The sequence below is a fragment of the Canis aureus genome, chromosome 14, assembly GCF_053574225.1.
Source record: "Canis aureus isolate CA01 chromosome 14, VMU_Caureus_v.1.0, whole genome shotgun sequence".
Taxonomy (NCBI): domain Eukaryota; kingdom Metazoa; phylum Chordata; class Mammalia; order Carnivora; family Canidae; genus Canis; species Canis aureus.
Window position 1 is genome coordinate 42,150,324 of NC_135624.1, and position 247,307 is coordinate 42,397,630.

At 44.9% G+C, this 247,307-nt stretch overlaps 3 protein-coding genes, 2 long non-coding RNA genes and 2 pseudogenes across 10 annotated transcripts; 4 read left to right on the forward strand and 3 right to left on the reverse strand.

Moving 5' to 3' along the window:
• Positions 1–25,899: 25,899 nt before the first annotated feature.
• Positions 25,900–37,269, reverse strand: LOC144283565 (uncharacterized). Its single transcript, XR_013352109.1, has 4 exons — positions 37,215–37,269; positions 36,494–36,694; positions 33,746–33,836; positions 25,900–30,087 (listed from the first exon to the last, which is right to left on the reverse strand). It is a non-coding gene; the product is annotated as an uncharacterized LOC144283565 (long non-coding RNA).
• Positions 37,270–37,893: 624 nt separating this feature from the next.
• On the forward strand, positions 37,894–76,323 carry TMEM33 (transmembrane protein 33). 2 transcript variants are annotated; one of them, XM_077847867.1, is made up of 8 exons: positions 37,894–38,042; positions 38,181–38,252; positions 42,045–42,139; positions 42,631–42,818; positions 46,949–47,016; positions 47,802–47,935; positions 53,026–53,109; positions 76,127–76,323. In XM_077847867.1, the coding sequence occupies exons 2-8, from the start codon at positions 38,208–38,210 to the stop codon at positions 76,227–76,229; spliced, it is 717 nt and encodes a 238-aa protein (XP_077703993.1). In that variant the 5' UTR covers positions 37,894–38,042; positions 38,181–38,207; the 3' UTR covers positions 76,230–76,323. The 2 variants fall into 2 exon arrangements, with proteins under 2 accessions (XP_077703993.1, XP_077703992.1); XM_077847866.1 differs by lacking the exon at positions 76,127–76,323 and adding an exon at positions 57,950–63,738.
• A 7,153-nt stretch (positions 76,324–83,476) lies between these two features.
• SLC30A9 (solute carrier family 30 member 9) lies at positions 83,477–164,242 on the forward strand. Of its 4 annotated transcripts, XM_077847868.1 has the most exons (18): positions 83,479–83,655; positions 93,494–93,661; positions 108,912–108,974; positions 111,093–111,192; positions 112,786–112,878; positions 113,232–113,314; positions 122,323–122,381; positions 127,806–127,873; positions 130,325–130,427; positions 136,688–136,743; positions 139,211–139,346; positions 142,177–142,216; positions 143,579–143,650; positions 144,150–144,257; positions 146,941–147,106; positions 150,719–150,848; positions 152,873–152,986; positions 160,953–164,242. In XM_077847868.1, the coding sequence occupies exons 1-18, from the start codon at positions 83,562–83,564 to the stop codon at positions 160,995–160,997; spliced, it is 1,698 nt and encodes a 565-aa protein (XP_077703994.1). In that variant the 5' UTR covers positions 83,479–83,561; the 3' UTR covers positions 160,998–164,242. The 4 variants fall into 4 exon arrangements, with proteins under 4 accessions (XP_077703996.1, XP_077703995.1, XP_077703997.1 ...); XM_077847869.1 differs by lacking the exon at positions 108,912–108,974 and having other exon boundaries at positions 83,478–83,655; XM_077847870.1 differs by lacking the exons at positions 136,688–136,743; positions 139,211–139,346 and having other exon boundaries at positions 83,477–83,655.
• On the reverse strand, positions 91,828–121,589 carry LOC144283568 (uncharacterized). The gene is made up of 3 exons (XR_013352110.1): positions 121,545–121,589; positions 110,609–110,672; positions 91,828–92,197 (listed from the first exon to the last, which is right to left on the reverse strand). It is a non-coding gene; the product is annotated as an uncharacterized LOC144283568 (long non-coding RNA).
• Positions 97,338–105,574, forward strand: LOC144283567 (ornithine decarboxylase pseudogene; annotated as a pseudogene).
• On the forward strand, positions 105,427–106,010 carry LOC144283800 (ornithine decarboxylase pseudogene; annotated as a pseudogene).
• A 19,308-nt stretch (positions 164,243–183,550) lies between the features above and the next one.
• BEND4 (BEN domain containing 4) lies at positions 183,551–219,092 on the reverse strand. 2 transcript variants are annotated; one of them, XM_077847873.1, is made up of 5 exons: positions 218,578–219,092; positions 210,468–211,034; positions 198,502–198,593; positions 192,837–193,077; positions 183,551–189,229 (listed from the first exon to the last, which is right to left on the reverse strand). In XM_077847873.1, the coding sequence occupies exons 1-5, from the start codon at positions 219,071–219,073 to the stop codon at positions 189,012–189,014; spliced, it is 1,614 nt and encodes a 537-aa protein (XP_077703999.1). In that variant the 5' UTR covers positions 219,074–219,092; the 3' UTR covers positions 183,551–189,011. The 2 variants fall into 2 exon arrangements, with proteins under 2 accessions (XP_077703999.1, XP_077704000.1); XM_077847874.1 differs by having other exon boundaries at positions 189,002–189,229; positions 192,908–193,077; positions 218,578–219,091.
• Between the last annotated feature and the right edge of the window lie 28,215 nt (positions 219,093–247,307).

Genomic DNA, 247,307 nt, shown 5'->3' on the forward strand with positions numbered 1-247,307 from the left:
CCCTCCCAGAGGCCCCGAGGCGAATGTTCTCTAAGGAGCCAAAATGCCCTTTCTCCCGGTACCCACTGTGATTTTCCCTCTCCTGTTTCAGCAAGGACGTGAGTGAGCTAACCAAGTTCCCAGCAAGGAACGTAATTACGAAAAGAACGGGTTGCTTTGGTTTGGTTTGATTTTTTTCCTGCTGAGAAGAAAAACATGTATTTCTTCAGCGGGATGGATCAGTCAAAAAGCCCCTAAACGATTTCTCGCTTCCCCCCCTTTTCGATCAATAACAAATCTCATTTTTAAGGAAACTTTCAGTAACAGAGTCCTTAAAATTCAGCGAAGCCTGCTGAAGAAAGAATTTCTGCCGCGTGCGAGGTCTCTGGGACTTTGCCTACGTATGAAAAAAGACCCCTTGACCGGCCCCCCGAGGACAGGGCGAGTCCGGGAGAGACCATCTGTCCTATCTTGATGGCAGCACGGTAGGCGGCAAGTGACTCGGACTGTGCCTACTTGCCAACCCCCCCTCCCCCCAGACTGGGCGTCCTCCAGAGGCTGCAGGACCCACAGAGCCCAACCTGGGGCGGCCACTGCTGCAGCGCGGAGTCCCGGGGACTGGGTCTCTATCTCCGTTGCCCTGAGGCTGGTTAGTTTTCCAAACACATTGACATACGTCATCAGAGTTGGTCCTTAGAACTACCTTGGTGCAGCCCCCACCCTACAGGCGAGAAAACTGATCTGAAAGATTAGATACGCCGACTCGGTTCCAGCCGGGGACAGCCAGGTCCCACTTTCCCTACCCTTTTCCTCTATTTGGGGAACGGGAAGTTCAGGAGCACACTTAGAGACGGATGTCCCCGTCAAGCTGTACGGGCACTCTGATGCCCGTTCACGTCTCCACTACGACTCGCAGGGGTCGTAGGTACGTCTCAGAGCACGTGGGGACTCGGGCGGAGGTGGGGGGGGCTCTCGGGACTTCCAGAGCTTGTGTCCAAACACGTTCATTTCACGCATGAGAAAACCGAGGCTCAGAGGCGGTCCGCACCCCATCCAAGGCTGGAAATGGCAAATTTAGGCCCGCCCTGAGTCCTGTGGCCCCACGACCAGGCTACATGGGCCACCCTTGTACCCACTCATTTTCTCCCAAGGAAACCGCAAGTTCCTTGAGTGCATTGCTTTCCGTTTTTCTTGGGTCTCACATGCAACTGTCTCCTCACAAAGCGTTTGTGGAGTTAATTAAAGACTAGCTAATGGCAAGTGTGTGGATGGATGGGATTAGGAGCGCAAATCAAAGAGATACCAGTCTGGGCCTACCTCCAACGACACTGACAGTGGCCGTGCGAAGACCAAACTGCAGATGTCTGGACCTTTAAGTGATCCCTTTTGAATGGCAAGAAAACATGCTACAAGGAAAACCAGCGCCAGAGTTGGGGGACCCAGAGATCCCAGTTTCATAACAGCCACCAAGTCGAGGTCCGGGTCCTGCAATTGCCACTCCCCATCACGCTTGAGCAAGGAGAGCCAAGGCCACAGGACCTAAGCTCAAAAGAGTTCACCCCAGCAAGGTCCAGCCCCAGCCCCTCACATAATCCCCTGCAGGGAGGGGTCCGGAGGCCCTAACCAAATGGAGGGGGACGAGACGTGCTATGCTCTCACGCCTGGAGGTGACCTGATCACTGGACTCCTAAGAGCCCTCCCATCTCTAAAGTCCTAAGATGCTGCCCTGGTCCTCTGGCCAGCTCAAGGTCAGCTGGGCCTACCTAGGCCGACGACACGCCAAGGGTCCCCACACCCCAGCCCATCAACCCAGAGGAAGCCTCGGAGAGCAAGGCTGGCCCTGGCGTTTCCAGGCGGCTCCAGCGGGGGATCCTTGCTGGACACAGGCCTGGCCAGGCCGTTCCCTGGAATCTTTGAAATCACTCTCCTTCCCCTCCCCTCCATCAACTCCCTCCTGTCCCGGCGCCTGGCGACCAGCCGCGTGGCGCCAGCAGGGGCCCTCCCGGGCGGCCAGCACCCTCGCTAGATCAGGTCACTGGAGCCCACGGGCGCCAGGCCGCTCGGGCAGCAGGGGACCCAGCAAGCAGTGGGCACCCAGGACAGCTGCCCTTCCCTCCCCCGCTGGCCGAGGACTGGCCCGGCTGGGCGAGAGCTCAAGGTGACTTCAGGTCTCCGGGAAAGGTGGGGATACCCCCCCCCCAACAGCGCGAGCTGGGAGAAACCGGGGCCTTGGCAGAGAAGCGAAGCTTCAGCGCCGGACAAAGCAGGAGACGGGAATGTGCCGTTTCCAAGCCTTTTTTTTAATTCCCCTCAAGAAAAATGTAATTTGGCTAAATGCAGCAAAGGTTTTCCGTGGGTTCAGAGGGTCAAGCAGATGTAGACAAGCGCAGGGGAGTTATTTATGTCAAGTCGGGTTATTGTACAGGCGAGAGAAAGAATGGCCGGGCGCAGCGGCCAGCGGCCGGCGGGGTCAGGGTGGAAGGCCGAGCGTGCAGCCTGGCGGGACGGTAATTGCCCCGGGTCTGACACGACGCCGGGCTCGGGCGCCTCCATCCATCTCCATCCATTTAGCGACGGCCCCCGACCAGGCGGGAGGCCGGGCTTGGGCCTCAGCTCCGAATAATGAGAACAATTGTCTCCCCGCCTGGCACTGCCCTTATCTGCTCCCAGCTCGCTGCCCTCTCCTTCCTCTGACCCCACTTGTCCCCGGCCTCGGCGACCGCGTCGGATGGGAAGTGAGCTGGGGACCAGGTGGGCCCCGAGCGCGGCGGAGCGGGCCGGGAGGCCTGGGAGGAGGCCGGGCTGCGCCAGCTCTGGCCCCACTCGGTCCGGGCCCCCTGCCTCCTCCTCCAAGCCCGCGGCCCGGCGGCCCGGCCTCGCTTTCCAAACCCCAGACCCTCCGGATCCGCCTCTAGAAGTTTCCATCAGCGCTGGGGGCCGGTCAAGATTCTTCCCCTCTGACAATTTAATAGTCCCAAGTCATCATCTGTGTGACATTGGCCATCCATCTTGTCCCAGGGGAGGACAAAGCCTGGCCTCCCGGACTCCAGGCCTCTCCCTCCCCAGCTCTTTCTATTTTGGGCGGCCTCCCCACAATGGCATCCTTATGATCCATAATGGAGATGTTTATGAAGGCAGCAATACCAGTGTATGAAGACAATTTTATGCCTAATTAGGGAATGATGTAACCCGGGAGAAGACAAAGAGGAGCTGTCCCCCCTCCCGTCTCTCTCTCTTCAATCACACCCCAAATTTCCTCGGCAGTCCCCTCGCGCTCCGGGCTCCGGGGCTCCGTTTGGACAGCATCGGGACTCCCCACGCCCTGCCGGCGGGGTGGCCTGTGGGCCGGGGCGCGGGGTGAAGGCTGCGGGGCGGGAGGGGCAGACCGGGCACTGGGGCTTGAGATTCGGGACGCGCTCTTGCACTTTCTCTCTTCCCCATGCGCTCCCATCCGAGGGGACCTCACCCCTGGGAAGACTCCAATAAATGCAACCCGGCGCCACTCGATTCCGGGATAATTTTTAATATATATGCAATAAATGTTCACTTTGTTAGATTGAATGACAGACAATAATATCGGCAAATCTTCATATCCATCCATTACCAGCAAATGAGCTGCACAAAGGACAGATTTGCTTTTGATTAATTTATTTGCAGACTCGGGTTGATAAAGCAATAACTATTTGGTTAAACTTGACATTTGGTCTTTAGGGGGTTATCAGACAAATCCCTGTCGTTCGAGAGAGATAATAAAGTTGTTTAAAGGGGATTAATTATTAATTGGCTGCAATTAATTTCCCCCCTTTGCTCGGCTGCTGCCACAAGGTGCATCCCTCACCCACAAACAAAAGGCAGGCTTTGCCCCACTCTACCGACCTAGGGGAGTGGGGGTCCCCGAAGCCCAGGTGGATGCATGGCCTCTTGCACCCTTATTCTTGTGCTATTTTAATGAACCACCAAGCCTGGTGAAACGTGCCCGTTTGGAGCCCCTGAACTCTGCGTCCAGAAGCTTTTCTTGAATCAGGGGTCCAAGGAACATCCATTTGAGGATCGCGGCCTCTGAACAAGCGGCTTCCCTGGTCTAGATAGCTTCGGTGATTCAGCCCGTCAGCTCATCCTGGTTGTTCTAGGCCCACGTCCTCCAGTGGGTCTCCTGGGGTCAGCATCTCGGGGGCCTGAGCCCCAAGGTCCCTTCTGCCCCGCCCGCCGCTCCTCCCCGGAGGCCACTGGGCGCAGGGAGGCCGCGGTCCTGCGTGGACGCCTTCGGACTGCAGAGGAATGGGCTCCCGCAGCGGCCTTGGCTCTCGGTGACCTTCACGCCCCTTCCCTTGCTAATAACCTGCCTCGATTGTAGGAACGCATCCCGAGGCATCCCGAGGCGCGAGCCGGCAAAGCCCGGGCTGCCCAACGAGGCCTGCATCGGGGGCGCACGGGGCGGGGTCCAGCCGGGCGGGCCGCTGCCCCTGGGGCTCAGCGAAGGGGCGAAGCGGGCTGCGGATGGAGGCGGTTCCCGGGCTCGAGGACGCGGGGACGCGGGGTGTGCGGTGCAGCAGGTGCGGGGGCGCACGGGCCTGGGCATCGGGCTCAGGTCCTGGGGCGGACGGACCCCAGTCCCCAGGCCGCGTGGCCGCAGAACCAATGGACGTGGGAGGCGCAGCAGGTGCGGGGGCCTGAGCAGCCCGGGGCCCGACGTGCGCTCCGGGCAGGTCCCGCGGCCCCGACCCCCGCCCGCCCCCAGCGGCGCGGAGGAGGTGGTCACTCCTCCGGTCTGAGGCCCAAGGAAACGCACGGGGGGGGGGACCCTTTCCCTCTTCTCTACCCCCCCCCCCCCATCCCTCGCCTGTTTGCTCTCCTGCTGCTCAGCCCGGTTCAGCCGGCCGCGGAGAACCAGGTTCCTTTCTCCAGCGCTGGGGTCCTTGGGCCCAGTCTAGCGCCTCCCACGGCCCCGCTGGATGGGGCCGCTCGCTCTTGCGCTTTCCCACAGGTCCCTCCAGAGAAACCCCTTTTCACGCCCGGGATCCGCTGATGGATCCGTTTTCAAACGGCGCGGGCCCGGGGCCGGGCGCGCGGGAGGCCGCGTCTCCTTAGTAATCGCGCGGGCCCGGCGGGCGAGGTCGGGGCAGGGGTCGCGCTCACCGCCGGCCCTGGGCGCGCGGGGGGGTGGGGAGGGGGGCTCTGCTGCTCCGCTCCTGCCCTGGCCCGAGTGCCCCCTAGTCCCCCGGTCCCCGCTCCCAGGGCGCGCAGGTGGAGGGGGGGGCTCGGGCACTGCTGCTCCGCTCCTGCTCGGTCCCCCGGGGTCCCCCCCAGTTCCCCGGTCCCCGCTCCCAGGGCGCACAGGTCGGGGAGCTCGGGCACTGCTGCTCCTGCCCGGTCCCCCCGGGTCCCCTTGGTGCCCCGCTCCCTGGGCGCGCAGGTGGGGGAGCTCGGGCACTGCTGCTCTCTCCTGCCCGGTCCCCCCCATCCCCCGTCCCCCGGTTCCGGCTCCCTGAGCGCGCAGGTTGGGGGGGGTGGGTCTTGGGCACTGCTGCTCCGCTCCTGCCCGGTCCCCTTGGTCCCCCGTCCCCGGATCCCTGGGCGCGCAAGCTGGGGAGCTCGGGCACTGCTGCTCCTGCCAGGTCCCCCCGGGTCCCCTTGGTCCCCTGTCCACCCCCTCCACCCGCTCCCAGGGCGCGCACTCCGTCCCCCAGCAGCTCCCCGAAGGCGGCGGGGCGGATGAGGGGGCGCAGGGTAGTCGGAGACCCCCCCCAGCCCAGCTCCGCCGTCCGTTTCCCCCTCCTCCGGGGCGCCCCATTCCGTTTCCCCCTCCACCACCTGCCCAACCTCCGCAGACCCACAATGGGGCTGGAATTTTCCAGAACTGCAGTCCCCCGCCCCCGCCCGGGGCTCGCAGGCAGTGCCCGGGGCAGGATGCGCGGGGGGCCTCGAGGCTGGGGCGAGGGGGAGGGGGAGGGGATGGGCCTCCCTTGTGTCCCCTCCATCCCGGGCCGGGGTCCCTGCAGGTGCAGAGCGGAGTTCCCTCCCTGCAGGGGTGCGGGAAGGGGGTGGTGGACTCAGCGGCGACCCTCGGCGCACCCCGCACCCCGGACCCGGGGCGCACCCGCCTGCACCCGCCTGCACCCGCCTGCACCCGCCTGCACCCACCTGCACCTGCCTGCGCCCGAGGGATGCTGCAACCCCGTCGCGCCCCCCACCCCCCGCAAGGTGGGCACCTCCTGACCCGGCCGGCCCGGAGCTGACCCCGCCAGGACACCCATGCGGGCCCCAAACCTAAAAGGCCGGAGGCCTGGCCGCGCCCCTGCCCGGTGGCGTCCGACCCCGGGGCGGCCGCGGCCGCTACTTACGTTGCAGGTGCGCGCATCCGGGCGGCTCTGACCGGCCTCCGCCGCTCTCGATTATTTTATACATTTCTCGGAGATGCACTTATAAACAAGTGGAAATTGTGCATCCTACTGCACCATTTTATACATGATGAGCCGTCAGTAATAGGATTATTAAACAAAAACCGTCTCAGGCGCTGGCGTTAACCTTTTTTAAAACGGCTAATTAGGTTTTGCACAGAAAAATTAGATTTAACGTTGCTTACATTGCCTACATTTTCAGTTGATGCTCCGGTAATTTCGGATAGGCCGGGCTGCCGCCATGCAAGAGGTAATAAAAAAAAATTAACTGTTTTAACATATATTACGGATCCCCTATACCGAAATAAGGCAAAGGATATTTTCATGATCAAATATTATATACATAAAACTAATTATCTTTTTTCAGCTGCCTCCATCAATTACTGGGGAGGAGGGGCCGCCGAGCGTCCCCTGGTGGCGGACGAGGAGCGGCCCGCGCTCTCCCTGCAAGATGCATCATCCACAGCTCGGTGGCATCCCTCACTCTCCATCCACCTTTCTTCCTTTGGAATATCTGGGGCATTTCAGTCTCTCGTGCTCATTTTCCTCTCCAGAACCATCCACGACAGCCTCAAATATCTAGATAGGATAAGGTGCCCCGTAAAATCAAAAGCTTCCCTCTCCGGGATGTAAGAGGCGACGTGAGAAGTCAGGGGTCAGAGCTGCAGGCCAGCCTGCCTTGGGCCCTGAGAGGAAGGACCCGCTGCTGGCTTTACCAGGACATTCCATTTATGGCACCCAACCAAAACCACAAGGCACCTACACGCGTCCAGTAGGCTCCACAGGATGTACAGTGAAGCAGTGAAGTTCCCACATTGTCTCTGGTTAAAGGAAACCCTACAACGGGCCTTGGGGCATCTGCTGGACACTGAAGCGTGGAGCCACGTTTTCCGACCCGCATTGCTCAGAGCAAAATTCAACACTTGGCTCCTGCTCTTTGCCTGGAAGCGGACTGAACAGCACCCCCAGGCCGGCCGCTCCCCGGCTGTGCACGTGGATTTGCAGTCTGGCGGTGGGGCCAGGATCTGTGTGTTACTCAGAACTGGCCGTGGAGGATGAAGGTCACCCGCCCCCTTCAGCTCCACTCCTGCTCCTCTGAAGCAATCGGCTGGGGGAACGGAAAGGGGATGAGGAACCATTAGGGAGGAGATTCATTAATTTCTTAAAGATTCAAAATCGGTTAAGAGTTTATTCGAGATAACAGAAGACTTTTAAAAAATCAAATAACAGAAAGAAGCAGGCGGAGCCCCATATAAAATACATTATTTTAAAGGGGCGTAATAAGCGCCTGCCCCGTGTTTGTCTGTGACACGGCGACCGTCATACAGCGTAGCGATCCCTGCTGAACGACCTCACTTTTAAGAGCCTTTTTATTCGATTTACCCTGTTTCATGATTGAGGTTCACCATCCTGTAAATCTCCCGAGCCGTTCTGGGACCTAAACACCAAAACAAGCAAACAACCGGCCCTGAAATGCTTTATTCCCTTCCCCTCCCCAAGGCTGTCTAATATATGCAAATGAGAGACCATGAAATCAATAATATTCCGGTTTCCCCCTGGCCGGATAGCACGGTTGCAGGATCCGAGCACAGCAGTCCACGAGGACCCCGCGGTGGCTCTGCTGTCACTTGGTTGGCTGGAGCGTGTCTTCAAGACTCAACAGGAAGCAGTGTTGAGGGGCCCACAGCAGATCCTGGGTTTTTTTGGGATTTGTCTTGTTTCTCAGGAAGCCCAGCCTCAGCGCCAGCCCCACTCCATGGAGCGGAGCTGACCGGCCCACTCTTTTTTAATAAATAAACGACATTAAAGAGCCTGGCAGTTCTGGGAGGCAGGCTCCTATGAGCTAATGACACCCCTGGGGGGAATCTGGTTGTGTGTAGTGTCCTCTCACCCTAGGGGTGTGATTGCGCCGTGGTGGCCACACCCACCCGTCATGCTTTATTTCTTAACTAATAAATCACTACAAATGATGTGATGTGCGCGGCCATCTATCTCCGACCTCTGTCCCTGCACTCGCGAGCAGCCCCCTCCGGTGACACCAGGGGGGAGTGACGTCTTGCCAATCGATGTTTCCCATCTCGCCCTCTGAGATAAAAATTCTACAAGCCACGGGTGTCTTGGGTGCGCCCGCTTTTCCTTTCTTCTATCACGGCCTCCACGGGGGCGGGGGGGGGGGGTTGCAGACTCCTCGCCGCGGCAGGTTCTGTCGGCTAAGGAGATCCCTTGGGCCACCCCGGAGGAGTGCCCACCTGGCGCGCAGTGGGCTCCTGTGGGTGAGAGCACCAGCATGGCCTCGGCATCCTGGGGTTTTGGTGACCCCCGGTGAGTGGGAGCAAGCCTGCGCACCTGCTCCCCAGCGGGGCTCCTCCGGCTGCTGCCTGCCAGCCAGAGCTTCTCCCACGTGCTGGGTCCCTCCAGCCACCTTCCCCTCCCTCGCCAGCCCCATCTTCCCCAGGAAGGCCTTCGTGTCCTTTAGCTCCACCTGGTCCAATTGACAGGATCTATTGTCTGCCTAAAACTTTTGTTCCTTTTGTCTTTACCCCCCAAAGTGGGAATGCAATGCCCATCTCCCTCCCTCCCTCCCTCCCTCTCTCTCTCTCTCCTTAAGACTTCTTGGGCTGATTCCATACAAGGCAGGAGGCTACATAAAAGGCAATGGTTACCCCAGGACAAACAAACCTTTAGACCCGGGAAGCATTGCTGGAGCTGGACGCCAACCAGGAATGGCGTCCATGCCTCTGGGGCCTGCAGGAGTCAAGAAAAAACATCCGTGAGACTCCAGGGTGGAGTTGTCTTAGGAGTTTGCAAAGGGAAGGAAAATATATTTAAGCATGGATGTAGCTTGTACTCTATCCCTTGCAATGAATTGGAGAACTTGCGGCCAAATCTGGGGGCGGGGGGTTAGGTTGGGGAAGGGCTGCTACCTCCAATGCAGCCCTGAGAAGAAATAACCATGCTGCCGGCGTCAGTGGCCAGGCTGTCTGGAACGGTGGCCTTGGCAGCTCTGACCTGGGCTTCCAACCCCAATCTCGAGGCCGCGCTCCTGCTCCCACCGCCCATCGCTGTAATCCTGCTGCATCTGGGCATGAGGGGGGCTAGGTACACTGTGGCTGGAAGATCATGAAACGGGGTCCCCACCTTGTACGATTACCGAGGGAATCTGACCTTCGCTTGTCAGGATGGCTTGACGTTAGTGACGTGTCGTGTTCTCGTAGGTGAATTTAGAGCTACGGCGACATCCATTGGCGTGACTAGTAAAACGCTGTAGTTACCGGGTTCTGGGAGACATTCTAACTTAGATTTATTCTTTGTTCTATATTCCACCCTTATTAAGCACAAAAAAATTTACCAAGCCCTTCTCGGCCTCGGAGGCCTGTATCTCCGCCCAACAGTAGTTATCATCAGGGAAATTTTACTCGAGAGCCGCCAGCCACACAGATTCACTTTGTTCTTCAGAGACACCGGGAGGCTGGGCAGTGCCCTGGAGGCCAGTTCTTTGGGGCCTTCCATCAAGGGGGTGCTCCATGCTGGGATATTTCCCCCACGTCTGGGAAAGGGAGCCAGTGTGCGTGCACATCCTGAGTCTCTCTAGTCTGACTCCTCAAGGAACCGGCCTCCTACCCTCCTTACGTTTCCCAGCCACCTCCCTCCTTGAGCATCCTCATCTTTTATTTAAAGGCTTTCTGTTTGTAACCGGTACCCAGAGCATGCCACTTGATTTCGGGGTCCTGAGTTCAAGCCCTGGGCTGGGTGTGGAACCTACTTCAAAAAAAAAGATAAAGTAAAATAAAATAAAAACCTCTGTTCACACCTTAAACTTACACAGTGTTATGTGCCAATTTTCTCTCAAAAAGCTAGAAGAAAAAGAAAGACTCTCTGGTCTGTACTGATGCACGTGGGGTACGTGAGACCACAAGGCCAGAACCCAAAGGGTGGGATAGGCTCTCACTTTGTTATATGCTTCAAGGGGGAAAAAAAACCCAGACCGTCTTTACAGTATTATTTGTATTTACTGTGAACAGTGTCCAGGAGCACGCACTCCAAGAGGAGAAAACATGTGTGAACTCAATTCTGGGTTCTGACCCTTCAGCTTATGACCTTGACACGTCACTTTAATTCAGACTTTCAAAGTCTGGAGGTGCAAAGAGGGTGATGTCTGCTCCGCGGGACTGTTGGAAGAGTGACTCATAGAAGAGTAGCAGCCATGCCATTCACTGTGCGCTGGCCCTGATGCTCAGGTACCTCCGAGCACTCTGGGTGAATTGTCCCATTACTCCTTGCAAAACCCCGTCTGAAGAAGGGCTAATGGGGGCACAGGACGCTCACTGGAAGGCTCTGTAACCAGGAAAGCTCTGTGACGATACGGTATGATTGTGTTCCACGTGGTAGAAGGACCTCTGTGTCTCTCCCTTATACCTGGAATTCTTAGCCGTTCATAGTTTTCCAAAACTCCCTTACACATCTGATGTCCGAGGCTGGATAACGGAAGAGTAGAGATGCTGGGATGTGCTTTTGGCTCCTTTCACGCGGAGATCGTTGATCTTTCCACTACACCTGACCCGCGCCTGGTAGATTGGGAAGCACGTACTGCTCGAACCCAGCCGTCGTCTCTGTTCCTTGTTACCCAAAGCGGAACAGCACCAGCTTCGCCGGCCCCAGCTTCGTCAAAATCCAGATAAATTTCTGTGTTTATAATGTTTACTTTCATTCTGTCTTGAAATACGGTCTCCACACTCCGGTGGTGGTAGGTACGTGTCCATTCTAGGCCTCAAGGTCCCTTCTGGGCGTATGAACAGGAGCATTTATGTGAATGCGAAGCCCTTCGCCAAAATGTGTAGCCATAATCCTGAATTTAGGGATGGACTTCTTGACTGAGAAGCTCACGGTTGTTCTCCTTTTACGGCTGTTATTTCTCTTACCGCATTTTAGAGGAGGCAGGACCCACAAAACACGTTTTGGAGGATATGTATGCGCTGTATGGTTAAAGCCTTAACTCTCCCGCTAATTATCACTAGTTCTCTTGGATTGAAATCCCGTTCTGTACAGTGAACTCACCCTTTTCACTGGCTAGGGTACCTCGGCCCCTCATGGATTTGCCTGGTTTTGAGATCGAATTATGGATTACTACTTCCTCTTGCTTTCTCCTGTCGCTTGATCGTCCATCTACCAGAGGGTAGGAGCAAGGACCAGTTCTGATATTTGGCTGCAGCCCTCGTAAAAGGTTTATTGAAACCAAAATTAATTTAAAATGTGATTTTTTAAAAAAAATTATGCATTTTTATTTATTCTTGTGATTTCTGTTCTCGGTTTTAATGAACGGACTGCCCCCTGGTGGACGAGAACGGTCAGCTCACTTGAAAACAAGTGCTTTTGCTACTTGGGGTAAACCTGAATTATTCTCCTTCAGTTTATGTGAATTATAGCCACATAAACAGTAAGAATTGAATCCATAATATGTCAGATTCAGTAAAATACAGAACTCTAAGATCCTCCTCCGTAGTACTGCAGTGGGACTAAGATCCCGTCCTCAAGTACGAGGGCAAGGGCAGGATCGTAATCTCTGTCTGGTGAGTTTTCATTTCCCTGGAGTCGCCTGGGAGTTGTGGAGTCTAATCAGTGGGTTCTCGCACTGTCCTTGACGGTCGTGTTCATAGATCAGTCATTTGCAAAACTGTGGCGCGCAGCGTGTAGTGGACTCGTGGGCAGCTAGGGCACCACTGCAGTAGTGCTGTGTGCGCTGATCTTAGACCGCCTGTGCCAAGGCCTTTAGGAAGCTCCTTTCTGGGAGGCAGGTCCGGCTGCTGTTCCTTGTGCGAGCGAAGAAACACCCGCCGTGTAGCTCGGGGGGGGGGGGGGGGGGTGTGGAACGGCTGGGATCGAAGCCCTGGGAATCAGGCTCCAGAGAGCAAGGCTTCCACCCTACGCTAGGTGGCCTTGCTTAGGGGCCCCCCGGGGTCCCGGGATCGAGTCCCACATCGGGCTCCCCGCAGGGAGCTTGCTTCTCCCTCTGCCTGTGTCTCTGCCTCTCTCTCTCTCTCTGGATCTCTCATGGATAAATTAATAAAATCTTAGTAAATAAATAAATAAACAGCCTCGCTTACGAGTTGCAGCACGCTGCAAGATGCCGCAGGGCCTCTCTCCTGAGCACTGTCGCCCGTCATGTTGTGCTGTCGATGCAGATGTGGGAAGAGATTAAAATTAACCTGTGGCAGTCCCACCGCCTCTTCCCTTCCTGCCGTCACCGCTGTGACCCCTCCCAAAGCACCCGACCCGTTAGGGAGCGCAGTAAATATCTCTTATCAGTGGACTTAGATTATTCACAGTGTTCTTTCAAAAATCTCAGCTCTTAGTGTATATCTCATTCTGTTTTTTTTTTTTTTTTTTTTTTACACGATCATGGTGGATCCTCCATAAATAAGATCTGGTCTCCTTTGACCCTTGGAGACAACCCATTGACTCTTGGCTCTTACTGGAGTGGCACGGAGCACATCCAGGCCCCCAGCGACCAGGCCCAGTTTAGCGAGGAAGGTGTCCTCCTCTCCAGGTGGCCTCTCTAGTTCAAGTCAGATGGACCGGGTCTGCATTTCTATGTGTGGCACTTTTGGGACGATCTTGGACACCGGACTTTGTGAGGGTCACAAAAGGGCCTATTGGAAATTGCTGAATTCCAGGACAAGGTCTGTAGGACAGACTCCAGCGCCCTGTGGGCCACCCTCCCTGGGGGGCCGTGGAACAGGTATGGCCCTGAAGCGTCCACGGCGGGGGGGCCACGTTATTCTGGTCGCAGTGTTGCTTCTGGTTTCAGGCTCCTACAGACTTGCTCACCCGCGTACGTCACGGTACTGGGGCTGCAGTCCCCCATCCACCGCTCAGTGACCTGCATCTTCTGGGGGTCTGGTCTCCCTTTGGCAGCAAGGGCCACTTCGTCCTCAGAGGCCCAGAGCCATCTGCCGCCAGCACAGAGGCGGGTTCTGGGCCTCCCGACGCCCGCCCTGAGGCCCTGGTCGAGGCCCCGGTTGAGGCCCCACACAGCACGCCCTGCAGTAAGCGCTCGGGCTGCCGCGGGCCCTGCTGCTCCGGGTGCTCCGGGTGCTCTGGGTGCTCAGGCTGCCAGCTCCGGGTGCTCGCCAACCGATCTCACTTCTGTCCAACCACCTGCCTGTGAATCAACGAGGCTCTCGACAACCGCTTCGGGACTCTATCACGAGCAGGAGCTTCAGAGGTATTTTTGAAGAAGGGACGGGAGGAGCCACCTCGGGGCCTAAGAAGAGTAACGTGTCTCCTCCGACCGCCAGCACCAGCATCTTGCTTTGTGCTTAAACTAAGCATTAACGGAGCCAGAACTCTTCCTGCTTTATCCCTCCTGTTCCTAATAAAGCTCCTTTCGAATGGCATTTCATTGGTGTTTAGTACGTCTTAAGAGAAAACAGTCCAGTAGGCAATTCAACTTGAAAACCTTACATTTCACACACACGCAAAAATGAAATTCTAGTAACTGTCAAGTCTGAAGTACTGATATCATTAATATAGGCTTTAATTAAGTGTCCTTTTTTCTTCTCAAAAAAAAAAAAAAACAAAACAAAACTTACCATCTGCATTCACCCAGAAGCACACTAATGGTTGAAATCAGACCGTCTGGGTGTTTTGGACACAAAAGAAACCTTTGAAAACTCTGATTTGGGCATATGAGTGTCAAGAACCCCACCACAGAGCCAATCCAAAACGTGCTACAGTGTTTCCATTCAGAGGGGATCAATGTGCCTCTTTAATGGTTTTTCAGAATCCCAGGAAATTGTGATTACATGGCATTAGCTTTTCATTTTCTAAAGAATGGATGAAAAGCATGAAAGTCCTCTTAACAATGTGAATAAAAGTATTTTTGGTTCTGGTAAGCTTCTGCTGTTCTCTGATAAAGACGACACAGAAGATGCTTTTAAGATGCCACACAATTGTACATAGAATCGTAGCTCAGTAGCACGGGTGCTGCAGAGATCACAACCTCATTCAGCCTGAAAAAGACCCCCAAACGGCCATTGTCCCTCCTCGACAGTGGCTCAGTCAAGAATGGTATTATTCATCCCAGCGACATCGTGAATTTATTTTCCCTCCCCTGTTAGATAGATGCTCTCAGTTCTCCTTGCATGTGGGGCAGGAAATAGTTCAAGGACATCGCTATAGATTTCAGGGTAAACGCACTTTGCCTGGTTGACTCGGTATTTGCTGTCATGGAAGGTGGATGGAAGGATGGAAGGATGGACACCGGGTGTTCACAGAAACCACTTGGAACAGGACCAGGTTGTGGTGGGATCTCATGACATTTCCAGAATCCCCGGGGTTGATCCCTTCCAGACCTCGGTGAGGACCAAAGTCAGCATCACAGACAACCTCGGGGCAAGAGGGGCCTGGAGCTGCCGGGGCTCAGGCCGTTCTCAGTTCGGTCTGTCCCGGGATCACCAAGGGCCCGCCTTAGCAGTGACCCCAAGGGCTCCACACTGTGCTCCCTGCACTTTCACGTGAGTCGCAGTCGCCTGGAGCAGCTGCAGAGGCTCAGGCCTGCAAAGGTAGGGAGCCCCAACATCTGGGGTGCAGCCCGGAGCAAGGGTGGCCCATGGCTGTGTGCCCATATTCCCCTAGTGTGAACCTGCGGACTGTGCCACCTTGCTGAAGGGCCTGCCCTCCTCCTGTTAGGGATTTGAAGGTCCACACCAATAGTCTTCGGTTCTTTCCGCAGAGGGAGAGACGCATGGAGGGCTGCCCCCCTAACCCTGCCCAGGGGGCTGCAGGAGTGCTTGCCGCAGGTGCCCAGGCAGGGGGGCCGTGGGGCAGGGGCGGGACACACAGGGGTGAGGACCACCTAGCCCTGCCTCACCCATGCGGGTGAAGGACCAGCCCCCTGCCCAGCCCTGCTTCCACCCCTGCGGGTGAAGCACATGCACCCAGCACCCCCCCCGCCCACCCCTGGGGGTGAAGGACACTGACTCGGCCTCCCGCCCACCCTGCAGAGCACAGGGGATGGCCACAGGGCACAGGGGATGGGTTTCAGGAGATGGGCCGCAGGGCACAGGGCACAAGGGACAGGCCACAGGGCACAGGCCGCAGGGCGCAGGGCACAAGGGACAGGCTGCAGGGGATGGGCTGCAGGGGATGGGCCACAGGGCACAAGGCACAAGGGACAGGCCGCAGGGGACAGGCTGCAGGGCTCAGGGTGTAGGGCACATGGCGCAGGGCACAAGGGATGGGCCGCAGGGGACGGGGCCGCCCACGTCTGTGCTTGGAGCACGAATGTCCCGCGTCTGTGTATGGGACGGAGGTGGCCCCAGGTTGCGGCATGGGCCGCTGTGGCAGCAGTGGTGGCTTCGGGGGCCGACTGCGGAACAGGAGCCGGGCCACTGCTCCAGCTGTGCAGGCCGTGAGCCTGGTTGTGCAGGGAGCCCTCAGCCTCCTCTAATCGAGCGCTCTAGCCCATAGAGCCACGCTTGATGTCTCTTCCTGCGACGAAGAATCCGGCACCGTCCGGGTCCGACGACCTAGGCCAAGCCTCAGGGGTTTCAGACAGGCCAGGTGCCCGCGGCCTGGGTCGGAGGAGCCCGCCTCGAGGTCCCAGAATCCTGAGTCCGCGCCCCATGCTGACGGTAGAGATTACTGAGAAAAAATAAATAAATTTTCCAAAAAAAAAAAAATCTCCGAATTTGAGTCCCTCCCTCTGCATGAAGACCAAATGATCCCGCCTGGGTTAAATACACGCGTTAAGTACTTTTTTCGACTCTGAAATTTCTTTCTTTTCTTTTTCTTAGGAGAGGAAGAGAGAGCCGGGGAGAGGCAGAGAGACTCTCAAACAGACGCCCTGCTGAGCCCAACCCGGGGCTCCATCCCGGGAGCCCCCAGACCATGACTTGAGCTGAAATCAAGAGCCAGGGGCTTACCCAACTGAGCCACCCAGGTGCCCCCAGACTCCACAGTTCCCATACTCGCATCAGCACAAGGGTTTGGAGTCATGTGAACAAGAGAGGCCCCAAAACAAAAAGCAGGTGTTTACGTTTGCTATAGGAGGGAAGAGCGGCAGAAGAGAATCCTCAAGAATACCCATAGCTCTGAAGTTCAGCTGCCAACTGAACTGCCCTGGCCCGAAGCGCCGCTCTGCCCCTGCACTCCTGCTTCCAGGAGAGGCCCGCTGCAGCTGCAACTACGGCTGGACCCTCGCAAATTGGATGAAACCATCAAAGCCGCTTCCCGTGTGATGCGACCCATAATTTCAGTTGCAAAGGTGAAGTCTTCGGGCACACTGATTGGACAGATCTTAGAGAAATGTGTATTTTTATCCCCTTGACTCTAATGCCAGCTCCATTCAAGTAGGGTCTTTGTTTCGTTTCGTTTTTTTTTTTTGTTTTTTTTTTTTCTTTTTTAAAAAGTTGCACTTATTTGACAGAGAGACACGAGCAGGGCTGCAGGCAAAGGGAGAGGCAGCAGCAGGGTCCCTGCTGAGCAACAAACCTGATACAAGGCTCGATCCTGGGACCCCGGGATCATGAGTTGAGCCAAAGGCAGACGCCTCACCGACTGCACCAGCCGGGCACCCTGAAAGTAGGCTCTTTGTCCTTCCCATACGTTCATCTGTTTTGTTTCCTAAATTCCACATATAAATGAAGGCGCATGGTATTTGTTTTCCTGTGACTGGCTTATTTCGCTTAGCGTAATACCCTCTGATTCTAGTTCTACCTACGGCCCCGTAAATGCAAGATTTCCTTCTCTTCGGTGGCTCAGTGACATTCCATTGTATATACACGGACCACGTCTTCTCTATCCATTCATTAGTCAATGGGCATTTGGGACGCTGTCCATCGTTCGGCTATTGTTGATGATGCTGCTGCAAACATCGGGGTGCGTGTACCCCTTCAAATCAGTATTTTTATATCCAGTGGATAAATACCTAGTAGTGCACTTGCTGAGCCATAGGGCAGCTCTATCGGTGACTTCCTGAGGAACCTCCACACTGTGTTCCACAGTGGCTGCCCCAGCCTGCGTTCCCACCTGCAGTACACGACGGCTTCCCTTTCTCTGTGTCCTCACCGACACCTGTTGTTTCCTGAGTTGTTCATTTTAGCCGCTCTGACAGTGTGAGGCCGTACCTCACGGTGGTTTTGATTTGTATTCCCCTGGCGATGAGTGATGCTGAGCATTTTCTCAAGCGTCTGTTGGCCATCTGGATGTCTTCTCTGGAAAAAATGTCTAATTCGTGTCTTCTGCCCATTTCTTAGCTGGATTTTTTGTTTTTTTGGGTGTTGAGTTTGATAAGTTCCTTATCGATCTGGAGTACTAACCCTTTACTAGGTATGTCATTTGCAAATATCTCCTCCCATTCCGTAGGCTGACTCTTAGTTTTGTTGATGAAGACCCAATAGTTCATTTTTGCTTTCGTTTCCCTTGCCTCCGGAGATGTGTCTAGTAAGAAGTTGCTGTGGCTGAGGTCAAACTGCTGCCTGTGTTCTCCTCTAGGATTTTGATGGTTTCCTGTCTCACATGTAGGTCTTTCATACATTTTGAATTTTTTTGTGTGTATGATGTAAGAAAGTGCTCCAGTTTCATTCTTCTTTATAGGACTCTCCAGTCTTCCCAACATCATTTGTTTTAAAAAAAGAACTCTTTCCCATTGAATGTTCTTTCCTGCTTTGTTGAAGATTAGTTGACCATTTCATTGTGGGCCCATTTTTGGATTTTTCTATTCTGTTTCATTGACCTAGGGGTCTATTTTTGTACCACACGCTCTTGATGTTCACAGCTTTGTAATACAGCTTGAAGTCTGGAATCATGATGCCTCCAGCTTTGCTTTTCATTTTCAAGATTGCTTTGGCTATTCTGGGTCTTTTGTGGGTCCATACAAATTTTAGGATAGTTTGTTCTAGTTCTGTGAAAAATGCCGGTGGTATTTTGGTAGGGATTGCATTCAATCTGTAGATTCCTTTGGGTAGCATAGACATTTTAACAATGTTTGTTCTTCCAATCCATGAGCATTAAATGTTTTTCTCTTCCTTTGTGTCTTTCTCAATTTCTTTCATACATATTCCGTAGTTTTCAGAGTACAGATCTTTTATCTCCTTGGTTAGGTTTATTCCTAGTACCTCATTTGGTGCAACTGTAAATGGAATCAATTCCCTGATTTCTCTTTCAGCTGCTTCATTTTCCATGTATAGGAGGAATGCAACAGATTTCTGTACGTTGATTTTGTATTTCACGACTTTACAGAATTCATGTATTAGTGCTAGCAATTTTTTGGTTGAGTCTTTCAGGTTTCTACATAGACTATCATGTCTTCTGCAAAAAGTGAAAGTTTGACTTCTTTCTTGCCAATGTGGATGGCTTTTATTTCTTTTTGTTGTCTGATTGCTGAGGCTAACTAAGCCTTCTAATACTATGTTACCATTTTCAGTATTGAACACAGAGGTTATATATACACAATAAAAATTGACTTGGACATTCTTGGATTTTTCCATAAATATCAGTATGTTCTATTTTATGATGTGAGAGGATATAAAGAAATGTTCTAACTTCAAATATTATTCTGGTAAAGTAGAAGGTTTTCAAAACCCTATGAATCTCCAATATTCTCCCTGTGTTTGAAGCAAGCAGTACTTCAAAGATACCTCTTAGACTTTTCAGAGTGAGTAGTTTCCATCTAAATTGGCAATTTATTTGGGAGTCTGCTATCCTCCACCTACTTTGCATAATTAATATTGTAAGCAATGTTAATAACATTCTTTGATATTGGAGTTGGGAATGAAAATTTCATTTTAAATGTTTTCTGCAAATAATTTGATAGTTGATTCTGTAGATGTCATTTTTAATGTACATATAACTGTTTTCCCAACAACTGCTCTGGCAGTAAGCCACACAATGCAGGGAGTAGTCTGTTTTCTTGGAGTAAATAAAACAACATATTTACCTTCATTTCTGCTTGGTTTTTGCTTGCTCTGATGCACTTTGCCAGCTCTGAATTTTATTTTATTTATTTTTTTTAAAAATATTTTTTAAATATTTTATTTATTTATTTAGGATAGTCACAGAGAGAGAGAGAGAGAGAGGCAGAGACACAGGCAGAGGGAGAAGCAGGCTCCATGCACCGGGAGCCCGACATGGGATTCGATCCCGGGTCTCCAGGATCGCGCCCTGGGCCAAAGGCAGGCGCCAAACCGCTGCGCCACCCAGGGATCCCCAGCTCTGAATTTTAAAAATGAAGAGTAAATTCTGATCACCTCTGGTTTTCTCATCATATCTCAAAAAGAAATAAAAGGATAAATAGAAACTTAAAATAGGAATATAAAGTGCCTCTAATTAACCTGCTACAACCCAATTTCAGAAGAGGGACAATTGTATTCATTTTGTAGGGCTGCCATCACTACGTTTTACAAACTTACATTTCTATTAGACAGCTCTGATCTATCACCTACTTTAAAGCACTTCACTAGAGACAATATGATTACATCGGGTGTTAGCTTGGTTTTTAAATATTTTATTTTCCAGCAATCTCTACACCCAAGGTGAAACTGGAATTTACAATCCCAAGATCAAGAGTCACATTCTCTACCTACTGAGCCAGCCAGGCATGTTTGATTTAATTTCACCCTACAAATAGGTATTTGAAAGCCAACATTCTGCAAATATTCCAAATGTCTTTGCCTCTAATCAATCCCAAAGGGCTAATGAGATAGACCGTATGTTGTCCCAAATACATACAGCCATATTTGGAGTCCCTCCCTATTGGAGAACAGCACATCCCCGTCCCCCGTTGGCTTTAGGCTTGGTCTATGCAACACCCTGGCCAATGAAATGTGAGTGGCAATGACATATTCCAATCCAAGCAGATGCTTTCAAGGAATTCCCATGATCCGCCAATCCTTTTTGCACTGTGACACGAGACCACATGCTCCACGCGGGGACAGCTCCTCCACCCTGGCTACGGGAATCTAAACGACACACAGCAGAGCCACAGCTGACCCCTGAGGAATATGCAACCTGAGTGGGAAGGCAATCTCCCCTCAGGAGTAGCCAAAAAAGTGAGGAGTATGGCCTCTGTTTTCCCACCTTCCCCAGAACCAAGGGTGAAGCTCCTCCAACTTGGCAGGTGAAGGCCTGAAGCTGATGCAACTCTTCAGGAGAGGCTCTGCCCCGGAAGCTGCTCTGCGGAAAATCTCCCAATCATCTGACATGTGAAACTATTAGTGAGAGATTGGGTTTTCATTAAGACTCGTCAAAATGGAAATTTCTCTTCTGTCAGCAGCGCACGCAATGATGCAGTGTCTGCAAGTAGAAATGTGCCGCCACGGGTTGCTTCATAAACTACCTAACGAAGAGGAGTAAAGCAGAGGAATGCTTTGAAGAAACATTTCAATTCCTATTTCCTGTTTCTTGGACACGCGATGTTGCCGTTAACAAAGATAACGTAAAATCCACAGTATCCGCCCTGAGTCCCGTCAGCGCAGGGTTATGTATTCACCCCGTAAGAACGTTTGATGAACCCTAATATATTCTTATAGTTCGTGCATGAGTGAAGCACGATTAAGTTGTTCTCAGATTTCACAGGATTTCTAAAAATTCAATGGCATATAATGTTATGTGAAGCTGAAAGGAAATTTTCTAAGTTACTGGTAATATTTTCTTTTCGATCAATTATGCCAAAAGGAAAGACCAAAAAAGGCTGTGGAGCCCTGTGGAAAGCTGAACCGGGAGGTGTGCCCAGAGAAAGCAGGACTGACCCTTACTACAGTGGGTGGAAAGGTCCTAAGACCTGTGCCTCGCTTGCTATGAGGACCCAGCAGGCCTTATTAAAGCACTACTGTCCAGTTCCCGTGTCCTGGGGCAGCTCGGCCCCAACGCAGAGGCGTCAGACTCGAGACATGTTACTAAAGCAGCGTGGGGCCAGGGGATGCCCGGGGGAGTGACCTTTCCCGAGCCCATTGCGGACAGGGTGAGACTATGGACCCCAGGAATTGATCCATGATGTGATGCCTAATGATTGTAGGTTTACTTTTCCTTTAATAAAATTCCATTTTGCAGGAGGCGATGTTCTTATGAGTGTCCAGGCTTTCCAGAAGGATGAATTTCTCAGGTTTCTGGCTGTTAATAGAAATGTTAACACTCCAGAAAGGTAACTTGGAACCCTTGTTCTAGGGACCTCAAGGTCTTGGAGTTAGGAATACCTGGTTTGTTACCTCTCTTGTGCAAGCATCAAGACTGTCTTTTTGTCTCTTACTCTCATTCTTCCTTCCCACGTACCCAAACCCTTTGCCAAGGAATTGCCACTAGTTTCTGTGCCTGCCCACAGAATGCCCTTAGCCTGGAATGTTCTCTCACCACACATCCCCCCCAAAAAGCATATACAACAAAATAGATACGGTGGGCCTTATTGAAAAATTAAAAACTTCTGTGCATCAAAGGACGCTATCAGCAGAGTGAAAAGATGAGCCATACAATGGGGAAAGTATTTGTAGATCATACATCTATTAAGAGATTAATATTCATAGTGTCTGGGTCGCTAAGTCGGTTAAGCATCTACCTTTGGCTCAGGTCATGACCTCAGGGCTAGGATTGAGCCTCATAGTGGGCATGGAGCCGACTTAAAAAAAAAACTTTTTTTGACAGAATTAGAATGGTGGAGACATAAGACCTTGGATTTAGCCTCTCTGATTCATACCTCTCACTTTAGGCAGAGTACTTTCCATTTTTTAATTGAAATCTAATTAACATTCAATAGTCTATTAGTTTCAGGTGTACATCATAGTGATTTGCTATTTTTTGTTACATAATGAAATGATAAGTCTAGTCGCCATCTCAGGCCGAGTACATTTGAGCATTCCTAAAAACAAGGATTTATCAGGTTCATGAAAACTTGCCAGAAGGCATCAGTTGGCTTTGCTAACCCAAGATATCCCTCTAGAAGGCTCACTTAAATTCTTCCTAAATAGTTGTCTCTTCATTTTTCCCTTTTCCTTCCTTTCAAATATATTTACTGAGGACCCTTACTGTGTAGGGCACTATTTGGGAGACATCATGGGGGAAAAAATGGGAAGATGGATAGTAATTAAACATAAACAGTTTTTAAAAAATTATTTATTTACTTATTCATAAGAGAGAGAGGCAGAGAGACAGGCAGAGGAGAAGCAGGCTCCCTGCAGGGAGCCAGATGTGGGACTCGATCCCAGGACCCAAGATCACAATCTGACCAGAAGGCAGACGCCCAACCCTTGAGCAACCCCAGGTGTCCCTAAAAATAAACACTTGATGTAAATGTCAATTTTGCTTCCCTATTATCCATGAGCACATTAATTAACGTCTCTGTACCTCAGTTTTCACATCTGCAACACAGGCACAACAATACCACTATTTTATAGTATTTGTGCTGAATGTCTTCTGTTCCTCCAGACCCAGTACTTTTGTCTGCCCCGTTCCTGGCCCTGGGGACCTGGCCTCTGTGGGCTGTGTCCATATCCATATCCTTGCTCTCTAGTTTCAATTTGGATTTGACCAATGAGGATCCCAGGAGATCAGACCAGGGAAGATCAGAGGTAGGTAGGCAATGAGAGTTGGTTCTTCCTTTTCTTCTTTCTTCCCCTTCCCTCCTTCCCTCCTCCCTCCCTTCCTTCTTCTCCCAGGCTTCCTCCTTACCGGGTTGCTGCCCAATGGCTGCCTCCCAGAGCAAGCTGCTGTGAAGGCCGCCCTCTCCACAGGCCTTCCTTTTCCTGAGCGACCACGAACATTTTATAACAAGCCTAGAAGTTGTCACGTTCACACCAACCGGCCACCACTGAAGATGTGAGTACCAAGGGAGAGGCAGTGCCTTCTGAGTAATTCAGCGCAGGTTCTGATTCTTGGACATTAGCAATAGGATCCCAGAGGAATAAAATCCTTTTTTTTTTTTTTTTTTAGGATTTTATTTATTTATTCCTGAGAGACAAAGACAGAGAGAGAGAGAGAGAGAGAGAAGCAGAGTCTCAGGCAGAGGGAGAAGCAGGCTCCATGCAGGGAGCCCGACGTGGGACTCGATCCCAGGTCTCCAGGATCACACCCTGGGCTGAAGGGAGGCGCTCAACCTCTAAGCCACCCAGGGATTCCCAATACATAAAATCTTTTTTAAAAAATCTGAATTTTATATTTTGAAATTGTTAATATAACCACTGAATTTTGTTCTTCATAAATGTATATAAATTGTTTAACCAGGAGCAGTAATGAAAAATTGAATAGATATCTTTGAAAGGGGCAGCCCAGGGGGGCTCAGCGGTTTAGCGCCACCTTCACCCCAGGGCATGACTCTGGGGTCCTGGAATCGAGTCCCACATGGGGCTCCTCTGCCTGTGTCTCTGCCTCTGTCTGTGTGTCTCCCATAAATAAATAAAAATCTTAAAATATATATATATATATTTGAAGGTACAGTAAAAGGCAAATCTCTATTTTAGCCATAAAGATAACAAATATGCAAATATTATTTAAACTATGAAATACCTACCTGGTGTAAAATTAGGTAGCCAGTAAAATATTATGTGACAATGACATAGGAATTGTGTATTATCCTGAGTAAGAAGAACAATATAAAAAGTTTTATATATGAAAGGTTATTACAATGTAAGAAAAAAGTCCCTTAAATACTTAGGCTTTAATAAAAGCCAATTGTTGTCTGGATGGCTGTATTATAAATAACTTTTCCTCTTATTCTTAAAATGCTTTTTCCAAATTTTCTAATATAAACATATATTATTTTCTTTTGTTTTTAAAGATTTTATTTATTTGAGAGAGAGCTTGAGCAGGGGGAGGGCAGAGGGAGAAGCAGATTCCACGCTGAGAAGGGAGATGTCTTGGGGCTCCACGGCAGGACCCTGAGGTTACGACTTGAGCTGAAGGCAGGCACTTAACCGACTGAGCCACCCAGGCGCCCCAAACATGTATTATTTTCCCAATGAAAAATATTAAAGCATAAGAAACCTATAGTTTAAAATATAAATAATTTTCCTCACTAATGGAGAGGAAATATGTAGATCATAGACAAACTAATATGGGGCACTGGGCTGGCTTAGTCTGTGGAACATATGACTCTTGATCTCAAGGTTGTGAGTCCAAGTCCTATGTTGGGTGTAGTGATAAAAATATCAAAAAAATCTTTACATTTGCAATGATGTGGATGGGGCTAGAATGTATTATGCTAAATAAAATAAGTCAGTCAGAGAAAGACAAATACCATATGATTTCACTCATGTGGAATTTAGGAAACAAAAAGGATGAACACGTGGGAGAGGAGTAAAAAGAGAGAGAGAAGGAAATGAATCATGGGAGATTCTTGACTATGGGGAATAAATTGAGGGTTGACAGCAGTGTGTGGGGGATGGGATAGGCAGGTGATGAGTATTAAGGAGGGCACCTGTGATATGATGAGCACTGGCTGTTATACGTAAACGATGAGCCACTGAATTCTACTCCTAAAACCAATATTGAACTGTATGTCAACTAACTAGAAATTTTTTAAAAAGAATTTTTAAAAAATCTTTAAAAAATAAAATACAAATAATTTTCTTTACTAATGGAAAGAAAATATGTAGATTATAGACAAATAAATATAAAATTATTCTTTTGGACTTTGATCCAAAGGATATATACAGGGGCACCTGGGTAACTCAGTGGGTTAAGCGTCTGACTCTTGATTTTTGGCTCAGGTCCTAATCTTGGGGTTGTAGGATCGAGCCCCACAATGGGCTCTGCAGTCATGGAGGAGTCTGCTTCTCTCTCTCTTTTTCTCTATGTCTCTGTTCTCTCTCTCTCTCCCTTCCTTTCTCCTAGGCCCTCTCCCCTGCTCTCACTTACATGCTCTCTCTCTCTCTCTCTTAAATAGTAAATAAAATAAATAAGTATTTAAAAAAAAAAAAAGGATAAATACAGCATCCAAAACTGACTCTTGGGGATCCCTGGGTGGCTGAGCGGTTTAGCGCCTGCCTTCAGCCCGGGGCGTGATCCTGGAGTCCCAGGATCAAGTCCCACGTCGGGCTCCCTGCATGGAGCCTGCTTCTCCCTCTGCCTGTGTCTCTGCCTCTCTCTCTCTCTCTCTCTGTGTCTCTCATGATAAATAAAATCTTTAAAAAAATTAATTATAAAAAAAAAAACAAAAACTGACTCTTTCGGCTTCCAACAAGCTTACAAATCCTATTATATATTTAAAAAAAGCCCACAGCTAATATCATTCTCAATGGGAAAAAACTAAGAGTATAGTCAGGAACAAAATGGGAATGTCCACTCCCATCATTGTTATTTAACATAGTACTGGGAGCCCTAACCTCAGCAACCAGACAACAAAGAGAAATAAAAGAATCCAGATTGGCAAGGAAGAAGTCAAACTTTCACAATTCACAGATGACATGATACTCCAGGTAGAAAACCCAAAAGACTCCAAGAAGAAACCGCTAGAACTGATACATGAATTCTGTGAAATCACAGGATATAAAATCAACATACAGGGGCAGCCTTGGTGGCGCAGTGGTTTAGCGCCGCCTGCAGCCCAGGGTGTGATCCTGGAGACCCTGGATCAAGTCCCACGTCGGGCTCTCTGCATGGAGCCTGCTTCTCCCTCTGCCTGTGTCTCTGCCTCTCTCTCTCTCTCTCTGTGTCTCTATGAATAAATAAATAAAATCTTAAAAAAAATATTTAAAATCAACATACAGAAACCTGTTGCATTTCCACACATCAAAAATGAAGCAGCAGAAAGAGAAATCAAGGAATTGATCCCTTCACAATTGCACCAAAAAACATAACATACCTAGGAATAAACCTAACCAAGGAGCTAAAAGATCTGTACTCTGAAAACTATAAAACACTGATGAAAGAAATGGAAGACGACACAAAGAAATGAAAAAACACACTCCATGCTCATGAATTGGAAGAACAAATATTGTTAAAATGTCTATATTACTTAAAGCAATCTGTACATTTAATGTAATCTCTATTATATGCTATTTATTTTATTATTATTCATGTTTTTATTTTACTGAGATTTTGTTATGATTAAAGCATAGCCGAATAGCACAATCTTGATCTCTAGAGCTACTGGCCAGCTCCTCTGTGATAAAATAGCAAATGAAAAGGATTTGGATTGGGAATAAGGAAGCTTCAAGTCCATTGTCTTCTATTTCTTTGTTTCTTCTAGACTATTGGAAATTTTGATCTACTGGATTCAATAGGTAGGGCAAGGTTTATAGAAGCTAGTCCATCAGGGCTAGTTGAGTGCTTCAAGCGAAAGGAAACAGAGCTAGAGGGACTGCGACATCAGAACAGAAAACTCCAACTTCCTTGTGAAGTTTAACTGGATACTTTAGCTTTTAAGCAGAAATGCTTAAAATTTTCATTTCATCTTGCAAAAACACTATTTGCAGGTCAATGATTGGAGGCAGGCAGTTCACTGTTAGCTTTCTTTTTAAGAAGTAGATTGTAGGGACGCCTGGGTGGCTCAGGGTTGAGGGTCTGCCTTCGGCCCAGGCGTGACCCCAGGGTCCCAGGATCGAGTCCCGCATTGGGCTCCCCACAGGGAGCCTGCTTCTCCCTCTGCCTGTGTCTCTGCCTCTCCCTCTGGGTCTCTCAGGAATGATAAATAAAATCTTTAAAAAAGAAAAAAAGTAGATTGTAAAACCTCTGGGATCCAGGTAGGGTAATGAACAGATGATCTTAGACAATTTCTTTGAATTGTCTGGGATTCAAACTTGAGTTTCAAAGGTCAGAAGGAAGTAACCTGATCTCTGACTTTCAATCAGTAGCTATTAAAGTCCCAGCCAAGTTTATCTTCTGCGCATGTTTAAATCTATAAGATGGAAGAGAGTGGGGGATGCTCTCATTTTCTGAAGCCCTAGGATGTATCTCTAGCATATATGAGTGCATATACCATATTCAATCTCTAGTATCCAAGCCTCTGATAAATTTTCAAAATAAGGTAAAATTCTGACATATAAATACGTAATATTTATAAGCTAAGAAATTATTTTATATGATGTGTAAAATAAACACACGTCAAAGATTTCAGGGAGCTCATTAAATACTGAGAGACCCAGAGATTTTGTTAAGATTGGCTCAAAGAAGGAGTCAGAGAACTACAATTTCATACGGAATAAAAGAAATGGAAGCAAAACTGGATTTTGCTACAGGAGTGGGTGGTAGAGAAGTCAACCTCCACCTGGCAGGATTTATTTGCATGTCTATAGATGGTGGAAGGAGAATAATGCCTCCTTCCCCCACTTCCAAAATAGTCCAACCTACTCCTCAGAACCTGGGAATATGTTAGATGGTGAAGGGGAATTAAGGAGATGCAGATGCAATTAAGATGGGTAGTCAAGTAACACTATAGGGATTATTTTGGATCATCCAGATGGACTCAATACAATCACAAGGGTCTTTAATAGTAGATGAGGGTAGGCAGGAGAGTCAGAGGGACCAGCAACTATGGAAGAAGAATGATCAGAAAGATGAGACATTGCTCATTCTGAAGATAGGAAAAGGGCCCAAGAGCTTCAGAATGAGGTAACCTCTAAAAGCTAGAAGAGGTGGGGTGCCTGGATGGCTCAGTTGGTTAAGCATCTGCCTTCAGCTCCGGTCATGATCTCAGGGTCCTGGGATCGAGCCTGCTTTCTCCCTCTCTCTCTTCAGCTCCCCCTGCTTGTGCTCTCTTGCTCTCTTTCTCTCTCTGTCAAATAATTAAATAAAATCTTTTAAAAAATAAAAATAAAAGCTAGAAAAGGCAAGGAAATACAATCTCCCCGGTAGCCTCTAGAAAGGAATGGAGCTCTGCAGATAACCTTGAACTTAGCCCAGCAAAGCCTGTATGGGACCCCTGGCTTCCAGAACTGTAAGAAGAGAATAAAGTTATGTGGTTCCAATATGCCAGATTTGTGGTGATTTTTAAGAACAGAAACAGAAAACTCACATAATAGAAAAAAATTAGTCGCACTATCAGTTATCTACAACTTACAGAATTTAGAAATAGCTCAAAAACAAAGGCACACACACACTTACACGTACATACACACATATGCACATTCATAGTTAAGACCTCGTACTTGTACCATATCCACGGAGCGTATGTAGCTTACTTTTTGAGCAGCAAATAAAAGTAGGGATGTATTTCTAATGAGATGAATGACTCAGCACTTAGCAATTGCAAAGATGCCCTACCCAACCTCAGGATCATTAATCACTGATGGAAGCAGAAATGAGCAAATTGATGACTTGATGGTTCAGTAGAATCCCCCTTGGAAACTGGGGAGAGCCAAATCATCAATAACTCTGAAATCAATTCTTGCTCCATCAGCCAATTTCTAGCCAAAAGGAGTAATGGCCTTTTAGTAGCCAACTGCTTCAGCTTTGGGGTTGTGTTACAGCAGAATTTTCTTCCTTCAATTAAAATAAGCTGGATAACAGAAATTGATGTTCGCCCTAAGGAAACTCTTATCAAGTCAAAATTGATAGGCCCGGGGAAAAAAAAGCAAAAATATGAAAAGCATCAGATAAAAAATGATGATTCAAGTGGAACTAAATTGTTTTTGTTTCCTGGCACCCATACTTCATCCTTTTCATAGCAACAGCCTTAGAGTTCCAGACGAGGCTGATCCCACACATATTCCTCTTACTACTCCATTCAGACGCGAGTGGGTGAACGACCTAAGCCTGGCCCATCTGTCTTAATGATAAGTTAAGAATTTATGAGCTCAGGGGCACCTGCTGGCTCTGTTAGAGCATGCAACTCTTGATCTCTTGCATAGAGCTTCCTTAAAAATAAGTTTAGGGGCGCCTGAGTGGCTCAGTTGGTTAAGCAGCTGCCTTCTGCCCAGGTCATGATCCCAGGGCTCTGGGATGGAGTCCCGCATTGGAGGGGGGCTGCTCAGCGGGGAGGCTGCTTCTCCTCCTGCTTGTGCTCTATCAAATAAATAAAACCTATAAAAATAATATTAAATTTAAAAAATTAAAAACATTGGGCACCTGTTAGCTCAGTCAGTTAAGTTTCTGCTTTTGGCTCAGGTCATGATCCCAGAGTCCTGAGCTCTAGCCCTGTATCAGGGTCCTGCTCAGTAGGAAGTCTGCTTCTCCATCTCTCTTGCCCCCTCCCCCATGTATTCTCTCTCTTTCTCTCCCTCGCTTTTTCTCTCTCAAATAAATAAATCTTAAAAAAAAAATACACCAGGAGAAAAAAATCCTAATTGTTAAACAAAAGCAAGGGGGTTAAATAACATCTATACATAACATGATTTACGATACATCTTGCGGAAGAAACATGATAGATATCCCTACATTCAATAGTTACACTAACCACTGAAAGCTCTTACAGAATCAAGTATCTTGGCAAAGTGGCTTCAGCTTCTTCCACTAGGACTTCAGTGTATTTTCTACTGTCCCCAAGGTGCCTGAAACACTGTCCTGGAAGCCATACCAGGATCTATAGTTATATTTGAAGCCCAAGGGAATAACACAGAAATGAAGAAAATAGTCTTTGTGATGCTTCTGCTCTAGGGAGAAACAGCAGCAGAAGAAAATCCAGCAGTTAGTAAAAGTGAGCACCATTTCTGAGAAAAATTATAGTACAATCTGATAAGTTGTAATCTCCTTATTTTCATCCATTCAAAATAAATGATTTCTTCTTTGTTACATTTCTAGAACCTCCATTGTAGGGCTACCTCTGTGGTCCTTTTAGTCTTCATCACATCTGAGAATGCAGAAGAAGCAAAAAGAATAAAATCGAAGGAACTCAATTATTAGAATAATATGATTAAGTTGGGTCAGTCAGCAAAATGAAGTCAACCGACTAAAAAGAGTTTTAATGGGGAGTATCATCCTTCATAAATCAGGCAAGCAAACCATGAACCATTTGGAAAGCAGCTAGGTTTGTGCCCTTTTCATTTATCTTAATTTAATAGCTCCGTGGAGCCATGGCCTAGCAGCTCCTAGTTAAGGTTGGGGTCTATTGTTGTGGGACAGATTGTTCCTCCATCCTTCCCCCATATATTCACTTACTGCTTTTATTTAGCTTTCAAAGACAAAGGGAAAAATCTCAGCTCATAACAAAGGACTAGTGTCAAAACATAACTTTAACTTTAAACCTACCTTTTTAAAAAGTAAATAAATAAATAAATAAATAAATAAATAAACCTATTTTTTATTTTACTTTATTTTTAAAGAATTTTATTTATTTATTCATGAGAGACAGAGAGAGAGAGAGAGGCAGAGACACAGGCAGGGGGAGAAGCAGGCTCCATGCAGGGAGCCCGATGTGGGACTCGATCCTGGGACTCCAGGATCATGCCCTGAGCCTAAGGCAGACACTCAACCACTGAGCCACCCGGGCATCCCAAAACCTATCTTTTTAAAAAAGAGATTTTACTTATTTTAGAAAGAGCATGAGCAGTGGGGAAAGGTAGAGGGAGAAGGAGACTCCCTGCTGAGCAAGGAGCCTGACTGGGGGGGCTTGATCCCAGGATCCTGGGATCATGACCTGAGCTGAAGGCAGATGTTTAACTGACTGAGCCACCCAGGCTCCCTAAACGTACCTTTTTAAAAACTCCAACAAACCAATAATAATAGTATAAGAGACAAACAATCCAATTGAAAAAGAGATGACAGGGACAGCTGGGTGGCTCAGCGGTTGAGCATCTGCCTTTGGCTCAGGGCCCAGGTCATGATCCTGGAGTCCCAGGATCCAGTCCCACATCGGGCTCCCCACAGGGAGCCTGCTTCTCTCTCTGCCTCTGTCTCTGCCTCTCTCTCTGTTTCTCATGAATAAATAAATAAAATATTAAAAAAAAAAAAAGAAAGTAAAAGGGACAACAAAAGAGAAAACCTGAATGGCCAATAAAGTCGTGAAAGGATGCTCAACTTCACTGCTACTAAGGAAAATGCATATTAGAACAAAAATGCTATACCATTTTCCTATAGGTAAGATGGGTGGGAACTAAAAATAACAAATGTTGGCAGAGATTAGAGATATTCTCATAATCTAAGTACAACTACTAGGAGTAAATTTACCATTATTTTAATAAGCAAATTTGAAGACATCCAGACCTACCAGTTCCACTTATTTATTTATTTATTTATTTATTTATTTATTTATTTATTTATTTTTGAGTAAGCTCTATACCCGACGTGGAACTCAAACGTACAACCCCCTAAGATCAAGGGTTGCATGCTCCACTGACTGAGCCAGTCAGACAATCTATATTCCACTTCTAAATACTTATTCTAGATAAACTCTCATGCAAAGCTGTTCACTTCAGAATTGACTTTGAAGGTAAAAAAATTAAATGTCCATTAAGATGCCAAATAAATTCATTTGGGTAATGCTTAATAGGATTCCATAGGATGGCTAGGATACTGAGCTAAACCTAGGTGTAGTATTACGGTTGCATCTTAAACACAATGTTAATTGAAAAAAGTAGATTCCTGGAGAGTGCATGAAGTATGGTACCATCTTTTTTCTTTTTTTTTTTTTTTTAAGATTTTATTCATTCAAGAGAGAGCATGAGCAGGAGGAAAGGGAGAAGCAGACTCCCTCCTGAGCACAGAGCCCAACACTGGGCTCCATTCCAGGACCCCAAGATCATGTCCCAAGCTGGAGTCAGACACTTAACCAGCTGAGTCACTCAGCATCCCAATATGGTACTTCTATTAAAAGTGTAAAAGGAGGGCAGCCCGGGTGGCTCAGTGGTTTAGTGCCGCCTTCAGCCCAGGCCGTGACCCCGGGGTCCTGGGATCGAGTTCTGCGTCGGGCTCCCTGCATGGAGCCTGCTTCTCCCTCTGCCTGTGTCTCTACCTCTCTCTCTCTCTCTCTGTGTGTGTGTGTGTCTCTCATGAATAAATAAATAAAATCTTTAAAAAAAATGTAAAAGGATACTAAACTATATTGTATATTGTTTATCATGCATGTACAGAGGTAATACAAGTATATGTAATAAAAGTATAAAAACATGAAGAGTAACTTCAGTGAAAAGGTAGCTCTGGATAGTTAGGATAATGGAGTGGGGGATGGATATCAACTGTATATACTGTTTGGTAAAAAGAAAAAAATCTGAAGCAATTATGGAAAATATTAACTTCTGTGATTACATGTATCCCTGAGAGCACAAAAAAATTTTCTAAAAGATGTATTGGCATTAATATTTCAATGGAATAGGGGCACCTGGGTGGCTCAGATGGTTAAGCAGCTGCCTTCTGCCCAGGCCATGATCCCGGGGTCAAGGGATTGAGCCCAACATCAGGCCCCCTGCTCAGTGGGGAGTCTGCGTCTCTTTCTGCCCCTTCCCCCACTCATGCTCTCTCTCTCTCTCTCTCATTCTCTCTCAAATAAATAAACAAAATCTTCTTAAAAAAACATTTCAATGGAATGAACCAAAGCAAAACTTCCATGTATTTGTTTTCCTAAAAGTTATCTTTCTGAGAACTTGTCGCACTGGTCCTTGTCACATTCTGAAAGGCGTCCCTTGCAATCTTCTAAATCTTTGTAGCTGTCAGATTTTCCAGGGCAGCAAACAAAGGGATAGTCTTTAAAAACACAACAACAATAACTTTTTGGAGAAGTGGCCAAACAAAGGAAGAGAACTTTGAGTCTACAGGTTGACAAATTGGAGCAAGGTAAATATACGGGAGAACCAGTGGAAGAGGAGGAGTAGCTAGTGACGTCTATTTTGTAGATTCCTTCGGTGCTGCCTCTGGGCTGATAAGGGTAATTTTTGTCCTTCCCAGTAGAGAGAGGAGGGGGAACAACTTTATCAGTTTATGTCCTATTTTAGGCAAGTAGGAGTAATGCAGAGAGCTTTCCTTTTTATCTGTTCCTTCCGAGTTGCCTTCAGCCTAAAATAATCCTTATAGCAAAGTGCCATACTTTGGGGTGCCATATTTGGACGCCATTGACTTGCCGTTCCCCTTCTTTTACTAAAACTTTTTTTTAAGATTATTTATTTATTTATTTACTCATGAGAAATGCAGAGAGAGAGGCAGAGCCATAGGCAGAGGGAGAAGCAGGCTCCACACAGGAAGCCCGACGTGGGACTCGATCCCGGGACCCCAGGGTCATGCCCTAGGCCAAGGGCGGGCGCTAAGCCGCTGAGCCCCCCGGGCTGCCCTTTACTAAAACTTTTGACTGTAAATTGCAGACACCCTGGAACTTGACTTCTAAATCCCACATGCCTCAAAAAACTAACAATAACCATGTAATGTTATCTAACACCCATCTCATAATCAAATGTCTATAATGGCCCTCAAATTTCTTACAGTTTCCCAATTGAGAATCTAAACAAACTATGCACTTAGTTGTTTTGACTTTATACATTCTAATTTGAAAAAGCTCTCCCACGTTTTATAGTGATACTCACTTTTTGAAGAGTCCAGACCAGGTATTTTGTAGAAGATCTCACATTTTTATTCTTGTCTTATGTGTTATTTTACTTTGTCTCCTTAAGTTTTCTGTAAATATAAATTGATAGTTAGGTCTAGAAGGGCTTGATTAAATTCAGGGTAAATATTCCGCAAAAAATAAATAAATAAATAAAAATAAAAAGTAAAAAATAAATATTCCGCCAAAAATTTCTTATAGGGAATGTTGTGAATATGGTTTTGTGTCACATCAAGAGACTCTGTAAAGATAACTCCCTATATCTGTGATACTGAAGTTGATCTCCTGGTTTAGGTTTTAACTGTCATGTGGCCTCTCGGAAAAGATTCATTTTTCCTTTTGTAATTAGTTAAAAAAAAATATCTAGAGTAATACTTTGGAACTGTGTCCCCCATCAACATTTCACCCAATGGGTTTAGCATCCACTGATGAGTCTTTTTATTATTGGTATTATGTTCTGACCAGTTATTAATGTATTTATTTTTAAAATGAACAGTTGTATATTATATTTTAATTAAGAATATTTGTAAGACTATGAGGATGCCTGGCTGGCTCAGTCAGTAGAGCATGAGACTCTTGATTTCTGGGTTCTGAGTTCGAGCCCCATGTTGGGTGTAGAGATTACTTAAAAATGAAATCTTAAAAAAAAAAAGAGGCTATCAAATCGAACTTCTATATATATATATAATATAATATATATATATTAAAAAAAGAAGCTATCAACCAAAAGTCCTCCCCATTCTTCTATCCCCTATTGTTAAGTTTCTCATGTTTGCTTCCTTGAAACTTAAGAACTTTGAAAATATAAAGTAATTGGATTAAAATAAAATATTAAATAAATTCTCTAATAGAATAGGAATATATTTAGGCATTTCAATTAGGGATTTTTCTGATGGAAAAAGGAGAGATTGGTGATAGTGTTACTGGGCAGTGAGACTGAACAGACATTTGAGTAGGCATGCAGTTAATTTACTGGAGCCAGCTCATATTGGCTTGCAAGAGCTGATTGTTAAATTTTTTAGAATTTTGTGAGCTGGTTGTTAAGCACAGCCATTATTAAAAGTTAAAGGGTATAAATTTACAATGAGTTATACTAAAAATAGATAATAGGGGCACGTGGCTGGCTCAGTTGGTAGAGCATACAACCCTTGATCTCAGGGCCCTGAGTTCAAGCTCCACACTAGGCATAGAGATTACTTAAAAAAAAAAAAAAGATAATAAACATTTAGAACTCACTAATTCTTAATTATTTTTACTATATTTTATAATTATTTATACCCTTGGGGTTATGTCTATTGTATCTGCATGATGGAAATATTATATAATGTTGTGTTATGCACATCTCTTCCTAATTTCACATTCAGTGACTCCATGTTGATGGTTTGAAATAGGTCACGGTAGGGGTATTTACAACATGGCAACACCAGCAAGCATTGCCAATCAAGGCTCAATTTATTATTTTGTTGATTGTCTAGACTTAAAATTATGGGGAGAACGTTGATGCAGATTAAACCTAAAAGTGTGTTGTGTCTGTAGCTGTTAACATTGTGAGTAGCATTAAAAAACTGAATAGATATTTGTCCAGTATTCAAAAACCATTACTCAATTCAGAAAAGAAGTTGTTCACATCATTGTTCAAAGAATGAAGTTTCACTATATGTCTTTGTTGTTTCATGTTGTTTCACTTTCGTTTTATTGCTTAACAGAAATATCAAACAACATTCATGGAATTATGCTGGTTTAGCAATAGTAACAATATGTTGCTTTGGTTACAAAAGTTCAGTAAAAATCAACAAGTGTGTTGTGTGAACCAATTGGTTATATGGACTTTAAAAGAAGATATTTTAGGGGATCCCTGGGTGGCACAGTGGTTTAGTGCCTGCCTTTGGCCCAGGGCGCGATCCTAGAGACCTAGGATCGAATCCCACGTCGGGCTCCTGGTGCATGGAGCCTGCTTCTCCCTCTGCCTATGTCTCTGCCTCTCTCTCTCTCTGTGTGACTATCATAAAAAAAAAATAAAAAAAATAAAGGAAGACATTTTATAGGTTAGTATTTTTGTAATAAGAGCATTTTTTTTTTTTAAGTAGGCTTCAGGCTAGAACTCATGACCCAGAGATTGAGAGTCACATGTTCGACTGCTGAGCCAGTCAGGCGTCCCATAAAAGGATTGTTATAAATCAGTACTACACATATGTATATATTGCAATGGACTGGATTGTGTCCTTCTAAAATTCATATGTTGAATCCCTAACCCTCAACATGACTATTTTTTGGAGATAACATCTTTAGAAGGTAATTAGGTATAAATGAGGTATAAGGGTGCGACCCTACCAATGAAATGGCATAGCCTTATTAAAAAAGGGAAGAGAGAGCTCTCTCCCTTCCTTCTCCCTACCAGGGAAAGGCCATGTGAGCACATAATGAAATGGCAGCCACTTAAGGTCAAGAGAAGAGGCTTCAGACTGAAACCTATGTGCCAGCACCTTGGTCTTGGGCTTTCCAGCCTTCAGAACTGTGGGAAATAAATTTCTGTTGTTTAAGCCACCCAACCTATGATATTTTGGCATAGCAGTTCAAGGTCAGACACACACACTGCTGATAGGCACACAAGTTGTAAGAAGTGTTAAGAGATGATAAGTGCTATAAAAATATGGAGTAAATGGTATGTGAGGAGTGCAGTGGAGGTGGCGTTTTAGATAATCCCGGTGATAGATCATGAGGACCTGACCTTGGGTAGTGACCTTAGAAAAACAGAAGTTGGGGATCCCAGGGTGGCTCGGTGGTTTAGCACCTGCCTTCGGCACAGGGCGTGACCCCGGGGTCCTGGGTTCGAGTCCCATGTCGGGCTCCCGGCATGGAGCCTGCTTCTCCCTCTGCCTGTGTCTCTGCCTCTCTCTCTCTGTATCTCTCATGAATAAATAAATAAAATCTTTAAAAAAAAAAAAAGGAAAAAAAACCCTGAAGTTTACATGGTTTCAAGAGGGCACCATTTGACTTGCCGCTGCGACTGACTACACCAGGATTGCCATGGAGGTTGGACGTTTCTTCTATATAAAGATATAGATATTGATATAGATATATGTAAAACATCCCACGTAACCCCCTGAATTTTAGGTTGTTCCTCTGATCATCCTCTAACCTACTGCCAGACTGATTGTTCTAAATCCATTTTTGCTTAAAATTGTATTCTGATTCCCTGGATTTCAAGGTCAAGTTCAGATTTTCTCCTTAATCCTTCTAACTTGCTTCTTTATCCCACATCTTTTACAATCCACTTCTCCTAGCCGCACCCCTACCCCCCAACACATACATCCTAGTCACACTCAGCTAGTTCCTTGACTCTGCCCTGTTGCTTCATGAACTTTCTGTTGCTTTATCCCGACCTCCCCGCTCCCCCCCACCATTTATCCAACTTCTCCTTGTCCTTCAAAATTTAGGGCCAGAATTACCTTTTCCAGGAAACTCTTCCCAAACTCCCCTCCTCTGTGCTCTCTGCGATTAACTTGGACTCTGCCCATATTGCACAAGCGCTGTGCTGTGATATTGGTTTACTTACCTGTCTTTCCCACAATCTGCATATATTCTTTTTTTCTTTTCTGTCTTTTTTTTTTTTTTTTTTTTTTTTTAATTCACTCTCTGCGAGGGGACTGATTGCAGGACCCTGGGGGATCAGGCCCTGAGCCAAATGCAGATGTTCAACCACTGAGCCCCACCCAGGTGCTCCATATTCATTATATTCATTTCTTTTTTTTTTTTTTTTCAAATCCTCCAAGCCGAACATGGGGCCTGTCCCATAGCAGGTGTCATTAGTGCTTGTGGGAAGAATTAATTTTATAGGTAGAACCTTGCACCAGTGAGCCCCTGGAGAAAAAGGCAAAGAAAGAAAACCTTTGTGAGGCTTCCACATTAAGGAACAGACACCCTGCAGCTTGGACATTGGCAGGGGGCAGGGAGGAAGGAGCACCTGGCAGCCTGAGCCGCGGGCAAAGGTTGCTTTGCGGGCCTGCTCAGCTTCCACACTTGCACAGCCAATCGCAGGGCAGGACAGGTGAAACTGAAGGGAGGAAAACTACATTTCCCGTCATGCCTCAAGGCGCCGCTGTCCGCTTCCGGCCTCGGTCACCGCCTCTTCCGCCGCGGAAGTGAAAGGAGCACTTCCGGGTCGGGCAGTACCGCGGGCCGGCGGCGTCGGACCGGCCGTGTCGGGTATTGCTCCGAAGCTCCGCCTCTCGCGGGTGTTTCTAGAAGCCCGGCTGGCGCTCGGTGCTGCGGTGCAGGTATTCCCCGGCAGCTCGGGGCGCTCCGCGGGGGCGGGCGCGGGCGCGACTGTTCCGTTGCGGCTCGGGGGCGCGGCGGGCAGGTGCCCCGGGGGCGCGGCCCCGCGCTGACCCCCTCCCCTCCCTCCCCGCCTGCAGGGTCCCGGACGCGGCTGTGGGCCTCCCATGGCGGATGCGGCCCCGAACGGCCCCCAGGGGGCGGGCGCGGTGGTGAGTGAGCGCTCGGGGTCGGGTCGGGTCGGGGTGCGTGGGGGGCGCTCCCGGGCCTCGCTGCCTGGCCCTCCTCCGCCGGGCGCCTCACGCCGGCTCGGCCGCTTCCGGCCGCGGGAGGCTAACTGCCCGGGGGCGGGGCTATGAGGCGGGGGCGGGGCTACGTGGAGGGGCGGGCGGTCTTTTTTTTTTTAAGATCCCCGCCTCCCCCCCCCTTTTTGTCACTTTGTCCTTCTGTCCCTACGAAGAGGGATGCTGGGCTTCCGTGAATATACTTTGTGCGTAACACGCAGACCTGCCTGCTAGTTAATTTGTACCCAAAGCGTCGGTGCTCTTCGAGTTTTAAACACCGTGAATATGTGAATTGAGCAGCTTACCTTTTCCTTTATTTATTTGTTTATTTTTTTTTAAAGATTTTATCAATCTATATATTTATTTATGAGAGACACTCACAGAGAGAGAGAGAGGCAGAGACCTAGGCAGAGGGAGAAGCAGGCTCCATACAGGGAACCTGCTGTGGGACTCGATCCCGGGACTCCAGGATTCCGCCCTGGGTCGAATGCAGATGCTCAACCACTGAACCACCCAAGGATCCCTATTATTATTATTCTAATGAAGATTTTATGTATTGATTCTCGAGAGACACACACACACAGAGGCAGAGACACAGGCAGAGGGAAGAGCAGGCTCCATGCAGGGAGCCCCACGGAGGACTTGAACCCGGGACCCCGGGGTCACGCCCTGGGCCCCAGGCAGACGCTCAACCCCTGAGCCACCCGGGCTGCCCACTTTTTTCCTTTTTAAACATCTTAACAGCATTTCCATTTATAGACACAGTTTTCTTCTTCTTCTTCTTCTTTTAATTATTTATTTTTTAAATTTTGTTGAACCTTTTGAGGATAAGTTGCATCCACAGTGGGGGCTAATTTCACGAGTACTTAAGGATTCTTCTGCATGACCCCACTGCAGGCATTGTTGCGATTTTTGCAGTTGGATTGGAAAAATTAAGCATTGATCCCTGTTTTTACCTGATTTTACCTGATTTTACGATCCATATTTGAATTTCCTCCATTGTCTGTTAAAGCTGCTTCCTCCTTAATCCAGGATCTAATCCACAGCATGCATTGCTGCTTACTGGCCTTTACTGTCTAGGTCTAGAGTACTTCCCTGGCTTTCCTCATGCCATTTTGTGTTTTCTTTTTCTTTTTTAAGATTTTATTTATGTATTCATGAGAGACAGAGAGAGAGGCAGAGACCCAGGCAGAGGGAGAAGCAGGCTCCACATGGGGAGCCCGACACAGGACTCAATCCCAGAACCCCAGGGTCACAGCCTGGGCTGAAGGCAGATGCTCAACCGCTGAGCCACCAGGGCTGCCCTCCTCATGCAATTTTGACTGTCAGGAGTTTAGACTTGCTTTGTTTTTCAAATTAAACTTGCCTGTTTTTTCCCCTGTGACTAGATTCAAGTCAAGCATTTTGGCAGGAATAGTACATAAATGCTATTCTATCATTTTCAGTGTGTGATATATGAGGAAGCATTTTATGTTGATTTATCTTATCATTGCAGATAAGTTTGACAATTTGGTTTAAGTGGCATCTACCAGACTATTGTAAACACGCCTTTTTTCTTTTGTGATGAAAAAGTATTCTGTGGCATGATACTTTGAGACTGAGTGAATAGTTTTTCACCTGGGTAGGTTTGCACCCAAAATTTCAGTGATTTTTTTTGCCCATACTATTTATAACAGGACTGGGCTGTTGACTCTTAAAAGTGTAAACCAATAAACTTTTTAAACCTTTTCTATTATGTATTGAAATGCAGATACACAAAGTGCAAAATGAAATGAATAAATCAATGATCCACGTTATTACAAAAGAAACACCCTAAACAAATGGATTTCATTTTATTTATTTTTTAAAAAGATTTTATTTTGTTTATTTTTTTTCAAAGATTGACTTACTTTAGAGAGAGCATTGGAGCATGCATGCATACTGTGGCGAAGGGCAGAAGAAGAGGGAGACTTAACCAGCTCCGACTTCTGCGCTGAAGTCGGAGCCCAACTCATGCTTGAGCTCATCTCCCTGAGGTCAAGACTTGAGCCAAGACTAAGGGTTGGAGGCTTAACCGAGTGTACCACCCAAGAGTCCCAAAAAAGATTTTTATTTTTAAGCAATCTCTATACCCAACGTAGGGCTTGAACCCATGACCCCAAGATCAAGAGTCACGTGTCCCACTGCCTGAGCCAGCCCAGTGTCCTTAAGCTAATCAATTTTAAAGACCATGTTTTGGGGCAGCCGGTGGCTCAGCGGTTTAGTGCCACCTTCAGCCCAGGGCCTGATCCTGGAGACCCGGGATGGAGGCTCCCTGCATGGAGCCTGTTTCTCCCTCTGCCTGTGTCTCTACCCCTCTCTCTCTCTCTGTCTCTCATGAATAAATAAATAAAATCTTTAAAAAATAAAATAAAGAACATGTTTTAAAATTAGATTTCAGACCATGATGTGAAATCTGAGTATTTGTGGAGAACCTGAGTACAGTAAGCTAGATTCATTCTTCGCCTTGACTAGGGTGATCGTTTAAATTTAAAGGAGTCACAATATAGTAGGTTTGGATAGAATAATTACTTGCATATTGTTGAAAAGACATGCGGTGAAACATCTTTTGATTTTAAAATGTACTTGCTTTTTTCCCCAAAAGGTTTTTATATTTTTCGAAAGATAATTAAGTTAGACTGCTTAATGTTTTAGGCTTCACGTTACGATTCACTAGTGAGTTTTGACATCCATTTAGTGAAAACACTAAATCTTTCTAAAACATTAGAATACAAAATACCAAAATCCATTACATAGGAAAGATAAGTATTATTTTGTGAAATTTCTTTATAGAAGTTTATATATATATGTATATCAGTATTAGATGTTGATGTAAAAATTATTAATGTAGATTCTATCAAAAAATGTAAAAGCCACTTACAAGACACATTTTGAATGGGAAAACAGATTTTAAGTGATTCTGTTGATGATAATGGATCCATCTTTGACAAACATAGCAGGGGCAAGGATAAAGATAGAAAACATGGAGAATAGAGTTGTATAAGGGAGTTTAATTTAGGGCCACTGAAATATTCAGGTTGAGACATGTGGGGCAGCTTCCAAGGGGATGAAGAAGTCATAAAATTGAAGAGGCAGGTACTATTTAATATTTGACGGTCATATTTTGAACACTTAGAGTATGTCAGGCCGTCATATGTACATAAGCAGATTCTCCATAGATTAATGAGTTGGGTAGTGAGTGATTATTACCATGTTTTACATTTTTCCTTTGTAAGGTTTATTTAATCCAAACTGGCTTTTTACTCAGATCTGAAACCTACCTGTTTGAATTTGAGATTTCTAAGAATAGGCATTATGGTTCTCTTGAGAGCAATTAGTTCTTATTTAAAGTTCTTTTAAAGTAAGTGAAACCAGTATTATAAGTGCTGCAGGAATAGAGACAATTGTAGTTACATTTCTGTTCACAGGTTTCTTTTTTAATCTTTATTTTTTAAAATATCAACTGATATTTTTCTATTTAAGTACTTCCACTGCTTTCTGCATCAATGCCATAAGGTTTTTGGAGGTGTTACTGAGTGTATAGACGAAACAATTGCCTTAGGAGTTCTCATTTAATGGTCTTAAATAATCGCTGCGGGGTTGTTAAAACATTTTGAATATGAAGAAGACTATGTTATCTTCATCCTTGGGAAGATAATTTGCTGGCTTAGTTTATCACAATATTTTTCTTTTTAAATTTAGCAATTCATGATGACCAATAAGCTGGACACAGCAATGTGGCTTTCTCGCTTGTTCACAGTTTACTGTTCTGCTTTGTTTGTCCTGCCTCTTCTCGGGTATGTATTACACAGATGTTCTGCCTTTGATACTCAGTTGTTTGGTGTTTATGGACTGCCTTTTATGTGCAAGACTCGTTAAACTGCAAAAGGTTCTGGAACAGATAAAACGCAGGTCTCCTTTAAGTGCTAATAACCCACTAATAGTACCAACTGGAGGAATATCTTATGTTGTGTGCTTTGTGAAAGCTGACATCATGTTGAAAATCAGAAAGAAAGCGGATGTGTAGGGATGAGAGTTCCTATTTTTTTTTTCATTTTTGATTTTTTGACTTAATAGATGACCGCTTTAAAAGGAAGATGACTGCTTTATAAAATTTAGTCGGGTATATATATGAAGTGATGCCTCTAAGAAGGTATAATAGGTTCAAATAATTTTTTTCTACTGACAAGAGATTTGGGAGTTGTGCAATTATGATGCAATCCACAAAGGAGGAAGAGACATGATAGTTGTCAGGTCTCAGGATAACCTCTCCTCTGGTAATTTGCAGGTTGCATGAAGCTGCAAGCTTTTACCAACGTGCTTTACTGGCAAATGCTCTTACCAGTGCTCTGAGGCTGCACCAAAGATTACCACATTTCCAGTTAAGCAGAGCATTCCTGGCCCAGGCTCTATTAGAAGACAGCTGCCACTACCTGCTGTACTCACTCATTTTTGTCAATTCCTACCCTGTTACAAGTATCCTTTTTTTGTGCCTTTTTGACAGAGAGGTTGCCTATCAAGTGTACAGGGAATCTCTTGTTATTTCTTTGCAATAGGAAGGGTTCAGCAAGGAGGGTTTCCGTGAAGCCTGGGTTGGCTGGGTGGTTGACACTTGATTTAAATGAAGATAGATTTAGTTTAAGAATTTCTGACTCTAAAATGTGAAATCTAAATTTGAAGAGCTGATGTGGGAATTTTAAATTTTGTATCTTTGTTCTTCCCTCTTGTAAGCTTCTCTATTAGCAATGGATATTTTAAACTTCGGATTCAAAGCACAAGATTATGGAAGACTTATTTTAATATTTAATTCATATCTTTGGGAAATTGTCCATATGTCTTGCTTAAAAAAATCCTCAGCTCTTTCAAATCCTAGTGAGCTAGAAACAAATGGAAATTCATCAAAGAACAACTTATTTAAGCAGAAAATGCGATAATTAATAAATATAATAAAAATACTAGTATTTACTGTGGATAGAGTAGAAAATTGATAATCTTTGGAGCTAATGAAAATTAACACATTTGGAATCTCATTTCAAAAGTGTGTTGGGCCATAACAGGTTTTCTCAAAAGGTGGGGAGGGTTGGGGAGGAAAGTCGGGTTGGGGAGGAAAGTCGGGTTGGGGAGGAAAGTCGGGTTGGGGAGGAAAGTCGGGGAGGAAAGTCGCAGTTTATTTTGTTTGAGAAGCACTAGATTAAACAGTTTGAATTTCTTTACTGTAGGACCTTTGATGTGCTAATGTGCATTGTGAGGCAAAAGAGTGACCAGAATTTCTTGATCATTTTAATACTACTGTCCCCCTGTGGTCCCTGTGTCCCACAGGAAAGTGTTTTGTGCTTTAAGTGCTGCTCTTAAGGATTCTTGACTATGTCTGATACATCCTGATCTACTCCTAAACAATATGTGTGTATACATAGCTACAGCTAACGGAAAACACAGTGAAATGTGTCCCTAGGGCTAAATATTACCTATTTAAATAATACTTTTCTCTGTGAAGTATCCAATTTTAAATAGGTTTTTTAAAAGTCTTAAGGAAAAGAGAATAGGTAACTGAAATTTTTTGAGTACTTATTTTGTCAGCATATACAAATCTGACGTACTTAATCCTCGCAACACTGAAAAAAGTAAAAAAATTTTGTTAGATTTTATTTATTTGCCAAAGAGCACAAGCATGCGAGTGGGGGTGGGGTGAGGGAGAAGCCAACTTCCCAAGGAGCAGGGTCCCAGGACTCAGATCTTGACCTGCGCGAAGGCCGAGGCTGAGTGTACCCGATTGAAGCACCCAGGAGAGGAGCCCCAGGCAGCATATTCGATGAGGACACTGAGGCTCTAAGAGTTTCAAATAACTTGGCCTGACGCCACATTGGCAAGTGCATAGTAAAGCTGGTAAGGTCTGTCTGGCCTAACAGGTTTACCTAATCTACGGTTAATGTGTGAGTAACACTTAGGTATAGTTTTGAGGTATTTCTGTCTGTACCAGGACGAAGCAGTCCACATGGCAGGTGGTCAGTGAGTTTTGTTGAGTAAATCCTGAGTGTATGCTAAAAGAGGCTCATGACCACTTAAGATGGCCTCTCTCCTGTTCTGTGCAATTGGTTATTTGCTAGCCCTTCTCTATGGGAATGTTGAAGATTAAGGATTTCCTGTTCCTTAAATTCTTAACGTTAGGGGTGGAGGTTGGGGAGTAGTAGTAGAAATAGTCTAAACTAGTAACTGATAGGAAATACTAGTCTGATTCTTAAAGCACTTGAGTATTATGTTAGTCAATGAAGGTGATCCCAGGGTCATGTTACAAAGTTGTGTTCTGTTCTTTGGTCTTACAAAGGTGATACTGTCCTTGCTCTAACAGGGATAGGTACTTAGAGTTTAACTTGTAGACTTTTCACCCTTTCTATTTTCTAAATAGTTTAAAAGTGACATTGAAAGCTAAGTTTTGAATCTCTTATCAAGGATTTGTGAACTATAGAATGTTAGAGGTAAAACACTCATTAGAAAACTAGCTTTTGGGATCCCTGGGTGGCGCAGCGGTTTGGCGCCTGCCTTTGGCCCAGGGCGCGATCCTGGAGACCCGGGATCGAATCCCACGTCGGGCTCCCGGTGCATGGAGCCTGCTTCTCCCTCTGCCTGTGTCTCTGCCTCTCTCTCTCTCTCTCTGTGACTATCATAAATAAAACAAAAAAAAACAAAAAAAAACTAGCTTTTTACATTTTAAATATTTTAGAGCATGAGTTGAGGGGGACGGGAAGAGGGAGAGAATCTCCACTGGACTCCCTGCTGAGCATGGAGGCAGGTTCCATCCTATGACCCAACCTGACCAGAGGTCATGACCTGAGCTTAAATCAAGAGTTGGATACTTAATCCACTCAGACACCCTGACACCTCCCCTCCCTTTCTTTTTTTTTTTTTTTTTTTTTAAGATTTTTTTGATTGTGGGCAGGGGGAGTGAGCAGGGGAGAGGGAGCAAAATCGAGCTTTGATGAAAGTGGTCTAGCAAGTGAAGTTAGTGTCAGCCATGATTGGAACCCAGGTATCTTGACTGTCCATTCAGGGTTGTTTTCATTACCTGCATTGCTTTACTGAATAGACTTCAAATTACGATATGTTTTGGAGTTTAAATTTAACTATTGAAGAAACAACAGAATTTTACAGTGGCCTTGGAGAGGAGAGGGTGGCAGCTTTCATCTGTTCCAAAGGGATCTCTTAAGCTATACATGGTCTCTACTGAGGAAATTGGCATTTTACTTAGTTCTTGTAAGTGTCAGGGAAGAATTGGTCAGGATACTAATTAGGAAAATTCTAATCCTTGGGTATAGGTCAGTGTCTGGGTTGCCAGTTGGAAATTAGGCACTTTTGGATCTTAATGAGTTATGTGGTAATGAATTTGAAATTCCTAGTGCATTCTAATCACCATTTCCCACCACAGCAAAGCTTTCAGTTAGTGAAAGCTTTTTTGTTAGAAAAAGATAATGGTTCATTTCTTAAAAACTGCAGATATATATTTTTTAAATGAGGGTAATTTAAAAAATTTTTTGATTATTTTTTCTAAGTAAACTTTACACCCAACATGGGACTTGAACTCATGACCTTGAGATCAGGTCCCATACTTTAGTGATTGAGCCAACCAGGCACCCCAGAATCTGCAGATACTTTTAGGGCATGTATTTTTGCCATTCAAAGTGGACTAACAGTCTATATCATTTTATGAAAGTTATTTGACAAGTTTTGTTGTTGTTCTTGTTATCAACCTGGCAGAAATTGGGATAAATAGGGTCTTTGGAACACTCCATTTTTCAAAAAGCTGAATGAAAATTGCATATTTATCCATGACATAAAGCCAAACAGTTGAACTCAACTACATGTCTGTAATTAAACTGATTAGACTCTCAGTTAAGTGTCTACAAACCCAAATACACACTTTTTACTTGTACAGGTTGAGAATTTATGAACTGTATAAGCTTGATAGGAACAGTGTCTTGAGATAATGGGGATCTTGTAGGAAAGAAATAATGAAAGATCTTTAGTTGAGGAAAATTGGAGAAGTACTTTTTAAAGATTTTTTATTTATTTATTTTTTTATGTAAACTCTACTTGCAATGTGGGGCTTGAACGTACCATCCCGAGATCAAGTACGACCCTCAGATGGAGTCCCATGCTCTACTGACTGAGCCAGCCGGGGCGCCCCTGAATAAGTACTTTTTAAACCATTACCCCAGACTCTTTCCTAAGCAATTGTGATGAGGAAAGTAGTATAAGAGACTGTCTTTATATTTGAAGGCCAAATTATTCTGGCCAGGATGGCCATTGTGGGGTTAAAAGCTGTAATAAATATTTAAGGTTTCTTCTAGGTGCTCTAGATTTTGATTAGATATAGCCGATGTTTATTATTATTTCATTATCTAATAGAAAAAAACTTTTCACTATTTTCTTAATAAATTGTGAGCTTTAGAAAATGAAATTGTTTACAGGTAGGAAAAAAACTTCATATGGTTACCAAGTGAAACAAGTCTTTTTAGCAGATGCTGGTTCAGCTCTATATGGGGCATAATACAAAGCCTGTTTTACAAAATACTTGATACATGTTGGATATTTTCCTTAATTGTTTTCTTCAGTGAGTATTTTTCCAGTCTTGTTGTTCTCTTTGCTTCATGCTGCCACATACACGAAAAAGGTCCTTGATGTAAGTAAAGCTGTTTTTTTGACTCCTGTTGGCATGAATTTGAGTTCTAAGGCATTTTGGCATTTGTCACAAAAGTTTCCTTCATTCCCTGCAAAATACATTTTAAAAGTATTGTATTGTAGAGTACCTCTCAGTTCCCAGAGAATTTCTCAAGTTTGAAATAGATTTTTTTTTTAATCGTATCTTTTCTATTTGGTAAGTTGTCGTAGATCTCTTGTGCTGTCATTGTTTAATTTTAAGAATCAGGTAAGTAGAGTGTACTGAATTTCTTTTACATTTAATGTTCAGAACTGCTACTTTCCTAAAATATTTTCTTTTTCCTGGATTAAACATTAAGCCTCACTAAGTGTCCCAGGCGGATTGACTGCATATGCACTGACATTTAAATTAAAATACCCAAATGTTTGCTTTGTGTTGCCCTTTTTCTTTATCTCCATAGTTCTTTGGTCACAGCGGTAATTGGACTTTAATTTCTACTTTGTATTTAGCTAAGGATTCACAAATACCTTATTACTAGGTAGTCTGATTTTGTTTATAGTTAGATAGAAATAACCTCCATTTTTTTGTGTGTGTGAAATAATATATGGTGTTTTTATTTTTCAAATACACAAAATCAACAAAGCAGGAAAATACACTTTTACGTTAATTTGTAAACTTTTATATTACCATTTCTAAAATAATCGTCTTTTAATTGTATTACTTGTTGGTATGCTATTTATCTAAAAAAATTATTGAGTAATCAAAAATGCTTCATTCTTTCTAATATTTATTTTCTTATGTTTCAGGCAAAGGGTTCAAATAGTTTACCTCTGCTGAGATCTATCTTGGATAAATTAAGTGCTAATCAACAGAATATCCTGAAATTCATTGCTTGTAATGAAATATTCTTGATGCCTGCTACAGTTTTTATGCTTTTTAGGTAAGAATAAAAATACATTTGTTTTGAGAGGCAGATGACTAAGTGAACATAATAAATGTATTAACTCAAATTTTATCCTGCTTAAATCTGTTAAAGTAGATACTGATGTGCAGACCTAGATTGATCTTAGCCACCATTTTTTCATTTTATCGTGGAGAACGTGAGATGTTACGGTAAACCTAGAAGCTTGTCTTATTTATCATTCCTTGTGATTTACATTTAACATTTTGAAAATTAATTTTAGAACTGCTGCCTTTGAATCTTGGGAAGCCTAGGTTAGTGCATTCTGCCATTATTTAGATGATTTTTTTTTCCAAGAAAAATTATGGTCTGGTATTAATAGTCGCCTACCAACACCTCCATGTTTGTTTGTATCTTAGTTATAGAAGTAATGTAAAAATTAGAACATCAGGCTAGTATTGACCCTCCCCATCAAAATTCTTGCATTTAAGTTTTAAAACTACATTTCTAGAGAGATGGGTGGGTGAAATAGATGATAGGAATTGAGGAGTGCACTTGTGATGAGTACCGGGGATTAAAATTAAACTTTAAAAAAAAAAAAGGAAAGGGGAGGAGCAGTTTAAATGGCATAAGCTTTGGTTACCAATTCAGAAGTTCTTCTCTGTCTCTATTAATGTGTTTATCTTCTTTGTTGTGGGAAAAAAAATGACTGCTTAAAAGCCAATTGGGGAAAAAAAATCAAATTAGCAGGAAAAAAAATAAAAGTACATTTCTTCCTGGATTATAGCTTTTTAAATTTTCCAATAAGAGGACATTATAGATAAAAGCCAAATATTATTTTACCATGAACCATTGTTGCAGTTCTGTCCTCTCCTCTTCCTTATGTGTACATGCATGTAGTACTTTAGAAATACTTACATAGATATGTAGAAAATACATACTAGTATGGTGTGGGGTTTGGTTTCTTTCGTTTTTTTATTTTGCATCAGAAGTGCCATAATGCATCAGTTATCTGCATCTTGCTTTTTTTCAGTTAATACAGTATGTTTTCATGTCCTATTTATAAATGTTGATAGATAACAACTCTGTTTTCCATTTAATGATTGTGTAGTGTTCAGTCATATAAGTAGGCTGCATTTCACTACCTGTTCCCTTGTTGATGGGGAAACATTTGTTTCCAAATTTTTGCTTTTCCAAATATTGATGGAATAAACATCTTTTTATCCTTTTTTTTTTTTTTTTTTTTTTTTTTTTTTTTTTTTAAGTAATTTCTACCCTTGGGCAGCCCTGGTGGCGCAGCGGTTTAGCGTGATCCTGGAGACCCTGGATCAAGTCCCACATCAGGCTCTGCATAGAGCCTGCTTCTCCCTCTGCCTGTGTCTGCCGCTCTATGAATAAATAAATAAAATCTTAAAAAAAAAATTTCTACCCTCAATGTGGAGCTCAAACTCAGGACCCTGAGATCAAGAGTTGCATGCTCCAACTGAACCAGCCACGTGCCCCTCTTTTTACCTTTCTGCCTATACTTTTGGGCCTCTGTTTACTTTATTTTTTTTTTTAAAGATTTTTTTTATTTTATTTATTCATAGAGACACAGAAAGAGAGAGGCAGAGACACAGGCAGAGGGAGAAGCAGGGTCCATGCAGGGAGCCTGACGTGGGACTCGATCCCAGGTCTGCAGGATCACGCCCCGGGCTGCAGGCAGCACTAAACCACTGCGCCACCGGGGCTGCCCCCTCTGTTTATTTTAAACCAGAATTGATTTTGCTGAGTTTAAGCTAAGTGCACTGTATCTTTAATAGACCATGGCACATTGTCCTCTAAGACGTCTGTATTATCTATTTTCCATAAGCTCATTAATTTATAAAAACTTATTTTTGTTTATGAAATATTTCATTTTAATGTGCATTGCCTTAATTAGTGATATTTTAGCATCTCTCATTTTTTTCTTTAGCAGGCTGTAAGCTAGTTACTGAGTTTTACAGATTTCCTCATAAATAACAGTTACTTGTTCCATTCTTTTAAGTAATGTTTTTCTCTGGAAACTCCAGGATCACCACATGTGCTCCAGAATGACACAGTGAAAAGGCTTCTTGTTGGGTGTTAGGGACCTGAATTCTAGTTGATGTAATCATTGACTTAGACTCTTGAGCATTGATACCACATTTAAAGAAGTTAAACTTTAAAACAACTTGATTTTAATTTTCAAGATTATTGTAAAAGAGATGAGAATTTACCAGAAATATTTAAATAGAGAAATCACTTTGTTATTCTAAAAAGATTATAATGTCTTATTCAGTCCCTAAAGCTATTGATGCTTTGATGTCACTTGCATATAACACAAACTATAAAATTAAAATAATTTAAAATCATTATTCCTTAGTTGCTCCCTTCATGATAGAAGAACAATCTAATATTAGAAGGCTTCATTAAGTTATGTTTTTCACAGTAATGCTTCAAGCTTTGTATTTAAAAATGAGGTAAAGTCTGTGAGATTATCTTACATATACATGAACATGAGTGTAAAAAAACATAAAAGGATGAGGTCTTTGTAGCTTTATTAGTAGAGCACTTGTTACATAATAGTAATGCATAAGATGAACTGCTTGAAGCTGTAAAAAAGAATGAGGTAAATTTATGTGTTGTGATGGAGATAATCTTTAAGGTATAATACATTTAAAAATTTGTTAAGAACTGTGTAGAGGGATCCCTGGGTGGCGCAGCGGTTTGGCGCCTGCCTTTGACCCAGGGCGCGATCCTGGAGACCCGGGATCGAATCCCACATCGGGCTCCCGGTGCATGGAGCCTGCTTCTCCCTCTGCCTGTGTCTCTGCCTCTCTCTCTCTCACTGTGTGCCTATCATAAATAAATTAAAAAAAAAAAAAAAAAAAAAAAAAAAAGAACTGTGTAGAGCATTCCCCTTTTATATCTTGAGGTATGTTTGTGTATTTAAGAGCATGTGGATTTTTTTTCTGCTTCAGTTTCTTCATTTTTGAAATGAGAGTGATAATGCCAGTTCCCTCTTAGAATTGTTTAAGTGGATTTAGCAAATCATAAAGTGAGCACCATATTAGGGTTAGTCATATACACTTGTGCATGTGAATTTCTGGAAGGATATATTAGCGACTAAGCTGGAACTCTGAGGAAGGGGCTAACTTGGAGGATGGAAATTTTGTTTTTTATTGTATATTATTTTCTATATTTTCTATAGTATGTATATTTTTCCATTTGAAGATTAAAGATTTGTCACAGGAATTTCTGGGGGAAGTGGATGTAATGTTTAGTGATTAGTTTATAATGTAAATTTTTATTATGAAAGTAATATCACAATTTAGAAGAAAAGATGAAAATTAACTTTAAAAAAAAGAAAATTAACTTTAAAAACCACATTAGCATCTTTACTTCCTCAAAAGGTTTAAAATATAATAATATGTATAGTTTTATGTTCTGCATTTTTCAAAGTTGCTGTATAGTTTTCATAATCAAGATTTTAGGTAGTTGCATACTCCATCAAGTAAAGATAATATACTTAACCCTGCTACCTAATTATCCAAATATTGATGCATTTACTTTATAGTTATTGGTAGTGAATGTCTTAATCCAGATAGTCTTTCCTAGGAAAAGAATTCTTGACTTAGAATTTCATAAATTTGTATATAGCTCTTGGGTATTATAATAGTGCTTTTTAACCAAGCAAAATAGTAGAATAAGCTGTGTAAATTTACTAAGGAGCCTGTGTGATTTTACTAGTTTTTTTTTTGTTGTTGTTTATATAAAACGAACCACTTTTCACTTACTGTGTTATAAAGTTTCACAACTTGATGAACAATTATTTATTGGTAGTAATTATAGAAGCATTTATACATTTTCTTTTTGGGGACATCAGTCCCAATCTCAAGGCACTTTCCTAAGTGTCGAATGATAAGGAAACAATAATTCAGGGTCCAGCGTTCACAAACCAGTATATGATGCATTGTTATGTTTGCTTTATCATATATCTTTTGAAAGGTTTTATTTATTCGAGAGAGAGCATGAGTGGGGATGGGGGCAGAATGAGAGGGAAAGGGACAAGGACAGTCAGACTCCATGCTGAGTGGGGAGTGTGACGCAGGACTGGATCTCAGGACCTTGAGATCATGACCTGGGCTGAAGTCAGAGGCTTAACTGACTGAGCAACTCAGGCATCTGTATACATTTTCTGATGTATTTATTTAATAGGTTTTAAACTTAATATATACATCAATATGATGTTTATAAAAATTTAAACGATAACATCTTAGTCTTTAGCAATCATATGTATATTCTTTTATTTCTTTTTAAGTAAGCTGTATACTTAACTTGGGCTTACACTTACAACCCCAAGATCAAGAGTCACATACTCTACCAACTGAGGCAGCCAGGTGCCACTCTTACTTTCTTCTTAAGAAATACTTTGATTGGGGATCCCTGGGTGGCGCAGCGGTTTAGTGCCTGCCTTTGGCCCAGAGCGCGATCCTGGAGACCCGGGATCGAGTCCTACGTCGGGCTCCTGGTGCATGGAGCCTGCTTCTCCCTCTGCCTATGTCTCTGTCTCTTTCTGTGTGACTATCATAAATAAATAAAAATTAAAAAAAAATAAAGAATAACTGATTTAGGGGTGCCTGGGTGGCTCAATTGGATACATATCCAACTCTTGATTTTGGCTCAGGTCATGATCTCAGGGTCCACACTCAATGGGGAATCTGCCCCCCTCCCCCCCATTTGTGCTCTTGCACCTCTGCTCTAAGTAAATAAACTTTGATTTAGACATGATAGATACTACCATGACCATTTATTTTGTTTATTTTTAGAGAGAGAGCACTTACACGTGCACGAAGCCACTGGGGAGGGGCAGAGGGAGAGAGAAAGTCTTAAGCAGGCTCTTTGCCCAGCACAGAGCTGGACACGGGGTTCAGTCTCATGATCCTGAGATCATGACCTGAGCCAAGATCAAGAGTTGATGCTTAACTGACTGAGCTCCCAGGCACCCCTGCCATGACCATGTAATGAATGAAAGCACACACATTCTTCAGTTAAATTGCTTTCAGTTTTGAGAGTGTACATATGAATTGTTAATGTATATTTCTTACCCTTTTATTTATTTATTTCAGTGGTCAAGGAAGTTTGCTCCAGCCTTTTATATACTACAGATTTCTTACTCTTCGATATTCCTCTCGAAGAAATCCATATTGTCGGTAAGCTGGTGATTAGTTTAAATCTGTTTTATTTGTTGAGAGTATTGTAAAATAGAGTATAACGTTTAAGAGTTATTTAGCTTTTATGTTAGAGTTAAGCAAGAGATTTTTTTTTTGTAAATTTAACTTCCAGGCCTTAGTAGGGTTAGTGAGAAGGTGGTTGTATTTCTTTTTAGAACTTGAGACCGGATCTACCTTGATCTCCACCAAAGTAGTAATCAAATAAAATAGTATTCAAGTTTAAGAGATTTAAAGATGTCTAAGACATCAGTCCCAATCTCAAGGCACTTTCCTAATTGAAGAAACAAAACCATATGTCAGATAATAAGGAAACAGTAGTTCAGGATACAGCGTTCACAAACCCAATATATGATGCACTCTTGTGTTTGCTGTATCCTATCAATACTGTGCTCCACAGGGAGGAGAGATCCTTGAGCCAGGATATAAAAAGGGCCCGTGAAAGTTTCACAAAGCAGAGATTTTAATTGTTCGAGAAAATTAAAGCCTTTGAATAGACAGGATAGGTAACAGCATTTTAGGTAGGAAGAGAGTAGGAACATAAGTTCAAAGACAAGAAGGAACAAGCCATGTTGAAGGGCATTGGATGGACCTGTGTGGCGATACCAGGGATCCTGAGTGCTAAGTGGGTGTAGCTGAGATTAACAAGGTGTATTAGAGCCAAATTGTAAAACTTCTTGAATTTCTGGATCAGAAGTTTGGAATTTATCTTTTAGATGTATAGGAATCATGGCTTGGACATGATCTTACTCTTCTAATAGACTTGTGCAGAGTAGTTTGGAGGAAGCAGAAATATTTGAATGCGTTACCGTAATGTTCAGGAATGGAGGCTTACATGAGACAGTTAAGTTCTGCGTGCTGATCTCACAGGTTAGAGTGAAACTGAAACGAATAGTAGTTTTTAACAGCTTCTGGGATATGTTACTGGGATGCTAATGTTAAAGTAGCTTTTGTTTACAAATTTAAAATTCATTGTATAGTAGAGCTCAGTCAGAAATTGAGTGTTTTAGCGTGATCCTTATTTTCATGAGAAAAGTAAAAGAACTGAAGTTGAATGCTGGTCCATCATTTGCCAGGTGTGTAACTTTAGGCAAGTTAATTAAATTTTAATTTCTTCACTGGTGGAGGAGAAAACCTCTTCCTGGAGGTGAAATGAAGTAATGTTTGAAAAATACTTAGATTTGGCTGTGTTTTTAATACATAACTTATTTTCCTCTTTCTATAATTCTGATTCATGTTTTTGAGGGGTTTTTATGCTCTGTTAGACAATGTCTTTCTTAAAGTACTTCCTAAGATAGAGCTTAGTTCAGACATAGGTTTTCTTTCTTTTTCTTTTCTTTTCTTTTCTTTTCTTTTCTTTTCTTTTCTTTTCTTTTCTTTTCTTTTCTTTTTTTTTTGTTAAGATTTTATTTATTTATTCATGAGAGATGCAGAGAGAGAGAAGCAGAGGCAGAGGGAGAAGCAGGCTCCATACAGGGAGCCCAGTGTGGGACTCGATCCCAGGACCCAGGGTCACGCCCTGGGCTAAAGGCAGATGCTCAACTGCCAAGGCACCCAGGGATCCCCATTAGACATAGGTTCTGAATAAGTCCCTAGTCAGGAATAAACCTTCAGTTTTACTTGATTCCATGAGTTTTTGCCCTTTTTCATTCTGGTTCATGTATTCATTTCAGAAAACAGTATCTTTGGGGCCCCTGCCCTCATACACATTTTCATCAGCAGATTTGTTTTCCTCTACTGCTTTATACCCTTATAATCTCTACCCCCATTTTCTCCACATGCCCTTAATTCAGAGAAATTTTAGAAGTGTCCAGTGGGATAAAAAAGGAAAGGATAGCAGTGGATCTAGGTAACACAAATATGTGCCAATAAGCATTTTCAGAGATCTTGCATAAGCACACAAAACAAAACAGAGGGAAGGTAATGGGAAATATGTGTACTTAAAAATATTGATAAACAGCCTATAAAAACTACATTTTGTTTTTTGGGTTTTTTTTTTTTTTTTTAATTTTGTTTATTTGACAGAGCAAGAGAGAGCACATATAAGCAGGGGGGAGGAGCAGAGGGAGAAGGAGAAGCAGACTCCCCGCTGAGCAAAGCCGGGGACAAGGGGCTTCCACTTTGATCGCGGGACCTTGGTATCATGACCTGAGCTGAAGGCAGATGCTTAACCATGCCCAGCATGGAGCCCAACTGGGGCTTGAATGCATGACTCTGAGACAAAGACCTCAGATGAGATCAAGAGTCAGATGCTTAACTCCTGAGCCACCTAGGTGCCCCGCATTTGACCATTTAAATAAAAAAATTAATTAAAATTCATATACTTTAAAACTCAATTCCTGAGTCATGTTAGCCAATTTCACACACTCAGAAGCCATGTGTGGCTGTGGTGATCACTGTTGGAAAGCACAGAGAGGGATCCCTGGGTGGCGCAGCGGTTTGGCGCCTGCCTTTGGCCCAGGGCGCGATCCTGGAGACCCGGGATCGAATCCCACATCGGGCTCCCGGTGCATGGAGCCTGCTTCTCCCTCTGCCTATGTCTCTGCCTCTCTCTCTCTCTCTCTCTGTGACTATCATAAATAAATAAAAGTTAAAAAAAAAAAAAAAAAAAAAAGGAAAGCACAGAGAAACATTTTCTTTTTTTTTTTTTTTTTTTAATTTATTTATTTATGATAGTAACAGAGGGAGAGAGAGAGGCAGAGACACAGGCAGAGAGAAGCAGGCCCCATGCACCGAGAGCCCGACGTGGGATTCGATCCTGGGTCTCCAGGATCGCGCCCTGGGCCAAAGGCAGGCGCCAAACCGCTGCGCCACCCAGGGATCCTAACATTTTCATCGTCACTGACTGTTCTGTCGTCACTGCTGCTCCAGAGCAGCTCTGAGACATGGTCTAGATCATGCCAGGGGTAGAGCCAGGAATGAAAGAACTAGCCACGTGGGGATGCCCGGGGCAATCATCTGCCTTCTCACGGCGTGATCCTGCGGTCCTGGGATCGAGTCCCACATCAGGCTCCCCGCAGGGAGCCTGCTTCTCCCTCTGCCTGTGTCTCTGCCTCTCTCTGTGGGTCTCATGAATAAATAAATAAAATCTCAAAAAAAACCAAAAAACTAGCGGCACGACCTTAAGGCAAGCCGTTGACTTTAGGCCTCATTTGTAACCTGAGGGGTTTGACCAATGTATTTTCAAGGTGTCATCTAGTTTTATTCATTAGAGTCATTCAGAAGACAGTGATTGTGTGTTGGTGGTAAGTTGATGTAGGCTTGAAGTACTTGCTTCCTAGAGCCTTAGAGCTGAGTGAATTAGACCCTCTGTAAGTCAGTGTGCTGGTGACTGTCCTGTGAGAGCACAGAGAACAAGGAGGCAGCTGATGGGGAGCTCATCCAGGAAGTGGTACCAGAAGCCAGGCCTTCTGAAGTCTGAGTTCGGGCACGGGGGCCCCTGAAAGTGCAAGGTGCTTGAGTCAGGGAAGTGTAGAGGGAAGTAATGAAGCTCTGTGCCTAGAAGTTAAGACAGGGAGAGAGCAAGAAAGGGTTTAGATTTTATTTCATGGGAGGGAGGAGCATTTGAAGCTCAGAACATGGAGGGGTTGAGAAGGTGATCAGATCTGATTTAGAAATATCCCAGAAGACATGTCACCGGCTCAGCAAGAGGAAAGAAGGGCCACTTTGGAGACTGTGAGAGTAGTCCAGAGCCTAAACTAATTCTGTGTAAAATAAAAAGGGATAAATTTGAAAGATTCAGGAGGTAAGAGCTTAGGGCTTGGGGAGGAAGACCAAGATAAAGAAGCCCTTTCTGGCCTGGGACCTAGGAGAGTTGTGGCCTGCCACAGGTAGATACAAGGGCAGGTGGTTGGATAAAATTGCATCTTTACAGATTTCCTTCCTGTCTTTGTGTGAAAGCATATTACATCCTTTTTTAAAATGGTAGCTTTTCTTTTTCCTAACCAGCAAAATAACAGAGGATACAGAAAGGTAGAGCAGGAATTGTCTTACACAGGATGAGTCAGCACATAAAGTGAAAACTCAAAAGTGAATAATCAGAATTACTCTGGGTGACCTTTCAAAAGCTCTTGTAAATCACAGTTCGCCAACATGCATGATTTTATGTCTGCCAGCCTGTACTGTGTGTGTGATGCGGGTCCTAAGGAGTCCTTTGGAGGCAGCAGGCACGGTTAAAGTCAGCGGCCTGTTTGGGGCACAGAAGTGCGGCATGACTGGGGATTCGGGAGTCCTGGCAGAGAGTGGGGGAGGAGATGAAGCCGCAGGTTCCATTATGACCAGAGAAGGCATAGAGAAGGCATAGATGGTAGGAGTCGGGCTTGAGTCTGAAGATAAACAGGAACTGGCTTGATTGGGAAATAGCACTTACGGAGTATCTTCTCTGCTGTCTCACTTAACTTACTGGGTGACTCCATGAAGTCCATCTTCCTGTTTTATAGATGACGAGAGCTCTGAGAGGCATTATGTATGTTTAAGGTGATAGTTTAAGGAAAATAGATGGAATTTCACTTTCTTGCTCTTTTTTAAAACTAGTGAATTTACCAAAATTAAATGTGAAAATGATGTGACTCTCCTGTAAAGAAGGTATAAATCACCCCTTATCTCAGCCCTTGGAGATAACCATTGATCAGATGCTGTTCCCTCACCCTCCAAAAGACACAAATACGGATTTTGAGAATTTTATTTTGTGTGTTTCCTACGGTGCATTCTAGTTATTTCTTTTACTTCAGATTCTTTAGTGGCTATGGGGAATTCCTTTATCAGCATTTGCTTTGTATTCTTTTTCCTTTTGTGTCTGAAAGAAAACTATTTTATTTTGCAGGACCTTGTTTAATGAACTGAGGATTGTTGTTGAACATGTAATAATGAAACCGGCTTGCCCACTGTTTGTGAGAAGACTTTGTCTCCAGAGTATTGCTTTTATAAGCAGACTGGCACCAACAGTTGCATAGTGTAACATCCACCTAAGTTATATATAGTATAAATAAGCATTTTTAGGAGTTGGTACTTCTGCTCGGGGTTGTTAATTCCAGGTGTAAAACTGACCTCAATCCAATTTACATAATTTACATAAATACATCTCAGTGGAAACATGATTATTTTCCTGGCATGTTAAACCAAGCCTTTTAAAAATTCCCAAGAAAATTTTACTGTGCTGTGTTGTTCATGGTTAAGGAAGTTTCTATCTTGTGATAAATGTATCAAAATTTTTTTAAATGCTGCTGTGCCTTTATCATGAAATACATTTATTTCTCTTATTGTAAAAGTAGCTCTTAAATTTCTTTGAACCTAATTGGTACTCTAAATTTACATCTGGCATGATTTCATTATGGTAATATTAACATACATGAATGCATTATATTTTGAGACAGTATTCTTTTGCCATTTAGTTATTTTGGTTGATGATTTTAAAAGAAACCTTTACCACTGTATTTAATTTCAAATTGTTCTTAAATTGATTTTGTGCTGCTTTGTTAGGATTTATTTTGGATATACCATTATAAGAGGAATTCTGCATGCATCTTACACTATGACCTTCCAAAATTTTATTTCCATAACTACTTAATGTGGCTTTGAATATTTTTTAGAAGGCTGAGCTATAAGCTTGTTAGCCAAATGGGTAAATATCTGGGGTCACAACTGTTTTACATCAGAAAGCCGTGGTAGTTCTACAGCTTTCCTTTCAGAGAGCCATTCAGTAACCTTTCTCCTTTCAGAGAGCCATTCAGTAACCTTTCTCAAATAGGAAACCCTTCTACAAATGTGGACACATAGATTATTAGTATTACTATAGTTCGTAGAATTAGATCAGATTCTTGACTGCCAATTTTCTCAGTTTCTTAGGGTTGAATTTTCATAGACAGTTGCAGCAGTTCAGATATCTTTTGAAAGGAATGTGACTGAAGATTGAGCATATGCCTGTGCTTGGTGTCTGTTCTGAAATAATGAAGATTATCCTGTAGATTACATACTGTGACCTATCCAATCTGATTTTTAAAAGGTTAAATGGAAAGGTTTATAGGTAAGATAATTGATTGGGAATGGGGCTGGAGGAGGAATTGTGGGGGAACAGTGTGCATTTTAATTTTGTAATGCACAGGTCAATTTGGGAGTATTGGGTGTATTATGCAGCCGTGATTGGAGTTGTATAATATGTTAAATCCTGTTTGTTGAGCTGCCGTCAACTTCTTTATAAAATTGATTCTGATCTTTATTACTGTTGCATGATTAGGAATGTTTAAAACACTGCAAAGTTTTTAGTCATAGTTTTTGTAACCAGTTTTCTTCTGTCTGCATGTAAATGGATTTCTCAGATACATTCATACTTGTCAGTAACCTCAGTTTCCTTTTTGTTCAACTTTCCCATCTCTGGAAATGTGACATCTACTTGATAGCTCAACTGTAACCAACTGTTTTTTGTATTTTTGTATAATATTTATCTACTAAGTTAGAAAAGCAGCCTCATGCAATACAGTTGATTGGGTGGGTGGATGGGTGTGTAGCTCGCCTCATCACTATATATGTAATTTGATGGTTTTAAGAACTAATTTTCTAGAGCAATAAAGTGATTATAATGTTAAGTAAACATATTGATTTCTAATGATGTCTTTAAAACTTAAGTCTTGAATTATATCAAGAAATATGGCAGCTGAAGTGATTTATTTTTAAGTTACTAGTTTGTTTTCTACAATTTTTTTTAATCATGAGATACTTTTAAATTTATAGAAAAGTTGCAAAAATAGCACCAAGAGTTCTTGTATAACCTTTTACAAGCTTCCCCTTATATTAACATCTTATGTAACTATACAGTTATCAAAACTAAGAAATTAGTCCTGGAACAATACTATTAGTTAAAATATAGAACTTACTCAAATTTTGCCATTTTTTCCATTTATTAATTTTCTTGTGAGTTGTTTTTCTATGATTGTCTTTTAATGACCTATGAGTATGCCTCTGTTCTGAGTTTTTCCTCCTTCGTTTAGAAATTACTTTTGGTCAGAAAGATTTCCCTAAAGGAAATGATTTCATGTTGGTTTTAACAAAAGGAATTTTAATATTAAAACTTAATAATTCAGAAACCCTGTGCTTTAAAAGTTGAGGCTTTTTATCACATACAAGATTATATTTCTGATACGCTCCTGATGGACTGTTCTTTCATGGAAGGCTTGATTTATAAATAAAATACTCCTCGAGTCATGAAAAAGTAAATTTTACAATTTGAGCATTACCAGATACTTAGTTTGCATGGCTTGTAGTTAGGAATCCTGCAATACGTATACATGCAACCAGCTGATTTGGCTCTAGAATGATAGTTTAATAGGTACCTCTATCAAATTAAAATTAGAAATACAGTAGCAGTATGTGGAATGAATGAAATAGGAGAAACTATAGCTTAGCTGAACCTGTTTTTACGTCTGGGTTTAAAAAAGTTAACATCCAGAATATCTAATTCTTTAGAAGTGATACAGTATGCGATTGTTCTTCTAGTACTTTTAGATATTAAACCCTCTTGGACAGGTGGAAACTGAACATAGAACCTACTTTTATTACAACAAGAATTCTATATTCTTTTTGTATACTTGATTCCTCATGAAGTAAATTCTGTTTAATGTCAGTCCAAAGAGAAATTTCTTAAATAATAATTTGTATTTACATTTTCTTGGAATAAAATTTACCAAGGTAGATGCTCCTGGAAGTAAGCAAGTAATTAAATTTAGATATTTAGGAACCTCCCTTGCAGGGAAAATCAAAGCATGCTGTGGTATTAAACCAGAAGTTATGAAAAATTTAGGAGATCTGTTTTATAACTGAATTTTGTAAAGCTGTCAGAATTCTCTTTCTAAAAATCAAGATCAAAAATTCTGATTTAGGTTTATAAGGTTAGGACATGAATATTATTTGACGTGGAAAGGAAAATGAGTGTATATGTAATGAGATAAGTGGAACCGAGAGACTTAGTTTTTTAAAAGTTTGAGATCAGAGTGAATGGAATTAATTTTGAGGGATTTGTGGTTAAAGACTTTTGTCTAATCCTGAGGAGTTTATTTTGATTAAAATAGTTACTCTAAAACACCCTCCCTCCCCGCCCCCGCCCATGCCAGCCCAGATCCCCCTAGGATCTGCTAGCCTCAAAGCTACCACCCAAATTTAGACCAGTCTTGATTCTTCCTCTGTTAATGAGATCCTCAAGGGAGGAAGTAACCACAGACAGTCACGGTCCTGAGCGGTAGGTGGCAGGCTTTCCTCAGGGAGCCTCCGGGAAGGGAAGGTCCGATGCCACCAGAGGTGCGGGAGTCAGCCAGACTGAGGACCTGGTGCCCTTCGCCCTTTTTAATATGTAATTACTCAAATTCAACAAATGTTTAATAAGTATTTACTGTGAGTACATAGTAATGTAATGAAACTGCATTGCTACGTATTCGGTTATATTGGAATCGTAGTAAAATATTGAAATGTTGAAAAGCTGGAGGAAGTGCCCTGGTAATGTGTACTTTCTAGTTAAATGGGAATATAGGTCACACTTGGGAACGGCATCATTCAGATCACGGGCCCTGTGTTGTTTTGGGTTTTTTTCTTTATAAATAGTGCCTGAATCACCTAAATACATCAATTATAAGAGTGTTCTTTATCCTTAATTTTCAGGTGTGTAGAAATATGGTACTTAGAATTTTTTCATGGTCGTTTTGTAGGTATACAAGGTATGGCCAGTTCAGTCTCTTAAAATTTAGACTTTTCGTGGTAATATAAAAGCATATTGAAATATTTTGGTTATTATATCAAGAATGATACTTAGACTTGTAAATTCAGTTTGAGTTGCAGAGACAACTAGTTTCTATTTTACACCACAGTGGAATTTCTCTAGGATTAGAATTCTGCAGAGGCTATATATGTGTGTGTGTGTGTGTGTGTGTGTGTGTGTGTGTGTGTGTGTGTGTATAATGATGTAGTTTAGTAGATAGTGTGGCAAAAGTATGTCTGTAAATCCAGGAGTCGTTTCCAGGGTTTGTTTTAATTGAGCAGCCCTCTTCTAATATTCAGAGTGGAAAGTTGTTGCTGGATCTGGTATTAAGGATAAGAAAATTTGGAAGGATTCCCGCTAGTAATTATTTTGGACACGTGTATCTTCTAAGGTGGTATACAGGTGGGTCCTGAGAAGGAACTGTTTTTTTCTGTGTGAGGGATGAACCCTAGAGTGCTCCTTCTCTTGTGCAGCGCAAATAGGAAAGCTGCACTCAGTTTGAGTTGATGCGACAGGAGAAAAATTACAGTATTTTTAAAATCTAAAGCAGATTCTGTTTCATAGAGAATTAGAAAAAAAATTGGTAGATACCTTTGCTGTAATCTAAAAATTAACTCACATTAAAGGAGAAGGAAAGGCTCCAGTCATCTCACATTTTCCTTCATAGCCTTCTTGAAAGTAACTTTTTGATATGCTCAATCCTTTTAAACTAGTTTTTTTTTTCTTAGTTCATGACAGTTGAATTCTAGATTTTCTTTTGTACCTTCCGAGTAGAACAATTGCTTTTGACATGAATTTTTGCCTTCATGTATATTTGTAAGTTGAGACCAAATGGGCAAAGTCTTGGGCAGGTAACATTTGTGATGTGTCTTTATTGGAACAAATGTAAAAGGGTCACAAAGTCTAGAAAGAGTCATAAAACACTGTTTGATTTATAAATGCATTAGTTCTGGTGCTCCATATAATGGGATATATTGAACTAAAAAATTTGTGTAGATAGTATGTCAGCATTTCTTAGTAACCTCTCTTGAATCCATTTTTAATATCTAATCCGTACAGGTTGGGGAGTTATACTCTTCAGGCCAATACTATCCAGACTGTATAAATTTATAAAATAAATTGAAAAATTCATCATTCTCCTATATTCAAGACCAACGCACATAAATGCTAATGTAGGGCTCAGAGGGGAAATATATTTCTCCTGAATATTTGAGAAAATGTGAAGTCCTTTCAAGAAAATCTAATAAACATAATAATCATAGCCTGCTGACACTAAGGAAAAAGGGCCTCATTCGCTCTTTCTTTTATGCAGCGATTTACTGGTCCCTACTGATTTCCAAATTGGATCACTGTAGTAAATTATCTATGCTGGTACCTGTGAAAGTAAGCCCTGGGATCCATATTTGTTTTGTGTTCTGCTTAAATCAGCAAGAATGATAAATTTGATGGTATGAAATTGGAAGTGTCAAGGGCTTTCTTTGGTGATTGAACAAAATGATGTCTCCACTTTAATTTATTGTGACCCTTTTTCACTCTATGTGCTTTGTATATCTAATATTTATTTCAATACAAATTAAATTCTTGTTCCTTCATCTGTATTGTTATATATCTAAGATTTTATTGATGTAAAAATCAAATTGTGTAATAAAAATCTCTCTGGATTTAAGCAGATTTGAAAATGTTATGTTTCAAAAAAAAAACATTTACAGTTAGAATTCAGCTTTTCATTGTGCTTCATTGCCCTATTGTTAGAATAAGGTGAATTTGAGCACTTCTGTTGTCCTCAGCCCATCACATCTAATAAAAATGGTGTAATTTTGTGATCTTAAGGTGAAACTGGAAAAAAAGAAAAATTACAGTGTATCTCTCAACTGTGTGCTTGCTTCTGTATTTTTTGTTTAGTGAGATTTATAGCCTAGCGGATAAGTTATTTATAACCCTATAATTTTTTTTACAATACACAGTATAGCCAAAGTATTAAATCAACACAGGGTAACATAGAAGGATGTATTTCCCATCTAGGTGTTTAGAATTGGCAGATATTTTCTGTGGCAATTTTAACAACTTGTACTAAGGAAAATGCTGTACAAGTAAGTAATTTATAGTGCTTTTTTTGTTAAATTCTTCAGATTTGGACCTCTGCAACTGTTAAGATCAAGAGTTCCAAGAGTAACAGACCATTTTCATTTAAATAACAAACCAAAAACTTCAAGACAAAGACTTGAAACTTGCAGTGATCCAGAATAAAATGTATTTTTTTTGTCATTAACTCATAAAAGATACAATTGTATATGCAGGTGTCTGTGATCTGAAGTACTGGTCCATGTTTCAGTGAACTATCAGGTTTATGTTGTACAGTTGAGCTTAGTAATATCCGAAGCATATACTTCATCTTCTATAGTGTTTAGAAATTACTTTTTACTCCTTTATCTAAAAAGCTAAATTTCCTTTTGGGGCTTATAGTATTATCGGGCTTATTTTGAATTAATATTTATTTAAGATTTTTATTTATTTATTCATGAGAGACACAGAGACCCAGGCAGAGGGAGAAGCAGGTTCCCTGCGGGGAGCCCGATGTGGGACTCGATCCCAGGACCCCAGGCTGAAGGTGGCGCTAAACCGCTGAGCCACCTGGGCTGCCTGATAAAATATTTTTTGAAGTGAGTGATTAAACGCTTAAACCAGAGAGTTTGCCTTTTAGTATTATAAAGTTAAAGGCTCGGGGACGCCTGGGTGGCTCAGCAGTTGAGCCTTTGGCTCAGGCTGTGACCCTGGGGTCCTGAGATCAAGTCCCGCATCGGGCTTCCTGCACGGAGCTTGCTTCTCCCTCTGCCTGTGTCTCTGCCTCTTTCTGTGTGTCTATTATGGATAAATAAATAAAATCTTGAAAGAAAAAAGGCTTTAAAAAATAAAGTCGGGATCCCTGGGTGGCTCGGCGGTTTAACGCCTGCCTCTGGCCCAGGGCACAATCCTGGAGTCCCGGGATCGAGTTCCGCGTCGGGCTCCCGACATGGAGCCTACTTCTCCCTCCTCCTGTGTCTCTGCCTCTCTCTCTCTCTCTCTCTCTCTCTTTCTCTCTTCATGTCTATCATGAACAAATAAATAGATAAATCTTTAAAAAAAAGTCAAAGGATCCATAAGGCTTATTATTATTTGAGTTCTTGTGTTCATTGCAGTTGCTCTAAAGTGGTTTTGCCACAACTACAGATACTTCTATAGCAGGGATAGCTTCCAGTAACATCCTTTGACACTAAAATGCCCAAGTGACTTTGAAGCAGGTTTATAAAATCATTCTTAGTCTATTTTCTATCTACTAGGAGTTGATCAGATTCTCAAATTTATTTTTATTTATTTATTTATTTATTTATTTATTTATTTATTTATTTATTTATTTTTTAGATTCTCAAATTTTTAAAACATAGAATCTTATTTTAATTATGAGCACCCTGCCCCCTGCTGGCAAATTTTCTGAAAAAGTCTAATGGTTCAGTTTGCATGTAAAAAAAAAATCACGATGGGGGAAACATAGCTTGACTCTTGATTTTTATTACTAGTTGGCTTTTACATTAAATACTAATAAAGGCTATGAAGGGCTTCTTACTCATGATTTCAACCTTTTAATGTCATAAAGAGTTTTTAGGCTTAATCACTATTTCAAGATGCCTCAGTGAGCTAATGAAGTTTTTCATTATATTTACAAGACAAGTAGACTTTTTGTCTCCGTTTTAAGACTGAGAAACCAGAATTCCAGACAAGCCCATGGGAGTTCCTAAGTGATCATTTGTGGAGGAAACCAGAGTACAACCCTCATTCAGACCGTGCTCGCTGGAGGCACATTTTTAAAATGTAAGTGACAGTCTTAGGAAACAGCAGCCCTTGGCTGTTCTTTGTGAGACCATCACAATTTGAGTATTCATACAAGTCTTTCTTTTCCAAAATTTGTAGAATGCATTCTTCAGTCCTTGAGTTCCTTCCGTGCATTTGCGGCTTGCCCCACCTCAGGAGGCCATCGTAGGCACCCTTCACATGCCTTCAAGCTGTTGAGCAAGGATGAGAGGAGATACACTTCTCTAGTACATGAACTTTTTTTTGGTTGTCAATAATGGGTCTCATATATGGGTTTCCTGATGACCATGCCAAGGACAGAAAAAGCATTACAGAACTGTTTATACCAGATATTCAGGTTTTTTTCCTTGAAATAATATGTTAGCAGTCTCAGACATCAGTGGTTAAGTATTTTGGTGCCATTTTTGTCTATATTTAGCCCATCCCATACACTTTCACATTTTGTTTTCACCATTAGGTGGGTATACAAGACGCCCTTTAAAAACCCGAAGCAAGTTTGGGTTGTGATTAGCCACTAGTAATCTGGTTGTAAGTTGTGGTGCTCAGCCACGTAGAGTCTTTCAAGGATTTTTTTTTCCCTGAATGTTGATCCCAGACTGTTAAAAAACAACCTATCCAGGATCCCACGTTTTCAACTATTTACTATTATCCAAAGAAAATTAACTGAAAGGATGATGGCGCACGTGCCAGCAGTTCCAACAGGAACGGAAGTCCCCAGTGGAGGACTACGCCGAGGGGAGGGTGCGTGGTTCCAGCTGGAGCATCTGGACACCGGCGCCGGGGTGGCTCAGTTGCGCACCTGTCCTCGGCTCAGGTCACCATCCCAGGGTCCCCTGCCCAGCGGGGAGCTGCCTCTCCCTCCCTCCGACCCACGGCTGCTGCCCCGCTCGCACTCTCTCTGTCGAGTAAAATCTTTAAAAGAAACGACGCTCGCACTGTCACTTGGACCCGGTGCAGCACCAGGCCAGCGTGTGGTGGTCCCGGCCAGTGTACCCCGGTAGGGAAGGGCTCCGTCCCAGGCCTTTTCCGGCTTCCTGGGGGCCGAGGGGCTGCATCACATTCACCTCCAGGGCCCGCTCTTCTTGCCCAGATGCTTCCCTGTCCCTGCCCCGCGTCCCTTTGGGTAGAGGAGACCCGGAGCTGAGTCCTGCGGGCTCCCCTCTTGCTGCTGCTCCCCTGCCCAGGACCTTCGTGTTGGAGCAGAGCAGGGAGCGAGGGGAGAGGAGAACGGGCACCCCTCCAGTCCCCTGTCCATCGGGGACAGCCTCTGGGCCCTGCCTGGTGCCGCGTCTCCAGCACAGAGACCCGGCCCAGGAGGCAGTTTCCCCGAGGCCCCGCGCTGGGCTGGAGGGGGCGAGCTGGGGGGGCCGGGCTGGGGGATGCTGAGCTGGTGGGGAGGCCTGCGGACCAAGCCTCCTGCCGCAGCTGCCCCTGCGCCACCTTGCGCCTCCGCCGACGGATGCTGGCACGTCCCTCCCCGTCCCTCCAGATACCTGGTGCCCCTCCCCGGTGTCCCCGCGGTGTCCCCGCCTGCGCAGCCCCTCAGGCGGTGCTCCCTGCACACCTGTCGCTGCACCTGTCACCGTCCCAGCCGCGCGGTCCCTTCTGCAGTTAGTGGGGTGTCAGGTGCGCCCCGGTCGTCGCCGTGATGACCCTCGTCTCCTCACTGCCGCCTGCGCATCCTCCTGGGGCTGTGGCACGAGGGGTGCGATGGCAGGAGCAGGGGTGTTGGCCGGATGCCCGGTGCTGGGCCCTGGCTCCTGAGGCGGCCACCGCCCCGACGTCGCGGGACCTGGTGTAGGTCGCGGCCTGTCCCACGGCCGCAAACACGTTCTTGGCGTAGGTTGGGCCTGGTGCCTTCCTGCTGTCTGCGCTCCAGGTGCCTGCTGTCCCAGGGGGCACCTGCTGTGGGGCCGGGGGCTGCAGCCTTGCACGGGCACACTCGGGGGAGCTGGGGGCGGCCGGGAGCAGGGCCCCCGCCCCGCACGCACCAGCTGGCCACGCTGGGGCAGGTGCCCCCCACCCGGCCCCACGGCAGGTGCAACCCCCCGGCCCCACGGCAGGTGCACCCCCCTGGCCCCACAGCAGGTGCACCCCCCCGGCCCCACGGCAGGTTCCCCCACCCCCACCCCCTCGGCAGGTGCCCCCCCCGCCCCCCCCCCGGCCCCATGGCAGGTGCAGTCCAGCCTCCGGTGCCTTCCCCAGGTCCGTCCGTCCGTCTGTCCCGGTCCCAGGCAGTCTCTGCCCCGCGGCCCGAGGTCCAGTGCTGAGTCCCCAGTGCTGTGACTCGGTGCACTGCTGCCCCCGAACTCCACGGTAACCCGGAGCTCGATATTTTTAATCAATAATTTGATAACTTTATTTTTTCACTGGACAGTCTAGTCCACTGATAGGTTTGGCCTGATTTTCGGTTATCTTTGTGCTTTTCGTCCTGCCTTCTATGTTTCTTTTTCCTCCATTCTTAATTTTTTTTTAATTGGATTTTTCCCCCTCTACCATTTTGGAATTTATATCCATTTACTATTTCTTTTTTTTTCCATTAAACTTCAGAAATTTGAACTTTCATACCTAAAGTTTTGCATTAAAATTTCTTTTTTTTTCTTTCTTTCTTTTTTTTTTTTTTTTGCATTAAAATTTCTAATTTGCTTCTGCTGGGACCACTTTAAATTCTTAGCTCTAAAAAAAAAAAAAAAATTCTTAGCTCTAGGTTTTTGTTTTCCCATATAGAAAACATAAATTGGGGACACAAATGTTATGGACATTGGCCCGTGGTTATGCAGACTTTTCTTCCCTCTACCTGTCACCAAGGGTAGAAAAAGGCACATCTCGCCTGGGCTGCCTCTCCAAACGTCAGCTGCAGTTGTTTGTTATGCAACCGTCTCTGGCTGGAGTCTCCTCCCTGGGCGGCCTCCCTGACCCTTCCTCCAGTCTGGGCCTGGCTCCCCACCTGTGCGCCCCCGTTTCAGAGGTGCTAAATCACCACCTGCGTGTATTCACTTAACATTGAATTCTTTGCCTTCTGAACATTCTTTGCCTTCTGTTATCTTGGGGTTGCTTTTAGTGCGTGTGTGTTGGGGGGGTGTATTTATTTTCCCATTTGACCAGATGTTTTTAGGTTGACTTTAGTAGAAACATTATCTGGGCTGTGGTCCATACTACTACGAATTAAGGAGTCCAAAGTTAGGCTTCGAGATTGGAGAGCTGGTTGGCACTCACCATAGAAAGGTCTTTTTTTGGGCGGGGTTCACTCTGAAGGATCTGCGGGATCCAGAGCCCCCCCCCCCCAACCGACAACACAGCTGGAACTCCAGTGATGCTCTATGGCTGCACCAAGATAGAGAAGGGAACCTACCAAGATGAGGGGCAGGAGAAGGCGGGGGAGGGGGCAGGTGACGGTGCAGAGGCCAGAGCCTTAGGGAGGGAGGGGACCACCGTCAGTCCGAGGTGGACCCTGATGCCACCTGGTAGGAGACGCCACGGGTACAGTAAATGCACGTTTTGCCATATTTCCCGAGCGCTCCTTGTGCCCGACCTCTCTAGTTTTCTTCCTGGCTGTGGATTCAAAGCGACCCGCCAGCTGCATGTCGAGGTCCCGTCAAGGACTTGCAGGTACGCGTGACGTCGATCGGGTGTCGTGTCACAGAGCCCGCGAGTGCTGCTTCCCGCCTTCCGACGGCCTCATGGCTTCCCAGGCCTCTTCACTTGTGGAATGTGGCCAAGAGACAATGGTTCTGCGGATTGTCGGATGTGAACATATTTGTACACTGTGATGGTTTGTACAAACAAATAGCTACATTTTAGGTTTCTCATTTTACCTTAGGAGATCCTGGGACTCGGGATTTAAAGAACTTCTCTCAAGATCCTGCTTGAGGAGTCAGTGTTCGGTTAAAACTTGCATTATCATGTTTTAAGTCAACGCCTTTCTGGGCAAAAAAGAAACTGGACCTGTTAAAGAGATTCCCCGCCCCCGTCATAAAATACAAAGCCTTAGGTTGACAGCTGGATTTTTTTTTTTTTTTCAATTCACAATTCCAGGGATATAAAGGCTCATGCAAGGGACAGAAAGCAAAAATGCAATTACTTGGCAAAAAAACATCAGATCAGCTTCTGGAATTGTGAGAGCTCTCTCCAGAAGCACATCTTCAAAATCAGTAAATGATTAAAAGTCCTCTCAAAAACAGGCTCTTTCTAAACTATCCCAAATGAATGCATAAGAAGGATGCAAAAATAGTCTTAAGAAATGCTCAGAACTAAATTTATCTATAATATGCAGAGAAATGAGGCCCAGAATTACAATTCTTTCTTCTTTAGGGAATTTGCCAGAAATTCAGAGTGACTTAGTTCTTTTAAACCCCAAGGGAGACACCTAGAAGTAGGGTTGATGAGACTGTTACACGGGAGCCAGCGGGGCATGGCCAAGCTCTGAGGCCCTGAAGTCTGATGGGCCTGGGGTCAGTGCTTAGCCCTGTGACCCCTCGCCTGTAAGATGGGGTTACCAGACCCGCATGCTGTCAGGTGGGAAAACGAGCCCAGGCACAGGGTGTCTAGCACGGTGCTTTGCCCAGAAGGGCTGACGACATTCTGTGTGTCCTCGTCATCCCATGTGGTTGAGAACAACTGTGCGGGCTGCTTGATCAAATAACTTGCGTAGGTGACAGAATTTCCCATTTATGTGTATCCCAAACAGAAAATAACTGTCATTATTTTCCAGGTAGTGTTTAGTAATCATGGATGTTTGCATCCATGACCGCCTCTTGTCATCTCCCTTACCCAGGTTCTGTAAAAGTCTGAATTGTCGGGCAGCCCGGGTGGTTCAGTGGTTTAAGCGCCTGCCTTCATCCCAGGGCATGATCCTGGAATCCTGGGATCGAGTCCTGCATCGGGGTCCCTCCATGGGACCTGCTTCTCCCTCTGCCTGTGTCTCTGCCTCTCTCTCTCTCTCTCTCTCTGTGTGACTATCATAAATAAATAAAAATTGAAAAAGAAAAACCAGCAAGTTTAAAAAAAGAATAAATAAATAAAATATTTTAAAAGATAAATTTATAAAAAAAAGTTTAAATCGTCAAAGGTTTTGAATTTTGGAGATTCCATCATCTTGTGATACAAGGGTAAGAGCCCAGGATCTGGGTAGACCCCAGATTTCAGTAGTCACTACTTCGTACAGATCTGTGACCTTGGGTCATGCACTTACTCACTCTTGACATCTTTTCGGTTTTGTAAAACTAGGGAGTAATAGAGGGTCAAAATCACTAAGGTATGCTTGATGGGATTGGGTTTTCTTCCCTGCTACTCCCATTTTCTGGAATGTCGTATTCTTTCTTTAAGATTTTACTTATTTATTTGACCTAATGAGAGAGAGCGCCAGCAGGGGGAGGGGGAAGGGGAGAGGGAGAAGCAGGCTCCTAGCAGAGCAGGGAGCCCGCGTGAGGCTTGATCACAGGGCCTGAGGTCATGACCTGAGCCCAAGGCAGGTGCTTAACTGGGGCACCCACGCAGGCACCCTGGAGTGCTGTGTTCTAACGGCCACGTCATTAGAAGGGTGTTTTAAAAATAATGTTTACCTAAGATAGTGAAGGAGAAAAAGTGTCCGTGAAATGAGGAAAGGTCTAATTGCATTCGGTATTTTATGGGGTGGGGGTGGTGCGGTGAGACTCCCATAGGGTCGGTCTTTCCCATTTGGCTTCACACAGATTCAAGTTCTGAAATCTGCCCACAACAATAGTAGAAGTGGCTGGAGCAGAGAGACTGACAGCGTCCTTTGGAGGCAAGGCCCAAGGACCGGAGGTGGGATTCTGAGGAATGCGGGAGTACCTCAAAAGGTTTGAGGCTGCGTGTGTTTGGAGAAGCAGTAGAAATACAATGCAAGGCACAGATGCAAGCTACTTGCATAATTTTAAATTTTCTAGGAGCACATTAAAAACAGTAAGAAGAGGGGCATCCGGGTGGCTCAGTGGTTGAGTGTCTGTTCACTGTGGTTTTTTTTTTTTTTTTTAAGATTTTATTAATTTATTCATGAGAGACACAGAGAGAGGCAGAGACCCAGGCAGAGGGAGAAGCAGGCTCCATGCAGGGAGCCCGATGTGGGCCTCGATCTTGGGACCCCGGGGTCTTGCCTGACTCAATTTTAGGTCAGACCTTTCCTGACCATCCGTCCTATTTAAATGTGCCATACCCCAGCCCTGGCATTTCTTCTCCTTAACTGCTTTATTTTTCTGACCACATTTATTGTCTTCTCATATGGCATGCAGCATTTTCATATTTAACATCTGTCTCCCCTACAGAGAGTAAGCTTTATGGGGACAGGGATCTCTTCGTTTTCTCATTGCTAAGAGCTAGTTCCTAGAACACAGACTGCATTTGGTAAATAGACACTGAACGTCTGAAACAAAATCCACCATAAACAGAAAAGGATCCTTTTTCAAAGGACATTGGGTAGCTAACGATCTGGACGTAGAGGATCAAGTTTGGAAGCTATGGAATGAGGAATGATGCAGCTTCCACTGGAGACGGTCATCACCCTTAGGAGCCACTCACCAGAACTTAGGTCCCTACTCTCCCTGAAAGCTGCATGTGTCTTGGCCTCATACCTCTTCCCTTGCCCAAAATGTATTCCATGAAATGCCTTGGTTTCCCCATTACTTTCATTCAGATGGAAATATCTGTCCCATCTGTGGGGCCCTAAGCTGCAAGGGGACCTGGGAAAGCAAGTCCCAGCCTCCTTTTACCTTGGGAAGGTGGACCCCACGAGCGGGGAGGTTCCCCTGATATTGGAAATACATTAAAAATATGCTGGGCTGACAGAAAATATGATAAATGTCCTTCAGTGGCCCTGAACTCTACTATTAAAAAAAAAAAAAAAATGGGCAGCCCAGCGGTTTAGCGCTGACTTTGGCCCAGGGTCTGATCCTGGAGACCCAGGATCGAGGCCCACGTGGGGCTCCCTGCATGGAGCCTGCTTCTCCCTCTGCCTGTGTCTCTGTCTCTCTGTCTCTGTCTCTGTCTCTCTCTCTCTCATGAATAAATAAGTAAAATCTTTGAAAAAAAAAAAAATTCCAGGGCATCAGGCCGGCTCAGTCGGGAGAGCTTGCAACTCTTGATCTTGGGGTCATGGGTTTGAGCCCCACGGTGGGTGTAGAGATCACTAAAAAAAAAGAAAAACGAAACAAAAAGCAAAACAACAAAAAAACCCCAAACAACAAAAGAACAAGCTTAAAAAAGAATTTCATTAAAAAAAAATTCCATGTCAGGAGGCCTGAATTTAGATAGAAACCTGATGTTTAATCGAGAATTTGCTTGTTTGTAGTTCTTCTATTTTATAAACTATTGCCCAAACTGCCCCAGCGTGGTTGGCGGTCGTTCAGCTGTTGGGCACAGTCACAGGCACATGGTGGCGGAGCGGCGGGGCCGAGCCCCAGGCCCTAGCAAGAGCCCTGTGCCGGGAGGGCGCCTGGGGCTGGGCGGCAGCTTGGGTGCAGAGTTTGCTTCCAACAGCAGCTGGTAAACCGTGTCTTTCCGGGTGTGCTTTCCTCCCCCGGTTTTGTTGGGAGCTTGGTCACCTGCACAGCTGGCGGCTGCACGTCTGATGGGTGACGAGCTGCCCGCCAGCGCGGCCTCTTGGCCAGACGGTGGTGGCGGTGGTGGCCGGCCCGGGACGTGGGAGCAGGTCACCGGGAGGGCGCAGTACCGGCCACCGAGCACCTCCTCTGTCGCGGCCGCCCTATCCCGCCACTGGGTCAGGGCAGCCTGCGGCCCGGCCCAGCTCAACGACATTAGCTTCCAGGGCTCGTCTTGACCCCATTTAACCACTGTCCCCACAAACTTCCTCTTTGTGTTTTTTTTTTTATCGTTTGCAAGTGTGACACAGGAGGGACTCTGCTGCATTATTAGAGGTTTAAGTTTAGAAGTCACTGTCCTGACCGCCCCGTTTAGTGGCTGAAACAACGCGCGGCAGAGGCCACACTGCAGGTTAATGAATAGTGATTTCTGTCCTCTGGCCTCTGCACTTCATTCGCCCCAGCCGCGTGGGGTTAGTAATTGTGTTTTTGACACTTTCTGAATGTTTTGAGCTTTTTAAAACATATTTTTGCTGCTTATTTTTTTTATTTCCTCCTTCGTTTAGTTCTTTTCCGTTTACTAAGTTCTTCCATTAGCTCCAGTTCCTTGAACGGTCGGTCTCCTGCCCTTTGTGGTCTCTTTCTAAGTATGAAGAAGAGTGTGAAATGCTTCGGTGGCTTCATTCCTCATTGTAAATAAGCCTGAGCCCCGGTCCATTTTGTTTATCGTTTTATGGGCACAGTTTAGGCCTCAGCCCTCCAAGCGGTGAGGAGACCTTGTTCCATCTTGTTTCCACCTTGTTACAAAGCGAGCTTTGGCTTCTCTTCCCCAAAGTCTGCTCCTTCCTAACCAGGAGACAGGGCAGGGGCTGGATTCTTTTCTTCCTTTCTCAGTTTCTCCATAGCTGCTGTGTGCAGATGTGGCTTAGCCAAAATACAAGAATTGGCTCAGTTCAACCTTTTTTTTTTTTTTAATGGCTAAAAAGTAACAGGGTATTCTTAGAACGAGGAAATAGTGCAAAATTTCACAAAAATCAGAGGGAGAGGGAATCCCTGGGTGGCGCAGTGGTTTAGCGCCTGCCTTTGGCCCAGGGCGTGATCCTGGAGTCCTAGGATCGAGTCCCGCGTCGGGCTCCCTGCATGGAACCTGCTTCTCCCTCTGCCTCTGTCTCTGCTTCTTTCTCTCTGTGTCGTTCATGAATAAATAAATAAAATCTTTTAAAAAAAAATCAGAGAGAGAGAGACTGATGCCAGACAGAGGCACTTTCACCAAGCTACCCGAAGACAAGGGCTGTTGGCCGTGTTAGGAGAAGGGGTAGCAGAGCTGGGAGGAACAAAGGAGCATAAGGAAGCACGTCCATGCTACTGAAATATTTGGTGGAAGGTGGGTTCACGAGAGGCTGGGAATAAAAAAAACAAGACTCTGGCCCTGTTTATCTTTTTACCTTCCTATCCCCCTTGAGTAGATATTTGAGGCAAGAAGATAAATACTGGCTCACGTTTATCCCTCTGATTCCCAGCAGCGATGCCGAAGTGGGGAAGTGGCTTCAGACATGGATGGAACTGGCACATGGTCAGGCCAGAGGGGCAGGGCTACGAGGTCACTTATGGAGAAACAGGAGGAGGAATCTTTAAAAAAAAAGAGGGGGGGGGGATCCCTGGGTGGCTCAGCGGTTTAGTGCCTGCCTTCGGCCCAGGGCGTGATCCTGGAGTCCCGGGATCGAGTCCTGCGTCGGGCTCCATGCATGGGGCCTGCTTCTCCCTCTGCCTGGGTCTCTGCCTCTCTCTCTCCTCTGTGTCTTTCATGAAAAAATAAATAAAATGTTTAAAAAAAAATCAGGAGGAGGTGGTGGATGAAGAGATTAAGGGGAATGCTGGAGGCCGAGCATATAGATCCCTAGGAGAGAGGGAAAGGATTCTGGAGGCTGAGTGAGCCTCTGGGGGATGGAGCTCAAAGCTGTGCAACATTTAAGGGGAAATACTTATTTCTCCTAGAAGAGCTGCGTATATGTTTATCAAGAGGGAAGGAGAGCTGATTAGAAAAGAAATAAAAGTGGATTGAGAGCTGTCTCTGTGGGTTGACAGTCGTTAGGGATTTTATAGCCGTAACCGTAGCTCGCTCTCTCTCTGAAGGGGCCTAGGGACTAAAGGAGAGTGAAAACATTTATGTAGTTTCTACGGTTTGCACGTGTTAGTTTGAGAATCTCAACTCCAGAGGCGTAAGCATGAAGTTTTCCTGTTTTCTACACTTGGTACTTGTCAAACTTCATTGTTTTCAGGTAACAGCCTCCCTGGTTACTAATACTTTAATTCCATGTACTGAGATTTCCTATTCTTTTAAAACATTAATCTCAGGTGTCTGGGTGGCTCAGTCGGTTGAGTGTCCGACTCTTGGTTTTGGCTCAGGTCGTGATTTGGGGGTCATGGGATTGAGCCCCATGTAGGGCTTCATGCTCCGCAGGGAGTCTGCTTCTCTCCCTCTTCTCCCCGCACCCCCCCACCAACTTTGCTCTCTCTCTCAAATAAATAAATCTTTAAAAAAGCATTAATCTCATATGTCATTTAAAAACACGCACACCCCTCCGGGGTAGAGTCGACTGGACCCATGGCTCAAGCTCACTCTCCACACGCCATTCTCTTCCACGTACTTGCTCTTCTGATGGTGGAGTCAGGAGCTCGATCTCAAACGCGTGAATGTGGTAAAGTTGCTGTCCCCTTTCTTTCTTTCTTTCTTTTTTTTTTTTTTTTATAAATTGTTTATTGGTGTTCAATTTGCCAACTGGGTGACAGGCACTGAGGTGGGCACTTGACGGGATGAGCACTGGGTGTTATTCTATATGTTGCTGTCCCCTTTCTGCAGGTCATTGTGTCTTATCCAGCTACTTGTCAGTGAGGACACATGGGGATTCCCAACAGACCCAACTGAGGAGAACTGCAATCCCAAGCAGCTTCCTATGCTTTGATCGTTCTTTGCAAGATGCGCTGTATCCATCAGCCGACTGCTGGTTGCAGGGCTGAAGTATGTTCACCTGATACATGCATACCGATTGCCTTGTGTTTCGGTGTTCTGCGACAAGTCTACAGGTGTCAGTCTCATTTATTCTCCGCGATCCCAACTTGAGGTCTGCAGGATCAGTCAGGATGCACAGTCTCTGCTCCCTATGCCGTCTTCCCTCAGGGCTTACCATGTCCTCCGTAATTCACGGCACTGGGATAGGCCAGCAAACTTGGCAGTTAAGCAAACATCCAAATGGGGATGGGGTCTTGAAGACACTCCAAAACTTTGCAAGTACCATGGCAGGAGTACAAGTTTTTCAAAATAGAACACAAAAGATACTCTCAGTGAAATAAGTTGGTAGTTTAGACAAATTGATAATTTAACATTAAGAACTTCCTTTCTGGGGATCCCTGGGTGGCGCAGCGGTTTGGCCCAGGCCTGATCCTGGAGTCCCGGGATCGAGTCCCGCGTCGGGCTCCCGGCGTGGAGCCTGCTTCTCCCTCCTCCTGTGTCTCTGTCTCTCTTTCTCTCTCTATGTCTATCATGAATAAATAAGTAAATAAATAAATTATTTTTTTTTAATATTTTATTTATTTATTTATTATTTATGATAGAGAGAGAGAGAGGCAGAGACACAGGCAGAGGGAGAAGCAGGCTCCATGCACCGGGAGCCCGACGTGGGATTCGATCCCGGGTCTCCAGGATTGCGCCCTGGGCCAAAGGCAGGCGCCAAACCACTGCGCCACCCAGGGATCCCTAAGTAAATAAATAAATTAAAAAAAGAGTTAAAAGAACTTCCTTTCTTTCCCTAAAAGATACCACTAAAAAATGGTAAGACGTCTCACCAAGTGGAAGGTGGTATTCATAAAACATATATCCAACAAGAGACCTGTTTCCAGAATACACATATTGGTAAGAATCCTGCAAATCAATACGAAAGGCACAAAGTGAAAGAAAGGTGGGCAGTAAGGGTCTTGAATAGGATATGAAAAGGATATATCCGAATGGCCAGTATGTACTGGAAAAGGTATCCGGCTTCATTTATCACCAAGGAAGTGGAAATTGAGTAGGCTCCATGCCTGCCCGATGTGGGGCTTGAACTCATGACCCTGAGATCAAGAGCCACATGCTTTACTGACTGAGCCAGCCAGGAACCCCTAGGAAGTGGAAATTAAAGCCTTAATTTCGTGCCACTCCATACCTACCGTGAGGTTAAAAAAAAGCTAGCAGCACGTGTCGGTACAGTCGCGAGGGAGCAGGACTCCGACACACCGCGTCGGGAGTGTGTATGTTGGTGCAGCTGCTGTGGGAAACTGCGGTACCCGCTAACGCTGGGGGTCTGCGTGCTGGGGGCGGCCTCTGTCCATGCGACAGCCCCCCACCCCCACCCCGGGCTGCGGTAAGCTGTGGTAAGTGGCTCCAAACTGAAACTACCCAGATGCTGGTCTGCAGTGAAAGGGGTACATTGTGGGATCTGTACGAGTCCCACGAACATAGCCGGTAAGGAAGTGACTCTTTCGCATGAGCCATCTAGGAAGGACTCAGCGCACAGTTCACGCACATCAAGTCCCAGAACAGGGAAGGCCAGTCGACGTGCTCAGGAGCAGGAACCTGCGACCTCGAGGGGCGGGAGGGTGGTGGCTGGAGGAGGAGCTTCTGGTTTCCCCAGCTGTAATGCTTGTAATGCCCGGATCGCTGGCGTCTAAGGACCAGGGCCACATGGTGGCAGATGCGTGTATATAGAAGTTCACCTAGGAAGTTCCCCCCCAACTTACAAAGTGAATTGCAGAAGGGGTTACTCTTGGGGAAGTGAAGATGGATAAGGCAGCTGGGACCCAGGAAGATGGTCGTCATCGGAGAACTCGTTTTTTTTATTTCTGGATGGAAGCGGCAAAGAGTGTACCTGTCGAATGCAGGTGCGGATACTATATAGTTATTTCACATAATAATTGTGATCGAGGAACAAGAGAAAACCCATCAGAACAAGCAACCTCTGCCTCTCCCCAGTGCACCCCATGCTCACACACACGGATTTGGAGTCAGAGGACCCGTGTCTGATTCCGTGTTCTATCCAGCCCGTCCTGGCCAAGAGGTCTTGGGAAAACCACTCAACAGCTGACAAGTGGACAGGAGGATTAGCTCGGACACTGCATCAGCTTCACTTTTCAGTTTCTTTTTCTTTCTTTCTTTTCTTTCTTCCTTTCTTTCTTTCATAGATTTTATTTATTTTTTCATTAGAGACACAGAGAGAGAGAGGCAGAGACCCAGGCAGAGGGAGAAGCAGGCTCCCTGTGGGGAGCCCAACGCAGGACTCGATCCCGGGTCCCTGGGGTCACGCCCCGGGCGGAAGGCAGTGCTAAACTGCTGAGCCCCCCTGGCTGCCCCTCGTTTGCCTGCATACGCAAAATCTATCTGGGCTGCCCCACCTTGCTTCCGACCGTGCCCGCAGTGCAGCACGCACTGACCCTCTTGTCACTGACCCTCTTGTCGTGGCCGGAAGGTCTCCCTTGTATCCACGTGTAAGCCACTTCCTTTTTAAGTGCTTAGGTGGGCAAGCTCCCTCCGCCCCCCCATCCTGCATGCAGAAGGCAGCCTGGCACCCACAAATATACGCGCTCAAAATTAGTGCTCTTAGTATCCCTCATGATAGCACCACTCACTTTATCTTGCAATGCACCATCGGAGTCAATTTTCCAAATAAATGGCCAAATTTGTCCCATGATCGGAATCCCTATGTTCCCAAAGTAATAGCCAAGGTGAAACCAAGCTCAATTACAGAAGCAAATTCCTGAAAGGTGTAGGAACTTCTTCAGAGTTCATGGAAAGCCTTGCAGGTGTGGTGCCTGCTAATAATCAAATGACCCTTGGCTCCTTCCGCCTTCTATTTCCAGCTCTCTGACCTAACCATTATCTATATTTAGGCATCTATTTGTATCACAAATCCTTATGAAACTCTGTTTTTTTGAAATGCAATGTCAATGTCATGTTGATCTACATTAAAAAATCTAGGGCCACCCTCTCTTGACCTACATTTCAGGAAACGAAAGACAATGTTGTCATTCAAATCTTTGGAAAGACCTTGTATTTTCTTCCGAAGGATAAAATCCACAGACTTAGAAAGTGAAGTGTGGTGGTTAAAAGCAAGATCCCTGCCTTAGTTTCCTCATCTGTAACTTGGTTAGGCGTCATGAATGAGATACTGCACATAGAGGGTGTGGCAATAAGTAAATAATATTATTACCGATAATACCATTTTAAAGTAAACTGAACCCCAAACATGGGGCTTAAAGTCACAACGCCAGGATCAAGAGTCCCACGCTCTGCGACTGCCCATAACAACATCACTATTTGAAATTACGTGTTTATTTTTAAATTTTCGGTCTCCTCTTATAGAAAATAAGCTCCACGATATTGGAATTTTACCCACTGAGTACACATAGGCAGCTGCTGAGTGTGTCTGAAATGGAGCAGCAAGGCAAAATCTCTTGGGAAGGATGGGATTTCTCAAAGATTTTAGGGTCAAAGGAAATTCTCCTGAGGAACTCTAAAACCGACATTGCCTCAATTTTCAGCACTTGGGGAAATTCTGGACTGTCCAGCAGGACAGGTACGTATATAATGACGATATGGCTTTACACACTAAGACAGCTGCGGTGTTTTCATCCAAGTCCATGGCGACCTTATTATCTGATAGAGCATCATTAGGGTTAAACGAGGTAACACAGCGTGATCCGCTTTATTCCTCAAATTTATTTGGCACGTCAAGGCTTCTGGAGGTTTTATCAAAATGAATACAGTATCCACGTTAAGAAACCAGGGGCTACTTTAGGAATCCAGAGCACGTAAGTACTGTAGTGAAGGTTAGTGGATATCAACGTAGAATTAGAGCTAAGCTTCTTTGTATTTTATTTTTCTTTGTATTTTATATTACAGAGTTGAATTTCTGTTAAGATCTATTTACAAGGAAGAGATTAAGAACTTTCCTGTAATTCAGACATTTAAGTAATCTTGAGGTTATGAATATTTATGGCACATTTTAAAATGTCCACTTAATTTTTTTAAGAGAAGGAAGGGAAATAAGTGGTGAGTTTATTTTTAATATTTTTAAAGATTAAACAAATTTATTTATTCATGAGACAGAGAGAGGCAGACGTATAGGGAGAGGGAGGACCAGGTTCCCTCCAGGGAGCCAGATGCAGGACTTGAACCGTGGACCCTGGGATTGTTAACCACTGAAATGCTCAACCACTGAGCCACCCAGGTGCCCCTTATTTTATTTTTTATTTTTATTTATTTATTTAATAATTTTATTTATTTATTCATGAGAGAGAGAGAGAGAGAGAGGGCAGACTCCATGCAGGGAGCCCGATGTGGGACTCGATCCAGGACTTCAGGATCATGCTGTGGCCGAAGGCAGGCACCAAACGGCTGAGCCACCCAGGGATCCCCTATTTTATTTTCTAAAAGAGATTTTATTTATTTGAGAGAGAGGGAGAGAGAGCGCTGCAGAACAGGGGGAGCAGCAGAGGGGCAGGGCTGCAGGTGGGGCTCCACCCCAACCACGCAGAGATCAGGACTTCAGCTGAAATCCAGAGGGAGACGCTTAGCTGACTCAGCCACCCAGGTGCCCTGACCATTTAGTATTTTAACCTGTGTTATTCGTAGAGGTTAAATTTGTTTACCATTCTTATAATTTCATCACTATGATGTCACTAACCTGGTGATCTCCATCAGCATAAAAGACTGTTGACTCAAAATTAGGAGCATGCTAATTTATTTCCTTCTGAAATAGCTATTGTGTAGTGGCACAGTTAAGCTGCTCAGATTTATTTCAAAACAAGCCACCGGGTTGGCCTGGGGGGCTCGGTTGGTTGCGCGTCTGCCTTCGGCTCAGGGGTGATCCCGGGGTCCTGGGGTCGAGCCCCGTGTCAGGCTCCTTGCTCTGCAGGGCATCTGCTTCTCCCTCGACCTTCCCCTTCACATGTGCTCGATCTCTCAAATAAATAAATAAAATCTTAAAAAAAAAAAGAAAAAAGAAAAACAAAAACCCACCATGCATTCCGCTGAGTGTATTTACCCCTTTGGAGCAGCGATGGATATAGCCTGAGATTCCAGCATCCGGATGCTTATTTTTTATTCTGAGGGGCAGAAAATCCAAGGATAAATACATGGATGATTTCAAACAGTGATAAGCGTTATCGGAGAGCAGCACCACCACCAGCGTGCGGTGCACAGCCAGGCAGGTCCGGGTTGCGCTGTCGCCTGCCTGCGCTCAGCCCCGTGTGAGCCCCAGGACCCGGGGCCCCCGCCCAATGCAGACCCTGGGCACCAGACCCCTTCCTCCCCACTTTCTTCCCAACTTCCTCCCCACCTTCCTCCCCATCCTTCCTCCCCCTTCCTCCCCATCCTTCCTCCCACCTTCCTCCCCATCCTTCCTCCCACCTTCCTCCCCATCCTTCCTCTCCCTCCTTCCTCCCCACCGTCCTCCCCACCTTCTTCCCACCTTCCTCCCCATCCTTCCTCCCACCTTCCTCCCCATCCTTCCTCCCCATCCTTCCTCTCCCTCCTTCCTCCCCATCCTTCCTCTCCTTCCTTCCTTCCCACCGTCCTCCCCACCTTCCTCCCACCTTCCTCCCCATCCTTCCTCCCCATCCTTCCTCTCCCTCCTTCCTCCCACCTTCCTCCCCATCCTTCCTCTCCTTCCTTCCTCCCACCGTCCTCCCCACCTTCCTCCCACCTTCCTCCCACCTTCCTCCCCATCCTTCCTCCCACCTTCCTCCCCATCCCTCCTCCCACCTTCCTCCCCATCCTTCCTCCCACCTTCCTCCCCACCTTCTCCCACCTTCCTCCCCATCCTTCCTCCCCACCTTCCTCCCACCTTCCTCCCCATCCTTCCTCCCACCTTCCTCCCCATCCTTCCTCCCACCTTCCTCCCCATCCTTCCTCCCACCTTCCTCCCCACCTTCCTCCCCACCTTCCTCCCCATCCTTCCTCCCACCTTCCTCCCCACCTTCCTCCACCTTCCTCCCCATCCTTCCTCCCACCTTCCTCCCCATCCTTCCTCCCACCTTCCTCCCCATCCTTCCTCCCACCTTCCTCCCCACCTTCCTCCCACCTTCCTCCCCATCCTTCCTCCCACCTTCCTCCCCATCCTTCCTCCCACCTTCCTCCCCATCCTTCCTCCCACTTCCTCCCCACCTTCCTCCCCATCCTTCCTCCCACCTTCCTCCCCATCCTTCCTCCCACCTTCCTCCCCACCTTCCTCCCACCTTCCTCCCCATCCTTCCTCCCACCTTCCTCCCCATCCTTCCTCCCACCTTCCTCCCCATCCTTCCTCCCACCTTCCTCCCCACCTTCCTCCCACCTTCCTCCCCATCCTTCCTCCCACCTTCCTCCCCATCCTTCCTCCCACCTTCCTCCCCATCCTTCCTCCCACTTTCCTCCCCACCTTCCTCCCCATCCTTCCTCCCACCTTCCTCCCCATCCTTCCTCCCACCTTCCTCCCCATCCTTCCTCCCACTTTCCTCCCCACCTTCCTCCCCATCCTTCCTCCCACCTTCCTCCCCATCCTTCCTCCCACTTTCCTCCCCACCTTCCTCCCCACCTTCCTCCCCACCTTCCTCCCACCTTCCTCCCCACCTTCCTCCCACCTTCCTCCCCACCTTCCTCCCACCTTCCTCCCCATCCTTCCTCCCACCTTCCTCCCCATCCTTCCTCCCACTTTCCTCCCCACCTTCCTCCCACCTTCCTCCCCATCTTCCTCCCCATCCTTCCTCCCCATCCTTCCTCCCCATCCTTCCTCCCCATCTTCCTCCCCATCCTTCCTCCCACCTTCCTCCCACCTCTCGCAGGGGGGCTCAGCAAGCAGCCAGGAGGCGGCAGACGCGGGGAGAAGCTGTCCCTTCCCCCAGAGCTTCCGGCTGCCCAGGTGCGAACAGCCTGGAGGACGAATTCCCAGCGACGCGCAGAGCTACAGGTGCGGGGCTCAGACGAGAGGGCGGAACCAAGCCGGGCTGGCCCCGCCCCCGCTCTGGCCCCGCCCCCGCTCTGGCCCCGCCCCGTCATCGGCCCCGCCCCGCGGAGACCCGGCCGCTCGAGTCGCGCTCCGCGTCCCTGCGTCACTTCCGCCGCCTGCGCGCCGGCGCCCATAAACGGAGTTATTGCTTCCGGGTCGCGGAGGCCGCCCGCGGCGGCGCAGGCGAGAGCGTCGGTGGGCGCCGGTCTATGGAGTCCGCGGGGCCGCGCGGGTCGCGGAGGCAGGAGGCGGCGTCCGGCTGGGGGCCCGCGGGCCGCGACGATGTTGCCGGGCTTGGCCGCCGCCGCCGCGGCCCGCGGCTGTAGCTGGTCGTCCGTGTGCCGGCTCCGTCTGCGCGGCTGCCGCGAACGCCCGGGTGAGTGTCCGCGCGTCGGCCGCTCCCGCCGCCCTCCCCGACCCCGGAACCCCGGCGAGTCCCGGGCGGGCGGCGTCCTGAGCGGCCGCCGAGGGGCCGAGGGGCCGAGGGACGCAGCGTGCGCGGCGCGGGGCCCTCCCTCCGGCCTCACTGAGCGGCTCCCGGTGCCGGGCCCCCGCCCCCCTCTCTTCCCCTTCGCGGACCGCCCGGCCCCGGTTCCCGTATTCCCAGCTTCCTTAAGTTTCCTAAAAAGATGGAGAGAGGGAGGGAGGGAGGGATGGATGGGAGGAAGGAAGGGTTGGGATAGAGGGACGGAGGGTTGGGAGGGAGGGGAGGATGGGATGGAGGGAGGGAGGGAGGGAAGGAGGGAGGAATGGGGGTAGGGAGGGAGGGAAGGAGGGAGGGAGGGAGAGAGAGATGGGATGGGATGGGAGGGATGGAGGGATGGGACACCACTCACCGTTTATGAATCATCCTTAAGTATGAGGACGTGACGCTCCGAGAGCCCCTGAGTGACCCTGGCTTTGGGTCCTGCAGCCGCAGAGCTAACTTCAGTTCCACGAACAGTCTTTTAGGTGAAAACCTGTGTCCCGGAGCTGTAACCCCAAAAATGGTGCTTGATGAGGGTTTTTATCCCTCTCCTTCACTACTTTTTTTTTTTTTTAATGATCTTACTTATTTGTTAACAAGACACAAAGAGAGAGGCAAAGACCCAGGCAGAGGGAGGAGCAGGCTCCATGCAGGGAGCCCGATGTGGGACTCCATCCCAGGACCCTGGGTCATGCCCTGGGCTGAAGGCAGGCACTCAACCGCTGAGCCACCCAGGGATCCCCCACTACTGTGTTTTTTTTGTTTTTTTTGTTTTTGGACTCAAATTTAAGTTGCCCCACGGTTTCCAAAATAGCCTTGAGCCTGTTTCCAGTGGGCTTACCTACGTTAATGCTGTAGCTCAGCATCCTGCAGTTTGACTCGTGGAGAACTGAGGGAAGAACACAGAACCAAATCCACCCCTGGTCTAATTCCTCAGATTCTTGAGCATGCAGACTCTGTACAGGAATGTTTCCCAGAAACTCACGTTTGAAAAAAAAAAATCGGTAGCGTGTTTGTGGCCTGGCGTTAGAAGTTAGAGCTTGTAGTCCCAGAGCTTCAGGTGTACAGGTAACGTAGGCCACAGCGATGCCTGTGCTGTGCAGACGATTCGGAATATATTAGTATCTTTAATTTGCAGTAAATGTAAAGATTGGCTCTTAAAATTTCAGCAGGGTTACTTTTAACATCGTGTTCTGGGGGCTTTTTAGTGGGGACAGAAAAGTTGACTTTTTCTGTATTGGTAGTATAGCTGGTTCTCTTAGGAGCAAAATGAATCTTCTGATTATACCGTACTCCAGAATCCCCAAGTAAACCTTCTAGTGTAGTTGATTCGATTGACCAAGCAATTTTGGCATTTTACACTTAAATTAGGTGTATTGGCTAAGCTGCCTTCTAAGTTGGTAGAAGGGACTTGAAGTAGTGAAATTTGTAATTCCTGTTCTCTGTAGCTGTCCTCATGCTGAAAATTAAGTGCTCTTTGTGTTGCTCTTCTGTGAACCACAGATAGTAAGTACCTATTGCTTCAGTCAGAATGACTTTGCAGAGTTCTTTGGAATGTTTATCAGAAAATTAAAAACGTGTTTTCACACTGAGCAGATAGTAGGTTTTAAAAATAACCTTCTTTGTGAAAATTTAGTTCCAATAATAACTGAAACGTTTTTTTTTTTTTTAAATTTTTATTTATTTATGATATATAGAGAGAGAGGCAGAGAGAGAGAGGCAGAGACACACAGGCAGAGGGAGAAGCAGGCTCCATGCACCAGGAGCCCGATGTGGGATTTGATCCCGGGTCTCCAGGATCACACCCTGGGCCAAAGGCAGGCGCCAAACCGCTGCGCCACCCAGGGATCCCCCCGAAACAGTTTTTATTTTTATTTTTTATTTTATTTATTTATTTATTTTTTTCTGAAACAGTTTTTAAAAGGGCGGTCATCGTGCTCACTTCCGCAGCACATATGCTAAAAGGGCGGTCATTATGGTAAAATTTAAAAAAACATTTAGAAAAATGGTACTATTTAAATCAAACGCATGTAAGAAAGAAGAAAAGGACATTTGAAGAACTTTGGGGAAAAAAATCTAAAAACATGTTTTTCTTTGTCAAGAAATAAAATTTATGCTTCTAAAATTCCTGTATTCTAAAATACCACCGGGGGTGGGTAAAATTACAAAGAATAAGCAGAGAAGGAAACCTTAAGGGAAAGAATTGCTTTATCTGCGTACTTAAAAATAAGAAATGCCTATACACCGAAAGCTCAGTTTAAAGGTAAAAAGGAAAATCGTGTTCTAGAGCCACACTATCCAGAAGTAAGATAAGGTGACCCATGTATATATAATCTTGAGTTGTCTGACAGCCATATGTGAAACAGTCAAAACAGATAGTTGATTTTAATGTTTTATTCAATAAATTCAAAATACTACATAATCAAAATTGAGATACTTGCATTATCTTTTTGTACTAAATCTTCGAAGTCTGTGTATTTTACACTTAGCACTTTTTAATAGCCACATTTCAAGTGTTCAGTGAACAGTGACTCCCGTATTGAACAGTGCAGTTATGAAGTTAGTATCCCTAATTTATGAAGAATTTTTACAAACCACTGTATCTTCCAGTAAAAAAAAAAGTGGGTGAAGGAAATGAATGAATTCATAAAGGAGTTCAGGTGGCCAATGAAAATGTAAAAATGTACCATACTTATCAATATGCATAGAAATACAAGTTTAAGGATTTGCTACTCATTGCCTGTCTCACAGGGGCTAAGTTTTTCATGATACCTCCTGCTGAGGGTGCAGGAAAGCAGGAACTCTTGCTATTGATTGGGACATACAGTGTTTTGGAGGTCAGTTATTCTTTTATGAAAAGAAATTCAAAGGTTTATACTTTCTGACCAGTGATTGTACTTTTTTTTTTTTTTTTTAAGATTTTATTTATTTGAGTGAGAGCCTGTCAGCAGTGGTGTGGGGGAGGGAGAGGAGCAAAGGGAGAGGGAGAAGCAGAACTCCCTGCAGAGCCCTAGGTGGGGCTCAGCCCCAGGACCCTGGGAGCAGAAGGCAGACTCTTTAACAGACTAAACTACCCAGGTCCCCCCCATCCACCCCCACCACGTGATTCTATTTAAAGTTCTATAAAGAAATAATCAGGTATTACAATGTGTGCACAAGTTCATTCTTAGTAGTAATGAATTGATAACATAGTCATGCAGAGTTGGAAATGGAAATATGTTGCCTTTATTATGAGTTGGTGATATATGTCATATTAAAAAAATCAATTTAGAAGAATAGTGACATGGGAAAATTCCATTATAAGGTAAAACTAGAAACAAAGCACAGTAAGAATATATACTGTGATAGTAACTAAGTTTCTCTAGAAAATTAACTTTGTGTTTTTCAGTTGATCTATGATAAACAATCCTTTTAAATGATGAAAATGTGACTTAGTTTCTATAGTAAATACTTCCTTTTTAAGTTCCTCTGATTTTTGCATAGAGCACTTATTTTTCATATATTTATGCCTTACCTCATTTGGCAAAAACTTGAAATGGAAGGATGCTCCTTTAAGTATAGCATACCAAATTAACAGATGCATGCTTTTGCTTAAATCTGAGGTTAATAGAAGTGTACTTTTAAGTAAAAAGAAACTAAATTTTTGTATTTTTATTCTTGTCTCTAATTTGAAAATTTTGTTTTGTTGTGCCTCCCCCACCCCCCATAACTAGCAATAAAAGGTCATTCTGACAGGCAGATAGCGTGGTTCTATGTAGTTCAAGTTAATGACAGGATTTTTAACCACAAAAGGATCCTGACCATACCATGTGCTTCATAACTTTTCAGCAAGGAGGTGCTAGACATTGTTGTTGGTGCTGTGGTGCTGAACAAGACAGACCATATCCGTGTTTTTTGGGCAGACGCTAGGAATGAGAAAACCTGTCTAAGTGCTGTAAGAGTAGTAAATAGGGGGATGGGTTAGAAAGTAACTAGCAGAGGCCATTTTATTAGATATACTGAGGAGCAGTGACTGACTCAAGGCTTGAAAAATTAAAATGAGCAAGCCAGGTAGAGCAAGTAGGAACCCTAAAAATCAGACTAGTAGTATTCAGGAGCAGAAGAGAAAACTGCTGTGGCTGGGGTAAGGGGAGTGTAGGGTATGAGGTGAAGTTTGAGAGGCATCGCAGCCCTTTAGGTCATAGGGTTAAAAAAGGGGCAATATTTTTAAAATACCAGTCTGACTATATGGAGAATGGATTGGAACGGAGAGAGTGAATTGGAGACCTTGGGAGTTATCTAGGCAAACAAGACTGTTGCTAGGCCCTGGTTGCAATGAAGATGGAGAGAAGTAGATGGCTTTGAGGTATGTTTTGTGATATAAATTATATAATACAGGTATTTAGGACAGTGGCACTTGGTAAACCCTGCGTGTATTAGATACTGTTTTTACTTTTTTAAGCAAATATTAACAAGAATTAAGTGCAGTAGAGATGTATACAAAGAGGCAGTGCAGGAAGTTGCCAGGATCTCATATTTCTTACTAAAAAACAACAAAAAAAACCCTTCTCTGCTGCTTAGTCTGTTCTCAGCAGGAGTCCTGTTGGCTGGACTTCCTGATGAAGGTCACACTTTCCCTTGGTAGATGATTAGGCACAAAAGGTTTCTCTGCATCTTTGGCTAGCCAAAGCATTAAGGTAGACTAGATAGTGTTAGTAGTAATAGTGGAAGTAATTTGGCAATGACTACATTCTTCGTTTTGAAAAATTTAGGCCTTTTTTTTTTTAAATACAGAAAAGTATAAATTATGGAGTAAAAATTAAGCATAATCTAGATATTTCACCAGCCACATTTTTTTTAAAGTAGGCTCTATATACAACGTGGGGTTCAAACTCAGAACCCCCAGATGAAGGGTCACATGCCCTACTAAGCCAGCCACCTACTCTCATTAGTCACATTTTAATAGTTGAAATCCTGTTACGTTATTTTGTCTCTTGGTTTTTTTTTGATGCAACATTACAGATTTTTTTTCAAATCCCACGTTCTTAAAAGATTTAAACGTATACACAGTGAAGCTATAGGGACCTTTGGGGCACCTGGGTGTCTTAGTCGGTTGAGCATCTGCCTTCGGCTCAGGTCATGAACCCGGGGTCCTGGGATCAAATCCCAAGTTTGCTTCTCCCTGTCCCTTTGCTTGCCTCTCCTCCTGCTTGTGCTCTATTTTTTAAATAAATAAATAAAATCTTAAAAAATATATATAAGGACCTCTCATAAGTTAATTATTTTTCTATTAGGAAACATGTAAGTTGTTGCCAGTTTTTGCCATGATAAATATTGCCTGGAAGAACAGCTTTTGTGTTTTATATTACTGTGTATTTAATGGGCCCAGCAAGCTGCTGGTGTGCTACTCTGCTTACTATTGTGTATCTTAAGTTAGCAATAATGTCTTACAAAATTAAGTATAACAATGATTTAGTTTTTTGATATGTCAGTGCTTGAGGAATTTGGAGGAGAAACTACTGAAAAAGTGTCAACTAAAGAGACTGATCTCTAGAAGACTCAGGCTACGAAATTGACTCTCTAGTCCTTAAATTAGACAGTAAGGAAACAGTACAAACTGCAAGAAATCTGTTTGTTTTTAGTTATGATTATTGTAGAAGCAACATACACAGTAGACAGAATTGTAAGTTTGCAGGAGACAAAAAGTTTGTTGTAATCTGAAAAAGAAAGCCAAATTTCCTCTGAAAGCCGAGTAAGTGGTAGGTGAAATAAAAGCAGAGAAGAATGATTGTTGTAACTAGACAGACAAAAGTCTCTCCCAGTCTTGGTGAAGAAATAGCTCTTCTAGGGGCCCCCGGGTGGCTCAGGGGTTGAGCATCTGCCTTCGGCTAAGGGCGTGATCCTGGAGACCCGGGATTGAGTTCCCCATCAGCTTCCCTTCAGGGAGCCTGCTTCTCCCTCTGCCTGTGTCTCTGCCTCTCTCTGTGTCTTTCATGAATAAATAAATAAAATCTTAAAAAAAAAAAAATAGCTCTCATATATACAGCAATGAGAAGTCTTTGTCCAAGCCCATAGAATGGTGAGCACTGACCTCTCAAAGATTAATCTTACATAGGCAGTTTTTTATTTCAGATGTCCCTTTGAAGAAAGGGTATTAATGGTGGTAATATTTTTTTACTGTGTTTCTGCCTTCTAGAATTAACTCATGAATTCAATAATTTTTTTAAAGCTAGTTGTTTCTTGGGGGTGCCTGAGTAGCTCAGTTGGTTAAGCGTCTGCCTTCAGCTCTGGTCATGATCCCAGAGCCCTGGGATTGAGTCCTGAGTCTGGCTTCCTGCTCAGCAAGAAGCCTGCTTCTCCCTCCTCCTGCTGCTCTCCTTGCTTGTGCTCACTCTCTCTGTCAAATAAATGAATAAAAATCTTTAAAAATAGTTGTTTCCTTTTTTAAAATAGTTGTGTTTCTATTGTTGTGTGTTAGGTATTTGTTTTACTGAATCAAATGTGGTCCCATTTGTTTTTTGGAGTATAAAATATTAGAGATGGTATTTTTCAAGTTTTGTACAGTTTTTGATCTTGCATTAATGCCAAGTGTGTACTTTTAAAGTTGCTGATAGCTGAAATTCTACTGAAGTTAAAAATTAAGTAAGGACTTTCCAGAACAGCTAGCAAGGAAGCTATCAAAGATTATTATTTGTTTTTTTATGTAGGTTCTATGCCCAGCATGGGGCTTAAACTCAGGAGCCTGAGATCATGAGTTGCTAGCCATACCAACTGAGCCAGCCAGGCCCTCCAGAACTTGTCACTGCTTTAATAAGTAGTGATGTTCTAATAAAAAGAATCAGAATTTAGATAAAACCTTTACATCCATTTGATTTATAGAACATATATAAGAAAGAACAGGTTAAACAATACAATGGGAAATAAGTCAGCAGAATTCAGACTTTAAAAAAAAAAAAAAGACATCGTGGGGCACCGGGGTCGCTCAGTCAGTGTCTGACTCTTGATCTTAGTTTGGGTCTTGATCTCAGGGTTTTGGGTTCAGGCCCTGCAGTGGGCTCTGCACTGGGCATGGAGCCTACTTAAAAACAAACAAACAAAAACCATCCTGTGGCTTAAAAGAGACTTAAAAGACCTCTCAGTCAACAATAGTATGTGGATCTTACTAGGATCTGTTCACACAAATACAGATTATAACACTTCTAACAGTTGGAAATTGAGGATATTTGATGATACTAAGGTATTGTGTATTTTTTTGTAATGGTGGTTTGGCTATGTTTTTAAAAGTTCTTGTCTCAGACTACATACTGAAATACTTGTGAATTATTTTATATCTTTTTTTTTTTTTGAGATTTTATTTATTTATTCATGAGAGACGCAGAGACACAGGCAGAGGGAGAAGCAGAGGCTCCATGCACGGAGCCTGACGTGGAACTTGATCCCGGGTCTCCAGGATCAGGCACTGGGCTGAAGGTGGCGCTAAACCGCTGAGCCACTCGGGCTGCCCAATTATTTTATATCTGAGATTTGCATCAAATTAACATGGAGGCAAAGAGGTATTGGTGCAGGTAGAGATAAGACTAGGTTCACCATGAGTTGATAATTGTTAAAGGTGGACAATGACCTGGACATTTATTGTATTGTTTTTTCTACCTTTGCATATGTTTGAAACTTTCTGTAATGCTTGAAAAACTAAGGAGAACTTTGAAAAAAAATCTAGCATCAAGTCATGGAAATATTGTCATCTTCTGAGGAAGGATTTTTATACGTGGAATAATCCCTCTTGAAACACTTGAGCACAATCTCTGTAAAAGGATTTGATCAATCGGTGGAAAAAAAGCATTGGTGGCATATTGGCTTTGTAGGTAATAATCAGGAAAGATAGTTTGGATAGAATAGACGGGTCAGAACACTAGTGGCCGTGGTAAGACGCTTTCCTGGAGGATGAGTTTCTTACGAAAATTTGCTTTAGCCCTTGCTTCGCTGATTGGGCTAGTAGGCTACAGATTTTAATGTGCAAGGAGATACGTTGTTATATTTGCTTTACTTTAAGAGTAAGCCTTTAAAAAATAGAGGCAAATGACCAAGAATATACTGGGCCTTCAACAATTATTTGCCAAATAAGTGAAACCGTAAGTTGACATCAGGAAGTTTTTCAAAGAAACAACTTCAAGCCTGAAACTTGAATATTTATGTTGTTTTATGTTCTTCATGCTTTTCATTTCAAATAACCTTTGACATTCATGATAACTTAGGTTCCTGATGAATTCTCCGAGGCATTAAAAAGTTTATTTTTCTTGATATCGGAAGGCCTACATCTGTACATGCACATACACGAATTAACATCTTTGGAAGATCATTATTAAGCAGATAGAGTTTTACCCTTGGGCTGCTGGTACTGGTTCAGTTGGTAGAGCACACATGACTCGTGATCTCAGGGTTGTGAGTTCCATCTCTAAGTTGGGCGTAGAGATTGCTTAGGGGGAAAAATGGAAAAGAAAGAAAAGTTTGAACCCTTAAATGCTTAACTCTCCACTCAGAAAAACTTGACTATCTGTAATGATAGAACTTCATTATTTCACCAAACACTTTAAAATATGTAAATTATTCACAAGGTGTTCAAAGTCTAGTACTCATAGTTGATTTATTTATTTATGATAGTCACAGAGAGAGAGAGAGAGAGAGAGAGAGAGAGGGAGGCAGAGACACAGGCAGAGGGAGAAGCAGGCTCCATGCACCGGGAGCCCGACGTGGGATTCAATCCTGGGTCTCTAGGATCGCGCCCCGGGCCAAAGGCAGGCGCCAAACCGCTGTGCCACCCACGGATCCCTAGTACTCATAGTTGAGAGAGAGAGAGAGAGAGAGAAAGGGTCCGGTGAGAGTAGAGGCAGATAGATTTACTTTTCTGCCACTTGAGTGCAAGTGTGGAATATATTTTTCTTCTGTATTTCAGCCCTCCAAAGCCCACAGTCAACCAGATGTAGCAGCTGAAGTGCTTTGTAATTAGTGTCTATTCTTCCTTCAATTAGAATTCCTATATGCTTCAGAATCTCACCAAATGTTGATCTAATTATCTGATTAAAAAAAAATCAGTGACAGTATGAATGACTGATTAATATAATTCACTTATTGTGAAATGAAAGAGGAATAAATCTCTAGCTAGCAGAAGGAGGACACAGGGTAATTTTGAGTAGGAAGCACTCCTTACCTCCCCCCTCAGTTCTCTACCCTGAAGAGTCCATCATGCCCACAGACTTGGAGCATGCAGCCGGCATACAAAATAAAAAGTATCTATTAGATGTTAGAGACCTTTCAGAAGAGGTGAATAATAAGAATGTCTTATCTGGTTAATTACTTATTTAAAAAGTTTCCAGGGGTGCCTGGGTGCCCTCAGTGGGTTGAACATCGGACTCTAGCTCAGGTCATGGTCTTGGGTTCCCGGGATTGAGCCCCGGCTCGGGCTCTGTGAGGATAGCTTTGTCCCTCTGCCCTGCCTCCTGCTCACTCCCTCTCTCTAATAAATATTTTTAAAAAGACATTTAAAAAGTTTCCTATATAAATTACAAATTAGAGAGTAGGAGTATAATAGTTTTTTTTTTTTAACAAAGCGTAGTCCCCATACACCTGGGGGTCGGTGGGCATTTGGGTATTAGCAGAATGAAGGTTTTGTTGTAATTCTGTAGAATCACTCTTTCTAATCATAGTGGGTATGTTTTTATTCGGTATAAATCTTTGTTGTGAGTTTGTTTGAAATTAATTTTTTTCCTCCTAGAATGGCAGAATTTAGTGACGTTGAGAAGCTCTTCACACGTGATTTGCTGTGGGCATCCGTACCTTCGCGCGCTGAGTCCAGTGAAGTCGTACTCCACAAACGTGCAGAAAGAAGGACAGGGGTCACAGACTCTCAGAGTGGAAAAAGTACCATCGTTCGATGAAACAGGTGTGTATAAATCTTTTAAAATAACCTTTCTCTGTATAATGAAACAGCTTGTGTAACGTTACTTGTCCCTCACGTTTGATAGAGCTTATGTACGAAATTGTCTGAATTAGTGCTTACTTTGTGGAAAGCTATTGAACTGCTTATTTCTTTTAATTTTTCTACTTTAGACTGACTCCGTTTTGATAATTTCTAATTTCTCTGAGAGTATGTCCACTTAAACTAAATTTTAAATTTACTGGCATCAAGTTCATGACAGTCTTTGTATACTCTCAGCAGGACATATAGTTACATCCTTTTTTTTTTTTTTTCATTCCTAATGGTGTTTGTCATTTTCTTGATTAATCTTGCCAGAGCTGTGTCCATTTTCTTATTTTTCCAAGTAGTAATTTTTTTGTTTGAACTTTGTTTTGTATGTTTTGTATTTCATTAATATATATTCTTACCTAATTATAGCCTCTTGCTTTCTTTGTGTTCTGTCATTCATTTTTAAGTTATCAGGTAGCTATTTTGTTCATTAATTCTAAACCTTCCTTCCCTCCTAAGGTAGGATTTTAAGCCGTGAGAGCTGTCATGGTAACTTTTGACAGTCTTTCCTTTATATATATCTTGAAGTTATGTTGTTAGATACGTTTACGTCTAGAGTTGTTCTTAACACTGATTAATTATACCCTTTATTTTTATATAACAACTTTTTTTTTTTTAAGTGATATCTTTACCAGATTTGATATCTCTGCCTGGTATAAATTTTTCTGTCCTTTGACTTTAACCTTTTTTTTTGGTCCTGATTTGATAATCTGTATCTTAAAATTAGAAATTTAGTCTGTTTACATTTACTGTTACCACTGATGTTGGGGCATATTTCTGCCATTGTGTCATGAGCTCCCTTGTGTTTTTTTCTTTTTTTTTTTTTTTCCTAAGAGAATTTATTTATTTATTTATTTATTTATTTATTTATTTATTTATTTTTAATTTATTTATTTATTTTATTGGTGTTCAATTTACTAACATACAGAATAACACCCAGTGCCCGTCACCCATTCACTCCCACCCCCCGCCCTCCTCCCCTTCTACCACCCCTAGTTCGTTTCCCAGTGTTAGCAGTCTTTACGTTCTGTCTCCCTTTCTGATATTTCCCACACATTTCTTCTCCCTTCCCTTATTTTCCCTTTCACTATTATTTATAATCCCCAAATGAATGAGAACATATAATGTTTGTCCTTCTCCGACTGACTTACTTCACTCAGCATAATACCCTCCAGTTCCATCCACGTTGAAGCAAATGGTGGGTATTTGTCATTTCTAATAGCTGAGTAATATTCCATTGTATACATAAACCACATCTTCTTTATCCATTCATCTTTCGTTGGACACCGAGGCTCCTTCCACAGTTTGGCTATAGTGGCCATTGCTGCTAGAAACATCGGGGCGCAGGTGTCCCGGCGTTTCATTGCATTTGTATCTTTGGGGTAAATCCCCAACAGTGCAATTGCTGGGTCGTAGGGCAGGTATATTTTTAACTGTTTGAGGAACCTCCACACAGTTTTCCAGAGTGGCTGCACCAGTTCACATTCCCACCAACAGTGTAAGAGGGTTCCCTTTTCTCCGCATCCTCTCCAACATTTGTTGTTTCCTGCCTTGTTAATTTTCCCCATTCTCACTGGTGTGAGGTGGTATCTCATTGTAGTTTTGATTTGTATTTCCCTGATGGCAAGCGATGCAGAGCATTTTCTCATATGCATGTTGGCCATGTCTATGTCTTCCTCTGTGAGATTTCTGTTCATGTCTTTTGCCCATTTCATGATTGGATTGTTTGTTTCTTTGGTGTTGAGTTTAATAAGTTCTTTATAGATCTTGGAAACTAGCCCTTTATCGGTTAGAGGGAACATTCCTCGACATCTTAAAAGCCATCTATGAAAAGCCCACAGCAAATATCATTCTCAATGGGGAAGCACTGGGAGCCTTTCCCCTAAGATCAGGAACAAGACAGGGATGTCCACTCTCACCACTGCTATTCAACATAGTGTTTTTTTCTTAAATCTCTTTTTGCCTTTAGAAATTTTTTTCTCTGGCAGTCCGGGTGGCTCAGCGGTTTAGCGCCGCCTTCAGCCCAGGGCGTGATCCTAGGGCCCCGGGCTCCCTGCATGGATGGAGCCTGCTTCTCCCTCTGCCTGTGTCTCTGTTTCTCTCATGAATAAATTAATAGAATCTTTATAATAAAATAAAATTTTTTTTCTCATTGCATTATCCTTTCTACCCCATATGTATTCACATACATGCACTTGTTTGGGAGTTACATACTCAATGTACTTTAAAGTCTAAAGGAAATTAAAAGTTCACATTTTTTTCTGAAAAATATAAAGAACTTGGAATGCTTTAATTCTGGTCACTTTCTCCCAACTTACATACTATTTATTGGCTAGTATTTTGTATTCTACTCTTTCTTTCTATACAGTATACATTGTTATTTATTCAAATTTCTCTAAAATCTTCGTTAACCATTTTTTCTTATTTCTGTGGTCTTTCTGTCTGACGTGCATCCTATAGAAGTTCCTTTAGGTGAGGATCTTTTTATGGTAAAGGCACATTTAGTGTTTTTCAGCTTCTGTTGCTGTTGAGAAGTCCTATGTCATGCTTTTGTTCTCATGTCTTTTATATGTTATTGCTTTTTAAATTTGATTATTTTGAAAGTCTTTTTCTTTGGTGTAAACTGCAACTTTCCTATATGTATTTCTGCATACTAGGTATGTATTTCTGTGTACTTATCCTTTTTTTTTTTTAAAGATTTTATTGATTTATATATTTGAGAGAGAGAGAGGGCGAGAGAGCACAAGCAGGGGGAGTGGAAGAGGGAGAAGCCAACTCCTCACTGAGCAGGGAGCCTGATGTGGGGCTCTCAAGCCCAGGACCCTGGGATCATTACCTGAGCCAACAACAGATACTTAACGTTCTCACTATATATTATTTTTTTCCTCTGTCTCCTCATTCATGATGCTATATATATATATATATTCCCCTCCCCCCCCCCCCCCCCCCACTGAGAGTTGTTCGTTTTCCATGTTTTATATTTTGGAACTATTTGAAGACTCTCTGGATTGAAGATGCATTCCGGCATAGAGTTTGCTTTTTCCTCAGCTGCTGAGAATACAGCGTAGGACCAAAGTAACTTAAATTCTTTGCTCTAAAAAATAAAATTCTTTGCTCTAGGTTTTTTAGACCACTTTGGTAGCGTGAATTCAGACTGCAAACTTGTGTGAGGGCTGACATACATAGTCTTCTGTTTTTCATCCCCACTATTTAACACCAAAGTAGAGGTTGGCATGCTTTCTTGCTGTTCCCTTCTGCGTGTATATTTTTTAGTTCACAGCTATACTGTCTAGCTTTTGTTCTGGGTGTCTTGTTAGATGTCCCATCTTCAACCGAATGTAGTCTTGTTCTCTCATGCCCCTAGCAGCAGTGGAAATAGATACTCAAAGACTATAAACCTCAGTAGAAATCTCAGGGGAAAGGTTAGCTTTGATGTTCTCACTTACTCTGTAGACATTCGGCTTTCCTTTTGTTTTTGCCCTCTTCACATTTTTTTGTGAGCTTAGCAATGTATTTGAAAAGATTTTTTTTTTTAGGATATCTAGTCTGCTGTGCAGTGTTAAAATAAAGTTTTTTCATTTATTCCAGAAGTATTTATTTTTTTAAAGATTTTATTTATTCATTTTAAAGATGGAGCAGGAGGAGGAGCAGAGGGAGAGGGATAAGCAGATATTCCGCTCTGAGCTCAGAGCCTGACACGGGGCTTGATTCCACAACCCTGAGATCATGACCTGAGCTGAAATCATCAAGAGTCAGATGCTCAACTGACGGAGCCATGCAGGTGCCCCCAAAGAAATATTTATTGTACGCTTTTTATATGGCAGCAAATGAGAATGATTCTGCTTATTACTAAAACAGAAAATTACTAACACAAAGTTCAGTGAATATAATGCTGTATGGTAAATACCATGATGGAGGAAATACTGTATGCTGCAGGAGAAGTTTGGAGGGATATTGAACTGAGTCTTGAGTGGTTGAGAAAGTTTTCCATGAGGAAATGTTATCTAATTAGGGACCTAAAAGAAAATTAGGTATTGGTGATGAATGGTGGAGAAGGTAAAACTGCAAATAATTTTGTGTGCTTAGACTAGTGAGTAGATATTGGTGGGGATATTATCAGTTTTGAGAACATAAGGGATGACTATCAGGCAGTAAGTAAAGTCAGATCAAGTTTTTGTTGAGGAGTTTGGACGTTGTTTTGTAGGCAGTGGGAATCTATTAGAGTATTTTAAGTAGAGGAAGTACTTGATCCTATTTAAAATTTTACCGGAAAACACATAGGAGAGGAAGTACTGAGAGCAGTACTAGAAATGAGGGTCAGTCTAGACTAGGTTAATGGCAGTGCTTTTGTGAGTAGATGAACTGGAGATTTAGGAGCTGAATAATTAGGACTTGGTGATTTAATTTGGGAAAAAGAGGAGAGTCAAGTAAAGCATGGTGGCTGGTTACTGGTTTGGATGATTGTATAGATGATTCACTGATTTCTAAAATTGAGAATACCAAAGCGAGAATGTATTTTAATGAGAAGATGGTGATTTACTTTTGGACATCTGAACTGTAGGTGCCTCTGTGACTTCTTAACATGATTGGTAGGCTGTTGGGTTACTACTTTTCTGCTGTGAGACATCATCATCTCTTGGCTGGATTACTGCAGTAGCCTTCTCCTGGGCTCCATGCTTCCACACTCTTTTTCATGCTCATTATGTTTCAGCCAAAACAGTCTCTTTTTGGTTCTTAGAAAATACAAACCTTGTTTTCATTATAGGGCCTTTGCTCTTGCTTTCTCTTTCTAAGGTGCCCTTCTACACATGGCTGATGCCTTCTGGTCATTTACATCTTAGTTGAAATATCAACTTTGAACAAAGTCATTCTTTAATCACTTCATCTAAAGTAGTCACCCACTTAGTCGGTTAAGCATCTGCCTTTGTCTCCAGTCATGTTTCCAGGACTATGGGATCGAGCCCTGTGTTGGTCCAGCTCCCTGCTGAGGAGGGAGCCTGCTTCTCCCTCTCCCTCTGCCCCTCCTCCCACTTACGCATGCGTGTTCTCGCTCTCTCAAATAAGTAAAACCTTTTAAAAAAAATAGCCACCCAGTCTTTAATATTAGCCTAATTTTAATTCTCTAAGTAGCTGTTAATGCTGATTGTTATCTTCAATATTTATTTCCCATCTCCCACTTGTTTCCAAAGCCCCATGAGAGCAGGAACCTCAGTGCCTAGAGCAGTGGTTTGAATATAGTCTCAAGGTTTAATAAATATTTGTAAATGAGTGAATGAAGAGTTCTAACTTGAGGAGAGATTTGGGAGTTATTACCTATACCCACTAGAAAACTGAAGTGTGTTGGAGACCGTACAGGAAGGGAGTTCAGAGTGAAGAGAATAAGATCCTCTAGTACAGTAATTTCCAATGAATAAGGGACAGATGGGAGGGGAGAAGCCTGGAAAGGTAGGAGAAAAACCAAGGAGAAGATGGTGTCAGAAGAAGAGAGTGTTTGAGGAATAATAAACAATTCAAGAATATCTTTTCTTTACGTGGATGTCTTTCAAAGGGGAATATTTTATAGGTTCCTCAAGAAACCTGTGCTTGTATTTACAATGCCTGTTTTTCATCCTTTTCCCTAAATCCCATCTTCCTTTTGGTCTTACTGTGCAATTTGTTCTCTTTTCCTTATGATGATGGAGAACTGCAGGGAGAAATAATGATTGAGTATGATATTAGAAAATGAAGAGGACAGCCCGGGTGGCTCAGCGGTTTAGTGCCGCTTTCGGCCTGGGGCATGATCCTGGAGTCCTGGGATTGAGTCCCACGTCAGGCTCCCTGCATGAAGCCTGCTTCTCTATTTGCCTCTGTCTCTGCTTCTCTCTCTCATTCTCTGTGTCTCTCATGAATAATTAAATAAAATCTTAAAAAAAAAAGAAAATGAAGGGATGTAGAGCGTAATGAGCCCCTCAGTTCCAGAAATAAACATATTTATTGGAACACAGAAATGGGAAAAGAAGCAAGTGATAAAATAATATAATTAGACGTAAAATGTTATAATACTCTTTTGAGGTGAACACAGACTCAGGCAAAAATACTTAATGTTGGTTCTGCTATACAAAATGCCTGAAATTAAAATTTATGACCAGGTTTCTTATTTCTCTGCTGACTGAAATCAAAATTTTTTTTTTCTTAGATTAGAAATTCATTGTTTATTGATGGTTTTATTTTGGGCTCAATTTTTCAGAATTTGCTTAGGCCAAATTAGAACTTGTTAGCCATTAGATAGACAGCAACTAATTGCCTGATTGAAAGATAATTTGTATATTTAAGGATTTGAGATTGACTTTTGAATAATTCAAATCACATGGAAAAGTCAGGAACAGCTCATTAAGAGGCAGAGACTTGCTAAGGAATCCTTAAGTTTTTAAGGAGCATTCAGATGTTTTAAATTTTAGTAAAATTAGTTTTAATTTTGCTAATGACAGCAGATGTGTGGCAAACAGCCAGGGGTTGAGCTTTAAACAAGTGTCTAGAGATATTCATGGATAGAATGTCTTATTGAAATCACAAAGATTCTACTCCAGTGGTACAGTTTAAGTTTATACAGATGTTGGTGTGCAAAATAAGTATTCGTACACATGTTTGAACCATTTACTAGCATTCTTGTTTCTGATTCTTAGCACTATATTATTAGCATCATCTCGATAGTTTGTAGTTAGAAAAACATCCAGAAATATCTGCCTTAGAGCAACTTACTTCATGTGATTTGGTTGAATTACTTTGATCGTTGTGGAAAAGAGGATTGTCTCTGAAACTTCTGACATTAGGTTTTAGTTGTTCAGATAAAAGCTGGTTTGGAGCCTGGAAAGAGGAGTAGGAATTTCAAACTGGCAGTTAGAGATCTGGTTCAAGATAGAAGGATCAGATTGAGTTTTGAGCACTAGAGCATGAGGAGGAGAGTGAAAGTACACAAAGGATCATATTGCAATATATAAATTTTAAATCAACACATTGTACACCTTAAACTTATATATGTCAATTATATCAATAAAAAATAAAAATAGATGAAAAATTCTGATTAAGAAAGTCAACAAAATCAAATGTGTATTAACTCTAGATACTAAAATAACAGCTCGAATTGCTTTAAAATAGGTTTGATATCCTCAAAAACATAAATGAAGTACTCATATTTTGGAATACAAACTGGCAGAGTAAAACCAGAACAAACAAATTTGGAAAAGAGCTACTTAGAAATCTTAGAAAGTGTACTAAAATAAAAATTTAATAGATTAGGGGCACTTGGTTGACACAGTCGGTTAAGTATCTGATTGTTGGTTTTGTCTTAGGTCAATAATCTTAGGGTCCTGGAATTGAGCCCTGTGTTGGGCTCTGCTCTCTAAAATAAATAAATTTTTTTTAAAAGAGCTTAATAGATTAAATACTTATCAACTAGACCTTCAATGTGCATAAAAAAGCAAAAAGATTTTTAAAAAAAATTGAAAAGGCATTTAAGAGACATGAAACTAGCCTACATTTAATAGACCATTTCAGAGAGAATAGAGAAATGATGGAGAAGTATAGAGAGATGATAAGAATTCTTCAGATTTTGACAAAAACAATCTTCAGATCAGAAACACACTTTGAATACTAAGCAGGATAAGTAAAAAATTCATATTTAAAAACAAAAACAAACATCCCAACTTAAAAGCTTCCGAAAAGAAAAATAAAAATGGGGATCCCTGGGTGGCGCAGCGGTTTGGCGCCTGCCTTTGGCCCAGGGCGCGATCCTGGAGACCCGGGATCGATTCCCACGTCGGGCTCCCGGTGCATGGAGCCTGCTTCTCTCTGCCTGTGTCTCTGCCTCTCTTTCTCTCTCTGTGACTATCATAAATAAATAAAAACTTAAAAAAAATATTAAAAAAAAAAAAAAGAAAAAGAAAAAGAAAAATGCCATCATCCAGTTGTTGCTCTTTTGAAGTAGAGTTTTTATCTGCCACAATATGCAGGAGTGATTTGGAGTCACCTCCATGAAAGGGTGAAAGGAAAAAATGAATGTTAATGTAGAATTTTACACGGGTCTAAATAACCAGGCTAGAGTGAAAGCAAAAATACTTCATGTCTAAAAAAGGACTGTCATTACTATTAACCCACCCACATTAAAAAAAGAAAAAGTATGTATTTGTGTAAGATGCACGGTAAACGCAGAGGGGAAGAAAGCATTGGAGGGGCACCTGGGTGGCTCAGTTGCGTAAGCCTTTGCCTTGGGCTCAAGTCATGCTCTCACGCTCATGGTGATATGGGAGCACCTGGGCCTCGGTTCTTGTCTCACGGAATGGAAGAATGAATCTCGCTGAGGACAGAGGGCCAGCAGAGCCATGCAGCCAGAGCTCTCAAAAGGGACAGGCAGGGGTCCCCACAGGGTCCCAACTTGGTAAATCTCCTGTTAATATGGGGGGGGGGGATTTGTAAATATCATGTCTATATTTAGAACAAACACATATTTCTTTGTGAATATCCTGAGCACAAACAAGGTGTTCCCTGCTCTCTGGTTAGTCTCTGCTTCCTAATACTCCTCTACATCTGGGGTTGCTTAGCAGCCATTAGAGGGGCGACTCCCTGACATCTTGGAGCTGGGGAGCTAGGCTTATTGTTGTTTTTACTGTCTTACCTCTGTTTTCTTGGGATGGGTAGGAGCCTGACTCTGTGGCTCATCTTTCCCTGACTAGCCCCGTCCGTCTGCCCCTAACTGTTCCTACATCATTGGGATGGAGTTTGCATTGGGCTTCCTGCTCAGCGGGGAGTCTGCTTCTCCCTCTCCCTCTGCTGCTCCCCCTGCTTGTTTGTACTTCTCTCAAATAAATTAAGTAAATCTTTTCTTTTTCTTTCTTTCTTTTTTTTTTTAAAGGAAAACACTGGGATGTAAAAGAGACCATAAAGAGCAAGAAATGGATAAAATGTGTTGGTAAAATTATTGATAAAAACAAGAACAACCTCTTAAGTTAATGCTAAAATCTTAGTCAAGAGTAATAAGATCGAAGAACTTTTCAGTGATTAAAGATTTTTTTTCTTGTTTAGAGGAAAGTTGAGATACTGAATAACTTTATAAATAGTTAGGAAGATTTATAGGAAAGTGTGTATGTTAAAATTTTAAGTGGAATCATTAAAACGAAAGAAATATAATCTTATAAATTTCAGACCATCATAGGAGAAGGGGCAGGAAGAAGATGTAGAGAACTTTATCAATCTAACAGATGGCAAGAAAGACAAAATAAAAATAAAAGCAAAAAAAAAAAAGATGGTAAACTGAAAACCGTAAAATGGCGGAAGTCCAAATGTACCACTGCTCAAGTAGTCGGATTTCATGGTGCTGCGTATCATTTAACTACACGGATATTCTAAATATGTAGAAACAGGTTTTATTTTATTACATATTTTCAGAGATGTATTCTGGATCCTCTACTGTCTCAGCTGCTCAAGTTCTTTGCTCTCTTGATTATTCTCGTGATCTACTTACTACACCAGCATGATCTCCCTCTTCATCTTTCTCCTCTCTGTAAAGGACAAGTAGCCCTCCCTTGATCTCATTCTCCTTGTGGCTCCTGATGAAAGTCCAAAGATTGCTTCCATTTTCTCATTTCTCATTTTCACCTCAATCTATTGCTTCTATCCCCTTCTTCCTGGTGATGCTGCTGTTGTCAGAAGGTTACCACTAATCTCCATATTGCTAATCCAGTTTTTACTTCTGTCCTCCCTCCACCTCACCCCGCCCCGTGAAAAATGCACAAATGTCTACTCATATAGCAAATATTGTTTTAGAGACAATATAGGAAATTGGTTAAGAGCATAGACTAATCAGAATGACTTTGGTTTCAATCCTGACTGTGCCTCTGTTTAAAATCCTAGCTGTGTGGCTTTGTGGGAAGTTACAACTTTTCTGTGCCTCAGTTTCCTCACCTGAAAGTTGAAGATAATAGTAGTACTTACCTTAGCAGTTTTGTTAGGATTAAATGAAATAATGCACATAAAACTTACAGCATGTGGCACATATTTAATACTTAGTAAATGTTAGCTGTTATTAATAAACTTAATGTATTTTACTATTGAGGGTATAAATACAAGGGAAATTTTTTAAGGATGATTTTTATTATGAAATATTTGCTATATATGAAAGTTTGTATATGATATATAAGTTAGAAAATGAACAACTGGGAATTTAGCACGCAACCTGAGAACTTATATTCTTGATCACCTTCTCCTCATATTCCCCTTCACCCTATGTATCCAAAGTGACTGTCCTGATCAGTCACTCAGCCTCTGCTGCCCATCTGCCAGAGCTCTGGTGCCACCTCAGCCTGGTGGTCCTCCGCAGGAGGGAGAGAGCCAGCAGGTGGCCAGCTGATGAGGGCCGCCCATGGCCTTGTAAGCTCACTCTTGGGCAGGAGTAGGGACGGCCACATGTCCCAGTGCGCTGGGCTGGAGGCCAGAGACTGACCCCATGCCTGGAGCTGCGACGTACATGTAGTTGCAGAGCTGCCACCGGTCCCTGACCCTGGTGAGCAGCTGCCCTCTGGGGCCTTGAAGCTGGGTCCAATCCCCGGCCCTGTGCATGCATGGTGGCCACCCTCGAAGCATTGCGGCCTGTCCTGCCTCCAGTGCCCCCCAGCTTAGGGCAGCCTGGGCTGGAGGGGACTGTGTTTCACCTCTTTCAAACCACGTCAGTGAGGATTATGAGCTGGAAGCTGTTGGAAAGGCCCGTGGTTCCTTCAGCTGCTATTCTCTCTTAAAATCCATGTGGCAAGCCCTGCAGCAGGTATAGGAAAGACAGCAAATTTCTGTTTATCGAGAACATTCCACTGCTGCACCGAAGGCACACATCTTTGGTGGGACTTGGAATTCTGGAGAACTCCCTTTGTGAAAAACTGGGTGTAATTCATTTAAATTCCATCTGTCAGTTTTCCACTTTGTTATGTTTCGGGGCGCATCAAGAAACCATGAACAACTTTAGTAATGGCAGAGTTTGCCATTTCCTCAGTGAAGGCTTTATTGCCAAGGACATTCTGAACCAAAAAATTTACAAAGTTTTGTCTTATGATAAGGATGCTTTCTATGTCATAGACCTGGGAGACATTCTAAAGAAACATCTGAGATGGTTAAAAGCTTTTCCTTGGGTCACTCCCTTTTATGCAGTCAAATGCAATGATAGCAGAATCATAGTGAAGACCTAGCTGCCATTGGGATAAGATTTGACTGTGCCAGCAAGACTGAAATACAACAGGTGCAGAGTCTTAAGGGTGCCTCCAGAAAGGATTATCTGTGCAAATCTTTGTAAACAAGTATCTCAGATTAAGTATGATACAAAGAACAGGGTCCAGGTGACGACTTTGGATAGTGAAGTTGAATTGGTAAAAGTTGTCGGGCACATCCAAAAGGCAAAGTTGATTTTGCGAATTGCCACTGATGATTCCAAAGCAGTCTGTCTCAGTGTTAAATTTGGTGCCACACTCAAAACCAGCAGGATTCTTTTGGAACAGATGAGAGAGGTAAACTTTTTTTTTTTTTTTTTTTTTTTTTTAAAGATTGTATTTATTTGAGGGAGAGCACAAGGGAGAAGGAAAAGCAGACTCCCTTCTGAGCAAGGAGCCCAACTCGGGGCTTGATCCTAGGACCCTGGGATGATGACCTGACCAAAGGCAGGCGCCTCTGAGTCCGGCAGATACTATGTTGTATCAGCTTTCATGCTCGCAGTTAATACCATTGCCAAAAAGCTTGATTAAAGGAATAGAGAGGCTCTGATGATGAAGATTAAGTTGAGTGAACAAACCTTTATGTACTACGTGAATGTTGGAGTGTATGGATCGTTTAGTTGCATCCTCGATAATTATGCACATGTGAAGCCCCTTCTGCAGAAGGGACCCAAACCAGATGCAAGGTACTATTCATTCAACTAGCCTATTAGGACCAATACGTGATGGCCTTGATCACATTGTTGAGAGCTGTGATTTGTCTGAGATGCATGTGGGCAATTGGATGCTCTTTGAAAACGTGGGTGCTTAGACTGTTGCTGCTGCTTCTACTTTGGATGGGTTCTGAGGCCAGCTAGGTACTATATGATGTTGGGGCCAACATGGCAACTGGTACAGCAAATCCAGAAAAACGACTTCCTGCCCAGAGTAGAGGAATAGGAAGATGTCAGCTCTCTGCCTGTGTCCTGTGCTTGGGAGAGTGGGATGAAGCATCCCCTGTTGCCTGTGCTTCAGCTAGGATTAATAGGATTAACGTGTAGTTGTTACTCCTCTAGCTGTTAACTTCAAGTTTAGCTTGGATTGTGGGATCTGGGGGGACCATTTAACTTAATTGCCGTTAGTTTTGAAATGTCTTTGTAGGTGGTGGTGGCATAATATGCAACAATACGGAAGGCTAGGAGATGGAGTCACTTACCTGTGTTCCTGTGGAAACTATTTGAATATTTGTTTTTATGGGATTTTTATACACTTCTCACACATGCCACTAAAGAGTGCTCCTCAACTGCTGAGCAAGTGTTTGTAGCTTATACATCATCAGAATGGGTCAAAAGCTTAGTATAGTGACCTGTTTTAAAAATAAAGTATGTTGGGGTGCCTGGCTACCTCAGTCAGTTGGGTGTCCTACGCTTGGTTTGGGCTCAAGTCATGATCTCAGGTCCTGGAGACCCTGTGTTGGACTCTGTGCTCAGCATGGAGTTGTCTTAGGATTTGTTTCCTCTTCTTCTCCCTCTGCCCCCTGCCCCCATACATCTTTAAAAAAAAAAAAAAGTATTTTGAGGGGGGCCTGGCTGGCTGGCTTGGTGGAACATGCAACTCTTGATCTCAGAGTTGTAAGTTCAAGCCCCATGTTGGACGACGTAGAGATTACTTGGAAAGAAAATCTGTATTGGGGCACCTGAGTGGCTCAGTGGTTGTGTTTGCCTTTGGCTCAGGGTGTGATCCTGGGTCCTTCATTAGGCTTCCCACGGGGAGCCTCCTTCTCCCTCTACCTGTGTCTCTGCCTCTCTCTGTGTCTCTCATGGATAAATAAAATCTCTAAAAAAAATAAAATACATATTTTTAGAAAGTATCTTGAAATAAAAGCAAGAAAAACCATAGTGACTTCTGAATTTTGTGTTTATTTCTAAAAATAGGAATAGATTTAGACATTTGTATGTATGTCATTGTTTAGCTTGTTTGTGTACTTTATTGTGTGATAACTTGATATGTGTATGCTTTTGTGATTTGCTTTTTTCATTAAATTTTGCTAAGATTTATCCTAATGGTATATGTATCTAGTTCATTAATTTTCGTGGAAATAATTAGAATATGTACTTTTGAGGGTTGTGTGAATTAATCAGTTGATAAATGTAAAGTGCTTAGAATAGTGGTTGTCACATAGTGAAGGCTCAGAGAAAGATAGTCATTATTGTATTTATTATTCACTAGTGTATGAAATGTATGCACAATCACATGGTCTACCTGTTCTCCTGCTTATGGACATTTGAGTGGTTTCCGATTGAAGCAACAGTACACATTGCTGCTCTGAAATATTCATGTTCTTTTCTCCTTATGCTCTTGTGCAAGTTTTTATTAAGGTAAATGTATCGACCTAGAAGTGGAATTTGCTAGGTCATAAGTTAGGCTTGTGCTAACTGTATCAGAGAATGCCACCTTGTTGAGCAAGGTAACTGCCTGTTTGCATTTCTACCAGCAGTGTAGGAGTTCCATTGCTCCGTATCCTTGCCAACATTAGATATATTTTTTCATTTTTTTCTGATTGGATGGTTGTAAAATGACTTCTTGTGGTTTCATTTGGGGTGTGTCCATATGAGGCAGCCATTTCTTCATATGTTTATCTCTTATTTGTATTTCCTTTGCTCCTTGTTCTTCTGCTCTGTTTTTCTGATGAGTTGTCTTGTTGATCTGGAGGAGTTCTTACATAGTGGTACTTTTGTTGATCCTGTTTGTTAGAAATATCTTCTCTCAGTTTGAAGTTTTTCTTTTCTTTTTTTTTTAAAGGGATCTTTTGTTGGACAGAAGTCTTGAATTTTAATTTAGTAGAACATATCCATTTTTTCTTGCTTAAGAAATCTGTCTCAGCACCTAACTCTAGGAAATGAACAAGGGGTAGTGGAAGGGGAGGAGGGCGGGGGGTGGGGGTGACTGGGTGACAGGCACTGAGGGGGGCACTTGGCGGGATGAGCACTCGGTGTTATGCTGTATGTTGGCAAATTGAACTCCAATAAAAAAATAAAAAAAAAGAAAACTGTCTCGGGGTGCCTGGGGGACTCAGTGGTTGGGGGCTCAGCTGTTGAGTGTCTCAGGCTGGGACCCTGGGGACCCGGGATCAAATCCCGCATTGGGCTCCCCGCAGGGAGCCTGCTTCTCCCTCTGCCTGTGTCTCTCATGAATAAATACATAAAATCCTTAAAAAGAAAAATCTGTCTCTATCATGAAAATATTCTCTCTTGTTCCCTCTTAGGCATGTAAACGTCATATCATGTAAGTCCTTAATCTACCTTAGATTGGCTGTGTGTGGTGTGAGGTATTTTTAATTCTTAATTTTTATCTATACAGTTGTCTCAGTAGGCACTTTATTTGAGAGAGAGCACAAGCAGGGGAAGGAACAGAGGGCGAGGGACAAGCAGACTCCTTGCTGAGCAGAGAGCTGGACATGGGTCTCTGTCTCAGGATCCTAAGATCATGACCTGAGCCAAAGTCCGATGCTTAACCAACTGAGCCACCCAGACGCCCCTCTAGAATAGTTTTGAGTTAAAGGATTTATAGTGTGTGTCCTTGTTTTGTTTCTTATTTTAAAGAAACGCATTTAAAATGTTCACCATTGAGTATGTTTGTTAGAGTTTGTTTTATTTTCTAAGAAAATTCCGTTTTATCCTAGTTTTCAAAAAAAGGTTTGAAACTTGCATGGGTATTCAATTTTAGTGAATGTTTTTTCTTTATAGCTCCTGAAATGATTCTATAGCTTTTGTCCTTCAGTCTGTTAATGAGGAGCATTAATAGTTTTACTAATGTTTGACTACTTTTGCATTCCTAGGATAAATCCAACTTGACCTATCATATATTATCTTTTTAATACATTGCCAGATTGCTAGCTAATATTGTTTATAGGTTTGTATGAAAGCATCTACTCATTGTAACTTTTTGAATAAACTTTATAGCAGAAAATATAGGCGCTGAACTGAAAGCTCCACTTATTAAGCAAGAGCCTCTCCAAGTAAGAGGTAAATATATTTCATTCTAATTTTTACTATAATGGTTTTTTGAATTAAATATACAAAATGAGTTTACATAGAGCTCTGTATAATTATATTATTCTGGGTGTACAGTCCATTTTTACTTTGCTTTATATATACCGACCATAAAAATTTATTCTCCTGTTTATAAGCTAATTTTCTACTGAAATTCACTTTGCATTTTGGTTACAAATTTTGTGGTAATTGTTTTTTCAAAACCCCAAAGAAAATAAGAGCAAATAAAAGTCATCAGCTGCTTTATCATTTTTGGAAAAGTAATGTGATTAAAGAAAAAGAGACCAATGCCTTTCAGTTATGGCATGTTCAAGTCCAGACAGAGTTTGGACATTCTTGTCCAACTTTTTTTTCTAGGAATAACTGAGTGATGAAGGAATTCTTGTTTACAGCTCTGCTCTTTATAATGAGCTATGGCTCGTGTCTCCAGAGCAGCATGTTGTACGTGTGACTCTGTCACTAGAAGCACCGTGGCTTTGGCGTCAGGCAGAGGTGGACTCTGTGGCTCCAGCATGTCCTCGCTGTATGGCCTTGGGCATTTCCCTGAGCCATAGTTTTCTCCCCTGTAAGATTGAGCTAACAGAGGAATTTCTTTTCTAGAATAACCTTGAAGATGATCCATAGTATATACGGTTACAGTTCAGAATAATGAACATGATAGCAGTCACCATTGTCACTAATCGGGGCCAGGACAGGGCAGTAGGGATTTCTGTAGACTTTGAAGGAATCTTTAAAGAGTAATTTTAAAAAACCCACTCATCTTTTAAAAGAAAGAAGTAATTCTTTGCTCCAGAGAAGCTCATCTGGATTTAGAATTTTAGGATTATTATATTAAAGGAAGCTTAGAAACTTGAAACAGAAGGCTGAACTTCCTTGGATGTATTTTTTTCAAATACAGTTTTGATTTTTATACTGACTTTTATGTTTATAATGTTCTTGTTATGATTTGTGAATTTGATTTTAATAGTTAATATGTTACCTTAAGAGTCTTATTTACCAACTGTGGTGATGGATAATTTTAGTCTTAGTTTATTCTTTCCACTTGAAATTACAACGGACAACTCGTATATTAATATCTGAGAATAGAGTATGAAGTAAAGGGTGACAATTTGAAATAGAACACATGATTTTCTGTTGTTTTGCCCTTGCTCTTCAGATATTTGCTTTATCTTATCATCTATGTCATACCACCAAAAGTCTCACTTTACAATGATTATAAACATAGATCTATATTGAGTGTGATTATTAATTCACAGACTATAATTGTTGCCAAATTGGTATTTTGTTATTGATATCTGTTTTTTTTGTTTGTTTTTGTTTTTGTTTTTGTTTTTGTTTTTGTTTTAGGAACAATTTGATACTTGGTAACAGGGAAGTAATTTAATAGAAGGCTGTATTTTACCTGTAATCTGTAATAAACTTCCTGTAATTTTTAACTGATAAAAATATTCTTTATGTTTACTTTAGCTTTCTTATGGACTATGTGAAGTAGTCCAGCAGCTTTTAGGCTTTTTTGACTGCAACTCACATAAGAAATATTAATGATCTACTATATAAAGAGATTATTGTATGTAACCGAAACAGAAGTCTTCACAAAAAGTACTTACTCATTGTATGGGGTACTCTTTGACCACTTTCTATTTTCATTTTTTATCAAATGCTGGTTTCACCCTGTAGTTTGAAAAACATTGAACAAGCATATAATTTTTTATTGAAACTTCATTTTCATTTAGACCCTAAGACAATTTATTATTATTTTTTAGACCCTAGACAATTTAAATTGTACTAGTACAATGTAAACAGATCAGGAATACCTATGCAGGATATCCATTAGACAGAAGATTAACATTTTGGCATCGGTTACAGATGACTATGGAGATACGATCTAGATGTCTACAAATGGAATTTTGTCATGTTCTGGTCTTGGGAGACTTTCTTCTGATACCATTCAGTGCATCAGGAAAAACAATTTTTTTGTGAAATTCATTAGTGAAATTCATTAGCTCACTTAAGCGTCAGCATATATGTTCATCTTCTAATGTGTTTTCCAGTGTGCAAATTTATTATGTTTCTGTATATTCTTTAATTTAGTCAAAGCAGTCCTTAAGAAGAGGGAATATGGACCAAAGTACACTCAGAATAATTTCATCACTGGAGTCAGAGCAATAAATGAGTTCTGCCTTAAATCCAGGTATAGCATTTTTTTTAAAATTTCTAATGTGGTAGCTCTATCTAATCTAACCATTAATTTCTTTTTATGTGTTACTTGCTACCTCCACATGGAAACTTTCCAAGGACTCCTTCCTAAATTGAAGAACTATTCAGTTTAAAAATGTTAAAATTTTTAGCTTTCTAAACGGAATTCTGCCTCAGTGTGAACAATCCCAGCCTTTTGTGGTATCTTAAACTCAAAACATGTTCTTCAAAACCTCTGTATCGTACAAGAACTTTAGTAGGAGTTTTATTATCATGTTAATATGTAGCAGAGTTATCAATGAGATATTTGTGTATTTGTATGTTTACCTTTTTAAAGTTTTGGGTTTATTTGGCTAGCAGAGTTGAGTAATTTAGTTATTTATGTTCACAGCCCAACTGTGGTTTCTGTTGAGCATAAGTTATCTTTATTTTCTAATATCTTTTTGTTATTAAATTTCTTGTAATCATAGAGATTTGTTGAGATATTTGTCACAGATTTAAAAATTTCACCCTCCTTTGTGTGTTCACCTACGAAAGCCGTATTACATGGAAGATTTCTTGGCAACTTAGACATCAGATTTAGCCTTTTTTCCCCCCTTCTTCCTCCTGGTCACATCTTCTATGGTATATTATCAAGAAATAAGAGTTCTTATAATCAGTTTTATAAGTTATGTAACTATTAAAACAACAACCAGTTGTAACATTGATATAAAAAATGCTTGTTTCACATGAAGTGCTTCATTTAGTTCTCACAAAAATTTTGTGAATTAAGTAGATTAGATATTGCTGTCTCCACATTGTAGGCCTCCACCCTGTAGGCCATAGTAAAGATGTCAGTGATGACCGAGCTCATTTCCTGAATATGTACCTTTGATACCTTGCTGCCCAAACTTTTTATAAATATGTGATAGTGGTTGATTTATGTATTTTAAAGATTTTATTTTTAAGTAATCTCCATAATTTTAGTATTACCACTTAGTATTAACCTGGATATAAACAAGTAGGATTATAAATTCTAAATTTTATTTTGTTTATTTATTTGAGAGAGAGAGAGAGAGAGACAGAGAGAGATCATGAGCAGGAGGGAAAAGGTAGAGAGAGCAGCAGACTCCACACTGAGTAGGGATCCCAGTGCAGGACTTGATCCCAGGACCCTGGGACCGTGACTCAAACTGAAAGCAGATGCTTAATTACCTGGGACACCCAGGTACCCTAAATTTAAATTCTTAAATAGAGGATGATACTCTGATGTTTTTTCCACTTTCCTTTTTTTTTTTCCATATGTCAGATGTGGCAGTGGGGTGTCCATAGCAGATAAAATATAAACACCAGTGAAGGAGTTGAATCTCTGCATATTATGTTAAGGCATCTATAGTTAGTATCAAGAATAATTGTTAATTTTTCACTGTCTCTACACCGATTTTTGTGTACAAAATGCCATCTTAATTTTTCAAGGCTTTAAGTTGATCTTTGTAGCCTTTAAAGATCAGGATCTAGGTAGTGGCTTTTATCTGCCCCTAGTAATCTTTCTAATAACAAAAAGTATATGAATTGTATCTGAATAAATTTAGCATGTTTCTTTCTTCAGTGATCTAGAACAACTTCGCAAAATCAGACGACGAAGTCCTCATGAAGATACCGAGTCCTTTACTGTATACTTGAGATCAGATGTGGAGGCAAAGTAAGAACATATTTCTTTTAAACCAAATACACAAGCCAAATTTTGGATTAATAAAAACCCATTTTAGATAGACTCAAAGGTTTTTAAATGTTACACTTTAAAAGAAGAGTATGTACTAGTTAACTAAAAGTACGTGGTAATTTATATGACAATTTACTGTTGAGTTTACTTACTGTTCAGATTTAATTCAGAAAAATTTCTTAAGTGCTTTACATTTTTCCTAAAGGACCTTATGTTTTGTTGTAAGATTCTCATATAGTTATAGTTCATCTCAATTTAAATATCATTACAATAAAGTCATTAAAATTGTTCATTATTGATGGCCGTGTGTGTGTGTGTGTGCGCGCGCACAGATCTTTGGAAGTTTGGGGAAGTCCTGAAGCTCTTGCCAGAGAGAAAAAACTGCGTAAGGAAGCAGAAATAGAATACAGAGAAAGTAAGTATATTCACTTTATTTATTTATTTATTTATTTATTTATTTTTAAGATTTTATTTATTTATTCACGAGAGAGAGAGGCAGGCAGAGACATACGCAGAGGGAGAAGCAGGCTTCATGCAGGGAGCCCAATGTGGGACTCGATCCGAGGACCATGAGATCACCCCCTTAGCTGAAGGCAGATGCTCAACCGCTGAGCCATCCAGGTGTCCCAAGTATATTCACTTTAAAATGGAGTTAATTGAAATGTAACTTGTAGGTAAAACTTGGGCCTTTAATAATTGCACTTCCTGGTAGTTGCATGCCTCTTGGCTTTGACTGTTTTGGTCCTAGTAAATACCAATTTCCACTTTGGGATTCAGTTTCTTTTTAAACAGTATCTGCTTTTTGTTTTTTTCCATTAAAGATGATGAGAAGAACCAAAGCTAGTTGGTGATTTGAAGATTATATGTCCTAAAAGTGGTAGTGCTTTCTTACAGGAAAGTCTGTTAATTTAGTTTCCCCATTTCTACCTTACTTTTCTTTTTTTTTTTTTTTAAGATTTATTTATTTATTCCAGAGAGAGAGTCACATGAGTGGGGGAGTGGCAGAGGGAAGGGGAGAGCGAGAGAAGTAAACTCCCCGCTGGGCATAGAACCTGATGCCAGGCTGGATCTCATAACTCATAAGATCATGGTCTGAACTAAAACCAAAAGTTGGATGCTTAACTGACAGAGCCACTCAGGCACCCCTCCCCCCCACCATTTCTACTTTAATTCATTCATTGAGCAGTTAGTTATCAAACATTTATGGTGAACCAGATACTGTGCTTGATGCCTGAGATTTAGGTGCAAATAAGACTCTCAGGGCATTAAACAGTCCAATAATTGAGTGACAGAGCCATCTTTATAGAATTAATTATTCAGGATTATGTGAAATATATTTAGATAATTCTTTGATTTATATATATATGTGTGTATTCATGACAAAAGTGATGCACACTTGTGATTTAAAAAAGAATACAAAAATATAAAGAACAAAAGGTCTCCTTTTAATACCTCTACTTACCATGTCATTTTACTTTCCATAGATGACTGTTGGTGGCAGTTGGTATATATCTATCCAGAATATTTCTGATGAATTTTCAAATCTATATACATACATGTTTTCACTTAAATGTAAATTGGGTGACACAATACATATTGTTTTGCATCTTGTTTTTTATATTTACCAGTGTAACCATAAACATCTTTCTTTGTCTACATATAGAAATCTGCCTCTCTCATTCCTTTTAACAGCTGCATAATATTCCATTGCATGGAACTCATTAGTGAATGTCCTATTTCTTAAATATATAATAATATAATACTCTTATTGCAAATATATGGGATAAAATGTTAATAGTATTTCAGAGTCAAAGGACATGGGCATTTTAAGATTTGATAGAATAATCTCTGAAGGAATGTGGTACCAGTTCACATTTACACTTACGGTGTGTGAAGGTAACTATTTTCTCATACCCTTGAAAATGCTGGATATTACCATCATTTTAACTTTCTTGTGTTTTTGATGGGCAACAGATGGTACCTTTAATTTTGAGTTTCTGTGATGACTACTGAGGTTGGTTATCTTTTAATATCTTTTCTTAATTCTTCTGTGATAATTTTTATAGACTCCTATTAAATCGTGTGCCTTATAATTGATTTTCATGAGTTTTTGGTGGATCTTAATTTTGTATGTTCTGAACATTTTTTTTGAGTTACCTACTTTTCATTTATTTTTAAAATATTATTTATTTTTGTTTCAAGTTTTTACTTAAATTCTAGTTAGTTAACATATAGTGTAATATTGGTTTCAGGAGTAGAATTTAATGACTTACCACTTACATTTGACACCCAGAGTTCATCCCAACAATTGCCCTCCTTAATACCCATCACCCATTTAGCCCATCCTTTGTCCACGTCTCTTCCATCAACTCTTAATTTGTTCTCTGTAGTTAAGAGTCTCTTACAGTTTGCTTCCTTTTCTTTTTGTTTTTGTATTCCTTTCCCCTATGTTCATCTTTTTTTTTTTTTTTTTTTTTAGATTTTATTTATTTATTCATGAGAGAGAGAGAGTGAGAGAGAAAGGCAGAGACACAGGCAGAGACAGAAGCACGCTCCATGCAAGGAGCCAGACGTGAGACTCGATCCCAGGTCTCCAGGATCACACCCTGGGCTGAAGGCAGTGCTAAACCACTGAGCCACCCGGGCTGCCCACCCGGGCTGCCCTGTTCATCTGTTTTGTTTCTTAAATTCCACTTTGAGTGAAATCATACTTCTTTTTCTCTGACTTATTTTGTTTAGCATAATACTCTCTAGCTCTCTCTACGTTGTTGCAGATGGCAGGATTTCATTCTTTTTGATGGTTGAATAATATTCCATTGTATATATACACCACTTTTTCTTCATTCATTCATCAGTCAGTGGACATTTGGGGTCGTTCCATAATTCGGCTATTGTTAATAGTGATGCTGTAAACTTCGGGGTGCATGTGCCTCTTCAAATCAGTATTTTTGTATCCTTTGGGTGAATACCTAGAAGTGTAACTGCTGAGCCATAGGGTAGCTCTATTTTTAACTTTCTGAGGAACCTCTACACTGTTTTTACAGAGTGGCTGCACCAGTTTGCATTCCTACCTACAGTACAAGAGGGTTTCCCTCTCTCTGTATCCTTACCATCTTTTGTTTCCTGGATTGTTAGTTTTAGCCGTCCTGACAGCATGAGGTAGTATCTCGTGGTGGTTTTGATTTGTATTTGCCTGATGATGAGTGATGTGGAGCATCTTTTCATGTGTCTGTTGGCCATCGCGATGTCTTCTTTGAAAAGTCTGTTCATGCTTTCTGCCCACTTTTTAACTGGATTGTTTTTGTGGGGTATTGAGTTTGATAAATTCTTTATAGATTTGGGGTACTAACCCTTTATTAGATTCGTCATTTGCAAATATCTTCTCCCATTCCATAGGCTGACTCTTAGTTTTGTTGAAGAAGCCCCAGTAGTTCACTTTTGCTTTCGTTTCCCTTGCCTCTGGAGATGTGTCTAGTAAGAAGTTGCTGTGGTTGAGGTCAAAGAAATTGCTGCCTGTGTTCTTCTCTAGGATTTTGATGGTTTCCTTTTGTTTTTTTTTCATTTGTCTTTATTGAAGTTTGATTTACCAACATATAGTATAACACCCCGTTACCCCATCCCCCACCCACCCCCACTTCCACAACCCTTTGTTTGTTTCCCAGAGTTAGGAGCCTCTCTTGGTTGTCTCCCTCTCTAATTTTTCCCACTCAGTTCCCCTCCTTCCCTTATAATCCCTCTCACTGTTTCTTATTTTCCCCATATGAGTGAAACCATATGATGTTTGTCCTTCTCTGATTCACTCAGCATAATACCCTCCAGTTCCAGTCACGTCAAAGCAAATGGTGGGTATTCGTCCTTTCTGATGGCTAATACTCCATCGTGTATATAGACCACATCTTTATCCATAATCTGTTGAAGGACATCGAGGCTCCTTCCACAGTTTGGCTATTATAGACACTGCTGCTGTGAACTTTGGGGTGCAGGTGTCCTGGCAGATTTTGCTGGTTTCCTGCCTCACATTTAGGTCTTTTCATCCATTTTGAATTTATTTTTGTGCATGGTGTAAGAAAATGCTCCAGTTTCATTCTGCATGTTGCTGTCCAGGTTTCGCAAGATCGTTTGTTGAAGAGAGTGTCTTGTTTCCATTGATATTCTTTCCTGCTCTGTCAAAGATAAGTTGACCATATTGTGGGCCCATTTCTGGGTTCTCTATATTCTGTTCCTTTGATCTATGTGTTTATTTTTGTGCGAGTACCAACCACACTGTCTTCATGACTACAGCTTTCTAATATAGTCTGGAATCATGATTACTCTAGCTTTGCTTTTGTTTTTTCAAGATTGCTTTGGCTATTCTGGGTCTTTTGTGGGTCCATATAAATTTTAGGATTATTTGTTCTAGCATTGTGAAAAATGTTGGTATATTTTGATAGGGATTGCATTAAATCTGTAGATTGATTTGGGTAGTGTAGACATTTTAATGATGATTATTCTTCCAACCCATGAGCATGGAATGTTTTTCCATTTCTCTGGGTCCTCTTCAGTTTCTTTCGTAAGTATTCTGTAGTTTCCAGAGTGCAGATCTTTACCTCTTGGTTATAGGTTTGTTCCTAGGTATCTTACTGTTTTTGGTGCAATTGTAAATGGACTTGATTCCTAGATTTCTCTTTCTTCTGCTTCATTTTTGGTATATAGAAATGCAACAGATTTCTATATGTTGATTTTGTATACTGTGACTTTGCTGAGTCTCCATTCTAGCAATATTTTGGTGAAGTCTTTTGGTATTCAATGTAGAGTATCATGTTATCTGTGAAATTGTGAAATTTTTACTTCTTCCTTGCCAATTTGGGTGCCTTTTATATCATTTTTTTCCTAGTGAGAGAGAGAGTAGGGCGGGGGGGGGGGGGTTGAGAGAGAGAGAGAGAGAGAGAATTCAATCTTAAGCAGGCTCCACAACCAGCATAGAGCCTGATGCGGGGCTCAGTATCACAACCCTGGGGTCATGACCAGAGCCAAAATCAAGAATTGGATGCTTAACTGTCTGAGCCACTCAGGCACTTCAGGATGCCTTTTATTTTTTTGTTGTCTGATTGCTGAGGTTAGAACTTCCGGTACTTTGCTTAACAGTGATGAGAGTGGACATCCATGTCTTGTTCCTGACCCTTAGCAGGAAAGTGCTCAGTTTTTCCCCAATGAGGATAATATTAGCTGTGGGTCTGTCTTTTTTTTTTTTTTTTTTTTTTTTAAAGATTTTATTTATTTATTCATAGAGACAGAGAGAGAGAGAGAGGCAGAGACACAGGCAGAGGGAGGAGCAGGCACCATACAGAGAGCCTGATGTGGGACTCGATCCACGGTCTCCAGGATCACGCCCTGGGCTACAGGTGGCGCTAAACCGCTGCGCCACCGGGGCTGCCCAGCTGTGGGTCTTTCATACATGACTTTTATGATGTTGAGATATGTTCCCTCCATCCCTACTTTGTTGTGGGTTTTTGTTCTTAATATTTTTCTATGTTCCTTCTTCACATTTTGTTTCATTTCCCATCAGTGGGAGATTTCAAACATAGATGTACAGAGGATAGTATAACAACTCCTCAAGAATCCATCACTCAGCTTTACAATTATCAATACATGGCCAACCGTGTTTTATCTTTATCTCCCTTACTGACCCTCACTCTTTTTTTTTTTTTTTTTATTTATGATAGTCACACAGAGATAGAGAGGCAGAGACAGGCAGAAGGAGAAGCAGGCTCCATGCACCGGGAGCCCGACGTGGGATTCGATCCTGGGTCTCCAGGATCGCGCCCTGGGCCAAAGGCAGGCGCCAAACCGCTGCGCCACCCAGGGATCCCCCCTCACTCTTTTAAATTGCTTTGAAACCAGTCCCAGTATTCTATCATTCATCTATAAATATTTCAGTATATGTTTCTAAAAAAACAGGTGTTTTAGTTAGTTCCTATGATAGTGATAGTTAACTGTTTTAGAACATTCACTAACTCCTGCCTGCAGTTATCTGTCAGCCAGTCCTCATATCCTCTCAGCTGCACCTTGGTTGAAGATCTAGGGTGATTTTGGATAGTTTGAATTCAGGTAAAGAAAATCAGTGACCTTCTGCTGATTGGTTATTCCTTGTCTTGACAAAATAACATTTTGTCTCTTTCTGACTAATCTAGCCAGGAGGAATAAGAAATATATTTGAGGTTCTCATAGGCCTACAATATATAATATTAAGTTATCAGCATGTTGAGCAAGTATAGTTTTTTGCAGAATATAATCCCTTTAAATCATTAGTTTAGCATTTTGAAAAGTAATAAGGAGAATTAGTGAATCCTAGTATCTATGGGGTTTTGGCTTCTCAGAAGAAGCAAACAGTTATGGATTATATTTACAGATATGTTGAAGAGAGCTGCAATTAAATCCACAGAAGTGAAATAATTTCGGTAAAAGAAATATATATTGGGGTCAGGGAGCTTTGGAATTTTGGTATCACTATTCAGTTAAAGGCTTCCATTGGGTTCTTTTAGGTAATAGAGATGCTAATACAGGATATGATCAAATGTTGTTCCAATAGGGCAGATTGCATTGGGGAATTAGATGCTTGCACTGCACTTATATTTCTGATTACTTTGGGGATCTGATAATGTGGCAGGATTAAAATTGAGGTAGAGGTGTTAGTATCTGAGAACAATGTCCACGTTTTTCTTTGACAGTCACCCTTTATTTAGGAGAATCTGAATTCTTTAATTGTATTTCTAAATTCTGTACAGGACCAAAGCTTAAAGGTGATAGTATTAACCTTCCCTTGATGAGTTGGTGAAATTTCTAGATGGAAATTGAGAGACAATTAAGATCAGTAATATAAGAGGAAAAGAAGCAGAGAGTTTCTGGAGAGCATGGGAGTTCAGAATCATTTAGTATCAAGACTGGGAGCAGTGGGATAGGAAGGAGATCCAGGAGAAGGGAAAGGATGGAGGAGACATGCTAAGAAGGAAAGAACAAAGTAAGCAAAGTAGAGGTGCTCAGATTGTCCCATTTTTGGCCAGTAGAAGCACCTCAAGTTGGTTGCACCTCAATATACCTAATATTGTAGCATCCTTGCTGTTAGGTACAGTAACGTGCTTCGGGTTTATTTTGTACATGTCCTGCCTCAGGCTGAGCATTACTCATCTCTGAAAGGAACTCCATTTCTTTTTAGTGGGAATTAAAATTGAAACACTGTACTCAGGGCATTAGGGGCACTCATTTTTTGTTTGTTTTGTTTTTTGGGGGGAGAGAGGTATGGAAGGGCAAAAGGAGAGGAAGATTAAGAATCCCAAGCAGGCCTTCATGTCTAGTGTGGAGCCTGATGCAGGGCTCAGTCTCATGACTCCAGGATCCTGACCTGAGCCAAAATTAAGAGTTGGAAGCCCAGTCGACTGAGCCACCCAGGCACCTCAGAGGTACTCATTTTTAAAAGGCTGATGTATTTTTAAGGTCTTTCCAATGGACAGAAATAGGAAATACTTTCCTTAAGAGAGAAGATACATAGGTTATTCTGAAAAACTTAATGTTTTTTTTGTTGTTGTTGTTGTTGTTGTGTTTTGTATCTCTTTTCTTACACTGAAAATCTTAATCCAGTAATATAATAAATTACATTTTTGTTTTATTCTTATGTGTATGTATGCACACATAAAGAAAGGATACAGTGTAGTTTCAAAATAGTAATACCAATATAGCCATCAGGATGATTTAAGATTTCTTGACTTTTCTTTTTGTTAGTATATATTCCACTAGGGATGTATAGTTATGTGTCTGTGTTTTAAATTCACTTGAAATTTGTCTGGATAAACCATCAAATAGATGTAAAATTAGGTTCTTTTGGTTCATTTTGCTTTTGAGTTTTAGAAATAATTTTGATTTTTATTTGGTAATTTTATAAAACATTTACGTGATTCCAAAGTCAAATCTACCAGACAAAACCTTCAGAGAAATTTAGTTTCCATCCTTATCCTTTCTACCCTATTCCTCCCTCCCGGGTGGGTAACCATTTGAAAAATTAGTTTTGGAGTTAATTTTTTCCATTAAAAAACATATTATGGGGATCCCTGGGTGGCGCAGCGGTTTGGCGCCTGCCTTTGGCCCAGGGCGCGATCCTGGAGACCCGGGATCGAATCCCACATTGGGCTCCGGGTGCATGGAGCCTGCTTCTCCCTCTGCCTGTGTCTCTGCCGCTCTCTCTCTCTCTCTCTCTCTCTCCATGTGTGACTATCATAAATTAAAAAAAAAAAAAAAAAAACCATATGAAATAGGTATTATTCCCCCTTCTGCCCCCTTTCATTAATAAGGTATACTTTCTGTCCTTGCTTTTTTTATTTGACATTGAGTCCCGAGGACCATTCTTTGGCAGTAAATGGAGACATTTCTTCATTCCTTTTATAATACTCCATTTTTGGGGATACATCATAGTTTACTCAGTCATTCCCCTATAGGTTGTTTCCTCTTTTACCTTTTTTTCCCCTGTGTTAAAAAACACAACAGAATTTATCATTTTAACAGAAGTGTTCTGTATCTTTACATTGTTATGAAATGAATACTTAGAATTTTTTCCCCCAGAACTCTTTCATCATGTAAAACCGAAACTGTTAATGAACAGCTCTCCTTTCCCCTACCTGTAGCCCTTGGTAACCATTATTCTGCTTTCTGCTTCTATGAATTTGACTGCTATAGATACCTCATATAAATAGAATCCTACAATATTTGTCTTTCTGACCGAGTTATATCACCTACTTAATGTCCTCAAGGATCATCTGTGTGCCAGGATTTTCTTCTTTTTAAATTCTGAATATTTCATTGTATGTATATACCGTTTGTATGTAGCCGTTTGTCCATGAACATGTTGATTGCTTTCATTTTTTGGCTCTTCTGAGTAGTGGTACTCTGAATATGGGTATGTAAATACTTGTTGAAGTGGGGTTGCTAGATTATACAGTAGTTGTTAATTTTTTGAGGAACCCTCCATCATGGTTGCACCATTTTACAGTCCCACCAGCTTGCAAAAGGTTTTCAGTTTCTCCATTTCCTTGCCAATATTTGTTTTCTGGGTTTCCTTTGGTTTGGTTTTTGGACAATGTGGATATTCTGATAGGTGTGAGGTGATACCTCATTGTAGTTTTGATTTACAATTTTCTGATGATGAGTGTGATAATGAGCATCCTTTAATGAGCTTGTTGACCATTTGTATATCTTCTTTGGAGAAAGGTCTGTTCGGGTCCTTTGCTCATTTTTATTTGCATTGCAGATCTAGAGTTTTTATAATTGATGTTTTTGCTGATAGCCAGCAGAACATATTTAATATACTCGTAAAGAGAATAATTGTGTTGACCTAAAATGTGACTGATAAGAATATGTATGAGCTAAAATGTATTTTGTAATTCTTTTCTTATAAAGGGCTATTTAGAAACCAAAAAATATTAAGAGAATATAGAGACTTCCTCGGAAACACCAAGGTAAGATTATCTTTCTAATAATGTTATATATGCATATTTTGCATAATGAAATTTTAACATGTCTGATCACAAGTCAAGATTTTCTTGAGCACACTGTAATTTACTGAATTATATAGTCTGTCTCTGTGTGGTTTTCTTGAAATTAAAAAAACTGGGATATAAGCTCTCTTTAAATTCAAAACAGGGGATCCCTGGGTGGCTCAGCGGTTAAGTGCCTGCCTTTGGCCCAGGGTGTGATTCTGGAGTCCCGGGATCGAGTCCCACATTGGGCTCCCTGCATGGAGCCTGCTTCTCCCTCTCCCTGTCTCTGCCTCTCTCTCTCTCTCTCTCTCTGTCTGTCTCATCAATAAATAAAAATTTTTTAAAAATAAAAAAAATTCACAACAGTGTTATAAACCATAAGTATATAGGTAAAGGAAAGACTTTATTATGATTTTAGCAAAATTCACAACAGTGTTATAAACCATAAGTATATAGGTAAAGGAGAAGACTTTATTATGATTTTAGCAAAACTCTCTCATATGTGCTTTTAATTTCCTGTGTCCTCTCTCCTACTTCTAATCCTGATTAAATATTCAAAATGCCACTTCTCTGCTTGTAACCAAAAAGTTTAGCTCTTGGAGGAGAAAATTACATAGCCATTCTGATTGTTCTTTCCTATTATGGGTACATAAAAGTCAGTGGACACAGTATTAGTTGAGTCTTACTGAACTTCCATAGTACATTCAGTCTCTCTGTGAGATAGCTGTTGCCTGTATTTCCTATCTTCTCAAACTTCCTAAAGCCTTAGTGTTCTGCTGATGACCTTGCTTCATCGCTCACTGAAAAAAATAGACGTAATTGAATAAAGTACTTTGCTTTTCTTCACCAGGTTTACTAAGATTTACTTAACTTGTCTAAACTTGTGTGCCACAATACTTCCTATTAGAAGGAAATTAATATTGGGACCAGTATAGAAAGTTTACCTTCATTATCCTATGTCTTATTCTTTTTTTTCTTTAATAAGATTTTATTTATTTATTCATGAGAGACAGAGAGAGGCAGAGACACAGGCAGAGGGAGAAGCAGGCTCCCCACAGGGAGCCCAATGTGGGATTCGATCCCAGGACCCCAGGGTCATGCCCTGAGCTGAATGTAGATACTCACCCACTGAACCACCCAGGCGCGGCCCTGGCTTATTCTTTTCTGAGTCGTCTTCATTTGGCCTTTCATCTCCACCATTCCACTGAAATGGGTCTTATCAAAGTCACCAATACTTCCAAAATAACAAGTAGTCATGTCCAGATTTAATGTTTGCATTTAAACCTAGTTGGGAGGTATTTCCTGTCAAGAAGTGAATATCTCCAGAAGTCCTATCTGGAGAAAAGGCTAACTGTGCAAATTGTCTCCTTTTTTTCTAAGTTACATTTGAGACATTGTTCCCTTTTGGCAAAATTTGTCAGTGATGACAACTCTAGTTCTTTTCAATTCATTATATTCAAAACTCCTTAATTTCCATTTCCCTTTGGGTTTTGTGTTTCTTGCATCCCGTTGGTGGAATCTTCATATACCGCATGAGCCAGCCTTCTCACTTCTGTGCCCTGGCAGCTGCTGCCACTGCCTTTGCTGTGGAATAGCTTAGGCTGGTGAGACCTGCCTCCTGGGAAGATCTGTTCCTCTTTGTTCCAATTGCTTTTGTTATGGAATTTATGTTTTTTTTTTAATTTTTATTTATTTATGATAGTCACAGGGAGAGAGAGAGACAGAGAGACAGAGACACAGGCAGAGGGAGAAGCAGGCTCCATGCACCCGGAGCCCGATGTGGGATTCGATCCCGGGTCTCCAGGATCGCGCCCTGGGCCAAAGGCAGGCGCCAAACCGCTACGCCACCCAGGGATCCCTGGAATTTATGTTTGTTTGTTTGTTTTTTAATAACTTATTTATTTATGAGAGAGAGAGAGCATGGCAGGTGGAGCAGCAGAGAAGAGAGGAGGGAGAAGCAGGCCTCCTGGCTGAGCAGGGAGCTAATGTGGGGCATGATCTCATGACCCTGGACCCTGGGATTATGACCTGAGCAGAAGGCAGATACCCAACCAACTGAGCTACCCATGTAAAAAGAAATACTTTTCATCTTCCACTTTTTAAAAAAAATTAAATCTTATTTTTGTTTATTGGAGTTCAATCTGCCAGCATATAGCATAACACCCAGTGCTCATCCCATCAAGTGCCTCCCTCAGTGCCCGTCACCCAGTCACCCCCACCCACCTCCCTTTCTACCACCTTTTCCTTGCTCGTTTCCCAGAGTTGGGTGTCTCTCATGTTCTGTCTCCCTTTCTGATATTTCCCACTCATTTTTTCTCCTTTCCCCTATTCCCTTTCACTATTTTTATATTCCGCAAATGAATGAGACCATATAATGTTTGTCCTTCTCCGATTGACTTATTGATAAAGAAGATGTGGTCTATGTATACAATGGAGTATTACTCAGCCATTAGCAATGACAAATACACACCATTTGCTTCGACGTGGTTGGAACTAGAGGGTATTATGCTGAGTGAAATAAGTCATCTTCCACTTTTATTTTTTTATTTTTATTTTTTTAAAAGACTTTATTTATTCATGAGAGAAAGAGAGAGAGAGAGGCAGAGAGAGAAGCAGGCTCCATGCAGGGAGCCTGATGTGGGACACGATCCCGGGTCTCCAGGATCAGGCCCTGGGCTGAAGGCTGCACTAAACCGCTGAGCCACCTGGGCTGCCCATCTTCCACTTTTAAACAGCATCTTTTCACTTCTCTCTGCATTTTTTTAATGATTCCTAAAATAATTTTTCTTGTTTTTCTCTCTTCAGCCAAATGATGCATGCAGCAATTCTCTATTATAATAAAACAGACATACTCAGTTTTTTATTTATCAATAAACAATAGAACTCAGAAATCTAGAGCCATGGTCATAGTTTATAGTTTGCATATCACTTCAAGTTGAAATCTATTGATAAGGTTTCTTCCTGCCTCATTCCTTGTCTCAGCTCTGGAGGCAGTTTAAAGCAGAATTTGGGGGCAAGTAATTGCACAGTTTGTCAGGAGCTGGCCTTAATGCTTAAAATCTAGAAGCTCCCTCTTGTGTTCTGTTGTTCAGAGAAAGTAGGAGGTACTGTTTAAAATCCTGGTCTGTAGACCTGACTGCAAAACACTATAAATGTGAGAAAAAATTTAAATAGGCATTGTTCTTTCCTAATGCCTGATAGAGAATCTCACCTCAGCTTTCTTGGCAGTACCCAGCTGGAGTGTAGCTATAGAATTCACGTGGAGTCTACAGCAACCTGTCTTACAGGACCTGCACCTTCAGTAAGGGCTGTTTCCCCTTCTTCGGGGCCTTTTAGCCTGAATGCAAGGGGACAAAACTGCCAGAAGGGGACAAAACTGCCAGAAGTGTGGGGACTTAGCCAAGAACTAACTCTCACATGGCACAGCCCTGGTAACCACCTCACAGTTTACTCCTTATTTGTTTTCTTCATCTGTTTCTCAGAATTCTAATTCAATACATTAGATCTTAAAGAATCTTCTTATTTAGATGTACCCAGTGACTTATAGACCGCTCTACCTGTTTTGACCAATTATGGAGCCATGAAAGAACATGTGACAATGTGTACCAACTCCCAACATAAAGGAGGGAGCTAATAAGCATGCCCAGCATTCTCTCCCAAATCTAGAGGGCCACTGGGGAGGAGGGGAGGCCACTGGTATGGGGGAGGGGGAATTCTCTTCTCATGGAGATTTGAGGTAGAAGTAGTCATGTGCCCACCACCTGTAGCAAGTGTTCTTGGAGTAGCAAGTTTCCTTACAATGCCTTGTTCTCTAGGAGTCCAAGACAGTCTTTCTCCTGGGTTTCTTTGTACTTCATTAACACCTCCTCTTTCTTCATCTCTTCTGCAAGAAACTCTGCTGATTCATTATAGACCCTTTTATATTTAAATGCTATTAGTAGGTCCAACTGGCAATTTCCCTAAAATAGATACCTAGTGCAACTGCTGCTCACTGTTCTCTTATGGAAACCTTAGTCTAAACCATCACCATCCTTTATCTGCAGTACCTTCCTAATTGTTCTTTCCACCTCTGCTTTTGTCACCATAATTTATTCTCTACATTTTAACTATATCTTGGAAAATCTAAATTAGATTATCCCAAATACCTACTTAAAACCATATAGTGCTTGCTTTTTGGCAGTAGAATAAGATTTATACTCCTTACCATGGTTTCCAAAATCCTGTGGGTTATGGTCCCTCTCTCCTCCTCTGTCCTCATCCCCTACTATTTTCCTTGCTCTCTGTGCTCTTGCCACACCAACCTTATTTTGTCCTTTCCACACACCAGTCTTAGTTCTTTCCATAGTCTTTAAGTATGCTGCATGTATACTCTGCCTGAAACCATTCTCCCAGATTTTTTCATGGTTGCTGTCTTCTCATCATTGAACCTCTTTGCCACTGTAGCTAAAATAACCCTTCCCACATACACCCTCTCCCCATACATGATCCTCTCCGTTCTGTTTATTTTATTATGTTCACTGTTATGTTATATATTTGTTTACAGATTCATTTCTATCTTCCTGGACTAGACTGTGACATCAGTGAAGGCAGGACTCTTGTTTTGTTTACTGTTAGGTCCCAGCAACTAGAATTGTGCCAGTAGTTGCACAGTAAATATTTCTTGAGTAAATGACATAAGCAGAATATGTGAAGTGCTTTAATAGAAATGTAAAGCTCGGTAATAAATGTGCAGCAGAGAATTTATTCTGACAGACCAAGGAAGGTTTTACATAGAAAAGTGCCAGTTGGCTTAACATGGACTAGAATGGATAAAACCTGGACAAATTGTGGTAGAAGATGGTGATAGCATTCCAGGGAGAGGAAAGAGCAGGAAAAAAAAAAACTCAGAAAGTGTACATTAAAGGAACGGCAAAACTACATTTAACTCAAAAATATTTGTTGCCTTGTTTGTTTTGGTCTCTTTTGGAATGAAACCACTACTTGAGGTCTTTGGTAAAGAGTTAAATTAGAGAAGCAAACTTGGCTATAGTTATTCCTTGTTTAAAATAGTTAAGTTGCTCAAGAAATGGAAAAATTTTAGAGTATATTGATTTTAGTTCAATACATTTTAATCACTTTATCCCTAGTTTCTGTGTAACCAACTCAGATCTTTTCTGGCAATATGCAAGAAATTACTTCCAAGGAAACAAAAGCAATTAAGGTTTTGGAAAAGGACCCATATGTATTCTCAGTTTCAATCTTGTCACTTTTTAGAGTAGAGATTCTAGAGCAAAAGAAGTAAATAAATCTAGTTTTTAGGATTTGATAGAGGAGATATTATCTGGTGTGTCAGGGTCACTTATAAGCACTAAACTGTTTTTCTGGGAAATCTTAGAGATTTTGTGTGTATGTTTGTTTTTATAGCCACGGTCCAGAACGACATCAGTTTTTTTTAAAGGTCCAGGAAAAGTGGTGATGGTTGCTATTTGCATGTAAGTATCATTTAAATTTTTAAAAAATATTTTTAATATGTACATCCCTGAAGGTAAAAATTTATTACTTGGTATCTAGGTTAAGAATTAGAAGTTCAAAAAAAAAAAAAAAAAAAGAATTAGAAGTTCATGTTGTTATAGAAGTAAGTTGAATGAGCCTTTGTTAATTATTGTCCGTCAAGTGTTGAAGCAAGAGTCCAGATAAATACCCATCCTTGTGCTGGGTCTATTTTTGTGGTTAAGATCTAAGAATAGTTGCTCTCTGGAATTCTTTTATTTTCATTGGAGTTGATAGAAGTCTTTTTTTTTTTTTTTTTTTTAAAGATTTTATTTATTTATTCATAGACACAGAGAGAGGCAGGGACACAGGCAGAAGGAGAGGGAGAAGCAGGCTCCACGCAGGGAGCCCGATGTGGGACTTGGTCCCGGGTCTCCAGGATCACACCCCAGGCTGCAGGTGGAGCCAAACCTCTGCGCCACCGGGGCTGCCCAGAAGTCTTTTTTAAAATGGTGAATTGGCTGAGATCATTTTTTGAGTAACTAAACCAACCTGGTTCATAACTACTGAAGAATATTTACATTCTTGTTTTTCCCCACTTACCTTGGAAGAACATAATTGATATTTGTGCCTCTTTTTCCTTCTGTCTTCTTGATTCCTATTTTATCTTTGGCTGACTAATCTATTTTAGGATGTTTAAAGTATTAATTTCATAATTCATTAGTTTGTATCTTTGTGTCTGATATATATATATGTGTGTATATATATGTATATGACGTGTCACGAATTGTGGTAAGGTCTTGAAATACAAGGATAGAATACATAACTCTCATCTTTAAGGATTGGAGGGGCACTAGACTGACAGAAGTCATGTACAGTGATGCAGAGAAGAGATGATGATGCACTAAATTAAGATAATGAAGGTAGGGATGGGAAGACCTATTTAGGTCCAAAATGCATTTAGAAGTATGGTCAAGAATGGTGCCCAGGTTTCTGGTTTGGACAATTGGATAGATATGGCGTCATCACTGAGAGGAGGAGCACTTGAAGGAGGGGCAGGATGGCAGCAAAGGAAATGATGAGTTTATTTTTTAATTTGAGTGATCTCTAGGGCATCAGGTGGAGTGATCAACAGCATTAATTCTTAAAGTGAGGTTAGTAATTAAAGCTTTCTTCATTGGAAGAATGTGTGAATATGTGTAAGCTGCTTAGCATAATACTCAGGACATAATAGGTACTTAATCATTGATATTACGTGTTGGTCTGATGTTCACAAAGAAGAGTGGGATTAGAGATTTAGAGTTGAGAGTTATTAATATATAGATGATAATTAAAGCCATAGGAGTAGTTAAGACCACCTGGAGCATGTGTATGAAGTGTGAGGAAGAAAAATCCTTCAGAAGAAAACGTTGAGGCATGCTAACATCTGTGAAATGGGTGCCGGAAAGGAACCTGCAGAGTAGACCCAGGAAGAGAAAGGAGCAGGAAAGAAAGGAGAGCAAACCAAGAACTAGGAAGAAAACCAAGGATATCATGGATGCCAAGGAAGATCGTCTTTTAAGAAAATAGTGGCATACGCTTCTGCAAGATTAAGAAAAATACTAAAATGTTTTCAGGAATTTAGTAGCAAGAAACAGTTGTTGGTAAGAATAATCTAATGAGGTATATCTGAGGCATAAGCCATTGATTGTTAAATGGATTGAAGACTTAGTGCAAGATGTGGAAAACTGAGACAGCAAGAGAGATAGAATTCCTTCAAGAAATTATCTGAAATGGAAAAGAGGGAAAGAGTAGCTGGAGGGGGTTATATAGTTTCCTTATTTAGAGAATTAGGATATTATTTATATAATAGCATTATAATAAAACATGGTAAGTGACTAAATGTAGTGCCCGAGATAAACTGTATCGGTCATTACTGTTGGAATCTGAACAGCTAGCTTCCTTAGAGCTAACTGCGTTTATTTTTAGCATCTATTATCTTCTAGTATGACTCTGGGGCTGTTTGGTCTAGATTTGTCTTTACCTCTGGCATCTGACACCTTCATATCTGGCCTGCTTAAGTAGACAGACTTTCACTAAAGTCTTGGTTTTTGATACTGGTGTGCTGGACAGTATCAAGTGTGCAAATCCTCTTTAACCTACCTGAGACACTTAATTTCCTTTCTAACTTTATTTTGTCCAAATACAAAACAGTCTCTCCTCATCAGTTCTCAGAATACACTTCAGTAATTTGTTTACACATATCATGTTTCTTCATTTGAATATTTAATGATATAATCTGTACTTTTCAAATTTGTATTCTTGGTATCTAAAATATAATAAAATCTTGAAGGCTAGATATTCTTTTTAATTTACTTTGAACAGAATCTAGTATAGAGGCTTATATACTCAAATAAGCTTTTGGTGGAAATTTTTATCAAAACCTATGCTAAATTGTTTTCTTTCTCTCCTAGAAATGGATTAAACTGCTTCTTTAAATTTCTTGCCTGGATTTATACGGGTTCAGCAAGTATGTTCTCTGAAGCTATACACTCTTTATCTGATACTTGTAATCAGGTAAGGGGTAAAGGTTTTTTTCTTACTAATTTTCAAGTTAATGTTTTAAGGCTTTAGTCTAAAAGTTGACCTGTTTAAAAACCACGATTCCTATAGTTGGCTTGAGTAAAATGAAAGTTTTTAAAAATTTTTGAATGATAAAGTACATAGAAATTTGATCATAGTATTTTATTATTTTTAAAATCAAAGATCTTTATTTTTATAATTTTTTTTAGAGAGAGAAAATGGGGTGAGTGGGGTAGGTAGGAGGGCAGGTGGAGAGAGAGTATCTCAAGCAGGCTCCACACTTGGAAACCCTAATCATAGTATTTTAAAGCAGATTGTTATGCTTTAAGAACTTAACAAGAATGGAAGACAAAGACATTCCATGCTCACAGATTTGAAGAACAAATATTGTTAAAATGTCTATATTACTCAAAGCAATCTACAGATATAATGGAATCCCTGTCAAAATACCAACACTTTTCACAGAGCTAGAACAAACAATCCTAAAATTTGTATGGACCCACAAAAGACACAGAGTAGCCAAAACAATCTGGAAAAAGAAAATCTAAGCTGGTGGTATCACAATTCCAGGCCTTAAGTTATATTACAAAGCCATATTAATCAAGACAGTATGGGATTGGCACAAAAATAGACATGTAGATCAATGGAACAGAGTAGAGAACCCAGAAATGGGCCCACAATGATATGGTCAACTAATCTTTGACAGAGCAGGAAAGAATATCCAATGGGGAAAAGACAGTATCTTCCATAAATGGTGTGGGGAAACTGGACAGTTACATGCAAAAGAATGAAACTAGACAACCTTCTTAACATTGTACACAAAAATAAACTCAAAATGTGTTAAAGACCTAAATGTGAGACCTGAAACCATAAAAATCTGGAAGAGAGCAGAGATAATAATTTATCTGACATCGGCCATAGCAGTATTTTTCTTGATATGTGTCCTGAGACAAGAGAAATAAAAGCAAAAATAAAGTATTGGGTCTACATCAAAATAAAAGCTGTGCAGTGTGAAGGAAACAGTCAACAAAACTAGAAAGGCAGCCCGTTCAGTGGGAGAAGATATTTGCAAATGACATATCTGATAAAGGACTAGCCTCCAAAATATATAAAGAATTGATAAAGCTCAGTACCCTTAAAACAAATAATCCAATTGAAAAATGAGCAGAAGACATAATCAGATATTTCTCCAAAGAAGACATGCAGATGGTCAACAGAGACATGAAAAGATGCTCAGCATCACTCCTCATCAGGGAAATACAGATCAAAACTACAATGAGGTATTACCTCAAACCTGTCAGAATGGCTAAAATTAAAAACACAAATGCAAGTGTTGGCAAGGATGTGGAGAAAAAGGAATGCTCATGCACTATTGGTGGGAATGCAAACTAGTGCAGTCAGCCACTATGGAAAACAGTATGGAGGTTCCTCAAAAAGTTAAAAATGGAACTACCTTATAATCCAGTAGTCACACTACTGGGTATTATCCAAAAAATACAAGAACACTAATTCAGTGGGATGCATGCACCCCTCTGTTTATGGCAGCATTATTTACAAGAGCCAAATTATGGAGGTAGCCCAAGTGTCCATCAGTAGATGAATGACTAAGATGTAGTGTATATGTATCTGCCATAAAAGAGATTGAAATCTTACCATTTGCAACATGATTGCAGCTAGAGAGTATAATGCTAATAAGCAGAGTCAGAGAAAGACAAATATCCTGTGATTTCATACGTAGAATTTGAGAAACAAATGAGCAAAGTGGGGGAAAAAGACTCAAGCCAAGAAACTCCTCACTCTGGAGAACAAACTGATGGTCACCAGAAGGGAGGTTTGTGGCACTGGATAGATAAGTGATGGGGATTAAGGAGGGCACTTGTCATGATGAGCACTGGGTATTGTATGGAAGAGGTGACTCACTGTATTGTACACCTGAAACTAATATAACACTATTAACTATACAAGAAGTAAAATTAAAACAATTTTAAAAATTAAGCAAATGATTCCTTCTGATGTTGGGAAAGATAACTGAAAAGAGGCACAAGAGAACTTTTTGAGGTAATTGGAAAAATTCTGTGTCTTAATGGGAATATATGTTACAAGGGTGTTGATTTGTCAAAGCTTAAAGAGCTTTTTATATTTAGGATTCTTGCTTTGTGTGTGAATTTTATCTCAAACTTAAAATTTCCATATGTGGAAATGTGATTACTGAGTATATATTTTAAAATGTTAAGGAATTAGTATTAAAATTTTAAAGTATGATGGTCTGGTGTCTCAATTTCTAAAATGCCTTAGAGTTTTAGTCATTCAGATAAAATATTTAAAGATGAAATGGTGTGATGCTTAGAATTTACTTCAAAATATTCATGGGGGGAATGGGTATGGAATAGAGAAGACAGATGTGGTTATGTATTTGTAATTATTGAAGCTGAGTAATGGATGAGTTGGGTTTATTGAAATGTTCTATTGGGTGTTTAAGAAATGCTTTATCCATCTCTCTGTATGTTGACAGTTTCCATAATATAAAGTGCAAAAGACATGATATAGATTGTGATCAGCTTTTTAAGCACATGCACACTCTTCCCTGAAATCTGGCACAAATATATTCACAAAAGCAACATTAACAACTATATACGAGTGTATATAAAGATAGTCTGAAATATCCATCAGACTCTTAAATGATTTCCTCTCCTGTCCTATTTGGTTTCTTTACAATGAGAATGTGTTAGTATTCTAATTAGAAAAACAAATACTTTCAGTAATAGATGGAGTGTAACAGAGGTAAATAAACCTGAAATCATGTGGTATTGGTGCTTTGAGAATCCTTTTATTTTTTTAAAAGATTTTATTTATTCATGAGAGACATACAGAGAAAGGCAGAGACATAAGTAGAGGGAGAAGATGTTGGACTCAGTCCCAGGACCCTGAGATCACGCCCTGAGCCGAAGGCAGATGCTCAGCCATGGAGCCACCCAGGTGCCCCTGCTTTGAGAATCCTTGGTGAAGCGTTTTTCTTGTTGCGAGTGTCAGAAAGGCTTTGATTAAAAAGATTTCAACTGGGCCTTACTGAGTAAATGGAAATTGTATTTCTTATGTTCTTTTGAAAACTATTTTGGGACACTTGGGTAGCTCAGTCAATTAGGCATCCACCTCTTGATTTTGGCTCAGGTCATGATCTCAGGGTTGTGAGATCGAGTCCCACGCATTGAGTTCTGTGCTGCGTGTGGACCCTACTTGAGGTTCCTTTCTCCTCCTTCTCCCTCTCCAGCTGCCCCTCCCTGACCCTGCTCATGCACCCCACTCCCTCTCTTCTAAAAACAAAAACAAAACTATTTTAGACATATAATAATATTTCTGAAAATTCTAAAGAGCTCCTACAACTCAATAGCAGAAAAAAACCTATCTGATTTAAAAAATGAGCAAAGGATCCGAATATTTTTCCAACTAAGACGTTCAAATAGCCCAGGAAGTATATGAAAAGGTGCTCAACGTCCCTAATCATCAGGGAAATGCAAATCAGAACCACAGTGAGCTATCACCTCACACCAGTTAGAAGACCTGTTATCAAAAAGACAAGAAATAATAACTTTTGATGAGCATGTAGAGAGAAGGAAACCCATGTGCGTGCACTGTTGATGCGAACGTAAATTGGTGCAGGTACTATGAAAAATAGTACAGAGGTTCGTAAAAGAAATAGAACTACCATATGAGCCAGCAGTTCCACTTCTGGAGTTCTAATCTTAAAGAAAGCTGTCTGCACCCTCATGTTCAGTGCAGCATTATTTATAGCAGCCGAGACTTGGAAACAACCTAAATTCCATTTCAATAGATGAATGGATAAAGAAAATGTGGTATGTATGTGTGTGTACAGACACACACACACACACACACACACACACACGAATATTATTTAGCCATTAGAAAAAAAAAAAGAAGGAAATCTTGTCATTTGTGACCTTGAGGGCATTATGCTAAGTGAAAAGTCAGACAAAGATAGATCCCAATTGATCTCACTTATATGTGGACTAAAACAAAAATACTCCAAACTTATGGATATAGAAAATAGATTGGTGGTTGCCAGAGACAAGGAGTAAGTGGGGGTGGGTGAAATGGGGAGAAGGTGGTCAAAAGGTACAAACTTCCAGTTATTGAAAAATTAATTTTTGTAAATTTTTATAACTATAGTATTTTTTTCTTTACCTTTTGAGAGACAAAAATACCTCAAGTTTTAAATTTAGGCCTGTGCCTCTAGTGATATCTAGGTTTACAATTTCTGTGACAGTCCTTTTTTTAAAGACTTTTCTTCTAAATAACATACAGCACATCCTTAATATTAATTGGTATGAATTTATCGAGCACCTGAATTTACAATATAGTGTTTTGAAGAAGACAGTCTTCACTCTGTCTTCTGTAAGGAGGTCAGAACAACTGGAAAGATTCCAAGGTGACATTTAAGGAGTTGCATGGTAGTATGATACTGAAGGAAAAATCAAAAAAGGGAAGGATAATCTTGGAGGGGGAAGCATTTATAATCTTCTTAGCCAGTAGATATTAATATTCATTATGCTGCAAACCAAGCAGATGTAGGTTATATTTACATATCTGATAGATATATCAGCATGTATATTTATATATGTATACACACACGCATTGTAATTGTGCAGAAAAAGGTCTGGAAGGATACATATCAAACCTAATTCATGCTACCCTACCTCTAGGGGAAGTGGGGGGCACAGGATTAGGGATGGTGTGTGATAATTTATTTTTATAGGAAAAACTAATAAATTTGGTCCATATTGAGTTTATGAAAAACTTGATATCCTACACTTCATTGCATGGCCAACCTGAATATTGATTTTAAAAATAATTGAATGCCCATTGGCTATTTTGTAAACATGATAATTGCATGCGTGTGTGTGTGTGTGTGTGTATACACACACACACACACAAATAGTGTGAATTAATATTTCGATTTAATTTACAGTTTAAAAGAATTCTATGTTCTATCTTAATTTGCTTTCTTTTTGGGGGGTTTTGATTAATCAAAAAATCATCAATTGTGTTTTTAAAGGTAATCTATTTTTAGATATCCAAATTCACATCAAACTAGAATAGAAAAGACTTAGCATAGTAATATCAGGAATTTCCATTGGATAGCTCTTTTTAACAAAAAATGCGATTGAAAATCAAATAAATGAAAGAAAGGCAAGAAGAAAAGATGAAGTCCAGGGAGGAAGGAAGAAAGGAGAGAAAGGTGGTAACCACGATTAAAGACATGTTCATAGTTTTGCCGTATCTACTTTACGTTTTTATTTATTTATTTTTACTTTTTATACGATTTTATGTATTTGACAGAGAGAGAAAGCGCACAAGCAGGGGAAGGGGCAAAGGGACAGGGAGAAGCAGGCTCCCCCTGAGTAGGGAACCCCATGTAATGTGGATGCCAGGACCCTGGGATCATGAGTTGAGTCGAAGCCAGACACTTAACAGACTGAGCCACCCAGGCGCCTCCCGTTTTTGTTTTTTTAAAGAAATAAAAATATTAGTTGTAATTATTAGCCCTACATCTTTATTCTCCCCTCCTGCACCCCAGATAATCACTACTCTGTGTATATTGATACATCTACTTCTAGTGCATGGCTTTGAAGTTATACTATTCAAATTTTTTACTTTGATTTGTACAGCTATACAAGTCACTTTTCCTGTAAAAAACAAATAGACTAATGCTACTTCTCTTCTCACAGATATAAACAGTTGAATGTGTATCCTTCTAGAACTTTCCTGTGCTTTATATTATATGTTGTCTACAAAAATGACATACAAGTTTTTTTGTACTTAACACACTGTTCCTAAACTTGATTTTTTTCTCTTTCACTTTAATATTTAATAGTATGTCTAGGAGCTTTTACCAAGTCAGTACAGAAAGTTCTATCTCAACCCCATTCTATTAAACTATGGTAGAAGTAACTTATGGTTTGGCAGTACCATCATTTATTTTGCCATTCCTTACTGATGGATTTTTAGATTGGCTTTCACATTTTTCATCTTTATAAACAATGGCATTTTGAACTCCTTTGGGTTCATCTTTATGTCTGTAAGGTAAGGGCTATAAACCAGAATTGCTTTGCTGGGCTATTATGTATGTGCATGTAGTTTCTTTGCCCTTGTCAGATTGCACAATCCAGATTGGTTTTACCACACTGTACTCTCCATCTTGCTAACAATTATTTACCCCTTTTTCTTCTTGTCCATAGGGTTTATTAGCAGTGGGCATCAGTAAGTCTGTTCAAACACCAGATCCAACTCATCCGTAAGGACATTGCCTTTATTTTATTTTTATTTAATTTTATTTTTTGGCAGCAAGTTATTGAAATAAAAGCAGTTGAATTTTAGAAGTCTCCTGCAGCTTATATACCTGCAATTTTGTATTAAAGATTTGGTCATTTCTTTCACTATAGTATCTAAAATGTAAGACTCATCCACCGTGTCCAAATAAATTCAAGATATAATTTGAAACTCATGTTTTAAAATTATTTTTATGCTTTGTAACAGCATAGAGATCTTGTCCTTTTCATATTTGAGAATTAATAACAAAGCACATATTTTGGTCTTAGAGTTCTATTTTATTTGGTTAAAGGAAACATTCCACATTTAGACTAACAGGCACTGAATCTGAAATTTTAGTGATAACTTTTATTAAATTCATATTTAATGTATTTTAATCCTTTTGTGATTTGGAAATAGTATCCTGTTAACATTTCAAAATTATTTGTAAAATGAGTATCATTTTTAGAATATATTATTTTGAGTTACATCAGTTATTTGATAGTTTTTTCCTTTTACTAACATAACCAGCTAATACTTTTGAATTCCACATGTATCATTTATTTAACAAGCTTCAATAATAAGATTTTATCAGTCTTAAGGCAAAAAAACACTTATTTCTGTAAAGGAATCTACCTCTGTACTTGGTTTGTTGTTGTTTTTTGTTTTTTTTTTTAAGATTTTATTTATTTATTCATGACAGAGGAGAGAGGCAGAGACAAAGAGGGAGAAGCAGGCTCCTTGCAGGGAACCCGATGTGGGACTCGAATCCGGGACTCCAGGATCACGCCCTGGGCCGAAGGCAGGCGCTAAACCGCTGAGCCACCTGGAGATCCCCTACCTCTGTGCTTTGTATAAATGCCTTTTGTTACTCAAAACCAAGAGACTATTTTTTCTTATAAATAATACTGTATTTTTAATATCCTAGAAATATCAACAAGCAGTTATTGAGAACAGCTAGCTTTCTTATCTACTAATTACACATTGTTAAAATATTTTTTCTTTAAAGATTTTTTTTTTTAATTTATTTATTCATAGAGACAGAGAGGCAGAGACACAGGCAGAGGGAGAAGCAGGCATCATACAGAGAGCCTGATGTGGGACTCGATCCAGGGTCTCCAGGATCATGCCCTGGGCTGCAGGTGGCGCTAAACCGCTGCGCCAGTTTTATACACCAGAATTTTAAAAACAGGATAAAATTTTACAATTTTAGGTTGTGGAGATTTTTGTTATTTTCAACAATCTACTTTAATGCTGCTCAATAGAATTTTCTACAGTGATAGAAATATTTTATATCTGTCCAGTATGATAGTAGCTACATGTGGCTATTAAGCATATGAAATGTGTGAAGAGTTACATTTAAATTTTTATTGTTTTAATTAATTTGAATTTAAATAGCGTTATGTGGCTGATGACTAATATGGGACAGTGAAGATCTACATAGTTAAAAATTTTTAGTAAGAACCCTACAGTTTTTTGAACACACATAGAAGGAAAGTAATAGCACTTAATTTAGATCTTAAATTACTTTAACTGAAAGAAATATATATATCTTACAGTAGTTGGGGTAAATTTAGAAAAAGTAAATTTTCTAAATAAAGCTGATAAAGCATGGTCACATCTATAAACTGAGAATTCCCCATGGCAAGATCACTACATATTTGCATAAATAATGAAAGAACAGTTTTAATTAAGATCTATTGTTTAAATTTGCATCTGCCAGAAGGGTGCCATAGAGTTTGGCTTTGGGAGTAAATTTCCCAGGAAATATTTTTATTAATGTGTGATTCCTTTTCTCGTATAGTATGTCGTGTTTTGAGCTGCTTAAAACTCAGTGTTTTATTGATATGTACAATAATACAAAATAATACACAGTGACCAAGATTCTTAAAAAAATAAGTGTTTTTTTTTATTGCCATAAAAGCACCCAGAAAACTGAAGCTCATAGTCCTAATAATGGTAGTTAGTTGCTGTATGCTAAACTATTCAGAACCAGCCCCAAGTATCCAACATCACATTATAGGTAATCGAAATCACTGATTGTCAGTTCAAGAAGACCAAATATTCAGTTAAAAGCTGCATTACAGGAAAATTTAAATGCCAACCTCTTCATTAAACATCTGAATGCATTTTAAAAAGATTAATTTTATCCATATTTGTGGTACATAATAGCAAATTGCCTCTATTTAATCAAAACAGACTATATGGAAAAGGGATTAAAAAATACCTGAGTTCAGTCATATCACTTTGTTTTTATATATATTTTCAAAGATCTTGCAGTTTTTTCACTTTATGATTTTCTGATTAAAGTTTGGCACTTGCATTTTACTTAAATATAAAAGCATAACAATTTTTATATTGTAAGTTTTTGGTTTTCTTTTTCATTGACTTATTCAACGTGTATTTTAAAACAATTTGTATTTCCTGTAAACTGTATTATCTTTATTTTTCAGGTACGGATTTTCAAATATGCGCTATATTGCTTCACTAATTAGTGGTGTTGGTATTTTCATGATGGGTGCAGGATTATCTTGGTACCACGGAATCATGGGATTGCTTAATCCTCAACCAATGGAATCCCTTCTATGGGTAATCTTTCTTTTTCCCCCTCAGTTTTCACATAATATAAGATAGTGATTTAAGTACAGTAAATGTCTTTGTCATACTGATTTTAAAGAAGGGGACTAACATACCTTTTTTACTGTAATACAGGGTTATGTACCTGTAGTTGTGCGTTTTTTTGTTTTGTTTTGTTTTGTTTTTTGATGTTGGGAATAGAAATTGCCTTTATTGTAGATAAATGTCAGAGAATTAAGTTGTGCGTTTTAGAACATGACTAGACATGATCTCTAGATGCATATGATTCAGTGATCTTGAACAAGGGTATCTCTGTAGGTACAGGGGCACCTGGACAATCCAGTTGGTTGATCTCAGGGTTGTGATTTCAAGCCCCACGTTGGTTTTAGAGATTACTTTAAAATAATATCTTTAAAAAAAGAAAAAGAGTAGCTCTGTAGCTACAGTCATTAAGTACTGACTCCTTGGTTAAAATCTTGGACAGTTTCATTAATTTCTCGTTATATTGAACAAGAAGATCTCTGTTCATTTTTAGTCCCAAGAATAATCTGTCAGTAATTAAAATATCCAGTGCCACAAGATAGTCATAGTTTAAAGATTTTTTTTTTTTTTTTCTACTCATGTCAATAGGAAGCCTGTACTGGGGGAATGAGAAGATGAGAGAATGGTCACCTTCTGTATTTTCCTATCTAGGGCTTTGGCCCTTCTTTCCTACTCCTGAAGTTGCCTCTGGCAGCATCAGAAGTGGGGATTGAAGGCAGAAAAGTACTATTTTACTGGTACCAGCATCATCTTGCATTGGTTTCCTCTGGCCTTTGTAGATACTTAAAGCTGTCCTTTTCTCTCATGGAAACTTCTTGGAGATTACCCGGTGTAGCCACTCTGACTCTAGCTCTCTTGACAAGCGCAGATTGGTCATGTGGCACCCCCCCTTGGCTTCTGCATCTTACGGTGTAGTTCCAGACTCTTTCTGCAGAGGTTGCCTTGCATTTTCGAGAAGGATCTTTGGGCAGTTGATCTCTTTTCAAAATCCTACTCAGTAGGAGTTGATCTCTTTGCAAAAGACTTCTACTCAGAATTCTGTGGTTTGGCTCTGTGTGTTAAAACAGACATCTTTAATACCTTCTCAGTGAGAGTGCAGTTTTTTTCCCCCAAACATAATCATCTACTCTGTTGACACAATCAATATCTGTAAGACTTTCCAATAAATTTATTTTTACATGTGCATTAGATGTAGTTCAGTGTAGTCTCTAAACACTAGGGATCCACATCCAGCTTTCTGAGCAATCTTAGCAGCTTAATAGCTTTCTCCAAAGAAATCTTCACTTTTGGCCTTAACTTTAGCTCTTCCTCATGGGTTAGTGGGTGTGGAGTGAGGAGTTGTAAAGCCAGGCTGAGGCATTCTCTGTACCTGAAGAGATGGTACAGCACCTCATTTTGGGATGTGGGAGTACTTAAAATCTAATTTGTTCTCAATTGGAATGAATCTCATTTAACATCTTTTCTTCCATTCTGAAAAGGTTCACCCACTTTATAGATATCTCATTTGTCTATCATTCATCTGATTTGTATTGTATTACTTTACAGAGACTAAGTGGTTAATGAAAATTAGTTAAATTTTCAATTGTGTTTAAGTTTTAAGGATTGTAGAACCTTGGGGTGCCTGGGTGGCTAGTTAGTTAAGCATCTGACTCCTGATCTCAGCTCAGGTCTTGATCTCAGGGTCCTAAGCTCAAGCTCTGTGTTGGGCTCCAGTGCTGGGTGTGGAGCCTATTTAAGGAAGAAAAAAAAGCTTGTAGAAGCTCTTTTATCTTTTTGCAACTAAATGAGGTTACATCAGACTATGATTATTATTAATAAATCATAGATTCAGTGTACCATAGACTAATCTATGTTTATTAGGTATTGGAATCTTTGGCTGATATATGTGGCTTCCCTTTATTGGGTGTTAAATCCTTTCAGGAAAGAGGATTAAAAAAGTTATTGGGCAGTTTAGCAACTTTTAATTATGCTTTAGGTTGGCAGTAAGATTCAGTGGAGATAGCCTCGAATTGAGACTGGAAAAAACATATTCTAGTTCTTACCCTGGTATCATATCTATGTACTGAAGCAAATCACATAGCCTTTGGACATTTCAGTTTCCTTAACAGAATTATAAGAGTATCAGACTATGTTCAGAAATTTCTAAACTTCTATTTCAGGGAAGTCTGTGGTTCCAAAAAGGTAATGCAGAAAATTCTATATATGTTTGGTTTGAATTTCATTTAAATTTCTAAAAATTTGTATTGCGAGGTTATCTCTTGGTTTAAATTTCTTTTGTGAATCTTTATTTAATTCAAGTGTGTCCTGGTACTGCAAGGAGGGTGATGTAATTCCCCTCTCCCAAATTGATCACTGTTTATAACTGCTTATCTTTCTGAACCAGGGTTGGTACTGGGCATCTGAAGAAAATCCAGAAATTATGTGGGTATGAGTGTGGATCTAACTGCGTCCTGGTATCCACACTCCAGATTTCAAATGTTTTGTGTCCATTTTGAACTTGAGAAAAATTTTAAACTAATTTTTTCATCTTTTATATCATGGATTTAACTTAGGTCATGTTACAACATTCTATAGATTGATTACTCTTCTAAGTATTAAAAAATGAGATGATTATCAGATTTTTAACTTTTATTTTTTTCCTTTTATGAAGATACACTATCTCATTGCCCTCATTTGAGCTGTGTCCTTATCTGGCTAGGATTTGAATTTATGTTTCCATTTTAAACATTATAAACTTTATGCATGAATCATTATGATTCTCTAAAAAATATGAACTTACACTTTAATACTTATTTTCTAGGCATATTGTATTTTAGCGGGATCATTAGCATCCGAAGGAGGTATGTACTGTTACAGTATCTCTTTATTCTTAATTTAGTAATATATATTCAGTCCATTTTTATAAATTGCTAAATTCCACTGATTAAAGAGAAACTGTGGAAATAGAAATCTACTTTGAGCGAGAAAATTCTTTGTATAATGAACTGTGGTTATTACTATAATGGATGGGGGCAAGAGAAAAGCTATTTTTTTGTTCTTGAGTGTCTTAATCATAACACTCAGAACATTCGGAATGGAGTGTGAAAACATAACTATATACTGAGTTTTTAAAAATCTGGTTTTAGTGGGGTGCCCGCGAGGCTCAAGTCAGTTAAGTGACTACCTTCAGCTCAGGTGATGATCTCAGGGTCCCGGGATTGATCCCCACATTGGGCTCCCTGCTCAGTGGGGAGCCTGCTTCTTTTCCCTATCCCTGAAATCTTTTTAAAAAAAAATAAATGACACCTGGGTGGCTCAATGATTGAGTGTATGCCTTCAGCTTGGGTCGTGGTCCTGAGGTCCCAGGATTGGGTCCCACATCGGGCTCCCTGCATGGAGCCTGCTTCTCCCTCTGCCTCTGTCTCTGCCTTTTTCTCTGTGTCTCTCATAAGTAAATAAATAAATAAAGTCTTTTAAAAAATAAAGAATAAATTAATAAAAATCAGGTTTTAGTAGTGTTAATCATGAAAGGCCGACTCTTTGCAATAAAATAGTTCAGTTTCCTCAAGTTTCAACTGTAGTAGAGAAGTGCTACCTCATGCAGGAAACTGCCTAACTCATTGCTAGATTCATAGTATACTTATTCTAGTACATTGTCATTTTCTACGCATAGTGTTCCCTTCATCTTTGAGAGTCTGTAAGATGGTACTGATACTACCTGCCTCAGAAGGTTGGGAGGATCAAACATGATTGTGCTTGTGGTGCCTGCCAGCTAGTTGCTGTCCAATAAATTACGGTCATTAAGGTTGTGGTAATGATACTTAAATTACTATGTTTTTTGTTTTTGTTTTTTTTTTGGATTTATTTATTTTTTCATGAGAGACACAGAGGCAGAAACACAGGCAGAGAGAGAAGCAGGCTACGTGGAGGGAGCCCGATGTGGGACTCAACCCCGGATCCTGGGATCATACCGTGATCCGAACGAAGGCAGATGCCCAACCGCGGAGCCATCCAGGCGTCCTATAAATTATTATTATTTAGAAATAGGGATTCCTTGTATTGTGATGATAATTGGAGTCTTGATAATGACCAGTTAATACAGAACTTTTCTTAATTGACAACCCTGGCATTAAAAGTGTTGTTCCTATTTATTTTGAGATGCCATCTTTAAAATTTGGAGGCATAAAGTTTTTTTCTTGCTGATATGAATGCTTTTCTTTCAGCAACACTTCTTGTTGCTGTAAATGAACTTCGTAGAAGTGCTCGGGCTAAAGGAATGTCATTTTATAAGTATGGTATGTATCTTAGAAAATAGGTTTCTTACTTCATCTCCTTTGTTTTCGAAAATTGCCCAGTACTATTGCTTTTTCCTTTTAGAGGTGTACAAAATATATTTCAAAGTCTTCCCTGTGTGTCTCTTACATTATATATCATCTCTTTTAAAAAGAGAAATGAAAAATAAATAAATAAAAAGAGAAACGTGTGATATGAACATGAATACTTTATATTTGAATTTTAACTTAAGTGAATTAGAGTATTTTTGTATATGTTTATATAACTAGAGAAAGTAATGTGACTTTATTTTTTTTAGTAATTTGACTTTAAATTACTGTCAACATTTAAACCAATAAATTATGTTTACATTGAACAGGATTTTTAAAATCAGGATCTTATACATTTTTTAATCTTAATTTATATCTTAATTTTAAGTGGATACTTGTTAAAATGTTACCTGATAGTATCAAATTAGAATTTGAGAAAGTTTCTTTTCTTGTCTCTACCCTAATGATTAAGTAATGGAAAGTCGAGATCCTAGTACAAATGTTATATTGCTGGAGGATACTGCAGCAGTCTTGGGAGTGACCATAGCAGCTACCTGTATGGGCCTTACTTCTATAACAGGTAAATATTTCTTAAATTATGGGTGATTTATTTGGACTACTTTAACTCTCTAATATGTGGGCATTTTCTTTTATATCTTTGAATAATTTTAAACCAGTAGATCGTTAAATACTAATTTCATACTAACCATTTATTTGTGTAAGACAGATAAGACAGTTAAAGTCTTCAGAGTTCTCTCTCAGAAATTTTCTCTTAGTTTAAGATAAAGTAGGCTGTTGTTAGAGCATTTCTAATGTGCTAATAAACCTTTCTAGCTGTGGCTTAATAAATTATGCAGCTACTCTGAGCTTAGTATTGCTGTTTGGCCTAGTGACCTTGCAGATTTATTAAGATAATAAATGGAAGAGAACTTTAATAAACTCTAAAGTTGTAAATACATATTGTAGCTCTTGTTCATTTGTCTTTCACTGCTAGGGCCAATAATAACTGCTGTCACTTTCCTGTTTCCTGGACTCTCTAGTTGCTTTTATCCTCATTTTGGTAGCTAGTTCATTATTTTGAAGACCTTATAGTATGAAAAGATCCCCATTTCTGAGGTTGGAATTCTCTTGGAATGAAAATTCTTCCATGCTTATCCATTTGCTTTGTACATTTGAAATAATTTTAGGTGATGAGCTTCCACAGTTCTACAGTGGTTCTTAAAATACTTGAAATATGAATGGGTCTCTATCTATCTAATCTATCTATTTATCTATCTATTTATTTATCATTTTAAATTACATCTTAAGACTAAACCAGCCTTCTCTTATGTTCACTGTGATCCAAAATGTTTCTGATTGTTTTTCTAATTGACCTTACCATTTTAGACATCTTAGACAAATTATTACTTAGCAAAATTTTAAGTGTCATTTGATGAATAAGTCAGCTTTTAATAGAATATTTTCTTTTGTATAATAATAAAAATAGTCAAGCTTATGTAAATTTTTAAATTTTTATTTATATATTTTTAAAGATTTGTTCATTTATTTTTTATGAAGGGAGGGAAGAGGAGGAGAGAGAGGCAGAGAGAACAAGTCGGGGAGGGGCATAGGGAGAAGCAGACTCCTCACTGAGCAGGGAGCCTGACATGGGGCTTGCTCCCAGGACTCTGGGATCATGACCTGGGCTGAGGGCAGCAGGCACTTAACTGAATGATCCACCAAGGTGTCCCAAACTTACATAAATTTTTGTGTTAAGAGTTTCACATTGTTTTATTTAATCAGCTAAATTAATTCATTTAAATTGAATAACATTCCAAGAAATAAATACTTTGCATAATATTTCTGTGATTTCTGTAGGATTACTTATACATGTATACTGTTAAATAATTAGATAAATTTGAAGTTTCAAAGAACAGTATTTGATTTTGAGCTGTGTAATTACAAACCTCCTAGTAGATTACACTTTACAAACGGATCGTTTTTAATACTTTAGTACAGATTTAGTCGCTTTACTTTTTTAGTGCTATATTCTGACTAAATGTTAATAAAACTAGTATGTAAATTGACTTTTTTAAGTAAAATGTATGTTTTATCAAGCATTAAGAAAGGTAAATTTAATATTGACATTTGATCTTTAGAATAAAAAGAATTCTAAAAGTCTTGTATGTAAAATTTATTATAAAATTTAAACTCTATTGATGTCTGTTTTATAAATATTAACCTACACATTCAAAGATAATAAATCAACTCTTCTCATTGGTTCTGGGAGAGGATTAAGACCTAACAGTCTGGGCACCTGGTTGGCTCAGTGGGTTAAGCATCTGCCTTCGGCTCAGATCATGATTCTGGAGTCCTGGGAGCAAGCCCCCCCCCCCCCCCTCACCCCCCCCCCCAGTGTCAGGCTCCCTGCTCAGTGGCGAGTCTGCTTCTCCCCTACCCCTCCTCAATTGTGTTCTCTCTCTTCTGCTCACTCTTGCTCTCTCAAATAAATAAATAAAATCTTAAAAAGAAAAAAAAAACAAAAATCAAAACTAACAACCTGAGGCATACTTTAGAATCAGAATCACCTGGAGGGTTTGGGAAGACCAAGAATGCTGGTCCCAACTCCGGGCTTTCTGATTCAAAGCCTTAGGTGAGGTCTAAGAACTTGATTTTTACCAAGTTCTCAAGTGATGCTGATGCTGCTGATTAAGGAATTGTACTTTGAGAACCACTGTTCTAAGGTACCTGTAGCATGCAACCAACTAACCTCTCTCCTTTGTATCTAGAATGGTACTGGCTATGTATCATCCTTGGTTGAATGAAAAGAATGATCCATATCATTTTTTGTATGGCTTAATTCTCTCACAGAACCTTGATAAGAATAAGGGACAACATGTGGTTATTTTATTCAGCTTTTGATCTCACAGTGTTGTCTGTATGGGCAGGAAAAGAGCCGATATATCAAAAAGAAATGGATTCTATTATATTATTAGTATGTGTATGTCATCTTTAATCTAAAATGATCTAGAACTCTCACTCATGTAATGACCAGAATCAAGAAATAGATCCTAAATACTTAAACCACATAATACTCCTATATAATGTGAAGCATATTGTAGCTTTCCCATTTTGGTGTAGCATAGTAAACCTATTAGGAGAAGGTCATTAAAAGAAAGGAAGGAATTTCAGGTCCTTTGCTTTAGTAATTCTGGTTCTTTTCTCATTAAAGCTGACTGAAATAATAGAAAATGTTAATTTATTGACTTCTGTGCTTTATTTAGGTAATCCGCTGTATGACAGCCTAGGTTCTTTGGGTGTGGGCACGTTACTAGGCGTGGTCTCAGCATTCCTCATCTACACTAACACAGAAGCACTCTTAGGGCGATCCATCCAGCCAGAACAAGTGCAGCGGCTTACTGAACTTCTGGAGAACGACCCATCAGTAAGGTCAGCTTATTCCAATGATGGTGCTAAAGTTTACAAAAATATATTATGAAATAGAAATGCTTGCTTTATAAATACTTCCAAAAGGGTTTGTAGTTCCCTAGCCTTTAGATAGAAGTTTTTAATCTATGACTTTTCAGACTTGCAACCTTATAAGAAAACAAGTGAAAGCATTTAGGAAACTCCCTGTTTACTTTTAAATTCTGTGTATCTTTAATTTTTAGAATAAGGAACAATTAGATGATAGAATGGGAACAGAAGTTTGTAAGCAGTTGTCTCCTTAATGTAGAAGCACGTATGTGGAACCTTCATATTTATATTTTCCCTATATTTGTATTATAATTACAAATTGCTATGTTAAATTTAAGAAGATTTTTATTCAATAAGGGAGTGATTACCAAATTGAATATAATTTATACTCCTTTTGAAAATAGACTTCTTGTTTTAGTTTATTTTAAAAGTTTTTCATTATTGTCTTTATCTTTTAAATGATATAAAGATGAAAAACTTGACGGGGCACCTGGCTGGCTCAGTCAGTAGAGTATGCAACTCTTAATCTCTGAGTTGTGAGTTCCAAGCCCCCCATTAGGGGTAGAGTTTACTTAAAAAAAAAAAAAAAAAAAGAAGAAGAAGAACTGAGGACTTAAGGGGTAATCAGGTAATCAAAAGAGATACAGCGTTCTAATTAGTACTTTTTAGTGAAATTCAAGCTTCAGAGTGATATGGAAAGAGTAAGCCTTTAAAAATCTCAATTTCCTACTAGCTACATATGTAGGTTGAACTTTAGAAGAATGCGTTTTTCTTCTGTGTTATAACCATATCTTTTTTTTAAAAAAGATTTATTTATTTATAGAAAATACAAGTTGGGGGGTGGGCAGAGGGAAAGAATCTCAAGCAGACTTCCCACTGAGCATGGAGCCTGCCTTGGGGCATGATCCCACAGCCCTGAGATCGTGACCGGAGCCAAAATCAAGAGTGGAATGCTTTTAACAGACTCAGCCACCCAGGAACCCCCCTTATAACCAGAATCTAAGTTAAATCTTTTAATAATGACCTGTATATCTGAATCAGTAAAACAAATGAGTAAATTTTACTAGATTTATATTCCAAACCTTACATTTTTAATTTGGAAAAATACCTAGCTAGATCTAGTTTAGAAGTTGAGTGTTCTTAGAATCAGTATTATTAGACTTAGTACTTGATTAATCCATGTTAATATCCTTTCCTCGTAATACCTTGGTCTGGTTTTGGTATGAAGGTAATATTGACAATACAGAATGAGTTGGGAAGTCTTCTCTTCAATTTTTTAGAAAAGCTTGTGAAGAATTGGTATTATTTCTTCTTTTAATGTTTGGTAGAATTGGCCAGCAGTGTTCTCTGGGCATGGGCTTTTCTGTGTGGGTAGTTTTTTAAATACTAACTCTACCTATTTACTTTTTACAGGTCCCTTCAGATTGTCTGTTTCTTCTCAAGTCAGTTTCAATAGTTTTATGTTTTTCTAGGAATTTGTGCATCAGTTCTAAAAGTTATCTAATTTGTTGGCATAGAACTGTTCCTAATTTTCCTTTATAATCCTTTCTATTTCTTTAGGGTTGGTGGTAATATTTCTTTCACTTCTGACTCTAGTAATTTGTCTTCTCTCCTTTTTTCTTGGCCAGTCTAGCTAAAGGTTTGTCAGTTTTGATCTTTTCAGAAAACCAGCTTTTAGTTTGATTTTGGTTTTTTCTCTATTTCATCAATTTCTGCTCTGATCTATATTATTTCCTTTCTTCTGCATGCTTTAGGTTTAGCTTGCTTTTCTTTCCAGTATCTTAAGATGGTAGTTTAAGTTTTTCATTTGATAACCTTTTTTAAAAAAAAGTAGGCTTTTATAGTTAGAAATTTCCTTCTATTACTTTCACTGTATCCTATACAGTTTGGTATGTTGTATCTTCATTTTCATTCATTCCAAAGTATTATCTGATTTCACTTTTGATTTCTCCTTTGGGCACTGGTTATTTACAAGGTTATTTGGGCGCCTGGGTGGCTCAGTCGGGTAAGCGTCCGCCTTTAGCTCAGGTCATGACTGCAGTCAACATGTTGGTTGGGACCAGAGGCGTGTCCTGGGGAGGGATCTGCTTCTAAGCCTGCTCCTGTAATTGTTGACAGGATTTGGTTCCTTATGGCACCGGCTTCTCCAACATGGCAGCTTACTTCCTCCTAGCGTGCACAGTAAAGTCACAGATTCGTCATCTAATCTTAGAAATGATAGTTTCTCACTTTGCCATGTTCCCTTGGTTACAAGCCCTTAGCTCTAGCCCACATTCACAGAGAGGGGATTGTGTGAGGGTTTGAGGGCAGGAGGTAGGGTCTTCAGGAGCAGAGAAGCAGCTTATTACAAACACTTTTCTATCTGCAGTTACTTATGTATAAGAACATAAGGAAACAGTATGTGAATATTTGCATTTACTGCAATTTAGTATTAGTAAAATAATGAAGTTTGTATTTTGTTAGGACTAAGGCAGATACACTTTTTTAAAAAGAAAAAAGTGTATAGCTTCTTGCCAGCCTGGACAAGTTTTGTTTCATTTTGCGCATATATAACTTTATTAAATCATTTTTATTTTTATCCTAGTTGATAAAGATGCTTCTATAGTGCTATGGCTAAAGAATTTTAGACTCAGTATTTAGTAACTTGCTCAGGATCACTCAGAAATTAGGGTCGGATGTTTTGAGTATTTGGAGTCTCGTTTATGTTTGTTTTCCTAAAGCTTTCTATATTCCCAGGATTCAGAGTGTTTTTTATTTTATATATCCCATAAAGAAAAGATGTTAATAGTGGTTATCATAGAATAGAATTTCTCAGTGGTTTTCTACAGAAGATTGATTACTGAGGGTTAGGGCAGAAGAGGTGAAAAGCAGCTACAACCCTAGAATATCGGCTTCCCTTTCTGGGAGACGGAATGGTATAATAATAAATAATAATAATAAATAAAAATAAATAATAAATAAAACCACTCTGTTTGAGTGTCTAAAGATCTGGAGGGGAGTTCTGCGTCTGCTGTGGACTAGCTGAATTACCATAGGCAAGTCGCTTAGGCCCCTCTGGGGCAGTTTTATAATCTGTAAAGGTGCCAACTTATCTACATTCGGAATTCCATTCATTAAATGCCTACCATGTAGTTGCATCCATGTGAAACATTTTATGTATGTGTTGGTTATTATTTACCATATCAAATCCTTTTAGGTAGTTATTATTAACTTCATTCCAATAGAGTACTTCACAGATGTGTATGAAGGCTTTTAAAGAAACTTTTTAAAAAAGGATTATAAGACCATATGACAACATTGTGGAAAAAAGATTTAGAGTTAATTTTTTAATCCACAAACTATATAATTCATGTATATACAAACCATAAAATAATATATATTAAGTTTGCATCTTCGGCATTATGCAAAAATATCTAAATGGACGTTTGTTTGGATAGTTATAGATGGCACTTAATGGTGAATACTGAAACCTGTTTTGGTGTATTTTCATCACTGATGGGGAAAAAAAATTCTGTACTTTGTAACATTAAAATGTGTATGTGTGCATAGCGTATATAAATTTATGTGCATTGTTATTGATTGCAGGGCAATTCATGATGTTAAAGCCACAGATCTGGGATTAGGGAAAGTAAGATTTAAGGCAGAAGTAGATTTTGATGGACGAGTTGTTACAAGATCATATTTGGAGAAACAAGATTTTGACCAAATGCTACAGGTAAGTTTATATACTCACTGTTTTCTTAAATAGTCAAGGGTTAGAAAAATAACTTTTTAAGTAAATAAAAAGAAACTTTTACAGGTCTTAAAGTCAGTTAGGCTTTCAACTTCTTAGGGTTCCAAAATTGGAGAGAGACCGTTTTATTTGCTGTAGAATAGGTGGGAGGAGACAGCAGAGGAGCAAACTATATTATTTTAGAAGATAATATAATGAACAGTGCAAAGGTTACCCACTTGCCTTTGTCAAATTTTAACATTTTAGTCTACTATCTTTGCTTAGGATCTTGAAAAAGGAAATAAGTTGTTAAAAAACAGATGAACCCCTTGTTTTCCCCTTCTAGGTCCCATTCTTCTTCCTCCATCCCTACGACTAAAAATTGTCTTGAATTTAGTGTTGTCATTTCCATTCAGTTTTTAAAATACTATTTATTTGTTTATTTGTTTATGAGAGACAGAGATAGTGCCAGAGATAGCAAGAGAGGGGAGGAGAGGAGAAGCAGACTCTCCGCTGAGCAGGGAGCCAGATGTGAGGCTCGATCCCAGGATCCCGGGATCATGACCTGAGCCGAAGGCAGTTGCTTAACTGACTGAGCTACCCCGGGCGCCCCTCCATTCAGTTTTCATACCTTTCATCACACTTTTCTTAGCATAGTATATAGTAGCATTTTGGATATTTAAAAATTGATGTAAATGGTATCATACCATCGATTTCCTCTCTCGGGTTAGCAGCATGGTTTTGAGATTCCTCCATGTTAACATATACACGCATACATGTGTTCATAGTAACTTCTAATATATTAGCATATATTAATATTCTAGTTTATTTTAATTGTACATGATATTCTCCCATGAATATAATGCAGTGTTTTTATCCAGTCTTCATTTGATGGGCATTTATGTCCACAATGGCATTCTCGTGTATTTCCTTGTTCAAATATGTAAGAATATATTTAGGGTACCGTACAGCTAGATATAAAATAGTTGGGCCGTAGAGTCAACCTGAGGCCCTGAGTGGCTGGAGGCTAAGTGTCCAACTCTTGATTTCCACTCAGGTCTCCATCTCAGCGTCGTGAGTTCAGGCCCCGTATTGGGCTCCATGCTGCGTGTGGAGCTTACCTAAAAACAAAACAAAACAAACTTACCTTCAGCTTCCTTAGATATTGGCAAATTTTTCGCCAAAGTGTGTCAATTTAATTTCCACTGTCTGTACATCAAAGTTTCTATTGCTTCACATTCTTATTAGATTGTATTATATTGACAGTTTTGAAATTTTTGTCGTTACAATTGATATGAAAATTACAATTTGTATTTAATTATGATTTCTCTTTCCCCTGGTAGTAGTGAAGTTAGCAAGCATTGAAATTTATTGACCATTGGGATTTCTTCTACTTGCTTGTTTATTTAATTTCTGTTATTTTGGCAAATTAACAAACATTTTATTTTTAATATATTGCACTAATCCTTCCTCAGTTGTGTATATGCAGATATCTTTTACTAGTTTGTGATTTACCATTTCACTTTGTTGTTGTACAGAAGGTTTAGTGTGTTTGACTTTATGTCCAATTTATAATTTTTTTCTCAAGGCTTTTTTATTATCTTGCTTGAGAAATACTTCCTTATTCCAGTATCATAAAAATAGTCTCCTTTTTTTTCTAAAAGTTTTGTGGTTTTCTACCCTGAATTTTTTTTTTTTTTTTATTTCACTTAAAGAATTTTTTTGTTTGTTTGTTCAATGATCTACCTAGGGGTTTAATCTTTTTTTTCCTGTAGAAAAATAATTGCCCTGGCACAACTTACTGAATAGTCTGTTCTTTTCCTACTAATTTTGTAATGCTCTCTCTGTAAAGTATTATACTTAATTTCTTGTGGAATTAAATTTTTTTCAGAAGTGGTCCATCACCTATATAGCATGAAAGTTTTCATTAGACTTAATGGTGCTATAATTTTTAAAAGAAATCATCAGTGTACTACTATGATTTTTTAAAAAGTCATTTTGTCTTCCTGCTATCATTTTCTTTATAGGAAATTCAAGAAGTGAAAACTCCTGAAGAACTAGAGACCTTCATGCTTAAACATGGAGAAAATATTATTGACACTTTAGGAGCTGAAGTAGATAGACTTGAGAAGGAACTGAAAGTAAGATATATTCATAATAATCATAATGCCAGCTGTTTTCTTGAGTACTGTGTCTGTGTCACTATGCTGATTATATCACAGGTGTATGTTTATCTTCTCAGTAACCTCATGGTGCATGACTGGTAGTTGTGAGCAGGAAAAATCACTGGGTTAGAGAAGTTGGGTGATTTACTAAAGGAAGTAAGTAAGGGTTTGAGATTTCAGCCTTCATTGGTCAATTCCAAATTCTCTTCTTTCAACCACTATTCTACACTGCTTGCTTAGTTTCTAAAGTAGTCAAAGATTTTTTGTTTCGAAATAAAAAGCATTCTGAGAGTTTCTAGAAAAAGGTGAAAGGGAAACTAGATTCTCTTCAAAAGTTTGAAAAACCAGTGTGACCTTGAACATATACATATATCTTCGTTTTACTCCATCTGTCATTAATTTGTATTTTCTTTTTTGCTTCTGTTCAGTTGGAGCCTATTGGTTTTTTACTGAAATATTACCTGGTTTTACTGAAATATTACCTGATAAGACTATCTTTAAGAATATCTTAGTGTTCTCAGATTGTCATTTATTGACTCTTGAGTTCAGGTTTTTGCAATAAATAAAACTTATAAATGATCTGTAACATACATAGCTTGTTGAAGGCAATGTATTTTCTTTTTTTTTTTTTTTTTTTGGCAATGTATTTTCTTTAGTTGATGTTGACCATTCGTTAGTTTTGTTAAAAGTTGAAGGGAAATCACAAAAGTTGAAAGGAAACATTTTTGTCAGTACTTATTATTTTTTCTTTTGGACTCTAGGTACCAGATTAATAGAAGCACTTCAAATAATATGATTTTGTTTATGTTAATATTATAGTTGACAACATGCTTTTCAAGTTTGTAGATGAGCAATTCTCAAATATTTTCATCTTAAGATTCTTTATATTCTTAAGAATTATTCAGGACCCAAAGAGCTTTTATTTATTTTAATTAATATTTATTGATATTTAACTAAATCACAAATTAAAACTGAAGGTTTTAAAAATATTTGTTTAAGAACTATAATAAACTATTACATGTTAATATAAATAACATTTTAGTGAAAGTAACTATAGTTTCCAAAATGGGAAAAAAAAAAAAAAAATGAAAACAGTGGTATTGTTTTACATTTTTGCCAAAATCTAAGACCGCTGTATTCCCATATTTGCTTCTGCATTCATTCTGTTGACATATATTGTTTTGATTGATGGATATGAAGAAAAGGGAGGAATCTTTAAAAGTATCCTTACAGCCTTTTCAGATAATTGTGATATTTTCTTTGGATAGTACATCAATACTAACAACTGGTAGCCTCTTAAAGCTTAGTTGTAATGTGGAATCTGAAACTATATCAGAGAACTTTTCACATGCTGTTTGTGAAGTTAGGGGGCACAGTCCACAAGATCACCCTCATTTCTGACGCCAGTTGCAAATTTCAAGTGGTTACTCATTTTACCCTCAGGTTTGATAATTCACAAAAAGGACTCACAAAACTCATTGAATACTTTTTTTTTTTAAAGATTTAAATTTTTTTTTCTTTATTTATGATAGTCACACACAATGAGAGAGAGAGGCAGAGACACAGGCAGAAGGAGAAGCAGGCCCCATGCACCGGGAACCTGACGTGGGATTCGATCCCGGGTCTCCAGGATCGTGCCCTGGGCCAAAGGCAGGCGCTAAACCGCTGCGCCACCCAGAGATCCCTCATTGAATACTTTTATTTATTTATTTTTAAAAAGATTATTTAGAGAGAGAGAGCATAAGCAGGAGGGGCATAGGGGGAGAGGGAGAGAGAATCCCAAGCAGACTCCACACTGAGCACAGAGCCCAAAGCAGGGCTTGATCTTAAGATAACTTCAGGTCATGACCAGAGCCAAAACCAGAGTCGGGCACTTGACCTGCTGTACCACCCATGCGCCCCCACTGAATGCTTTTTATACTCATGGTTATGATTTATTACAATGAAAAGATACAGATTAAAACTAGCCAAGGGAAGAGGTGCATAGGACAGAGTTCCAGACACAAAATTTCAGTTGTCCTCTCCCCTTGGAGTCATGGACACCGTTATTTTCCTGGCTATGATATGTGACAGTTTGCACAGAGTATTGCCAACCAGGGAAGCCTAACTGAACCTTGATGTCCAGAGATTTTGTTGATGGTGGCCAACCTTTCACCTCTAGCCTTTCCTAAGAAAAAGTGACACTTTAAGTCTCTAGTCTCTCCTGGATATATAGCATATACTGTGTGGCCAAAGATAAAGACAGAATTATCAGGACATTCCAAGGGCCTAGAGATCACCTCCCAGTGGCCAAGGGCCAAGGCCAGACCTCTCTGTAGGTAGGATTAATTATCTACTATACACTGGTACTTTAAAATCCATTGTCTTTGTACGTTGGATCTTTTAAGCCATGCATGATTCCAGATTGTTATGATTTGGTCATTTGGAAAATACTAATAAACTAAGTTTATGCCCATCTTTGAAATGGTGATATGCTTCTAAGTATTGGGAAGCTCTCAGGGTCACGGTAGTAGATACAAGTTTTTTAGCATTCTGATTTTCATTTGAAACCTTGCATTTTACCATTAGCAACAAATGTTGTTTTCCTTGAAGTAACATTCATTTTGTTCATTTAAGAAGATTCCGGGATCCCTGGGTGGTGCAGCGGTTTGGCGCCTGCCTTTGGCCCAGGGTGCGATCCTGGAGACCCGGGATCGAATCCCACGTCGGGCTCCCAGTGCATGGAGCCTGCTTCTCCCTCTGCCTGTGTCTCTGCCTCTCTCTGTGACTATCATAAATAAATAAAAATTAAAAAAAAAAAAAAAAGATTCCTAGAAGGGGCCCCTGGGTATCTCAGTCTGTTAAGTAAGTGGCTGCCTTCAGCTCAGCTTTTGATCCCAGAGTCCTGGGATCGAGCCCCACGTTGGGCTCCCTTCTCAGTAGGGAGCCTGCTTCTCCCCCTCCCTCTGCAGCTCCCCCTTTATTTTTTTTTTAAGATTGTATTTATTCATTCGTGAGACACACAGAGAGAGAGGCAGAGACACAGGCAGAGGGAGAAGCAGGCTCCCTGTGGGGGAACCTGATGTGGGACTCGATCTCGGGACCCTAGGGTCATGCCCTGGGCCAGAGGCAGACGCTCAATCCCTGAGCCACCCAGATGCCCCTTAGCTTTACTCTGGAATAGAAACAGTAAGTCAGAAACCAGATTTAAGTTAACAAATTGGTCGTTCTTATATTTACTCTTATCACAATCAAATAAGTTTATTGTTTTGTTTAGCTAACTTTGTGCTTTAATTAGAAGCTATTAAACCTTTAATAGACAACTAATTCATACGTGTTTTTGAATTTTAAATCTTTAAACCAGGAAGCAAAGTTTAACCCATATTCTCAGGTTAGAAACCTCTCTAAGGTAATAAGGCTTAATTTATCTTAGAGGAAAAGTTCTTCATTGTTGAGGCACCAAACCAAGAGAGTGCATGAATGTGATTCTTTTTTCTTGTTATGAAAATCAGCTGATTTTCTTTTGAAAACTAAAATTTTGGCGTATCCCCTTCTTTTTGAAAAGTACTCTAGCATGGTTGCCTTCTAAGTTTAAATTTAATAATTATTGAATTACTTTGGAAGATCACACTCAGTGATGAAATTTAGCAGTATAGCCATCTCTGTTAAGTAATGCCATTGATCTAATTTTGAGACTAGATAGTATTTTTGGCATAAAATCTATAACTTGGATAGTTCTATGTAAAAACATAAAAAATAATGGAAGCGAATTTATGAAGTCCCATATTATAAATGTGAAATATATTTTGTTTTATTTTGAAATTCTTTGAACTGTTAATTAAAACATTTTGGTGCTACTTCTATATTTCAGTCTGTCGATAGACCCTTCTCACGTCCCTCCAAGTAGTTTTTTGTTTGGGAGGCAATAATTCTATTGAGAATTAATTCAGTGGGAAGATGCTGTAGTATTTGCAAATTCCTAATGAGCAGTATTCCAGTTAAATGTTCTGCTCTTTACTCTGTCTTTTGCTTCTTGAATTGCATCCTCCTGTAGCATTTTCTTGAGTCTGTAGTATTGCAAAGTAAATCACGGTGTGGTTTTTACCTGTCCATAGTGAGTTTTGAAATAAATTTGTCTGTAAAATGTTTGAATTGGAGAGTGCCTGGGACAGAGTAAACAATAAGTATTTGTTGAGGGGCACCTGGGTAGCACAGTCCGTTGGGCATCTGACTCTTGGTGGCTCAGGACGTGATGTCGAGCCCCACATCGGGCTCCCTGCTCAGCGGGAGCCTGCTTCTCCTTCCTCTGCTGCTCTTCCTGCTTGTGCTTGCTCTCTCTCTGTCAAATAAATAAAATCATAAAAAAGTAAGTATTAAACAAATGAATGAAAATTATAAGTTGAATACCAGTTAATTGATTTTTAATTCTATTAACAATATTGATTCAGTTTCTGCTATGCACGTGATCTCTTGGTAGGTACTAAACATTGAAATCTAAGGATATTAATGCTTTTTTTTATTTATTCAGCAAATATTTTGTGTGTTTCTTCTTTGTATTTGGCACATTACGTTTTAGGGATTTGATGGTTTTCTCTCTAAAAACTTGATCTTAAAACATAATCAACTGTTTAGTTTTTTTCTTGAGACTAAATTTTTATTTATTTTTATTTATTTTATTTATTTATTTGTTATATAGTGTTTTTTTTAGAATAATTTCAGATTTTCTATTAATAGCTAAACTTTTCAAGTGATATTGGGATGGGTTAGGGAGAATTAGAAAGGGAAAATAAAATTCAGTTTTGTTTCTGTTTGAGGAAATCTTTGTTTATTCTGTACTGAATTTAGGGAATTCTAGATGGAGCACATAGTTTAAGGTAATGAGAACATTGAGAAAAAAGAATGTACCCCCATGTTTGGGGGTCCCCTGGCCATTCTTGCATTAGGATCCAAGAGGAAAGTACCCCCAGGTATACTTGAACGAAACTAATAAGAAAAATCTCGGTGCACACTCAGTAGATAGAATGCTGTAGCTGGAGCTAAACTCCAGTATTACATCATATTTTCATCTTAATAATTGAATTCCTTTAAAGGGCAGCCCCGGTGGCACAGCGGTTTAGCGCTGCCTGCAGCCCAGGGCGTGATCCTGGAGACCCGGGATCGAGTCCCACATCAGGCTCCCTGCATAGTGCCTGCTTCTCCCTCTGCCTGTGTCTCTGCCTCTCTCTCTCTAGCTGTGTCTCTATGAATAAATAAATAAATAAATCAAAAAAAAAAAAGAATTCCTTTAAAGATTTTATTTATTTATTTATTTATTCATTCATTTATTTATTCATTCATGAGAGACATAGAAAGAGACAAAGACACAGCAGAGGGAGAAGCAGGCTCCCTGTGGGGAGCCTGATGCGGTACTCGATCCCGGGACCCCAGGGTCACACCCTGGGCTGAAGGCAGACGCTCAACCGCTGAACCACCCAGGAGAGGAATATACAAATGTTCGTAGGATGTTTTTAGATTTTATTTATTTGAGAGAGAGTGAGAGAGCGAGCATGAGTGAGGAGGGGCTAAGGGAGGGGGAGAAACAGGCTTCCCGCTGAGCACAGAGCCTGACATGGGCCTTGATCCTGGGATTTTTCGATCATGACCTGAGCACCCAGGTGCCCTCCCTAGGATATTATCTTTTATTTTTTAAGTTAGGTATTATTAATCCTGACCGATTATCAGAATCTCTTAGAAGAGTTTTTTCCCCATATTGATTTCTTTATCCATTTATGTAATATTAATTTAAGTAATCTCTACATCCAACATGGGACTTGAACTTAAGATCGAGTCACACATGCTCTTCCAACTGAGCCAGTCAGGTACCCCTATTTTTACAATTTTTATCAAATAACACACAAAATGGGTAAGGTTAAACAACTGAAAAGCTTAGCAATAGAAGTGTCACTTGCCTCACCCTCCTCAATCCTTCTGCTCAGAGATAACCATTTTTAGTATTTTGTTTATATTTACTGCCATATTTCTATACAAAAGTCTTAAATTGCTTCTCCAGACTTAAATGTTATTTATTTCCTCTTTGATAGATCTGGATTAGTTATATAGTTAGTTTTGTGTGTTCTCTCTGCCCTCCGTTTTCACAGTGTCTTTATATTACATCTTATTACACTTTTAATCCCCCCACAGAGTGAGTTAGGTGTCCCTCCGTTTTGTACCCATACAGATAAAATCCCAAGACCTTTACCTTGCTCTCTAAGTAGCGGGCTGTTAAAATTTCCTGCTTATCTGCCTGCGTTTCCTCACTAGACAAAAAAGTTCATCCAAGGCAGGGACTGCTTTTTTCCTGTATGTTGTTGTGTACCCGGTGCCTGGCGCAGGGTAGGCATGTAATAAAGATACTTTCTGTTGTTTTTGACTTGAAGTTCCTTAAACGAGCATTTAAATTTTTTCACAACTTGATTTCTGCTTGCCTTTCCAGCCTCGTTACTAATCCTCTCCTTTTTGCAACTTCTGTGACTCACTACACCGTACTGCCAGTACATACTTCTCAGGCTCCCCAACCGCTCATGCTCCTTCTCCTGTCTGGGTCCTTTTCATCATCATCTCTGGAAAACTCACTACTTTCAAGCCTTGTATAGCTATTGTATCCTCAGTGAAGTCTTGCTGGACCTCAGGAGTCCGTAGATCTGATATTTTTGTTCCCAGAATTAGCCTTATAGGACATTGTAATAGTTAGGAGCTTGGGGTCTGGGATCTATTCTGGCTTCATCAGTTCTAGCTACGTAACTTTGGGCAGGTTGGTTAATTTCTTCAAACTTCAGTCTTCTCATATGTGAAATGGAAATGACTGAGTTATTAGAGAATTTTTTTTTAAAGATTTTATTTATTTATTTGAGAGAGTGACAGAGCAAGCATGAACAAGGTGGTGGGGGGATGGGCAGAGGGAGAGGGAGAAGCAGACTCCCCTCTGAGCAGGGAGCTGATGCGGGGCTTGATCCCAGGACCCTGGGATCATGACCTGAGCCGAAGGCAGATGCTTAACCACCTGAGCCACCCAGGCGCCCCAAGTTATTAGAGGATTTTAAAACACGCGTGTGCATGTGAAGTCCCTTACTTAGCACAGGACTTGACACAGAGCAAATGCTCCTTTTTATTTTTAATTTTTTTTTAAGATTTTATTTATTCATGAGAGGCAGAGACATAGGCAGAGGGTGAAGCAGGCTCCGTGCAGGGAGCCTGATGCGGGACTTGATCTCCTTAAATGTTAACTCTTGTTATTATTAGCTGTAATGCTGTATCTCATAGATGATTATTGGTATACTTGGCTCCCTGCCTAAACTGAGTCCCCAAGTCAGGAACAGTCTTATTTGATAATCATAGCTCCACTTTCTAGCCTGGCCCAAAACTATATGAGTTGCTGTAAGGTATATACATTAAGTGAGTATCCGTTTATTTTTTTGATTAGAATTGTCTTTTTTTTTTTAAGATTTTATTTATTTATTCATGAGAGAGGCACACAGAGAGGCAGAGTCACAGGCAGAGGGAGAAGCAGGCTCCATGCAGGCAGCCCAACGTGGGACTCAATCCTGGGGCTCCAGGATCACGCCCTGGGCCAAAGGCAGCGCTAAACTGCTGAGCCACCTGGGCTGCCCTGATTATTATTGTCTTGCAGTGATTTTTTTTTTTTTACCACAAATGAGGGTGTTTCCAGGGCTTTGCGATGTTTGGCACGTATGAGATTCTTACTCCATTACTGTATTAATGAACATATGAACAAACTCAGGGAGGTAGGGCTGCTTACCTCTTGTTTATAGCGTATCATATTCATCTGTTGATTTTTATCCACTAATACGCTACCATGAAATTGTTTGACCTTATGTTTTCCATGACTTTAGTGTGATCTAAAGGAATAAAAGGAAATAAAAATCTGTTTTGCTATGAATAACATGGTGGTGATCTTTCCTTCTAGAAACGAAATCCCGAAGTTCGACATGTAGATTTGGAGATACTATAGATTTGATGGAATGAATCACTTCGAGGAAGCCGTGGAAACAAGTTCGGCGAGCCTGCTCTCCCACACCAAAGGAGTCCATGCCATTCAGAAGCGGTGTTTTTTTTAAGATGGAGGAAATACTTCATGTGAAGGGCAGTTCAGTCTACAGAACTAAATACTACTTCCTGCTTCTAAGAGACATTACAAGTTGAATCAATTGGGAGATCATGTTTTTATGTTTCAATAGGGAACATTTTATTTAACTTGTTCATAATTTTTCATCTTACCCTGTCAGGGTGTCTTGTACTTTGCAATCATGTTTCCTGTCTTCACATTGGTAAAAATAATAATCCATAAGATTACGATTTTTAATTTATGACCACTGCAGATTTCACTCCATCAAAACCTGCCAGTCTTGAACATTCTGGCTAAATCTTGGTTTCTAAACAGTCATTCTGTTTTTTTCGTATAGAATATGGAAATTATTTCTACATAATTGTGCCCTGAGCACTAAGAGGAACCCTCTTCCAACCTAGTTACCCATAAATGTTCATTCCAGAAATGGCTTACTTACTGCATTGAAGGAAGACATGTCAGTTCACTCTTTTAGGTTATAGTAGTTGCCATTTTGTAAAATTTCTTCTCTCTCCTTAGCCTTTTTTCTTTATTTAGTTTAATTTTTCCCATGTAGGAGATACTGAATAACCCTATATGTTTCCATAAGCCAATTTGATAGCTGCTTTTTTGTTTTTGTTTTTGAACTGGCTTCAGTGCCATAGTGTGTATTTACTAGGAGATAATGCATTTATAAGCATTTTAACATCCTGTAAAATGGGCTAGAAATATTTATAATTTTACAGACAGGACAGCATTTTATTTTTAATTTATTTAAAAAGGCACTACTCCTGTAAATCTGAACTGTGGGATATTTCTTCTTTAAGAGAAAGAGAAGTAAATCTCTTATGCAGAAACTTTGTGGCCATGATTTTGTATAATATCATAAGTCAATAGCGTGTCTAATGTGAATTTCTCGCAGTTATAAATGGGCATTTAACATAGTATATGGCTACACATGTAAGTGAGTAGCTTTCTAGTGATCATAAGGTATCAAGGTGAAAAAAACATACAGTTCAATAATGGAAAATTTAGTGCAAAACTACAGCTGTGTCTCCATTCATCAAAGCAACTCATATGCACTTTAAATCGTTTGGGGGCAGTGAGCATTGTCCAGGCGAGTGGTGGCTGGGGGAGGTCTTTGCTCGATAAGTGTTTGACCTAAAGACTTAACTAATTTGTATGAGGTCAGTGTCTTAAAAACTTACTTAGATTGAAGTTTATGAATCACAGCAAATTGTAATGCTGGAAGCAAAAAAATAAACATTTGACTAAAGGGTTTATAATGGTAATTTTTTGATCCAGAAATGCCATTTATTGGAAAATTACAAAAATTTATATTGGGGTACATTTTTTTTACCGTTATAGAGTACTTTGCATGTTGTACATTTTAAGTGAAATTACATTCTCATTTTATTTTTGAAGATATAAAATTGTTAGGTACACACATAATTTGATCCTGTTATGGTTTCAAATTCTTTACCCTTCCTTTGTGTTTTTTTTTTTTTAAACTGTTTTTTACCCATTATACTCCACTCTACTTCTTCTGTCTTCTTCCCTCCCCTTCCCACTTCCCATTTGTTCGTCTCTGTCACTGCCATATGGGAAGGGACCAAATTGTATCCAATTTCCTCCCCGTGAAATTACTCTGAAAAATTTCACATAGCTACACGAGAGGAATGAACTCATTTAGAAAAAAAGTCAGAGTTGGTGTGCAGAAGTTATTCTAAGTGGTAGATTTTTTTTAAGGATTCCCTAAAAGAAGCCAATCCTGATAGTTGAGTGTTTTAATCTGATTTTGATTGAGGTCATACTTATTCTTAAGTAACAATAGAAGGCTTATGTTTCTGTCTTTTCTTTCCATTTCTGTTCTGCACTGATATTGTAAAGTTCAACAAAATTTGACATAAAGATGTACAGCAGTATCTATGAATTTGAGTATTTCTGTGGAATTAGGAAATGTGAGCTGTCTTCACTCTTTTTTTTTTTTTTTCCTCCTTTTAAACTGGAGTCAAATTTGAATTTTAAAACCAGGGAATTTGAGCCTCTTTCTTTAAAAATAAGAAAATATCTAGTTCAGGTTTTTTATTTTTATGTTTTTCCAAATTAATGCTTCTCCTTTAAGTCTTGACCTGATGGATATCGCTTGAACATTTAAGCATTGTAATCTTAATATTTTTAAGGGAAATAGCTTCTGAGGTAGAAGAGTTCTGGGGTAGAAGAGTTGCAAAAGTAACGTTGGGCAGTGACAAGGGCGGTCTGGCCCCATGACTCCTGCGGGCATCGAGCTGGACTTCAGCTCTGCGGAGGGTGCAGCTCTGCTCAGCTGGAGCCCGGCCCCGAGCTGTCCGAGGGGGCACCTTCTGTGGGCGACAGCAGTTGGCGGGATGAGGGATGGAGACCTGTTTCGAAGTGGACCATCCCAGTGGCCGATGACACCCAATTCCAGAGAGGGAGCTTCCTGAAATGTACTGAAGATACAGAGGATTAGACTGGAAAATTTTCAAGTTTTTCTTTTTTTTTTTTTTTTTTCAAAAACAAAGTTAATCTCTGCATACAGCCTCCTACCCACACACCAGATAACCCAGAATAACAAAATGGCATCAGACTCAAATTCTGGGTTTATGGTTTTAGTGTTACCTTAATTATCTCATAATTTGGAAGATGCTTTTTGCTAAAATTATACCATCTACAGGAAATGACTTCAGTTTTAAATCTGATAACTTTTTGAGGTAGAAATCAGGGAACTACAGAAAATCGCAAGGCACTTAGAATTCATACTATCTTTCCTAGATTGCATTTGTCAAACCTTGGCGTTTCTTTTAAATGCAATGACCCCCACCCCCACCCCCAATTTACCAAACTGTCAGAAGTCAGTGAAACAAAGAATTGAAGGTAAAATGATTCAAAGATCAGTCTCCCCTAAATCCCTCATCCCTGTCTGAAATGGAAATTTGGGAGGTATTTATATAGAAGATTGGTCTGGCAGCCTTTATATTCGCATTAATTTACTAGCATTCCTAGACTCCGGTTTTATGGAAAAGAAAGTTTTTCTTTCTATTCTATTGTATTTCATCTGATTTGCTGGCTGATGAAGATGGTCCTGGTCCTTCAGGATGCTTTTTCCTTAATAAACGTCATCTGTAAGAGCATTTCACTTGCTAGTTTTATTTCCTGATAAATGTTTCGTCAACTGAAATCATTCTTTACCTCATATGCTCATAAGAACTAACCTGTAAACTGTAGGTATATTTCACCTTAAAAGGTCTGTATTTTTGAACGATTTATTATTCATTGAGTAGGCTTTGTTAGTTTGTAAGTTTCCTGGTACTACAAAACCAAAACGCGACAACTTAATCATTTTATGTTTTCAGCGTAAAGAGAACTGCTGTGAACGTCCTGTTAGGATGTGTGTTTGGTATATATTGCTCCATTTTAGCAAAACTAGATTATTTAAATATGTTAACTAGGTCATTTCTTCTGAGATGTGTCTAAATAGCATATTCAGAGAAAAAAAAGTAAAACACAAGAACACTAAGAGCTACAACCTAGAGCCGGCCTGCCCTGGGGCCCATGATGAGTCCTATACTAATCCTAATATAGGAATTCCAGCTGTATTTTCTTTTTTACAAGAAACAAAACCAAAGTAATTACTGAAAGTAATTTGGTATTTTGAGAACACGCAGTTCCCTCCCCCAAATCAAAATTCATTGAAAATAGCAGCGCAGGGGCACCTGGGTGGCTCAGTTGCTTGAGCGTCTGCCCGCGGCGCAGGCCGTGATCCCGGGGTCCTGGCCTCCGCCCCAGCTCCCTCAGCCTCTGCTGCTCCCCTGCTTGCCCCCCCCCAAAAAAATCTTTTTTAAAAAATAAAAATAGAAGCACGAAGGTTTAGAGCGTGCGGAGGCCTCTTTGGGGTCCGTGGGGATGTCGTGCCTGCGCCAGCAGAGTAACAGGGTTTGTGTCCGCGCCGCCCAACCTCACGGCCAAGCAGCCGAGGTCCCTTGCATCGCAGGGGAGGGCAGGGGCCGCCGGTTGCAGAGCTGCGGGGCCCAGCTCGGGCTCGGACAAGTCGGGGTCTGCAGGTCCCCGCGGAGCCCGGAGCCCAGGGCCGAACACAACCGGGGTGGTTGTGTCGCCGGGGGAGGCTGGGCTCATGCCTGGCCGGGCGAGGCTCGTGCGGGTCCGACACCGGAGCCGCCGGAGCCGCCGGAGCCGCCGGAGCCGCCGGAGCCGCCGGAGCCGCGGGCGCCCTGACGTCCTGCGGGAGCCGAGCTCCGGGCTGTCGGCTGGACAACTCCAGAGGCCACCCGCAGGATGACCCGGCCCGGCGCGCTGAGCCCTGGGGGGCACCGGGGGGCAGCGGGAGCCGCGCCCAGCATGGGAAGCCTTTACTTGGGGCTCCGACGCCCGCGGGCATTGGGCGCCCCCGTGAGCCCCGCGCACCCGTTCCCTCTCCCGGAGGACGCTGCTGGACGCTGCGCCCGGCCCTGCAGGTGCCCGGCCGGGAAGCGCCTCACCGACGGGGCTCCTCGTGCAGCAATGGGGCGCAGCGGTTCCCAGGGCGCTGCGTCCCCCGCGACCTCAGGGTGAGGCACGTGAGCGTGGGGGGGCCGGGCCCTGGGCGCCCCGCGAGCAGCTGGGCTCCCGGGGCGCCGGCCAGTTCCTGTGCCCCGTAGCTGACGGGTCGCTGTGCACGGGCCACGGTCTACGGCCACGGTCGGGGTGCTGGCCACGGCGCGCGGGCCATGGGCCACGGACTACGGGCCACGGTCGGTGTGTGGGCCATGGTGCACGGGCCACGGTGCATGGGCCATGGTCGCTGTGCGGGCCACGGCGTGCGGGCCACGGACTGCAGCGCAGGTGCAGAGTGGGTCTGAGGCCCTGTCCGGGGGCGCTCCCTGCAGGAATTCCCACCTCGTCCACGGCTCCCCCATAACCTCCAGGGGGCCTCATCTCCCGAAGCACATGAAGCTGTAACTGTCGCGCGAGGACAACGCCTTGAGCACCCCTAAGCCAGCACAGCCCACCTCGCCGCTGTCCCCAAACCTCGCGGAGCGCCAGCCGACGTTTGCACAGAACCCCCACCGCAAACCTGGAGAGCGTCCAGTGTCTGCTGCATTTCGCCGAATCCGGCCCCTGAGGCGCAAACCAGCACAGGTGTGTGCGTGCGGCACGCCACGAGTGCACGGCCCGTGGGCTCTGCTCCCCGCCGCTGCCCCGGCTCGGGGACCTGGGGCTCCTTGAATGTCCACCGTGACCGTCTCCGGTGCCACATGGGCCCCCGCGCATCCCGCATCGCGGCTGGGGGAAGTACCCGGTCGCCCACCTGCAGCCCCGTGTCCACCGACTGTGTTTCCCTGGCAGCGGCTGAAGGCCGGACATTGCAAGTTGAGCTGCTGTTGGGTCGGGGCCACCCGCAGCGCCCAGGTCTCCTTCCGGCCCGTTCTGGCCGATGTGCCCATGTCGCATCAGGCCTCCGGCCGGTGAAGGCCACCTCGGCTGGCGCTGCCTTGAACACGTAACTTTCTTGTTTCAAAAATAGTTCAAACTGGACTTTCCGTCTCATTCAAATGAGGAGCACCGAAGGGGCCTTGAGTCGTTACCCATATGACTGAAGCTAACGCACCGCGGTGTGTTGATCACATTAGAATAATAATAAAACAAACCTGAAGAGTGACGGGTGCCCAGGCGGCGGCGGCAGTTAGGCTCCGGCCTCTTGGTTTTGGCCGAGGCTGTGGCCTGGGCGGTGAGCTCGAGCCCCAGGTCAGGCTGCACCCTCGGTTCGGAGTCTGCAGTTGGCTGGCGCCTCTCCCCTCTGCCCGCCCCCCCCGCCTCTCTCTCAAATAAATAAATCTTAAAAAAAAATAAAACAAAAGCAACCAACCAAGAACCTAAGGGGTGAGAATCCTTGAATTAGAATTTTAACACTTCCTTCCAAAAGGAGGCGAGAACTAACAATTTGAAAGCGAGAAGACTTAGGCTCATCGCTTTTATTCTGTGGCTTGGGCTCCGCGCAGGGCCCGCGGCCAACAGTGACTGAGGGGGGGCGGCCGGCGGCGGTGAGTCCCCGGCCTGACCTGTGGGGACCATGTGGCGCGACCCCGGCGGGTGGTCGCCGGGCCTGAGCCCTGTCCAAGGGGCCCCGGCAGGTGCCCTGCGGGGGGCTGGCGAGGAGCGGCAGGGCCGAGGTCGTGCCAGGTGGGCTCCAAGCACCCCCACTTCCGGGCTGCGGCGGCCAGGCCCGCCCAGGTGGCCCTGGACCAGGTGGGACCAGGTGGGATGCGCATGCCTGTCCCTGGCCCAGCCCAGGCCCCCGCGGCCTGGAGCCTCGTGCACGACGCAGACAGTGGCGGCGGTGCTGTCCCCGGGATGTCGCACCTGCGGGGGAGCTGTCCACGCGGAGATGCCGCACCTGTGTGGGGGGGCTGTCCCGGGGAAGATGCTGCACCTGCAGTGGGGCTGCTGTCCCGGGGGAGATGCCGCGCCTGCGTGGGGGGGATGTCCAGGGGGAGATGCCGCACCTGCGTGGGGGGGATGTCCAGGGGGAGATGCCGCACCTTTGGGGGGCTGTCCCGGGGGAGATGTCGCACCTGTGGGGGGGCTGTCCAGGGGGAGATGCCGCACCTGCGTGGGGGGTATGTCCAGGGGGGAGATGCCGCTCCTGCGTGGGGGGGATGTCCAGGGGGAGATGCCGCACCTTTGGGGGGCTGTCCCGGGGGAGATGCCGCACCTGTGGGGGGGGTTGTCCTGGGGGAGATGCCGCACCTGCGCGGCGGGGGGGCGATGTCCCGGGGGAGATGCCGCACCTGCGGAGGGGAGCTGTCCCGGGGGAGATGCCTCACCTGCGTGGGGGGGATGTCCAGAGGGAGATGCTGCGCGGGGCGCTGTGCTGCGGGGACCCCACGGCCCCGACCCGCGGCCGGACCGAGCTTCCCGCACCTCGGGCGCCGCGGTGTTGGCGCTGGGGCTCGGGGGCTCGGGGGCTCGGGGGCTCGGGGTCACGGCCTCGCCGCGCAGACCCGCAGACCTTGTGTCCCGTGGTGACTCTTTAAAAAACTCTTTTACCTACTGGAGTCGGAGGGAGGGGCACGAGCGCGCGGGCGGGGGGCGCGGGCGGGACGGGCCTGGGTCCCCGACGGGTCGCGCCCCAGGTGCCCGCCGCTGCCCCGCCTCCCGCGGCCCCTCTTCCCTGTATTCGTGAACTTGGCTTCTCTGGTTTTATTTCCGACGGCTCTGAGCGCCGCGTCACGGGGGGAGGGGCGAGGGGCAGGGACGCGGCGGGCGGGGCGGCGGGGTGCGCGGGGAGGGCGGGGGGGGGCGGGCAGGGGCGCGGTGTGACGATGTGGACGGGGCAGGGGCGCGGGCGACGGGGTGCACGGGCGGGGTGGGAGGGCAGGGGCGCGGTGGGCAGGGGTGTGGTGGGCGGGATGCATGGGGGTGGGCAGGGGTGCGGTGGGCAGGGCACATGGGCGGGGCAGGGGACGGGGGGGGGGGCAGGGGCGCGGGTGACGGGGTGCACGGGCGGGGTGGGAGGGCAGGGGCGCGGTGGGCAGGGGCGTGGTGGGCGGGATGCATGGGGGCGGGCAGGGGTGCGGTGGGCAGGGCACATGGGCGGGGCAGGGGACGGGGGGGGGCAGGGGCGCGGGCGACGGGGTGCACGGGCGGGGTGGGAGGGCAGGGGCGCGGTGGGCAGGGGTGTGGTGGGCGGGATGCATGGGGGTGGGCAGGGGTGCGGTGGGCAGGGCACATGGGCGGGGCAGGGGACGGGGGGGGGGCAGGGGCGCGGGTGACGGGGTGCACGGGCGGGGTGGGAGGGCAGGGGCGCGGTGGGCAGGGGCGTGGTGGGCGGGATGCATGGGGGCGGGCAGGGGCGCGGTGGGCAGGGCACATGGGCGGGGCGGGGGACAGGGGGGCAGGGGCGTGGGCGACGGGGCACACGTGCGGGGCGGGGAGGCAGGGGCGCGGGCAGCGGGCAGGGAGCGCAGCCACCGTCGTCCCCCGGCCCCCCCCCCCCGCCCTGACAGGTCCTCTGGGCCACAGGGGCACCTCGTCCCCCCTCCCCATCCCTCTGCCTCTCCCCCTTCCCTCCCCTCCCTCTCTCCCTCCCCCCTCCGCCCCTCCCCCTCCCCACCTTGCAGGGTCCCCAGGTCCACCGAGGCCCCAGGGTTGGGGGGGGCGGCAGCGCGGGGTCCTGGGATGGAGCGGCCTCCCCCCCTCCACCTCCCCCTGCCCTGAGCCTGTGCCCCAGGCCCGGCCCCCGCCCTCGAGGCCGACACTGACCCCCAGAAGCTCCTCCCTGGGGAGTCCACAGGTGGGAGCCTGGGGGTGGGGGGCACGCTCGGGGCACCACCCTCTGGGCCCTGGGGATGAGCCCCTCGAGGCCTGGCACTGCTTTTAGATTAAAGGGGTTCAGTTTTTTTTTTTAAGATGTTATTTATTCACGAGAGACCCAGAGACAGCAGCAGAGCCCGGTGCGGGACTTGATCCCGGGACCCGGGGTCACGGCCTGAGCCCCGAGGCCCCGAGTGCGCCTGTACCTTTTACCGGGGTTATCCTAAGAGCCTTCTAACAGGTACACGGGGTCTCTTGTGATTTTTTATTGTATTTCACTAATGATTAGTGATGTCGAGCACCTTTTTATGTACCTATTGGTAATTTATATTTTTTTTAATTTGTTCTTTTGAAGATTAATTTATTTGAAAGAGCAATAGAGTTGAGAGCATGTGCAAGCAGGGGTTTGCGGGGGGTGGAGGGAATCTCCAGCAGACGGTCCCCTCCGGCCCCACCGGCTGACCAGCCTGGGAATGAGGAGCCTGAGGTTGCCCAAAGCCAGGTCTGACCTCAGGACCATGACCTGAGCACAAGTCAGGAGCCCCACCCAACCACCCAGGCCACCACGGGGCACCCTGTTGGCAATTTATATGTCACCTTAGGAAAAATGTTCAGATGCCTTGCCCACTTTTAAATGGGATTGTTTGGGCTCTTTGCTATCGCGTTTTACGAGTCCTTCAGGTATTTTGGACGCAAGCCCCTTATGAGATACGTGATTTGCAAACATTTTCTTCCACTTGGTGGGTTGCCCTCTCGTGTCACTAACGGTTTCTGTTGATGCACAGAAGCTGTTTAGTTCATAGTCTCACATGCTTATTTTGGCTTTGGTCACCTTTGCCTTTTTGGAGTTTGATCCAAAAAGTTATCACCGAGATTGATGTCCACGAGCTCACCACCTAAGTTTTCTTCTAGGAGTTTTATGGTTTATTTATCTAATTTTTTGATACTCTGCTCTAACTAAATCTGGCTGGAGTTCCCGTAAAGATTTATCTTCCCAAAACCTCACTGTAGAATTAACTTTCTCCTTAATAAAGATGGTCCTCACTGACTGTCCCCCCCGCAAACACCCCCTTATCCTCATTAGCTGTTTCACGGGCGTTATAACTCCTGGTGTCTTTTCCTTGAATCAGCTGGAGCCGTTTTCTTAAAGTTTAACCTGCATGCAAATCACCTGGAAATCTTGTTAATGCAGATTTTCGGATTCAGGCGGTTGGGAGTGCAGCTGAGATTCTCGCTCCTAACAGGCGCGTCGGTAGTTCATTCTAGAGGCGCTGGCTCATGGACCGCTTTAACTCTCAAGGACTAAGATGATTTTCTGGTGCTTGGATATGCGGCCCATTGGCACAGGAACGTCTGCTCTTTTACAGTAGATGCATCTCCAAAGAAATAGGGTTATCGTGGTTGGGAACCTGAAACACTTTTAAAAGAAAGACCACTGTGGATTCTCTTATAGAGGAATGGCTTTCCTTCCTAGTTGGTTTCTTAGAGATTATTCTAGAATCGTATCCAAAGTACGGCCATTGGGAGGTGGGCGGGAGGATGGGCTAAATGGGTGATGGGAATCAGGGAGGCCACTTGTCGTGATGAGCACCGGGCGTCATATGGAAGTGATGAATCACTAAATTCTACTCCTGAACTTGTATTACGTTCCATGTTAACGAACTAGAATTTAAATAAAAACTTGAAACAAAATGCAAAAAAAAAAAAAAAAATGGCCATAAAAAATGTCAATAGTATTTGAAATAGATATTAAAGATCCACTAAGTGTTCCTTTAAAAACAATCCCTTGTGAGGTTATAATATAATTCTAATAATGCTGCATCTTTGGGATTTTGCTTGGGAGTTAACTAGAGAATTCGTCTCCCATCTTTTAAAATAGGCTTGATGAGATGATGGCTACCTTCATCTTTTGAGGATAATTTTGATTCTTTTGGAAGCAGTCAAACCAGTTGGAGATAAGATCGACGAGTATATCAGATGGGTAAGCTGGTTATTATTTCCGGTTAAAAGCAAGGAACACTCTTTGGGTTAAAAGCTTATGTTGTGTCTGTGGCTCATGAGTTCACTTTGTAGGAAAAGCCCTGACTGTGCCGGGAACGCTGTGCAGTTTGTGTCCTTTCACCGTCATTAGTAATTTGAAGAATCGTGCTCACCCGAAGATATAAATGCTGGTTTGTTGCTTAATGCAGTCAGTCTCATTATTTCGCCGTCCTCACAGGACATAAAAGGCACTTACTCGAGGTCGCAAAGCTGGTGCTTTGGAGGCATATTTGGGTTCGGGTTCTGTGTCTGCTACGGACTCTGTGTGACCTTCGGCAAGTTGCTTTACTCACTCGGCATCAGTTTTCTTACCTATTAAGTGGCGATAACACTATGATCCAAGTGCGTGGGGATTAAATGAGGTATCAGATGTCAAATGCTATATTTTATACCGATTTAAGTTAGCTGGTATTATTACTACCATCATTGACGGTTAATTCAAATAATTCATTGATTAATCACTCACTGAGTGCTGTCTTGCTGGGCATTTTTACGTGTTATTTGCTTCTTTAAATTTACCTTCACTTCTGCCCGTGAGGACGGGAATCCTCTTCTGAAAGGAGGATCCTCTTTCTCAGCTAGATCAGCAGAGAAACTCCGTGAGGGAAGCGGGACCCTTAGGGATGAGGAGAGGAGACGTGGTCTTGATTATGAGCCGCTAGGGCCTCAAGGCGTCTGCAGGTGCAGCACCGAGGCAGATGCGCCTGGCTGAGCCCGGAGAGCTTGCTGAGTTGGGGTGCAACTGGAGCTCAAGGAGGGGCGCCCTGCTGGGCCTTGTATAGAGAACATGGAGGTAGAGCCTTCATATGGGGGTGAGGCCCCCATGTCTGCAGTTAAGGACGCAGGTCTCATGCATGCGGGGAGATAATCACTGGAAATCCGTAGCCCTGACAATTCCCGGGGTTCACACCACGCTGGAATAGTTTTCCCGTCAGTCAGAAGGAAGAAAACTCTTACAGGAAGTACGGTGGAGACCCCACGGGATCCCAGCCCTGGGAGGTTACATTAACCCCAGAGGAAAGGCTCCTCCGGATCTACGGTAGCAAAGCCCAAGCCAGCCTCGGAAAAAGCAAACGGGGGCGCCCGGGGGCCTCAGTTAAGTTCAGACGCTTGGTTTTGGCTCCGGTCCTGATCAGGGGCGGGGGATAGAGCCCCCTGCTGGGTGGGGGGGTGGGGGAGGTGTGCTCAGTGGGGAGTCTGCTGGAGATTCTCTCCCTCTGCTCCTCCCCTCACTCTCTCTCTCTCAAATAAACAAAGAAATAAATGAATCTTTAAAAAAAAAGAATCACGCTGATCTGCAAGCAACTTCACAGTACGCGCCAAAGGAGTCCAAGCACTTTATAAGAGACTCCGAGACTCCGGATCCACGCACGAGTCACAGCGCCCAGCAGCCAGTCGACACCTCCCAGCAGGAGGCCATGACCCATAGCTAGGAGGAAAACCGACCAAAAGAAACAGCCGGGACGTGGTAGGGATGAAGACCTTGGCAGCCAAGGACCCGAGGACAGCTGGCTACATACGGGTTTGCTCAGGGACGTAAATGCAGATGTGGACGCGGGAGGGCAGATGTGAGTGAGTATGTGTATTCAGGTCATGAGGTACGTGGAAGAAGAAAGTGTGTGTGTGTGTTTCAAGAAATTAAAAAAAAACTATGATGAGAAAAAGACTCTGGATGGGGTAATAGGAGATTTCCCCCCTGGTGAATTTGCAGCAACAGGTGCCGCCCCAAATCCAGCGCAGCCAGGAGTCACGGGACCCACGGCGACCTTCACGCAGCCTGCCCCGTGGCGTAGGACTTGGCTGTGGCCGCTGTAACGATTCCCACCGTCTCCGTGGCTCAGCGCCGAGTATTCTCTCGTGGCTCTGTAGGCTGCAGGTGCGGCTCAGGTGTGGCGCCGTCGCGGGCTGCTCTCCTCCGGGGTCTCTGGGTCCTTGCCCTCGCCTTTCCCCGCTGCTGGAGGCCACCTGCACTTCTTGGCGCCTGGCCGCCTCCTCCATCTGCGAAACCAGCAGGTGAGCCAGGCCTTCACCTGGCGCCACCTGGACGCCCCCTTCTGCTTCCTTTTCCACCTCTGGGGATCCCCGCCACGCACTGGGCCCGCTGGGTGGTCCCGGGCCACCTGCCCGCTTGAGGGCCCTGTGCCGGGACCCATCATGTGTGCGGGCCACCAGGCCGCCGCCTGCAGCCTGGGCTGGGCTGCGGGCGGGAGGGGCGCGGGGGGCAGGAAGTAGGTCTGAAGAAACCACTGAAGAGGTTTCCAGACGTGATGAAGATAGGGGCCCCCAGATCCTACAGGTGTATCAGAGCCCAAGTAGGATCAAGAGAAGCACACCAAGCCTTGGCATAATCACACCGGAAGAAACAGCGATAAAGAATCTTCAAAGCCACCAGAGGGGCGGGAGGCGGGGGGTGGGGTGTACATAGGCACAGAGATCCCGGGTTGGAGGTGATCCTATAAAAATACGGGGGACTTCACACCAGAGACTATGGAAGCCGGAAGAAAATGGACAGACAGCTTTAAAATGCCACCAGGAAACCACTTCTCAGCCCAGGATTCTACATTGTGCCAACGCCTCTTCCAGAAACAAAGGTGAACTGAACAACGTTCGACACGCACAAGCAGGAGTTGCTCGAGCAGGAAGCCTCCGCTAGGAGAAGACTTGGGGCAAGGCCTACAGGCCGAAGGAAAATGGAAACGGATGGAAACCTGAGTCTGCAGAGAGGGATGACGCACCCCGAAAGAAAGGAGTACATATAAAAATGTTTTCTGTTTTAAAATTAGTGGATAGTTGATGGTCTAAAGCCAAAGCAATCACATAGCGTGTTCAGGGGCGTGTGTCAAATGCAGGAGGGAAACATGTGGCAACAGGGGCAGGGGAAGGAGAAACACAGGAGATGGCAGCGGGGGCGCAGGGGCGGCTCCTAACTGCAGGGATCACCCTGGGCGCCGAGCCGAGGGGTGCGGGGGGCGGGAGTCACGGGACTTGGCGAAACGACTAGCGTGCTGGGTGCTCAGGAGCTGATTTTACCCTCACTTTGGGAAACGGACAAGGGGCGGTGGCAGGGGGTGGGCGGGGGGCGGGGTGACTGGGTGACGGCACCGAGGGGGGCACTTGGCGGGATGAGCACTGGGTGGTATGCTACATGTTGGCAAATCGAACTCTAATAAAAATTATTTTTTTAAAACAAAGGAGTTGATTTAAAAAAACATGCGCAGGGATCCCTGGGTGGCGCAGCGGTTTGGCGCCTGCCTTTGGCCCAGGGCGCGATCCTGGAGACCCGGGATCGAATCCCACGTCGGGTTCCCTGCATGGAGCCTGCTTCTCCCTCTGTGTCTCTGCCTCTCTCTCTCTGTGTGACTATCATAAATAAATAAAAATTAAAAAAAATAAAACACATGCGCACACGCGTGCACACACATGTGCACACATACATGTGCACACGCACACACTCCTGCACACGCACACACACACGCACACACTCGTGCGCACACAGCACATACGCACACGCACACATACATGCGCGCTCGCACACACGCATGCACACGCGCACACTCGTTCACGCCACGCGCATACATGCACACGCGCAGACACACGTGCACGCGCGCACACAATACACACATGCACACGCACATATACACACATGCACACGCGCACACACATGCCACACTCGTGCACACACGCACATATGCACATGGACATACATGCACACTCGTGCACGCACACGTACGTGCACACACATGCACACACTCGTGCGCACACGCACGCGCACACTCGTGCACACACATGCACGCGCACACACGTACACATTCGTGCACACGCGCATACACACAGGCACATGCACATGCGCACGCACACACGCGCACGCACACACAACAGCAAAGCCGCCGGCAGAGCAGACGAAGCTCTGACACCTGCGGGCAATCCCGGCCCTCGCAGGCCCCCGCGCCCAGGCAAGGTGTGTGCTCTCACCTGTGGAGCAACCGCAGACCTGGAGGCGGCGCCCTGAGGCTCTCGGACGCGCCCACGCCGGGAGGGGGGGAGGGAGCCCGGCCCCAGACCCCGGCTGACCCTGGGGCCGGCGCCCGTGACCGCGGCCTCCGCACGTGCACCAGCGGGAGATGGGCCGTTCCCGGAGGAGGCCCCGTGGGCGGAGGGTCCCCTCGGGAGGCCTGGAGGGCGCGGACCGGGGCGGGCAGGTCGGTGACCCGGCTCGGAGCGCCCGGCCGTCGCGGCCCTAGCGCGGGGCCCAGCACCAAGGACACGGGGACCCGGACGAGCCGGAGCCTCCCCGCGGCCCCGACCCGAGTCCGTGGGGGCCCCGAGCCACCAGCGGCCGCCACGAAGGCCCGAGGTCTCGGAGGAAGCGGGGTCGTGCTGACACCCACCCGCGCAGAGCCGAAGGGGGAGGACAGGGTGGGCCTCAGCGGGCGGGCGGGTGTGCACGGGAGGTGACCGTGCCCACCGCGCCCACTGTGCACACCCAGCACGCGTGCACCATGCACACTGCGCACACCCACTAGACATGCACCGCGCACACTGTGCACACCATTCACGCACTGCGCACACACGCACACCCACTGCGTGCACACACTGCACACCCACTGCATACACCGCGCCCACTGTGCACACTCACACACCGCATGCACCGCACACACACCCACGCCACACACGCACCACACATGCACCATGAACGCACATGCACACTGTGCGCACACACCCACCCACCATGCACACGCACACCCACACCATGCCCACTGTGCATGCACTGTACACGCACACATGCACTACATACACCATGCATGCACTGCACACACACACACACACCCATGCCCTGTGTCTTTCCTGTGCCCCACGTCCTGAGGGTTCTTGTACCCCATATACTGGGGGTTCCTATGCCCTGTATCCTTCCCGTGTCCCATATCCTGGGGCTTCCCATACTCCATGTCCTGAGGGTACCTGTGCCCCATGTCCCAGCCTTTCCTGTGCCTGTGACCTGTGTCCTTCCTGTGCCCCATGTCCTGAGGGTTCCCGTGCCCTGTGGCCTGGCCCTTCCTGTGCCTGTGCCCTGTGTCCTTCCCATGCCCAGTGTCCTTCCCATGCCCCATGTCCTGGGCCTTCCTGTGTCCCGTGTCCTGGTCCCGGGCCTTCCTGTGTCCCGTGTCCTGGGCTGGCCTCCCCTGCGGCCCCGCCCTCCAGCGGTGTGTGTGCGCCCGAGGCCCTGTCGGTGCTCGCATGTGGCATGACCCCGACAGCCTAGCCTCAGCGTTCAGCACGTGTGCATCCGATGGACGTTCATGCATCTGCACGCCCACGTCACGGGGTGGTTCTCACTCAGGTGACGGAGGAGCTGCACAGGCTCAGGCCCCGGGCCTGCCCACATCTGTCTCGCCTCACAGGGGACCCGCGGGGGAGGGGAAGCCGGAGCCCCCAGCACCCCCCACCCGCATCATCCCACTGACCGCAGCAAGGACACTTCCACTGTCTCCCATAAGCCTCTTCAGACCTTTACAAGCGTCGTGTGGGTCACGCGTGTACATACGTGTATAGGGGCACCGTGCGCGGATGTGCCACGAAATATCCCAGGGCCCCAAGGCCACGTGTGGCCACTGCGCCCAGTACAATATACAAAAAGGCAAGAAAATCAATTATGTGCCTCGACGTCATGGGGCTAAAGGTCTCCTGGGGTGTGCACGTGATTCGAAGATGCGCACTGACACGTAGTTACAACGTCGTCGTCGGAAGCGCTAGTGAGCAACAGGAGGCCGCAAGAGCAGGATGACCGACGTGCGCCCGACGCCCGGGGCATCGTTCCCGTGGCCAGGCCGCCTGTTCTGCGAGTTTCCAGGACGCTCCTGTGGCTCTTCACTGTTACCCGCCAATTCAGTGGGAGTGGCCGAGTCGTCTTCCACCGAACCCACCGAAGACTCTGAAAGTATCATGAAGACGCCAAACCCGAAGCGGACAGTAAGTCACACGGTTTAGTAATAAAACGATCCTTTCAGCATTAGTGTGCTCGGAGCCAAGCGATTTCTCTTTCACGAGGTATTTCTAGTACAGTCTCTGGGGCAGGAAGGGCTGTCGCCTGTGATGACTTTGAGGGTCGCTCATCATCTCCTTCCCCTTGGCTGAAAGAGCAGTGATCTCCAGGGGGAAGAGGCAACCAAGGAGCATTCACTCTAATGCAGGTTAACCACAGGATTTCGGAAGAAAACACTTCAGGCTCTCCGTTAGCAAGTGGGTGTGGATGACCTATTTTTTTTTTAAGTTTTTATTTATTTATTCATGAGAGAAAGAGAGAGGCAGAGACCCAGGCAGAGGGAGAAGCAGGCTCCACGCAGGGAGCCTGACGTGGGACTCGATCCCGGGTCTCCAGGACTTGCCCCGGGTTGAAGGCAGGTGCTAAACCACTGAGCCACCCGGGCTGCCCTATTATCATTTTTTAAATTTCTGTTTATTTATTTGAGAGCGAGTGAGCACGTGCGGGGAGAGGGGCAGAGGGAGACTCCCAAGCAGACTCCGTGCTGAGCGTGGACCCCGACTCGGGGCTCGACTCTGGGACCCTGAGGTCATGACCTGAGCCCAAACCAAGCAGCAGATGCTGAGCTGACTGAGCCCCCGGGTGTGCACAGCGTGTGCCGTGGCCGGGGTAACCCGCAGTGCTGGGGCAGCCCACCTGCTGCGCTCACCGCGAGCTGTGTCGGGGGCAGCTGGCCAGGCCCGGCTCCCCACGGCGCTCACACCCGCGCACCTCGCGGGGGCGGTTTCCGATTCTCTCCAGCCACAGCCCGGTGGCCGAGCCCGAGCAGTGACGGCGACATCACGGTGCTTTGGCTCCGTGTCCTATCTCATCTCTGGTGATGGGGCTGGAGAGCCGCTCGCGTGGTGTGTACACGGCAGAGGCTTTAAAAAGACAAAAGGAAAAAGAAAGAGCGAGAGGAAACAGGAAATGGGTGTGTGGCTCGGACAGCTGCAAAGGGAGACGGAGCTAGAGCTGGATGTTGTCAGCCGTTGCGGAAGCAGCGGAGCAGGAGACGAAAAGCAACGGTCTTCAGGAAGCCCTGGATCATTATCTGGTTCCTTGTTTGTAAAAGTCGCTTTATTTTAGGATCACATTTGAGTGGCTGGATTTGAAACATCCTCCCCAAGCACTGCTGTGGTTAGGCACCTAGCACCGAGCACTGAGTACTGAGCACTGAGCACCGAGCACCGAGGCGATGGAAGCACGTGCTCGCTGGACACAAGGGCGTGCCCGGGTTGGCTCCCCAACAACCCCATTTGCCTTTCTGATTTGAGCCGGGGTGGGGGGCCACAGGGGGAGGGCGGGAATGAGGCAGGTGGCGGAGTCCAGGGCCGGCACCTGCAGTGTACACAGGTGGGTGTGTCTGGCTAACGACACGGGACGGCTGTTTCTGGCACAGGGTAGTCGCCCTTCAACCAGGTTCCTTTGTGAACGTCTGTATCAGTGTCCCGCCGGGTGTCACCATGAGACTGGCCTGCAGATCAGCTTGGCGGCGAGTGGAGGGAGCGGGGGTGCGACACTCGGGCTGCGGGTATTGCGGGGAGCAAAGCTGCTTTGTTTCGATAACGATGCAGCACGATGCCTGGTGAAGAGAGCAATGTTCATTTTGAAAGTGGCTCATCCATTTGTCTCTCTAATACCCGCTTTCCAGGCTAATAATGTGGCCATTTCGCTCCCAACATTTAGAGCCGACACTTCCCTCCGTAGGGTCTCCTCTGCGCCAGCACCTGCTGCCAGGAGAGAGGAGGAAGAGGCACGAGATGGGCCACGGAGGGCAGGGTGGTTCCGAGCAGAGAGAAGGCTCTAGATGGAGGGTCCTTAACGTGGAGACCACGGTGGGGGGGCTTTCGGGGACTCCAGGGCCCCTGGGAATGTCCTGGAAAACCCTGGCGTCTGTTCATCTGGGGAGAGAGGACTGGTCCTGACGCTAAAGGGCTCGTATCTGCCATGTGATGAGTCAGGTGAGCCCGTCCCGCTGCGGGGACCCGGCCCGAGGGGAAGCGAGCCCAGGCCCGCCCGTTCTTGATCTGTCGGATAGTCCGCGCAGCACCGGCCTGCCTTTGGCTTCCGCGTCTTTCTACAGTCACAGAATGACAGTCCATCCAAACATACACCAGAAACCGAAAGGTCATTATTTAGCACAAAACGCTAATAGAAAACACAATACGACCCACCATCAAACACATGATTATTTATTGTTTTTCTTCAATTGAATTGAAAATGCTCTGTGTTGCCAGGAAGGGGAATGAATCATTGTCACTGGTGCAAGAGGGACGGAGTAGGACACGTCTCCTGCCCCGACCCTCCTGCCTCCGCGGGCCGCCTTCCTCCGTAGACTCCGGCAGAGGCTGGAGACGCTGCTGTGAGTCCCTTATCATCGCCAAGAGGACCCCAGCTTTGGAGAAACGCCTGTATTTAGAGTTACGAGCTCCGGGCGCCGTGCTTCCATTCGAGGACGCAGTGTCCTGTTGCTCGGATCGCGCTCTCGCCAGGAGGACAGAGGGATAGTCTTGGCTATTTTTGTGCCTTGACACATTTTGATTTTTACGACTAAGGAAAGCGGACAAGAGGCGCACCAACCTGGGCTGGGACGTGGTTGTGCAGCGAGAAGGAGCGTGTGTCGCCCAGCTGGCCTCCGGGCCGCGGCCCCGCCAGTGCAAACGCGCTACAGTCGGGCGCCTCCCAAGTACGAAGCCTCGGGTTCCGCGGTAGACGCGCTTCTCTCCACCTTGCGGGGCCTCGCGGGCGCCCCATCCAGGCCCTGGGCACGGAGGGCTGCAGCAGCGCCAGGGCCCAGGGGTCACGCGGACACCCACGCGGGCCCTGTTTTCAGGCCTCCACGTGCCGGGCTTCTCCATGCAAACCGAGGGGAGGCGCCGTTCGACCGTCCGACCGTCGGGCCGGGCACAGCGAGTAGGTGCTTGCAGTCTCGGCCCAGCTGCTGCGCCTCACCCTCTTCTCCGGCGCGTCCTGCGGGCACCACCTGCCCCGGGAGCCCCGCGGTGGCATGTGAGAACGTTGCCTCCCGGGCCGCGTGGCCACCGGGTGGCATTGGCTCTGCTACTGGGGCGCGACCAGCCCCGGCGTCCTGAGCGCTCGTGGGCGTCAGCGGCCCTCCGCAGAGTGGGGGTGCTAGCTCACCCCGCGGACCCACCAGGAAGCCGGGCGGCGGGCCAGGAGAGCACTTGGCCTGCTGCATCGAGTGTGCAGTCCCCGGAGACTCACCGGGCGGGGTGCGGACACCGACTGGCGGGGTCCCGGTGTGGGTCCCGGTGAGGCTCAGCCGAGCGGCCCATGTCCCTTCGTGCAGCTCCACGGGTGCGGGCTGGTGTGCACGGGGGCGAGTGCAGCTGGGGGGACAGGAGATGCAGAAGAGGGGATCGGGATTCTGACTCCTGGGCTGAGCCCCGCACCGGGCCCCTGCAGCCACCGCACCTGCCACAACCCCGACGTCTCTGCCAAGTGCCTCTCAAGCGCTTGGGGCCACCTGCACCGCCAGGTGGGTCCCACCAACACGGAGCCTGAGGTCTGTGCAACTTTAAACGTGTGCAGGGTGGGGGGGACGAGCATCCAACAGGACTGGAGCGCGGCAAGTCACGCAGCCCGAGGCCCGCCCGAGCCGGCACGTACCTTGGCAGAGGTAGAGCCGATGGTCCTGCTGGGACGGACACATAGGCTTGGTGGCACCATCTCAGGCTTGGGACCCCAACAGCGTGTTGTTGCAGGGGAACGTTGCTCCGTGGAGCTTGGGGTTTACTCCTAATTCGCAGTGGGTCTTTGTCATCGTCCTCCACGTAGGTATTTAGCCATTGGCCGGACCAGCGTGGGTCCCGGGATGTGGGCCCCCAGTAAACACACCGGGTGAACGTGTCTCAGCTCGGGATTCTATCCCCAGACATTTGGTTCCTTCATTACATGGCCCGTGTACTGGGCAGCAAACCCTAAAACCGACCCACCCGGATTTTCGACCCACCCGGTACCGAGGACTCATCGTAGTTCATACGCACAGAGCCCCGGAACGAACGGGCCCTCGTCTGGCTTCTTGCATCAACATATTCTCCAGGCCCGTTCACGTCGTACGAGGTGTTGCTGTTGCACTTGTTTCACGGCTGCCACCCCTCGTGTGGCTACACATCTAACGCATTTTGTTTACCCGTTCATCAACTGGTGCACACTTGAGCAGTTCCCACTTTTGGGCCGTGATAAAGAATGCTCCTGCAAACACGTATGTACAACGCATTTAACCCTCCAAAGTCTACTCGGTGGGTAGGACCGCTGGGTCACATGTCGACACTCTTACTTTTTTTTTAGATTTTTAGATTTTTTTTAGATTTTATTTGAGAATAGGATATGAGGGAGGAGGGGCAGAGGGAGAGGGAGAGACAGACTCCCCACCGACTAGGGAGCCCAACCTGGGGCCGGATCCCAGGACATCGAGATCAGGACCTGGCTGACGTCCAACGCTTTGCTGACCGGGCCACCCGGGCGCCCTATAAATACACGTTTCAAGCAACTGCCAGTTTTTCAAAATGAGCGCACCACCTTCTGTCCTGCCCAGCAACGTATGGAGGTTCCAACCACGCCTGTGAGGGCGGCGGGGGCGAGGGGGAGGGGACCAGAGGAGGGACACGCCGACTCCCCAGCTGAGCTCAGGCCCCAACCCGGGGCTCCATCCCATGACCCGGAGACTGTGACCTGAGCCCAAATGAACAGGCTGGACGCCTGACTGAGCCACCCGGGCTTGGCCCCCAACTGTGATCTGAGATCACGTGCTCCCAGCTCAGTTGTTGAAAGGATTATTCTTTCCCCATTCCACGGTCTTGGCTTTGTGTTAGAAACCAATGGAGCATCAATGTAAGGATGTCTAACTGTCGAGTATCTGGGTTCCTTGCATTTCCGCATGAATTTCAGGATCAGCCTGTCCGTGTCTGCGAAGCATTCTGCTGAGACTTGGGCAGGAGCAGCAGCGAACCCGTCGGTCGTCTCCAGGAGCGCAGACATCTGACCATCACATCCTTGCATTGTTACCATTGTTATTTAGACCTTTTGGAATTCCTTCCACTGATGTTTTGTAGTTTTCAGTTTACAGATCTGGGACTTATTTTATTAAATTTATCCTTAAGAAGTATATTACTCTTTGTGATATTATCGTAAATGGAATTGTTCTTAAATTCATTTTCAAGTTGCTAGTCGCTGGTGCATAGAAATGCAATTAATTTTTGAATACTGATCTTGTGTCTTGCAACCTGGATGAATTTGTCCCTGATACCTTTTAAAGTATTTACATTTGAAGTTTCACCCCGTGAGTCTGAGGTAAATATTCAAAATATTTGAGAAGAGTGGAATATTTGACAATATTTTAAAACAAGTTACTTAACAATCCTCTTAATGCTTTATAATGATAAATTCCATTTTAATTGATATCTCAATTGAAACCTGAATAATTCGGACCAAGTTACTGCTTCATCCAAAACTGGTTGAAATGTTGCATCTTCTACTGAAAAAAAAATCACAGCTTTGTATTTTTCCTAAAATGAAGCAAGTATTTTCAGTTTTCACTTAAGTCTGATTTGTGAAATGACATTTATTCAATTTTATTCTATAGTGGGTGATATGTCACATTCATATTTTATGTAGGACTAACAGGGGGAAGCTACTATCATGCCACCTTGGCCATAACTGTTCTGTTTTTGTACTCAGATCACTGTTCAAAAACCATGAACAATCAACATTTGTTCAATTTTAAAGGTCATGAGTAGCAGCTGTAGGATTTTTTTCTCCCTGGTAGGATGGTGCTGTTGAGTAGGAAACAAGTCGTGTTTCAAGTGTCAATGTACAAAATACTGGGAAGAAGCCCTCCTGGATTCCATATGCCACTCTTCCATCATCACCGCGTGTCTTTTTCGTTCACTAGATCACACGACTTTTTGGATGATTTTGATCAGTTCTCTGACATAACTGGAGTGTCTTGTACTTATTTGGGTTTTAAGTACATAGGATTTGCTCAGGACCCAGAGACAAGCAGAAAAGCTTTTTGAATGAATTGAAGAAAGACGCAAAGAACAAGTTAAAACACTTAACAGAGACTTGACATTTATTGTGCAATTTTATCTCCAACAGAACATGTGGCATTCTAGAGGTATATGAGGTAATAAAATCAATACTCCAATTAGAACACCTGAAATAACTGGCTCTAGTAACAAATGTTTCTTATAATTAAAAATATTGAATGTTTAAAAAACTCTTATAACATTTTAAGTTCCTAAAAGAAATGTGCCTAACACTTAAAAAACAACTTACTTTTCTATATAAATTGTTCACAAAAAAATCTTGCTATTCTATATTACACTATGCATTTATAGTTTTATTAACATATCCCTAGTGGGTATTAATTCTACACAGTACAATCGAATAGAAATTATTCATAGAGAATCAACAGGACTCCAACAATAAAAATATTAGGATCAATGGATTTGTCACAGTTTCTCCACAAGTGTTCATCATAGAAAATAGAGTAAAGGCAAGTTGGCCCCAATGTCAGGCTGCTACATGAAGCTCCAGAGAAGAGGGACAGAGGCAGTGCTTACACTGGGCAGGGTCTGGCTGGACCAAGGACCTCGAAAGTTTCAGGACCGTCTCACCATCTGGCGCGCCCTGTTCCCAAGAAACACAAGCTGGGCCCGCATGGCCTTGGCGGGCTCCTGAACTCAAGCACAGCCCCAGAGATGTGAAAGCCAGTAACTACGGGAAAGGGTCCACAGATTACCATATTTTCCTACAAAACCTTCACAACGGTTCTCACAGTGACATCGTACATTAAATCCCTCTCTTCCAAACCAGACTCATCGACTCTAAGGCTACAAACACAACAAAGGCGCAAACTGAAGGAAACGTTAGCTAACCGATGCCCAGTGCCGTTTCTGACATCTATGGGTCCCCAAAGAAGATCACTCCACTGAGTTCAAATGTTTGCTTTAAATCCCTGCATTTTTGTACAGGGAACCTACAAAACAAAGGTGAACACATCAGCAATTTTAATTTTTTCACTACTTTAACACTTCTAGTCAACATGGACTCTCACGCAAGTCAAGTCTTACGCGGAAACCCGGGCAGTTACCAGAACAGGTATGGTTTCTAGGGTCCTACTGAAGCGTCAACACACTTAAAGGTGGTTTTTACTAACACAAATATCATCTTTCCCTCGATGCCATAAATCAAACACAATCCATTCCAGACTGTTGGTGGGCTTTGAGAACTCTGACTACTGGGGGAAACTGAACTAGTCATCCTGCTTCCTGAGCCCAAGGGGATCGCTTACTAGCTGAGTACCTTGGGCAGCGTCCTTACGGATAAACTGGGGTAACAAGAGTAACCGTCTCGGAGGACAGTCACGAGGATCAAAAGGAGACGATGCGTTAAAGTGCTTTGTAGAGAACCTGGCACACGAGAACTCAAGGAGTATCAGTTGCAGTTAGTAGGGTGGTTGTTAGAGGTTTGGGGTGGGCCTGAAGGGTTTTCCAACGTGGCCAACACCCACATGGCCACTTGTACTGGGGCAATTACGCTGAAGGGGGAACTGTGACTCCGTGAACACCTAGACCTTGTATCAGTCAGCTATGGATGGTCACCAGGAAAACCAACCTGGCCACTTGTACCAAAAAGATTTGGTAAATTTAGTGCTACAGGAGGCAAAGCTGGTCGTTAGTTAGACGGACAAAGTCCAGTCCTCTCACTGTTGGATGCAGTTGAGTTCACTATGGAAGGTGAGGTGGCCTCTAAGGTGTAGATGGTATCAGTTATGGTCTTGAGTTTTACACACTAGAAGGCAAGTACTGGGGCCTTGGTGTGGGCACCCCGCCTTGTCTGGCATCAATCCTTCAGCCTCTAGGAAACACAAATGCCACTGACAACGCAAGTAACTGTGCAGAGGGCCACCGGCAGGGTAGCATTTTCCTGCATCATTCCAAGGGAAGTGACTATTTGTATTCAGTACTTACACGACTGTAAGAAGCCACGGCTATGTTTACAAAAATATATCATAATGCGACATAGCCCTGTTTAGACACATTTACATTAGGGTTCTGACTCCAGCGTTCTAGTTGACACGCTTTGCCAAGCAGTTATGGCAAACGTTGCCACGTTAAACACACACCAGTGAGGCTTGCACCATATGTGCACAATCGTTTCCTATTACATTTCTTGAAATTTGTGTAGAAGAGCTGTCAAAAACCATAGATCTCTACTGTGAAATGACACAGCTCTGAACGAGAAAAGTTAAGTTTCAGTCTTTTCTACAAATAAAGTTATCCGAGACTGAGGTTTTAACAAATGACTAAAATCTAAGAAAAAACTAAGGAGGTAGTTGGTGGGTATTAGGGTTAGAGTCTAGAGCATGAGTTATATAGTAAAACCCAAATGAGGGGGAATGTAGGTTTGCTTTTCTGAAAACCATGCGTGTTTCACCTCGCGTAATGCTCTGTCCGGGTTCTGAGAGCAGCAGGGAGGAGGACTAGACATCAAAGGCGGGAGGAGAATGCAGAAGTCACGAACCTGCGGTTCACCAGGTTGGGGTTGTTGTCTAGATCTGGGGAAGACGTCAGGTATCACAAGAACAGCTACTGGGCCGCATACCCCGTTCTACCCGCATCTGGCTCTTGGACGAGCCGGGCCAACTCCCACCTCTAGCAACGTGTCCTCTACAAGGCTGACAGTCCCCTAGGCCACTGTGCTTATGGCCGAGGAGGGGCCAACGAAGATCCGGACCGAAGTGCACCCGCCCGCTCTGCAGCTGTGAAGCAGCTCCGCGGGTCTCCCAGTTCCCTCCCAAGGAGGGGCAGCCGCGTTCTGCAGCCGCCGTCACTGGCCTCTCAGCGTCCGGCAACGGCGTCCGGTGGGGCTGCTCACGGCCCAGCGGCCCTGCCCTCCGCAGCCTCCGGCCTGCTGCCTCCCGTGGGTCCCCCGAGGGCCTCCTGCGCCCAGCGCTGCTGCATCTGGGGCTTCGGGCCGCTTGGAAGGTAGGCAGAGTCCCTGTCCTGTCCCCTTACCTCGGGGCAACGAGACACGTCGAGACTGTGTCACCGGCGGGCTGTCGGGTCACGGCAGTCGCGGAGCACATGAAGCGCTGGGCAGGCGGCGGTGAGCCTCTGGGGCCAGGCCAGCCCTGGGTCACCGCCCCCCCCCGAGAAGGTGGCACCGCCGCAGCCCGGGCTGCTCAGTCCGTCGGTGCCGGTGCCCAGCGACTTGGGGATTCCACGAGCTGACGTGACACTTTCTAGCCACGAGCGATCCGCCAACTGCCAAAGGGGCCGAGCGTAAGCCACGTCCTCAGGTCTCCAAGGACATCAGAGCTAAGGGGGACAGAGCGGGGACGGCCCCCGGTCTTGGTGGTGGTGAGCTTTTGAAACCTCGCTCCACATGGTCTCACCACAAATAAGGAAACATCCTCTGCACGCCCCGATTTAGGGATGAGGCGACCGAGTGGCAACTGCTGCGAGCCAGGCTCGCACAGCGGCCCCTGACGGCGGCCCCCAAGCCCCGGGGCTGGGCCGACCCGCACCAGGCCAGCCAGGCTGCGAGCAGGCGGCGCCCCAGCCCCACTCAGCCTAAAGCTGCTCTGCCAGCTCCAGCGAGCACCTGATGCAAAAAAGCAAGGACGGAAAGACAGAGGAGGTTGCGGGGACAGTCTGCGTCTGGCCAGGATTTCCTGCCACCAAAGAGTCTTATAAGGCACTGACTTCCCAGACCTCTGAAAACATTTTAAAAGTCTCCCCCTTCCTTGGACCACCGAAGGCAGCGGTCTCCTGGTTCCCCTAACATCACATTCGCCATCATCCTTTTACTTACAAATCTAAGCCAACGTGCCCCAAACGGGATCGAGATACTAGTTCTCCCCACACGACTCAACAGATCCAACAAAGGACCACCTTTATGAACATTAAACCCTTCAATGGATGAAGCTAATAACAACAGAAGCTAAAGGAGAACCTACTTCCAGGGCCGTGCATACAGCTGGTGCTAATTACTGAACATAAATGGTAATTTACGGTCTCACAAAAAACCCTCTTTATAAACGGATGCTCATACACCTTCAATGAATTTCCGACCGATTTTCAAAACCCTCATCACATTGGTGGACGACGTTAGGCACCTTCAGCAACTCCTGCCCACGCAGCCCTAGGCTTTACAAAGAGTCGGGGTGACGGAGGAGGCTGCTCCTCCCCCCGAACCTCAAGCCCTCAGAACCAGCTTCTACCATCTCCAGTCTGTGGGGGAGGAACGCTCCCAAGGACAGTACTAATTTCACGGACGGAGCTCAACAAATTCAACAGGAGAGAACACGTGGGAGTGGTTCAGTGTTGACTTAGCCAGAGCCTGTGTTCAACAGATCGGGTGGGGGGCCTGGGGGGTGGGGGGAAGAGGCACAAAACAGCAAAAACAGTCGGGATGAAACATTTTCAACAGTGACAACGAGAAACAAAAGCTTATGCAAAGTCTACACATCTACTCAGAGGAAGACCCTCACGTTTCAGGGAAATTACAGACGAGCCCGTTGCATAGTTGTCAGAATGGCCTTGCGGCTGTGTATGTGATCCCAGGACGTCCGGTCAATCGGTGACCACCAGCAGTCACACCACTTGTCTGGCCTCCAGTGACTGAAATCCTCGTTGCTCAACCCATCACTTTGGCATTGCGTCAACAAAGTCTGAGTTAAGGCTGTGGGAACGGTGGGTCGGTGGACCTACGAAACCGAGCAGCTGCAAAGGGTCTTGGATCTCTGGCGGTTTCCAGACTGAACAGAACGAAAACTTACTGTTTGTGAACTCCAGAGCCTTTCTGATCAACAGGGCAGATTTTTGGGCTGGGGGTGGGGTGGGTGGGGTGAGGTTCATAAAAAAACTGAAAAAAAAAACAACCACCACAAAAACAAACCCAGCGGGTTTCCAACAAATCGTTGTCTAGCAGCGACCTCTGTTCTCAGGCTTAATACAGGCTTTGCCAACAGGTGACAGTGTCGCCCACCCTAGGTCTTGGCTGAGAAGTAGGAATTCAAGTCTTTGGAAAATGGAGAGACAACTTATTTGAATTAAACTAAAGAAAATGTTTGTTCATTGTCCCTTAAAATAACTGCACGTCTGTCTCTTCTCTCACGGGCAGGGCCTCTAACCCCATCTTCCGCGGGGACGGGCTCTGCTCAGGAAGCAGTGCTTACGGGAAGATTTCAGACAGGTGACCAGTAGCTCACTGATTTTTTTTTCCACCCTCACTGTCTAGCTAGGAATCAATTAAATTCAATTGTTTTTTCTTTTTATAATGTACCCAAAGTCTGCTGTAGGTTCCATAGACTTCCCAAACAATCCCAAAATGGATTTCTATTTGGGAACTGTGGCAGTAGGTCAAGAGAGTTAAGGTTTGAGATGTGTACAGTCTGACAGAAGGACATGCTCTGGACTCTCAGGGGACGGGGACAGCACATGGACAACTGGAACTGTTGAGAGGACCAGCCGCTACAGTGTAAAGATTTTTGTCCACTAATCCCCAGGCCCATCCTGGGAATTTTTATTGAAGACCTCATCCTGGGAAGCCTGGTGATCGATCCCTTCATAAAACGAGCCACCGTTGTGCAGGAAAGTCCCCACCGCCCGCCCCTGCCGGGCGTGACCCACAGCGTCGCTGAACACTTTGTTTATTTGTTCCTCCGAGGGCATCCACCAGTCGGGGTTGGAGGTACAGTGCATCCTAATGAATTCTGTGGGAATATACACAACAATAAAGAGAGAGAGAAAAAAACAGCTGGTTTTTATGGAAGATAACAGACAGGCTGCTTAAACATTTACAGAAAAGCTCTATAAGAAGAACTGTATGGGAAACCCAACGTAATTCTGTGATGATGTCACTTCTAGACCCCACTAATCACACGTTAAGCTTTTTACCCACGTGCAAAAGTAAAAACCACGCCAAGTGAGAGGATGATCCTCCTAAGGAGCACTTGCCATCGAGTGGACGGTACATCTGACTGGTGAGAGGGGCCGCGGTGGACGTTGCGGAGTACGTCTGAAGCCCGTCGGCACCCGCTCTCGTTTCTAGGATGTCAGCTCTCTCCGGGAACGTTACCTAACTACCATCAGCACCGTACTCGTTAGCCAGCTAGTGATCTGCAGACTAAGTGTAACAGGATCACAACACCTCAACGACCTAGAACCTGTCTGGCTGGTGGTTCCGAAGGGGTCCCCACATTCTTCCCGCGTTCCCAAGCTTGTGCTTGGTTCTCTAATCGGGACATCCACACGTGTACTGACAAGTATCTCTTAAGTGAGATTTCCTCTATAAATATTTCATTTCACCAGAAAGCAATCAGCACACCTGGAAGGGCAAATGGGTAACAGGTAACTAAGACTCTCAGGAAACAGCCTCCCTCTGGGCGGTGCGCGCGGGATCCTCCCCTCCGTGTGCTCGGGGGGCTGGGCACGTACACAACTCCCGCCTGGCTATTCTAACACGGACACTGGGAAACTGAAGTGAGCAATTTTGAAAAAAGTCCTAAGTCACACTCTGTCCTTTTTGCACGGCTGACTGGAAGCCCAGAGCGCCTATTATACACCCCGGCTCTTCTCCAACACTGCTCCTAGACAGAAGCAGGTCTGGTCAGAGGACTGGGTTTGTCTGAAATGACTGCGTGTCATCTTGGCCCCGTTTGCCCTTAGGAGAAGCTGACGCTTCCCAAGTGCTTGGACCCCCAAAATCCCGAACTGAACCTCGCCCGTCTTGGTAGACAGATGGAGCTTAGCAGAGAAGCGGCGGCACCGCCGACTTTGTTGGCATCCCCTTCGATCCTGAGCCTGAGGGGGGAGCCTCCCTTGCCTACCTGAGCCCCAGCCCTTTACTGAAGGGAAAGAACAGGGTTTATTCAGCAACTCATCCTGCCAAACTGTCAAGATCAGACGGCTTAGTGGGGGCCAGGCCTGGCAAACACGGACGGGGAGCTCCCTACTGCTCTTCTGTCCCCCCCACATCCCCACTGTGTTCAGCAGGTATCGAGTAGCTGTGGTGGTTTCCCGGTCTCTGGATTCCCTACTCACATCCACACAAGGAAATAAAGGCTAATGGATGAGGATGCTGTGACCCTGCGACCCCAGGAACGTGCTGCTCTGTGATGCCTCTCGACCCCCACCCCCGGTCAGCGTCTGCTGCTGACACAGGACCTTCTCTGATATTGTGGAAAAGACTATTAAAGGCTAAACGCAGGGATCCCTGGGTGGCGCAGCGGTTTAGCGCCTGCCTTTAGCCCAGGCCACGATCCCGGAGACCCGGGATCGAATCCCACGTCAGGCTCCCGGTGCATGGAGCCTGCTTCTCCCTCTGCCTATGTCTCTGCCTCTCCTCTCTCTCTCTCTGTGTGACTATCATAAGTAAATGAAAAAAAAAAAAAAAAAAAAAAAAAAAACAATAAAGGCTAAACGCAGAGCTCTTTCAGTTACACAGACCGGACACATGTCCACTGGCCCTCTAGGGGGAAGGTCAGCCCTGAGTTTGGTTCCATTCCCCAAAGCGCCCTGCTTCCCATCACTAGCGTCCAGAGGCCTGAGGTTCCCTGGGCTGTTCCAGTCTTGCTCGCCACAACATGGACGTCCTCTCTGGGGTTCCCCAGGCCTAAGCCTTTATGAAAAGAATCCCAACTGGATCAGAGGAAGGCCCTGGGATTTCAGCTTTTGGGACTAGTATGTAAAAGTTCCCATCACCCTTTTTCGCCTATGAATGCTCCACCTGAGGGCACGGGGAGGCCTGTGCGTGTCCCCAGGTGAGGATGAGCTGTAGAATTCAGGTTCTGGTTAGCCAGCCTGGGCTGTGTCCGTGTCACAGCGGCTCAGGCAACGTTCTCAGGGCAAAGCACGAGTGCTCTGGGATGTACGTTAATCCCTGTTTCATGGACTTGCTGGTTAAAATATAAAACATTTAGTAAGAATTCCTGGAAAGGGATACAGCTGTGAGGCCCCTTGTCCTGATGCCCGCTACGGGCCCCAGAGCCACTTGGGGTACAGTGTCCCCAGGAGAGCCCCAAGCTCACGGCTGCCTCGGTTACTCTCGGTGAGTCACTGTCGGCTCTGATGATATCGAGGAATAAAGGAGGCTACGGCTAGTTTGCTAGGACAGACCTGGCCGTGCCCATCGCCCACTCTGAGCAAGGGGAACTTTCAGGCTGGCGCACCTGTGCCTGCTTGACACAGGTGCTTTCACTCCAGGTGGTTTTCTCAGTATGGGCTTCCTGCACCAGAATCACCTGGGGTGGGGGAGATGGACAGCGGTGCCTGCCTCTCCCCTGCACACCTGCCGAGTCACAAGCTGGGGCTGGGCCTGAGCCATTTCGGCTGCTCACAAAATCTCCACGTGCCTCGGGCACGCTAGTGTTCCAGGATGCTGTGGGCCTCCCACGAGGGACTGCTGGAATGTCCTTTCTGTAAACCAAGGCCTTATCAGTAATACTGTTTCTTCGCTGCAACCTCATCAGGAAATATTTTGATCCCTGTCCAGAGTAAATTATTACTAAGTTTTCCCAACCAATGAAATTATTATTGAACCACGTACAGGCTAATACTTGAGCTTTTTGATATGGATTTTTCAGGTGTGAACAGTGTTCTTGTCGGCGCTCTAGCGCCTCTACTTGCCTACGTCTGTGTTTATGTGCACCTGCCGAATCAGCCGTCTACCCCCCCTCCCCCCTTCTCCTCCTCTCCCTCTCCTGACCTGCCACGGTGCGGATCAGCTGTTAATACTGGTGCAGCACTATTCTCTGAGCAGGATCTTTAATATAGAAACTTAAAAAAAAAACCTAGCAGAATAAAGCTGACTGGGCAACAGATACTTGAGACAACCCAATTTTAAGGAAAACTAACTCTAAATAAATTTAAGGAGTTGAGGCCGAGTCCTCTGGAGGAGGTAGCTGGGAAGGGGGTGGGGGGGGGCCCAGGCTGCAAATGGCAAACGGGATAGATCATTTCACTAATTTTTAAAAATATTCCACATCTCCCCTTCCTCTTGTGCATTTCCCAATGCTCCAGTTTGCTGGCGGTGGCCTTCTGTGGCAGCAAAGAAAATCTGAATTTAAAGCGTGAAACATGAGGTGCTATGCAATGCTTATGTGCCATTAAGTGAGAACGCCAAGGCTAAAGCAAACGAAGAGTTTTGAAAGGACTTCTCGATACCAAGTAGATGGGCCACATGGAAGCCTATAAAGATCTCAGTGGGGGAAAAAAAAAAATCAAAATACAGTAAAGGCTGAACACTTGCACGGGGGTAGCCACAGCCAATGCGGTGAAATGAGACCACAGATGGTGACGCTGAGCGGAAGGATGCAGTACCTCGGAGGCATGTTACTTTAACTGGATCCAGAGGGCGTCTTTCGGGACCTGTCTCTCCTGACTGCACTGACCTTTTCCTTTTCCCAAGGCCGCATGAGTACTTAAGCTCATCGGTTGTGAAAACAAATCTGATGAGGTATCGAAGGAGCCGTCTCCCGTCTTTCTTTGAAGAATTTACAGCCTCGTCCCACTGTTTGCTCGTTATGTAGACAGGATAGTTGTTCAACAGCTGCTTGCTTCCCTGGAAAAGCCAAAGTATTTTCTCATTACCTTCTTAGCCAGCCAGCCAGCCAGCCAAGGCGATCTCCATTTCAAAGGCAAAACATGCTTTTTAACCAAGTGGCTCTGCTGACAATGAACCAGGTAGTGAAGAGCACAGGTAATTGCTCACACTCAGAACGGGCACTTTTCAAATTACATTTGCATTTTCTATAACAAGAGCCAATGAGGTATAATGAACACCTTTGAAAGAGGAGCTATTTATAACTTGCATTTTAACAGGTAGGTTAAAATGTGTCAAGATCCAATGACAGGGAACACTATTTAAATATAACCCGCAACTTTCCTTTTCAATCTATTAAAATATGCAAAAAAAATGACTTTGAAGAGTGTGATCAAACAGGTCTCTTCATCCTCTGGTTGGCGGTTAAGTATTTTTAGAAATGATGCTGGTGGTCTAATTTTCGTAAAGGTACTACTCGTGTTTAATTTGCCTGACACCTGATAGCCATTGCGTAACAGTGGAAACAGCATTAAAAAGCGAATTTAAAAAAGGAGGGAAACTGTGAACCCCACCCCCCCAAGTCATCATGGATAATAATAATGCAAACCAGCTTTCGTCAAATTACAGCTTCTGCAAATGCCACTGTGTCAACTCAAAATTTTTCTTCCTTTTCATCTTCTTAATTTATGTCTGCTATAAAATTCCCAGGCTCAATAGCTGCAGTGGGACTAATTACAGGAATTTCTGTAACATTTATAAGGCATGTTTAGTCAATTCCACCTACACAACCATTACTTTAGTTCCGGTTGTCCATAAAATTCTACAGTCCAGGACAAATTAATTAACCCATGATCTCGGTTTTAATGTACTCCCTTCCTCGGTAATTCAGGTGTTCAAAATAAAGAAGGAAAAATTCATTCAGTTTTACAACTCTGCAAATTGACTACAGGTTATAAATTGGGCACTGTTTGGGCCCGATAGGGGTTTATTTCAGAGAGTGCCGTTAGTAAGCAGGGAGAGGGCGATAGGCCGGGCCGGGGCCCCTGGGGAGGTGGCCCGCGGGGCCCAGAGCCCGGCGCCGGCAGCACGCGGCTGAGCCTCCTCGGGGACGCCCGTGGTCTGTGCTCTGCGTGTAGAACAGCGGCAGCTTGCACGGAACCTGGCTCTGCGGCTCCCGTGGGTTCCTGAGTGACCTCCACTAACCGGGGGGGACCAGAGCTCCCCTGCATGGGAAACGGGAAGAAGTGAACGGTCATGGGTTTAGGAGCGAGCACATGGGAGCCACAGCAGCCCCTGGGCCGGCGCCGTCGAGGGCCAGAGGGCGGCGGGGCTGGCGGGGAAGCCAGAGGGGAGCTGTGGGGCCCAGGGGCCGGGGACGCGCGGAGGATCCCCACGCAGGACAGTGGTGTTCCTCCCAAAGACAAGGGCCAGACAGCCACGGTGGGAGGCGGCGGGGAGCGAGGACCCCCGAGGGTTCCCACACTCGGGGAGGAGGAGCTGGGCCCCGGGGCGCAGGGGTGGGGGCTTCCTCAGCCCACAGATGGTGTCAAGGTCTCTCCGGGGAAGGACCCACCAGCACCCGGCCTGCAGGGGCACGGTGTCCCCACGGGAGACGAGCCCACGGCCGGGGCCTGGTAACAGCGGCTAAATGGGGACTCCCTTTCCTTCTTTCTACTGCTGTGGCACTGGGACGTTTGAAGAGCCTCCGACGGGTTTTCACTGGCAACGTGAGAGAACTTTAGGGAGAGGAACAAAGACGGGGGGCCGGGGGGGCTCCCGGGGGTGAGGGCTCCTGCCAACGTGTGCCCTGGGCGATCGCTCGGCCGTGCTCCTTGCAAGCACACCCGGCAGCCCCAGACGGGAAGACCGAGCAGCTGCTTGGCAAACCTTTTATTTAATGCTGTGCAAGTTTTTTTTTTTCTTTAAGGTTTTATTTGGGAGAGCAGAGCTAGAGCTAGCATGAGCACGGAGAGCAGCAGAGGGAGACGCAGGCACCCCGCTGGGCAGGGAGCCCGAGGCGGGACTCGATCCTGGGACCCCGGGGTCATCACCTGGGCCGCTCAACCACGGAGCCTCCCAGGCGCCCCCCAGTGTGCAGGTCTGGATGTAAAGCTTCCCTGTGGGTGTCTGAGTTCATCGGGCACAAGCCCGGATTCCCACAGCGGTTTGACCGAAGACGCTAACTCCTTTTCCAAGGTCTCACGAGTCAAAAGGCGGAGGGGGGAGCCTGGACCCCGAATTCCGAGCTTGCCCCTACGACCAGGGTTGAACCGGTTTCAAAACGAGAGGGGCCTGAGACGAGGGAGCTCCCGACCCAAGGAAGGAGCTTCCTTGAGTCCTGAAGAAGAATCCACTCACAGAAGAGCGCAACGGCTCTCCGTAAGCGGAGAAATACCGTTTGGAGGCGATTTTTTTCCAGAAAAAAGGGAAAGAGAGGAGAAAGTAACGGACAGCCCCCCACAACCCAGACACTGCCTGTGTGGTGGACGGGATTGACCACGCTGCTGCAGTCTGGTTAACAAATAAAACGGGATCAATAGCTCTAATGAGAAAAATGCCCGTGCGCCTGAGACGGCGGTGGAAACAGCGTCATGACGGCGATGACGGGCAATAAAAGTCTAAATATTCCCATCCTGAGGAAATGTAGATGTGTCCCCTAACTTTTAGGTTTTTATAGAAATCTGATCGCATAGTCTCTTCAATGAACCACCAGCAGGTTATTAAACTCTGATCTAGGAGTCAGGAAAAAAAAAAAAAACCCAAGATGAATAGCGCTCATTTCCTGCATTCACAGACCCACAAACCAATGGAAGACCAAGGTTTGCGTGAATATTTAAGTAACTTCCGAATTACTCTTAGGAACAACGTGCTGTGTGGGCACAGAGAGAGGAGGGTGTGGCTACCGGAGAGTGCTTCTCGGAGGAAGTGGGCTTTTTGGAAGTATTTTTGTTTTTGTTTTTTTTTAAATATTTATTTATGATAGAGAAAGAGAGAGAGAGAGGCAGACCCAGGCAGAGGGAGAAGCAGGCTCCATGCCAGGAGCCCGACGCGGGACTCGATCCCAGGACTCCAGGCTCACGCCCTGGGCCAAAGGCAGGCGCTAAACCGCTGAGCCACCCAGGGATCCCCAGTATTTTTGTTTTTGTACAATAGAAATGTCAAGTTCAGAAATGTGGACCCTATTCTGGGAGCAAAAATGAGAGAGGGGAAGGATGTGCTGCCATAGTCCAGGGACAAGCGCGGGGGGAGAGGCTCCTCAGCGAGGCTGCAGAGCAAGCAGGCGTCAGGGCCGAGGAAGGCGCGGAGGCCGTGAGGGCTCAAGGAGTTCCGCGTGGGGTTGGTGCTGCCTTGACCCGGGAGAACCGGGTGGGGCCGGAGGGTGCAGGGCGTCCACGGTTGGTCCCAGCGGCTGGCAGCGGGGCACCCGGAGCCCAGATCTAGCTTTGGGGCCCATTACCTGCACGGGGCTCGTGGTCACAGGGAATGGACCTGAGCAGAGAGGGGGCGCGGGAGGGGACGAAGGCTGGCGCCGGACAACAGTGCACGCAGGGCTCCTTCAAGCACAACAAAAGCCCGGGGAGCCAGAAGGTTCCTGACCCCGGGGCCAGAGAAACCGCGCACGGAGCAGGGAGGTCCCCCCACCGCCCCCTGCCAACAGCCGGAGCTGGGAAGGCCGCCGCCGCCTGCAGACGACTCCAGCAGTGGAGGCGCAGCCAGAGGACGGGGTGAAGGCGGGACGGCGGGGAGAAGAGCAAGTGGAAACCAAGAGCGGGGTCACCAAGTTACGAACGCAGACCGGTCTTTCAAGGGCTTAATGACTAAGAAAAAAATGAGGTCACCAGTCTGCAGGGGCCTTCGACGCCAGGGCTGCGGGGCACACGGGAGGCCGCCCGGGGAGCAGGGGCACCGCGGCGCAGGGGCAAGGGCTGACGGGCTGCGCCCGGCGACGGAAGCTGAGGGAAGGGGGATGATGGAGGCGGAGGGAGGGGTCAAGGCAGGCCAGTCTTCAGGGTGGGAAGACTCCAGGGTGTGCACGCAGTGACTCAGTAACCGGGTGACAAGGGACATTGGCTGCGGGAGTCCCGGGAGGGGAGCGTGGTGCTGATAGAACGGATGCGGGTCGGGCTGGTGCGGGTGGCAACGGGAACGGGGGAGGGGGGGACACCTCCGGGGTGGGGCAGGTGCGTGGCCCCGGAATCCGTGTGGCAGGACTCGCAGGACTGGGCTCAGCGTGGTCCTGATGAGGGTTCCATGGAATTCAAGACACAGAGTGGCGGGGCCAGGGGCAGGGCGCTGCAAGGAAGGGGCAGACGGGGACAGGGCCCCTCCTAACCGTGGGGGAGGCAGGTGACCCCACACCCGGAGCTGGGAGTCCCAGGGCGCGAGACCCACTCCCCCCTTTTCACCCTCTGGTGTCTTCCCTGCAGACGCGGGCAAAGCAGCGTGTCCCCGTGTGCCCTTGGCCGCGAGGCCCGGGTCAGGGCGGAAGAGCAGGTGCGCGGCCGGACGTGCGCCACGGCTGGCCCAGGGACGGAGCCTCAGGACGACCAGAACTGGACACAGGAGTGCGGAAGGGGTGACAAGGACATGCGAGAGGGTCCTGCCTCGACTCCCCTTGCCACGTGAGGAAGACTTAACTCCCCAAAAGGCACTTATGTACTGATGTCAACCCAAGACATTTCTAACCACAATTGCTCTTCCACTGGGTGTGGGTTCTAAAGTCCAGAAGATAGGGCAGCCCGGGGGGCTCAGCAGTTTAGCACCGGTTTGGGCCCAGGGCATGACCCCAGGATCCTGGGTTCGAGTCCTGCATCGGGCTCCGTGCATGGAGCCTGCTTCTCCCTCTGCCTGTGTCTCTGCCCCTCTCTCTCTGTGTCTCTCATGAATAAATAAAATCTTTAAAAAAAAGTAATAAAGCCTGCAAGATAAAAATAACACCTATCCAAACCTGAGCCTTGGCAATCCGGTAAGAACGTGCCGTGTTTCACCCGACCTGCGTCCCCGCGCCCCGGCGGGGCTGTGCTGATCCTGCGGGGCCCGAACAGCTGCTAACCAAGTCGCGGCACGGAGATCGTGCACCTGCGCGGGGGCACTCGCTCCGCATGGGAGGTGCCCGAGAGCACCGGCTTTCTGGAAGCCGGCTCCAGCCAGGGGAGGTGAGGCGGTCAGCCCCCGGCCCGTAGCAACGCCGCGAGAGCGGCCTCCGCCGTGTTCACTGCTCTTCCTTCCCCCACCTGCAGCACACGGCGTGGAACCTGGCTGAGGCTGGACACCCGCGTGCTCTTCCTTCACGGGAGATCCACGCACAGGCGGGGGAACCACCAACCTCAGCCCCGAGCGGGGCTCGCCAGCCCGTTCTGCCGTGTCCGCGTGAGCCATCAGGATGCCGCACCTGCGGGGCATCCGAGCGGGGCCGCGTTTACCTTCCTGCGAGGAGCCTACCTCAGTGGGCTGGTCTGCAGGCTGAGGGACCAGGAGCTGGTTGTGGTGCTGCAGCACAGTCTTCAGGTAATCCAGAACAGTCTGGCAGGGCACTGCGGGGAAAAACGGCAACCACGACACATTAGCTGGCCTGTGACAAGGAAACGAAAGGGCCTAAGGCTCAAAAAGAGTTTGGATGTAAACTAAAAAAAAAAAAAAAAAAAAATCTTTTCTAAAGGAACTAGAATCTTCTTTGGTTTGACATCTGCAGTTATTTCCGTTTGTAAATACACAACAGATGCTACAGTCTGGGGAGAATTTTTCAGCTCAGCACAATTCACCGAGAACTTTCGAGTCACACGCGCTCCAAGATGAATTTGGGCCGACAGTGACGATCAGTGAGGCACTCACACGAGGGACGGGTCCTGGAGCCTTCAAGCTGTACCGTTAGCACCCAAGTCGCCGCAAACTAACCTCCCCAGTTTCAGATCCATAGTACAATACTCGTTTTTTTTTTATAAATTTATTTTTTATTGGTGTTCAATTTGCGAACATATAGAATAACGCCCAGTGCTCATCCCATCAAGCACCCCCCTCTGTGCCCGTCACCCAGTCACCCCCACCCCCCGCCCTCCTCCCCTTCCCCCACCCCTAGTTCATTTCCCAGAGTTAGGAGTCTCTCATGTTCTGTCTCCCTCTCTGATATTTCCTATCCATTTTTTCTCCTTTCCCCTATATTCCCTTTCACTATTTTTTATATTCCCCAAATGAATGAGACCATATAACGTTCGTCCTTCTCCGATTGACTTACTTCACTCAGCATCATACCCTCCAGGTCCATCCACGTCGAAGCAAATGGTCGGTATTTGTTGTTTCTAATACCCGTTTTTGACAGAGCCATTCCTAGGTCAGCGGTAGGCGGGACGGGCACACGGGGGACACCTGCTTCCCGACCCGGAGGAAGCTGGCCAGAGCTCTCACCCCTCGGGGCCCAACGCAGATTTGGTTGCTGTGTAGCTTGCCAACTGTTGCACTGAATTCTTGGGCCTTAATCTCATCCATTTGTTGAATAATTACAATAAAACCGAACAGATATTAACCCGACATGGAGCCTTGACACCTTTTTGTACCACTGCATAAATAATTCCTACGGTGCGAGATTTATGTAAGAGCCCTTTCAGGAACAGTATTAACTAACTGCTTTTAAAGGTCTTGGTAGCTTAGTTAATAACCTAATTTATAGGAATTATTGCCACTGTGTGTCTCAGCTGTGGGGTTTTCTTAGGTTCTTTTTGTCACATTAAAGAAAATAATAAATATTTAACCTAAACCCCAATTTTAAAGTATCACTGCTGCTTTCTGCACTTTGTTTTTCCTCACTTTCTTTTTTTTTTTTTTTTAAGATAGCATCTGTATCCACACTGCTAATAGCTTTGGGGTTTTTTTTAGGGGACATCACGTTGTGACGTAACGAATCAAAATGTCCAACCACATCCTTTCAAAGGATATGAACAATAGGAAGTAGTGGTAGTTTGGGAATCTTTTCTTCTTGGCAAAAAAAAGAAAAAAGTATTTTGTTGAATAACCACCTTTTTGGACCTGCGTCCCACTATCTTTGGGTGCAGTCTTCGCTCTGGAGAAGCACTTGCTGCACAACCACGAAGCCCACGGCCTCCTGTCAAACCAGAGCCTCGTAAACGAGGATGTCGAACTTCACACCTACTAAAAGTCGAAGCCACCGTACTGATGCCTCAGGGAGGGAGAATGAATTTTGCTTAATGGCAGTAACGGGGGGGGAAGCAGAGGACCCGCGAAGCTAACGGAGCCAGGAAGCCATTCGCTGCTCCAGTTCTGGGTTTTCACTAACCGCGTGGCCCGCAGGGCCCCATTTCACTCCTGTGTCCAGGTCTCCTGTACCCGGGACCGCGCGGGAGGTTCCCAACAACAGCATTTCCCCTTCGCGGCTTGCGATTAGAATCACACGCAGCCGCACGCATGTCACTGATTTGCCAAGTGACACGTGTGAGGTAGGACTCTCGCTTTCGTTTGTTAAGTTTTAGTAAAAGTTGCAAAAATCTGGGCAGCCCGGGGGGGCTCAGCAATTTAGCACCTGCCTTTGGCCCAGGGCGTGACCCCGGGGTCCCGGGATCGAGTTCCGCGTCGGGCTCCCTGCGGGGAGCCTGCTTCTCCCTCTGGCCCGTGTCTCTCATGAGAAAATAAATAAAATCTTTAAAAAAAATTGCAAACACTCATGGACTGGGATTTGAATGAAACTCCTTTGGATCCCTTACCCATATTTTATAGTCATTAAGACGTTTACAAAGGGGTGCCTGGGGGGCTTAGTCAGTTAGCATCCAACTCTTGATTTCAGCTCACACTGTGACCCCAGGGCTGGGCGATCGAGCCCCACACCGGGCTCCGTGCTCCCCCGTGGGGACTCTCTCCTTCCCTCTCCTCCTGCCCCTGCTTGTGGGCACACACTCTTTCACGCGCTCTCTCAAATAAATAGATCTTTAGAAGACATATTTATGAAAAAGGTGTTTAGACGAAGCGTTTAAAAACGCTTACGACACGGAATATTCAACATGACCTCCACCACGTTACGAATAATTATGTACATAAAGAGACTTGAAAGAAATACGCCAGGGCGTTAATAATAATAATTAGCGATGATTACGTTTTAGTAGCAGGATCAGGGTAGTTATTATTCCCATAGTCGTTGTAAAAACCAGTTTAAAAAAACTTCCAGGGGGGACCCCTGGGTGGCTCAGCGGTTTAGCGCCCGCCTTTGGCCCAGGGTGTGATCCTGGAGTCTCCGGATCGAGTCCCGTGTCGGGCTCCAGCATGAAGCCTGTTTCTCCCTCTGCCTGTGTCTCTGCCTCTCTCTCTATGTCTATCGTAAATAAATAAAATCTTTAAAAAAAAATAAAAATAAAAAAACAACTACAGTGGCCATGTGTAATAATAACGTAAAACTTGTCTGAAGCACGTTTATAGGACTGCCACCCCCCCCGCCCCCGTTCCCTTGCTGGTCATCCGCACAGCCCTGGGAAGGCCCGCAAGCCAGCTCCCCCATTCCCCACACTCCCAATACTTGGGCAGCAGTGCTGAGCTAGGAGCGAGGCCAGCGGATTCAAACATTGGGAGAAAATGGGATTTCACGTGCATTTACGGGCTGCAGGGGCAAGTGGGTCCTGTAGGTGGGTACCTGGGCCCAGGCTGAAGGCCAGGAGGCCAGGACAAGGCTCTTCCCCAGCCCTTACAATGTACACCAGCCCCTGGGTGTGGTGCGGGGCCCTCCCCGGGCCTGATGCTCACAGGGCAGAGGCCTCCAGGCCCCTTCCCAGCCCCTGCGGAGACCGCGGCCCTGCAGGGACAGATCTGGAACGTCACCCGAGTGGGCTCTTTGCAGGGCTGCCCGTGTTTATGCAGGGAAGCTGCAGAATCAGACGAAACATTTTGTGTGTGTGTGTGGGGAAAAAAAAAAACCAATAAAGTCCATATGGAAAGTGGGGATAGTTGGGTCTGTTCACGAGGGAAGACCGTGGAAGGAGAGACTCGATCCTCCCCGCAGCCACACCATGCTGCATCCCGGGGAAGCAGTGCCCCGAGAAGAAATCGTGGAAACGCCCCCGTCGCGTGGCCTGCTGCTCCGCAGACGCTGCTCCCCCGGCTCTCACGGGGCGCGGCCGGGGGTCAGGGATGGTCCGGGACCTGCGATGCCCCAGCCGCCTCCGCATCCCACGGCCCCCCACGCACATCCTGGACAGTAAGCAGGGCGCCGCGGCCGAGAAGCTGCGGCCGGAGACCCGCTGGGTGGCTTTCACCTACTGGCCGAAGCCTTAGGCGGAAGAAAGGCCGCGCGCCCCGCAGGCTTAGAGAGACCCTAGATGAGCCAGAGCCTGTCAAAACTTCCACGAAAGGGGAGGGAGGACGTAAGGCAGCCCACAGGTCCCCAGGTCGGTCCTGCCGTCAGTAATCACGACTTCCACCCTCCACCCCGTCCCCCACGCACCAGCATGTGAAAATGCAGAGTCCTGCAAGGAGTACAATGCCCAGGAGGGAGAGAAGCTACAGGTTCGTAAGATGTCCCGTGTCCACGGAGACGGGGGGAAACAGGTTCCAAACACCCCCCCCTGGGCATCCACGGCCTGCCGAGGAACGTCCTCCCCTGGGACACAGGCCGGTCGCCTCGCCCGGATGGCTCCACTTGGTCCTGTCGTGGGGGGGGGGGGGGCGGGCGGTTCGCCAAGTCCACACCGGCAGGGCCTGCACCACACTGTCCGCCACTCCTAGTGCCCATCAGTTGGCTGCAGGGCCCTCCCCGCGGACATTGGTCCTTGAGTAAGTCTTGGGTGGCTTTCCCCTTCATGATCTCTACCTGGCACTAGGAACTGTGATTGTGGGCAGGTTGGTCGACCTGTCTTATCGTCCCTGTTTTGCAGAGGAGGTAACAGAGGCTTACCTACTGCGTGCAGGTACTGGGGGGACCGAAGCACCCCCGTCGAGCGGAGAGCCCCAGTGACTACCGCCCACACAAGCTGGTCTTGTTTTACCCCCAGGAGCCTAGCAAGTCCCCTGAGGGTCACCGGACGGACTCTGTTGGGGCAACGAGTAAGGAGGGCCCAGCCCCAGCTCCACGTATTCCCATTAGGGAGGCCTGGCTCTTGAGCACCTGTTTTTCACTGCACATCAGCACGTTAAAACCCCGAGCAGTTCCTCCAGCACTATTTAATTTACTTCACTGTGTAACTGTCTTTAAAGACTCACAAAACACCCCCCCCCCATGACTTTACAGGGAAATTGAAATGATCGACTGTCCCAATGACCCCGCCATCTGGGCGCTCATGCCATCCTTCAGTGTCCTGCTTATGCGGTGTCTGAAGCGTAAGCCCCTGAGCCGTGAACACGCAGGGAGGAACGACGAGCTTTCTGTCGTAGGTGGCCCTACGGGGCCCTGTGTACGTGATGTCAGCGCCACGTGCAGATGTCACGTGCCCGGCAGTGGGCTAGGCTCGGGGCACTCGGAGGACACTGACCTCGCCGGTCCTGTCAGGATGCCCGGGAGAAACGGGCAATGCACAAAGTAAAGACCTCCCCGGACACGGACTTTCCCGGGATGTGCCGGGGGGACTAGGGAGAGGGTCCGTCCGGGCCGGGAGCTGGGGGAGAACTCGGCGCAGAGGCGAGTGTCCTCTGCACTGGGTCCTGGGGGATGAGGACGCATTTCTCACGTGGGGAAGAGGAGGAGGTTCTGGAACCGGGAGGACAGCACGAGCAAGGGAAGACCAAACACCCCCTGGGGCTGGAACACCTGGTTCACACATGGCGGGAACAGAGGGAGAGTCTCCAGGTGGACGGGAAGACTTGGGTAGCGAGGGGCGCCGTGGTCGTAGGGCGGCTCAGCTTACCTACTGCCCCCGCGACGCCTGGAGCGGCCTTGCCACGGTGGATGATCGGGGCTTTTCGGTCGGGGAGGCTGGGGTCTGGGAGGCCCTGATGGCTACTGCCCAGGTCCATGCCCGTGTTGACAGGCCCGGATGAAAGCGGGGAGCGGGGGGCAAACTGAGGAGTGTTTGAAGGGTGGAGTCCAGGGGGAGGCTGACCCGGGGGAGGTTCCTAACCCGGGTAGCTGCGTGCGGACCGCTTCACAGCCGAGAATACGACTTACACCCCAGGAAGACCGCGTAAGACGTCGGCGTTGCCGGGTGCAGGACAGCCCCCCCCCACCCCGTTCTTACCGTTGAGCACGAACTAGAGGCCCCGGGAGGCACAGCCGCTGCCCAGTGAGCTCCGTGCCGCCGACACCCCAACAGCGCTACTGACCTCACCGTTCGGAAAGAAGCGACTCAGGCTCAGAATGGGCCTGAGTGAAGCCGCTTGCCAAAAACCACAGGCGGCCAATTCCAGAAGCAGAAATCCAAGCCCGGCTGTGCCTCCGAGCCCATTCTTCCACCACACGTCGGTCCGTCTCTCTCTCGATCTCGCGGCCACCGCACGGGCTGTGACGACGTCTACCAACCTCCAATAAAAGGACCTCAATCCTCGTACTCCACTGTTCCCCTCTGCTAGGTTTATACACACAATATATTCCTGGGTCCTCCTCCTCCTTAGAACCCCCACTAAAATCTGGTTAACGTGCTTCTGAGGACCCAAAGCCCCCCTGACACTTCTCCCCAGGCACGTCCAGGCACCTGCGAGCGGGAGGCTGGGGAGAGGGCCCCGGCGCACCTCCACTGCACTCACTCTAAGGCCACTTATAAAACCTGATCCAAAAAAGCCTGACATTCCTGATTTAGCTTTTAAAAATCATCTTAGGAGGGACGCCTGGGTAGCTCAATGGTTGAGCATCTCCCTTGGCTCAGGGTGTGACCCCGGGGTCCCCAGATCGAGTCCCACGTCGGGCTCCCTGCATGGAGCCTGCTTCTCTCTCTGCCTGTGGCTCTGCCTCTCTCTCTCTCTCATGAATAAATAAAATCTTAAAAAAAAAAATCTTAGGAAATAACTGTGGACTAATGGGATCAGAGCTGCATAATCCAAGGTGAGTTTTCTGATTTGTACCCTCGAGTTAGTACGGTCAATCCCCATCATTCGCAGATTCCATGTTTTTTATCCAGCTTGCCAGCTTGCTGAAATGTCTGTGGGACCGTCCCCAACCCCGGCTGTGGCTCCTCACCGATAATGCCAGCTGAGGCCCGGCGCCGCCTGCCTGGTTAGCTCTCGCGCCGCAGCAAGTGGGGCCCCGGGACACGTTTTTTTGTACTTTTGGTGCTTTACGTGGGGGATTTTCCTGTGTCGAAGGGACCCGGCCGGCCGGGCTGAGGGCCGCGGGGTGCTAAGTTCGGGAAGGCTGCGAGGGCCTCGGGGGGTGGGGGGGGGACACGGCTTAGAGGAGCTTCAGGCGGGCGGGCTGGTCAATCCCACAGCGCCACGCGTTGAACAGGCCTCTTTAAGCAAATGCATACGTAAGACAAGGCTATGTGCCTCGTTTTGATAGATTTGATAGATTTTGATCAGTTGATAGAAATGTGACCCGAGGTCCTCAGAACCCCAGCTGTCACCTGCCCTGGGGGCGAGGCTTCCGCAGGTGCTAACCCCGCGTTAGAGACTCCTCTGCTGCATCTTCGGGACCCAGGGGTCATGAACTCGGTCCAGAGTCAAGAGCTGGGAGGACAATCCTAGCTCCGCCACACACTTTGCCCGTCCCGCTGTCGAGCCTGCATCTATCAAGGGGGAGTAGTACTGTTTGTTCAGCGTCAACGAAGGGAAGTTGAGATAATCATAAGTGTCTTTTTAAAAGGCAGAAAAGGGGATCACTGGGTGGCGCAGAGGTTTGGCACCTGCCTTTGGCCCAGGGCGCGATCCTGGAGACCGGGATCGAATCCCACGTCGGGCTCCCGGTGCATGGAGCCTGCTTCTCCCTCTGCCTGTGTCTCTGCCTCTCTCTCTCTCTGTATGACTATCATAAATAAATTTAAAAAAAAAAATTAAAAGGCAGAAAAGCCCTTTAATAACGTCAGTCGTAGATTTCGGTATATTTGGCACTTAGAATGGTTCAAGGTAGTTTCAAGGAGTCATGATTATTTTACTTTGGAAGCTATTTTTGAAAATTGCCATATTTATGATCCTGAGACCCACATTTTTTTGATATTCGCTTGTTCAAAGATAATTCTAAGGGGCAATGACGATTCACTGTTTTTTTTTTTTTTTCTTAGAGGAATGTGGAGTGCTGGTGCACCTTGCATTCAATGTTTTGTTTTGTTTTAATGATTCTATTTTTTTGACACAGAGCACGAGCATGGGGAGCGGCAGGTAGAGAGAGAGGAATTCCCCCGCCCTGCGTTGTGGGGCTCGATCCCAGGACCCCAGGACCAGGACCTGAGCCAAAGGCAGATGCCTAATGGACTGAGCCACCCAAGGGTGCCTCACTGGGGTCTTAAATTAGAAGACATCTAGTTTTTTTTTTTTTTTAGTTTTTTTTTATTACCTGCCCCCCCTTATGAGTTCTCTCCCCTCCTGCTGACCGTGAGCTTTCTAAACAAGCGCGCCGGCTCTAACCTGATCCCCTCTCCACTGAAGCGTTTCCCCAGTACTTTTAGTAAGGTCTCAGCTTTCTGGATTTCCGATCCAAATATCATTTCCTTCCGTGGCTTTTTAAAAAGATTTCATTTATTTGAGAGAGCGAGAGCACGAGAGCAGCGAGAGGGGGAGGGAGAAGCGGGCTCCCTGCAGAGCAGGGAACCCCATGGGGGCTCCATCCCAAGACTGTGACCTAAGCTGAAGGCTGACGTGTCCCCCACTGAGCCACCCAGACACCCCTCCTTCTGTGGCTTTTTACTTTGAATTTATCTTCACTTTCTTTCAGAAAGTTTAAACTTTTCAACGGACTTTAATTTCTGGTGTGATAATCTAACATAAAAGAGTAAGTGCTAATGCTCGCCCCTTAGGACAGTTACCTGCCCCTGTCTGCGAGGAACTTCGGACAGGGAGTCAGTGCTATTCTCCAGAAGCCCCGTGCTTGCGTGTGATCATCAAAAAGCCTTTGCTGACTTGTTTGACAAATACTACAGGAACCCAGACCCTGTCTGGGTCCTAAAAGAGCACCTTCTCCAACCTCTTTTTTTTTTGGGGGGGGGTAAGATCTGCACTTTCCTGTCCCCCTTTTTAACTGCCCAAGTGAAATAATCCCCCACTGCATCCTAAAAGGCTCACGTGAAGTCCTGCTTCAAGAAAAGCTCCCAGGTACGAATGGTTTATTTCAGGGAAAACCCCAAAACACCAGGAATCTCAAAGTCCTTCAACAGCACAACACCGGAGCAGCTGAGAAGGAACTAAAATCAGTGTCTCGGCCGTGACCTGGGGCAGGCGTCCCTACTTTTTGTTACCCTTATTTCCTCTGCATGCTTTCTCCTTTGTAAGTTGTCCATCCGCTTGGCCGTTAGGCAGACTGATCCCACAACATAAGGGTACTTTCTCCCACAGGAAGGCCCTAGGTCCTCCCATGGAAATGCATGGCCTTTAGAACAACAGAGGCCTACTGGGGCCGTTGGAAACCTTGACGATGCTTAGAGAAATCCATGCCGTGTTATACAGGAGGCTACTGCTTACAAAATACTCCTGTTACATGCAAAACCAGAGGACTACTCGCTATGCTTTTCTTCAAATGGTGGTCTAAAAATAACAGATTCCCCCCACCCACCCGGATTTGTAGCTAATGGAGTGAAAGGTGGATTCTTAAGTGATCACCCACAATCTGGTTTGTTGTTTAGCCAAGGATGGAGACTGGGTGATGAGGGCAAGGGCACAGTGATGCCTTCTCTTGCTTCAAATTTTTTCTTTTCTTTTTCTTTTTTTAAGATTTTATTTATTCATGAGAGAGAGAGAGACGGAGAGAGAGGCAGAGACCCAGGCAGAGGGAGAAGCAGGCTCCATGCAGGGAGCCCGACGCGAGACTCGACCCCAGGACCCCGGGGTCACGCCCTGAGCCAAAGGCAGATGCTCAACCACTGAGCCACCCAGGCGTCCCCTGCTTCAAGTTTTCATTGTAAGTGACATGTTCAACAGGATGCCCAATACTAAGCTGTCCCCAGGTAATGAGGACAGGTGTTAAGTAATCACAAATAAGCTAATCTTTCTTCTGTTTAGAGAGAGTGAGAGCACATAGGGGAGGGAAGGAGGGCCAGAGGGAGAGAGAGAATCTCAAGCTGACTCCAAGCCCAGAGTGGAGCCTGACACGGGGCCTGATCTCACAACCCAGGCTGAAGTCAAGGCAGACGCTCAACTGAGCCACCACCTAGGCATCCCTTAAATAAGCTAATCTTTCTTAATTTGACACTAGTTTTTTTTTTTCCCACTCATAACTGACAAACTGATTTTCATGTATACAGTTGGGGTTCACTATGGATTATTTACAGCAATCACGGTTCTCCACGTGAAACGGCTACTGATTCACATTCACGGAGGGGACTGCCAACATGGCTGGAATGTTCACCCTGAGAGTGGTGACCACAGCCTCATTTCAACAAGTGTCATTCAGTACTGGACCATTAAGAAGGCTCAAGAAATTGCAGCATTAAAAAAAAAAAAAGAAAGAAAGAAAGAAAGAAACTGCAGTATTTTCATCTTTCTGGGAAACAGAGACGGGGATTACTGAAGATCAGCGAGGAGTCATCTGCAACACAGACATTTCACCTCATATAAAATCTATAGATTCTGAGAAATGGGAGGAGGACTACATCCCAAACTACCCCTTGGTATTTGCCAAGGACAAGCATTTAGGACTGGGAATCAGACAATACCACCTGGACATCTGTGTTACTTGTCCTTGCACTCTGAAACTCTTAGGCACAGCTCCGAATGGCTGATGTCGATCTCCAGGACACTACTTGCTCCCCCATGCAAAGAGGAGGATGGGGAGCAAGATGGAAAACACCCCTCTGGAGATGAAACCCCTCCTTGATCAACCATAATTTATGGAACTGTGAAAGCTGTGCAATCCCACAGTGTGTCCACCCCACCCCACTCCCTTGGACTTGGTAGAACCCAGTAGAGCGCTGGTTTCACTACATTGAGTTCTACCCCAGTGTCTCTTGCAGCTGCTGCCTGCCTGGCTCGGGAAGACACCGCAGCCCTTCACCTAACCCCAGGGCTCAAGTGCAAAGGGAGAGATTGGATTAACTTCGCCTCTTGCTTCTCCCCCACAACACAACTGCACTCAATCTAATTACAAAATATTCTGAACCAAACCTCAGGTCTATTTTGAGGAATGTCTTTAAATGAAAGGATGGAAGGAAAATAAATGTCTGATTTGGCCATTCTTAACAACTGCTTTTGTTTTTGCTTTGTTTGCGTACCAATAAACAAGTGGATAGTGTTTTTCGATATTTCCTTCTTTTTAAGTCGGCTGCCAAATTGGGTGGTTCAGAGACACTGAGTTAGGAAAAGAACAAGCTTTCTATTGATATTTATGTATCAGCCTTAAAGTTTTTTAATGTGCTATATATGCTTTATTTTGAACATACTATATTAGTTATAATAAAACATGTATGTAATTAACCGATAACGGTGTACACCGGTGGATACGTGCTCAAAAATTTTTATCAATGGGCTGCATGATTAAAAAGGTTTGAAGATACTGTTCTAATGATCGTACTATCTTTTGTAGGTCACAGACACGCAGGAGTGAATTAAAAGATATAAGCAAAATTGGCACCTTTTTAAGAAGTAAAAAAAAAAAAAAAAAAGATGTTTTGCAACCCAGAGACGATCTTGCCATAAAGATGACTTCACTACTCCACAAATCTAGTGTCTCTAAGAGGCAGAAAATGCCTGCTTCGCCAGGGGCACAAATAGTTTGGGATCAGCTTAATTACTGGTCTGTCTTTGATCTATTCCTTTAAGTTTACAGTTGCTTATTAACTTTAACGGGGAGCCGCATGCTAAAGAGAGATTGTGCCTGGTGAAACCTAACAAGAACAGCAAGAAATGAACGGAACAGGAGAGACCACTTGATCAGAAATACTCGCATCCCCGCTCTGGAAGGATCAGTCCACTTTACTCTCTATAACTACTGAATAAAACACATATAGCCAAGTCTTTAAAAACACAAAAGCTAAAAAAAAAACCAAACAAACAAAAAAAAAACAAAAGCTGCTTTTAAAAAAAGAAGGCCACTTTTTGATGCAGACTCAGGCTCATGGCACTTGGCCTATTCCAGTCTTCAGTCTAGAATGGACATGGATAGAGATCTTTGAACAGGACAACTTAAACATACACAGGGCAAGGCTAGTAGTTCATCCTGAAATTTCTGTTTGGCACCGGAAGGCTAAGGCCACCCTGTGCATGCCTTTTTTTTTTTTTTTTTAATAACTTTTCTCCCTCGCTGGCCAAGACCAAGACTAGAAACATGCATACGCATGCACGTGGACACACAAACAGATGAGACCGGGAACGATCTGCAGGTGGCTTGTAAGAATAAGGCACGGTACCTGGTATGCTCTCTAATTTCCGTCTGAGCTCTTCATTTTCTTGTTGTAGTGAAATAACCTCCTGCTCCAGCTCTTGGCATCTAGGGCAGTAGCCTTCCTCTTCCTCCTCTTCTTCCTCCTCCGGCAGTGTAGAAGAGGACGGGTGACCGTGGGATTCGGAGGTTGCCGGGGAGGTCCAGCCACCTAGTGTATGCACGGGGGAGGTTGACAGAGGATCCACGTCGGCCAGCTGGCCATACTCACTGACTGAAGAGGTGTTTGGAGTTGGAAAGCTCCCTGAGAGCAGGTAATTCTGTAGGGAGTCAGTGAAAACCCTCAAAAAGGCAGAAGTCTGTTGTTTCCTTTGCATATATTGCATGTCTACGTCTATGTTATCTGAGGTCTGACTGTGGACCCCTTTCCCGATGGGACACTGCTCCTGTCTTTCCGTATAACTCGAGCCTTCCTGCTTTACACAAGAAATCATGGATTGAGAATGGTTGGAGTCCAGAAGCTTTCCTCCACAATTTAAGAGACTAAGAACTCGACTGCATTGCTGGGCAAAGGCATCCAAGATCATTCGACTCTCTGAAACACACGAAAAGACACATCAGAGATGGATAGCCAAAGACAAGGGAGAAGTAAGGTCCTCAATTTTGAGGTTAACGTCCAAAAATGTCAAAGATGTGCATTTCTGTCCTCCACCCCCCAACTATGGTGACAAGGCAGGATGCATTGGCTTCCTGTCATGCTGTAACCGGGTGGCTGCCCCAAGAGTTACCTCCACCCCTTACTCTGGGAATCGGCTGGACTGCGACTCTGGGCACCAGAGAGACCTCTCCCTCGCTGTGGCATTAACTGGCCCGCACAGGCCTGAATTCACACCTTTGGCTTCATTAATGTCGTTACTCTAATGAATCGAGCCGGCCACTGCAGACTCAATTCCTCATTGATAGGAGGGCTCACGGCAATCATTACTTCTATTTCTGGAGTGCCCTCATGCCCTTGCTATTAATCAGCTGATACAATCCCTGCCGAGAGTACGTTGCTCCCAGATGCAAACTGGAGAAGAAAGAGAAGTCCTTCTGAAGAGCTCACTAGACCTCTGAGGTAAAACAGAGAGTGGCCTATAAGGCAAACGATGACGAGCCCGAAAGCAACACCGTGCTGTCCAACATCTGTGCTCGCTATGCTTTCTTTCCATTGATCTGCGGACCATTGAAGGCCAATGTTTATGCCAATCCGGAAGAAGCATCATGTGGAAAGCAGCAGTGCCTCTACTTGCAGCCTTCCATCAGATTGCCAAACCTCTTAAAATGGCACGCATGCACGGAGCGTGCTGGTTAGTTCATGGAAACGCCTTCTAACGCATATTAATTGTCAATCAGAGGAACGTAAAAACCAAATGGAAAACAATCAGCTTAGAAAAACAAACTAAAACCTCTCAAGTCGTGAAAACGTGTTTTCATGACATCAGCCTACGGGTCTTAAAAATTCACCCTAAATGCAAATGTCACAAGGTACATTCTCTTCTTTCCTGACCACTACCTGAGACAGACTATCTGTAAATACAGAGGTACGCTATGAGGCTTACAGAGGTAGTGGATGCCTCTCATTTTCTTCTCTGCTCTACTCAGAAGAATGGCCACAAACAAAATACTATGGATCTTAGATTCCAGCAACTATTTATGATAGAAATTTAACTATCTACTTGCTATTTCTGACCATGTTGATCAGCTGTATTTTTGAGGGGGGACAAACTTTAGAAATGAAAAATGGTGAGATGCTGGAGGGCTTTTATGGGGACAACGAAATCTTTACTGAATATATGCAGGGCCTCTTGTAAAAAAAAAAAGTAATATTTGAGTTTATAGCATTTCATATTTCCTTGGCTGGGGTGGCAAGAGCACTCTGGGCAGGCTGTGAGTCCACAGGGCTATTTTCCTCCTGGCACAGTGCATTCCCGCTCCTAGGAACAATACTGCCCTTAGACACAGGCGGGGGGGGGGGGGGGGGGCTGCCCTAACCGTCCTCCTCCATCCCGCCCTCTCCCCATGGTGAGGTACCCAAGATCCAGGAGTTCCTTACTCAAACTGCTTCGAGGGCCTGTGCTGGACTCTTCCCTGAGCCATTCTCCCAAAGACAGACCATGGTGCCAGAGCGTGGAGGTTTGGACTGGGGCATCCATTCGTGTGTATGTGAGGTTCCTCCTAGTGGAAGAAGCTGGGGGTGGGGAGAGAAGGCCATGGGCTGGCTGAAAACTCCAAAGTCAAATCTGATCGTTAAGAAGGCGTCTTTGTCAGGGTAGGTGGATGGAACATATTTTATTTACCAGTTTGTTAATTATATTTAGATACGTGGTATGTAGGCCTGCATTTGTACTTTTGTTCTAAACCCCACAAATATTAGGCACAGGCCTGTTTTTAACACAGCGATGTCTGAGTCCTGAAGAAAGAACCAGAAGTCAAGTACACGGTCAGGCTAGAACTGACCGATGGGCTGGGAACTGTGTTGAACAGGCCGGCAGGATAAAAGTCCACTTGCTATTTTGGAGGAAAAGGGATATGGATATGGGAAGTATCTTTTCACACCAAAACACTAGAATTGATGCCTCTGCCCCTGCCAGGCAGAAGGGAAGAACTGTAGGAACCCACTATTTAAACCAAAAAGTAATGGGAAAAACCTGAGGCATTTGGGTATTATTTCTTTCTATTGACCCAAACCAAATAAACTGCCGAACCATATAAACAGGAAGACTTAAGATGTTGCATTGTCATCTTCACTTCCGGGTTTTTGTTCTTTTACTAGTAAAATCAAAGGATGATATTGATTGGGAATTTTCAATTCTAGCACACTAGCAGTTTTCATTCATTTTAATCCTATAATCCCATTCTAGACCTGAAGTTGTATTTACCGTTTGCATTTTAATCAGCACAGTCTCAATTGATTTACATCCTATGCACCTTTACCATAACCTTGATGAAAGGAACAAAATATGAAAAGAAAGGCGAAAACAGAGATGCCTATAAGGAATTGCCCAAATAGCACACTCAGTAGCTTTCTTCATATTGATAAATCACATCAGGGTATAGATTTTAAGGGAAAAAAACCCTGATTTAGGGACAAGCATGATCTGTTTTCTTAATTGAAGGATAAACTTGTAACACGCCGAAAAAAATCATCATGCAACACACTACATTATGAAGATAATGTATTAAAGTGCACTCAGAATATCAGAGAATAGCTTTAACCATAAAACAGTTCTTGCCTTCAGTGCCTCATTCTGATTTTGTTCTAAGAGCTGACAGATTCAAAAATAGCGACCATAAGCCTTAAAGTCAAACTTCTCCTCTTTTTGGTACCTTAAGATATTTAAATAGTGTCTTAACATCAATACAAGGAAGAACATGATGAAAAATGTTACTATTACACTTGGCATTAAACAGCACATCTCTCTATCTACTACACAGCCCAGCCAGCAATACTTCAGCTTTCCAGACAGAATGTGATTAGAAATGCAAGTACTACGCAGTGCCCATTATGACTAAGAAAAGGAGAAAAGTTCTGTTTTTATATGAATACAATTGAATGGTCACTGACCCATGATTCTTAATTAAGCAAAGTGAGAACATGAACATTTTGAATTTTTTTAACTTTTTTTTTTCCCCTAGTAGCAGAATGCTGCACTCAAGCGATGGCAGGGAAGTAGAAAGTCAACAGTCTACAAAGGGGCTTTATAAAACTACCTGCCATATTCCTAACTTCTCTAAAATCCAACACTGCAAAATGTAGATAATTCCCAATCCCAAAGCACTGCAAAGCGACCACCTGTAATTTATTTTGCTCTACTGTGCAATCTGTTGGGATAATATCATGTTGCAAATTGTGCCGAGTCTGATTCCAAAATCTGAACCTGTGGTTATTATTATTTTTTTAATTAAAAACTTCATTTCTAGAAATTCTTGTGAATTTAAGTGGTTCAGTCTATCCTAAATCTGATAAGTGAATAAGAAGAGGGATGGGAACTCGGCAACCAAACACAGGCGCCTTTACTTTTAATGGCCTTCTTTGTAAGTAAAGCCCTGAATGGAATTTGCCCATCACAGCGGATACCCAAGAGTATTCTGTTACTATGAAGGAGATCACAGTCTTCGAGATTAGTGGTAACCTTTTGATTTTAGCCCAGTGAAGGGTGAAATATATTAATATTAAAAATGCAGAAGCAGAAAAGGTTTTTTTTTTTGTGATCCACTATCCTGTATCCGTACGTTCTATCTGCCAAAAGGATTTCCAGCTAGTTCAAGATAGATGGTTCCCTTAAAACATTAATGTAACTTAAGAGAGGACTTCATGGCATAGAAAATAGAAGTCAGAAAATGAAAGCATCTTTGGGAGCATCACCTTCGTCTTAAATCAGTGAACTAGGTCTTTAAAAAAAAAAAGCCATCCAATTTTTTTTCATAATGGCAAACATCAACACAGCAAAACAGGATGCAATTTTTCTAAATAAATAAATCAATGATGTGTCAAAAATTAACAGATGAGTTAATATACTCGGTGCTATCAAAACCAGATGGTGCTTCCTAATATCCATCCTGCTCAGTCAATCCCTGAATATTTTCTGGACCATCGGTATATAAAATAGGATGCTGCTATTTGTGATGGCAAACAAAAGCAATCATGCCTGCCAAGCACATACTATAACAGGCAGCATTTCAGCTCTGCTAGACAGAAAGTAATTAGAATGCTTTTAATGTCCAAAAGAATGATGCTGATAGGCTGCCACAGATGTGTAGATTTATGAATATTTATATGGTGGTTTATAGCTGACACTTTTATCAGTTGAAGAAGATAAAATATCTGCCTGACTCAAAAGCTTGACAGTCAGGTTAATAAAATCTCATTAAAGAGAATGACCTATGCAATTATATAGGATTTATTGTAATTCATTTTTGATTGTACTCTGCTTAAAGATGCAATTTCCCATTTCCTGATGCCAAATTTAGGCTGCATATCAAGATCTACGTGGGTTTTAACTCTAAGCCTCCCACAGAGGAAAAATATGCTTTTAAAAACCATGGTATATTACCCCTTTTAAGGGAAATTATACTCTGTGGGATTTTATAAGAATCCTGAAAAATCTATTTTTAATCACCTATTTCTCCTCTCAATGGTTTATGGCTTTTAATGGCAAATAAGATTCACTTCAACCTTTTCATCTTTTCCCTGTATTTACTCTGGACACTCAGCTGTATCTCTTCTATCCTTGGCACGATTCATCACATGGATGTCTTGACTATTTTCCGTTTACTGGGTGGCTGGAGAGGCTGCAAGAACACTTTTGTGAGGGTGCAACAAGCAACTTACCACCTCCCCAGCCCCCTCCCCAATACGCTTAAATGGTGGCTGTGTGCACACACGCTCATTGGTTCAAAGTGGAACCATTAGTTCCTCCAAGAGCCAATCAGCTCTTCAGGTGACTGTCCCTCTGATGGCCACTCACATCTCTGTGCCTGTAAAGAGCCGGCTTTGTCCATCAATGATGAATTTTATGAACACAATTCATGAGGTCTAATACTATGGCCTTTTTTTTCCTTTTTTTTTTTTGCTGCCAGACCATTTTCCTCACTGCATGGAAGGAACCTACCAACCAACCCATCTTTCCAACAAGCACATGGCATTCTGTCCTTGGTACTATCAAGCTTACCTCTCTCTGACCTTAAAAAAAAAAAAAAAAAGAGCAGCAGCAACAGCAGCCTTGAGAATAAAAGAAAATAAAAAGATATATGGAGTTTGAGAATGAAAGAAAATAAAAAGATATAGGGAGTTTGAGGGTGCATCAAACAAAGCCCCCTTTCACTCTTTTAGATTCAGTAGTGTGATTTCCACCTGGGAACAGAGACAAAATTATCTAAGAAACACTGAAAGAGAACATTTAGAACAAGGCGAAAAGGAAACACACACAAACTCCTTGTGAAAGGAAGACCGCAAGGGCGCTGCCAGAGTGGGAAGGGGCATGGAGAGGACATCAAGTGGCAGGTGGAGAAAAGAGACACAATGCAGGAAAAAGAACAGGAAAGAGCAACGTTAAAACTGGCTGAAAATGGAAGTGAGGGAGCAGATTCAGAGCATAGAAAAGAAAGTAAAAGATTGAAAGATAGCGAAGACGGAAAACAGAAAGCAAGAGGGGGTTAAAGACAGAAAGGGGGAAGACCCTGGGGGGCAACGTGGTGGAGCTAAGGTCACCCAACGGGGCGGGCAAAAATGTTGGAAAATGGGAAAAGAACTCGAGCTGGGCAGAAACAACATAAAAAGTAACGCCAAAGCACAACTAGGGAGTGAACGTGGGCATGAATTACAAGAAAATAAGAGTCTAGCCGCAGAAAGGAAGAACACAAGGCTTCCCAAGAAGGAGAGAACACAGAAGAAAAATAATGGGAAGGACGGAGGCGGGTGAGGAGCCCAAACACAAGAGAATATGGGGTGGAGACCGCAAAAAGCACCCCACAAACAGCAAGGAGCCTCCGCAAGATCCCCACTCGGAGCCGGCAAACCTCTCCCAGTCAGGCAGGGGTGGGTGGTGATGGAACCAGGCTTCACTATTACCTGCAATTAGGTTTTCTTTCTCAAAACCAATCCTTCATGTGTCAAAATATTGACAAACAGCATAACGTTGGCACAGGCGCCTCTAACTCCTGTAGAGACGAGGCTCCTATTTCCATTAGGACAAAAGCCTCTGCCCGTGGACACGCAGCCTCGGGGGCTCTGAACGGCCCTCTGGGGCCCGAGGAGGAAGTTTCCGACATGGGGGCGCCCCGGGGGCGCCGGGGGTTGGGCCAGGCCCGGCTCGGCCTCCCCGCCCGGGGCGCTGGCTGCGCGGAGGGCCCCGCAGGGGGCGGCTCCCCGGGGCGGTCCCCGCCGGCCGCCAGGGCCCGGCTCCGGCCCCAGGTGCGGCCCCAGCCTCCCCGCGGAGCCGAGCCGGCGGGCCGGGCTGGGGGGGCGCCCCGTCCCCGGAGTGCGCCGCGGGGCCGGCAGGTGCGCACCGAGGGGCAGCCGGGCAGCGGGCGGGGCGGACCCGCGGGAGCCAGCGGCCGCGAGGAGCGGGACGGGGCGCGGGGGGCGCGGGGGCGCAGGGAGGTGCGGCGGCCCAGGGCCCAACACCGCGGCCGTCCTGGGATGCCCTCCCCCGCACCCCGCCGCCCTGGGATGCCCGGCGCCCCTCCCCGCCCCGGGAACTCCCCCGCCGCCCTAGGATGCCCGGCGCCCCGGCCCTCCCGTCCTGCTCCGGGACCCGGGGAACCCGCCCGCCCTGGGACGCCAGCCCCCGCACCCCGCGGCCCTGGGACGCCCGGCGCCCCGCCCCTCCCCCCTCCCGTCCCGAGACCCGGGAACCGCGCCCGCCGCCCTGGGATGCCCGCCCTGCCCCCCGCCCCGGACCCAGGGACCCCGCCCGCCCCGCACCCCGCCCCGGGACCCGGGGCTCCCGCCCGCCCTGGGATGCCCGGCGCCCCCGCCGTCCTAGGATGCCCCGCGCCCCGGGACTGCGCCCGCCGTCCTAGGATGCCCGGCATCCCCGCCGCCCCTCCCCCCGCCCCTCCCCCCTCCCGTCCCGGGACCCGGGAACCGCGCCCGCCCGCCCTGGGATGCCCGGCGCCCCCGCCGTCCTAGGATGCCCCGCGCCCCGGGACTGCGCCCGCCCTCCTAGGATGCCCGGCATCGCCCCCCGCCCCGGGACCCCGCCCGCCCTGGGACGCCCGGCGCCCCGCCCCTCCCCCCTCCCGTCCCGGGACCCGGGAACCGCGCCCGCCGCCCTGGGATGCCCGCCACTCCCCCCCCCGCCCGGGACCCAGGACCCCCCCCGCCCCGGGATGCCCGCCGCCCGCGGGGTCCGAGCGCGGAGCCACCTGTTAGGAGGCGCGCGCGCCGTCGGAAGCTGCGCACGCGGCGGCAGGTGGCGGTGGCGGTGGCGGCGGCGGCGGCGGCGGCGGGGAATTCTCTAGAAGTTGCGGCGGCGCGTGGAGACCCGGGGTTGCGCCCCGCCGCCCCCGCCCGCGCCCCCGCCCGCGCCCCGCGCCCCCCGCCCGCCCGTCCGTCCGCGCGCGCGGGGGAAAGTTGCGGCTTGGAGCGGTACCTGCGCTGAGCTCCAGGCTGGCGCCGTCGCTGCCCGCGCTGCTGCTGCTGCTGCTGCTGCCCGCGGCGGCCCCCGGGCCCGGGCCATAGCGCACGACGGCGGCGAAGGACGAGGACGAGGACGCGGCGGGGGCCGGCGGCGCCGAGGTCCTCGGGGGGCCCTGGGGCGCGGCGGGCGCGCAGGACGGAGACGACGACGAGGCGGCGGCGGCCCGGCCGGGCCCGGGGGGGAAGGAGCCCTGCGGCGGGAACGGCGGCGGCTCGCCCGCGCTGCTGCTGCTGCTGCTGCTGGAGGCGGCGGCGGGCGGCGCGAAGGGCGGCGGGGGCGGCGGCGGCGGCCGGGAGAGCGGCGGCTCGAGCAGCGGGGCCCGGTCGTAGCGCTTGGCCAGCGCCGGCCGCTTGCCCGGGAACGTCCTGAGGACGCTGTAGGGGCCGCGCTGCCGGTAGATTTTGGGGCCGCTGGGCCCCTCCTCCGCCGGCCGCAGCGCCCCCTCCATCCCGCGCCGCGCGCCCTCCCCGCCCGCCGCCCGGCTCCGAGGGCGCCTCCGCCTCCCGCCCGCCGGCGCGGCCCGTGTGCGCGCGAGCGGGGGCCGGTGCGCCTGAGCCCGAGCCCGAGCCCGAGCCCGGGCCGCCGCCGCCGCCGCCCGCCGCCGCCGCTGGCATCGCTGAGCCCCCGCGCGGGGGGCCGCCGCCGAGCGCTGATTGACAGCGCGCCTCGCCAATGCCTGCGGGGAGAGAGCAGGCGCCGGCGACGGGCCGGGGCAATAAGTGCGGGCGGGCGGGGCCGGGGCGGGGCCTGCGCGGGCGGGCGCCTCCGACGGGGGAGGGCGGCGCGGGGCCCGGGGCGCGCGCCGAGGGGCCCCAGGTGCGCGCAGGTGCGGCGAGCCCGGCCTCCCCGGGGCGCGCGCGCGGGGCGGGGCGCGGGGGGCGCGGCGTCGGGGCGCGGCCTTCCGCCCCCCCGCCCCGACATTCGCCCCATTGTGCGCACGGGTAAGCCGAGGCTCTGCGACGCAGGTGCGCACAGCCGGAGCCTCCGGAGCGGGCGTGGCCGAGGGCGCACGCGGTGGGAACCCAGACCCCCCCCGCCCAGCACGTCCACGCTGGGCGATGGAGGGAAATCTGGGACCTGACACCAACCAGTGGGGCGGCGACGTGCACCTGCCAGGGTGGCCCTAAGACGGGTCGCGCCCTGCGTGGCCCGGCGAGCTCCCCCGTGCGCTGCGGCCACACTCCCGGCGCACACTCCTCTCCAGTACTTGCAAGGCGGAGGAGCCCCTGCGCTTTGGAGGAGGCTCCCCGGGGCGCACAGATGGATCTAGAGGCTTCTCGCAGGGGCTCCTTGGAGGGAGCCATCCCTCCCCCCGACTGGCAGGGAATCTGGGTGCATCTCCCCCCCCCCCCCCGCCCCCGGGGGTATGACCCTGCCTCTCCCCACTGGAGTGACATTCCTTTTCAGAGTTTTCCTTTCACTCCTGGGAAACTGACCCATTTCCTTTCTAGGGGTTCAGGGCCTCCACCTCTTATTCCCCATCTCGCCCTTCCCTCTCTCTGCTGCTCCAGCTTCTCTGTTCCTCCACCCAGGACGGTGCCCCTCTCTCCTGCAGCCTCCTCAGATCATGCCGTGGGCACCCCCCCCTTTCCATTTATTAGAGATGAAATAAATAATGCCATAAATAAAAGTATTTGGGAGTCCAGGAACTGTCAGAGCTGATTAGGGCATAGAGGACATTTTCTTTCTCATTATGCAAAAGCATTTCATGGGGAAATAAAAGAGGTTTCATTGTAACTCATGCATGTCATATTTCAAGGAATTCAAGATATTAATCATATTTAACATTATTTGCAACGTTTCTCCCTGGCTTCTGAAAACTGCTAAATGAGGACACGTGGATCACTAGGAGAAAGGGAGACAAGCATGAGAGGGACAGTTAAGAAATAATGAAATGCTGGTAAAAGACGGGGAGAGAGAATGAGATGCCAGAGGGATGTCTCTTAGGGGCACCTAAGTGAGAAATGGGGGAGCTGCTTCTGAGATGGGAGGCAGCTGAAATTGAATGATATACTGGAGGAAATAAATGATAACAAACCTCCCCACACTTTTCTCTCTATAAAGCGGTTCTGAGTTTTGCATTGACGTTTCCCTCCCACTTTACTCCCAGATGATTTGCCAGTAGGTGCCGGCGGTTTGGAAAGAAACCGAGGTAGCGGCAGTGTTGGTGCGGGGTGGCTTCGAGGGGAGAAGTTCACGATGGCTTCTGCTGGAGGAGTCATTTCCTGCCCCTGTTCTCTTTGGGTCACGTATTTTTAGTTTGTGTCATCCTCACCGCTTAAACCCCCAGAGAGACTGGGAACAGTACTTCTGTTGTTGTATTTTACCAACTGGAAGGACCTAGCATCCTATACATCAAAAAGTGGTCATTTCTGTAAATCTCAATGCTAAGATCAGTGATTTCGCTTTAAAAGGAAAGGTGGGGTGGGGGAGGGCTCCTAGCGGAAAAATATTAGAAATTTAGAGATGATCGACTTCAAATATTAGAAATTTAGAGATGATCGACTTCCGGATCCTCATGCTAACAGTCACCTACATCTGGGTCCGTGGAAAAACGAAGTGCTTCATAATCACCCTCGGGAAAATAAAATGGGCATTTATTCCAAGTGTGGAGTTGAACTCAATTTTAAAATTGTGACTGACTACGAATCCCTGCCTGGGATTGCAGTTCGCTGGGTATTGTGTGTAAATGTAATGTACTGAACTGTTTATAAAATCACTGGTAGCACTTTGTAAGCATCTTTCTGTAAGTTATAGTCTAAATTATCAGATGGTGACTTTCCTGATAGCTTCTCTTTAGGGTCTCCTAGGGGCTGATGGGATGGTAATTACACCCATGTTTTAAGTCTCCTTAGATATTTACTCTTATCTCAAAAAATAAAATAAAAAGGTAGTGGACTTTTAAAAGCCAAGCGGCTATTTATGGACAGGGTGATTTTTGATTGGCAGCATGTCAATTCCTTGAGCCATCCAGAATATAGCTCTTAAATAATAAGCCAGCCATGGGAAATGCTTTTTATTGCACCAATTTCAATGATATTTAATGAGCTTCTGATTGACTGTTTGATCTCCCAATGTTTTGTGCTACTTTTAATTCATTTCGTATAATAGAAAAAAAAAGTAATTGGAATAAAATTTTGTGACAAGATAATGACCTTCTACTTTGAAATTAAATGTCTGATTAGCTTCAACATTTTAATGCTGAGATGATATTGCAGCAGGAACAGGGGTGTGCATACGATCATTTGGTGGGAAGGGCTGAGGAATACTCCTTTGCTTTTCTGCCCGCATGGCAGCGAGGGTGTAGTGGCCACAGACTAATAGCCTGGTGATAATAGAAGGGACCCTCGTGGCTTTTTATTCTTGAGACTGACCTATGCCTATAGCTTTTCTGTGACATTGTAAGTGTTGGACAAACCATGCCTAAATACTTCCGGTCATGGGGACCTCACTACTTCCAGAAGCATCATTCAGCCAAGGATTTGTTTGTTTGGTTTTGGTTTTTTTCAAGTAGACCTCACAATGGCGAGATTGCGTGCTCGACCGACTGAACCAGATGTCCCTCACCCAAGTATTTATTTAACGGGTATTTATTGAGTGCTTACTATGTGCTGGCAACTGTTTTAAGCACTGGGGGATATAATGGAAGCAGAATCTCAGATCCTACTATTATAGAATTGGGGTGGGCAGGTGATAAATAAGCTAGAAACTAACCAAATGATATTTTACATTTATGTAATATAATAAGTAAGTACATTATATTAATGTGCTTATATGGTTAACATTATACTAATGGAGTAAATATAATGTATGAAACATGTATAGTATAAAATACTAGTATTGATCACCTTGCAGATACAAATAATGTTGAAAAAAATAGGACGGGGATGTTACTTTAATAGAATGGTTTGCGAAGACCTCGGAGAGGGCACCGTTGAGCTGAGAGTTTACTGGTGAGAAAGAGCCATCCATGAGAAGAGGACTCCACGTTGAGGGACAACAGGTGCAGGACACATAAGGTGGGAACAAGTTGGAGGTCCCTGGAGGCTCAAGCAAGGGTAAGTAGTCGGAGCGTCCTGTCAAGGGGCAGGGTGAGGAGATGAGGCCCAGGGGCAGGTTGGGCCCAATGGGTGGGTGCTGTATCCTGGACCCCTTGGGAAATGTTGGGCATTTATTTTACTTTATTTTATTTTTAAAAGATTTTATTTATTTATTCATAAAACACATACACAGAGAGGCAAAGACACAGGCAGGGGGAGAAGCAGGCTCCAGGCAGGGAGCTCGTTGTGGAACTCGATCCCAGGACCCTGGGATCACACCCTGGGCTGAAGGCTTCACCCGGCATCCCTTGGGCATTCATTTTAAATGCAACAGGAAGCTTGGAAGTGGTTAAGAAGGGGAGTGACATGACCTGATGGGTGCTCTTAAAAGATAATTTTCAGAAAAGATAAAATTCTGACTCTCCTATTATACACCAAAAATGTACTGATGTTAATGATTTTATTTAACTTGTTCAATGCCCTCATGGTATTCAAAGGAAAAGTCAAAAAAGCACAACTTGATACGGAATAAAGGAATGTTGAATTGAATGTGTAAATGGTTTTTCTATGCATAAACTGGTGTTTGCACAGGGTTGGAGGGGGTTGCAGATGGGGGGGGAGGGAAACTTTACCAGACAGTTTGCATGTCTGTCAGTTACCTAAACTTTCAAAGTCGTAAAAATAGTTCAAAGTCAATGAAAACAGAATCAGGTAACTTGGAGAAGGGTGTGTCGTATGTAGACAATGCATGATTTTTTGCCAAAAGACAATTTTTCTTTTCTACAAATGCTTTTTTTTTAAAATTTTTTTAAGAAAACACTTTTTGCTTTGCAGTAATTGCAGATTTGCAGGAAGTTGCAGAGATAGTACAGAGAGGTCCTGAGTGTCTTTTGTCCATTTCTTCCAACGGGAACATTCTATGTAGCTGTAGTTACAGAGATGGAATCCTGCAATATGTGATCTTTTGAGGTTTTCCACTTAGTTCAATGCCTTTGAGATCTTTCCATGTTGTGTGTAGCAAGTTTGTTCCTTTTTATTGCTGAGTAGTACTCCGTGCTATGGAGTCCCACGCATTCAACTAGGACATTCTGGTTGTTTTCCATTTGGGGCTGTTACAAACAAGGCTGCTCTAAAAAGTCATGTACAGGTTATCCTGTGAATGTAAATTTTATTTTTTAAGGGAGTAAAAGTCCGGGAGTGGGTTGCTGGGTCACTATACGGTGTTTTAAAGGAGTCATTTTGTCCCGTGGGCCATGCACTGGAGAGAATCAGATTGGCAGCCGGAGGACAATCTACTACTTTCCAAACAGTGACTGAGCGACCCTTTTGAAATATAATCCTGTCTCACCACTGCCCTGTGTTGTTTTTCTCCTCCAGAGAAGAAAATTCAGAGTCTATTCAGTTGCCTGCTTAAGGCCCTTCGTGATCCACAGCCTCCCTGCCTCTTGGCCTCGTTCCTTCCACGCTCCCTCGCTCCGCTGCAGCCTCGGTGGTGGTGAAGAGGCCCTAATGTCCTGCCTCCACACTTTTACTCTCAATCTTTCTTCTGCTTAAACTGCCCTTTCCCCAGATGTCTGCCTCGTCCCCCATCTTACCTCTTTCCAGTCTTAGCTCCAGCATCTTTTTCAGTGAGAGCCTCACTGATGACTGTCTCTCTGCCGTAACCCAGCCCCCCACCCCCCCCACCCCACGCTCCCATCTCCCATCCTGCCTAGCCCATCGCACCATCTGTCATGCTGTATATTGTACGGTGTTTGGCTCCCCGGTCCAGATTGAGGACTCCTTTAGGGCAGGGATTTTTGTCCATGCTGCTGCCTCCCGAGTCCTCCACATCTAGAACCGTGCCTAGACCGAATAGAGGCTCGATGAACATATGCCGAGTGCACGATGGACTTGAGGAGGCTCGGGTAGTGGGTGGGACGGGAGCTGAGGTGAGTGGGACCGGTGCGGAGGCAGCGGGGTTGCAAGAAAGTTAGGCATATGCGGGACACATATGCCCCTATGCGGGCCCATTCCGTCTCACACAGCTCCGGATGGCGGGCAGGTGTCCTTACCCTGAGTCCGAATTTGCTTCTTCCAGTTGCTGACCCTTGGGCAATTCAGAGGGCGTCTAATCCCCTCTGTTTCCTTCCTGTGACCGCTTCCAGCACCTTTTTAGAATGGGCACATCATTTCAAAGAACACTCATCTTTGATCGAATTACTATTTTTCTTACTAATAGGATTCTGTGTCTTTCTTAGGATTCGTTTAGTAGCCAGTGACAGAAACCCAATGCAAGTGGATTAAGCATAAAAATGCTTTTGGCTCGCGTGACCCTGAGGAGGAGAGGCATATCTGGTGCAGAGATGCTCCTGTGGTGTTAGGAATCTACCAATCTCCATTTCTCGCCTCTGTGTTTTTTTTCTTTCCTTTTGTTTTTGTTTTTGTTTTTGTTTTCTGGCAGGCTCTGCCTTTGTGGTGTTCATCTGGCCACCAGCAGTGGTCACTTGTGTGGAAAGAGAGCATCACTTTCCATTGGCTCCAGCAAAAGTACCAGAATGGGCCATCATTGTCTAATTGGGTCAGTTCATTTGTTCGTTGGCCCTTCCACCGTTGGGAGGTGTTGGGGCTGTTTCCCTTAAAGTGCACGGAACTAAAGAACAAGGAATTGAAGACATTTCCTCAAAGTCACAAAACAAATCATTGGAGGATTTAACTCAAGTCAGGGTTCCTCTGTTTAATCAAAGTAGCAAATATACCTTGTCAAGCTTAGTAAATTTAATCTTTTATTCTCCATCCTTCACTTTGCGCCAGTGTCTAAAAGAATATTTCTCTCAAAGAGCTGAAAGCACCCTGGGCAGAAGTATGAGCTTGAGATGTTTAGGAGAACAAAGTTGGGTATTAAAGCCAGGAGGGAAAACGGTGCAAAGAAAGAAGGCATGAAGTGGAAGGTGAGGAGATGTGGTAACAAGTCAGGTGATGGGCTCAATTTCTGAGCAGAGTTGGTTGGCACTGTCTTCCAGCAAGATGCCTCCTCCCTCTTTCCACCACTTTGTACGAATATTGCAGTGCAGCGGGACAGGATGAGGTCGTAAGCTCATTCCAGACCCGCGGGAGGACCAGCTTCCACCAAGAAGGTTCTGAAATGAGCCAGTGACGTGCAGCTTAGATATGCACAGCCTGAGGTTCTTCTGACATCACACGTTCCACGGTTTACTGGGATCTCCACAAATTAAGCCAGGCCAGTTGCCCTCAACCAAGAAAGCAGTTGGATTTGACCTGACCGATGCACTGGTTGCTTGGAGTATTTTGTAGTTTGCTAACAAAGCTTCTCTAAGTACCCGTCTCTGAAAAACAATAGAAATAGGTCTTGTTTTTTTTTTTTTTTTTTTTTTGTAAAAATTGTGATAATTTTCTGACTGATTTCTCTGATGTCCAGGCAGTTGGGCTTTTGGGATTTCTTTTCTAGGCCAGGAGAAAGGGAAGTTTTGGGTTTGGCTCCTCTTCTTTGTCTTCAGAAGGCAGCTGGTAATGAACTTCATGTGTTGCATAAAGGTCAACGATGACCTTTCACCTATGGTTGCTCAAACTTCTGGGTCTCTCCCCCCACCACTACAGACAGCATCAAAAGTGAATGGTCATAGAATCATAGACTTGTCTTTTCTGCAAGGGGCTGTATTTGTTTCCTAGGGCCATCATAACCAAGTACCACAACTGGGTGGCTTGCACCTCAGGGAGGTATTGACTCTGGAGATGAGAAGCCCGCGAGCACGGTGTCAGCCCGATTGGTTCCTTCTGACGAAGGGTGTCCCAAGACCCTCCCTTAGCTTCTAGTGGATGCTCTACTGGCAATCTCTGGTCTTCCTGGGCTTGTAGAGGCATTACCCCCACCTCTGCCCTCATCTGCACTTGGCGCACGCTGTGTGCCACTTTCCATCTGTGGTCCTGCCTTTCAGCAGCCCTAGCTAACTAATACATATGCCTGTAGGTGGGTTGTGTGATCATCTTCATTAACCAAAATGAGTTTTGTCAGAAGACTCAAGTGTTTGATTTTTTAACCTTTTTAAAAAATTTTTTAATTTTTTTTTCGGAGTTCAATTTGCCAACATATACCATAACACCCCATGCTCATCCCATCAAGTGCCCCCCTCAGTGCCCATCACCCAGTCACCCCCACCCCCCACCCACCTCCCCTTCCACCACCCCTTGTTCGTTTCCCAGAGTTAGGAGTCTCTCATGTTCCGTCTCTCTCTCTGATATTTCCCACTCATTTTCTCTCCTTTTATTCCCTTTCACTATTTTTTATATTCCCCGAATGAATGAGACCATATGATGTTTGTCCTTCTCTGATTGACTTACTTCACTCAGCATCATACCCTCCAGGTCCATCCACGTCGAAGCAAATGGTGGGTATCTGTCGTTTCTAATGGCTGAGGAATATTCCACTGTATACATAGACCTCATCTTCTTTATCCATTCATCTGTCGATGTTTTGTTTTCTTTTAAAGATTTATTTGGTTTAGAGTAGGGGCAGGGGCAGAGGCAGAGGGAGAGAGAATCTGAAGCAGATTCTGCACTCAGTGTGGAGCCTGGAACAGGGCTTGATCTCACGACTCTGAGATGTTGACCTGAGCTGAAACCAGGAGTCGGATGCTTAACCGGCTATACCACCCGGGAGCCCCAAGCGGTTGACTTTTTTTTTTTTTTAAACAAGTCTACCAGAACTTGAGTGACTTAATATGTATAGACAGAGGACCAATGCACACAACAGCTATGCACACTCGCACTAGCAGTGAGTTCCCGTGAGGCCACAGAACACAGGGCTAATGTGTAAGCGGTATTAAGAACAGGGCCTTTGATCATTCCTGTCATACCCTAGGAGATATCCACTGTGGTTTAATGAATTTTAGCATACCTTAGGAGATACTGAAGGAGAGTTATATAGGGCGAACCCGTCCGTGCCTTTTCCAACCCCACCCCCAAGGCATAGTAGAGAACAAGTTATTCTAGTTGAATCAAACATAAAAATCCTTAAAAACATGTATAAATGTATTTTTAGTTAGCCAAACTTAATCTTGGTTGACTTAACCTTGGCTGGGAGAATTTGGAAAAATCCTGATGCCCAGGCCCTTCCCCAGACCAACCAATTAAAACAGAATCTCTGGGGCAAGACCTTGGCCTTGTTTTTTTTTTTTTTTAAAGAAAAATCTCTTCAGGTGATTTGAATATACAGCTATTCTGAGAACCACTGCTTGAAGCAATGGCAGTGTCACTGGAATAAGTGCATCATGGTATCAAGGTTGGAAGATGGTTCACATTGGGGTGCTTGGGCATTTTGCTGTTTATGAGCAAACAGGATATGCCCTTGCTGTCCCAAAGACAGACTAAGTTACTGCAGTTAGAGGATAATCACACTGGCCTGAAGTCCGGGCTAAGTGGGGTGTGAAAAAGAAAGAAATGGATTAAAATCAGGAGATGATTCAAACTAGCAAGACGACAGGTTTATTGGGTATAAAAGCAACTTGGTATTTGTAAGAGAGGGGAATACATTCAGCTCAGGCAGGCACCTTCAGGGAGAGGTCAAGGCAGTGAGTGAAACTTTCAGTCTTTTATACTATGACTCATTTGGTTGCTAGAGACAGAAATCCAACTTGGGCACAAAGGGAAATTTATTGGCTCATTCAACTCAGAAGGATGCTAAGGTATCTCACAGGAAGGAAGGAAGGAAGGACTATGGGGATTCGAGTCTCTGAGATTAGGAAAAGGGGCTCACTGATTCCAGAATTTTCTCTCTCTCCACACTACTCATCTCTCCATGTTGCAGGGAAGATGGCCTCCAGCACACTTAAAAGTGTCATCTTTCCAGCATAAAATCTGTAACAGAAAGAGCTGTCACATGCTATCCTTGGACTAGTCTTTTATTGCTTGGGAGAGAGGGTTCCGTTATAGGCTGGGCCTGGAGCATGGGGGACTGGAACTGCACATGGGAAAGTGCTTCCCTAAGTAGGGGATGCAGACTAGACTAGAGCTCTTTTGGAGAGCAAACTAACAGCCCTCTTTCAACCTTTAAGAAAAACCATTTCTGTGGGATAAAAATGTTTCCGAAATCAAGGAAAAAGCCTTCTTTGGAATTGTAAGGGAAAAATGAAATGGCAAAGGAAGACAATCTTGAATGTCAAAAGCCAGTTTCACATTTTACTATCTCTCTTTTCTAGTTGGTGAATTTAGGAGGATTGATCTGGACTTGTTTGTTCACGGACAGATACACCTGTGCAAACAGTGAGTTGACTTGACTTGCCGCACAGTCTGCTCTGGAAAGCAAGTAATGTATTTTCTCTAATATGCATGACAGCAGCTGTTACTTAGCTGTTGCTTTCCCTTTAGTGAAAGAGTCTAGTGGTTTTCTTCTGTATTTTTTTCCTCCTCCAGCTAGGATTCTAGGCTTCTCAAGAAAGGTCGTTCATGAACCCAGAAGATAAGAGCAGATGCAGGGGTGTGACTGCCGCTAGCAGACCACCCATGTTGAACCTATCAGGGCATTTGTTTTCAGTCTGTTGACATTATCGTAGGTTTTTGAGATTTCCAAGAACATAGATATGGTTTCAAGTGTAGACTTTTTTTTTTTTTTTTGGTGGAGGCAAGTTGAAAAAGAGCCAATTTTTTCCCTTAGAAATTTGTAAGTTGGGGTGCCTGGGTGGCTCAGTCAGGTAAGCATCTGCCTTCGGATCAGGTCATGATCCCGAGGTCCTGGGATCTAACCCCGTGTGGGGCTCCCTGCTCAGCAGGGGAGCCCACTTCTCTCCCTCTGCTTGTGCTCTCTCTTTCCCTGTCAAATGAATAAATAAAATCTTAAAAAACAAAAACAAAAAAACTTGTAAGCTACTCCATGTTCCAAGGGTCTCATTTTTACCAGTACAAGGGTAGCATGAGTGTTGTTCTGAATAAAAGTCTGAGTGGCACATTGTTGAACTAGGAGGTTGTAGGCTGTGCTAACTATCCATTATCCATGTATCTTAGAAGCAGGAGAACATAGAACTTAGGAGTTCTGGAGCTGGTTACTTGGGTTTTATGTTGGCTCTTCCACTTACCAGCTCTATGTCCTTGCACCCATTAGGTAACCTTCAGGACCTTGGTTTCCCTGTTTCTGAAATGAGGTTAATAATGTACTCGACAGCATTGTTCAAGGAATAAAAACGTGGCGCATGAAGTCTGGCACAGAGAGGACACTCAGTATATCTTAGTCCTTACCATTGTCTTCATCATCATTAGATATAATCAAGTGACATCTTTGTGTGTATCTTAATCCCAAACAATCACCCGTGAGAGGGCGCTGTGTGGCTTAGGCTAGTCTGCTGGCCCCGCTGTGTGAGGAGCGTAGACGTTTGAACCAGCACCCTTGGACCCATATTTAGACCCTGCTATGTATTGGCTCTGAGAGGGTGGTCAAGTTGTGTGACTCTGGGCAGATTAGACATGCCTCTGAATCCCATTTTCGTCAATTCTGAGCCATGGAAAATCATACTGAACTCCTTCCTCTGCTGGCTGGGCCGATCGAGGGGACCACATTTGCTGGCTGCCCTGGGCCGGAGGCCCTGCGCCTGTGGGTGGCACCCAGCTCAGATGCGCTCCATCTCTCCTTTCCCTCCCCTGGTGATGTTTCAGTAATGGAACACACCCTACAATGCACGGTGACTTGTTTTTAAGTCTCCCATTTGGTCCCTGTCTCGTCCTCAAATTTTTGCTATTCTGGATTTCAGGAAATAGTTCAGTTGCCAAAATTGGTTGAATGAGCTACTTTCAAAATTAGTCAAGTGATACAAAGTACTGCTTTTCAGAGTGGTTCTAGCAATTTCCTATCACGGAGCCATTCTGTAAGAGAGTGTTTTGACAAAAGGGGAGGACTTATAAAATTCGCATTATGAGAACTCGAGAAAATCCTTGTGTCATATAAATCTCTTCCCTTCCTAAACCAGAGCATCAAGATAAATCAAGGCAGGGATCATCTTCAAGTAACCTTACACGGAGGTATCCAAAGATAGAAAATTTAAATTTATTATTCCTTGCTTCCACAGTGAGGTCCTCTCTTGGCCTCCCGGTTTAGTCCTATCTGTATGGCTCCAGGTTCTAACCTTAGCTATTTAATTTAAACTCAGTTCAGTAGCTCATGTTTATGGATAAATGAGCAAAACAGTAAAGATCAAAAGCAAAAAAAAAAAATTACTATGGAATTCAATATTTCAGAAGCCGGAGTCGGGTAAACGGTAGTGAAGTGTGGCGTTCAGGACGAAAGGCCCTCACTTATGATAATGCGCCTAACAAGGAAATGAGATTGACACAGCAATTCTCTGTTTTTGTTGTCCCCTGAGGTTAGAGATTATGCAGTGCGTGTTTCTGTTTTTAGCTTCTTTGGTAATTCCTATGGTGAGAGACTACACTCTGCATATTTGTCAGGTCGGCTGCTGTGAGGTGCTGGGTCTGGAGGGAGTGCGGGAAGCACTGTGCCCAGCTGGGCCTTGCTCCCAGCTCCCCAGGCCAGCTGCCCCCGGAAGGCCCCCTCCTTGTGTTCAGTTGCCGGGGAGTCCCACAGAGGAAGCATTCGTCTGTCCTAGCAACAGCTGTCGCCGTGAGAAATGTTGAAGGGTGGCCGGGGACATGCTCCCGTCCCCTAGTTGATGTCCCGGGGCGATCCTGGAGCCTTCCAGCGCCCACTGGAAGTCAGCTGCGCACCGGGGACTGGGGGAGGTCAGCATGGGCTTGAGTGAGAAGAAAACTGGGGAGCCTTCTTTCATGTATGACCAAAGATCATCTGTCCCGTGGCTCTGGATCCGAGCTGGCGTAGCCGGCCCCCGGGTAGCGCGCTAGCAGCAAGGCCGGCAAGGCCGCTCGCAGGTTCAGGGTCACAGGTTCCCCGGAGCAGCGGGGCTGCAGCAGTGGGACCCAGGCTGGGTGCTGGCAGGATGCCTTCCCGCCCACCCTCTAGCCACCCCTGCATGTCTCCCGTCCTCGCTGGGAGTCGTTCTCGGTCCTGCCCCTCCCCCTCCATGAAGGTGCACCTGCTTTCGTGTCAGACGCACACACAGCCACCCTCAGCCCCAGCTGGTACCCGGCCAGAGACAGCTGCTTGCACCTGGTGCTTGTGTGTGGATCCCAGGCCCGGACATGGATTCCCTCTACTTTGGGGTGCGTGCCCACCCCTGTTGTTAAAGAGGATAGTACAGTTGGCAGCTCTGCGTCCTGGCCTGAGAACATGCCGCCCTCATGGCATTTTCTCAGGAGCAGGGACTGAGATCATTGTCACTGGCGTCCAGGACAGTCTACCCTCTAGCTACGTGTGACATGCATGTCATGAGGTCACAGGATTGCCTTCGTTTATCATCTCTGCCCCGTCTTCAGCCAAAATACGCTCACGTGCTCCCTAGCGAGAGAGACAGCTCCGTGTCACATCCCGTTGTTACACCAGCTCCCGGGGTAGCACTCCAGGCATCACCTTTCCTCTAGGACACGCTCAAGCCTGGCTCTCTACGGTCTAGCACCCCGTGGCTAACCGTCTCCCAAATACCCAGTGTGTGATGATGCAGCTGGAGGGGTAAGTGCGGGTAAAGACTGTCAGTAAAAAGGGAAAGGGGGAAGCGGAATGCAGCAAGCCAGCCCTCGGCCTTTCCCCTGCCCTGCTAGACAGGGAGAGGGGGCTTCCTTCTCCAGCAGTGAGGCCGCTGCACAATCCCACCACCTGCTACCAAGGGGGTTCGTTGCCAGCTCACAGTGTCTCTGCCTCTGTCTGTGTCTAGGAGGGGCGTGACCCATTTCTCAGGGGACGTGGAGGTCAAACCCCTGGCGTCTGTGCCGTCCTCTGACCAGTCTTTTTCTGGTTGCATGATGCTGGCCATACATTCCAAACCCCGGCCTGGGCCTCGTGGACCAGTGATGCCGGACCTCCCTTCAGGCATGTCCAGCAGTATGTGTTTTTTATTTTTATTTTTTTTTAAAGATTTTTATTTATTTATTCACGAGAGAGAGAGAGAGAGAGAGAGAGGGAGCTTCCCTGCGGGGAGCCCAACGTGGGACTCGATCCCAGGTCTCCAGGATCACGACCTGGGCTGCAGGCGGCACTAAACCGCTGCACCACCGGGGCTGCCCCAGTATGTGGTTTAGATGACAAAACATTCGCTTTTTAGGGACTTTATTTTGAAACTTTTTTTTTTTTTTTCAATTTGAGAGTAGTTGACCCACCGCGATACAGTAGCTTCAGATGTGTCGGGGCCTTTCCTTGTCATGCGAACCATTTGTGTTGGAAAACTCTCTATGATCTAACCGCACTTCTCCGCCTCTAAGAAAAATGTGAGTAATCCGGTTCATTGCGGAAAAGCAAAAACACAGAAGCATTGCCCGTGATACCACAGCGCGGGGATGGCTGTGAAGGGCCGACCTGGAGTCTTGCAACGTCCCTTTTCACTGTATGCCTGGCATTTGTGTGCACGTTGGGCAGGAAGGATCCCACCGCACAGCCCGCTGCTGTCCCCCGCACCCCGACGCGGGATAGGCCAGAGCGGGGAGAGCACTGGCCTTCCTGACGCCCCGGAGGAGCCTGTCGTCTCACTTACTCAGGATTACGAATCCAGGGGCATAGCGGTGAGTGCTGGCCTCAGCCAAGGCCTCCCCCTACCCCCTCCTAACTACTCCCCGGAATTAGTCCCCCCTTCCCGCCCCGGGTACAGCTACCTTCCTCCAGCCTTCCTCCTCTTCCTGTGCTCTGTGACAGAGACCCCTGATGTTTTCTGTTTGCAGTTTTATGGGAAGTTCTCCAGGACATCCTAATGGTTTGAGGGGCCCGTGGGATGCGATATATGAGACCATGACTGTCCTGGAATGTGTGGGACCAAAGGTCACCATGAAATGGAGATAGGGAGTCTAGAGGAACAACACTTTAGTTTATTTTATGTTTTAAAGATTATTTATTTATTCATGCGAGACACAAAGAGAGGCAGAGACCCAGGCAGAGGGAGAAGCAGGTTCCATGCGGGGAGCCCGACGGGGGACTCGATCCCGGGACCCCCGGGGTCATGCCCTGAGCCGAAGGCAGATGCTCACCCGCTGAGCCAGTACCTACTTTCAATGATTTATGCAATAACACTTATTACTCACCTATCACTCGCCTCTGGTCAGACCCTACCTGGGATTCCTGAAGAAACGCGTAGCTGGACCCCTTGTATGCACACCCCTACCCTGCAGCGAGGGCGACACGGAGTCCCCTCCCTCTGAGCCTCGCGGACGCTCGGTCCCCTGTAATCTTTCCCCCAAAGCCGTTAGGTCCACTCTGCCTTTACTTCCCGTGCCTCACCCTCGGTGTCCATGCACGAAGCCAAGGACCCTCCTGCCCGGTCCCGCGGGCCCGCGCTGCCCCGCCGCACCCTCCGCGTCTCCGTCACAGAGCCTGGTTCTTTCCTCAAGACCGAATTTAGGTTTGGGGTCAGATCCGGTCCTTTTGTTTCTTCCTTTTTTCCCTCTCCTCGTGTTGCCCTGAGGCACGGCACGCCACGCGTCCCACGGCCCGAGCTGTGGCCCCGGGCGTGCATCTCGCCTGACCCGTGGGGAGACCCCCTCTTCCGTCTCGCTCCAGCCCGTGCACCTCTGTGGGGTGCTTAAAAGGACAGAACTAGGGGATCCCTGGGTGGCTCAGCGGTTTGGCGCCTGCCTTTGGCCCAGAGTGTGATCCCGGAGTCCCGGGGTCGAGTCCCGCATCGGGCTCCCTGCATGGAGCCTGCTTCTCCCTCCTCCTGTGTCTCTGCCTCTCTCTCTCTCTCTTTATGTCTATCATAAATAAATAAGTAAGTAAATAAATCTTTAAAAAGAAAAAAAAGGACAGAACTGCTGTTTTCCCTATTTTTGCAAAAGGAGCTCTCCGCCCAGTTGTGGGAATCTCAGTGGGAATATGGAGTTGAGGCGGTGGGTGGGTAGGAACTCCTGAAGCCAAGTCCCAACGTCTCTGGGGCCTCAGGTCACATATGTCTGGCATCCGCGTGCCGCTGCCAGAGGAATGCTTTCAAAGGGCAAGCAGGTCGCGCCTTTGCCTGGCTCAGGTGTGCAGTGCTGTCCCCTCTGCTCCCACGAAAGCCCCACGAGGCCTGGAAAGGCCTTCCTACTTGCATCTCTTTTTAATTTTTTTTTTTATTTTTAAAGATTCTATTTATTTTCTCATGAGAGACACAGAGACTCGATCCCGGGACCCCGGGGTCACACCCTGGGCTGAGGCAGCCGCTCCCCCGCGGAGCTCCCAGGTGCCCCCGTCTGCCCCTCTGGTACCAGGCCTCTGACCTCACATCCCCCAGCCAGCACCCTCCATCTGCACCAGCCACGCTTGTCCTGGGGCTCCCGCCCAGCAGCCCCACTTCAGGGCCCGTCCATGCGTCCACGCGTCCACGCGTCCATGCGTCCTGCTCCTTCAGCTTCCTGGAGTCTGCGATCTTTTTGTCAGGTGCATGGGCCTGCCCGCGGAGACCCAAGTCCCCCTCCTGGTGAGGCCGGCCCCGCGCTGCCCCCGGCTCACTGGCTCCTCGGGCCCTCGGAGCAGTCCCGTCCGTGGGTGGGCTACCGCTGCCCCTGGGCCGCAGGCCGCCAAGGCGGACTCGTTGGCTGCAGCGTCCCCGGCGCCTCCCCAGCGTCCGGAGCCCTGGGGGTGAGTCCAGTGTCCACTCCCCGAGGGAGCTGATACCTTGTAGGAAGTTGGCTGTAAGATCAAATCTATTTGCCACTTGATTTTCATTATGAAATTAAAGATGCATTTCTATGAAAAAAAAAAAAACCAACAAAAAACAAAAAACAAACTCCCATGGAGATTAAACAAGGATTAGGAACGCTTCCAAGCTTTTGACACTCTGGGCCTCATTGTCACGCTGGGTTTGCTCGCTGCCTTGGCGCCCACCCTCAGCTCCTACTCCTGTGTGACATTTGCAGCCCGTGATGGGGGTTCTAATGCTGGGTCTCTCTCTCTCTCTCTCTCTCTCTCTCTCCAAGGACGGGATTTTTTTTTTTTTTTTTTAATGCCAGGATCCCCTCGCTTCCTACTCCCGATGTCCTGAACTTTCTTCTCTCCCCTCTCCTTTGGTCTCAGGAGCGTGGCATTACCCAGAGGTTGCCACGCGCGGCACCTTCCAGGTCCGGTGTGGTCACGACGCGGCAGCTTAGATTCCCTGCTGCGACCTCCCTGGAGTCTCTCGCCCTGAAAACACCTCGTGAGATTGCTGGCAGCCGGCAGGGCTGGGGCCGCCACCTACGGAGCAGAATAGACGCCAGTTGGTGTCCGGCTCCTTCTTTTCTCCCTTTGGCTGACGTGTCACAGTCGGGGGGTGGGGGTGCAGCCTGCTCTCGGGCCTCCCCGGTGTGGGTGCTGGCGTGTCCTCGCAGCTGCTGCCCCTGATGCCCCAAGACCCAGCGCCCGGGACGCCGCGGCTTTGGCACCGAAAGCACCGCCCGGGCTTCTCTCTGTGGCTGCTCTTTGCTTCACGTCTGCCTGAAGCTTCGGAGTCGTGGTCGACCCGACGGCTACCGTTCCTACTTGTGGTTTTTTTTTTTTTTTTCTTTTTCCTACTCATGTTCTAAACATTTTAAGGTTGAATCTTGGTCAGAACTCAAGCCCAAGGTTCCACGAGCCTCCTGACCCTGTCGGTGTACCCGAAAGGACTTGAATGATCTCACTAGGAAGGTTGGGGATGGGAGCCTGAGAAAATGATCCACGTCTTGCTCCAAGGATCAGAGCCTTTTTTAAATTTTTTAATTTTTTTTTAAAACTAAACCAACAGTTTGTGAGGAGAAACTAGCAGACCTTTCTCTTTGTATCCAGCTAATTGAAACAACTCTCAATATTTTAGATGCAAAGTTGTCATCCATTCCAGGCCTAGATGATGTCACATTTGAAGTATCTCCTGTAAGCGTCACTGGTATCACAAATGAATCACATTCTGAAGCTACTTCAGAGAAATCACAGCAGAACAGTTTACAAGACTCTGGACCACAGAGAAGTGAAGTAACACCAGAAAATATCTTAACTGTAGCCAAGGACCCAAGATATGCCAGATATCTCAAAATGGTTCAAGTGGGTGTTCCAGTGATGGCAATAAGAAACAAAATGATATCAGAAGGATTAGACCCAGATCTTCTTGAGAGACCAGATGCTCCAGTGCCTGATGGTGAAGGTGAAAAAAATACAGAAGAAAGTTCAGACAGTGAATCTTCTTTTAGTGACTAAGCTTAATTTTGATAACAGTTACATATACATGTGTAGGTATACATATACATTCTGTAAGAAAGAGAACCTGAACTTGAACTCTTAATCATAAAACATCAAATGGCCATATATCCACCACCAAACTTCTTCTATGTTAAAAATAAATAAATAAAGCATTTATAAAAAAAAAAAAAAGTAGGAAAGTATCCATGGTAGTTTCAGCGCATAGTCAGGGTGTGTTCCGTTCCTTCATTCCTTTATTCACCAGATCCAGCAAACGGTCCATGCGAGGTGTTGGGGATACGTCACCGAGGCAACACGAACATGCCTCCTGCCCACCTGTAGCTCACTTATAGTCTGGTAAGAGGGGCAGATATTAAACAGGTAAATGCACATTGACTGCAGATGAATTAAGAGCATTAAAGAAAAGTGCAGGTTTTCTGAGACCGTATGGAAGGAGGCAGGGAGGCGACCCGCAGGGATTGGGAAAGGAATCATGGACAGCCTCTGCAAGGGACTGACAGTGAGGGAGGCTGAGGTGTGAGACGTGGCCAGGAGTTCTCCAGCAGTAAAGAGGAGAAGAATGTTCCAGGCAGAGGAAAAAACAAACAAACAAACAAACCCAAACCAAAATTTCTTAAGAATAAGGTTTTAAGGGTCTATGCACACGTTTTAATTTATATTATATTTATTATAAATATATTATAAACTTATTTTATTTACAATAATATTCAATATAAAACAAATTATATTTAATTTACTTATAAGAAAATGGCAGACTGGGGCATGATAGCTTGAATTTAAACGTGGGTTGTAATAATATCCAAAATAACCCATCTTATTGCCTGTGACTGGGGCCACATTTCTTTGCATCTGTTTCTACTCCGATAATACCAGTGTTATGTGGATATTCATGAGAATGCCAGGACTCTTTGGTTGAGCAGTTTTTGGGGTCCAGTTTTGTTTATTTAAATCATTCCTGGGCAGCCTGGGTGGCTCAGCGTTTTAACCCCTGCCTTCGGCCCAGGGCATGATCCTGGAGTCCCGGGATCGAGTCCTGCGTCAGGCTCCCTGCATGGAGCCTGCTTCTCCCTCTGCCTGTGTCTGCCTCTCTCTCTCTCTCTCTCTCTCTCTGTGTTTCTCATGAATAAATAAATAAAATCTTAAAAAAAAAATCATTCCTGAAGCTAGTCATGTGAGTAAGCCACAGGGTTTCATGGTTTCTAGGTATGTTTTCAAAGTGCTCACCAGCCTCGTGCTTTGGTGGGCTGGATCAGCCCGTGGAAAGCTCCTGCGAGTACACACGAGGGGAATCCCTGACCCGAGGCACAGTTAAAGAAAAAAGCAATGCCTAAGAAAGGTGCAACGAGAAAAAAAAAAAAAAAAAAGAAAGAAAGGTGCAATGAGGATTCCAGTAGTGAGACCCTGGACGTTGGGCCTTTGGGACGTGGCTTGATAATAACCAGAACCAAGGCCCTGTACGTGGGTACAAATTGTTTTTGGAAATTGATGTGACTTTTCTGGCAGGGAGTGGGTGAAAGCAAGAAGCCAGGGATCCCCTTTGTGTGGAGACCTTGGGCCCTAGTTCATTTTTCATACACCATGGACCGCAAGCTTGTGAGTAACAATAATCCGCTTTCATGAGACTCTTTTTTACCATTCACAACCCCGTCTCTGTTTTTTCTGAATCTCAGAATAAGACTATGGATGTCAAAACCACTCGTACTCTTGGGTGTTATGTAGGTGGCACCTTCAGGGTCCCTTGTTTGTGCCAGTTTTGATGGTATTCCTGTATTTGCTTAGGAGAGTGTGGACTTGCACATTGAAGAGATTTAAAGCTGCCCCGTGAACCTTGCATAGGCGTCTCATCCGTTTGTTCAATCAGCACATGTTTACTGAGAACCTACCGTGTGTCAGGCACTATTTCATGAACTGATGGTAAACCAAATGAATTTCCTGTCCTAATGGGCTCTCATTTAATTGAGAGACACAGACATAAAAGAGCACATGCATAGGGATGCCCGGGTGGCCCGGTGGTTGAGCATCTGCCTTTGACTCAGGGCCTGACCCCGAGGTCCCGGGATCCTGTCCCGCATCGGGCTCCCTGCATGGAGCCTGCTTATCCCTCTGCCTGTGTCTCTGCCACTCTCTCTCTCTCTCTGTCTCTCATGAATAAATAAATTAAAAATCTTTAAAAAAGTACATGCATAAATAGAGGAATGTGTTAATAATGTAAGTGCTAAGAAGGAAAAATGATAGGAGATAGAGAGTGATTCGGTGGTGGCGTCCTGCTTTGTGCAGGGTGGTCAGCAAGACTTCTCTGAGCTGAAAACAGTTTAGCAAAGATCTGAAAGAAATAAGGGAAGGGACCATGGGCTCTTGGAGCATCTTAAGCAGGGGAAATGGCACATGTAAAGGAGGGGCGGAGCAAGTACGTTTGGCTTTTCAAGGAATAGTGAGGACTTGAGAAGTGATAGAGCAGGGCATCAACACGGTGGCCGGGGTCGGATGCTGAGTGAGCAAAGAAGGAAAATGTGTTAGGACATAAAAGACTGAGTGGTGGTCAGAGACCAGACAAGTTGGCCAAGGTTTTCTCTCATGAGTAGCAACCATTGGAGGGTCTTGAACATCATCTATGACATAATCTGACTTTAGGTACTATTCAAGAGACTTTTGGGGTGGGCAGAGACATTGGTTATTGGCCTGGGAATGGTTTCTAGAAGGGTTCCAGGTCTCCCAGTGTTTTTCAACCAGGGAAACTTCACTTTGAGTTATTTTATGTATTTGGTTTCTGGATAGATTAAAAAAAATTTTAATTAAAAAAATTAATTTTATCTTTATTTTTAAATATTGCATTTAAAAAAAATATTTTATTTATTTGAGAGCGAGGGAGCAAGAGTGAGCAAGAGAGAAACAGAGAGAACATGAGTTGGGGCGGGGAGCAGAGGGAGAAACAGGCTCCCTGCTGATCACAGAGCTGGATCCCGATCCCGGGATCCCAGGACTCTGGGATCATGACCTGAGCCAAAGGCAGACCTTAACTGACTGAGCCACTCAGGTGCCCCGATTTGTTGTATTTTTAAAGTAATCTCTACACCCAACATGGGGCTTGAACTTAACAACCCTGAGATCCAGAGTCACATGCTCTACCGACTAAGTCAGCCAGGTGCCCCTGCGTAGATTTTATTTTTTAAAGGAAAGGTTGTTATTGTTTTAAAAACTTCTGAAAATTATTATTTTATGTAGCCTGTGATCTTTATAAAAACAAGTGGCAAATGGGAAAATTAAAGTCATAGGAAATAAATATCATAAATTTTATTGCATTAAGGCAAAGAAGGAAACTACTACGAAATCAAGAGGTGGTCAGTCTTCATTTCAACTGGACCACCTCCTTTTATGCCAGTTGAATTATTCCTTTGTATTAACTACAAAGGAAAATGGCAAAATTACAAGTGAGGATTATTTAATTAATTTGTTATTATTATTTTTTAGTAGGCTCCATGCCTTCCACGGGGCTTGAACTCATCACTCCAAGCTCAAGAGTCACAGCTATATGGACTGAGCCTGCCAGGTGCCCCCAAAGTATGGATTATTTAGATAATTTATAATAATTTTTTAAGTGGATGGGAATAGAAGTCTGATTGTTCACATCCATCTTTAGGAACATGCGTCAAGATGGTGAGTGTCTGTAGAATTTGAGGCCGAGGTTTAAAAACATACACTGTAAATAAATATCATATGTGATAGAATTAGACATTTTTTCTTCTTTCCCTGTGTGTCATGTTGGCGAATAGGAAAAAGCATATAATATTTGAATTTTAAAAAATTGATATCATAAGTTTTCAGGAATTTTAAAATTCATTATCCTGGAAAGGTACTGCCTTATTAACTTGTTGCCTGACATTTATTGAGCAACAACCGTATTCTAGGGCCTGTGATTTAATATGATTGATCTAAAAAGACATAAATCCTTTAAACCTCAAAACCCTACTAAAAGTGTGTCATTATTTATAGGAAGCCTGCCCCTGCTAGGTTCTAGGCTGAATACTTTGCATGCGTTCACCTTGGATTCCCACACTTGGCATTAGTTTATCCATTTCATAGATAAGGAAACCGAATCACAGAGAGTAAAGCGACCGGCCTGGCGTGAAGCAAAGGAGGAGTGGAGGTGAGCTTGGGAGGAGGGTCCGTTGGCCACACGGCTGGCCCTTTTGCTGCTGCACGCAGAGCCACCTCCCAGGGTGGGAGAGGCAGTTGGCTTGTTGAGGAAGGAGCCCAGATCTAGGTGGTAGAGAGAGAAATTTGACATCCTCTCCCTCCTGCGAGGACCTGTCTTCTTGAGCCTGTCATCTGGCGATCACATAGAAACTGTTCCTAGTGCTCTGGGTCATGGTACTTGAACTTGTCAGCACTTTTGTGGTTTTGGGGTGATGGATATTTACCATCTGAAATAGACTGCCTAAAGCATGACATAATAAAACCTCAGAACTCTGATATCCATAACATAAAATATTAATGGTGCTTGTCAGCAAAGTATGTCCTGGGATGTGAATGAATCCCTGCTACGGAGACGTGTTTGTCAAAGTCTTTCTCCTCAAGAATCAAGAAATCTTGGAATATCTGTCATTAGGATGTTCGCTGTTCTAATAATGTTACTTCCTAGTCCTGAAGATATGAAAGCCGTATCTGTATTCATTGGACCTTACAAAGTGTTGAAGAAATTTGATTAAAGTTAGATATTGACGTGAACGGGCGGGGGGACTGACATAACTTAGGTGATTGTGCCTACGTCCCGTTGTATTCATTAAATGTTGTTGGAAACCGAATTTCTTCAGCTGGAGTAAATCAGGCTGAGGAGGTACTAGAAAAGTCTCAGATCATTTTATCTCCCGTGCCCTCTCCCTACCTTCTCCTTCTCTCTCTCCCTCACACTGTTACTTTCCCTTCATCGGAAAGAAAAAAGAAAGTATGAGGGTAATCAATAAAATTTCAAACATTAGGATTAAAAAATGGGGTCCCAGCCCAGTAGCTTTTAAAACACGTTGTAAGTTTACGAATATTAAAACAGTGCTTGGCCAGGAATGAGGAACCCGATGATGAATCAGATGAGAAGGTCCATCCGCTGGATGGATTTTATTCAGAAAATAATTTTCTAATCCCCTAGGAAAAAAGAATGACAATGTGTTTTCTTATGGCTTACATCAAAATGCATTCAATTTGGAGAAGATTTTTTTTTTTTGGAGAAGATTTTTAATGTAAAAGCAAAATTCCCTAATATGTTAGAATGAAAATAAATACTTTGGGATGGTAAAAGGCTTTTGAAGCATAATCCTGAAAGCAGAAATAAGCACAGCTGATCTATTTTATTAAATTTTAATTGAGAACTTTTTTTTTTTTTTAATTTTTATTTATTTATGATAGTCACACAGAGAGAGAGAGAGGCAGAGACATAGGCAGAGGGAGAAGCAGGCTCCATGCACCGGAAGCCCGACGTGGGATTTGATCCTGGGTCTCCAGGATCACGCCCTGGGCCAAAGGCAGGCGCTAAACCGCTGCACCACCCAGGGATCCCTAATTGAGAACTTCTATATGATTAAGAATATAATACCCAATTGAAAAGCGTATAAACTTGGATCAAAATGTACAGTCATATGAAAGTTAGTATCTTTAGTATACAGAAAGCCTTTGTGAGTTAGAAAAGATCATCATCCCAGTATAATTTAAGTTCATGAACAAAATTTCACTGAAGATACAACTGTTAAGTAAGTGTTTTAAAAACTACTTTTAAGGTCACAAGTGATCAAATATATGCATTTTGAAACAAAGAAATTCCAGTTTTTGCATATCAGACTCCCAGAGATTATAAAGCATAACGTCCAGTCTTGCTTTGACTAAAGGGAAACTGGCACCAGGGATGAGAAGGTTATATAACATTTCTTTTTTTTAAAATTTTTTCTTATTTATTTTATATGACTTTTCTGATAAAAAAAAAATTCGATGGTGTGCATCAGAAACTTTAAAAATGTTTATAGCTTTTGACCCAGTAATCTCACTTAAAGTATTTGTCTTAAGAAAATAATCAGAAATGTGTACAAAAATGTCTTTTACAGATATATTTAATGATGGCATTAAAAATCATAAATAGTGCTATAGGAAATTGCTTATGACCAAATTATCAGTAAAAAGTAAAAGGAATTCCATTTGATTCAGAACAAATATAGATATACACCTATGGATACCAAAAGACAATACACCAACTTGTTAATAGTGATTATTTCTGGCATTATAGATGATGTTATTTCTCTTTTTAAAAACTTTTGGGAGTTCTCTGATATTCCTACAATGCTTATGTATTTCCTCTATACTTAAAAAGGAGCATTAAATGGTAAGAAAAAGTTCCGTCTCTTTGACTTCGGACGAGTTTGAAGCAAATCTTCCTTGGATGGCTACCCAGTAAATTATCAATCTTTAGTGCTTCAGCGTCAATTAATTTATCTATTTTTTCCTTTGTGGCTACAAGAAGGGCCCTTGGCAAGGGTAGTCAGAGAGGGAAGGTTGACAAGCAGGCTGCTTTGTCCCCTAAGTATTTCTGCTTTGTGGACTCCTTCCTCTATAAAATAATATGAAAAATCATACTTTATGATGGCCCTGGCATAAAGATGAATACAGTCCACCCTGGTATATCGTATTGATCTTCTTCTTCTGACTTGAAAAGAATGTAAATTAAAACATTTTAGTGGGATGGTGGCCCTAGGCACTGGCCCGGAGCCCAGGCAGGAAGCACAGAGGTGCAGGAGCTGGAGATGGGGGTTGGCGGGGGGCGGGGGGAGGGGGTTGCCGCATGGAGGAGTGGTTTCCTCAAAAGCAGGTAGAACAATGCCATCGACTCCACCGAGCGGCCTTGAGCAGCTCCAGTTTCTTACGTCCTTGTGAGAACAACCCAGATCTCAGGCTGCTAGGGAGCCCGCTTTGAACTCGGTTCTGAATCATGCATTCGGGCCCCAAGGCCTTCCTTGGGAGGCAGTACTGGAATTCTGTGAACTGGGGCGCCTGGGTAGCTCAGCTGGTTAGGCAGCTGCCTTTGGCTGGGGTCGTGATCCCGGGGTCCTGGGATCGAGCTCCAAGTCTGGCTCCCTGCTCAGCGGAGAGTCTGCTTCTCCCTCTCCCTCTGCCTCTCCCCATGCTTGTGTGCACGCTCTTTCTCTCAAATAAATAAATAAAATCTTAAAAAAAAAAAAAAAGAGTTCTGTGAACTTCTGTTTGGGGGTACGAGTGGTTAACAAGAGGTAGCTTGACTCCCAGATCTCCCATCGGGGCATCTGGCTCGGCGGCGGCGCTCTTCAGTGCAGGGCACAGGAGGAGGAGGCTTCCTATTTAGGTATGCCGAATTTTAAGCGACTTGAGACCCGCAGAAGGACGTGGAAAGTAAAGCTCTTGGGTATGTCCCAGAACTCAGAGGGGAGCTGTGTGCCCGATTAGGCGGCTTGAGCCCCGAGCAGACGAGAGGAGCAAGGACGGGTGACTGGGAGGAGCCGGGTGACATGAGAACAGAATTCCCAGGCTGCTCCCAGAGCATGCGGTAGGGGACCCCTGGGAGCGGGAAGGAGGCAAAGCTCCGCGTAGAGATGCTGATGCCAAGAGAGGATGCAGTTCCCGAAGGAGGACATGATTCACGGTTTCGGAAGCCACAGGGAGGTTTAGCAGGATCAGGATTTAAAAAGGAAGATGATTTAGGGCCCCTGGGTGGCTTAGTTGGTTAAGCATCTGACTCTTGATCTCAGCTCAGGTCTTGATCTCAGGGTTGTGAGTTCAGGCCCCACGTTGGGCTCCACGCTGGGCGTTTAGCCTTCTGAAAAAAAAAATAAAGGGATCCCTGGGTGGCTCAGCAGTTTGGCACCTGCCTTCCGCCCAGGGCGTGATCCTGGGGCCCAGGGATCGAGTCCCACGTCGGGCTCCCTGCATGGAGCCTACTTCTCCCTCTGCCTGTGTCTCTGCCTCTCTTTCTGTGTCTCTCAGGAATAAATAAATAAAATCTTAAAAAAATAATAAAATAAAAATTGAAAAAAACCCAAGTAAGATGATGTACAAGTCAGGTGGTTATTGGTGACGTTCTGAGGATGTTTGGTGCCAGGCCAGATTAAAGTGGTTTGAAGAGTTAAGTGGATGGAGAAATGGAGAGATTACTCTTTTCGGCTGTGAAAGGGAAGAAAGAAGGGAGGTCATAGTAGGTGTTGGTAGTAGCAGCAGTGGTCGTAGTTTTATTTATAACAAGGAAGACAGTAGAGTGTGCTTGTACGTTGAGCGGGTGGGAGCGCTGTGGCCTGGATCGAATGGCCCAGAACGCACGTATTGAGGTCCTAACCCTTCGTGCTCCCGAACAAACCCTCTTTGGAAACAGGGTCTTTGCATAGGTCTTCAGTCGGGATGAGGTGATAGTGGCGGGGAGCAGGTCCCCCGCGCAACGGGCCTTGGGGCTTTATATGCACGGAGAGTGTGGACACAGCTGTGCAAATGGAGGCTGCCGAGGGGAGCGTGAAGGCGAGTCGAGGGATGTCTGCACTGATGGCTCGGTGGCCTGCGAGGCGCCAGACGCTGGGGAAGGGGCAGGGGTGGCTTTCCTGTAGGGCGCCCGAGAGGTCCCAGCCTCTGGCCCCAGATCCGCCCGGACGAGGCACCACGAAGAGGGCCACGTCCGCTGCTGTGGCTGCGGCTCCTCCACCCAGGAGTCGTTCCTCCGTACAGCCTGCTGGAGACAAAGATCGTCGTGAGTGGTGCTGGTTTTTTTTTTTTTTTTCCTTTTAATTGATCACTTCTCTATTGCATAAGTCCAATAAAATCTAACATCACGCGGCATAATTCATAGCGCTCTCGGCGATAACAGTTACAGTAACTTGGCAATATAAATCTTGGTAGTATTGACAAAAAGTGTTCATATAGATATTTCCAAGTACCCCGACTTGAGCAGAAAAGAGGGAGTGAGTAACAAATTGCACTCAACAATATCTTAACAGATTGATTTCCACTAAAATGAAAATGAAAAAAAGATTCCTATCTCGGCCGAATATTAATTCTTATGCTCTTTATAGAGAGCCAAATTAATCTTTAGGGCGAAATTCATAAGTCAGCCCAAGGAAAACTATATGCGTCAAGAAGAAGAGCTGAAAGTGTAGTCAATGAATGCAAGTGCTCTTGAATTCCAGCATGATCTTCACTTATTTATTTTTGGGGAGCAAATGCATTGTCTGACAAGCGCCACCTTATTTACTTTGCAAATGACTTTTGAGAACGTCGATCGTACTAAAAGGATATGAATAATGTGTCAAACAGGAGAAGGGCTCCTCTGTGTTTAGGGGTCGCCTGGGAAAGGCTTTGTGTGGGAAGAGGGAGCAGGAGGTGGAGAGGGCAGGGAAGGGGCGGGACGGCGGTTGCAGCCTTCGGGTCGGCCCCTGGGGCAGGTCACCTGTCTGGGCCTCAGGCCGCCCTCGCTGTCGTGCGCCAACGCGTGTAGCAGAGCGTCCGGGGCGGCATGAAGGCACAGCTGACGTTGGTGGCATCAGTTTTATCCTAGAACCTGTGGCGGGAGGCCGCGTGGGAGAGCATGCAACAGGAGGACTTGCGGAATTGGTTTCCCCGGACACAGACGTTGGCCCAGCTTCCCCGCAGCGTGTGCTGGAGTTTGAGCACGTCGCTGAAGTTCTCTGAGCTGCTGCTGCTGCGTTTTTTTTTTTTTTTTTCCTTTTTTTTTTTAAAGAAGATTTTATTTATCCATGAGAGACCCATGAGAGAGAGAAAGGCAGAGCCACAGGCAGAGGGAGAAGCAGACTCTGTGCAAGGAGCCCGACGCGGGACTCGATCCCGGGACCCCGGGGTCACGCCCTGGGCCCGAGGCAGACGTTCACCCCGGAGCCCCCCGGACGTCCCATCTGAGCTTCCCCTTCTTCATCCTAATACTGTTTATTTTATAAAGTTGCATATTGATTAAGTGAAGTTTCATGGAAGGAACCACCCGCCGTTTTGACTCTCAGGTCACCGCTGGCCTGTGTGGCACTTGCATGTAAGTCATAAAACATCCCCCCGCCCCCTCCTCAAGTGCTCTTACTTCCGCGTGTTAGAGGACTTTCCCAACGTGCTGGTGATTACAACAAAAAACACTTGGCCGTGTCTATTAGCTTGCTGGAGCTGGCAAACAGAACGCCACAAGCTGGGTGACTTAAATCACGGAGCTTAATTTCTCGTGGTCCTCGGTTCTGGGAGGTCGAGGTCGCGGTGCCGGCAGGGCCGCCTTCTCCCGAGGCCCCCGTTCCTGGCTTGCAGATGGCCACGGTCTCACCGTCCGCGCGGGGCCTTTGCTCTGCACACAGCGGTGGTGTCGCCTCCTCCCCTTTGGGGACCCCAGCCCTCTTGGATTAGGGCCCACCCATGTGACTTCACTTAACTCTGCG

What these genes read in the sequence shown, in the direction of transcription:
- TMEM33 (XM_077847866.1), top strand. Translation starts at nt 38,208, where the DNA reads ATGGCGGATGCGGCCCCGAACGGCCCCCAGGGGGCGGGCGCGGTG. An exon ending in CCCAGGGGGCGGGCGCGGTG is followed by an intron (nt 38,253 to 42,044) that starts GTGAGTGAGCGC and finishes TTTTAAATTTAG; the next exon opens with CAATTCATGATGACCAATAA. An exon ending in TTTGTCCTGCCTCTTCTCGG is followed by an intron (nt 42,140 to 42,630) that starts GTATGTATTACA and finishes GGTAATTTGCAG; the next exon opens with GTTGCATGAAGCTGCAAGCT.
- SLC30A9 (XM_077847868.1), top strand. Translation starts at nt 83,562, where the DNA reads ATGTTGCCGGGCTTGGCCGCCGCCGCCGCGGCCCGCGGCTGTAGCTGG. An exon ending in GTGATGGTTGCTATTTGCAT is followed by an intron (nt 127,874 to 130,324) that starts GTAAGTATCATT and finishes TTTCTCTCCTAG; the next exon opens with AAATGGATTAAACTGCTTCT. An exon ending in ACACCAGATCCAACTCATCC is followed by an intron (nt 136,744 to 139,210) that starts GTAAGGACATTG and finishes TTTATTTTTCAG; the next exon opens with GTACGGATTTTCAAATATGC.
- BEND4 (XM_077847873.1), bottom strand. Translation starts at nt 219,073, where the DNA reads ATGGAGGGGGCGCTGCGGCCGGCGGAGGAGGGGCCCAGCGGCCCCAAA. An exon ending in GAAATTAGAGAGCATACCAG is followed by an intron (nt 198,594 to 210,467) that starts GTACCGTGCCTT and finishes TTTTCCCCGCAG; the next exon opens with TGCCCTGCCAGACTGTTCTG. An exon ending in CTGCAGACCAGCCCACTGAG is followed by an intron (nt 193,078 to 198,501) that starts GTAGGCTCCTCG and finishes TGGCTTTTCCAG; the next exon opens with GGAAGCAAGCAGCTGTTGAA.